This window comes from Aulostomus chinensis, chromosome 9, assembly GCF_037954235.1.
Source record: "Aulostomus chinensis isolate RoL2024-O1b breed Wild chromosome 9, RoL_Achi_v1.0, whole genome shotgun sequence".
Lineage (NCBI taxonomy): Eukaryota > Metazoa > Chordata > Actinopteri > Syngnathiformes > Aulostomidae > Aulostomus > Aulostomus chinensis.
The window spans coordinates 9,857,301-10,121,306 of record NC_141328.1 but is presented as its reverse complement, the minus strand read 5'-3'; the positions used below and the strand labels follow the sequence as shown (position 1 = coordinate 10,121,306).

At 40.4% G+C, this 264,006-nt stretch overlaps 10 protein-coding genes and 1 long non-coding RNA gene across 28 annotated transcripts; 4 read left to right on the top strand and 7 right to left on the bottom strand.

Annotated features, from left to right (window-relative positions):
* The first annotated feature begins 25,464 nt into the window (after positions 1-25,464).
* Positions 25,465-73,377, top strand: tmcc1a (transmembrane and coiled-coil domain family 1a). 12 transcript variants are annotated; one of them, XM_086213671.1, is made up of 9 exons: positions 25,465-25,562; positions 27,594-27,671; positions 31,649-31,712; positions 38,191-38,234; positions 38,744-39,658; positions 64,988-65,245; positions 65,583-66,277; positions 68,210-68,345; positions 71,198-73,377. In XM_086213671.1, the coding sequence occupies exons 5-9, from the start codon at positions 39,008-39,010 to the stop codon at positions 71,510-71,512; spliced, it is 2,055 nt and encodes a 684-aa protein (XP_086069797.1). In that variant the 5' UTR covers positions 25,465-25,562; positions 27,594-27,671; positions 31,649-31,712; positions 38,191-38,234; positions 38,744-39,007; the 3' UTR covers positions 71,513-73,377. The 12 variants fall into 12 exon arrangements, with proteins under 12 accessions (XP_086069797.1, XP_086069802.1, XP_086069795.1 ...); XM_086213676.1 differs by having other exon boundaries at positions 38,188-38,234; positions 39,282-39,658; XM_086213669.1 differs by having other exon boundaries at positions 38,188-38,234.
* On the bottom strand, positions 44,718-50,936 carry LOC147255747 (uncharacterized). The gene is made up of 3 exons (XR_015117870.1): positions 50,927-50,936; positions 50,689-50,770; positions 44,718-44,989 (listed from the first exon to the last, which is right to left on the bottom strand). It is a non-coding gene; the product is annotated as an uncharacterized LOC147255747 (long non-coding RNA).
* Positions 73,378-74,908: 1,531 nt separating the features above from the next.
* On the top strand, positions 74,909-151,571 carry plxnd1 (plexin D1). The gene is made up of 36 exons (XM_086213658.1): positions 74,909-76,407; positions 79,185-79,361; positions 83,944-84,075; positions 85,689-85,789; positions 91,548-91,677; positions 94,153-94,330; positions 94,568-94,676; positions 101,134-101,233; positions 102,511-102,609; positions 105,044-105,133; positions 105,383-105,491; positions 106,520-106,677; positions 110,568-110,713; positions 118,920-119,025; positions 120,345-120,484; positions 121,529-121,708; positions 123,321-123,405; positions 123,885-124,154; positions 128,904-129,053; positions 132,429-132,543; positions 133,018-133,125; positions 134,772-134,884; positions 135,801-135,905; positions 137,006-137,136; positions 138,686-138,884; positions 138,975-139,121; positions 139,225-139,381; positions 139,760-139,863; positions 141,632-141,695; positions 142,818-142,852; positions 143,429-143,533; positions 143,684-143,847; positions 143,923-144,070; positions 147,804-147,944; positions 148,027-148,101; positions 148,905-151,571. Exons 1-36 carry the CDS (start codon positions 75,196-75,198, stop codon positions 149,019-149,021), a joined length of 5,700 nt encoding a protein of 1,899 aa, XP_086069784.1. The 5' UTR covers positions 74,909-75,195; the 3' UTR covers positions 149,022-151,571.
* Positions 151,572-151,732: 161 nt separating this feature from the next.
* exorh (extra-ocular rhodopsin) lies at positions 151,733-154,566 on the bottom strand. The gene is made up of 5 exons (XM_086213667.1): positions 153,962-154,566; positions 153,636-153,804; positions 153,333-153,498; positions 152,244-152,483; positions 151,733-152,165 (listed from the first exon to the last, which is right to left on the bottom strand). Exons 1-5 carry the CDS (start codon positions 154,320-154,322, stop codon positions 152,037-152,039), a joined length of 1,065 nt encoding a protein of 354 aa, XP_086069793.1. The 5' UTR covers positions 154,323-154,566; the 3' UTR covers positions 151,733-152,036.
* A 365-nt stretch (positions 154,567-154,931) lies between these two features.
* On the bottom strand, positions 154,932-175,138 carry ift122 (intraflagellar transport 122 homolog (Chlamydomonas)). 3 transcript variants are annotated; one of them, XM_086213661.1, is made up of 29 exons: positions 174,964-175,138; positions 174,067-174,133; positions 173,890-173,974; positions 173,735-173,813; positions 173,470-173,546; positions 173,304-173,370; positions 173,079-173,225; positions 172,389-172,464; positions 171,014-171,205; positions 170,492-170,630; positions 169,891-170,093; positions 168,410-168,547; positions 168,015-168,179; positions 167,658-167,855; positions 167,300-167,440; positions 167,035-167,088; positions 166,327-166,488; positions 165,431-165,597; positions 163,801-163,972; positions 162,500-162,602; positions 160,336-160,476; positions 160,098-160,198; positions 159,165-159,265; positions 158,102-158,267; positions 156,908-157,025; positions 156,702-156,830; positions 156,047-156,123; positions 155,766-155,927; positions 154,932-155,639 (listed from the first exon to the last, which is right to left on the bottom strand). In XM_086213661.1, the coding sequence occupies exons 1-29, from the start codon at positions 175,005-175,007 to the stop codon at positions 155,553-155,555; spliced, it is 3,558 nt and encodes a 1,185-aa protein (XP_086069787.1). In that variant the 5' UTR covers positions 175,008-175,138; the 3' UTR covers positions 154,932-155,552. The 3 variants fall into 3 exon arrangements, with proteins under 3 accessions (XP_086069787.1, XP_086069785.1, XP_086069786.1); XM_086213659.1 differs by having other exon boundaries at positions 154,936-155,639; positions 155,766-155,930; XM_086213660.1 differs by having other exon boundaries at positions 154,940-155,639; positions 155,766-155,930; positions 160,098-160,195.
* On the top strand, positions 174,654-181,210 carry mbd4 (methyl-CpG binding domain protein 4). Of its 2 annotated transcripts, none has more exons than XM_086213665.1 (8): positions 174,654-175,307; positions 175,456-175,743; positions 175,822-176,492; positions 176,774-176,839; positions 176,976-177,110; positions 177,195-177,325; positions 177,473-177,576; positions 180,998-181,132. In XM_086213665.1, exons 2-8 carry the CDS (start codon positions 175,571-175,573, stop codon positions 180,999-181,001), a joined length of 1,284 nt encoding a protein of 427 aa, XP_086069791.1. In that variant the 5' UTR covers positions 174,654-175,307; positions 175,456-175,570; the 3' UTR covers positions 181,002-181,132. The 2 variants fall into 2 exon arrangements, with proteins under 2 accessions (XP_086069791.1, XP_086069790.1); XM_086213664.1 differs by having other exon boundaries at positions 175,144-175,307; positions 177,195-177,344; positions 180,998-181,210.
* Positions 181,211-181,381: 171 nt separating this feature from the next.
* LOC147255741 (uncharacterized) lies at positions 181,382-184,010 on the top strand. Its single transcript, XM_086213668.1, has 6 exons — positions 181,382-181,825; positions 181,914-182,050; positions 182,120-182,247; positions 182,679-182,738; positions 182,811-183,000; positions 183,153-184,010. Exons 1-6 carry the CDS (start codon positions 181,816-181,818, stop codon positions 183,261-183,263), a joined length of 636 nt encoding a protein of 211 aa, XP_086069794.1. The 5' UTR covers positions 181,382-181,815; the 3' UTR covers positions 183,264-184,010.
* creld1b (CRELD disulfide isomerase 1b) lies at positions 183,883-189,316 on the bottom strand. The gene is made up of 11 exons (XM_086213666.1): positions 189,079-189,316; positions 187,730-187,850; positions 187,565-187,647; positions 187,250-187,360; positions 186,816-186,907; positions 186,442-186,621; positions 186,254-186,349; positions 186,079-186,162; positions 185,586-185,681; positions 185,357-185,497; positions 183,883-185,273 (listed from the first exon to the last, which is right to left on the bottom strand). Exons 2-11 carry the CDS (start codon positions 187,844-187,846, stop codon positions 185,053-185,055), a joined length of 1,221 nt encoding a protein of 406 aa, XP_086069792.1. The 5' UTR covers positions 187,847-187,850; positions 189,079-189,316; the 3' UTR covers positions 183,883-185,052.
* A 177-nt stretch (positions 189,317-189,493) lies between these two features.
* Positions 189,494-200,154, bottom strand: LOC147255739 (interleukin-17 receptor E). Of its 2 annotated transcripts, none has more exons than XM_086213662.1 (17): positions 199,436-200,154; positions 199,280-199,295; positions 199,077-199,181; positions 197,932-198,014; positions 197,754-197,837; positions 197,567-197,669; positions 195,858-196,006; positions 195,708-195,776; positions 195,540-195,606; positions 194,245-194,426; positions 194,117-194,164; positions 193,986-194,031; positions 193,540-193,721; positions 193,374-193,442; positions 193,240-193,291; positions 193,023-193,130; positions 189,494-192,244 (listed from the first exon to the last, which is right to left on the bottom strand). In XM_086213662.1, exons 1-17 carry the CDS (start codon positions 199,520-199,522, stop codon positions 191,358-191,360), a joined length of 2,337 nt encoding a protein of 778 aa, XP_086069788.1. In that variant the 5' UTR covers positions 199,523-200,154; the 3' UTR covers positions 189,494-191,357. The 2 variants fall into 2 exon arrangements, with proteins under 2 accessions (XP_086069788.1, XP_086069789.1); XM_086213663.1 differs by having other exon boundaries at positions 193,540-193,691; positions 199,436-200,152.
* A 4,628-nt stretch (positions 200,155-204,782) lies between these two features.
* Positions 204,783-215,405, bottom strand: brpf1 (bromodomain and PHD finger containing, 1). 3 transcript variants are annotated; one of them, XM_086213657.1, is made up of 16 exons: positions 215,189-215,405; positions 213,253-214,037; positions 212,713-212,902; positions 212,340-212,627; positions 211,057-211,574; positions 210,666-210,855; positions 210,416-210,547; positions 210,047-210,175; positions 208,987-209,362; positions 208,171-208,479; positions 207,812-208,090; positions 207,580-207,727; positions 207,201-207,334; positions 206,935-207,050; positions 206,665-206,819; positions 204,783-205,811 (listed from the first exon to the last, which is right to left on the bottom strand). In XM_086213657.1, exons 2-16 carry the CDS (start codon positions 213,990-213,992, stop codon positions 205,628-205,630), a joined length of 3,888 nt encoding a protein of 1,295 aa, XP_086069783.1. In that variant the 5' UTR covers positions 213,993-214,037; positions 215,189-215,405; the 3' UTR covers positions 204,783-205,627. The 3 variants fall into 3 exon arrangements, with proteins under 3 accessions (XP_086069783.1, XP_086069781.1, XP_086069782.1); XM_086213655.1 differs by having other exon boundaries at positions 210,416-210,559; positions 210,669-210,855; XM_086213656.1 differs by lacking the exon at positions 215,189-215,405 and adding an exon at positions 214,123-215,129 and having other exon boundaries at positions 210,416-210,559; positions 210,669-210,855.
* A 385-nt stretch (positions 215,406-215,790) lies between these two features.
* Positions 215,791-263,298, bottom strand: LOC147255737 (serine/threonine-protein kinase WNK2). The gene is made up of 30 exons (XM_086213654.1): positions 263,284-263,298; positions 262,551-263,162; positions 244,152-244,324; positions 243,702-243,922; positions 243,463-243,620; positions 239,899-239,987; positions 239,219-239,438; positions 237,203-237,482; positions 236,999-237,114; positions 235,761-236,663; positions 233,953-235,113; positions 232,815-232,979; positions 232,171-232,590; positions 231,491-231,802; positions 231,248-231,291; positions 230,909-231,068; positions 230,690-230,806; positions 230,168-230,338; positions 229,042-229,093; positions 228,769-228,867; positions 227,584-228,371; positions 225,187-225,232; positions 224,998-225,071; positions 224,206-224,852; positions 223,191-223,420; positions 222,743-222,967; positions 221,915-222,013; positions 219,425-219,469; positions 218,632-218,933; positions 215,791-218,505 (listed from the first exon to the last, which is right to left on the bottom strand). The coding sequence occupies exons 2-30, from the start codon at positions 263,106-263,108 to the stop codon at positions 218,155-218,157; spliced, it is 8,226 nt and encodes a 2,741-aa protein (XP_086069780.1). The 5' UTR covers positions 263,109-263,162; positions 263,284-263,298; the 3' UTR covers positions 215,791-218,154.
* Positions 263,299-264,006: the final 708 nt, after the last annotated feature.

Genomic DNA, 264,006 nt, shown 5'->3' with positions numbered 1-264,006 from the left:
TCCTCATCAAAGCAATACAGCTTAAAAAATACTTTTTAGGACATTTTTGTCTACAATTGAGTCAACACATTTCTTTTTGTTATTCGGTTTGGTTACCCTGCTTCAACCTGTCGCCTTGATAGTCAGTCTAAATAGTCATTTAGTGTAATTTTATTAATTAGCATTGCTACAGGCGAAGGCACACACACACACACCACAGTATACAACAGATTGTCATTCTTGTGTAATAGAGTTACCAGTTTAAGTAAGTTCAAAGTTTAGTATAGCACTATGAATACCTGTACAATAATGCTCTGTTAACAGTAAAGCCACTCTACTGTTTGCTGTGTTGTACAACATGAAATTAAAAGGTTCAGAGGCATTCAGATGTTTCTGGGAATGTGTTGCATTTAGAAAGGTTTGCAGTGTGGTGGCATCTATGGAGTATTTGATGGCCATGGTGTAACATATTATGGTAATGATTAATGGTTTATGTTCAATCAGATCTGTCTTGTTTTTAAGATGGTTAAAAACCGTAAAAACCACAATTGCAGGTGGAAATCAGATCAGGTATTAGGTAAATCTGGAATGAATGATTGAAATTAGTTTGTTTTTTTTCCACTTTAACAAAGACATCAGAAAAATATTAGGTGGTTAGTGAACTATAATTCCTTTGAATAGGATTAAATAAATCATAGGAACTCCTCCTTTTAACCGTTGACAATTCAATAGCACATTATAGCTTTTAAAACGGTCGTTAAAATAAGTAAATTCTGCTTTTCAATTATTAATATAATCCTGAATGCATCAAGGGAGCATTTAGGGATGTTGTATTCTGTTACATTTGTTAAATAAAACATGTGTGTATTTCAGTCAATCAAATGGGAAGTTTGTCACATTTTATATTCATGCCCGTTGTCGTGGAATAAATCATTATATTCCTCTGTGTGTGCTGCTTCTCCTGTCCTGCTATCGGAGCTGCAGGGACTGCCGACATGTACCAGGATTTACAATCATTGTCATTATTTCACAGTGTGTCGACCTGAAGTCACTGGACATGCTCCTTTTTAAAATGTTCTTCTTAGGACAGTCACTGTCTTGGTTTTTGTTTATTGAAAAAAAAAACAAATTAAAGGCGTTCTATCATTCCTAGGATTTTTAATCATTCAATCATGAACTGAAGTACCAGTGCTGTCAGGCTCTACATTTGTTTTTTGTTTTTTTCTCTCTGGGTTGTAGTTCAAATACTTGGGTGTGACCGATTTCTCACAGCCTTTTCATTCCCATCCAAAATCATTTACAATATGACAGAGGTTTGTTGGTCCAGCTTTCTGTCTCTTCTTCTTCAGTAACACCTGACATCTGCGTCTCTCAGCCATAATTGAGATACAAATTTGTATCTGCTGTGTTCCCTCTCAGAATATTTCACATCTTAGTGCTTCAGTTTAAATCACTCATGTTATTTTGAGCCATTTTTGTCCCTCAGAGGCTGTGTGGGAATGTGCGATGATGTAATGGGATAGCGGTATGCTACCAGTGTATCACTCTCATTGTGATTGAACTGTGGATTCTGAGTGGATTGCCTTTACATACAAGTCATACATTTTGGGAAGGTAGGATCGGACACATAAGAGTATCCCACACAGAGCACCCTTCAGCTATCATTAATCTAGTTGGGGAAAATGGTTGGCAGGTGCAGGGCATATTGAAAATATATTTATTACCAAATGCAAAATAGACAAAATGCAAATGTTATCTTCCTCTGCACGTCATGGAGTTGCAATGTCAAATTGTTGCACACACTCAGGAAAATGCCTCCAACTCATTTCGAGGAATTGCTCTTGGAGAATTGCAAGAAAGTCAAGCAAGACTGCTGTTTTCATGGCATCTTTGTCTTTCGGTTGAAATGTGACGATACATTGGAAAGAAAACAAACCAAAAACCAATCTAGAAAAATCCATTCCTTGTAATTTTTTGGAAATCTGGAAAAATCAATTCCTTGTAATTTTTATATTTGATGACTTTTCGATTTCTGTGATGAGACTAATGTAGTGCGGCACAATGGTGCAGTGGTTAGCACTGTTGCCTCACAGTAAGAAGGTTCCATGGCCCGGCTTGGGCACGGGGTCTTTCTGTGTGGAGTTAAGGTGCAAATACAACTATTACTTTGCTGTTTGGGCAAAAAAGCACTTCTACTTTTGCTTGATGTACTTCTTCCATGTGTCAAAATTTGTTTCAACCTACAATGCATTGTACATTGGGTTTGCTTCTCGTATAAGGCCTTAAAATGAGGCTGAGTAAACTCTGTTCTGCCTAAACATTGTTTGGTTAATCTGACAATGGTCTGGATCATGGTCCAAGGGAGGTTTCAGATTTGTGATATTAGTTCAGGTTGAAGTATATATTTTTTTATAATGACAGACATGTTGGTGCTTGCAGTCGGGCTTTGCAGCAGGCCAGAGAAGAGAATAACTTCTTTTTCTTGAAAAAATAGTGATAGTGTATAGTGTTGAAATCTGTGCATGTCTGAAAGAAAAATGACAAAAATATATTGTCAGTCTGATTCGAGTATGGGTAACATAAGACACTTCCCACATGGAAAGAACCTATAAAATGTATATATGCAACTATATGCAACATATATGGTGCATGTATGAGCATATACGCCACATACAGGTCCCAAACAGGCTACATATAAGTCGCATATATGTTGCCTATATGTCCAATTCCATTGCATATGTTCATATTCAGGCCATATATATGTCCTATATATCTTGTTTATATCCACATATACGTCATATATGCTCACAATACAGGGCATATAGGTCTCCTGATTGAAGGTTTAAGGATTATGCCTATTCAATGGTATGACAGCAATCAGATCGAGTGCCTATATAGCTTGTTAATATCCATATAGGCCAAATAAGGAACAATACCATGTGGCCAATAATAGCTGATATAGACCAGTGACGGGTTCTGTTTGTATTCTGCATGTCACTATGGTAACCTCTCTCTCATTTGTAAGACCTGTGTCTATATTTTTATCTGCAAATTCAAAAGGCAGTAATCATATACTGTATGAACAATATGGAAATTGTGAAGAAATTGCATGTCGGTTGAACATTACAGAGTAAATGTACAATTTTATTACTTAATAAAATTGTTCAGAATTACATCTTTCCCTGAGGAACTTAATCATGTGCCCCCAAAGTGAATGTAGGATCCCAAATACAGATGATAAGACAAGGTAAGGTACTTGAAGTTAAGGATTTTAATGTTGTAGAGGCCCTATTAGGTTCATTTCAGGGGCTTTTAATATGGTGAGGGACCCCAGTGGGGCACTATTGAAAGATTCAATTATTTAAAAAAAGAAATGTCATAATTACCACATATTGCAGTCTGTGTACTCATTCTGTGTACTCATTCTGCCTCTTTCCTGCTTCCCTCTGAAATGCTTGGAATAAGTTGTTTCTTAGTCATCGTGGGCTTACACAAAACTTCAGCAAAGTCTCTTACCCTGTATTGTGTGAAGCCGCTGCTTTTATTTATACTGAGAGCAATTCTTTTCAGTATGTACTTCAGAGCTAAAAACAGATAAGACACTGTCTTATCTGACACTGTCACTGACACTGACACACAGGTGTCCTCCTCACGACCATGTAAAGACGGGACAGCAGTTGCCCTCAGGATTAGCTTTTCGCAAATCCAGCGTCGAACTGAGGATGCTGGAGTCTGTGAAATGGTGAGACCACACGAGCAGCGAAGGCAAAAGAGTCACTTGCCCCCCCAAAACAAAAAATCTTCCCATAGCTGCTCGATTCGTCTTCTCTGGGAAGTCCATACAAGGATAAGAAGTGTTTGCACCCAAACCCCCCACACACACTTTGTGTTAGCTATTTCGATGACAACACTGAAGCTCAGTAGTCTGCACCGTATAATTCTGGAGACCAGAGCCAGGTGAGTTGCCATACATGGAGCTTCCCCTGAAGTTGTGACATCACAAAATGAGACTTCTGAAAAAAACTATACAAATACAAGCATTTTCAGAAGTGAAGAGCTGCCTGAAACTGCCCCCGGGGATTACTTTAACACACACCTACCCCATGATATGACAGTTAAAAAGTCCTCTAGAACAAGTATCCAACATTTTAAACATATTTGTGTCTGATAAGCTGAAAAAGCATAATAGGTCTCCTTTAACCAAAGTAAGCAGAACATAACAGATAATCAGGCAAAAAAAAAAAAAAGCTAGAGCAACACGTGAGGTGACAAGAGTAGGGTAACAGGATGCACAACTGACAACCAAACCTAAACACACACTGAACAACAAGAAACAGGTGGAGGAACAGAAGGGCAGGGAAGGAGCTGATTGGTAAAGCAGTTGAAGACACAGGTAGAAACTTTCAAAAATAAAACAGCAACTGACCAGAGTGAACTAAAACATAAGAAAAAAATGACTAAAAACACATTAATGGAAAAACAAGAAACACAACCAAGAGTTCAAAGCTTGATGTTCGTAACTAAAAGTAGAGACGGTCCAAATGGAACCTGACAAAAGCTTTAAAACAGTCACACTTGAATCACACTTGATTTGAATATGAAGAAATTCATATATAATTCCACTTGGTGACCATATTGCTTTCATATACCGGTAGTCAGGCAGGCAGTTGTGCATGGTGTATGGGTGCATTGAAGTGTTACTTGACCCAAAAAGGTATGGAATGTAATAGTTTGTTTTTAGCCCGAAAAAAGTGTTTGTTATTCACTGAGCTGAATAAAGAAGATGTGGAGTATTCTGGATGATACCCTTGACAGTTTAAAAATGGATGTTACTTTGGACAGTTTTGCTGTTGTTAGTATATGGTGGCAATGACACGCCATAAGCTTTAAGCCAAAGATATACGGTAGGCTTTGCCTGCATTCTCAAGGTATGTATAATACATTTTTTGGGTGAAGTATAACTTTAAGTGAGGTTTTGGCCACTTAGGGGCAGCAGAAACAATAAACAATGCTAACATATTTTAAGTTGCTATGTAGAGCATAAACTCTCAGGTTGTAAGTGCTCTGCTAACAGAGACTGACAAAAAGTCCTCAAGATTTTGTTGCTAGTTGGGTGGAAACAATTAAATAGTTTGACCTACCCAGCTGATGAGAATTTCATCTGCTCATCTCTCTGCTTTAACTTAGTTTGGCCTCATCCCTGTCCTTTGTCTGTAAGGTCAAAATCTGATCTGACCCCCGGGCATTGACCTGGGTCTGGGAGTGAACCTGTGGTGCCTTTCATAATTCTGTTATAATCGTAATTTTGTTGTTAGAACACTTAATGATAATAAAACTGACACTTACGGTGCCAACGTTTTCTAGCCGCATGGCTGTGTTTAGATTGTGTGAAAAGTCTCATTCGTGCAGGATGTTCCAATGAGGTATTACTGATAGTGCTTGACATCACTAGTATGTCTGTTTACGAGGGATGGAACTCAAACGTTCTGGGGGGGGGGGGGGGGGCTGACTCAATCTCATCTCACAGCGAACCTTGTACATTTGTATTGGATATATCTAATAAAGTGTTCGATGTAAGCCATCTCTTAGTCTCCTGCCTGTTTCTAGAGTCTGACAAATTCTTTCATCATGTAAAATTCTTCTACACCAGCATTGCGGACAACAACAATATGTTACATTTGTTTATGACAGCGCCAAAAACACAGTGATCAAGGAATTTGGTTCGATTGACAGATTTGATGGGCAATACATAGATCTGATATCAGATGAACAACAACCTTTGTTCCATCCCCTTATAAAAAAATATACCCAATTTACGTCAAAGATAGATGGCTTAAACTGGATGAGCCATAGAATGACAGAAACAATCAAAGATAAGGACTCCTGGGGCTGCTGAGAACAGGCTCCCTGAGACACCAATCCAAGTAGTGAATATGAACCTACAGACAACTGAAATAATGATGAGTTCTGTCTCTCTGACATGTCTTGGAATCACTCTAGTGATGAAAGAGACCATACATTCAGTCAAGGAGTAAAAGCCTTACTTTTTTTGCATAAACCCATGTAAAGTTACATTATTCTTATTTAAGGTGCCTTCTTGGATCAGCCACCTTGGCAATCAATGAAATCCTTGAGGGTCCCCATTAGATTGGAGACTGTAGCAGCAGGTGGGGATTCTCCCCAGTGACCTATTCCAAAGGGGCAGCAGGAAGGATGGTCCTGTCTGCTCTGTCAGTTGTTGTGAAGCTGTAGCCAGAAAACAATATGTTCATTTGCAGTCACTTCCAGAGAGATGCATCTGTATCAGTACTAATAACATTGTTTTCATTACATTAGGGTCAAATGAAAGCACAACCCATTAGGTCAAAACTATTGTTCACTCTACTTTACCTTTTCTAATGAAGTTGTGTTCAATTTAGGCTTGCTGCCATTCATTGCGTCTATTCCATCAGAATTTGGGTCAGATTGTATCATCCTAACATCAGATAAATCCGTGGTCTTTTAGGGTGACAGGTCAGCCATTTTATTTTACAGTCAGGACCTGCTCTGACAGCTCTGCCATCTATTTGAACCTCCAAATTGTCTGCAGGCATGGATGAACATACAAGCTTGCATACTGCAGATGCACGCAGGGCCATGATGCCATAAAAAAATGAGTGAAAAAAAGTATTATTTTGCAGATTTTTTATTGGTATTGGCTATGTATTTTTTGAAACCTGTAATGACAAAATGGTCATACAGGCAAATATAGTATTTGGCTCATGTGAGCAGTGAGGGCCATCACCCTGTTTTAAAAGATTTTAAAGTCTTTGGTCATGTAGAAATCGGTGGAATGACCATGATAGTTAACACTACATTACAGTGCACTGCATAGATTTTAGTAACATATACAGGAGACCTATGAGTCCAGATTCTACATTTAGAGCTCTAGTTCATGGATACTGCAGCAGTGTGGTTTACCTGTGAGGTTATGCTTCTTACTGCTTCCAGCTCTTTGAATTTTAACAAAACAGAGCAATTGAAAATCAATCATTGGCATATTCAGGACTTTTGAAAAGCATTTATATTTGTATAGCTGGCTGAAAATGATGTTTTTGTCTTTGGCAGTATGTGAGAAAAGGGGGAAGACAAACAAAGGTGGGACAGATGGGATGCTTAGTACATGTGAGTTAAATGAATTACAAAATCACTTTACTTAGACCCTTTGTTGTTAATGACATACCATTGAGTGGCACATAAAGTAAGCTGATTTCACTAAAAAAGGCAACTATGGAAGACAGAGCAGCATGATGACTGTGGTGTTGGTGGCGTCACCTTTGTGCAATCAGTGAACAACTGCTGCAGCCATTACACCCCCCAAAGCACACACGCGCACACACACACACACACACACACACACACACACACACACACACACACACACACACACACACACACACACACACACACACACACACACACACACACACACAAGATTGATGCCGCCCTAAATGAGTTATATGGTGCCGTGTGTGTTTATGGTCTGACCTATTCCCCTATCAATGCATGATGTGGTTATTCCCATGTTGAGAAAGTTCAAATGTTCCATTGAAAATAAATCCTGATTCTGTCAAAAAAATCTTTAGTATTCCTATGATGTTTTGCCTCCGTCGTCATTTTTCTCCTGTTCTCTTTCCCCCCGTTTTTATTTTGTTGAGAATATGGCTGGTTATTAGGACAGACAGAGGAGATGAGCTGATCTGCAGTTAATATAAATTTCATAGGTAATCGCTTTTTGATCAGGTTCAGTGATCAGTGATGATTTTGGCCTCACTTTGCACATGGCCACTGAGATTGATTCTCACTCTGTTGTCTGATGGACTTTTCTTAGCAGCCTTTCAAGTGCAGAGTTATGATGATAGTTTTTAACTGTGTCTAAGTCTGTTCCAGTGTGTGACTGAAAAATCACTAAAGCTAATGGTCTCCAATGAAATTCAATGAAACAGAAATTGAAACTTTAATTCACTTAATATTGGACTCTTACAGTCATGAAAAAGTAGCTTATTTGGGCAGTAATTTCATAAAAAGCATGTTGATGCACTGATATCTTTTCTTGCTTTGTCCACAACACATTCACACTGTGTCATCTCTTGTTTAGTGGACTAAGATTGTGTAACCAGTATCAAGCCCACTGCACCATGGACTGCCTCCCTAGTCTCCCGTCTTGCTCCCTGTCTGACACCTCTGTCACTGTCCTGCTGCACTGCCAACGAGACGCCTACTGCCACACTGACAGAGCTGAGACACAGTGAGGCTGACAGTCAGTGTGACTCACCCGTCCCAAAGGGTTCTTTAAAGACACCCCTAAGCTCTCAAAGTACAGTACGTACAAGATTGGAAAAACTAAAAATGGCAACAGTACCACATTTGGAGGCTGACAGAAAGTTTAGGTTTTATCCTCCAAGGGATGTGGGATCTTACAAAATGTTATTTTAATTTAAAGAATATGTTTTGACCTGCATTAGACAAGAAGCATTCATTTTTAACTTGATGATCCCCTGTTAAACAAAAACATCTCCAATATAGTCTGGTATTATGTTCTATTTAAATGAATGGAAATCAAAGTTTTATTCACATATACTTCAGAAGTGTCGGACGGGAGGCTGTCATAGACCCTGAGGCTTGATCAAACACATGCAGGCAAATCTGTCATGTGATCTGATATCTCACAGCAGTGTAGGTGTAACTGAGTGATTTTATATGAGCATATTATGCATATGAACAGCTGGCCACAGCGGAGATATGGTTCGAAATGTTGCACCATGAGAAACAGGCTGAATAAAAGACATCTTGATTGTGTGCCTCCCTGCTATATGACGGAATAGATTTTCATAATAGATATTTAATGCAAATCAAACAGACCTGAAATTATAAGAATAACGAAGTCTTTTTTTTGGTCTTACTCATAGAGGGCTATGAATTTGAAAATATTGAAGCCGTACTCTGACCAAAGTGTGTATTTTACCTTTCAAGTACATAAGATTGATGCTCAAACTGAATTAATATTGCGTCATGTTTGTTTGCATCTGACCTTTTCCCCTGTCAATGCATGACGCACTTATTCCCATGTGGAGAAAGTTTAAATGTTATGTTTGCAATAAATTCTGATTCTGTCAAAAAGATCTTTTTTGTATTTGTGACTCCAGAATGCAGACAGAGCCAGCAAGGTATATTTAATTTGAAGCCAATGGCAACCGACTACTAACAACAGCAAAACTGTCCAGAAACATGAATTAACAAACTCTTCAGCACATTTTCTAATATCAACCACTTTTTGTTTGTTTGTAAGCTCAATAATCTACAAACACTCTAAAACTACATTCTGTTCTCTGCTACCGTGTGGAACGAGTGTTCAACTGAATGCACCAGCTGGTCATGTCGCATGCTCATTCACGCATGCCATAATTTGTTTGTTTTCAGCTAAAATTGTGTTTGTGAATGATTGAGCATACAACTGCATGAAGGAGATGTGGATTATACTGGAAGATGCACTTAGGAGTTCGTAAACAGATTTGCTGTTGTTAGCTATTGTCACCATTAGCTTCAAGCTAACTCTCTTCTTCACAGTGGCGGCATGGCTTGGAGGTAGCGTGGCCAATGAAGAGTCGTTGGTTCGATCCTCACTTCTCCCGGTGACCATGTTGAATTATCCTTGAGCAAGATACTGAGGCCCTAATTGCTCCTGATGGCCCAGCAACAGACTGGCGACTTCTCCAGTGTGAACCCCGCCTCTCGCCCAATGTCAGCTGCCCGCGACCCTTGACGGATAAGCGGTATTGAAAATGGATGGATGGATTGATAAACTCTCTCTACCACTTGGGTGTGCATTAATTAAGGAGTTGATTATTCCCCATTAACTTCACTGTTTGGCTGATGTGTGCATGATCTCTTTAATTTATAACTTCATATTGAAGCAATCTGCATTTTTGTAGTAGTTAGACTTTAAGGAATTCTGAAAATATCATTTTTAAAACCTTGAAACTATTACATATTAACCAAACAACAATATGCCTTTGTATTTTCAGCCTCAATTTAGTTTTTAAACAATATGAGAAATGTAGGAAATATTTTTCACTGGGTTCTTTTATTGTGTGATTGAGCTCATCAAGACCTTAAAAATGATACACAAAACTCATTTTCAGCCACGATGTTACCTATGAACTTTTCCCTTTTTTTCTTCCCCCAATTAGGATTTTTTTGTTTGTTCTATCAGTTCTAGATGATGTGAAATTCCTCTCATAAATGCAAAATATATCAGCCTCCAGGGGCACCCCCATGGAGCACTTTTATGCCCCCACAAATGTCAGAATCAAACCTACAACCTTGTTTTGAGTTGTGCTAACAAGGAATCAAACATGAATGTGTATGAGTATGTACACACACTAAATATGTATGTGCACATTATTTTGTACACAAGCGAACTGCAATTTATCCTTTGTATTACAGGAGCAGAGAACGCAGACAGATAGGAGCAGTAACACACTAAACACTCATTATATATACACAGTGCACATGCTGTACTTTTATACATACATAAAGTAGAAATCTGTATTTCTGAGAACCATCTATGTATTGCAAGTGACAGTAACATTCTGTGATCTTGATCACTTGGCTCCGTCTTTTCTTTAAAAGATTTCCTTTTATACAACATGAGCAGTAATTGAGGGTCTTCGCTGTTTGCATTCATGTAAGGTAGACTTACGCTTAACTAATAATTAACAGGGTTTCCTGACAGCAGCCACCACCCACGCTTCACTTTGTATGAACTACAGAGCAAAAACGAAAGGCCGAGCAGTATCTGGCATTGTTTGGAGGCAGCAGTGTGTCATCTGCAGGAAAGAATTAAAGAGATAAAGATAGCAAAGAGGTTGTTGTTCTCTGTGTGTGTGTGTGTGTGTGTGTGTGTGTGTGTGTGTGTGTGTGTGTGTGTGTGTGTGTGCACGAGTGTGTGATGGCCACAGTGCTGCGGGCTGTAATAGAGAAGAGAGAGTATTAGGCACACTCAACACTGAGGCAGCAGGAACTTGCAGCACAACTCCACAGAGTCTCCATCTATAATCAGCTGAGTGAGAGGGGAGTCACACCTTCTTTTCTTCTGCACAAACAATCCCTGATTCTCTCCTGTCTTGCTCTGTCTTTATCACCACGTTCTTTCCTTTTTTTTCTCTTAATGCTCTATGCTCTATGCTCTTTCACTTTACAGAAGTTTAATAATTTAATTTATTTATACAGCACTGTTAATTAGATTTACATTCAGTTACAGAAACAAGTTCAATAAACAGAGTACTGCGTGAAAAAGCTTTACATTATGGCAGATTATGAGCATACAAAACAATAAAAGAGATTCCATTTAATAATAATGGCTGCTCCTTCTTCTGCAGTCCTAATATAAAGAAATACAAGTGAGCAATATTTGCTTCTAACACAATGCCTCTCAAATATATACCTCACATTTTCCAATAAACTTACCACTTTAAACACCTCTCCGTACTTCCTGCCTCTTCCTCGTCCTCCTATAGCTTATCCTACAGTAGCTTAGTTCTATAGAACTAGAAATGGCCCACACTAATATCACCTGCATGCTGTTTTTCCTGCTCCCCATCTCTTAGCCTATCCCCCTGTCTCATCAGGCTTTTCTGCATTAGAGGATTCATCTCCGTGCCAATGGTCATCCCCCAGCCTCCTTAAGCAGCCAAGTCATGAATAAATGAATAGAACTGGCAAATGATAACAAGATTGCTCGTTTCATTGCAATTCATTGTATGACAGCGAGAGAAAGAGAGAGACAGAGAGAGAGAGAAAGGCCAATTTACTTGCTCCAATTACCTGACTGAGCTTAGAACAGCTACTTCCAAAATACAGTATGTTATCACACTTTTGTGGCAAAGGAAAATCTCAAACATGCAGTCTAATGAACTGATGAAACTGCTCAGTTGCAAATAAGGTGAGACGAGTAAATCCTCAATTAATTATTTTCCTGTGAGAACGTTTCCTCAACTCTAGATTTCCATTTTACCCAGTTCTCAAATACTACCATTTAAATAGTGTCCATGTGGTCTGCTGCATTGTACACAGCTACCCATTTCTCTATAGACAAAATGGGCAAAGTTGTAAATCTATATGTATTTCTGTTGTGTACAGAACTGGTGGGATTAATGAATGGATGAATGGAATACCTTAAACTCACTGGGATATTGAGAGAAAAAAAAACATTTTAAATTCCTCCACTTTAGCAAGACAATAAACAGCACATGTGGATGAAATTATGCAAAATTATAACTTACACACACAACACATTAGTTTTTGTTCATAGTCTAGTTCTATGGTTGTCGACACATTTAATTCAAAAACAACTTGCTATCCCTAATAAAATATAAGCAAGAGTCAATGTCTTTGAGAGAACTGATCAATAGAATGTCCAATACTCTCATTTGAATATATTAAATAACACCAAACCAAGCAAGTCTGACTGATGTTTGTTTTCTCCTCATATTTATTTAAAATCCATCACTGAAAATGAGGAATTCAATCTGTATTATAAACTGGAATCAAAACACTGGATATTTTTTAAGTTAAATATTCCCAGCCCAGTTTCATAGTTACTGAATATGAAAGGTTAGTTGGATGTCAAAAATATTTAATGTCCGTATAAATTGTCAAAGCAATCAGTTATTGGGAAATTGCAAACCAAACCAAAGAGGTGGACGGACAATCAACATCTTTATTCTTTATCCCCATTAGCTACAGCCACAATAGGAGCTGTTTCTTAGGTCTGCATAAAATCATGCAACCGTTGATGACTTACAAATAAATAATCAAGCACAGGATGAAAACTGACAGCCCATTTGGTTGATATGTATCTGTGTGCCCTGCTTTGGAACTGATGGTGTATCCTGCCCAAGGAAGGCACAGAATAAAAGGAAGGAATATCCCTTTGTTTCCATCCATCCAAATCTAAGATGTGGAGAAGCTGACAAGCCAAGGAGGGAAGAGAGGTGAAGCTTTCAGCAGAGAACCAGCTCCATAGTGGTGATCACTTACCTTGATTTTCCTCTATTACAATATATGAACCACTATTAGCATTCTAAATGTAGGTTTGTGATCACACGTTGCTCTAATTTCACAAAGCCTAACTCCTACTTTAGTGTGATTCCTTGGGAGTGACCAGAAGCCACCTGCAGCTGAAAGCTTTGTCACGACTCTATCTGTTGTTTCTGAAATGTCTCCCTCGTTTATTCAGTCATTACTTCCTGAATTATCCAACTGTTAAAAGTTTTGGCCCATCGGCAGGCTATTACTATTTATTCAGACGGCACGTTAGGAGAGCGAAAAAAGTTATTCAGTTGAGACAAACCATTTCAAGATGCTACCACAGCAGCAGGGACAATCAATGCCTTTGTTGGTGGTTTTCAGCTATAACCATCTACAGCCATTAAAAAAAACAGCTTTTATTTCAGGATGATCAAACCTCTCTTACTCAGTACTTAGAGATGAAAAACAACCTTTTCAAAGAGAACAAAACCAAGAGTTTTTCTCCACATGCTTCAAGGGCAATAGTCAGTTTACGTACACGGATTACCTTAGATTCACATTTGAAAATTAGTCCACATTCATTTACAGCATGGCTGAATATTTGACTCAACAGTGAGAACCAAAATTAGATTTCAGAGGCTCACTTATTGGCATTTTGCATCATAATCATCAGATATAAAGCCACATTGCATTGTTGGCAATATTGTACAATTAATAAATAAACATTTATTTCACTCAAAACTTTTCATTAATCTAACCTTTAGGGATTACTAAAATAAATATGAGGTTCAATGTACAAACACACAATCAAATGATTGCTGGCTAGTGAAATAGACTACTATTTCCCACTATAATTGATTGAGTAAAAAGGTGGTGAATGGAGCAGGTGCTCTGCTGCTGTCACTAGGAAGGTCAGAGCTGTCTTGTGTGTTTAAGCGATCGTTGTGTGAGTGTCTGTGTGTATGGAGAGCCCACACAGATCTTTTCATAATGTGCTTCTGCATTGTTGTGTGGATATACTTTTGTGTGTGTGTGTGTGTGTGTGTGTGTGTGTGTGTGTGTGTGTGTGTGTGTGTGTGTGTGTGTGTGGTGTGCAAAAAATTGTTTAGAAGTCCCTGACTAGATTAAGCTTTGCAAGACTAAGCCAGGAGGCTCTGCTGGCTCTCGATGTAAGAACAGACAAGCTTTCCAGAGGAGATTTACACTCTTCGTAAAGCTCCTCCATTGAGATAGTGAATGAATAAAAGTAATTTGCATTGAGATGCAGCAGTTACATAATACCATAACTATGATGGATGAATTTGACATTTTATTTATGCTTTATTTGCAAGTAAATATTGTGGATTTATGGACAAATAACTGAAGTGGTGATCAATTATTAGCCAGTTCATAGCACTAGATCCTCACCTGGAACGCTCCCAAAGTGGAGGCTCGAATGTAAAGGCCCCTGAAGCGTTTGAAATACCTGCCTGGGGAGGTAAGGCTCACAACATCAGTAAACTTTTTTTTTTTTTAAATAAAAACAAAAACAAAAATGACAAAATAAGCAGTTATCATCAAGAAACATGGTGTTGTCATTATACTTTATCTTTGTCTTTATTCTTTTTATTATGTTTTAGTGTTGACTTCATATCCTTTATTGTATTGATTTTTGACTTGCAGTTGTGGCTCTTCATCTTTGTGTTTCAATTGTATCTAGACTTTTTCTTAATCTTGTTTTGCTTTAGATTGGCTCCAAGTATCCTGCATTTGCTTTGTCTATCAAACCATTTTGTAAACTGTTTTTAAAGATGCCATATAGTCAATGTTATCATCATTATTAGAAGCAGTAGTGGTAGTTGTACTTGCAATACTACCTCTGTTTGTAACTGGGACAATCATGTATATAAATGGACAGTACTATAATTTAATGTACATCACTAAGAACAAAAGAAAATTAGTATTTCCTTGTAACATGTAATATCAGAAACAGAGTCCTAATTTCCCCTCTGGTATTCATGAAATAACTAAATGAATTTTTGAAAATTATATTTATAAAATGTGTTCATAGTTTTCTATTTTTTCATTATTATTCATGGTACTTTTACTTTAAATAGTTTATACAGTTTTATATCATATATTATTATTATTGTTATTTTTACTTCTGTATTATTACTGTTAGCTGTGATTAAAGTACAGGAAAATATAGTAATGCACCAGTTTGAGCAAAGTAGAAAGAACAGTCCGTCTAATTTAAATGTACTGGTCATAGGGCTGCTAAAGTAGCTGGATAACACATAGAAAGGTTTCTCTTCCAACGGACTGTGGACATAGCCTTTAATTGCTCTCACCATCATGTTCCAAAGGGTTTTGCAAGACGACATGACAACTTTAATAACATACAATGTGGCTTAGGCCTGAAGTGGCATGTCCAATTGGCATAACAAAAAGTGACCAGGACAACAGCACAAGTTGACCTGTGACTCGGACAAACCCGTTTAACGGTTTGTGAACGCCATTATCCTTCTTCCTGCTCACTTCCTTGTTTGACTACGTTTACACTTCAGTGTCAAATTGGAAAATAAATATGGAAGTATGGAATATATTATGAATAAGAAGTATGCTGAAAATGAAGCTGTGACTGATAAAGATGAATCAAGGAAGTTTTTCTTTCTTAACAGTTGGACAGCTTGGCAGATTTAGATGTTGAAATCACTGTTGTATGTAGCCATTAAATATTAATGAAGAGCATGTGGCTGAAGTTTTGTTTTCAGTTGATCTGGTTGAAAACCTGTGTTATATTTTGCCATGCATTATATCAAAGTCATATATCAGCTGCATTTCTTTTGATTTCAAAGCTGTCAATGTTTCATTGATTAATACTAAGACTTTTGAAGTTATCCCCACATAGAAAATTGTAATTTTAGTGAAAACTATCCTTCAAAACAGCTTAATGTATAATCCTTCTCTTATGTGTGACTTCATGTCAGCTAATGAGGAGCCCAAATTGTGTCTGTTGTCAGATTAGACAAACCCAAGGGATCTGCTTCCGTGTGTCACTCAATTAAAATGGCTAAATTTGTCCTTAGTAAATGTTTTACTTGTCTCCCTTTCACTGGCAACCTCGTGTTTCATCTTCCTCTGTTATTTTGAGGTGATTTCCCCAGTTCATTTCTTTTGTTCCCACCATTGATTACATCTTCAATACAAGTAGAGTTTGGCTCAGTCCAATGCAGCTCCCAATTGAACCTTGGAAACAATTGGACTGTGACTCAGCTTGGAATTATCCATTTGCATTGACATTAAGGGTTCTTTATATTGGTTTTATGCCAGATGGATTACTTTTGTTTTTACACAATCTCTCTCATTAAATTACTTTAAATCATTACGGCATGCTGCTGCTCAGGGTAATCCATGTCTTCTGCTCTTGCTCTGCACTCAGGGGTTAAAAGCCAGCTCTTACCACTTGGCCAATAGTGATCCTGACAGTGTTATTAACCCTGTACATGTTGTTTTGTTTAAAAAGTACAAATTTACAAACAGTACTCAGATTAAAAACATTTTGATATGTTGTTTTGATTGAAATGTTGTTTGGGTTATATCAGTCATAGCTTCTGTTGACAGTTAATATTTTGTTACATCTTTTGATGATCTCATGCAGTTAACGATTCCCGATGGGATTACAAATGAAGGGAATTCCCTCTTACCCCACCTGGAGAGTGATTTATCTCATAGCGTGACTCCTGCTTTACAGGAAAGTTTTTTTTTTTTCCTTGATAATGGGAGGACCACAAGAGCCACAGGCTGTAAATTGGCTTCAAACAAAAGCAATTAAGCCTCAATTGCATAGTATTTTTTAAAAATATCTCAAAAGCAGCCTCTCCTCTTCTCTTGTGTTCCATAATTACTTTACATCTAAATCTTACATAAGTGTCTTTTTCATGTTTATTTATTTTCTGTAACAAAAGAAACATGAGGCACGTGGTGCAGTGGTCAGCACTGTCGCCTCACAGCAAAAAGGTTCCAGCTTCGAGCCCAGGCTCAGGCACAAGATCTTCCTGTGTGGAGTCTGCATGTTCTCCCTGTTCCTGTGTGGGTTCTCTCTGGTACTCCGGCTTCCTCCCACAGTCCAAAGACATCAAGAGTTGACTAGGCTAATTGGAGACTCTAAATTGACCGTAGGTGTGGCTGTGAGTGTGAATGGTTGTCTATGTGTTGGCCCTGAATTTGATGAATTGGCAACCCATCCAGGGTGAACTCCGCCTCTCGCCCAAAGGCTGCTGGGATAGGCTCCAGCCCCCCCCCCCCCCGCCCCCAAACAGGATAAACAGTAGAAAATGGATGGGATGGATGGAAGAAAAGAAAGCAAGGCTACTTTATCCTTGATTTTGATGCAGTTTTCAAAGTCAGATTTTTTAACAATCAATCCTTATCTTTCACAAAAATAACAGAAATTGTTGACCTGCTAATGGAAAACAGAATGTCTTCATTCTGGATATATAATGACTGGAGGTCAGTTGGCATTACTGGAGTTGTGTAGTGGCAAACGACATGAACATGAAATATCTGATGAAATGTGTTTGCTGATCGCCCTTGTTGACCTAATGATAGGCTACCCACAGAAATATCTTGGATGTCTTTCATGACTTTACTATTTCTGCAGGCTGACCCCCTCTCTCTGTATGTTAATCGGAAACTAGAAATGGCACTTAGCACTATTAGCATGCTGATCACTGTGGAGTTGCCGAAACAGGAGGAGGGGGCAGAGGGTTGCTGACCTTATCAAAAACTGAGTGGCAGTGAGCATGCTCAGACTACAGAGTGAGTGTGTGAGCGTGTGTCTGTGTGTGTGTGTGTTAGCTTTTTTTGATGTCAATATAACTTTAAGAAATGCTTGAATTTTGTGTCTATGGCCTTAAGGCACCTTCAAGTCACCATCAACATCCCATCCATCCATCCATCTGTCCATCCATCGAACCATCCATTTTCTTCCGCTTATCCTAAGGCTCGTGGGGGCGGGGGTGGAGCCTAGCTCAGCAGCTTTCAGGTCGCCAATCCATCTCAGGGCCAACATATATACAGTAGACAGACGACCATTCACACTCACAGCCACGCCTACGGTGAATTTAGAGTATCCAATCAGCCTATTCCCCTCTTGCATGTCTTTGGACTGTGGGACGAAGCCGGAGTTCCCTGAGAGAACCCATGCAGTCACAGGGAGAACATGGAGACTCCACACAGAAAGATTCCGTACCCGAGCCAGGGCTCAAACCCAGAATGTTCTTGCTGTGAGGCAACAGTGCTAACCACTGCACCACCGTGCCGTCCTTCAACATCTCAACATAATTTTTGGGATCCCTGATGGTCAAAACATTGTGAAATATATCACATGTTGATATTGAGATATGAGGTCCCTATGAGTAGCCCACATGAAGCCCAAAAGGATGGGCGTATAACAGACAGAAGAGTTCATTTCAATGGCAGCGTGCACACACCTGACATTCAAAATCAAACTTGTTCAGATATATATTGCTGGTTCTGGGCTCATCTAGGATTCTCGGTTTCAGTAACCTCTGCTTCATTCTTCATGCTGCTCCCTTATACTAAAGTCTATAAATAAAACACCACAGGTTATAGCCAGCCTGTCACAAAATATAAGTATCTAACTTTGCGAGTGAAAGCAGAAGCTGCTCATCCAATTGCTCAAGCTGGATTATTCTGTACAACTGACGCTGAGCCTTAGTTTATAATGGAAAGGCTCCAGGCACCTTCTAATGAGATGCGCAAGAATCCTCTCTTGACTTTTCACTGATGATGCATGTCAGCAACACAAATTTGAAGAGAGCAATTTACAATATGTAAGAAGGAGCTGCTATAATGATGTTTAAAGTTCAAATGGGGGAACACGGACGGAGATGTCTCCCCTAAAATGCAGATATTCTCCCTTAATCCCCAGGCTTTCCCATGTTGACCCCCCAGCCGTGCCCTAACCAGCCTGGGATCGATGCCTGCCTACCCGCTTCCTCTCTCATGTTCTGGACTCTTCATTAAGCCTGGCCTGCTAGAGTAGAAGCTGTAATTGGTGAGGGCCACTGAGAGCCAGCATCCACGTTTGCCGTGCTCTCTGAAAAAGGGTCACCGGGCATCAGCCGCTCACACTAATCTTTCCCATTATCCTCTGCTCCACTGTGGTAGCTGGGAAAACAGCCTGCGGTTTGTGTGTTTTTTGGTGTGTAGTGGATGATATATTTAAGTATGTTTCTGTTTGCGTCATGCTTTGTTGGTACCTTTGGCTAATGGGAGCTCAGGTCTTGACAGATCGAGTGAAAAACAGAACATCATCATGTATAGCACTTGCTGACAGCTTTCAGGATATTGTTGTGAGCTATTTTTTTACGTGGATGTTTTTAATGTGAACTTACTTTGCTGCTTAGGCCTGCATTTCCCTCTCTCAAGGGTGACATAAACAGCTTTTAAGGCTGAGCACACAAGCACTACAAATTGTCAGTCTTCTATATTTGTCTCCCAGTTGAACTTCATAGTGAGAGTGGCCTCCATTTTCCTACACAGTCCCTGTGTTGATTCATGCTTCTCACAGATCTAATTTCATTCCTTAATCATTTTAATTGAATATTTTAATTTAGAAATAAATTCAATTTACTCCATGGTAATAATAATTTGCAGGGTCAGTTAAATTTTAACAGCCTAATGAAGAATTAGTTTATACTCTATTACCATCCTGAGTTTTTCCAGGGCAGAAACAACATAAAGCAAACAGAGTCCAGAGGCCACTCATAAGAGGTACTGATAAAGAGCAGACGTGGTGAGCAAAATTTTCATGCTTTTGTTTTTGTTGTTTGCAGTGACAATACAAAAATAGCACAGTACAGTATGTCTTGAGAACCATACAAACAAACATCAATAAAAAAAAGTATCTTTATGTCTTGAGCATTGTCAAATACATTTCAATCAGACATAGGCTAAAATAGAATATCAAAACAATTTGATTCACAGATGACATTCCATTGAAAATGAAATCAAAGCAAGAACCAACAAGTAACAGCAGGGTTAATACATCTGTAAATGTGCACAACATTGTATGTTCAATTAATGCACACACACACACACACACACACACACACACACACACACACACACACACACACATATATATATATATATACACATATATACACACACATACATATACATACATACATACAAATTTATATGTATGTATATATACATACATATGTATACGTGTATAAATAGATGTCGTGTATATATACAAATATAGTGTCCCCCTGTATTGATGATATATAATGTATATAATTTTCTGACCAGGGCTGCACTGTGTTGCAGTGGTTAGCACTGTGGTCTCACAGCAAGAAGGTTCCGGGTTCCATGGGATCTTTCTGTGTGGAGTTTGCATGTTCTCCCTGTTCCTGTGTGGGTTCTCTCTGGGTACTCCGGCTTCCTCCCACCGTCCAAAGACATGCGAATGGGGACTAGGCTGATTGGATTCTCTAAATTGACTGTAGGTATGAATGTGAGTGTGACTGGTTGTACGTCTCTGTATGTTGGCCCTGCGATGGACTGGCGACCTGTCCAGGGTGAACCCCGACTCTCGCCCGTAGATGCTGGGATAGGCTCCAGCCCCCCCGCGACCCTTACTAGTAAGGAATAAGCGGAAGACGACGATGGATGGAATTTTCTGACCATGGGTTGGATTTTTAATGGTATGTCTTTTGGAACGCCCTAAAATGAAAATAATCTAAAAAAAAAAAAAAAAAAGACAAAAAACAAAGAAAAAATTAGTTTTGTAATGCTCATGACTAAGTCTCAAAGACATGCCTGTGCAGATGGAAAACTGTTCAGAAACCAGATGAGGCGGGCAGAAAAGAGGTCAAGAATTGGATTTTCACAGATACTTTTAAGGGTTGAGGATGAATGTGGAGATGAATTAATGATGGCTCCTGACACGCTCTCATAGCAAAGCACAAAACTGATTCTAAAATATTTGATGGTGAAATACAGATGTAGCCTCTTAAAAATTTTCCTTTTCAGCCAAAAGTCAGCCAGCTGCCTGCCTTTTTCCAGCTGCAGTCAACCCCCCCCGTTCTTGGGGGTGTGCTAAAATTCTATGGTGAACATGCTGATTCCTTCCTGCAGTGCTTCACTGTAAGATGGTTCTTCATCCACAAAAGTAACACAACCGTTTGCTGCTACTACTACTACTCAGTGATGCGCAAACTCTTTTATGCTTTTGTTTCCCACCATCTTCACAACTGTAACTCCTTATTTTTTGGACTGCCACTTAGCACTGTCGCCTCACAGCAAGAAGGTTCCGGGTTTGAGTCACGGCTCCCGGATCTTTCTGTGTGGAGTTTGCATGTTCTCCCTGTGCCTGCGTGGGTTCTCTCCGGGTACTCTGGCTTCCTCCCACAGTTCAAAGTCATGCAAATGAGGACTAAGCTAATTGGATACTTTAAATTGACCATAGGTGTGACTGTGAGTGTGAATGGTTGTCTGTCTATATGTGTTGGCCCTGTGATGGACTGGTGACCTGTCCAGGGTGAACCCCGCCTCTTGCCCGAAAGCTGTTGGGATAGGCTCCAGCCCCCCACAACCCTTAACAGAATAAGCGGAAAAGAATGGATGGATGCCACAGAAACCCATCAAAAATCTTCTGCTTGTTCAAAACACTGCAGCTCAGGTTCTCACAAGGACACGGAAATATCAACACATTTCTCTAATTCTGGCATCATTGCACAGGTTACCTGTGGTGCTAAGAATCAGTTTCAAAATGTTATTGTTTGTTTGTAAGTCATTGAATTGCCTTGCCCAGTCATACATCATTGACATTCTCACCCTGTACACCCCTCCTGGCACTCTTAGATCTGTTCATCAGCTGTTGCTCACGTTCCCCAGAACAAGGTTTGTCACAGAGAGGAACAGGGAATTTGCAGCAAAGGCTCCACAATTGTGGAATGCACAAGCTACCTCTGTGTCCTATTTTAAAACTCTCTTAAAAACCAATTTTTATAGGTTGTTTTTGAACCGAGTTCTCTTTTATGGAGTTTTACGCTTTTATTTGTTTTATTGTCTCATCTGGTTTGTTTTGTTTTGTTTTGACTTATGGCAATGTATAAATGAATTGTGTTTTATATCTGTGTAATACTTTGTAAACTTGTTTTTTGAAAGGTTCTATACAAATAAAGTTGTTTATTATTATTACTGTTATTATTATTATTATTATATACATGGATATTATCATACTATTGATCATTCATAGAACTTTTTGTAATAGTCAACTTTTTGCATAATATATAATATTGATTTATATTTTTAATTTTGGTAAAAGTGTGTTGGTGTCTTTTTTATATCTCTTTGCAAACTGTCATGCACCTGGGCACAACTCAGATAGATAGGAAAGACAAATAAAAAAATAAAAGGGTCAAAGTTGTCATCTCATCATCATTATCTACGAGAGAAAGTGGGATACAGGACTGGGGGATTGGAGTGTGGCGGCACTGGTGTGGTGGTCAAGTCATTTGTTATTATTGACTGCTGTATGTAAATTTGCCACCACAGGAACAGCGGCTGCAAGACATGTAATGTAGGTTGATTTAGAAACAGGCCTGTTTATTATAAGTCACACTGAGGCTTCGCCATTCCAATCATACATGATGCAAAGTAGTTAATGTCCTTCAACATCATACAGCCAATGAAACTTCGAAGGGATGCATGTAGCCTGTGGGGGATGATGATGAAAATGCAGCATGTTAATGTCAATGTAGATAAATATGAGAAACCTCATGGAGAACAAGTTAACTGAATCAAATTCAGCTGAGGTACAGGTTTAACATTACACAGTCAGTCACAACTCAGGATAGTTTGAGTTTCAATCAAAACAGAATACAATTTAAAAGATGTGCCAGTGTTGTCATCTAGTGGATAAAATATAGTATTACACTAGACTTGTATTCAGTCAGTTCGAGGGCTATAGGAGGCAGTTTAATTAGCTTCATAAACATAAACTAATAGTCTTTCTCTGTCGACTTTAAAAACAGACATCAAACATGAGAAATGCATCAATATATTTAGATGTTAAAACATTTCCAGCAGCAATTATTGCTTCTCTCTTAGTTGTCCTTTCCTTTTGATGATGCAGTAGATACCGGCTGTTTTGCTGCAGCTTGTTAAATCTTGTATCAAAAAATGCACGTGTTGCAAGCTGTATAGCTATTTTATTGATTATGTATGTCTACAGGTTTCAGTCTATTAAAGTCCAGTAAGCTATTTGGCAGTTTATAGTGGAGACACCTATTAAGCTTGAAATCACAGAGGAACATTTTGTGTTGCCATAGCTACCAAGGCATAATGCCTCTGTTGTGAGAGGGGGACCTTGCACTTATTATCTAGAAATGTAATGCTTCCATGAGCACTGCTATCCACTGAGCAGCCAAGAGAGAAGTCAGTAAATTTGATTTATGTAAGACATGATGGCGTTTCCTCAGAGAGATTTAAGCATCAGTGTGCTTGAATAATACTGATACAGATCCATGAATATAGTCACCTGCCACTGACCACTGTATGATAGTGAAGATGAGATGGGAGAATGGTTTGAGTGGTGTCTAACAGACAAGATGAATATTCTTTAATTTATTTTTATCTGATCACCCTGATTATTATCTCAATACTGCTCTTCCAGTGCTCTGCCATGATCTATTAAAGCTACTTTGATTCAATCTCTATCATAAAAAAATTTCAGGAAAAATGTATTGTTATGATTTTATTGGTGATTTTATAATATATTGTGATGAGCTTTTGTTACGTGAGATTGACTATATGAATAACACAGGCTTTTTTCATGACTTTTGGATGAAATAAAGCAATGCTAAACATCTAAGCAAGCATGTTTCTTCCTGGTTAGATAACAGTAGGTTTGGTTATATAATCATCTGTTTTGTTTTGCTTTTGCACCTCTGTGGAGATGAACACAAATATGCAGTTGAAGAGAATATGTGCCTTTTTGGTTAAATCCTTTAGAGGGATTTACTTATGCACAAATGTCACTGAATGTAGTCAAATAGTTTTACGTTATAGTAAACCATTTATTAATTTCAGCCATTACCTTTTTATAAAGTAATTTTTCTATCACTAATGATCATGCATGGCACAAACAAGGACTCCACTGAGTGAATTAATATTTTTAATCACTAATGATCATGCATGGCACAAAGAAGGACTCCACTGAGGGGATTAATATTTTTTAATCACTTATGATCATGCATGACACAAAGAAAGACTCCACTGAGTGAATTAGTATTTCAAAATATATTACGACTATATCATCCCATTTTTCCATTCTGTAGTGTTGCTATATCTTTATCCATGTACATATCAATTGAGGGTGTTTTCTTAAACCTGATTTGGGGTTGAAGCACAAAGTGTTGAGCTTGTAAAGCAAGTTCAATAAGATTTTATGCTATTGAACTTTATAAGTAAAATGTGTTTTGACTGTATCCTGTTTTCAAAAGAATTCATGCCCTGTGTCACGTTTTATTTTTTATTTTTTCATTTAGAAATCAAATCAGTAAAACATAAGAGAAGGCAGTTTTTGTATCTCAAAGAACCCAAAGATGATAATAAGAAAACATGATATTTCCAAAAGGCAAAAGGACTCAACTGAATATAAATTGCCTATCCTCTTTCAATAGGACATCTCTGAGGAGTTATAATCATGTCATGCTACTGCCATATGTAGTATATTAGGTTCTCATGTCATAATCATTATTTTTGGGATGTTTCATTCTTAATTTCACACTTGACCTATCAGTTGGCTGTCAGTTGTGAAAGATTTGAATGAATTAATGTCGATCCATCCCATAAAAGAGTTCATCATAATATATTAATCTAGTCTTCTACCTCCTTGTTAGTGGGAAAAACTGTCTGGTATCTTTGCAAAATAATCAATTACCGCTATTAAAAGCATCAACAAATAGACTGAGAAAGTCCACTGCCTCATTCTCTCAGTATTTTTTATTAATCATTATGAACATATATATAAATTATTTACGTAAGGACTAGTTTTTCAATTTCGATCTTTGTTGTTATATATACATAAATACAATATATTTGTTTTTATATTATTTCAGACAGTACATAGTGCACAATTCAAATTTTGTCATGACTCAGACTGAATAAAATAAACTGAAAATCACACTTTTAGGAAAAATAATTTAGTCGTAGGCCAATTATACATTTAATTTACCTTTGAGTCAAGGTAAAAAGTTTATCCGGTGACTATTTAGCCACTCAAATGTCTTTTTTCAAGCCTGTATCATAAGCGTGGCGTGACTTTTTTAACAGACAAGTAAACCCTCTTACTATAACTAATCTCTGGTTGCGTCGTACGTCATGACGTCATATAGGGTGGTAGAGCGGCGGGTCGTAGAGTACAGCGGACGGCACTCATAACGGAGGCGCTGCTTACCGGACACCAGCTCCAACAGTTTGATATCACCCGTGTAAGTGTGAACTGTATTTTGAGGTTTGGGGTTTATTCGTCAGAATGTGCGTGTGTGGTGTGACTGCGTCTTCATGATGTGGGAGAAAAGAGATAACGATGGTCGGTGTTGATATTTCATGGCATTAGCAGCTGTGTACATTGACACTCTAACGGGACTGTCAACCTGAGACCGTTAACACACTGCTGTTATTCACTGACAACACTGGCTGGCACTGAAGTCGCATTACATCGATTTTAATTGTTTATATTCTCATGTTTCTCACTTGACAAAGGCTCTGTAGAAGTTATGTTATGTGTTAGTCATCATACAATTTGTAGACATAATTTGTCCACAGTCGCTATTTATTATCTCTCGTTATCATTCATATGACAGCGTTTGGCTGAGCTGGTGGACTTAAACAAAATTTCTATGACATTTTTTTCCTTCAATGTAACGTTGAACTAAAAGGAACGTCCTCTCATTTCCAATGGAAGACAAAAAAACACTTCACTTTTAAAATACAATAAAAGTCGTGATGTCTGTAAGTATGCTCTGCAGTTCTCTGCTACATATGACTTTACTAGCTTATGAGGGATTTTTAATTATAGCTGCATGATTTACATAAAAGGACACATTGCTGTTTTACACTAATATGGGATTTGCGATATTGCCAATACTTGGTTCTTAAAAATGTGTCTAAATTACTGTTCATTTTGAAATGTGAAGTGTACAGAGGGAAAAATGCAAAAACAAACATTTGTGCATTGTGGAGGCCAGGAGTGACCAGAGAGAGAGAGAGAGAGAGAGAGAGAGAGAGAGAGAGAGAGAGAGAGAGAGAGAGACAGAGATGTTTTGGGTTTTCTTTTTGTTTTATTCTCGTCAGTTTTTTGCCATAGGATATAAACTTTCCAGAAATATATACAACTAAATTTAGGGAACACATTATATCTTGTGGCCTCAATATAAACCCAATTCAGGGAACATGTTATATCCCATGGGCTGAAAATTACTAAACTGAGGGAACAAGCAATATCTTGTCACCTCCTTTTTTTCAGTCTGAACCAGCATTTCTTTCCTCTGTGGCTCTGTAGTTCAATATTGTTTTGGAAGAAAAGCAATGTTTTATTAAATTGAATAAATAGCGGGCGGCACGGTGGAGCAGTGGTTAGCTCTGTCACCTCACAGCAAGATGGTTCCGGGTTCGAGCCCTGGCTCCAGCACGGAATCTTTCTGTGTGGAGTCTGCATGTTCTCCCTTTGCCTGTGTGGGTTCTCCCCAGGTACTCCAGCTTCCTCACACAGTCCAAAGACATGCAAATATAGACTAGGCTGATTGATACTCTAAATTGACTGTAGGTGTGACTGTGAGTGTGAATGGTTGTCTGTCTATATGTGTTGGCCCTGTGATGGACTGGTGACCTGTCCAGGGTGAACCCCGCTTCTCACCTGAAGGCTGCTGTGATAGGCTTCCCCCGCAATCCTTAACAGGATATACTTTAGAAAATGAATGAATGGATGGATGAATGAATAACTATCAATACAAAACTTTTTTTGTACATTAATAAAGCCATTTCTGCAACTTGTGCAGTGCTGTTCAAAATAATAATTGTCATCATTTTTTGTGGTCATACAGTCTTACAGACTGACTCATTAATCCTGTGTCATTCAAAATAAAAGCTGTGTACTGAGGTCTTCCCCCCGCTGAGTTCATTCCATTTTCTCTAATACTATGTTGCATGTTACCAACAGGACACTGCCACTTTGTTGTGACCTTCATATGTTTTGAACCAACCCCTCTGCACTGCTTATTTTGGTCCGCTGGCTTATTCAATCAGATGGGCTAAAGACATTGCATAGCCGGTGAAGGAGGATGGACATCTGCAGTCCTATTTCACCCGATGCTTTCGTATGATAGTTCACTGTTCATGCAGAGGAGCATTTTTCTCAAATCCATAATTACTGTCTGGGCAGAGACCCAAAAAACAACGTGCCAAGAAAACATTTAAAGGACGATAGTTTCCACCTGACTTTTTCTCTTCTTTTTTTGAAGAGCTGTGGGCCTAATGTAGCAGGGTGTCATCTCTGCATTGAAGGAAAGCCTTTCTAGGGTCATGGTGATGGACTCAAGGTTAGTTTATCCTCAGCTCATTCCTTCTGATTAGTTTACATCTTATTTAAGGACCGTTTTATAACCTGATTGTTCTGTATATGCTCTACACACATAGAGGATTGGCAGGGTCCGATATGACATGATAATTCCTGTATATATATCCAGCACACTCTGCTAAGCGGCCGAGACTGCCCCTTCAGGGCACTGCTAATGCAGCCATTCATATCTCTCTCTGATGGTCAGACCACCACGATGACGCTGCCCTCCTCCTCCTCCTCCTCCTCCTCCTCCTCCTTTATTTCCCGCTGCACTCATGTTGTGTCTTCACAGTTGGGAGCTGAGCTCAGAATTGAGAGTGTTTCCGAGAGTGAAATGAATGAAGAAGAATTAATATATATACATGTATGCATTTGTGTAGCTTAGATATTGTTATCAGTGATTCCTAAAGATGGAGTTGCCTTCCCTGATTTGTACTCAGCTTCATGTAGCACCTCGGCATTGCTATGCAGCAGACTTGCTTATTCTAGATCTGATCACACTGCTTGCTCTATGCTTGCCTGACTATCTCAGGCAGGGGATGAGTAATGGGCTGTGTGTACAGGAATACTGCATGACTGCCTACACATGATGTGGATTACAAGTTACATTTTATTTGTTTCCCATATTGCTAGAGATTTGTATGGTAGGTATTTTTTGATAGGAAAAGAGAACAACATTGTCGATCAAAAATGTTTTTATGAAAATATAAGATTCATTATAGTTTGCTGTTTTTGCAATCCTTCTCTAGACTGATTGCTAGAGAATATGTACGTGTGTGTGTATATGTACATACATATATATATATATGTATATATATATGTATATAAATAATCAATATTTCTGTCCTATTGCCTATTTACAATTAAGAGGTGACATTAACTGTGTGTACCTCTGATATCATTATTATAATTACTGGGTCAAATAAGTTACACTTCTCAGTGCTTTAAATTCCTCCCATAAGTTCATGTAGGTGAACTGGCCTGTAAACCATCAATTTGAGGTTTTCTGAACTTTGGTTCTCTCTACTTAACCAGCACACATCCTCACCAGAACCATTGCAATGATGGAGGACATTGCACAACAGCCAATTAGAGATGTAGGCCAACAGAGAGCTTCCTCTGCTGCACCTACATCCCAACCAGGGCTGTGGTGGTAAAACAATGTTGAAAAAAGATAACATTTATTTACCCATATAAAAACTAGCTATTTGAGAAAGAAACAATTGAATCCTGGTTGGCACAGTGTTACAGTGGTTAGCACTGTCGCCTCACAGCAAGAAGGTTCTGGGTTCGAGTCCCGGCTCGGGCACAGGATCTTTTTGTGTGGAGTTTGCATGTTCTCCCTGTGCCTGTGTGGGTTCTCTCTGGTACTCCAGCTTCCTCCCACTGTCTAAAGAGACGTAAATAGGGACTAGGTGAACTGGACACTCTGAATTGACCATAGGCGTAGCTGTGTATGTGAATGGTTGTCTGTCGAGATGTGTTGGCCCTGAGATGAATTGGTGACCCATCCAGGGTGAACCCCGCCTCTCGCCCGAAGGCTGCTGGGATAGGCTCCAGCCCCCTTGCGACACTTAACAGGATAAGTGGTAGAAAATGGATGGATGGATGAATTTTCTAGTTTTGATATATTGCATGAATCCAACTAAATAAGAGTATATACATTTGAAGTGCTAAAATATATTATGAAAAAATACAGTAAAATTACTAAAACAAATCCTCCATCTCTCTCTTTCATTCATTCTCTCCTTTTCTCACAAAAACACCATCCTCCTCCTCCAACATGATTTAGCACACTTGGTAGCAGAGGTGTCATAGAGCTGCTTAATTTAGACGCAAGATTCTTTATCTCTTTTCTAGCCATCAAAAATCACATGTAAGTGAGAAGACTCGAGTGTACTATGTTGCTTACACTGTAGCGGCTTTGTCTCCAATATGATGGACTCCCACATATCCAGGATAAAGGTAGAATTCCTTTAAGGCTATGGTTTCTACTGGCAACAGGCTGCCTGCTTTCTTCTGATTCGGTTCTGCTTGAAGACAAATGGAAAAAAAAAACAGGGGTCATGATCACAGTGTCACAAGAGTTTGCACTTAAAAACAAGACTGTGGTCAGTTTTTTTTAGCATTGAATCCACTTTAAATGAGATTGCAGTGCATGGCTGACTGTTGTCTTAAGGATGCCAACACCTTACTATCTTAATTTCAAAACTATTTTTATTCAGAAAATAAAAATTAATACATACATCCAAATAGAACCCCCATTGTCCTCAAAAACATGAACAGGTCAAGTTCAAGAGAATATAGCAACTTAACAGTAAGGAATAAGTAATATTCATTATCATTATACTGTAGTAATTATTTTCTGTGTGTACCCTGCTTCTCAAGAAATGTCATTGGTAACAGGCTCCAGCTCCCAAGACCCTGTACAGAATTAGTGGTATAGATTATGCTACAGCTTATGCTTCCTTTCAGGTTTTATCTTTCTATTCTCAACATGGCCAAGTTATAAACAGTAGATATGGAGGTATGGAAATCGGGACGAATTGTTTGGCTCTTCTTGATATTGCTTATCAGCCTGTTGAGTCGAACATTATGCCCACAATATGTCCAGAGCGCCCCCCCCCCCCCCCCCCCCCCCACACACACACACACACACACACACAGCCCCACCACTGGACTGCAGGGTGTCCAGTTACCTGAACTCAGAGATCTGGCTGTGGAGTTATTTAAACAAGTGATGATAGAGATGATTCATATCTGACTGCGTAAAGTTGTTCACACCTGCTGGCAGCTCAAAGAGCTAGCCACCCCCTGGCCTGATAACCTTCAGGTTGTACACTCGTGTCGTACGAAGTGTGCTTTGACCCTGACACACATTCCCTTTCCCATTCCCAATCGCCATGCGTCTTGAATACACGCTCTGGTGTGAGATTTCAGCTGTCATGTAGGTGGTTTCCAGGCTGTTGCCAGTTGAGGATGCCCTGCCAGAGGTAGTGGAATATGAGATATGTTGCCCGAATTGAGGCTTCACTGTTATCAGGCTAATAAGTGTAGCCATTTTTAATGGTTTGGCATGCACTATATTTTGTCCACTGGAAATCCCCTTTGAGAACATCTGTGCAACCAGTAAACAGCAAGTAATTTGGGCCGCAACACCCTCAGTCTCTCTATTAGGTCTGCGCTGAGTGGTGTTGTAGTCAACGTACACTAGTGTCACTTATTCACATGTGGTGAATTATTCATGAGGGTACTTACTGTGGTGTTGAGCACGGATGACTTGTTTAAAGTGTCTCAGTTTCCCCCACGGAACATACAGCATAATATTTAACAAGCAGTCTGATTACTCACAGCCAGTCATCAATTATTGTTTATTCCCTCTGTCAGACCTTTTTGTATAACTTTTACCACAGAAGAAAATACACGTGATAGATGTTACTTTATGCCTTTTGCAACCTCAAATGATAAACATGAAGTTTTCTGTAGAGATGATCATAAAGTCATTTAAATTAATTTGTCATTTAAACAGCTTCTGAGGTTCAAAATTCTTTCAATGTTGGAAACTTTCCATTGGGGTTATCTAGAACTATTTGGGTAATTCATAACTGTTCGCCTTGTCATAAACAGAAATTCATATTAACATTTTCTATATTTGCAAGCAGATAGATGAACACCCTTAACTCAGCATGCTAAATCAAGCAGAAAGCTAGCTTTTCCCTGCTGTGGTGTGAAAGATGTTAATGATCTCTGTGTGTGATGGAAGAATACAAGTGCAAGGACAAATATTTCAAATTACCCCACAATGTTTCCCATGAATTCCCATATAGTCAGCATGATTATAATTAATTCCCATATTTATGACCATGAATTCCTATGGAAAGTTTCCAACTCTTTTGCAGAGAAAAATGCTCAAGCTTAACTTCCTAATGTACTTTTTCATCTCTTTACAACCCGAAGCTTCACCCCTTGCAGTAGCTGACTAGGCTCCCCAACTGCCACCTGCTGCTTATTGAGTTAATATGTGAGTATACATTTATATTTAAATATTACATTCAACTTTAAAACTTAGCAGGGAACATGCTGCACACTACTCTGGGTTAGCATCACAATTTACTGATCATACTTACGTTTCTGTCTCTTTGGACCCTGATCAAAAGTACCCTAACCTTGATGGAAATCCAGAGCTGATACTTTCCTTAACACTTGCATCTAACACAGCTGAATTTGCAAATATTTCATTGATGTTCATTGATTTCATCTTTAAATATGGTCATTGCCATTTATGCAAATACAATGCACTGCAGTGTGAGTGGGGGTGGTGGTGAAATATGCACAGATGGTCTCAAGCTGCAAGGTTTGCAATCAGAAATATAAGGTCTGACAGAACTTCACATTAACTGTTAGATGAATTCAATGTTATGTTTATCAGTTAAAATAGGTTGGAACCGACTTGTTTCACACACATACCGGGTTTAAACATTCTTTACTAATTATCTTATTGTTGCTTATAATTCTTTATTTTTTCACTTTTTAATACAGGTCTCTACAACTGGAATGAAAACCAAAAAAGAAAAAAACAAAACACAAAACAAGTTTTTTTTCCCCAATCATCACATGCAGATGTAATTGATTGTGTGTCATCTGGTTTGTCCTGTTCTTGGAAAGCTCAGTAAACTTTGGCAGCAGAGCCTGTTATGGGTTTCATCTTGCACAATAGGGCCCTGAGCCTGCTGCTGCTGCCAGGGAACTACCTGCCATTCACCTATTCATTCAGACAAATTCAGCACTCAGCACCCACGCTGAACTCTACACAGCCCAGGAAACACACACACCATGCACCATTGCCTTTTAGCCACTACAACTTCTCTCTCACTCTCTCTCTCACCCTGCGTCTCTCCTCTCTCACTCCCATCTGATACAAAGAGCTGTGTTGCATATCACACTGTAGCATGCTGAAGTCATCTCCTGCACTGTCAGAAGTGACACAACTATGCTATTCTCTGCCCCCCAGCCCCACCACACACACACACACACACACACACACACACACACACACACACACACACACACACACACACACACAAATACAATAACGATTGTTCCTGTTTCCTGCCTATGCTGTCATTGTGCAGCTGCTGAATGAGATATGGTCCAGTTTCCACTAGTCACCACACAAACAAAATTTATACACTTATGCTCATTTCCATGCAATATAATTTTTGCTATTGCTGTCATTGTATGTTGATGTCTGATGCAAACACTAACATACACATCCATGCGGGCACTCAAACACACCATTGCTGCCAGAACTCTCTGGCCTAATTCCCCTCTTATTGATGTTTGTCTGTCAGCGAAAGCGGCACGGCACAAAGAGCAATGATGGGCTTGTGTGTGGCTTGGTTAGGGAACAAAGGGTGATCTATTCCTCACAAGCTCCCAGACTCTTCTGGAACACTGCATGGGCTTGTTTAAGCTGTGGCCATATTTTGAGTTGACCAAATGTATGATCAGCAATGAACAACAACATGACAGCCTCAGTGTCAAAGTCCACAGACCAGATGGACATCCACTTTTGTGTGGTCATGCCCAGTTAGCAGATTTTTATGTCAAGAGTAGTAAAAGAGTGGGTGCAAGGACTATTTGATTGCTCTGTGCTGGTACATCATTAGAATGTCATTTTTTGCTTTATCAGATGACGTCAGCTGACGCCACATAATTGCATTGCATACACTGGGATTTAATCTTATTTAAATCACAATTTTTTGTCAATTTCTTTGTTCAGTAATGGTAATGAATGTAATTAGAACACCTCACTACCACTTCTTTATAATACAATGTTCTTCGCAAAATTCATCTGCAAGAGTTTATATTAGACCTAAAGAGGACATTAACTGGCAGCTATGGTATTGTGGTTCATCATATTCAAACATCAGTACTTAATAGAGGTTGTTCAAATGAGGCCAAGAAATCAGGAAGTTCAAGATGCATTCAGATATTATTAAGCCTCTGAAGTGCTCTGAATAATACGTGAATAATAATTTGTGTCTGATACTATTTTTACAAGGTGGCACGTGGTGCAGTGGTGAGCACTGTCGCCTCACAGCAAGAAGGTTCCGGGTTCGAGTCCCAGCTCAGGCACGGGATCTTTCTGTGTGGAGTTTGCATCTTCTCCCTGTGTCTGTGTGGGTTCTCTCCAGGTACTCCAGCTTCCTCCCACAGTCCAAAGAGAAGTAAGTGGGTACTAGGTGAATTGGATACTCTAAATTGACTGTAGGCGTGGCTGTGAGTGTGAATGGTTGTCTGTATGTGTTGGCCCAGAGATGGATTGGCGACCCATCCAGGATGATCCCCGCCTCTCGCCCGAAGGCTGCTGGGATAGACTCCAGCCCCCCGTGACCCTTAACAGGATAAGCGGAAGATACCTACGGTCAATTTAGAGTATCCAATCAGCCCCGTCCCCATTCGCATGTCTTTGGACGGTGGGAAGAAGCCGGAGTACCCAGAGAGAACCCACACAGGCACAGGGACAACATGCAAACTCCACACAGAAAACTCAAACCCGGAACCTTCTTGCTGTGAGGCGACAGTGCTAACCACTGCACCACCGTGCTGCCTGTTTTTGGTCTCCATCAACTCAAATTCAAGCTCTTTATCTGTTAAATGCTCCATTATATTCGCCAGCTAGTTTTCAAATGTGTGTTGGTGCATGAGCAGGTAGTGTACTACTGATTTTCAGAGCTTTGACTCAGAAAATGGCTTCTTACTGTGATCAAAAATGACACACACACACGGCTGAAATCATAAGATAAAATGTCCTCATAATAATCAGTTATAATCACTTAAAGTATTGATGATATACATTGTTAGTTTAATTAAACAGAATCTTAGATCTATCATATTAATTCACGCATGCTTGCAACAGGATGAACTCCCAGTGTGAGTGCAGGGTTGTTGCTTTTTTTCATCAGTCTGCCAATACCTAACCGCTTCTGTGTGTGTGTGTGTGTGTGTGTGTGTGTGTGTGTGTGTGTGTGTGTGTGTGAGTATTTATACAGGGGCATGAGTGAGGGTGACATGGTTCCAGTGAAGCCATTGTCTAAGTGACTGTTTGTATTCACCTTTGACTCTATTGTGATATTTTTGAAAAACATGCTGACTCACTGAGCCTGCTGACCCCAGCTGTCACCAACACCTGTTCATCTCAGATATTCACTGATCTGTTTCTGTGGCAGACAGGGCTTAGATAGTCCAAAATACACCCATCCACCAGCCTGATTCTATGGCTAGTTGATAAATGGAGAGGCTCTTTTTTTTCATTACTTGAGTTTGGTTGAACTTCAGAAATTATTCCAAACTTTAAGTAGAATTTTCTCATACATTTTGGTTTTCACTCAAAGCTTCATCATTTTTTTTTCAAGTTTCATACAGTCATGAAAAACCTGGAAAAGCAGAAGAATTTAGAAATAGTATTTTCCAAGCTTGGAAAAGTTTATATATATATATATATTTAAATACAGAAAGCCAGAAGATGTTGAAAATTGAATGTGAATTTTTTTCACATGAACCTGAATGTTTAGAATGGCTTAGAAAATCACTTTTGAGTAATATTAATTGACTTTAATCCATTTGAATTTTGAGTAAAAGTGCCAGGCTTTTCATTACTTTTTATTTAGATATACACTACTCAATTTTTCTCGTGCAAACTGATTTTTCATAGAATGTTGGGTCATGACATTTTACTGAAAAAAAGCCTGGAGCAGTCCTTGGCAAAAATGTATAGAATCTCTGAATTTCATTAATGGACGAAAGGCCATCATTGTGCCATTTCTGTTGAATGTCTCTATCAATTATTTTACTGTATTGTTCAGCTGTAAAAGTTATAAAGCAATGATATTATTCTCAGAGAACTACAGTACAGTTGCTCCATATTTTTTTGATCATTAATCTCTGTAGAGTTATTTTCCCTACATTTCAGTTATTTTTGTGGATTTCTCATCACATAATTATAACATGCTTGTGCAGGACTGTCGTCAAAGAGTGTAATGCTCAGGTACAAAGAATTAATTTGGTCAGAACAGGACAACTATTTATTTAAGATCCATCAGTTGTTTGTTTGTTAGTTTGATTTTCAGCACTGTCTCATGAAGGTGGAAAAAAAGCCTTGCACATATTAACAAAGATACAGGATCTCTCACACATACAAAATTCACCAAGTCTGACAATACAGCTTTGTCCCATAAAGGCTCCTGAAAGAGGATTTAGTTTGAATGTAAAACCGTAGGCAATCAAGAAAACATCCAATCCAGTGGTGGGATCAACCTTTGGATGAAGGAAGGGATTTAAAGAGAGAGAGCGAGGGATGGCCACCGGTGTCAGGACAGGGCTTCAGCTCCAGCTTCAGGACAGGATTAATTTAGGTTTACCACTCACTCACCAGCTCTGAAACAACAGCACAGCCCTCCTTCACAACCAACCACACGAACTGTGACTACATGGCTCAGTGTGAGAATGCATGGATAATCAGGTATGCTTTGGAATGTTACACATGCACATCACTGTACATCTGCATGTGGGCTTATCAGTGGCAGCTTAGTTATGTCAGAAGTTTTAATATGGAATTGTAGAGGTCTGTAAACTTTTTTATGGTTGTCTTTTGCACTAAAACATAATTTGAACTGACTAAAAAGCTGAGGAGATTCTTAAAGTCATTCATAGTAGCCGGATTCTCTTTTTTTGCTTTTAGCCTGAAGTGCAGTAATGTTAAGGACACAGGGTTTTTGTTCGTTTTGCCTTCTGACCTATTTTAGACCAAAATTACACCTATCTTGGCCCATTTTTACCATAACATCTTTTATTTGTTATTGCTTTATGCACTACTGTATTGATTGGCCCTTAAGTGGTCATTTTGGCACATCATTGGTATTGGCGGATATTGGTCATTGTTTTCCTGTAACAGTATCGGTCTGACGCTAGATTTTTCCTAATTTTCCTAATTTCATTAGTGTGTTCTTCTTTGTTCATTGACTGTTGATGAGGATAAAATGCGGTAAATATATAATTAATGGCCTTTATATATGTTTTGGAAATAAAGAAAAACAGCACTTTTTCAAATTTGAAATGTTTCCACGGGCTTTCAATGTTTTCAAAGTGTTAATATTAAATAAACTTGTTTTTATCAAAATAATATTGGCTGTGAGCCAAATAAGTTATGAAATATTGGTATATACCATATAAAAAATAAAATTTTTTGCCTTCCTACCTTCATAATAAAGAAAACTGACTTAATCACTGAAGGCACAGTCATAGTAATACAGCATTTCATTTATCATTACAATGCATGAACTCAATTACATGCCTTTTTTGTAATAACTCTTGACAAGAAAGTGTTCTTTGCATTCCATTTAGTGTATACTGTAGATGTTATTTACTTGAGGAAATTCAATATAACACAGAATTGTGTATTATCCTTAAGCGTAACAGTAATCATTGAAAATACGAAGTCTGATGTGTTATATAATTGGAATGAAACATACTGCTTAATGCTTCACAGCACAGTATATTAGCAGCTACAGGCAAAAACAAGCTAGCAGGTGATTAAGTGAACCTGTTCTTTCTAGAAGGTGACAGCCTCATTTCATGAACTGGCACTGTCATATTAAAGCGTTGGATAAGATCAGTCGGTGGAGCAAGTATGGCTTGTTTAGTGCCATCATCAGAAGAACATGCATCCCTGCAAGTAGCTTCAAGCTCATCATCACTAGCCTCTGGACTTAAAATAAAAAAGGCATCTGAGGGCTCCCAGCACTTTGAATCAAGCCTGTAACATCTTCATTTGTGCATACATTACATCCTTGCAGTTGGGTGAATTGTTTACACCCGTCTGTTTATTCTTCTTGTCCTGACAATGCAGCTGAAGAATACAGTTTGAGTGAATGGTCCCTCCCCAGGGCTCTGAATGTTCCTTGCTTGTTTGTTGTGCTGCCCTCAATGGGAGCAGTTATTGATGCTGCAAGGAGGGTTGGGCTAACTGCCTGGCTGTCAGTGAGGTTATCGCTTTTTCACCAATAAGGTTCCTTCAAGGCGACGACCACTTGTATTTTATCAGGTATTTTGTTGGTTTGTCATTGTATTCAGCTGTATATTGTGGGTTATATATTGTGGGCATTATTTATGGTGTTTGTGACACACCGTCCTTAGAGGATTCTAGTGCAGAAACCCTTACCTCTGCCACAGGATATGGAAGGGATGTCTTTGGGGATACTAAATGAGCTCCTGGAGGAACACACACAAAGTTGTGTAAAACAGTGTTGTACGGTGTTTTCCTTAGCATACTCAGCTTTTCACAGCACACAGTAAAATAGTTTATTGATTGCAGTGACATGAGATGCTTGATTTTTTGTTTTCTTAAGGTCAGTGGGCACATTTAAATTTTGAATCTCAAAAATGGTTTTCTGTTTTTCTTTCTTCCACCCCCCTCCATCTATTCCCCTCTCTAGCAGGTAATCCAGCAAAGTGAGTCTCAAGGTTGACATCTGGGCTCATGGTAGGTGTATCATCTCTTTGATTTTGTCTCCCTCTCCTCTTCATTACATCCCTTAGCTTTATTCACCTTGTGCCTTTCTGACCTCATCCCACTCCATGTGGTTGTTTATTTTCATGCCTCCAAATCCCATTATGATTTAATTTATGCTTTTTCTTGTTTATTCCTCTGTTTCTTGCTAGATAATATTGTTTACCTTTGTTTTTGTATTGCTTATAAGACAGTGGTCTGTTTGAATCTTGAATGATTCAGATTGAGACGACCAACACAGATGTAAGGGGGCAGGCTTTCAGATAGTGTTATCAACCAAAGATACTGTGAATTATTCATATTGGTGCTCAAATGCAGATAAACACTGTCTGCTAACAGACTGTAAATCACTGCATTCACACTTTGTTCCATTTGCATGAAATTTCAAAGCTGCAAATTGTTATGACTTGGTGAAAATTGTGTCTCTGGATCTAAGCAACATTCTAACCTCTCATAAGCCATTTCCTCTCTCTCTGTGCTAGACCAGCATGGCTACTTGTCCCTGAATGAAAGGTGCACGTTCCCCTTTTGGACTCCTCCCTCTGACCTCCACTGAACGTTTCAACCCTCCATCAGCCTTCAGACAGACATCTCCTCATCCATTGTTCTCTACCATGTGTTCTAATGTGTTCTAGTCTTCTCTCCATCGCTCATTGTCCTGTTCCGACCTCTGCATGCATGACAAATTAAAGTTATATCAGACTGTTTAATGGGCCTTGATATAATTGAAAGGTCAGTAGAGGCTAATGCAGAAGGGAGACGATAGTCAAAGGGAGCCAGAGGAAGTGGGCCTGGGTACTGGTCCTGGAGCTGGAGGTGTTGCAGGGGGGTCACAAGGCCCAGGGTTGAAGCGGTTATTGTCCCAGTTAGAGCGCCCCTCCTTCAGTAAGATAAGCCAAAACGCCAGGCAAAGCATGGGAATTCTTGGCCAGGGACTGAAACAGCTGTTCCAGCAACAGCACAAACACCGCTCTCGCTCCACCATCACCTCTTCGTCTTCCTCGTCATCTTCCTCTGTAGTGTCAACAGGTGGTGCCTCCCCCTCTGCCTCCGAGGACGCCTCGGGGCCCTGCTGTCCTGACTCTGACTGCGTCTCTGCTCCTGTGGTTCCCACTGCTGCTGGCCAGGGCTCATCTGCTGTGGGCATGATGAGACGTGGGACCAGCCTGCAGAGTCGTCGCAGTAAGTCTGGATCAGGGAGTGGAGATCGCGACCCTCTCCTGAGAGGTAGCCCCCAGGCCCCTCATCGCCGCAATACTCATGACCCACAACAGCATACCAGCCGGCCCCGCTCCTCTTCCACCACCGACACCACACCTAGCAGCCCAGCTTCTGGATATGCTGGGGGCGATGTGGTGCTGTCATCAGGGTACCAGTCCACGGAGGAAACTGACAGGGTGAGTTATAGAAGGCTGACCTGGCTGTTTCATTTCCTGGTTTATTAGTGTCAAGTCCTGTAAGTCAAACTGTCATCAAAAGTTGAGCTTGCTGTTTCCAGCAAATTCCAAATGATATATATACACAGTGAAAGGACCGAAAAAATGAATTGATTTCTGTCATTAACACTGTCTGGTTTATCCAATACTGATTGTTGGCCAAGTGCAAATTTTATTTTATCACAAACAGCATTAATCCAAGTTGAGGCCAAATTACAACCTCATGACAAGTGAAATGTTCTCAAAACATTGCACATGCAAACTCAAAATAGATGCTGCAATAAAAGTCAAATATGTTTTTCAAAATCCCTCCTGTTCTGAACTGCTAATATTCTGCCAACATATAATTATCGATTTAAGTACAGCCAGAGTGTTAAACGTTGAGTTAAGAGTCTAAATTTGTCAGAGGCTCTGCTTGGGTTAATCTAGTTATCAGTGTGAAGAGTTTATTGGGTATCATAGATAGATAGATAGATAGAACTTTATTGATCCCACAGCAGGGAAATTTGTGTGTTACCACAGCTCAATTTCAAGAAGAAGAAACAGCAATTAAAATATATCAAGAAAAGAGAGAAGAACATTATAAATACAAAGTTACATATGTACAAAATACTATATACAAGCCACCAAAATATACATGGTTTGCAACTATGGGTGGAGGGTTAGAGGTATTTAGATAAATAATATATAAATAAATAAATATGTGTATGTCAGCTGTAGATGTGTGTGTGTGTATGTACTATAAATATGTGCATGGGGGGGTGCATTGTGTGTGCGTAAGTGACTACAGTGGGGGGAGGTGACAGAGGAGGTAAAGTGTCCAAGTGACTCTCAGCATCATGAAGCGTTGTAGAGTCTCACTGCTGTTGGGATGAATGACCTGCGAAAGTGCTCCTTCCTGCAGTGAGGATGATTCAGTCTCTGACTGAAGGAGCTGCTCAGCGCACCCACAGTCTCATGGAGAGGGTGATGGGGGTTGTTCATGATGGATGTCAGCTTTGCTAACATCCTCCTCTCACCCACCACAACCACAGACTCTAGGGGACATCCCAGCACAGAGCTAGACCTCCGCACCAGTTTGTCGATCCTGTTCGTGTCTCTGTCTGTGCATCCGCCCCCCCAGCAGGCTACTGCACAGAAGATTGCAGATGCAACAACAGAGTCATAAAAAGTTTTCAGCAGTCCTACAGATTCCGAAGGACCTCAGTCTGCTCAACAGGTGGAGTCGACTCTGGCCCCTCTTGTACAGGGTATGTCGTACAGTTTCTAAAAAAAAAAGATCCTGGATTAATATATGTCATAGATTATTTGTTAGCACTGCTGGGCACCCTCAAGTCCTTTTACCACTCTGGGTGTTCCAGAGTGCAGTGTACTCTTTCTGCCACCAGAGGTCACTGTGAGATAAAATTCTTTAAAGAGAGGAGCACTGGGCTGGGTTCATCAGAAGGTTGTGTTTGCATCATGAGCTCATGCTTGTTGCAGACTTGACCGATACTTATTGCTGACTGTCAATTCAATAGTGTACAGTAAATCTGGATGAGCGAGAACTGATGTCTTTGTTGAAACAGTATCTCTCAGCCACTCTGTCACTTGAAATAAATTCAAATCGGAATTCCAACATATCTAAGACCTGCTTGTTAATTAAACTTACTTTTTACACTGAATATTGTTTGAGCTCATTGGAGACATCTTGTGCTATCTCCTGGAAAAACACACAGAGTTTTGTTCACATCCAGTGAAGGGGGCAAATGGCAGAACTCTGAAAGTGCAATTATTGAGACGCTTTTTGCTTTATGATGATGCGTTTGGTTTCACACCCTCTTCAAACAGAATCAAACTAGCTGAAGTGACCTTTGTGTGGTCTGAAACCAGCTCATTGCTGCTTTGGCTTAAGTCGATGATGCTGCTTGCCTAATGAGAGGGAATAGGGTTTCAGTTGCTGCTGCTGTTCTCTTAACCATTGTCAGATGTCTATCCCTGCACATCAACACACAGCAACATCATTTAGTTCATCCAAGTGGTCACTGTGGTTACCCTGAAACTTGTGGCTGCCTGGAAGTACAACCCTGACTAGGTTACCATAGTAAAGGTGTGGGCGACCCAGGGGGTTTGTGACATCCTGCTGTTATTAGGGGTCACAATCACTTAGCTTATCTGGATTTGTGGGTGTGTCAGAATAATACATGTTTTATTGTCAAGTCGTCTATCATTCCATCATCAGATCTCTTTGTCCTTTTTGTTGACTTTTTTCTGTCGTTTTTCTCATTATCTCCACAATTTCCCTCTCTGCTTCCCCCATCTTTCTGCCTCTTTCTCTTTCTTTCCCTCCCAGTACATCTCCCTCTGTCCCTGGAGGGAGGCAGTGCAGACAGTCAGCTGGTTCCTCCTCCCTCTCTCTCAGTTCCCCCTCCTCCTCTCCCCGCCTTACGGCACACTGACAGGAAGCAGGAGGCAACCTTGCCTCGTCCTAGATGAGTGAGAGCTGAGCACCGGCTGTGTGTGTGTGTCTATGACTGTGGTTGTGTTAACGCTGTCTTGGTATTTTAGGAGAGTATGTGGAGGTGTGTGAATATGTGTGACTGTAAGATTGTATTTTGGTCTGATACTCAGAGTGTTTAATGTGTGTAGAAATCATTTGTGCATTTAAAACCATGTGGTTTGGAGCATCTTTTGTGTGAGCGGGAGAGGGAGCTCAGGGGATCACTGTGAATATGAGTAGAGGGCAACAGAACTGAGCTGTCTTTATCTCTGCTTGCTCCCCCTCCCCTTTTTTTTTATCTTTCTCTCTCTTCACTCGTGTTTACATAGAAATGTGTGTGCACATGGTGAGGATATTTGGAGAGGAGGGTAGCGTGTGTGCCTGCGATGTATGTGTGTGTGTATGTGACTGGGAAGTGTACAATGTGAGGTGGTTTGTACTTTGGAGGCATATCAATGAAGAGGAGTAACACAGGGTGTCCAGTTGTGAGTCGGGATGGTGCAGCGCTTCAGTCTTCGAAGACAGTACTCCAAGGTGAGCTTGTTCATCAGTTGTTAAAACAAATATTTGTTGTCCCATCTCCATTCATGGATAAATGCATTGTTTTTACTACTGCCAAAGCCTTTTGGGAGATTCTGTGTCTGTCTCCACTTCGTTGTCTATCACTCTGTGTCTGTGTCTTCCAGGTATTTGGTTTTGTGTCACGTGGGTTGTGTTTTTGGCTGCTTGACAAAAGCTTTGTTCAGGGCAGCAATCAAAAAGTTACTACTGGATTCAGTGTACAGGTAGATGTGAATCACCCAGTGTTGGTCTGACACTTGCACATTAACAGTTTTTTGGTTATACATGGAATTATCTATAATTTTTAATCGATACAGTAACTGAGTAGACCTCTGTACTCTTGTTAAACTTTAACTTGTGCTACAGCAGCAAGAGTGGCTACCTGTGAGGTCAAATAGAGCAGTTGCCAAGTGATGTAGTTATTGGAAAACACTGTTTTATTATTGCTGCTCAGGGATCATTATAACTCCCTTGCTATGACAGACTAATTTACTGCCGTCCACAACTGTCCATGAGTGGACTATATCTATCCCCTGTTGGTAGTGGCTGGGGATCAGCCTGTGGGACTAATTACAATTAGCTGCTGATGAACTGATTGACTACACCCTCCTGAGTCATATTTAGCTCAGTGTAATGGGGCAAGTAAATGTGCTACAGAATGGAAGCATTCAGTAGTATGTGCATAAATACACACAGGTGCTCTGGATGACCTGTAGTTAGATTGGTCTGCTCTCGTTTGATCTTTTCTCTCCTTAGAGGGATGTATTGAAGGAGTAAAAACAGACAGAGGAAGTGAAGAGCAGGAAGACACTTAATGTTTATTGTGAGGATGGAAGACTGGTGTAGGACACAGGAGTAGACTGTAGTAAGCCGTGAGCCACTGCGTTGAGATTTAACAGATGTCAAGCCTTGAGGCAAGTCTTCTTCCATAACAATTTTGTATGTTTAAGTGGGAGAGGGACTGAAAAAAACCTGGGTGATAAATCATTCTTATCAATTGATATAAAATGTATGATGTAGGACAAAGTTGGAAGATTCTAATTGTGTATCTGAATACACTCTGGCGGTTCATAACACCCTTAACATATACCAAGAGTTCTCTTCAAACACAGTGAAATTATGACAGCCCATACTAATAGTGAGGAGTTTACATCATCAGTTGTCTGGAACTGGGGCTGTTTTTCAGAGTCTGACATTGATCAAAATGATGTCCACTGTAAGCAAAAGCAACAGCACTGTCTTTTGACTGACTTTATTCCAGCATCCCAAACAGAGACTGGCAACCCCAAAACAGATGCTGATGAAAAAAAAAGGGCCAGTCATTATATCTGCTATGGTGTTTCACATCAGTAACAACATGATACCCAAGTTAAATAATTTCTTTGTCATTTGTTGAGAATGATTAAAATTGTAAAATTGTGTTATGTTAAGAATTGCCCCATGACTACCTATCTCATCCTTTGTTTTCTATGTTTGTTTTCACCTTTCTTTGATTCCCATGTCTCAGTTAACATGGGTTTTTCCTTCGAAGGATCCCCAACCACAAACAAAATGCTGAAAATTTCAACAATTCAGAGGAGCAATATCCAGCTGTGTAGAATCATGCAGCTGTGTGCAGCCTGTCAATGAATATATTGCCTGCAATTTTGTTTGACATCAAATTTTTTTGGTGTTTAAATCTGTGTCTCACTTTAGGTTTAGTATCTTCACCAATTTTCATGAATACTTCCTTTAGACTTAAAAATATCAAGAAGCGTTAGCACTTAGCGATGTTAAGTAAGCCTGTGAGCAAGACAATATATATATTTTATAGGATATATTTAGAAAAGCTTATTAGAATGCAAGATGCATTAAGAGACAAACTCTATAATTGTGTTTTTTTAACCTTAACCGTACTTCGGTAGCCATTTTGGTTTGTTTAAGGTTAGTTTTATACCATCAGATTCAAACCACATAACTATTTGGCTTCTACTCATACAATTTTATAAAACAAAAATTATATTGATATTTGGACTTTTTATATTTTGTAATACCACCAGTGTTGCCCTGGAAGTGAGCATAAAGGAGTAGTGTCAGTGGTGTGAGCACTGAAATCACCTGGTACCCCCAGGCTTGTTCTGTCCCTGCTCGTTTAACATCCTCATCACTGCGCTCCTATCGTTTCCCTACCCCCAGCCCACAGGATGTGTGTTGGTGAAAGTGTTTGTGCCCTTTGCAGCAGGACCCCATAGCTCATCCTTGAACCTGAAAAGCTGCAAAAGTATTGCTCAGTCACATACTGGACAAAAAAAACCAACAGATGCATATGGTAACTATCAAGTCTTATCAAAGCACTGCTCCATCAGATTGCCCTCTAGTCATTGTAAACACATTCACAGAAGCACACAGTTAAGTCTGTGTATAATCAAACAACTCAGATTCGACTGACTTTCAGCAGAGCAAGAGAGAAACAGCCATGGGAATGATCAAGCATGTGCTCTTAGTCCATACTGGAGGTGATGTCATCCCTCTGCCGTTTGCCAACCCGTAGCAAATTGTTTTTTAGACACCCACTCAATGTGTACGTGTGTGTGTGTGTGTGTGGGGGGGGGGGGGGTTGCTTTTAGAGGAAGTGACAACAAGTCTCTCATTGGTTTGAAATATCCATGGTTTGTGGTTTGTGCTGACTTTCTGAGAACACTCTTCTCAGATGTGTTGGTCTCCTATCAGTGCTCTCAATATTTCTCTTGTCCTTGCCCTTTTATTGTACTGTAGGTCAATTTCCCTTCACATGTCAGTAGACAAAAACACGTGCCTTGTGGGGGTTTTTTTTTATGAAGGTGTAAAAATGATCTCAGACAGGAGGTAGTTAACTTCTATGATTTAGTCTCTATGTGACAGGTAGACATTCTTTGATCAGAACAGTAAACATCAGAGTTGATTGTGAATTAAAATCAGGTCCTGCTGGCTCTTATTGGTTATTGGTTTATTAATCAAGTGCTAGCAATGAAATTGTCAAAGTAGGAAAAGTGCATATCATTAAAGTTTATTAACTTTCTGGCCCTCAAGCCTTTCACAATCATGGTGGGATACAGGCTCTGGTGCGTTGTGTAAGCCACAGCCCTAGCCCTAACTTTATGTAAAAATAAAGGAGAAACATAATTTGTTAGAGTAATGTGTCAGGCCACTGCACAAGCCTGCAGAACATGTTTAGTGTTTGGCAGGTGACTGGATCTAGTCTACGAAGATGAAGATCTTCCCTCAAAAACAGATATGCTCATGATGATGATGGCAGTGGTATGTTCTTCATCCCAGAAGGTTTATAATGCTTCAGATTGGCTTTTGGTTCACAGTCATGCAAGTTTCGCAGTATGCTGGGGTATGAGCCTTGACAATTTTCATCCCACACACAATTTACAATAACTGTGTCACATCAAATCTTTTTTAACAGTCTTTGATAAGATTATGAAAGATGACTTCAATCCTCTGTGATGTCATGTGCATACACCTCTATAGATTTTCAGCTGAGTTGATATTTGGTTGCAGAATTGTCATCCAACCAATCAGTTACCTTCATGTTCAATTTGAAGTATTTCATTTGTTCTGTTTCTCAATTTATTTGAATCAACTTACTCATCTTTGCATCATGTAAGTTTTGTTCAGGATCTGTAATCAAATATGCTACAGCACTTCTTGATCCCATGTTGCTGCTTTCCTCCCCCTCTTTATGTATTTTTTTATGTTCACCTTCCTGCTGTTTACCCTGCTTCATGTCTTAGAGACTGTCTTTCTTCAGCTTTCACTCTCTTTTCATCTGTGTCCGGTGCTCAGACAGTGGAGCTGGTTCTCCATCTCCATGGTAACAGGGTGATGTTCAAGGAGGACCCAAAGCTGCTTTGCCCTGCTAAATGCTCCCAGGTTTACCATCTGATCGTACAGCTACCTATCAGCCCTCAGTCTGATAGAATTACAACCTCTTAGTATCATTGAACATTTGTTAAATCAGTTTGCTGTGTAATATTACTTTATTTTCCATCGTCGTCTTCCGCTTATTCCTTACTAGTAAGGGTTGCGGGGGGGCTGGAGCCTATCCCAGCATCTATGGGCGAGAGGCAGGGTTCACCCTGTACAGGTTGCCAGTCCATCTCAGGGCCAACATACAGAGACGAACAACCATTCACACTCACATTCATACCTACAGTCAATTTAGAGAATCAATCAGCCTCTTCCCTAAATGGCATGTCTTTGGACGGTGGGAGGAAGCCGGAGTACCAGAGAGAACCCACGCAGGCATGGGGAGAACATGCAAACTCCACACAGAAAGATCCCGCGCCCGAGCCGGGTAACAGTGCTAACCACTGAACCACCGTGCAGCCCATTACTTTATGTTGTTTCATCTAAATTTCATAGATTAGCTTTCTAAGCTATGCTCAAGACTGGCTGGAAGATCACTTAGACGCCAAAGCTGAAAAGACATCTCGGTTTCCTGTTCCTGTTCTGACACATATTTAGATCCTCTAAATCCACAAAGTCCTCTGAATGACAAAAAAAGGAAGTTGTGGAGAGGTGTCAATAAAGGTTTGATGGTAACATAGCCTTGAATTTGATATTCATCTTTTGTGTGCCATTTTGCATGCTTGAACTATCCACCCAACTGTTTGTTTCCTTTGAAGTGAAGCCCCAGCCTCTTTAATTAGGCTGTTGAATATTAATATGTGATAATACATATAGGTCAACACTGCTGGTTGCTATTAGGCACACACACAAGACAGTTTTGTAGCTCATGCATGACAAGTTGTTTTGTGTGTGAGTCCATGAAGGCAGATATGATGGTGTGACAAGGTGAGCTAAGAGAAAAATGAAGTGAATTTGGGCAGAGGAATGTGTGAAAGATAATTTTATGCGTGTGTACGGCTGTCAGCCACAAGATGGACAGGGTCATGAGGAAAGAGAGAATAAGATGAGACTGTGAGGTTGAAGCTTAGTTTCAGTGTGTTTTAGAGGCTAATCTGGGACTGACTAAGGAAGGAGTCTGCTGCGGCTCTGCCTGTTTCTGTGCTGCTATTAATAGACTAGATTCTGCACCTATAGTTCAAGTTCACCTCCAAGGACATTGAAATGTATTGATATATTTGGAGCAATGAAAAAAATCAAGTTTCAGTTATTTAGACTATTACTTCACCCCTTGAAAAATATTGTTTCCTCCCTGCAGATGAATCACAGAGAACACAAACAGATTTTTTATAGGACATGACTTGTGTTAATCTATAGCTGATTGTCATGTTTATTAAAAGTATTTGAAATTTGTATGAATAGTTTCTAGTTCGCTGTCTGGGCATAAAGTCTTGTGCATTTCACACATGTCAGCAGCTCTGGGTCATCCTTTGTGTATTTATATTTGGCCTGCAGCTGGTCCTTCCTCTTATGGCTTCCTAGTGCGTGTATAGTATGAGCACATAAGTGTGGGCATGCATGTGCATCTATGTTGTTTTCACAGCCATTCCAGCATTGCCACATTGTTGGTCAGCAGTCAGTGAGCATATGGTGGTCAACTTCGACCCACATGTCTGTTCCTCAGTCTTCTTGTTGGATTCATTTTTAACTTGCTCTAATCCTTGTTTGCTTTCTGTGGTTTAGCAAACTACCAGTATTAGGTCTGAAAACATCACTTTCTTGACCTGTGTGGTCAAAATAAACAATCTGAAAAGTGATAAAGTTTCAGCCTGTTGTTCAGAGTAACCAAGGGTTGTTTTAAAAGGGAAATTGCTGTTTCTGCAACAGGGAGAATAGAGGAAACAGACCGAGAGAGTTTATGCTTCCCTGCATCCCTGCCACTCCCTCCGCTATCTGTATCATTTGTGTGACTCCAATGAATTATGGATGAGGCTATAGATTGCTGAGCTCAGCTCTGCTCTACTGACCCACTAAGAACCACATGGACACAAATCTGATCACAACCTCTAGGGAAATATCATAATTTTTCTGCACTCATAACCTGACAGTTTCCTCTTATACTTGTGTGTCAGCTAGTGAGAAACTAAAGAATCTTTTATTTTCTCAATGCATCCACCCATCAGAATTGCTCTCCTCCCTTCTGAAAAAATAATTCTCAACCACTGAAACAACATTACAGTATATTTGTTTTTAGCTGAAAAATAATGAAGGGGTCGGCACGGTGGTGCAGTGGTTAGCACTGTTACCTCACAGTGAGAAGGTTCCGGGTTTGAGTCCCAGCTCAGGCGCGGGATCTTTCTGTGTGGAGTCTGCATGTTCTCCCTGTGCCTGCGTGGGTTCTCTCCGGGCACTCCGGCTTCCTCCCACAGTCCAAAGACATGCAAATGGACTAGGCTAATTGGATACTTAAATTGACCGTAGGTTTGACTGTGAGTGTGAATGGTTGTCTGTCTATATATATTAACCCTGTGATGGACTGGCGACCCACCCAGGGTGAACCCCGCCTCTTGCCTGAAAGCTCCTGGGATAGGCTCCAGCCCCCCTGTAACCCTTAACAGGATAAGTGGAAGAAAATGGATGGATGGACTGATAATGAAGGGGATTGAAAGTATTTCTCCGGAAATTAAACAGCATAAAACCTTTTTTTTCTGCACACTGATACTATACATCAATCTTACCTTTGGTTATCTTATGTTTATCATCTTTTTACGTGATCTCCTATTTTGACCTAACCCTGACATCAGGTGAGAATAAAGTTACATAACAGACTGCAGGTATGTCAGTGTGAAGAGTGATGATGGAAAGGCATGAGGAATAAATAGAATAATGAACTTGTCTGGGTATGGTTGTAGTCAAAGACAAACCAGAATCGGGTCAGTTGTCCATACAGCAAATGGGACTAAGTAGCATATTTTGCCCTCTTGCTCCCTCTAGTGGATTGAAACTGTTCTGGTTGACTCAGATTTTTAACTGTATTATTTCCTTTCTTAATGCTTCCATATGATAACTTAGATTTGTTCCAGCCATTCACAAAGATTTTTACAGGTTGCAAGGATTGCTGCTCAATTCCATTGTGATATGTTTCATAAGAATAATGAAATGTTTTGAAATGTTCGTTTGTCTACCGCCTCTTTTCAGTGTGGTGCACCTAACATGGAGCAGACAGCACTAAATTTTAAAAAGGGAGAACCTATGGTCCCTCTCTGAGGAGGAATAGACTTGTGATTGTAGGAAGGGCTGTAGTGAATACACTGAACAATGACTCAATTCCATTAATATTGCAGGTTAAACGGAATTGTGTTTTGAATGCTGGCATTAAACTGGGCCATCTTAATTCTATGCAATTTTTTTTACTTTAACAGTAAAATCGAAATACATGTTGTGAAAAAGGCCAATTTTCCAGGCTGAACCTGTCTTCTTGGTAAGTCACTATTGCAAAGTTAAATTCAAATTACAAGATGAATGTGAAAATAGTTGTAGGTACACCTCAATGCTTGAGATAGCAATCATTATTTTGTTATATAATTGGAACTGGGAATGGAAGAAGTTCTTCTCAGATTTTCATTAGATAATAGCTGCCAGCATAAAAAATAAAAAAATCCAATTATCCAAATGTCATGTCCCTATTTTTCTGTCCCCTTCCAGTCTGAACTGCTTCCCACTGGCCTAGCTCAAACAGTGGTGTCTCACTAAAAAATCTAAGCCTGAATAAGTCTAAGTGGGCAGTGAGGTCAACTCAGGGTTAAAATTCATGTTCTGGGTTTGAGTGGACAAGAAAGAGACCAAAATCTTTCAGGCTGGGATCTGAGAATCTAGATCCTCCATCTTCCTGCTTATGAATAGACTGGACCTGTGTCTAGACCAGTGTACTGTTCCACATTATTGTGTAGACTTGAGCTGCACCAACTCTGCATTGCCCTTTCTGTTTCCATATTGCATAACCAGGATGGGCTGAGTATAAACAGTCTCAAATACAACAAATACCATCAATGGTCAAACATTGTTTCTGCACACGTACCAACTTTGTTTTCCTTTATATTCCCATTTTGTTATGTTTTTTCCACATTTGCCTCCACTGGAGTTCTGGAAACCATTCCTCCCTGTGTATGAAGACATAGCACAACATAGTATTAACAGACCTAGACATGTCAATCAAATCGTGGGTCATTCTATGTTAATTTTCTCAAAAACCTTTAAAAAATTAGTTGCTCATTCATTTCTAGACAGGAAGGAATAGGTAGCCTGAGAACACTTACTTGTTTGGGGTTGTTGTTGGTGGTGTTTGTTTTTCCTTCCTGCTTGGCTGTTGTAGATGCCAGTATTGGAGTTGGCTACTAAGATGTTTCATGCGCTCTGACCTCACCAGTCATAATGGCCCTTGTGTATAAAGTGCCCAGTGGTTTATGTAACTGCTAATAGGGCCATTGATTATACAGCAGCTTAGAAGGTCTGGACAGTTGGGGTTGAACAGGGGACTTCTTTTTATGAGGAAGTTATTGTCCAGAAAGGCCTTAGCCCCAGGTTACGCTTGTCTCCTCTCTTAGGCTTGAATTATCCCCACTCTGTGCATACAAAGCTCTCGCTCTTCTGCCTTTACGTAACTGCTTACACCCCCCCACCCTCAAACCACGCCACAGCACACTTCCATCACACTTGATATCACGTGTATCGAGACAGTGGTGTTGTCTGTAAAACAATTGCTTGGTTAGCTTGAATTGGAAGTCTAATTGTAAAGAATGAGATTGCACTGCTTTATATGCTGAGCTTTGCCTGTTCTGCACGTCATTAAAAATAAATTTGGGCTGTGATCCTTTGAGATCTTATTTGCACATCCAGCAGGTACAGAGCAACATTGTTGCTGATTTGTTGTCATGTATCTGTCCACCTGATGAGTTCAGGTGTAATACCCACTCTTTTTTTTTTTTTTTTTTGCTACTTGTAATGTTTAACAACTCCAGAGGGAAGTGTCTGTCTTGATGCTTTGCAGCTAATTGGTAATGGTGTCTCTTTGCTTTAGGTGCTTGGAGGGTAGTGCACAGTGAGTTTTTGAGAGCTTTTTCTATGGAAATAGCTGCTTTCTGCTGCCAAAAATAAATGAGCGTGAACCTGAAAAGTAAAGTTTGGGGCTGTACAGCTTAATAATGTGCTGAAACACACTATTAAGCCCTGTGAAGCCTGGGGGAGCTGCAGAGCAGGGTGATGATGAGTTCCTTCTCTCAGGTTACACATTGTCATTTAGCACATTGTAACATGAATATACATTCTAGAAATTTTAGTTCTCTATATATCTTGCATTCTCCTTGATTGTATTATTGCATGGATTGGAAATTAAGAGGAAATTAGTTAGTTAGTTTAGATGTATCACCGACTACCCAGTTTGACTCCCCAGTTCGACCCCCAAACTCTCAGTGGTCCATTACATCTGAGTTAGTGTCTTCCCTGTCTCTTCTTGGTTCTTCCACAAGTTTTTGGCGGTGTGGGACTCCCCTGGCCTCTGTTCAGGAACAGGCTGTGTCCTCAGAATTGCAATGAGTATTATGTATTATGAGAATCCTGTTGCCTCCATCAACTGGCTGAGGAAACACACACACACACACACACACACACACACACACACACACACACACACACACACTGTTCACTACATGTGAGCTCATCAGCCAGTGCCCATTCCAAATGTTCAAATTCTCTGTTGTCAAACCAGGAATGTTTTTTTGATTCCAAACATTAGATCAGCAATACTGAGCTTCAAAACAGCCTCATTTCACAAAGATAAAGCTATGGGTGAAGCCCTTGACTTGTGTTTTTAACAAGCAATTTGTTAGAGCACTAATAATGAAAACAATTTTTTTTCTAACACCTTTTTATTGAGGGACTGACCAATTAGGTGTCACAAGCAATTAGTCATAACATTGTTCTAAGTTCAGACCTATACTGTATATATTATGTTTGTTGTATAGAAACAATTGGTGTAGCATAACATCAATAATAACTCAGATAAAATAAATGAAATGTAGTCATTACTTTTAACATTAAGAACCACTTTATTTTTGTAAGCAGTAAAGGAGTACTGGTTATTCATAGACAATTTTTCAGTTATTTATTACCGTGTTCTCATTTACTGCAATAACTGCTGCTCTGCATAGGCTGTACTCATTTCCAGTTCAGTAGGTCATGTCCCCTTAAAAAATGCATGAGTATGTTCGAGAGAGACAAGTATTTTTAACGTGTTGGTTTTTTTGAAAATGTGTCATTGTTTTGACCTACAAACCAAATCTGTCTCAAACCCATTATATGAAATGATGTGCAACGATCAAGGTCACCTAGAGTCAAGACTTTCCATTATTCAGTTGAATATCAAAGACATGTATTAATGTAAAGCTGTCAGTAAAAAAAAGAAAAAGATGCATCTCTTATCCTACAAATTGGACTACTGTGTCTGATATGTGTGATTTAGTTCTAATTTACGATTATTTCCTATGCTGTAATATTTTCAATGGGACATGGGACATCATACACTTTCAAGACTATTATCTATCATGTAATTGGCTATGATTAATTTCTGACCATGTTAATAACTCCCAAGGCAAGACACATCTGTTCTTTCTACTCTCTTAATTTTGACCAGCTAATGTGGCACTGATAAGGTAAAACTCCCCGAGGCCAACATCTCCATTTTCCGTCTCTTTCTGAGCATCCTTCCCTTGTCAGGGCATGACCCCCACCCCCACAGACACACACAAACCACTACCACCACCTACACCACCCCCGATTAGTCACTGAGGAGCCACTCTGCTATTTAGGCTATGTTATTAAGGCATACTGCCGGGGTGTGTAAAGAAATCCTGAGTCACCCTGAAAGCGTGAGCATTCCTGATTGACAGAAACTGCTGGGGGCTGCGTAGCTTATTCAGGAGACTTGCACCTCAAGCTGGAATGACACTGAGCAGACCAAAGAATGTATATCATGCATTCATCTCTGAAAGAAGCCTGGAAGTCAAGAGACCCAGTGTGGTTCCCCTTATTGTGTACTTACTGACAGATGAGTCATCATGGTAATGTTAACCTGTATTTATGTTGTCCGTTTACACTAGTACTGATACCCAAAGTCTCTGTGTGTGTGTGTGTGTGTGTGTGTGTGTGTGTGTGTGTGTGTGTGTGTGTGTGTGTGTGTGTGTTTGTGTGAGACTGATTGTTTAAACAAAGCTATCAGTTGCTGGTGAAAGGAAAATAAAGGGAATATACAGCTGCTCAAAAAATAAAAGAACATAACAACAACACAAAATTATAACAGTGTAGCTCTGTCAGTCACACTTCTGGGATACCAACCTGTCCAGTTTGGAAGCAATAATGTTTATGAATCAGTTTCATCTGTTATTGTGAAAATAAGACAGACAACACGTGGACAGGAGAGGCATTTAAAAAGACTACCCTGATAATAGAATGGTTTTGCAGGTGATGGCCACAGACAATTTCCCTCACCTCCTCCTCTCTGGCTGATTCTTGGCTAGCTTTGCATTTTTCCAGTGACCTTGCCACTAGTGGTTGCACGAGGTGGTACCTACAGCGCTCATAATTTGCTCGGGTGGTGCAGCTCCTCCAGGATGGCACATCCATACATGCTGTGGCCACAAGCTTTACTGTGTCTCTCAGCAGAGTGTAAAGAGTGTGTCGGTTTCACCAGGAGACATGCCAGTACACCAGGAGAGGAGGAGGGGGCTGTAGGAGGGCTACAACCCTGCAGCAAGATTGCTATCTGCTCCTTTGTGCAAAGAGAAACAGGAAGAGCACTGACAGAGCCCTACAAAATGACCTCCACCGGGCCACTTGTGTGCATGTTTCTGCCCAAAGTATCTGAAACAGACTCCATGAGGTTAGCATGAGGACCCATCATCCACAATTTGGGCTTATGCTCACAGCCTGGTACAGTGCATCCTGATTGGCATTTGCCAGAGAGCACCAGAACTAGCAGATTCACCATTGGTGCCCTGCCCTCTTCACAGATAAGATTAAATTCACACTGAGCACACGTGACAGAGGTGAGAAAGCCTGGCAATGTTCTGTTGCCTGTGACATCCTCCATTGTCTGTTTGGCAATGGGTCACCTAGCCCACCCGCTCCCTAGACCTGAATCAAATTGAGCACCTCTGGGACATCATGTGTTGTTGCATCCACCACCGTCACGCACGTCGTAACACAGACTGTCCAATAGCTGACTGATGTCATGATCCAGGTTGAGGAGGACATCCCTCAGGGGACAATCCGTCGTCTCATCAGGAATATGGCTTGACATTGTAGGGAGTGCTTACAGGCACGTGGAGGCCATACAGACTACTGAGCACTGAGTCCTCAATGGGTTAATAATTTTGTTTTCCGGTGATCATTCTTGTGTTATTTTGTTCTTCACAAATTATACTATGTAATCAGTTACGATTTTTCACTGGAATATTTCATTCAGCGATATCTGGGATGTGGGATTCAAGTGTTCCCTTTATTTTTTTTGAGCAGTGAAGTTTTAGGAGTTATGTAAAGTTTTATTTTGTGAGTGGGTGGGCTCTTGCAACGTTACGGTGAAGAACAAGCAATATTGCAGCCCAGAGACATGAAAGGGTTTATTTTGGAGGGGTCACTTTTGGGGCCTAAATTATTTATTCAGCAGTAGCGGAAGTTTTATTCCTCAGCTAGATCCTGCATTAGTAAGCCTGACCAGCCTCTATCACAACTTTGAATGAATGATTAATTTATTTTTCTAAATTTGCATTCTGTTTGTAAACTCATTCCTTCAAAGTATAATTCCTTTTCATGACTTCTTTATAAAATGACGCTGTGGATCAGACAAGATCTGCCAGTTCTGAACCTCATAAATCATTTGTGAGTCCTTCCAGAACAATGCAGCGTTTTTTGTGATTGTTGCAGGCAAAAATTCTTGATTATGTGGCACTTTTTCTTAAAAAATGCGATGGAATATATGGGAAATGTATGCAATTTTGTGCAATGAAATTGCTGGAATTTGCAAAAATTGCAGGAACTTGCAAAAGCTGCAGTTTGATGAGTAAGAAAAAAATGATTCCCCCAACACTCTGTTCTCACTAGGCTACCATCCCAATATCAAGAATCATTTCTAATAACTTCCTATGATAAGCAAGCATACACAGAAAGTGCGAGCAATAATTAAGATTTCATCTTTTTTCAGACCTAAATAAACACATGGCTCAAACTTAAAAAACCTTGATGAGTCAAACAAGTTCTAAGTTTATTTTTGTTGCCAAATGAGACAGATTTGTGGACTTTGTCATGTCTTCTTCACGGGGTTTGCTGCTTTCAGATGATGTCACTTCAAAACGTTCCCGTGGCTGCGTCCGAATTGCCAAGTGGCAACCAACGTCCTACTGCTACGACCTACCGCGACAGCCTACTCCTACAACCCAAACACAGCAGCACCATTCAGACACCCTAGAAGATTGGTGCTGAAGCACAACCTCTGCTGGCAGAGCACAGATACCGCAAATAGGTAGACAGCACCAATGAAAGCCCCCACCTGCTGGCCTGACTGTTGTACTGCACTCCACTCTGAATGCACCTTTCACTTGTTCTCTATTATTAAGCACATTGACGTACCTGTAAAGTTGTGTTCACACCGCGTTGCGTTTGGTGTGAACACGCCTTTAATCATCAACAATGATTATAAATGTTTGTGTTGCATAAGAATGGGAGACTGTTGGTGGCGCAAACTTGGCTTGCGCATCCACAAGTTTTTAGGGGATGAAGAAAAAGTCCGCGGTGCATTGTGGGCCATAGGTTGCTCCGTAGGATGCACCTGAACCGACCTACAATGTGGGCGTGTTTAGGCTGGAATTTAGGTTGTGAAGTAGGTCGCTACTTGCGCCAGTTGTGGTTTCGGACAGCCTACGACCTACTCTGCAACCTACGATCTGACCTACTTGGCAATTCGGACGCAGCCCAAGTCAACAGGAGGAAAATGGCTGCTCTTGTGTGAAGTAAATGCAGTCTTTTTCAACTTTCTGCGAAGATATGTGTGACTTTTTGGCAATGAAAATGTGAGGATTATGAAATCACACAAGCCCCGCATATTTCACACATTTTGCGTGGAAATCAGCGATTTATACAGCGAATGTGCGGCATCTTCGAAGAAAAATGCAGCCACCGCATAAATGCACAGACTTTGGCTGATTATGCGTTGAATTTTGCGATCGCATAATTGTGTTTTTCTGGAGTGACTGATTTTTTCCTTCTTGCACTTTGAGCAGAAAGCAGACATAAGATGGAAAAAGGTTGGGAGTGGTGCAAGTGAGCTAATCTTGATAGAGGCACAAGCACACATTGCTTAACTTAAATGTACAAAGATGTACAGAGTCAGTTTTGACACTTCTACTGGAATTATATGAAAGAATCATTTCACTGGCTTGCTCATTTTGATTCCAGTTTGGAATCAGTTATAGAACAGCTGCAGCGCACCATTTTCTATGCCTTGGTCTGAATATTGATGGTTATCATACTGTGTGAAATTATAATTGATAGCTGTAATTGTTAACATTCATGGTTGTCATACAACTGATAATAATGTGTGATACAGTTAAACTGGGATAGCTATCGTACTATGATACTCTAATGAGATGATTTAGAACAACTGACTTTCTTTTGCAGGTTTGGGATCAGGCTCAAACGTCAAACCCCTGTTACTGCAATGTGTGCAACCTACACATCATACACTTGCACTGCCCTCTGAGCAAGTTTGGATTGCTCTTACATAAGCAGCCTTTTCCCTAAATCCTACCCTCTCTTCTGGTCCCCTAACTCCTCCCGCTCTCATTAAAGCCTTTATTCATGCTCTCCCCCTCCCTTCTCTCCTCTTCTACAGTGTTTAGTTGCCCTTGTCCGGCCTTACCCCCCAAATGCTCCCTGCTTTGCGTTTTTCTCTCCTAATTGGTTTGTACACTTTTGGAAGTGATGGCTCACAAACACCAAGATTTTATTACAGTCTGAGCTCTTTTAATGGTGCTTTTAGGGACATTTGAATGTGAATTTGCATGTGTTTTGATGCAGGGAGGTTGACTAACTTGAGACAGTTAACCAATGAATTTATAACGTGAGCTCAGTTCCAAATTAAATATGTCCACAAGCTGTATGTTTTGGCAAGTTTCTCTCTGATGTGAAATTTGAATGACCTCTTTTCTGTGACCTCATTTAGCATTCTACAGAAAGTGATGATCAGGCTGTGAAATTGTGGTCGATTACCACCACAGCAGTGTTGAATCACTTCTTTCAAAAGTGGATAAGTAGGTGTGATGTAGTTATACTGTAAGGCCATTGTCGTGTGTGTACACACATGTAGTTTTGAATGGTAGCTTTGTAATAATCATATGACTGCATAATCTGTATAATCTGCTTTTTTTTGGTCGTTTTTTTTGGGGGGGGGGCCATCTCGCAACCCAGACATGTCTATTAATTTGCATTAGTGTGTTTTTCATGGAACAAAAACGTATAACACGTGTTTGCGACTGCTATCTTAAGTACAAATGTGAGAGGCTTGGTTCAGCTCTAGTTGCCGTACAGAGGCTGCAGAAGGTTCATTATAACATGGTGATCCCTCAGGAAACTGATTGGCTGTGACAATCAAACTGTGTGATAATTGAACGGAAGGAGTGGAAGATTTTTCTCCCTTTCTTTGGGCCTAAGCTAGCCACTGTTTTGGAGCTGAGCTGGCCTAGAAACCCCAACTGAAGAAAAGCCCCCCCTCCCTCTATGAAGCTTTCTCACAACCCCTCTCTCCTTTGCTCCCTCTCTCACTCCGTCTCCCTCTTAGTGACAGCTCCTGGTGGGTTCTTTTTTTTTGCTCTCCTCACATCTATCCACTTGGTCATTGCTTTTCTTGTCTCTCTCTAAGGATTTAATGCCAGACAAACTCTGAACACTCGAGCAAACTCTTCCATCTTCTAACCTTGGAAGTCTTCATCCGATTAACCATCTCTGCTTTTTCTCCGTAAACCTGCATCATCATGGATCCTTGGCTCCAGAATGGTCCTTGTTTCCCGTAAATATAAGCTCTGTGGCTATGGGCGTCATGCTTGATGAAGCACATATGTGTGTTTCAGAGGCTCAACCAGGTCGCAAATACTCCGGAGTGTGACTCTGAGTGACTTCAGGAACACTGCACTTTGAACCAGCAGCACCACTCTGACATCTGCAACCATCAATAGTCATAGTTCATTGCTAAAGGAACTGAGTGAGTATTCTATGGATTCTGGATACTCAATCAAGCTAACAGTAATTCAAAAAATTCTCCACAGCCTCATTGTCAAGTGGAGTCTTTGTACAGTGGACTTTGAGTCAAGTGGACTTTGAGTGTCATTATTCCTGAGTGATGAGAGGTCTGGCAGGGCGACTATCCTCCCCTCTCCCTGGACTGCAGTCCTGTCCTGAAGGACACACAAGCAGAGAGATAAACCAAACAGAATAACAGCCCAAACCGTGCACATGCGTCTCCCTGCCATGGAGGTCATCCTCAACCTGGTAACTGCTGACACGTCTCCACTTCCTTCCCCCACCAGTGTGAGTCTCCGACCAGTTTATAATGTGTTTTATGCATGGGCATCATTCATTACCTATGTTTGGAGGTTACTTTATTTTGGCCTGTCACGCTAAAAAATGTTTTGGAAGATAAGTTCTCCTAGATATGAGCCAGTGTGGCATATTGAGACCATTTTATGGCACTAATTAAATAATAATGTAATAGCATAATATTGTCTACACCCTTTCAAAGAGCAATGAACTTTTAAAAGCAACAAATATTCAGAGTTAGACACTAGAAATGAAATGTTAAAATATTAAAATATCCCAAATAAATATAACATAAATAGATTAATTACAAAAGTTTGTTGGTAAATGCCCTCGGTAATACAGTGAGGTCAACTAAATTACAGAGGTCAGGTATTTGTATTGTATGAATATAATAACAGTAATAATCGCAACATGCCTAGCTTTATTTTTTATCCATATATGTGCCAGTTGGTAGGATGTTAAATAGCTGGTCATCTTTTAAATGGCATGTATAAAGTGTTGAAACCATCGTGAATGCTGAGACTAACCTTGGTTTAACTATTTTTAAATAATTGTTTTTTAGTGTCACTCTCTATTTTTATATACTCAGGCACACTGTAAGCCAATGGCTGCATTTTGCGTTCTTTTTAGGAACTTGAAAGGTCTTTTCTCATGCCCTCTGAATCCAATGGTAAATACACATACAGGCATTGGTTGTATGTGTGTCTGTTTTGCGTGATTATTAGTGCAGATTTGTGTTGTGTGTGTGTGTGTGCGTTGAGTAAACTGCCCCTTGTTCAGCATCACATGGGGTTATGTAATTTTCCATTTCTGGTGAATGGGGCTCATTGTTGCCACATTGGATCCCTTAGAAGAAAAAAAAAGTAGAATTCCTATAAAGTCATCTCTTTTGAGACAATTTCACACATGTAGGAACTGAAATCATGTGGAAATAACAGGTGGGCAGAATTTTTAGTGTCACATGCACAATTTTTTAAAATAACTAAAATATTTTTTTCTTGTTGAATATTTTGGCACTTTTATCTATGAATAAGTTATAATGAAATATTCAGAAGACCTCCAGAATAACTATCAAACAGATCCAGAATACCTAACTTTATAATCCTCATAATGGAAGGATTTGTTGCATGGGTATTTTAATATACTATATTGGTGTTAACTATGTATATATGTTTGCAGTTTATATATAAAATAGTAATTGACTAAAAGTTAAGCTACAAACTCCTTTGAAGAATACAGACTTTGCTGCAGAGTTACATCAGGCCACTAATCACTCTTTGTCTGTTAAATCGAAGGCCTTGGGATGACTCGGTACTGTCATGAATGTCGTTAAGACAACCGTGTGTACTTTCTGATCCCTGGACTGCTGGGTTAAAGCTCAAACCCATCTAATCAGGAGTGTGAAGTTCAGTCAGTCAAAGATGATTTGCTTCAAAGACAGAGGATGAGTGACGAGGCTGGAGAGATTCAACTGTTATTAATGGAAATGAGTCGCCTATAAAACGCCTAATGACTGTTTCAAGCTGGATGGATCACAGTTTCAGAGGTGACACCTAAAAGCAAATGTTTCTATGTCCACTGTGGATTCAAGAGCTTGCTTTTCATGGATGAAAGACTTTGTAAATAATTATGGTTGGAGGGGCAGCGAGGCCAGCCTCTACAGGCGCTGAAAGAGTGACGTAGTGTGATACATCAGCTCTGCACCTATTCCATACTAATGAAATAAACCTGAAATTACAGTAGTACTGTAACATCACACTTGGATCTGGGCTTGTGAAATCACTGCTTCACCAGGAACACAGGAGCTGCCATCACTTGGACTCCCCATACAAGGAATGCGAGGCCTAACAACCCATAAGGTCCTGTAGATTTGCACTCGCACATAAAAACTGTCACCTTGAACACTGAGAACACAACAGTCTTCCCTGTGGGAAAAAAAGGAAGATGATAATATAGATTAGGTGTTACAGACCACAAGGTTTATATCCAAAACAATCAAAGCCTCAGCTTTGCTTGTGGTTTATGATTGCCATGTTTACTCTTAACATTGTCTTAAATATTTGCTTTTAGACACTATACAGCATTTTTAACAGTAAGAAGCAGTTGATGGAGTAAAGGGGGTTCAGATTCTACTCACTGAGAGTTGTGCAGGAGATATTCATCAACGAGTGACAAGGCGCTTAAAATTTTGACCGTTTATCCTTTTTGTCCATCGGAACATCTCATCTGATTAAACAACAAACAGGACTTGAAAGAGAAAAAAAATGCATGAGTTGCTTTCCTGGAGTAAAGAGATTCCCTGATCAGCCCAGTTGCTGCTTTATGACCTACATCGAATGAACAAGCAAGAGTTGGGATATGTGTGGCTAAGAGAGACTGATATGAGGTGATGCAGTATGTTTCTGTGGCGTGAATCTAATTATGTGCGATGCATAACTAACATTGTTAGCCTTGAAATACGTTCTAAATGCCTGTTTGTGTGAGATGGTCAGACGTAGGTTTAGATTTGACTTGGTGTTTCCCAGGCCTCGTGTGAATCCAAGGTAAATCAGGGTTGCCCTGTCACGGCTCTAACCAGCTTTACTGGGATCAGAGGCTGTTGCACAAGCAGACCTAGCAGCAGGTGGACCTAGTTTGGGACATGGGTGGATTGAGAAAATTATGTATTCAAAAGGAGCCGTTGGGGCCTGGGGTCCAGGCTGACCCTTTGTCTTTCTGTCAAACTGATAAAGTCTAATCAGAAAGAGATCAGGCACTCCCCCACCCCCAATTACACAGCTTGCCTCATTAGACTACACAGGCTTCAGTTGTGCAGAGGCTTTCGCTCCAACATGTTTGGCTCTGTTAGCCCTGGGAAATTAGCCTAATCCTTCAACTCACCATCTTTAATTACATGCATGATTAGTCTCAACAAAAACTCTACCATTTGAGGATGACACTGATCATAGAGCCAACTCTAACTTGTTCACTGTTAGAATACTGGCAATGAAACGTTACTTTGCTATGTGTGTGATGAACCCTAACAGTGTTATAAGCTAGTGCTGCTCATAACTGTGACCAAATATGTAGAGCTGGAAACTACCTGAATGTCCAGTAGTTCTTTCACTTTTCATAAGTGATGAGCTCTGCTGACATTGATTGATTTAGTACCAGCTTGTGCAAGTCACCAGGCTTTCTTATCACAATGTCTCAAACATCTATCTGCTCAGCTTTGCAGGATATGCAGTTCAAAGGGTTTAGCTAACTTGTCCTTTGACCTCTTTATCTACAATAAACTTCTTGTCAAAGGGCATATGTTTGATTATGCAAATGAAGTAATCTCTGAGTAAAGCTTGGAACTCTGTTAGGGCACGTTTGGGTGTAATGAGCCCTTCATTCATGCTTGCCCTCATGAAGCTATTAATACTGTTTTGTTTATAGCTTGAAACAGACCAGATGCCGCTCAGAAACGTCACTTCTCAGTCCTCCGGTGTGCCAGCCCAGCAGGCTATTCTAGATCTCTGATTCATTTGTCTGCCTTGGCTGCCCGTCAAGAGGATTTAATCAGTGTATGGTTAGACTTACTGTACACTTCATTTGGTTGGTAAATTGACTCATGAATGTGGGCCATCTACTGCTAAATGATAAAGTGTAATCAGCATTGCAACACACAATTTTAAAGTCAAATTAGCTGCAGAATTTACATGAATTATGAAATCTAGTGTTTCCTTGGATGTAGAGGAATGTGCCTGCAAGCTGTGTGTTTGTGTGTGTGTGTTTGTGTGTGTGTGTGTGTGTGTGTGTGTGTGTGTGTGTGTGTGTGTGTGTGTGTGAAAGAGATGTTGGACTGGTTTTTCTTGCCTTCTGGTACCTACTGGCTGGCACAGATGGACTGAGACAGTTCATATAGTCTCAAATTGCAACTCAGACTCCCAGTCTATCCTGAAGTCTTGTTTCACTGGATCGTCACTTGCCTGAAATTACTTAACAATTTATTTTGTATATTTTCATTTTTTGTGCTGCTTTGAGACACTGATCAGCAAGTATCTGGCATATTGAAGGGTCAAATCCTCCATGTATGTTTTAAAGTGACATGACATAGATGTTTCATGTTTCTTGGCATTAATTCCTTAGTTTTATACAATTAATTTATTATTGTATAGACTAAATGATTCATAAATCAATCTTTGATGACCAATAATAATAAGTTGCAGCCCTAATATTTGTTGAGCTAGAGATATTTTTTGTGTCTGCCTTGGTCCCTCAGTGTGTGCTGTGACTATTTAGAGACACTGAGACTCAGAGACACACTTAGTGCTAGTGTCATCAGGTTTGTTGAACAAGTAATGGCACTTTTATTCTTTTTTGTGAATTTCAGTTTCAGTGAAGTCGGGAATTGGGGATATCTGTTCACAGTGAGGATGATTGACGGCTGCCTGCTGTGCAGCTCAGAGGATGATGTCATCCTCTGTCTTTCAGCGGGGGGCGGGGCTCACCGCTCTGCCTGGTTGAGTTTCAGGTGCGCTTCCACTTTCTTCACAACAAGTCCGGCGAGTCGCGGTGGCAGGAATGACCAGTGAAAAGGAATCTCTACGGGGATTCTACCGACCAGAATTAAGCTCTTGTACTTCACTGCTGTGTTAGAATACATGATTATACTCTGCTCATCTCAGTCTGGGGAAAATGCACTGGGAACAATTTCTCCGTCTGGCCAACGGAAAGGTAAGCGCCGCTTTTTGCCCACGTAATTTTTTGGGGTAAAAATATTTAGAGAACTGGTCCAGTCCGTATACTTGTACTTAAAATCGCAACTCAGAGTGGAAATTTGAACAGGATTGTTGGTTTTCTACCGGATGCAGTTGTGGTTTGTGGTGTTGACTGTGGTGCTTGTCATCAGTTAGTCATCCCATCGCGCATGCAGGTGAGCCTCCGGTGCGTGCTTCCTTTACCTGTTAAGGCATTACGCCAGGAATATGTAGAGTGATCATTTGTAACTGGTGGATTAGCATATGTCTCTGCTTCTGATTGGTGCCCCCCGTCTATTTTGTGTGATGAGAAGAATATTTTTGATCTTAATGCCCCTTTAAGCACGATTAGCTCCAGTCCTAAAGCATATTGTAATGTGTGTGTTTTCTACCCTGAGGTGTTTGAGGAAATGAATCACATCATCAGCCTGTGATAGAAAAACGCTTGCTTCATCATCCTCTAAGGGCGGATTAATCTATCCCAATAATGAAAGACATGTTTTAGATGGTATCTTTGATTTTTACACAAAGTGTTTGGGCCCCATTAACCTCAACTGTTCAATAGGGTTTTTTTTTTTCTTTGATAAAGAAAAGAGATAAACATTCTTTGAAACGGAATCTTATATCCTATTAGTTTGGCATATGTCTTGTGGCATGGTGCGAAAATAGAAATGTCTGTAAGAAGAGAGTTGTGATAGCTTGATTCCCTATATATGTGTGCGTGATTTAAATGATAAAAGTTGCTGCAAAAATAATATCCTGCATCTTCCTCTTTAGAGAAGCTGACCGTAAGCAACCTTCTCAATTGACTCAGTTTGCCCTCCTTCTCGTGAACCAGCTGCAGAAATGCAGAAGCCCCTGTTTTCACTGAGTCAGCACATGACTAAGAAACGTTAATATGCAACTCGATTTTCTTCCCTATTCTGCGCCCTTATTCTTTTTCTCTGGAATCCATCATTTTCTCAGCTTAACCTTGTACTTATCTCTCTTCTCATTCTTGTGTCTTTGCTTTAGATTGACCGCCTGGAGGTGAGCGGGTTGGGCCAAACATCCCTTGCTGTGTCATGTGGGGGAGACAGTTCATTTCCAGTGGGTGAGGACAGTACCCCGGACCCTCAGCGCACAAAGCAGGCCATTGCCCAGCTGCAGCAGAAGATCCTCAAGCTCACAGAACAAATAAAGATTGAGCAGACAGCCAGGGATGATAACGTCGCAGAGTACCTCAAACTGGCCAACAATGCTGACAAACAGCAAAGCACACGCATCAAGCAGGTAAAATCAACACTAAAACAAAGGCCCAGTGCAATAGTGTATTGGTTCCGTTGTGTCTCAAATGTTATGAATGGGGCCAACATGATATCATCATTCTAGCTCTCTAAATATGTGTGCACCCGAAAATCTCAGACTGCTTAAACACTTCATATTCTGGTGAGCTGATTGGCTCTTAACTCAAACAAGCTGTTAAGATGAAGTAACGGCGCATTAATATTAAACCTGTTTGTTTAGTTTGTCTTTCCCTAGATGAAGGAGGATACCTCAATGAATATATTGATGTGCTGTCTGTTTATTCCCAACCTTAATAAAAACCTGTTTGTTTTGTGGCTGTCAGGTTTTTGAGAAAAAGAACCAGAAGTCGGCACAGACCATTCAGCAACTGCAAAGGAAACTGGAGCACTACCATCGAAAGCTACGGGAAGTGGAGCACAACGGTATCCCCCGTCAGCCCAAGGATGTTCTGCGGGACATGCAGCAGGGCCTGAAAGATGTTGGAGCCAAAGTCACAGGCTTTAGTGAGGGTGTGGTTGACAGCGTCAAGGGAGGATTGTCCAGCTTCTCCCAGGCCACCCACTCTGCCGCTGGCGCTGTTGTCTCCAAACCACGGGAAATTGCCTCGCTGATTCGCAACAAATTTGGTAGCGCTGACAACATCCCCTCTCTCAAAGACTCACTTGATGACCCCTCTGTGGAGGATGGTGTGACAGGGGTCATCGGCGGGCGTTCACTGGGCAGTTCTGGGCATCACCTACAGTCCAGTCCTAAGTATGGCAGTGAGGATGACTGCTCAAGTGCCACATCCGGCTCAGCCGGGGCCAACAGCACTACAGGGGCCCCTGGGGGCCCCCCCAGTTCCAAGGGTAACACATTGGAGAGGGGCCAGAGCTCCAGCCTGGACATGCTGCTGCAGGAGATGCAGGAGCTAAGGGAGGGCCAGGCAAGGCTGGAAGAGAGCTTAGATGGCTTGAAGAGCCACTATCAGAGAGACTACACAGTTATTATGCAGGCACTGCAGGAGGAACGCTTCAGGTACTGATGAAAAGAAGAGATGTATTACTTATGTTTATGTGTATGTGTGTGCGTGTGTGTCATACATCATTTCAGCAGAAGAAATCCCCTAAAACTTCAACAGTGTATAATCAGGATGAAAGATTTAAGGTACTTCTGTACACATGACTGATAATTCCTATTGCCTCACTATCTGATCATCACAGGCATTACTCTCCCTGTTTGTGCTCTGTTTTATCAAAGCTGGCATTACTAGATAAAAAACGAACTTTGACCTTGAGATGCTGCTATTTACTTTGTTATAAAACATTTCACGCATGTGTCATGCAGAATTCGAATGGCCCTAATTCAGTGCTCTCTTTGAAATCCATATAAACTCTGACACACAACACTGTCTAAAGCCCTGAAGAGCTTTTAAGAATTTTGACTGTAGTCATGGTATTTGTTGCTTTGAGCATTTAAAATGAGTATTACACAAAATTGTCAGCCACACCTGCCAACTCCATCTATTCGTTCTTTTTCTATACTGCTTATCCATTAATGGTCGTGGTGGGTGGGGCTGGAGCCTATCTCAGCTAACATTGGGCAAGAGGTGGGGTTCGCCAGTCCATCAGGGGCAATTAAGGGCTCAGTATCTTGCAATAGTATATTTCCACATGGTCACCGGGGGAAGTGAGGATCGAACCAGCGACCCTTCAGTTGCTAGACGACCACTCTGCCTCCGAGCCATGCCGCCCCTGCACTTGCCTACTCACGAGTTTCTATATTCAAAGCTCTTCAGTGTGTCATTTCATCCCTCACTCTGGATCCGTATATCTGGTCTTAGACAACTCTGTACAGCTTCTGTTTTTGTTTGGTCTGTCTATGGGCAGCTGGCCCTTCAAAGGCACACTTACATTCCTCCAGAAAGTTCTGAGAATAGGGCACAAGGATTAAGAGTGGCATTTAAGAGGCAGCATATTTAGGGGAACATGAGCATTTTTCTCCCTTAAATGTTCATCGGAGTCCGGTGTTTGTCCTCTTAGACAAAAATAATGTTCCAAAAATGACCCTGCAGTTGCTCTTATCAGCCTGTCCACTGGGAATAATCATTCAGAAACCCATCATGTTGCTAAATAGCTCCTCAGTGACTGAATTCAAGCTAAATCTAAAAAAATGACAAAAAATGGACTGGATTAAATTATTATGGATCAGTTGATAGAACACGGTATTAGTGTATCTAGAGGAAAGCAGAGAATTTTGAGAATTTATGATTGAATACATTTTTGATCCAAAATTTGTAGTTCCTCATAGATGCTGAGCTTTTGAAACAAAATGTGCAACTTGCAAAACATGATTTTCCTTTTGTATTGTGCGCCAGTTTCTTCACATTAATGAGCAATGAAAATATATTGTACCAGCCCTTGATGGATGTATTGAATCATTTTCAAACCATGGACTTATTTATTATATAAAATATCAGAGGTTTAACCAGGTATTTTGAACGTGATCCCTTCAAAATGGTAACTTTTATGAACTTGTATAATAATTGAAGCTTTATAAATTGGATTCATACTACTTGCACCTCTGTAACATAATATACTGGTCCACCTGAAATATTATATATGGTTTTTAAAAAAAAAAAAGGAAACTACCTCAGATCGAATATGGACACATCGTTTCCATCCAATTATTTCTGTCTGGCAAAATAAACGTCAGTGTAGAGCCTTCTTCCTGCTGTTGGGCACACACCATTGGTCAATGTCCTACTGCTGAGTCTCTGTGATTGGCCCACTGGATCAGCAGATGACTAAGCGTGTCCTAATCTTGTCAGGACAAGTCATCAGCTCAGTCGGGTGCCATGTGGTCAGATGCCTCCAGGGTCTGTTTCTGTTAATTCCTGCATGTTCTTTGTCTAAGCTAATTACACCCCAGACTCTCACGTGTGTGTGTTTTCTGCATTTGTGTTCTCAGGTGTGAACGTTTGGAGGAGCAACTGAATGACCTGACTGAACTTCACCAGAATGAGATACTGAACCTCAAACAGGAGCTGGCCAGTATGGAGGAGAAAATCGCCTACCAGTCATATGAGAGAGCCAGAGACATCCAGGTAGGTGTAACTGGCTTATGTCCACAAGTCAAGTCAAGTCAATTTTATTTATTTAGCGCCAAATCACAACAAAAGTTCTCTCATGACACTTTACAAGTAGAGCAGGTCTAGTACCACACTTCTTCAATGAATTTACACCCAACAATTCTCCATGAGCAAGCACATCAGGCAACAGTGGCGATGAAAACCTTCATCTGAATGTCAAACAGATCCAGGCTCAATGGGGACGGCCTCCTGCTTTGACTGGTCGGGGGGATGGAGAGCAGGAGAGCAGGGCAGAGACAAAGACAGATAATGGAGAAATACAGATATATAGAAGAAAAGATAGAGACAGAGATAAAGAGAGAGAGAGAAAGGGAAGAGACTGATGGACAGATGGGGACGTGAGCAGGTGGAGCTACGGGTGGCAGCTTGAGCCTCTTCAGGTCTGTGGCCTCCTCCAACAGCACCTGGGATCTGGGATGAGGGGAGCCTGAAGGCTCCGGAGAAGAAGACCAGTTTGTAACACATATGAGTATGATTTATGTATTACACATACGGGAGGACAGAGAGGGAAGAGAGGAGGAGAGAGAAGCCCAGTGCACCATGGAAGATCCCCCCGGCAGTCTGAGCCTATAGCAGCATAACTAAGGGCCAGCCTAAGCAGCCCTAACTATAAGCCTGATCAAAAAGGAAGGTCTTTAGTCTGCTCTTAAAGGTAGAGAGGGTGTCTGCATCCCGAACTGAAACTGGGAGACGGTTCCACAGGAGGGGAGCTTGATAGCTGAAGGCTCTGGCTCCCATTCTACTTTAGAAACTCTAGGAACCACCAGTAACCCTGCATCCTGGGAGCGAAGGGTTCTAGCAGGATAATAGGGGACTATGAGCTCTGTCAGATATGAAGGAGCCTGATTGTTGAGGACTTTGTATGTTAGAAGGAGAATTTTGAATTCTGTTCTGAATTTAACAGGGAGCCAACGCAGAGAAGCCAGTACAGGAGAGACATGGTCTCTTCTACCAGTTCTAGTCAACAAGCATATCAATCAAGTCAGGAGACATTAATCCAAACAAAAATCATCAAAATCCTTGAATATTTATATTCTTTCTTTTAACTCAAATATGCTCTTCAAGAGTGATCCCAAAATGGTGATGTAGAAGTGGGGTCATGGAAAGGGATAAGAAATTGGAAAACGCACAGCATGTTCTGCTTTTTATAACCTCTTATTGAGGGCCTGTGGGAAAAATGAATGAAATATGAAATTATACATCAATACTATCTGAGTTAACGTGTTATGTATGTTTGACATATATAAAAAAAAATTGCAACTTAATAGAAAATTTTCCATATTCATTTACTGAAATATTTAACAGTTGCATATATGTATGTAGCCATTTTTTCATTTCAACTCCATTCATGACAGTGTTGCTGTTACTGATGCATGCTCTTTCACATTTCTTGAAATCACAACCTTTAGGTAGATTTTAATCAAGTTTTTATGTGAGTTTGTAATATATATATATATATATATATATATATATATATATATATATATATATATATATATATATATATATATATATATATACACACACACACACACACACACACTACCAGTCAAAAGTTGGGCACACCTTCTCATTCAATGTTTTTTCTGTATTTTTACTACTGTCTACATCATACATACATACTGAAGACATCGAATATATGGAGCAAGATATATGGAATTATGTAGAAGAGTTTAAACAACTAAATATGTTTTATATTTTTGATTCCTTAAAATAGCCATCCTTTGCTTTGTTGACAGCGCTGCAAACCCTTGGCCTTCTCTCAGTGAGCTTCATGATGCTGTCACCTGAAGTGGGTTTCACTTCACAGGTTTGCCTTGTCAGGGTTCATTTGTGGAATTTCTTGCCTTTATGGGTTTGGGACCATCAGTTATATCGAACAGAAGTGAGGTCAGTACACAGCTGACAGTCCTATTTGACAGCTATTAGAATTCATATTATGGCAAGAACCAATCCGCTAAGTAAAGAGAAACATCAGCATCTCTGGGAACTCCTTCAAGACTGTTGGAAAACCATTTCAGGTGACGACCTCATGAAGTCCATCGGGAGAATGCCAAGAGTGCGCAAAGCAGTAATTGAAGCAAAGGGTGGCTACTTTGAAGAATCTAAACTTTAAAACATGTTTTAATTTCACACTTTTTTGTGTACTACATAATTGCATATGTGTTCATTCATAGTTTTGATGCCTTCAGTCAGAATCCACTATGTAAATAGTCATTAAAATTAAGAAAATCCATTAAATGATAAGATGACTGTGTGTGTGTGTGCATTATATATATATATATATATATATATATATATATATATATATATATATATATATATATATATATATATATATATATATATATATATAATAGATAGATAGATAGATATAAATAAGTATTTAATTTCTCTCATTGTCATTCTCAATGTCCATGTTTATTTACTTCCGTATGTTGTAGTAACCTCATGGGCAGCACAAGTGTGAATTTGAACTGACAGTTGGCCATACATCCCCTGACAGTTCAAAGTATTATCTCATAGTGCATGTTGGTACTGTAAACTGGAAGATGAGATCAAGAATCCAGTCAGTCTGTTGGCCCGTCTGTTTTTAACAAACAGACGCTAAATGTCTCACACTTCTCCTGCCTTTTCCTGTTGGATATGAGGGCTTCTTTTAAAAACTGCTTGTCCCCTGACTGTAGTTCCTTTCTCTGGCAGCAGGGGATGGTAAAGTCCTTGAAATGTTGAACTTAGATTTCATGGATGTGTGAGAATTTAAACTTGAAATGACTGATATTTTTTAATCTGCATGTCCTCTGTAGGAGGCGCTGGAGGCATGTCAGACCAGAATCTCTAAGATGGAGCTCCAACAGCAGCAACAGCAGGTCGTCCAGTTGGAGGGGCTGGAAAATGCCACAGCCAGGACCCTCCTGGGAAAACTTATCAATGTACTGCTCGCCCTCATGGCTGTCCTTCTGGTCTTTGTGTCAACTGTGGCCAACTGTGTGGTCCCTTTAATGAAGACACGCTCACGCTCGTTCTCCACCCTCCTCCTCATCCTCCTTCTGGCCTTCTTGTGGAGAAACTGGGACGCTCTCTCGGGGTACACACACCGTGCTCTGCAACCCCCAGGATGACTAGACCAACATCAACACGTGTTGTTTTTTTGACACCAGTCAATGAACCTGTAGCCGTGATCATGCAGGGAGTTTGGCAAACACAATAGTGTTCGTTAGCGTGGTTGTTTGGCCGGCACTGAAAATTTGTCTGAGCACATTCAGACACGGCTTGAATTCAAGATGAAGATGAGGAAACCACAAATTTAAGGACACTCTTGATTAAGGAAGGATGAGACTGTTTACATTTTTTTAAATGAACAATTGTGTTGATATTCCTCATATGAAGCAGCGTTGTACTGTTTTTATCTTTAGAGTTTAATCAATTATAATATTATTTCTAATAATATTATTTTTATTTTCAATGTTATTTTATTCAGTACCATGTAGCATCATGCTCCTCTCATCTCATGAAGAGGAGTTTAGTCAAGAAACTGGGCTGGCAATTCACCTCAAAAGCCCTGTTCATTCGTAGAGCCACGCAAATGTGTTTGCCTTTAGGAGGAGAACTTGTACCTAGCTGTGATTAGTAGATTTGAACCATGGCTGAAAACTTCCCTGGGAGATGCGCATTTCTTGCTGTGATGAGATGTGTTGGGACGGAACAATTTGAAGACTGACCGACCTTTGAGTGTCCTAATTACTAGAGACATTTTGTGCTTCCTCACACTTTGTAATAGCAAAGATCACATCCTTTTACTTATTTCTTTTAAGTGAAACAGAAAAAAAAAATTGGGGAAATATGGGAGGCTATGAAGGAAAGTCAGAGCAGTCCAGCTGTAGTGGGCAAAGCTTGGTTGGCCTGCTCACCATAGCAACTGAAAATACACAGAAAACATCTGGTTATTCTCAAGTGTCTGTAGTCTTTGCAACATCTATGTAAACAATGCTGTATATTTTCATTAAGACAACCTACATGGGAACCAGATTTGCTTTTAAATGCAATGACAAACATCCATTGTCTGACTAAAACCAATTTTCCAGGATAATTTCCACCATATTTGACCTGATCAGGTTAGGAAAGAGTGGTGTTTATCTAGTTCCATTTCAGTTGGGAAGTGCATGCTGCTGCTTTATATCTACTGTGCACATCGTCTCCACTGCCATAACAGTCAAATCCACACTGTCCTTTCATCACACACTCCCTGCGTATTATCTCTGTGGTCATCCTTCTTTTTTAGTACACTATCTTCTGGTGTAATCACATAGTGCCAAACTTCAGCCTACCCAGGGATACCTAAGCATCCCAAAGGGTCCAACTGAGAGGAGAAAAAGCAGGAAGGGTCTTGCTTCTCTTCCGATGTGTCATGAATGTCTTGCCTGGATGTCGAGAATGTATCTATTTGGGAAGCATATTGTTAGATACTCCACTTGACTCCAAATCTTCAGCCATGTTTGTGCACTCGTCGGGTACAGTTCCTCATTTCGACATCCAGTCTCTCTTGATACTCTTTCTCAACTTGTCAAGGACATGACAAGATGACCTGCCACATTAATAGTCCACCCTGTATTCCATGCTGAGAAATTGATGAACTGTACAGCTGCACTTTAGCACTCTGCTAGATAACATGTAGGTCAGGCTGAGGCGGGAATGACCTTTGATGAAGACTTCAAAGGTTGTCACTCTTTATGACAGTTGTCCTCAGTGGAGTTCATCACTCGTCCTTGTCAAAAGATTAAACCCACAGAAAGAGATTTTCTTTATTTCTTGATTATTAAATCTATTGAGCTATTTCAAATTTCTTGGGTGTAACAGACAGGTTGGGAGTGGGCTGACATTTGACCTCAGCTTGACCTTGGCAGTAAATCTGATATAGGTTTATATGATAAACCACTCCAGTGCCTTCTGATATCCTTTTCTAAGTGTGGAATAAATAAAATGCATTCCTGACTAAATTGCGTGCTGTAATACCTCCTTAAAAATTATTCATAATACCTGTCTTGATATTGTTTGGATCTGAATCCCCATTTTGAACAGCCACAGCTTGTAGTTTTGTCATGTGACCACTAGAGGGAGGTCTTTACCCCTAAATATCCCTGGTGCTTTTCAGACTTGAAGGTTTTGTAGATAGTACGAATGTGAGTGGTCATCCGGGAGGTGTCACTCGTTATCAGGGAGGAAACAGGTTGGGAGGTGTCACGTCTTATCAGAAAGGAAACAGGTTTGGTCGAAGGCCCCTTCAACCACATTCTTAAAATCTAAACTCACAGTGGGCCAACAAGAGTTTTACTCGAAACACTGTATGAAAAGCGCACAAAACAAGAATCCTGCCGCACCTTATGATCTACTCCAGACCTACTGAGGCCTCTAGACTATCATTCCTTAGTCATTGTTCTGCAAAACTTTTTTTTTTTTTTTGAGGAAGGGTTGGGTATTAAATTGCACTCTATCAGGACACTTTCCTCCTCTTCTGTGGTACCAGATTTGATGCGCATGGCTGTGCGCCAAGGTAAACACGGCGCGCACTTATCTGTATGGAAAGCCTTTCTCCGCTACTGAAATCTGTGAGTGGTGACTCCCCAGAGGAGGCCACAACAAATAGACACAAGAGATTGCGCACGATTTAGCATCAATTTTAATTATTGCATGAATTCAGAGATAACGTCGAGGTCTCGCCTGCAAAACTGATTTATGCAGTGTCTGACACATTCGTTTCCCAGCTAGCTTTAAATTCCGTTCAAAGCTGTGAGCATATGCGCTCTCAATCCAGAGACAAAATAAAATGCTAACTATATTCGTGCATTCTTGAGTGGGTGCGCATGTGTTGTGGTTGAATATTTATGAGGGGAAAAGCGCGCAAGGAAACTATGTGGGATGGATGCCAAAAACAGAAAAGGTGCGCTGGTGTGCCCATCTGGTTGCACTTTCACGGTTCTTACCGTGCCGTATGTGCCCAAAACGGAACCCTCCGGATCTGCAGAACTAATCTAAAAGCCGAGGGACTGAGAAGCGCAGGAGGTGGGACGGTGACCCGCCATTAACCCCGAGATGAGCGGAACCATGCAGAGGCGGAGACGCATCAAGCGGCCCATCTTGAAAGGACGAGTTGATGAGCGTTACATCTTCATATGGCAGGGTGACCTCACCCTAGACCTTCAGCAGATTAATATTTAAAATGAAGGAAGTGAATTTGATCGTACAATTGTACGGGCAACGTGAAAAAAATGAGTAAGATATTTAGATTCAACAATTGTGCAATAGTTCATCTACGCAAAGAAATGTACTGCCAATTGTGCAATGATCAGGGACTGACAGCACTTTTATAGAACTGACAGTTCTTTCATTTAACATCAGGAATTTTCCTTTTTTATCTAATTCATGCACAGGCCAAACTAAAACGAGTTTAAAAAAAACATCTTTGAGTGACATTGTTAATCTCCATACATTCCACATAAACAAATGAACATTAGTTTTAATGTGTTTCTATTTGTCCATTCTCTGAGGATCATAAAAATCTGAATGAGGTATTGTAGCTCAGTGCGCCTCGGGAGAGAGGCTGCTGAGCTACACAGTGGGCAGAGGGGGACAGAGGAGGCAGCCTGAAAAGGAAGCACGACTCGCTTATCGCGTCATTCTTGGTTTAGGCGTTAAGCAGGAAACAGCCTTTCCTCTCGAATTGTCGCTGTAGGAACAAACACACATTTTTGTCTTTACTCAATGCAACCCTCGGCACAGAACACGCGGAAGCCGGTCAGAAGGAAAAATGCCTCCTTCGATGGAGATAGCTGTTCTGCTCCTCGGCGTCCTTGCTTTGGAGACGCGCCGGAGTGCCAGCGCGCTGCACATCCAACAGGCATTTGAATCTCCAAACCAGACCAATAACTTTGTGGTGGACCCAGTATCCAGAAAAGTCTACCTGGCCACTGTCAACACCATCTACCAGCTGAACGGGACCTTGGCTATGGAGGTGGAGAAGAGGACCGGACCAGTGGAGGACAACCTGTTGTGCCATGCGCCACAGCTCCCCCAGGCTCCGTGTGAGCATCCCAAATCCCTCACTGACAACTACAATAAGCTCCTGGAGCTGGATCGAGAGCAAGGAATCGTGGTCGTGTGTGGATCCGTATATCAGGGATTTTGTGAGCTCCGAAAAATGGAGAATATTTCTGAAATAGCTGTGGAGTTCCCACCCCAGGGCGAGAAGACTGTTTTCCCCAGTATGCTCAACATCGCTGCCAATCACCCAAACGCGTCCACCGTGGGGCTTATCTTCAGGGGTCACGGAGGAAACACTCGGCTTCTTGTTGGAGCCACTTACACAGGGGCTGGTACCCAGTTTTTCCCCAAGAATCACAGCAAGGAGGACCTACGGTTTGAAAACACTCCAGAGATTGCCATCCGCTCCTTGAACATCAATGATTTATCCCGACTTTTCACCTATGACATTAACCCCTCAGAGGAGAACGTATTTAAGATTAAACAAGAAGTCAAAACCAAAAACAAATTGAACTTCGTCCACACCTTCATCCAAAAGACTTATTCATACATCGCCTTCAATAATGATGCCAAAATGGGGCACAAGGAGAGTCAGCCAAACAGCTTACTCGCCAGGATATGTCTGGATACAGAGAACCCCCGAAAATCCACCGGCCCGGAGAGCAGGAAGCTCACCGAGTCCTACATCCAGATGCCTCTACAATGCGGATTTAACGGGGACATTTACAACCGGCTACTGTCCGTGTACCCCGCGGAGATCCACACAGACAGCGGGAGGAGCTCAGAGCCTTACCTTTTTGGAGTGTTCTCTAAGGGGGATAGAAAGTCCGCTCTGTGCGCTTTCAAGTTTAGCGACATCGAGGATGAGATTCGTCAAGGCCGCAGGAACTGCTCCAACTCCCCCAGCAGTGATGTTCAGGTGCTGGACAGCGTTATTCAGGGCTCCGGGGCAGCCTGCATTCAGAAAGGAAACTTGGTGGTAAGGAATATCCTATTCTAGTTATTGAAATTGTGTATTTAATTATCTTCACCTAATGAGACTTTACTTAATGTCACGAATGTAGACAGGGTCACAATCAATTTTAACACCGAAATGTAAAGCATTCCAGACAGTTCCACTTATCACAAGATTTCTAGCATTAGGTCATGGGATAGAATGTAGAAATTTCTGCATTAAAAGCAGGAATCATGAGACCCCCCCCCCCCCCCAAAAAAATGGCTTGCTACTAATATACACAGCCACGAGAGCAATGTGAGAATGGGAGATTTGCTTATTATTTTGTCCTTTACCCCTCCAAGTCAAATTCCTTGTGTGCCTAAACATAGTTGGCCAATGCAGCTGCTTCTGATTTTTGAAACTAAGCCCTACAGTTCTTCTGGCAATACAGAAAAGACCAACACACTCGTGACTGCTATATCTCTGCCATTTTCTATTTCTGCTCATAAGCAGTTGTCCTCTTTAGCCCCAGGGCTCATGACTGGAAGAGAGAGAGGATCTCCCATGTCTCAAGTAGAGGTCAAGATAGCTGGGAAGATGCTCCACAGTCACACTGGGGGTTGTGGGAAGGGTGAGACTCCTCTCACATCCAGCAGCTTCCTCACTTATCAAATATGAGGATGGGAGGAGGTTAAGAGTTTACTGCGCCTTTACTGAAACCTCAAAAGTGTTTTATTTGGTGTCTGTGGCTGAGTTACTGGACCACAAATGTGGTAGCCAGTGTAAAAAACAGCTGCTTGGTCATAAAGACCAAGTCAGATCTTATTATGTTTTTTACTACAAACTTTTTATTTACTATCTTGTGTGATTCAGCCCATGCTCACATCATATGGAGCACCTAAGATACAATAATAAGACAGTAACTCATGGTTTATTGGATTGTGAGAGCAACATTCATTTTAACATACATGTTCCATTTGAACCGGTAAATACTTTCTCTAATTCATTCTGCTTACATTCTTAAATTCAAACCAATGTACTGTGTCATCCAATGACCTCAGGAATTCTGGTGTTATTCACTCTAAAATGACAAATAGTCTGTCTGCACTTAAGCTCTTGTTCAAATTCAACGTAAATATCACATGATGTCATATTTCTGAGCTCACAGCCACTTTTTAAGAACTGAAATGAACAGTTACTTTCAACCTGTTACACAGTTGTGTTAGCCAGAGTTAGGACAAAAGGGATCTAGTGTCTGCTCAACCCAACATGACCCTCCACAGAACCCAATATTGAAAACTGAGTAAATACTTGTGAATGGTTCAACGATGAGTTTAGGGAAGTCACCAAGCCTTCCCAGAACAAGATATAAAGGGAAAGATCCTTGAGGAACATTTGGAGGTTCTTTAATTAAAAAAGGTGGAGGCACCTCTAAAGGCGCTATTATTATATGATGACGATGATGAGGATTATTATTATGATGATTGTTGTGATTATTGACTTTTTTGTTCAGCTTCTAAATTGAAGAATTTCCTAATATCTCAATGGGATACAGCCTCCAGAAATGTTAACTGAAATGGTTTCTTTGAGGAACAAGTTTTAATGAAGAGGAATTCTTAAAGCTGACAAACTTTCATCTGTAATTTTGCATTCAATCATGCAAACACTAATGATTGCAATTGAAATAAGCTCTCAAACTTTAATCTATTGTTTTTTATCCTTAAAACAAAAAGATTTGATGCCCCCCAGGTGATGTAAGTTTTTGCAATATATTTATACTATATATAGATATATATCTATATATCTATATATAGGTATATATCTATATATCTATATATCTATATATATATATATATATATATATATATATATATATATATATAGATATAGATATTTAGATCCAGATACACTGAATTCATATTTCATTTGCATTTTAAACTAAATATTTGGCCTAAGGAAGCCTCTTTCCACGCTATAGTTGCCACCTTTGTCTTCTCTCCATACTGATTGTATCTGGTAGTAAAGGCAGAGAGAGCCTTGCACAATTTCATAGGAATGTGTTGAAATTCCAGCTTTTCATTGTGGTGGTTTTGACTGACAGATCTGAGGTGAAAAAAGGCTGTCCCACGACCACTGTGCAGTCAGGTCAAAAAAGTTGCCCTCCTTGCTGCCACTGTCTTGTTGGCTTTGGCCCCGAGGCCACTCCCCCTGTGACCATTTCTGGGAATGTTATCTCAATTGTGTCCCAAAGCCTTGCAGAGACAGACAACAGCTCAGCTGAAAGTGGTTTCATGTGCTTTGTTTTTCTTATACAACCTACTTTTCCATTACAGACTAAAGTTTCTTTAGTAATTCCATGGCTGCTGAAATGTGATCTTTTTTGTTGTCGACAGTCTGAAGGCCAGCACTGAGGGGAAAGCCAGACACAATTTATGATAAGAGAGATGAAGCCGCAAGCAGAGGGGCCCGTGGGAAACGACTCTACAAATATCTACTGTGCTTAATTCCCTTTTTTTTTTTTTTGCCTCTGCATGTTTTAAAATATTCAGAGAATTCCCAAAAGATCCTGTGCTCATCCAAGCGTGGCACTAATGTTTTATCATTGCCCGCTGAGAATTTGACAAAAGCAGAGTCTTATGAGTGTTGAAGACCCTTGTAATCCCCTTTCAAGTATTCACTGAGATGTCTGAAAAGTGATTTAGAAGAATGAGCAGCAACGTTGTGATCGCTGCGATCAGCTCTTGTCTCCTATTTTACTTTCATCACTTGGCTCACTGTTCTGTGGTTACTGATGCTAACTCATTTTGCTTGTGTTCTAGCTTCAGCCAGAGCAGCTGGACTGCGGTGCAGCCCATCTTCAGCACCCTCTGGCTCTACGGAGACCCCTGAGGGCCATTCCTTTATTTGAATACTCCGGCCTTACTTCAGTCTCTGTGGACAATATACTCAACCATACTGTGGTTTTTCTGGGAACCAGTAATGGGCGACTGCGTAAGGTGAGACTCATATGAATGAACACACACATTATGAGTGCTTTTACAGTGAGTGAGAAAAGGAAGTTGCAGCATATACTATTGAATAGAGTTAATATTTTTAATGTGATCAAGCCCTTGAGCTTGGAAAAACTATAACAGCAAAGATACGAAGTGCCGCTGCTGTGATGTGGTAGCTGAGTCTTTCAATAAACTAAACGGAGGTGTGCAATGAAACGCTGAGACAGAACAAACAGGAATGTGTGCTTTCTTCTCTGAGGTTCTCAGCATTGTCAACACCCAACCCCCTTTACTCCAATCATCCATGACCCATCCCAGCCCATTAAGGAGCCCTAATCATAGGCTTTAATGTTTCTGAGACCTGGTTATTGTCTGGGATATCACCAGCTGTTAAAAAAAAACGGCCGACCACTTTATGAATCAGTGCTTGCATGTGTTGGTGATTTCAGTGGACGGTCAGAGGCCTCAGCTTTTAAACATCTGCAGTGGGTCCTGCTTGTGAAAACTTTTTCCCTGTCCAATTAGCAGCATTCCTTAATTCTGTCTCAGCCACATTCCTAGTCACCCCTCACTGGGCTCACTAAGCAGCAGCCTGCCTGCGAGCGCCACAAGCTGCTCCTCATCTGTCTGGGGAGAACAGCATCAACTCTGAAAGCTTTCTGACCTTATTGTTTTGCATTAGGCTGGTACCTTTTAGGACATTAAAACCATCCTGCTGTGGGTTTCGTTTGGGGTCTCCTGCTCCTTGTTTTCCTCCCGGATGACAGCAAAGTTTTAACCCTGCCAGTAACCAATTTTTGGATTGTTCCTACCAAATGCACAGTTTCAGTTGAGACTGGTCTGTTTGTCTAGAATGTTTGTGTGTATGTGTGTTTGCGTGATTGCCAGTTTGCCTGTGTTTTTAGGTGTCTGTGGGCCAGTGTGAGGGGTATGGTGATTTTAATGTTTACTCCATGATTGCATACCCTGCCATTATGGGCTATATGTGTGTTCTCTCAGCATGTGTGTCAAACTTGTTATACATGGAGTAAAGTATTTGTGACCTTGGGCAACAAGCTTTTTAGCTTTATGTGTCTTACATTGTTTGTTTATAGTATGTACTGTATATGGATGTGTGTGTGTGTTGTGTGTTGTGTGTGTGGTGTGTGTGTGTGTGTGTTGTGTGTGCTTGTTTGTGTGGTGTGGTGTGCGTGTGCGTGTGTGGTGTGTGTGTGTGTGTGTGTGTGTGCGTGTGCGTGTGTGTGCACCCTGAGGATAGAGCTGTTACAAAGGTTAATGGTGCTGTTAGTGTGTGTAATGTGATTCTGACTGTGAGTTTGGCTGGGACTAAACACGAGGGAACAGCGGTAGAGATTAAGTTAGGGTTGTTTTACTGTGTTTTAGAGAGCCCTCGGTGAAGTAATTTGTAATTACATGCATGTTTTAATGAAGTCTCCCCCTCCACATTACAGCTGACTTCCATTTTCTGCCTCTATACCCTTATCTTAGTCTCTACTTCTCAGTTTTCTGCTTCATTGTCCCCTCTCTCTGTTCCCCTTTAGTCCATCTCAAACATACTTTATCTCTCCCTCTCTCTCCTGCCCCATCTCCATCTGTCTTTCTTCTCCTTTACACTCAGGTAGACACACACACATACATGGGGAGAGAGAGCACACAGCAGCTGAGCTCTCCTTAGTTGAATGGGGTCTTTCATCTGCAGGCAGATAGACAGAGAATAGAGTCAGAGCGACCTGCCAGCACAGCAGGTGTTTTGTTAGTTGACCTGGTGGCGCTCTGTCTTTGTGCTGCTCTGCTCCCCGTCCAGGTGTGTGGGCTGCTGTTTACTCACCACTCACTGTGTCACCCTGTCTTTGTAGTTGCTGAGGCGAAGACATAGCACAGCTGCTTAGAATCTCCAAGTCAGAAGATGTGTTTGTATAGATGAGTGGGTGGCATAATAAACAGTGATATTAGGAGGTTGAGATAATACTCACAGGTGAAGCTAATGGTTTACTTGAATACGCTCTGGTTTCTGGTTTAGTATTAACCAGCATTTTTCAGTGTGTGGTAAAGGTTTCACACTGTGTTGGTTTGTGTGTGTGTGTGTGTGTGTGTGTGTGTGTGTGTGTGTGTGTGTGTGTGTGTAAATGGACTCCATTTTATATAGCGCTTTTCTACCTGAGCGGTACTCAAAGCACTTTACAGTTTCATCTCATTCACCCATTCACACACACACTCACACACTGATGGTGGAGGCTGCCATGCAAGGCGCCAACCTACTCATCAGGAGCAATTATGGGTTCAGTATCTTGCTCAAGGACACTTCGACATGGTCACCAGGGTTGGGGATCAAACCAGCGACCCTTTGGTTGCTGGACGGCCACTCTACCCCTGAGCCATGCCGCCCAACGTGTGTGTGTGTGTGTGTGTGTGTGTGTGTGTGTGTGTGTGTGTGTGTGTGTGTGTGTGTGTGTGTGTGTGTGTCTGTGTCTGTGTGTCTGTGTGTTGGGGGGGGGTGCAGTCCATGGAGAAGTGACACAGCTCGTGCTTTTCACCAGATGCTGGTCAGTTGGCCAATTCCTCAGGATGGCAGGATGTGAAAGAAGACCAGACAAATCGCAGAACTAAGCTTTCACTGTCCGTGTGACAGGAAGTCTCACTCAGCACAGTTTGTTTTCCTCCACAACAGACTGTGTGTGTGCGTATGTTTGTGCGTACTTGGGAACATGTCACTTGTTTCATTATCTTTAGCTGTAGGAAGGCCGGAATCTAGATAAATCACTGCTCAGCAGAACAAGATTAGGCACACTACTTCAACAAAGGGAGGCCTAAAATAAATTTGAGAAAGTTGAGGTTGCGAAAAATAGTGCAAAGTAAAAGATAGGAGCATTCACAGTTTAAAGATACACACATCTGGCAGCTGATGTTTATACATTCATACATTTGATTTATAAAGTTTTGGGTGTCTTGCGTAGGAAAAAAAGCAATGTATTTTTGCTAAATGTTTTGAATGAGGCCAAATTGAGGGGGAGGACATCAATAAATGCTGCTCGTGTGTCAGGCCCTGAATGTGCCTTTACTATATTCATCATGTACCTATGTTCTAAAATACTACTCTACTACAAGCCAAAAATGTTTATTACTGATTGTGTTACTTTTTAACAACTGATTTCTGACAGGTTTATATCAAAAGGAGGGCCCGTGTGAAAAGTATCTACTTTTACTTACTTCTCTGATAAATAATAAAATGGATCAATGGATCAAACTAAACAATTATGAATGACAAGATGGGGCCGAAATGAACCCCTTTATTGCTCTTGAGTCCTTTTCGGATGGGTCCCAAAGCAGCCAATGCATGTGTGGATCCAGAAGGAAGTGTCAGTCTTCACAAAGTGTCAAGAGGCTACCTATAGACCTATAGATATAGAAGATGAACAAAGAAAAAAATCGACAAATAAATTCTATTGCCAACTTTCAAAAATTGTTCCTCCAGATTTTGCATCAATTTCCTCATCAGATTATAATCGAGGAATTTGATCAAAATTTTTTCAACAAGAAGTTCAGAAAAAAAATACGTCTAATAGCTACATCTTACCAGTGACTTAGAGCAGTCCTCAGGTTACAGTATTGCCTCCAAACATTAATCATATGTTCCAATTAATATTAGATTAATACAACAGGAATTTTGTCTGTGAACAAAACATTTTTTAGAAATTGCGTAGAATGCATGTTGTTCATGTAACCTTAATTCACACAATAGCTTTGGTCACTTCAATATATTAAATTGCCATAAATATTTATGTACATCATGACATGAAAAAATTATTGAGATAAGCTCCATACTTCATATGGTAATTTCATCATTATTTACAGCAGCTCATTTGTTTCTATTAATGTAACATTTCAGTTGCTCCTCTTGCAATTGCATGAGGTTAGTATTGGTTTCTACCTGCAATTGTTTTGACAGGGACCGTGGAGAGTGTGAGACTGTGGAGAGTGACATAATGCTTTAAGAAATAAATAGAACTCTCAAAAGGGAGTGTGTGGTTGTCAGACTTGTTACTGTTGAATATATATACAGACAGAAAGACTTGAGAACGTTACTTACCACGAAATGTGGGTTATAGAAATATAATCCATCTTTTACAAATTAGACAATTTTTTTTTTTTTTACATTTTCATTGTTGTTGTCGTCTTGTTAAAGATAACTTCTCTACACCTTTTCCAAGGTTTTTGATTTCTTCCTTACAATTTGTTTTGAAACATTTTTATTTAAATGACCATTTTTATGAAAGGTATGGATATGAGTAAAAAAAAAAAGAGGGGAAGCTTGGGACACAGACAAATCTACCAGCTGATGCTTTATTTATTTTATTTCTTCTTAGGTAAATTAGGATTTTAAAAGTAGCTGGATTGATGATGAAATACAAACTAAAGTAAAGGTAAAATTCCAGACTTGGGGAAAAAAGTACAGTAAAGTAATGTGAATCTGAGGCTCTGTTGGCTTTGTGGAAACTGTAGGTTGGATCATTCTGTATCTATTCCAAAGCTACAATCTATAACATGTTTCCTCTTCTCTTTTTCCTCCTCTATGCGTCCTTGACAGCTGACCCTCCTGGCGAACATGACCTTGGCTAATCAGTGGACACTGAAGCTGCCAGCCAATGAAGCAGTCCACCACATCATGACTTTTGACCCCAACGACAGGAACTTCCTTTATCTCATGACTACTCACCATGTAAGAGTGTGGCTTCAGGGGATATTCCAGTCTCCACCTCTGTTACTGATTGATTCATGTTGGCATACAGAGGAATCCATAATAGCTGCAATCAGACCACATCTCACATCCAGGGAATCCTGCTCACCTCAATGTAGCTGAGCAGTCACATATTTGTGGTGAAGACAGTCGCGTGTGCAGCCTGTCAATAAGTTCAGTTCTGCATTTCCAAACCATGTTTTATTACAGTCATGCCAATGACAGGATGTGGCTGCACATAATTATCTGTCAACTGGAGTGTGATTAAATCAGCGTCCTTCGTGCCTTGGAAGTATACAAATGATGGTTTCATGTGGACACTGAAAAAGTTACCATAGCATACCACTTCAGACATATCAGGGCCACTCTCGTCTTAAACAACTGCAAATTGTTGAGAAGGTAATTGGCAATCAATTTTGATGGAATGGCTAATACACTGGCGACCTGTCCAGGGTGAACCCCACCTCTTGCCCAATGTCAGCTGGGATAGGCTCCAGGCCCCTGCCACAACCTTTAACGGATAGGCAGAAAAGAAAATGGATGGATGGATGGAGCGGAATTGACTTTAATCCCTCAAACAATCTAGCAGGAGAAATGATATAAACAGCAACATATAAAAGCAGACAGAGGTGATGAATGTATACAAGTAAGAACCAAGAAAAACTACATAATAAACATATGCAAAACACATTTACAAGAAGTAATAAGGACAATTAAAGTTCTGCCATTTTCTCATGTGAAAATTTTGTAAACTATATTTTTTTGTAAAATAAAAAGAATGTAGGCCGACAATAATTAAAGGATGAGTTGGAGAGTTGGTAGACTATTTAAAAACTTCCTATTATAATTACAGTGGTGGATCGTAACAGCACTTCATAACAGCAGATAGGAGGTTATTGGCTGATGAAGTTGATCTACATGGCCTGCCTGAACTAATATTTACAGTTGATAGTGGCATATGAATTATAGATTTTTCTGCAAGGTTTCTACTAATGATTGTATTCAGTCAGTTAATCTCATGATTATATTGTCTCATTAATTGTGCATACGAATCGGGAAATGCCAGTGTCCTTTAGCCAAAGGAGACAACTTTGAATTGATCTTGGAAACATCCTGTTAAGATTTTGTTTTGCTTATATTAAGTAAAATAATCTTTCAGAATCCTCTCAGGAATCTCAGTCATTCCTACTCTTATTTTAAACTCTAGACCCTCAAACCCTCAGACCACAGACCTTCTTAAACGCCTGACCTAAAACTTGGCACTGGAATTCTTGGCTTGCCAGCTGTGCACAACCCACGTTTGATGCCAATCGGACGGTTGTTGAGTTAACCAAGTCAAAGCCATAGATTTAGATGTATGCATAATGTAGAAGTCATTTGAAATTGGCAAGACTTTTGTTTTTGGCTGTATAACTGATGATATTCAACTTAAAATGACATAAAGCAGCAAACTCCCACTTATAAAAGCTAGAACCAGCAAATGTTAGACATTATTGCTGGCCCAGCTGTTTATACAAATTGTTGTGGGCTAATTTCTCTGATATTCCCTTTTAAGAGTGTTTAAATTTCATGCATATGTGTGTGATATTTTGCAGTTGTTGCGGGTGAAAGTGGCAGAATGTGACCAGTGGAGAAGCTGCAGTGACTGTCTAGGAGCAGGTGATGCCCACTGTGGTTGGTGCACTCTGGAGAATCGGTGAGAAACACTCACACTGCCTCTATCCAGTTAATGTCTCGCCACTCTCTGTTTCTCTCAGCCTCCTTTCCACTGAATTCAAAACCTAACTCAATCCAATCATATGCTTTAGTGTCATGCTTTTTGATGTAATCTGTAGAGAAAATGCTGTAATGTAAAGCCGTGGGGTGATCACCGCTGCAGCTGTTAAAATGAGTGATTGACTTAAGTTCATGCTCATTTTGAAGCAATAAAAGATCAGTTTCATGACAAAATGAAATTATTTCTGTCTGTTGGCTCGTTTGTTTGGCTGGCTTGTTTGCTGCTTTTCATCATCTTCATTCTACATTTCAAAGCGGCTGAATGAGTTTTGGCAGTGACAAAGACTGTTTTTGGCTAGGAGGGCTGTCGCTGGACAGAGCAGAGTTGGTTTGCTTTTTATTAGCTGATCAGACCGGGGAGGAACATCACTGTTTGGAGCAATCCCCTGGTTCTTTGGTGGTTTGGGTGACAGGCTGGGAGTGCCCATTAAGGAGTGACTTGGCTGAAGTGTTTCTAGGACTGAGCAAGAGTCCACTGTGATTAATGTGGCTCTGTCAGAAGTAGCTCTCTGGCTCTGTGTTGACTGGCTTTAGGGGAGAATATGTGTAGCATCGGGTTGTTTATTTCTGTGAGTGTGTGTGTGAGTGTGTGTGTGTGTGTGTGTGTGTGTGAAAGAGAGAGAGAGAGAGAGAGAGAGAGAGAGAGAGAGAGAGAGTTAGTTGGTTGCCTGGTGATTAGAGCAGATCAGAAGAGATAGTTGGTTTTGTTGTGCTGCAGCTCTGGAGGCTCTGGCATCGCCATGGGCCATTCAGAGCTGGAAGAGTGGAACTGATGAGGAGCGTGTGTGTGTGTGTGTGTGTGTGTGTGTGTGTGTGTGTGTGTGTGTGGTCAGATGGTCTCGCTGTCATCTCCCTGTCTCCTCTCTTTATTTATCTATCTGTCGTCTCTTTATTCCAGTCCTTTTCCCGCTTCACTGCATTTTTTTACCCTTGTGATTCTCTGTCTTCGGCTTCCCCTTTTTTTTCCTCTGTATTTTCCAGTAGCTTTGAGAATTTAGTCATCCCTCTCTCAGCCTCCCTCTCTGACTCTGTAGTCCTCGTCTACTCCTCCCCCAGTGCCCTTGTCCTCCTCTCTATCCCGCTACAAAGGAGCGTTGATTGTGATGATGGTGGTGGGAGGGAAGAGTGCACACTGGCTCTTTTGACAAGGAAATGTCAAAGTGTGTAAGCCAGTGTATAAGTGTCAGCATGAGTGTGTGTCGCTGTCTGGCCCTGGGAGGCCAGGGAGCTGATGTCATGAGTGCGTGTGTGTTTGATGCACTGTTTGGCCAGTCAAGTCTGCCGCTGGGCTGGCGCTGTGGCCTCAGAGCCTGTGGGATCAGGGGGTCGATGTGTGGGGGAGGATGCTCTCCTCCATCACCTCACTGTCCCTCTGAATTCAGTTTGAAAAAAAAAAAGAAGGACCACTCAAGAACTATCTCACCATCTGAGAACCCACTGCTGTCTCTGTGGGTGTCTGTTTGATTTTATGCATGGTTCTGACGTCTCTCAGCATGTCTACATGGAGGCCGAGCACGAAAACATGTCTGTTCGCTTGCTGGAATTGTCATTGTAGTCTGAAAGAAGATCTCATTTATCCACCAGAGATAAAGTCTTGATCACTCTTTTCATTCTGGAACTGGTTTAATCTGCCACATGTCAGAAAGAAAGGGCTTTAATATCTTTATTTGAATCAAATTATGCTTCATGTGCTGTCCTAGGGATTCACAAATTATCATACTTGTCTGCATGTGTGTGTTTCTGTGTGTGTTTTCGTGTGTGAGATCCGCTCATATGCTCTCGTGCTGTTTAACAGTATTCCACCTTATCTGACGCAGACACTTAGGAGGTGATGAGTTTTCTCAGGTCATATTTTAGCTGCATATGTTGACTCTGTTTATTTTAAGGAGCTGTTTGAAAAGCTTTTAGAGTCAGCAGTGAGCAGATGAGGAGCTTGTTTGTGTGTGCATGAGTTTCTACTTAATTTCTGTGGTTTCTTAAACCTTTTTAGAGAGCAGAATAATACCATGAATTAATTCTTCCTTGCGGCTGCTGCACTTGATCAAATTGTTTGAGTGAATAACCTGACCAGCCTTGAACAAATTCCAAGAAAAATGTTAAAAGAATAAGTATTTTGTCTTGTCTCACTAGTTTCTGATTAAATCACCATATAGGTTGGCATGTTTTTAGAGCTTTTTACAAAACTCCCTCATTTGTGGATGTTCATCTGCATGTTTCTCTTTTAAGATTGTAAGATTACATTTCCTGCATGCCTACATCAATTTATTATTCCAAATGGCATCTGAGAGGACTTAAAGATAAAATCTGGAGTTTACTTGATAATCTAAATATATTCTCCTCCTTAGAAAAAAAAGGAACATATTTTGACCTTTTATAACCTAAGTCGAAGTGGTGTTTGACTCCATGGTTTCAAAAGACACGTGCAAAATCCTTAGTTCTCACATTTATGATGAAAAACTCAAAGATAGGGCTGTGTGTGAAACTTTTTATTTCCATCTTGAAAACAGTCAAATACTGAGTACATAAATTCATGCTGATTTAATGCATGAATTAATGCCGGATGGATCATTAATTCCTGCTGCTCACCATGAACAAATGATTTAGTCACAAAGCTGCTGTTTGGTTATGTAACATTAAATGTATCATCTATTGATTAATGGTGATCTACTGTCACTTCATATATTAACTGAAATGCCTTAAACCAATTGGATAGAGTTTGGTTACATACCCATTTCAGACTTGATGTGCATTTCATCTCTCCCTGCAGAAATGGAATAATATAGAACTTACATTGAGGGTTTTTCCAGGAATCCCTTGGGATTGAAACCTCTTTTCCAAGGCCAATACAGCAAAGCAGTTACAGTTTAAACAGAATAAAAGACAACAAAAAAGAATTACAAACATCAAATACATGGAAGAGACCAAAGCAACCCATAGGCAACTGCATTTTTCAGTTACGTGCACTTTAAACATGGCTTTAAATATTTCCACTGGGACTAGCTTACTAAGATCAAAATGAGCTGCACAACATTTCATGTCCAAAGAAGAAGTTACAAGTTCAGTTAAAACCCTGCAAACTTGGTAAGAAAATACCTGGTCTGATAAACGTTAAAAGCAAATATGTTCACATTGCTGCTATGATCTTTGTCTACAACACGAGTGGGCTACTATTATCATCAATACAGGGCTGAACAATATGGAGATAGTGATTATTTTGAAAGTTATTGCCATCTGACTCAAAACATCGTGGAAATTGTCATTTTTTTCATTTAATATTTACTGAAGAAAAGCAAAACCAACAATGTTTGCTGTTTGGGGTGTACATAACAAGCAAACAAAGCCGTCATTGACTATATATAGTCAAAACTAAGATGTGTAACATTTAGTAAACTCAGATTTCCAGAACCAATTTGAATGCAGTGTTAATGTGTTTTATCATAAAAAATTTGCACAGAGTAATTCTCCTACAACAAAATTACTGAAGGTTACTCTTACTATCTGTTTTGAATCTGGACACGTATGCAATTAGCTACTAAAAATACATAAACACCCCATCATATAACACCCCGCCCATCCATCCATTTTTTATACTGCTTTTATGTTCAGGGGTGGGGGGATGGCCATTCTACCCGTGAGCCATGCTGCCCCCTAACACCAAACTATAACCATGAATTACAATTGTAATTATATTAAAAATAGATTTGCTGTATCAACAAACAGCCTTGCGCAGTACAGAACTGGCCAAATTTAGTTTGCCAGTGTCAGTCAGTGTATAGTGTCTCTCAGTGGTATCCACTCACTTGTTCAAATATGGTGATGTCATATGGTATACCAAGATGGTGACAGTCAAAATGTCCAACTACAGTCCTTAAAAAGTTTTCCACTGCTGGAGAATTAGGTTTGACAGTAAAAGCATCTCAGTAGAACCAGTAAGTCTTTCATAAATTCTGCTGTGACTCATTTTACCTTTAGCAATAAATGGATCTCCTGCAGTTACATCCACAATGGGATTTCAATCAAATTCCCATGAATTGTTCCGCTTTTTTCATTGTGTTTGTTTGTTTTTAGTCACCTAGATGGAGTGTAGTCTGAATGAGAACACCAAAACACTTCAAGGAAAAACACTGAGTGGCTAAGGAGAGAACGGTCAAACACGTTCAAACGTGTTCAAACATGTTCCGTATCACACATAAGATTGCTGAACTTTCCACATCTAGTCAAGTCATATCACGAATATCACAGCCAATAAAAAATGAATATTTTCTAATTTTGAGATCATCATTTCTTAATTAAGACTTCACAATGAAATGCTAAATCCCCCATCAAGTCACTTCATTATCAGTTTACTAATTGGACACACTGTCTGTATACTGACAGTCAGGTTTTATACTGACAGCAGAATGAAAACATCTCTGGCAAGAACCAGCCACTCTCAAAAATCAGCTTTCAAAATGAAAATGTAATGAGCATCATGAGTGTATCGAAATCCTTAGCTGTACTTCAACACAGTCGGGTGATATTTTGGTGCCTATGCAATTTCAGTGCATTAGAGTGTTGATCCTTAAATCTGTTGGACTATGAATTTGTTGAGTTATGAGATTGTTTGTGCCAGAGGGATTTTTTTGTGTGTCCTTCTGTGCTACTCAGTTCTATTTTTGGTTCAGGATCCTTCAGTCCCTCAATTCCAATGGGACTAAAATCTGGACATTCACTTTCATTGGACACAGTTACATACACTTATTGGATGCATGTACATAGACACACACTTTATCTTTAAACAGTGAGTAGGAAGTGGGATGTGCCATTCTCTAGTGTCTTAGGATGTTGCTAAATGGGGCCTCTTAGCTTTCTCCTCATTTTGAGGTCACTTTGTCCTAGTATTCAGCACTGCGGATGAACTAAGCTCTGTGCCAAGAGCCAGAGAAGTTCATTAGTAAAGCAGAAGTCAGAGTATGAGGCCACCATGCTTGATGAATGCCCCACTACGATACTCCTCTCCCTGAGATTCATTAGGCATACACTGTATGCTTTATGCATGTCCACACAAGCACACAAACTCACACATTCATGGCTGAACAGACTGTCGATCCGTTCGGATTAAGAATCAGTAGTTTTCTTATTCAGCTTCTGTTAAGCAGTGTCTGATCTTAGCGCCTGCGGGATGGGTTACCATAGCAATGTGTGTGACCTAGAGTCAAGCAGTCTCTTGTGTTGAGCCAGACAAATTGACATGCGAGGTTTGAATTTGACTTTAGGAGACCAGAGCACGACATATATCCAGAGGTTGGAATTTGTCCTGGAGTGGAAACATAGAAGTCCTTTTCTTTACAAAGGATCAAATGTTGACCTGTAAGTTCAGCATTCATGTAAGACCATGCTCATCAGATAGATGACTTGGTTTTGACCACTGGCTGCTGATGAGCTTTTACTATAAATGAGATGATCAAATTCAAAGACAGAATTTTCTGATGAAACATATTACGCAAGACAGTGTTAAGTGTAGGCTAGCAAGGACAAGTGTTGAGTAATATTCAGATTTCAGTTACTGGGCTGTTATTTTAATATCATTACATATTTTCTATGACCCATTTGTGTAAGACTGAATCTCTTTATTCTGCTGTAATCTACTTACACCTCATTAACAAGACAGTAAACTCTCCCTGTGCTTCCCTGTCCAGATGCACCATCCAGAAGGAGTGTGCCCAGGGGCTGTTGGCTCGCTCCTGGATCAGCATGGGCGAAGGCTCCCAGCAGTGTCCATCTATGATGCTGACACCCCCAGAGATCAGCATCTCGGCAGATATCAAGGTACCCTCAACACCTTCCATGCTATTGCTGCCCATCATACCGCTTTCAACTGTCAAATACATCTGACTTTTGTGGCTCATTGAGTCATGGCTACAATGTGTACAGTGTATTTAAAGCTGTAATTGAATTTCTCAAGGCCCCTTTATAACATGACACCTCACTATTATTAAACCACTTTTATTATTTCCTGGCTGAGACCCTGTGTTGAGTCTTATCACGTATGTTAATATACATGTATGTTGAGTGTCATACAGTTCAGTTTATAGCTGTAGTCTCCAGTTAGATGTATTGCACATATAATACTATGACATATGGTTGTATCCACAGTTACTGAATCTGGAATAGTAAAGCAGTACGTTTGTGAAGTAGGTCAATAGCAACAGTTAAACCAGAATCAATTCATTGCCTTACTGACTTATTTGTTCAGGCCTTATATTGTGTAGTTTAATTCTGATAGTGGATAGCAAAAAGTGTTTTATTTATAATGTAAAAAAAACATTGTGATATATTTCTTTCTGTCGTTAATCTACATTATCCCAAACACAAAGAAGTGTGTTATTTTATTCAACAGTCATTTAATCAACCAGCCCTGATCATGACTGGAAAAAATTCATTAATTTTATCCATTGAAATGCCAATTTGTTTATATGTTGCCACTGTTTTGTTTTTTTTTTAATGAAAATAAGGCACAAAAAAATAGAATTATTTTCCTTACATTACATACTAGGGGGTGCTTGTTGATTGTCACAGTCTGGAATGATACTATGCCTTTTTATTTTTTGTGTAGTGGCAAATTTTTAATGCACATTTGAGTAACTAGAATACAAAAAAACAGTTAAAAAATATAACTGCAGTTTTTCTTTTTTACAGGAGTGACTCAGAGTAATAGATGATGAAATAAAGTGTTTGAACTATAACATGAGTTAAAAGCAGAAGTGAGATTAACAGAAAATTCAGTCCAGTTTTTTACACATTATGACATCAGAACAGCAGTTAAATCAGCTGATCTGAATCAGGAGGATGTCACTGCAATTGATTGCCCTTATGATGCTGCCTGATCGAAGAGGATTCAGCTCAGAGATTGTATTTGAACCCAGGGTTGTCACTCATTGCTTTTCCCTATGTTTTTCAGCAAACCTGGAATTTTTTATTTTTTTTTACATTGAATTTGGCTGAGGTCACATTGGCAGAGGTGTCCAAGTGCCTTCTTGTCCCAATTTGTGTACAAGTACAAATATGCAGATGTTCTGACAAAACATGTCCGTAAAAAGTGTAAATTGTGGCTTTTAGGACGAGTTAAGCAGACATTTTTTTTCTTCCGCTTTGTGTATGATGTCACCCAATACTAAACTATCTTGCAATTAAATGCCATCATAATGTTAACAAAAATTTTCAATAATTCATACATCAGCCTCATGGTTCTGAAGTGCTCCAACATGTATTTTTCTTCTTTGAACCAAATCCCACCACTCCACATAGTTTTATGAAAATCATACCAGTAGTTTTTGTGCATCCCTGCCAACAGACAGAAAAAGGACAACGTAAACTGTGAAATGGTCCAAAGAATGAAACAAAAACACACAACAGTCTCTTGACACAGAAACTTTTGTTGAGACCAAGATGGTGCTGCAAGTTCATTGACTTTGATGATGAAAAAAAAATCATCAGGAAGAATGTAATACTGACACACCTCCTGTTTGATTTTAATCAAAGCTGTCAGGATAATAAAAGGAGCTTGTGTCATACTCAGAGTGTGACATGTATACTGTTGTTTTCCTTAATTTTCCCAGGCACCATCTCACATTACTGAAGCGTAACAACAATGTGATAATTGCCTCTCCGAATTTTGACACTTGGAATATATTTGACCTTTAATTACACCTCATAATGAGATGAAGCTGAGAGATGACAGGTCATTAATTGGTTCATTAATTGTGAATATTTGCTTGTTATGTAGGTCAGGCTGGCTGTAATAGTTCTTCCAGCCATAAGAATCAACGGCATTCTTCAGAGTCACAGGAAGCTTGTGTCAAGGTTGTCGCCCCAAACAGGAAGCAGCAGGCAGGAAGTCAGAGCCTTCGCCAGGAAATGATCAATTCAACCGAACAATGAGGGGATTTTTAAGACATTAGCACATGTCCCTTGTCGCTTCAGTTCATATCTGCTGAGCCGCAGAACACATCTCATCTTACTCTTCCTTGCTGCACCTCCACCCGCCTCCCTTCTCTTATTTTTTCTCACATTGAAATCATTTAGCTGAAATTCAGGCATGTCAGTGAGGTGTTATATATCTCGTTACATCTCTGTCATATTTCATCACGGAGACAAATTTAGACAAGAATACAACGTTGTACCATCTGTTTCTTCCTTACATTTAAGTTTCTACTAAACTCCTGGAAATCTTGCAGCAGTGTAAGCACCCTTTTGTGTGGGCATAAAGGATTTAATTTGTAATCCTATCTGATTCTGTCACAGTATGTCGGGATACTAATAAATGGCAGCGTCCCTGATCTGGTGGGCTCTCAGGTTGAGTGTGAATATGGGTCAGGGTTTTCTACAACTGCCACAGTGCACCTTGACTATGGCCCTGCTCAGATCCAGACTTGTCCTCTTCTCCCTCGGGAAAACTACCAACCAATTCTCCCAGGCACAGGTGAGACAGCGCCATCAGCTATATCTCCCCACACAATATAAATACAGTTAAAGCATGTGATTCATGTTTTTACATTTACAAGATGTTCTATCGATGTAATTTCCCCTCTCATCTTTCAAAATGTAACAAAGTCCGTGCAGCCTGAGGACGTCTCGCTGTCTAGTTTGTGTTATGACTGTGATAGCATCTCGAAAAGCTTGAACATGCAGCGTTGTGTACATGCCTTTGTTTCTGCAGATCATCTGACTGTTTCTGTGGCAATAAAAGTGAATGGCACATCTGTGGTATCTGGGAGCTTCATCATCTATGACTGTGAGAGGACTGGAGCAATAAACCCCAAGACATCGTGAGTCACACACATTGTCACCCCTATTTATTTCAAGTTATTGATGTATTACGGTTAGTGAAGCTTGCCAAACGTGCTTTTGTACATTTTCATACTACCAAATCCATTCAGTAGATGCAGTACTTAAAAGTAACTTTTACTTAATAATTGTTATGACTTAAATTTTTGTGGGCTTACTAAAATGCAATTTAACAATTTCTGTTTTATACAACCTCTGGGGCGGCACGGTGGTGCAGTGGTCAGCACTGTCGCCTCACAGCAAGAAGGTTCCGGGTTCGGGCCCTGGCTCAGGCACAGGATCTTTCTGTGTGGAGTCTGCATGTTCTCCCTGTGCCCGCATGGGTTCTCTCTGGATACTCCAGCTTCCTCCCACAGTCCAAAGACATCAAGAGGGGATGAAGTTAATTATACTCTAAATTGATCATAGGTGTGACTGTGAGTGTGAATGGTTGTCTGTCTATATGTGTTGGCCCTGCGATGGACTGGCAACCTGTCCAGGGTGAACCCCGCCTCTCACCCAAAGGCTGCTCGGTTCCAGTCCCCCCACAACCCTTAACAGGATAAGTGGTAGAAAATGGCTGGATGGACAACTTCTTCTGTTCTCCATATCTCTGAGCATGAAAGGACCCGTAAAAGGATTAAACCATATGCTTGTTATTGTTTATGTAAAAGCTGTTGGGATATTTTAGGTGCTCACCAGTTCTTAGAATTGGCACCAATCAGGTATTTCATCTCTTAAAATCACAGATGTGAAAATGTATAAGAACCTCTTTACTTTTAAATTACCTTGTGCTGATAATACTTGCGCTTGAAGTACTATTACTGTACTTTGAAGTAATATTTTGAGGGCAGTAATTTTTCTTTGAGATAATTATTTTTGTACTTTGAATTCCAGTAGTTTCCAATATTATCCAATGTGTGTGGATCAAGATTTATCATGATTTATAGGGACACAAATTATTTTAATCATTACAATGTGGAGCAACACGGCACATTAGCAACCACGAAATAGTAGCAGCTAGCTAGGATTTTTTCTTTTCCTCAGAAAAAGTAGTAGGATGATGTTAACTTACCTTTGACATGTTTTTGGCTGCAGGTTTAAAACCGATAAGATGACAAAATTAAAATCTTGGAGCTAGTTGCAGCTAGCATACGGGGCAACTATCTGCATCAAAGTCCATCCACTAAAAGAGTTTTTTTTTTTTTAAATTTTATTACTGCTGGCAGGTGAAGATTGGTATTATAAGTCTGACAACATCATTGGAAGGATCCCACAGAGACAAACGTGTGTTTAACATGTAACTGACATCTCTCACTCAATAGATAGTTACGTACATATGATCCCTCTGGACTCTGCTGTCTCTCCTTGTTTATTTTGGACACATGAAAGAACGTCTCACTCAATAATTAGAGAGCCAACATCTACTGACGTAATGACACAGTGTTGTTTAGTTGTCATTAGTGTGCATTACAAACAACATATGTTTTCTTCCTCTGTGGGCATTAGATCACAGCAGTACCACCCAGCCTCCAGAACTCTGCCTCATAGTAACATGCCCCCCCCGCCCCCGCCTGCCTCAAATAAAAAACAATGGCAATGACACTGAAACAACTCAGTCACACTGAAACTAAATGTATATTCATCTGTTACTTTCAAAAAAGATAATTTGTAGCCATCTCTTTAAGTTGCAAGAACTAAATCCTTTACTCTGATCTTTTTCAGTCTGACCCTCCCTCCCGAATGCACATGCACAAATCCAGAAAGTACAGAAATGTACAGAAAGTGGGAGTTTAACTTAAACAAAGTCACTTCCCTTGACCCACTGACTACTTGATTTGATCCTTGAAAATAAACCGTTCTAAATTTATTCTGAATATACCAAGATACCGTTATCTCTCAAGGGAGGGCTTTGCCAAGCGACAGCATCACTCAAATGTCGTCCAAATGTCAGTGAAAGCCTCTATGGCATTGTAGCGCACATATAGCTGGAGGACACAACAGTAAAGCTTCTCTTCTCTGTCTCTGTGGCCTTTCCGCTTTGTCCCTGGCTGCCTGTCTATTTTTTCCCTGCTTACTATTTAGGCCTCAGTGGGTAAATACTGCTGACACATCCCTTGGAGGACTTATTGTATATTTGGCCTGCTCAAGGTTTCTCAGCACAAGACCAAATGTTGGATTAATATGCTGTAAACGTTAAGGAAATTGGATATGTATGTCTGGCCGGTCATATTGATGTTTGTTTTTGTGAAGGACTGTGACTTGTATGGCCTGGTCACAAAGAGGGTTTTCTCATATCTGGAGGCGATCCAGCTGGCTTCCTCCTGCATGTTAGACCATGTCAGAGGATCCACTTTATCTGATGGGCAGATTTTAGGCTTAGAGGGGCATCAGTGTGTGTGCGTGTGTGTGTGTGTGTGTGTGTCTGTCTGTGTGTTGAATGATTCCTTCAGATTGAAACCATTAGGGCGTGTCCCTTTTGTTCACTTTGTGAAAACAGTCTGAAGGTGTGAACACTGCAGTTGCAGGTATGTGTGTGTGCTCAACATGTGCGCACGTGCCTCTGTGCTCGGTGAGGTCCAGGAGTGTGAAATTAGACGATGGTTTGTTGAAGGTGATAATGAGCAAAGTGCCATTCTCACAGGATGAGCATTGGGTTGCAAACTGTAGAGCTGCTATATTTTATCTGATTTTAATCACTTCAAGCTGTTTTTTAAACAATCCCTAAATAGAGCCTCGTGACCCACTTCTACTCATTCAGACCAGATACTCTCTTTGTTTTCTGTATAATGAAAAAAACTGTTTCCTAAAACATTTGAATTGATATATTGTTCTCATACATGTAGTCTTCAAGAGTGTGATTAGACAACAATGCCAGAACATTTCCATTGTATGGAAAGTGTCATCACAAAATATTGCAAAGGCAGTCACACCGTTGCAGTTTAATTGACAGAGCTAGAAGAACTCCCTGAAACATGACAGCCAAAATCTAACTGAATGAAACAACTTTCCAGGTTACACTGATTAATATAACAATTTGTAGTTTTTTAATTATTGGAATCCAATAACTGAGAACTCTCCATCTGAGAACAGCTGAAACCATCAGTGGCATGCAAGAGAAGCAACCGGCCCACAGTTCAGACAAACATACAACTCAGCATATGAAAACAGTTAAATCATGTCATCTGTGGCTCCAAAGAGCCTTTTCAAGTCAGAGAAAATAATCTTAATGTTGTTTGCAGGGTTATCTCAACTTAGTTTGAGAATGGAATTTTTTTAACAGAAAGCATGTGTTACAAGCTTTGGAGTGGAGTTTTTAAGATGTGAGTGTTTACCAGGAGGAGAGCATTCCTTGTTTTGCATTTAGCCCACAATAGAAACTAAAGCTAGGGTTCGATGAAAAGAACATCTTTATAGTCTGGGTCTATATTCTCATTTGAAATTGTAGATTATTTAAGAATAAATTGGAACTCATGTCAATCACATTCAGAATCTGACAAGCATCTGAAAAATACAGACACCTCATAAGCATTAGGGTTGTACAATGATAGCATGTCATGTCAGTCCGATAGACAGATCGGTTTAGGCACTCAAACATTTGATTAGCATATACATACATATACATATATACATATATATGTATATGTATATGTATGTATATACACACACAACAGCAAATCTAGTGTTTGTGAGAACCCTCAACATACCCAACCTTTCTCATTACACAGTTTCTCTCACCATATGTTGACGTCATCTGATTTCCTGCTTTCCTATCAGGTCATTTTTCTTGAGAGGACATTCCCAGTTATCTTAGCTCCAATGCATCAATTTTGTCCTAAGACTGTGAGTCCCTTGTGAATGCTCAATACTAATCAGGATATTAGAAAGGAGTACACATAAAAAAAAGTCTTAATAAAGCAAGATAAATGTGGCTATTTAATCTATCTTTATTTTTATTGAGGTTTCAACTAAACCCCCACAAAGGCAGTTATACTTGATATGTCAGGTGGGTTAAATCACTTTGCATGTTTGTGAGAGTACGTGCCACGGTGTGTGTGTGTGTGTGTGTGTGTGTGTGTGTGTGTGTGTGTGTGTGTTTGTGTGTGTGTGTGTGTTTGTGTGTGTGTGTGTGTGTGTTGAAAGTTCTCTCTCGGTGTATTCAAAGCAGTCACTAGGCAAAGTGTTAATGACAACCAGATGATAGCATTCCACTCTCACCAAACAGCCTAGAAGACAACCACCTAACCTGCTCTATAATTGTCTTCATGTCTCTCAGCACCACACACGCACAAGTATGTGTTCTAACCGTGTGTACATGTGTACGCTTGTGTATGCACTCTTTCTCTCGCTCTTCCTCTCCCTCTCTTAAACACATTTTCTCTATTTCATTTATCCACTTCTGTTTCAGGTTTTTGTCACTTTTCCTTTATTTTTTCTCTCCTCTTCTCATCCGTCTCTGTCTGTTTGCTCCCCTCTCTCTGTCGCTCTTTGTCCCTCTGAAACTGATCTTTTCTTCTGAACATATTTCTCTTTGACAGAGACGTGATTGAGAATGTGTGTTTAACCGCTGTGTCTACTAAGAGGCCCTGAGAGTGCTGAGCCCGACTGTGTGTTTAGTGTGTTCTTGTGTGTGTGTGTGTGTGTGTGTGTGTGTTTGTGTGTGTGTGTGTGTGTGTGTGTGTGTGTGTGCGCGCGCGCGTGCACGCGCACCATCATTATGACTATGGGTGGGCAGTGTCACAGGGTTACTTTACTGACTTTACTGTCAGCTTTAGGCTAAGTATAGAGGTTATGATTATCTGTGTGTGGGGGGCGGTCTATGTGTAGGTGCGAGGTAATTTATAGGTATTTTAATAGCATAAAAAAGAGAGAGGAATAACAAAGAGGCTTACATTTAAGAACCTTGATGAAGTTGTCTTCCTCTAATCGGTGTATGTAAACACACACACACACACACACACACACACACACACACACACACACACCTATACAGTATATTCACATGTATTTGTTTCAGTTACATTTTCAGCAACCTCTCATATACACTGCTCACACACTCTGTTCCATCCAGTCTAAGGACTCCTTGGAGTGCTGCTATCACTGGAGGCACTATCATTCCTAGTGTGGGACATCTGTCTCTTCCCAGAGGCAAAGTGACACTTGCTCACACACATACTATACAGTGGGGGGTGTTCCACTTTAGGTAGTTTATCTGTAACACACACACACACACACACACACACACACACACACACACACACACACACACACACACACACACACACTCAAATGTTTGTGTAAAGACTAATGTTACCTATATCCAGCACTGCCTTTTAACTTCCCAAGTGCACATCTAACAATAACACCTACCCATCTTAAAGAGTAAGAAGACAGATATGTTTAAAATGTCATAACAAAGAAAAGGAAAGCTGCGTGGGCTCAATCGAGTCGTACAATCAGAGAGGCACTCATTTTCAGTGGGGTTGCGTTTCATAAAACACATTAGATCAGGCTACTACAGAGAATGAATGAATGAATGAATGCCTTGTTTGTAGCAGCCTAGTCTGCTGTTTTTTTATGTATGACACAAAAACTCTGTGTAAAGATTTTTTTTTTTGACTTAAGGCATTTCTAATTTGAAGAATACTGCAAATTAAGTAGTTGTATAAAACCAAAGATGGTTTCTACTTATAGATGTATACTAAAAAAAAAAAAGGTTGATTTATAAATAATACCATTTTTAATGTATTTGGCAAGCATATTTTAATATAGTTGCCTTTGGTATAACTTAGTCACAAGGTTAAGTCCAATTATAAGCAATATATAAACCTTTTCTGAGTATATTATGACTCTGTTTGATAGAGTTAATGGAGAGAGACAGGCTTCTTTTTTGAGTTTAAGCCAAGGACATTTATAATATTGTTAAGCAGGCCATACCTCTGATGAGCGCAAAGAAAATAAACTGAAAGCATACGCTCTTATTTTTTGCTTTGAAAGAAGTAAACACACTTGAATAATCTTGTTTTTTATGAAATTAGCCAGCATAAAACCAACAAAGATAAAACTTACAAGACAGCACCCATGACCCAAATACACACCACGAATCATGGTTGGCTCTGAGTGTCTATCGAGAACCTTTTTGTTTCATCTCAGCAGATTTGGCTCCGTTTGACCCCCTGAACTGCGGTGTTGTAACTGTGGAATGAATGTGTCCGCTACTGTGACTAATCATGACTTCCTTTTATCAAAGCTCAACTTTGATGTCTGCAATCATTTCGGCTTTTCAGTTTGTGTAGTGCTCCAAATTAATCGTCACGGGCCAAAATATGCAACTTATAAAAGACTGTATTTAATGCATGTGAAAGGATCAGAAGGAGATATAAGGGAGGAAATCAGGACTATTTGGGGTGATTTAACCCTAGTTTCCCAACTCTTTGTGTGTGTCTCCCTTTCTATCAGATGTGTGAGTTGCCTGAGCACCAGGTGGAAATGTTACTGGAATCAGGAGAACCACCTATGTGTCTCCAGTAAAGACGAGTCAAAGCACAATCTGCTAGAGGTGAGTTCTCCCCTCCCCGCAAACAGATGCCTAGCTGATCTCACTTCTCACACTCCACCATGTAAAAGTATGGTGAAGAAATCTGACTCCAGAGGTACTCATGAGGCAATTCAGCATGAGGTTACAAGCAGTCCAAACACAGTATGTTAAAGCCAGCTATAAAATCTGAGGAGATTCTTGTTTAGCAGACTTGTAACAGGTTCATGAAGCATTTTAAAGTGACCTTGTATCAAGTTTCTCATTTTGTGTGTCTCTGTTTGGATATCTCAAGGAAAAACAGATCCACTGGGCCTCTTCTTGTTGGCATAAAATGTCATGGCTGCTTGCTGCCAGTGAAGAGATAAATCTTTTCAGTGACGGTTTTACATACCGCTCAACTGTGAATGCAGTAGGTGACTGTACAAATTGATTATGTAGATGTTTTTCTGGCTATGTGAAGTCCCTTAAGCGTGTAAATTACTTTGAAAAACAGTGAATAGTGTAAAAGTCTTGGCACGCGTTCTTGAAATGGCTGTGAAACAACAAAGTGTATCCAAAACTAGTGTGGCCTCATTGAAACTAATTAAAGCACCACTATTGTGTTATTCATGCGCCCTCTGAAGTTTTATGACCTGGCCAGGTCTTAAGACCTCTGTGAGGATAAGGTTTTGACCTGGAGACACAGGGGTCCAGTCACACTACTAGTTCCAGTAAAGAGGATAGGTCATGAGTCCCAGTCCTCTGGTCAGATGACTTTCAGTGTTTAATTGCTGCATGTGTTAAATGTTTCACTTTTACATCACATGACCGTCTGATAATGGAAAGACATGCTGAAGTAATAAAGATATCACTGCATTCTTTTGGAAACATAATAGAGCCTAGTCAGGCGTGCTGTTTAAAATCCCCAAGATACAGGAAAATAAACATATTAAAGAAAGCACATGAGGCTTCCTTTTTAGATTTTAGGTCATTTTTAAGCATTAAATGCTCGATTAGCTTTTCGTAATGTAGGTCATAAGGAGATAAGGAGGTGGGTTTTTTTTCCTGTTCTGCAGAGACCATCACAGTGTCCGGTGGGTCTGCTTTTCAAATCCCTCATTGTCTTTCTATTTGAAGCTTTTGTTGTTTCCATCCGAGCGAGACTTCACCCTCTCATTTCCTCCTCTGCCAGATAAACAGGACAGGTATTTTGGTTTGCGGATGTGTGCATGGGAGTTATTGTTTTTTTGAAGGGTTTTTTTCTTTTTTTGGTAAGTGCTATATGTCACTTCCTGCCCTCGCATCCCATTTCACCACAGAATGCAGCTTCCTGTCCCAGCTTGGTCGCCGCAGAGGTTCCTCCATCACCCTCAGGGACGGCCCAGGATTTCACCTTATCCCTGACCAACATCCAAGAGGTACGACAGACACTACAACTACCAAGCTGGACATTGTCCAAAATGCATGTTGTGAAAATGGCTGGAAGAAAACAGAGGCATATGGTGTGTTTACTTCAAGCTGAGTTAAACACAGATGGATGTTGGTGCACTGTGATTTTGGTGAATGAATGAGTAAAACCAGAGAAAGGGCCATCTCCATGTTGTCAGATGACAGTGAAAAATGAGCGAGGATCTTTATGCCTATGTTGCTCACTGCTCAGCTGTCAGTGCCCACCACGGCTCTGGTGTCTAACTGTGAAGAGCTGAGGTGTGTCTTTGTCAGCATATTGTAAAATGTGCAGTTGCTCCGAGGCAGCACACCCGGCAGGAGCTGTTTTTTTTCCTCGTGTTCATTTTAAATGAGTCCTTCCAGAACACTTTTTTAGACTCCTATTCTCATCCCTAATCCACACTGAGCAACTCAGACGCTGATCCTGCATCACTGATAAAGACATGACTGGGATCCTCTCAAAATTCCTGTGCCGACTAGTTGCCAGGCGTGGTCAGTCACACGTCTCACCCTAGTCGGCCTGTCCAGCCACTCGTCTTGGTGTGTTGCTATGGTGACAGACATTGAGTCACATACAAAACCACATATAGGCACACACACAAGCGCGGACACACACACACACACACACACACACGTACATCCTCGGGGCAGCCAGAGCCAATCATACTACACTTAGGTTTCATTATGAGAGTTTAAACAAACTGCCGTTGTGTTCATAGTCATCCAGAAATCGCAACAGGAAATTTGTGTCAGTCATGCTTGTTCTCTCTTCTGGAATTTGCAGTGAATTTTGGTTTGGTCCCTTATGTTTTACCAAAAGGGAAACCCAGAATAAATTATTTAGATTGACTGTGATAAACATTCCACTTCAACACTTAGCAACAACCAGATGCTTGCAAGATTGGCCTCTAATATTTATTAGATCTCTGAATGAAGAGAGCATTTCAAGGTGGGGTATTGTGGTGTTACTGTAGTCTGGTAGAAAAAGCCTACCAGATGGCAAAAATTTCAAGCTTCTCTAGTGTCAAAAAGCACAGAAAAATAGTCTTGAAGAGGCCAATGAAAGTAGACCAATTTCAGCTGGCTGGATTCACAAGTGATTTCATCCACTTTAAGCACTTATCCGTTACTGGCCCTGCCTGTCTTTGCTTCTTTATGTTCTTACCTTCACATAGTATGGCTCAGTTACACTCAGGGCACTCATTGTTTGAAGACTGAATTCATATTCATTACCCTGGCTCCCAGATGACTCGCTGAGGTGTGGTAGTCCAGATGTTTATGAATATGAATTTTGAATGGATCTCATCTTTTCCTGGCTGGGACAATTATGGCAGGTTACTTCAGTTTCCTGGTGTTACAACACTTTCAAGCAATGAATTGCAACCAGACATGTTTGAAAGAACATTTCTTTGCAAGTGTTGAAAACAACATCTGTAATTGCTTTAATTGGAGTTATGGTTATGATAGCAGTATCGGATATGCATTGAAATGCATGACTGATATTTGAGGGTATGCAAGTTTATGGGCTGAGATCACATTATTTATCAGCCCTGAGTTAGAACCTGCTACTCCTCAGTCAGCTCAATTAGCTCTGACTAATATTATAGACAGGAAATGAGCTCTTAAACAGTTGCCAACGAGGAAGTTGTGCTGTTCTTCCGCTGGCGACTCCACACAATGTTAGTATTATAAACAGTGGTAGTGATATGTATGTAAAAGGGATTGACCAATTGTCAGTTGTTATTATTATTATATATTATTGTTTAGTTATTTTAGTGAAGAGTTTATTAAATTTTATTTTTTCGTATGTTCACAGTTAACGCACTTAATGCACTTTGTGGCATTTATTGTTCTTATGTTGTTCATATAATTGTTCACAAAACCCTTCCATTAAACCTGTATGGAGTGAAAATTAAGCCTTGAGCTGGGGTTTGTATTGCTGTAAATTTTGTTATAGAAATTTTAACATTTTCTGCATCTGAATTGGTTTTTGGCCTCCTTGACTTATTAATAATTGGTATTAGCCTGGAAAAAAAATGGTATCAGTTAATCCCAAATATGTAATCTGTGTAGAATGGACAGCCATCTTTCCATTGTGGATTTGAACTCACATTCACGGCTAATTGTTAAGTGTCATGAGATAATTTATGTTGTGATTTGGCGCTACACAAATAAAATTGACTTGATAATTGACTTGACTTGACAATCACAGCACCGGAGATGTGCGAGCAAAAAGGTGAAACCCACCAGTTCCATCTGTGTTGCCAGCAAATAATGCTTAATGGTTAACAGATCCATGCTCTGTATTGGCCAGTATGCATTTTTGGTAATCAGAGTCTGTATCAGAAGGAAAAAAAGCTTCAGAATATCTCTTTAATACTGTATATTACTCAAATGTACCAGGGAGAAGAACTGGAGTGTGACTTCGGGACGGAGCAGCGTTATGAGGCCACATGGCTGAACAACTCCACCATCAAGTGCAGTGGAGTGACAGTAAGTATAGACAATTACCTACCAGAAATAACCACTATGTTTTTTTTTTTTCTTTTGCCAAGAATCAGTTTCTGTTTCAGTGTGTTCATTATTGTTCAGTCTGAGGCTCAGTTTAAGTTGTTTTGCTACAGTTATTTGAAATCCTTATTTGCTAGTTAGTGAAACGCTTTGGAGGCAAAAATGACAAAACCAACACAGATGCTCAGCAGCAAATTTGAACTGTTTCCGCCTACCTTTCTTTCCATTCAGCTGTCCACAAATCAGAAGAGTCAGGTTTACCACCTCAACCTGAGGAGGAGGGGATACTTCGCCAGACTTGTTGAAGACACTTTTGTAGACAGCCCTAAGCCAATGAAAGGTAAGACATCATACTTATGTACCATACTATTTAATTTAAATTGCAAGTAAAAAAAAATACAATAGCCATCTGTTACACACTTGCAGTTTGTTCAAGTTCTCCTGTATTTTCAATATAATTATACAGCAGCTAAAACTAGAGGAATTCTGACATAGTTGCCACTTCGAATACATTTCACCTGTGCTTGAATGTTCTCTGGTGAGATTGTTGGAAGTCTTTCAACCGAGATAAATAAAGATCCACTTACTGGGAATAAAACTGCTTTTCACTCATGATGTGATAGAATGTGTTTTACAACACATAATTTGCCAACAACTACTAATTTTCCATAATTTATATTCTGCCACCATCTAATTACATATAATGATTGTATTGTGTAGAACATAGACTCAATTTCAGGTGTTTTAAATGCTTTGTACAAGCCATGTCCATATGTATTGTTGCAAATACAATTTGAGCTCCATGACAACAGAGAGATAATGAGAAGTGGAGTGTGTGTTGTTGAACTTGGCACATCGTCTACAGTGCAGCTTCCAGCCAGACCTCGCCTTTTCCAGCCCCAGATGTGCAGTTCACAGACCATGTGTTCTGCATGTGAACAACAGCCGTGGGCCACTGCCAGACTCTGTTAACGGATATGACGATAACTCCATAACATGCATTAGTCATCAAAATTTTAAAAAGGCACTTTATCACGCCTACGCAGGCATACACACAATGTAAAGTGTGTACAAATGTATACACAGATGCACATGTAGTGATAAAAAGGGACCTCTCCCAGGGAGACACTTGGAACAAAATTATCTGTTTCTCACTGGCTTTGTTCTCCACTACTCCACTCTTTTCTTGTACGGGTTATTTTTATAGCCATGAATATATCATCCTGTGAATTCTTCAGCTGTTTATTTAGAGAATACAGTCCATATGTTTCATATAAACTTGGACAGAAGTCCAACAGATGAGGAAAATCCTGCTCATTAATGCTAATGATTTCCTGTGTATCTCTCCTACTTCCCATCTCCCTCTAGTGGAGGTGTATAACTGTGGGGTGGGGAGTGCAGACTGCTCCCAGTGCTGGGGCCGTGAGGATCAGGGTCACCGCTGTGGTTGGTGTGACAACAGCTGTAGGCTGAGGGATGACTGTCAGCTAAACAGGGATCAATGTCCAGCTCCAGATATCCACAAGGTAACATCACAGGTTAAACATGCATGAAAATATGCATTATCAAGACACAAATGAGTGAATCATGGGGTCATTCACATGGTTTGAATTGCAATGCCCTGTCTGTCTCTTGTCAGCTGCTCCGGGAATGTTTGAATAGAGTTTGTAATAACACTAACACTCACTTTAGCCACCAGAGCCCTCGGGGGACACAATCAATCAGGAGGGCATGAGAGCACCTTCTGCCTTATGTGGCTATAGTTTGTGTATAACAGTGCGGAGGGGATATGAAAGCTATGTAAGGCTCTTTGAGTGGAAAACCGCAGTAACCAGAAAAAGGCAAATTAGAAGCTTGAGGGATTTTGGATTTGTGGCTATAGTAACACTGGTAGAGTTTAAGGCGTGCTTATGATCCACTGGATCCAACTATGGTCAAATCATGATGATTGGAAAGGATGGCCTTTATGGATCTCATTTGCATGATCATATTCATTTGTTTGTCCAACGGTAATGGGAGTATATTTTCTGCTGCTGCAACACATTCTATCAGAGCAGCCTCAGTAGGCGGTCAAGGGAAGCACGGTTCACATGAGACCCAGTCGGCCTGAACTTCCTGTAGATAAAAACCTGGGCAGCCCAGGAGAATAAGCAAGTAGAACAAAGCAGGCAGACACACAAGTCTTCCCTCTGTCTCACACAAACACACACACACACACACACACACATACGCAGGCCCACAATCTGTCATGCAAAAATAGGCCATATTGAAGCATTCACGATTATCCCTCATTCTTTGTAGCTGTCAGCACACTGTGACTAACAGGATGCTATGTGAGAGTAACTTATGTGGACTTCTTATGTGACTGAAGTTAGCCTGGTTGAGAGTCCTTTGGCGTGGGTAGGCCCTTATTGCGATACTCTCCTTCTTCCTCCTTTTCACACACTCCCAGTGACTCTCAGGAGAGCGACGGGTTGCAAAAAGGATACTGGGGCTGCGGTTCTGTGGGGTGTGTGATGCAATTCTTTGGCAGCCATGTTTTCCCAGAGAATCCACAGGGGTTAAAGCCCAAGTACTTTGGATTTTACAAGGAAGAAAAATCAGCTCCTCCTGAACATTCACACCATAACACACACCAAAGCAGCCTAAGTGCAGCTTAGATAATGAAACATGTATATGGAGAGAGAAAATAGTCACAAATGTGTATTACATCAACCTCAAATGAAAAATATGATTTACACATTTGGGGAACTCAGAAATGTGTATTCCAATCCTTGCTCGCAAGGTCTCCTATAGAGCTTTTTAAATTTGACTAACCTTCACAGATCTGATGATCACTTTTGAAAAGCTTTCTTGTATGTGTGTTTCTATGAGTGTGCACAGTTCATCTGACAGGAACAGATTTACATGTTGCATTTATATGTTGCATATGTTAATCTTATAATTAATACTCATGTGTATTGCTGAATAAGATTGTGAAAAGAGTCTCAAACATGTACATGTAAATACAAATGAGCTTTGCTTATCATGTGACATTGTAAGTGGACACTGCACCAAAATAAAGCATGACAAATTTGTAATTTTCACTTGAGGATCCAACAATTGATATATATTTTTTGCTGTGCTTTCTTACATTCAAGCTCCACCACATGCACTTAGTGCCCATAATCAATAATTTACAAGAGGAATTTATTATTATTTAAACACAATACTTAATTGTGGGAAATGCTTTCTATTCAGTGCATTGGCGTGAAACAATGGAGACATTTATCATCTCTAAGGGCCCTTTATTCTCATGGTAGGTCCACAGTTTAAAATAACATTGATTAGAAGTACATCAATGGCATCCACAAGAGGAAATGCCAAACATCCACAACATGAAACAAGATGGATAGAACAGAGGGAGGTTAGTGAGGCGTAAATGGTTGGTAGAGAGGATGAAGAGCCAGTTGGACAGCAAAAGGGTGGAGAGGGGTACGGTATAGTGAGAAACCTTTTCCTGTTTTTGTCCTCATGTCCTCCTTGATTAGTGTGATGTAGAGGAACTGGAGTGAGCAGTGAAAGATGAAAGCTCTGACTTCAAAGCAATCTATCCAAAAAACAATGAAAAAAGAGGCAAAAAAAATAGCAAACATATGGATTTTATCATTTAGACAGATTCACCAGTGCATGTTGTATATCTGCAGTGTATTTGAAATATTTTTGATCTGATACGATGATGTGGAATAATTTAGTCCTTAAATACATTTCATAGATTTATCATTTTTAGTGGAGGTTTTACAGACGCATTCCCACCCTCTGAGCTCCCCGGAGGCCTGGCAAAGTCGGGGCTGTAAATCAAGACTCACAGACTTGCAAGAGGTGTAAATGAGCAGCATGCCAGCTGATGTTGATGTCAGTACTCAGTGGAACCACAGAGACACACTCGGTGCCATAAGACGCACATTGATAATAAATAACTCCACTTACTGCTGAGCTCTGAAGAGAAGAAGAGGGTGGGTGCTTTAGTGTGTCTGTGTTCATATATGCCTTTATGTGTTTGCTGTGCGTTACGAGTGCATAGAAGGATGTGGATTTGTGTTTTTGGCAGGAACTGTATGTTTGTGGTGCAACTAAGCACAGGGTGGCCACACTTAATAGCCACAAGCTTAATAAAACCACCTGTGGCTCACAGAAATACTGCAAATTATCGATTGGTTTCAACTGTAGGTTTTTGCACATTATTTAAAGTCTCTACTTAGCAACCTCTCATTTACCCATTAAAAATTAAAAAAATGTGTATACATACATATGGGTGTGTGTGTGTGTGTGTGTGTGTGTGTGTGTGTGTATTTATATGTGTGTGTGTGTGTATTACTTTTACAAGCTTCAAATTATCAGAATGCAGAGGCAGACTTTTGTTCCCCACCTAGCTAGACCTAACAGAGGAGCTGTTTTCATTCTCCAGCTCAGTTTGTGATTGAGCTGGAGCCCAGCTAATAAGACAGAGGGGTCACAATGACCGCCAGTCAGCCAGGGGTCATTCATTGGATTCTGCTTGGGTAGCTATGCTACAGTGGCAAGATCAGTGTAGATTGCTTCTGTCTGGGTGTCGGAGATGCTATTTCAAAACTGTTTCTGTGGTGACTGGAGAGGTGACAGCCCTCTCCTTTCTCTCTGTGGCTCCTGAATGGAGAGTTAGAAGACCAAATGCGAGGGTTGAAATAATGTGAGAGTGCGCCTCTGAACAACAGCAGAAATGCTACTAAGGAATTTGACATAGCAGAGATACATGCAAACAGATGAAAGGGAATAACGCTATGCTTTAATTCCCCCGTTGAGGCTTTGCTCTCTCACTACCATCAGCATTCGCTCTCCTCTCGACACTCAGTTCCCGAAATTGCCTCACCACTCATCCACCTTTTTGCTGTGCTCTCCACCTCACCTCCCTGGCACTCACTCTCTCACTCATGCTTTCTCTTGAGGGATGTGAAGGGGGCTCTTAGCCTGCTCTTTATTTGCATGTGCTGTGGAGGAACAGAGACTGAAGAGTCTCAAACAGTTAAGAGATGGCATTTTGTGTGTGTGTGTGTGTGTGTGTGTGTGTGTGTGTGTGTGTGTGTTTGTGTGTGTGGTTGTGTGTGTGTGTGTGTGTGTGTGCGTGCGTGCGTGTGTGGTTGTGTGGTTGTGTCCGTGTTGAAGACTGAGATCTAATTGATTTCAGTCTTCAGCAAGATAACACTTGCACCCCCACTTGGCCTCATGTCTCCATGTCAGCAGCAGGGACTTTCTCTTGATTGTCCATCAGTTTCATAATCACATATCATTACAGGTCTTTTTTAAAAGAGGTAATCTACAGATGAGCTTTAATTCATTGTACATAATGGAAGGTTTTTCTCCCCCCCCTTCACCCTCACTTCACCCCGTTATTTTTCAGATCTTCCCCCTCAGGGGCACCGTTGAAGGAGGCACCCTTCTGACAGTGCAGGGCAGGAACCTGGGCCGAAGGGCTGGAGCAGTGAAAGTCGTCATTGGAGATGCCCCATGTACTCTGCTGCCTGAGCTCTACACTGTCTCTGTAGAGTAAGCATCCTAAGAGCTTTATACTAACAGATGCATTTACAGTGGTTGAAGGAACATATTAATTTTAGTCACGCCATCATTGGGACACAGTGAAGAATATGTCCAATTGTAAAAAGGTCCTGGGTCAAATTCTCTGTTGACCCAGGTCCTTTCTGTGTGGAATTTGGACTTTGTTCAAATGCAGTGGACGAATTTTATTTATATCATGTACAGTGACTATTAAGATTTCTGCTTATGCTAACCACAAGAACCTGCATTCTAATATGCATACAACTGCTGTGGGTCTAATAATCGTGATAATGAGAATAATCATAAGCATGGATACCACAGTACAACCAACTGTCTTCCTACCTCATATAAACAAAGCTTCCATTCCTCTGTGGGGTACTCTGCTGATTCTCAAAGATATTAATGTGCCAGCATGCTGTATGTAATCTTCTTTGCTTCTTTTAACATCACAATTGTCTACTAAGTCTACAATTTAGCATGAAATCACCAGACCAAATCATATCTGCCAGACATAATAAAACATGATCCAGCACATTTTCTTGGTTTAAAGGAAACTTATAATTTGACCTGTATCAAAATCTTTCTTTATATCTATTTTATATCAAACACATCAAAAAAGGTGCCTTGATAAAAGTAGTTGAAATGTTTGTATGTATTCATTCAGCAGTGAAAACCTAAATTATAATTAGAGTTAAGAGGTTAGTAATGTAACATTTTTTAAAAAATGTGCATTAAAGCTGCAGCTGGATTGGTGGGATGATACCTATCAATTATCTGTTGTCATGGTAACCTTGCTTTCAAGCAAATAAGTGGTCAGATGGACAGCAGATAAAGATAGAGAAGGACATTAATCAACATTATATCCGAACCTAGTGTTCCAGTGGGCTTCTAGAGTTACTTTAATTCCGTTACAAAATTCATGATAGAATGAAATAGTACAAGATAAAAATGATAGTGTAAGTCGTTTAAGAGCAGTGATATAAAAGTATATTAATAAAATAGGAATAAAACCCTTCTGTACCTTCTTGTTCTTGGCTCAGTCTCAATATCTTTAACTTTCTCATTCACAGTCCCATTCTTCCCACTTATCTATGGCAACAGTAATTGACAATGGACTCCCAGCCTCAGCGAGAGGTGCATAGAAGATAGGCAAAAAAGGAAAGGAAAAAAAGTATTTAGAATATTTAGTACAGTCAGGACCTCAATGTTGCTTCACACTATTTCCAGTTCTGATTTACCAGTTCAAAATTCTATTTTAGAACAATTTCCAGTTCTGAGGTGCTTAACAGAAATGATTCTGAGATACTTTCCAGAAACAGTTCTGAGTTACATTACATAATAACCAGTTCTGAGCAAAAATTTTGTTTTTCAACCCAGTAATTTAGATATTTTACAGAAACAGCCACTATACAGTTTCTGACAGTGCTATGGACAGTTTTACAGAGAAATGATAAAGTTTGAAAGAGTGCAAGATAAGATTAACAGGCCATTTCAGGGCAATGATTAAGAAAGAATTAAGGGTACAATAAAAGTCAATCAAATTATGTGGTAAAAAGATAGGTTTTGAGCTGCCTTTTGAAAATGTCAAGTGTGTTGGCTTCCCCTGATATTTATGAGTAATGTGTTACACAACTTTGGGGCGTAGTTGACAAAATCTGCAACACCGATCTTATTATGACAGTTTCTGGTGACCAATTGACCTGCATCTGATGATCGCAATGTCCTAGCTGGTGTGTAGTTGGTAAGAGAGTTTATAATGTAGCCCGGTCCCATACCATTTAGAGCCTTGTATATAAGGAGGAGGACCTTAAAGTCAGTTCTAAATGTCACCTGAAGCCAGTGCAGAGTAGCCACACTGGAGTAATTTGCTCTCTTCTCTTGGTTGTAGTTAATTGTCAAGCAGCAGATTTCTGAATAAATTGAAGCCTGCCTGTGGTCTTCTTTGGGAGGCCAATGAGGAGCGGATTATTGTAATCGAGTCAGTTTGAGATAAAGGGGTGGATTAGTTTCTCAGCATCCTTTTGATTTATAAATGGACATACTTTAGCTATGTTTTTAATGTGGAAAAATAATTGTCACCTTGTTAGTGTGAGACTTGAAGCGAAGATCTGAATCGATAATAATGTGAGACTAGTAACCTCATGTCTAACCCAAGGAGTAAGCTTTCCCATGTTATTCTATTGCATTTCTCTTTTTGTTGCAGGGCCAACTAATAGGTTTTCAATTCAGGTTTTAATTCATTTAACTTTAAGAAATTATTGCTCATCCATTTATTAATTACCATAAGAAAATCGGAAATGGATTTAATAGCTGAAGCATTAATTGGTTCTACAGAGATGTACAGTTGTGTGTCATCCGCATAGCTATGGAAACATACATTGTGCCTTCTAGTGATGTCCCTAAGCGGTAGCATACTGTATGTAGCAAAAATAATAGTAGATCGAGGCAGCTCCCCTGTGGAACTCCAAAGTATGTGTTGTGTTTCTCAGACGCATGGTCTCCAATGCTGATATAATACTTTCTCCCTTTGATATATGTTCTGAACCATTTTAATACATAGTCTAAGAGACCAACTAACTGTTCTATGCGACCAATTAGGATGTCATGGTCGATCGTGTCGAATGCTGCGCTCAGGTCTAAGAGGACAAGAATCGATAACTTTTTTGCGTCAGTGTTCAGTCTACGATCACTGATCATTTTAGTAAGCGCAGTTTCAGTGCTGTGCCCCATTCTGAAAAGTGATTGAAATTCCTCTAGAATGTTGTTTTCTTTGAAAACACTTTGTTTGAGCTGAAACTATCTTCTCAAGTATCTTGCTAATGAATGGAAGGTTGGATATTGGTCTATAGCTGGTCAGTGCACTACTGTACTGTCAAGGTTAGGTTTCTTTAGAAGTGGTTTTACAGCAGCTGTTTTGAAAGCATTTGGGGAAATACCTGTTTGAAGAGAGTTTTTATAATCTTTAGGACATGAATGGAAACACTGTCAAACGTCCGCTTTAAAAAAGCTGTAGGAACGGGGTCAATGCAAGAGGTTGAGGGATTACATTAGGTGACTATTGTACAAAGTTCAGTAGGTGCAATGCACGTGAATTTCCCCATGGTTACATCTTTTTTACAGGGTTTACAGACGTTATCCATGTTTACAACAGAAGTGATGCTGGCTCTGATTGAAGTTATTTGGCTGTCAAAAACCAATGCATGTTCTCCACATTTTAATATAAAGGAGTAGGAGGTGGGGGTGGATTTTAGTAGCTGGTCAATAGTTTAGAATAAAATTCTGGGATTTCCAGAATTCTCCGTAATAGTCTTGGAGAAATGATCCCTTTTAGCCAGACATGCTGCTTTGTTATAAGCAGTCATAGCCTCTTTGTAAATGTTGAAGGAGATTGTAAGCTTAATCGTCTTCCATTTTCTTTCAGCTGCCCAACATGCTCTCTTAGTCTGCTTTACATTGCCATTGTTAAACCGTGGGGAGATTCTACCAGTTGACCTCTTTTTGAACTTTAGGGCAACAGTGTCTAAGGCAGTTGAGAGATTATTGTTAAGATTTTCAACCACGTCATTTAATGACCAGTTCAGGCTGGGTAACTGAAATGGTTGCCTGATATTTGAGATAATTGCCACAGCCACATCATTAAAGACTCTCTTTTAATCCACATATTCTTTTTTTTTTTTTTTTTTTTTTTTACCTTTGTTAAGATTAGTTTAGCATCAAAAACACAGTGATGGTCAGGTATAGGTAATTCAGTTGTTGAGACCCGGGTGACAGTGGTGCAGTGGTTAGCACTGTCATCTCATAGCAAGAGGGTTCCGGGTTTGAGCCCCTGTTTGATCCCAGGGCTTTTCTGTGTGTTGTTTGCGTGTTCTCCCTGCCTGCGTGGGTTCTCTCTGGGTACTCCGGCTTCCTCCCACAGTCCAAAGATGTACAAGTTAGGTTAATCGGTGACTTTAAATTGACTGTAGGCGTGGCTGTGAGTGAGAATGGTTGTGTGTCTATATGCGTTGGCCCTAAGACTGGCCATCTGTCCATGGTGTACCCCACATTTCGCCTGAAGTCAGCTGGGATAGGACCCAGCCCCCCCCTACAACCTTTAACGTATAAGCATTATATAAAATGGATGGATGGAATTATTGAGACCTTATCATTGTTTAAGCCTGTAGTTATGACAACATTGTGTGTATTGCCATTATTTGTGTGTAGCTTTGTTTACATGTTGTGTAAACTCAAAGTTATCCAACAGATTCATGAGTTTGATAGTTCTGGAATCATTCTTCGTATTAATATGAATATTCTGTCTCCATTTATGATCAGCCTCTAATATCTGGTAATACTAAATGAGACCAGTTCTGAGAATTCCTGTAGAAATAGCGATGAAGATCTTGGTGGCCTACATACTGTGATAATGAGCACCAACAGTTCAGTTTTGAGCTCAATAGTAAGGTATTCAAATAAAGAGAAAACACCTGGATAGATGTCATGGCATAAACAGGATGTATCAGAAATAGCAGCTCCTCCTTTCCCATTCTGTCGAACAAATTGAAAATATCCATAGTTTGGTGGACAAGCCTCAATTAAAGCTGCTACACCAGTGGTGCTGTTAAGCCAGGTTTTCAGTAAAAACATGAAATTGAAGTTTTTTTCATTAATCAAGTGATTTACTTTAAAGGACTTGTTAGTTAATGATCTGATGTTAAGAAGGGCTAATTTTAACTGCAGGGTTTTTGTGGCAGGAGGGGAAACCGGTCTTAGCTGAACACTAAGAATTTAAGATGACATACGTGGCACTGATCGTACAATCTGTTTGTAGTCACAGTGTTCTTTGATTAGATTACTTAGGCTATTAGTAATCAGGACAGGAATACCTAGAACAGCTTTACGGCCACATCGTTGTTGCGACCAAGTCGGGTGGGTGTTGAATTCTTGGTGGTGGTGGTGGTGGGGGGTTAAACATTTTGGGATTTGGGGCTGTGAGACAGATCAGGGCGTTAATCTGAGACCAATATTTACCAGTTCAGTATTACCAGTTCTGTATTACTTTCATACTTTAAAGTTATGCATTGACAGGTTATTGGGAAAGCGTAAACATTTTTGAGAGGTGCCCTCTGATAGACAAGCTTGGAGACTTTATTACATATGAATAACTGAGTGGATATGTCTGCAAACAAATAATTAAGGCGCAGTTGCAAACTTTATTTTCTGTACCCAAAATCGAATCATGTCAAACAAGTGCATTTTAGGTGAAGTGTTTTAGATAGAAGAGGAGCGACACTTCACAAGCAACTGAAATCAGGTACAGTAAAGCATAATATTTCAGACATAATCCTTTCAATTTATAACTGACAATTTTGTATTCGAGGAGAGGCTAGAGGAGCCTCTAAATAAGTCCCCAGAGCAAACCTTACAGATCACCATCCTTGTTTATTTCAACCGTGTTTGCGTTGCTTCATTTTCATGCATTCATGAGGCTAATTTTCACAAATATTATTATGCAGCACACTACTCATTTAAAATGACTCCACTGCTATCCCCTAGTAGCTCAGGGACCATCACACTGTCACCATGGAGACAGCAGGACCTGGTTTTGACTCTGGCAGCTCAGTGGAAGTCAGTAACTCTACAATTACATCCAAACTTCAACTCAGTATCAGTAAATGTCCCTTGAATAGAACTGTTTATCTGGTCTTGCTCCAGTGAAGCCAATCATTGTATTAAGACCAGCATGAGGGTGACTTGTGGGTCTTACCTGTCACTCCAGCTGGCTGACACATTCCCCCAAACCGCATGTCGAAAAACAGCGAATCGCATTTTACTCCGGGGGTGATCTCATCTTGGATGGTCGTTTCTCATTGGTTGTTGAAACTGGTTGTTATGACAGCGAAACATATCCTCATTGCTGGAAGTGGCACTGACAAATCATAACATGTCACTTTGGCTGACAGTGTCAGCACACACAGGCACGCACAGTACTCGTATTGATGTGATCAAATTTGACCCTGTTTCTTTCCTGTTAGCTTAAACCCTTTTATTTTCACATTTAACTTAAAAACCCCCATTACAAATAAAACGTATCTAATCATAATTAATTCTCACAACAGTGTTAAAGAGTGCCAAACAGGATAAATACGTTTAACGCACTGAAATTTGAACTGGCCTTAGCATGCACACACCTGCACATGTGACCTCATTTACAAGGGCTGTTGAGACAGGTGCCTGCTCGTGTGCTGAAAGGTGAAAGTTCACATCTGGGTGCCAAAAAGGAAAATGTGCTGCTCTGGAGAGACGTTGTTCCACTCATACGCTGTCAACATTTTAATTAATGGCACTGTCAGTGGGAAATGCACCTGATTTTCTGGAGGGCTTCGCTGGATATTCAGCTCAGGTTCTTTACCCCTGCTATCATTTTCGCATGAGCCCTGAGCGACCTCATATCCACACAAACACCCACACACACATCCACATGCATGCATGCACACACATACACACACACACACACACACACACACACATACAGATTTGATTGTTGATGATCCTCATCATCTACTCAAGGGAAATGATCAGAGACATTTTCAAAAATAGCAAGTATATCACCATCTGAAAGCCATAATATCACAACAGTGGGGCGGTGCTGGAATGCAGGATAGAGGTCAGTTTACTCCTATTGGGTCTGCTTGTCCTTTGACTGTGATCATAGTGAATTAACATCACCCACCCACACACACACACACACACACACACACACACACACACACACACACACACACACACACACACACACACACACACACACACAGTGTGTTGTCTAAAAGCAGGTAGACTTATTTTACCATGTAACAGTTGATAATGTCTGACCTTTCTTAATATATACATTTATATGTATATGTGAGGGATTGTTTTGATTCTCAGTCTGATATAACCATGAAACAAATGCACCGGCTCACACAGATTCAGTCTCAAAATCACCTTTTGCCCTCTTTTATACGTTTCTTTTTTGTTTTTCCATTTTAATTCCTTTCTTCTTAAATGAGAACAGGTTAGAAGATGCAGCAGAAGGTTGCCTTCTTGACTGAGGGGAGGTTAATTTGATTTTAGTGACACATTTAACCTGATGTAATTAATGAGCAGACATTTTGGCCATATCAACAAATGGCTGTTATCTCGTGTTTCTTTAGAACATTTTAACAGCCAGTCTATGTTTGAACTGGGTTTGTTAAATGCTGTGGTTGTTTAGACTTGGGTACGATTTAAAGCATCAGTTTGAGAAGAATAAAGCCTGACACTTAAAAATACTCTGTTACAGCTTTATCCCTGAACAGAGCTGCTCTCAGCTTCAACAGCTTGACCCCGCAGCCAAGCCCAAATCTGTCCAGCCCTGCTTCATCTCACCGCATGCCTTGCCAGGTCCTCCTACGTAAACCTCAGCTCCTCTGCGTATGTAAATTCCCCACAATTCCTCCGTCAATCATCCGATCTTGCGCTGAGAATTTATAACCACTGTAGCACCCAACACCTGACTAAATAAACCGACAGAGTGTCAAGCTGGGAGGGGATCCTGTGAGGCGATAAAGGTTGTGTTTCCCCCTCTAGTACATTTATCCCAATGAGGCAACAAACGGTAGATTCCTGTTCCACAGTGTACCACAGTGTCATTAATATGAGATGTCCCTGTGGAGTGTGTGCTGATGACACAAGGCTTAATAACAGCCAGGAGGTGAGAGAACAAGCCTCAGCAGCCCTGTAATATCAGGCACATCTGGTCTGAGGAGCGTTGAACTTTACATCTCTTAATATCCGATATCTGGGGGCTTACTGGATTCCATATGTAAATTTAATGTGGTAGGGGCGACATGGTTTGGAGGTAGAGTTGCCGTCTCGCAACCGAATGGTTGCTGGCTCAATCTTACACATCTCTGTGACCATGTCAAAGCGTCCTTGAGCAAGACACTGAGCCCCTAATTGGTTCTAATGGCCCTGCAATGGACTAGTGACCCTTGCAGGGTGTACCCCACCTCTTGCCCAATGTCAGCTGGGATAGGCTTACAATGGGTGACTCTTAACACAGATAAGCTGTGTAGAAAATATATGGATAGATGGATGTATTCAATGTAGTTTGATAAATTAATGAATAATTATTATTTTCCAGGATTCTCCGTTCTGCTTACAATACAATCTGACATACTATTTTTAAATTTTGCAGGCTGGTGTGTGTCACTGGGAGGTCTGCACACGACAGGACAGACATGGTCCAGGTGGATGTAGATCAGAGTGGAAGGGGGACGTCAAAGGAGAGCTTCTCATACTTGGTGCGTAGTCTCCAGACAACCACTCTCCTCCTGGAGTCTTTCTCTTCTGTCTGCCCCTCCTTCCACATTCTTCTTCCTCCTCTACTCTCTCTTGTTCCTGCCTCCCCAGTGGGATAGCCTTCCCAAGTGTGTCTGTTGAGTGTTAACAGATGCGTTTTATGATTCAGGAGACTGTGAGTGTGTGGGAATCTTCAAACGTTTATCTGAGCTGCAGCTAGGCAGCATTGTCATCCTGCACCTACTGCCAGCAAAAACAAATATGGCTTTGTTGGAATGTCCCCTTATTCTGAATTCATCACTGGTGGAAGTGAACTAGCCAGCGTTGTGTTAATTGACCTTGACCCTCACAGTCTCCCATTGGATTAAGCATATTCAGCTCGTGGAAATACCCATGTAAGCCCTTTGTTTCTTTTTGTTTACAGGAAAAGAGTTTTTCATTATTCAGTTCTGGAGCAGTCTATAATTTCTGCAGTTTCTAAGAGCGGTTCTGTCTTGTGATTTATCCCATAGAGTAATCAACCTGATCTTGAAGTTTTGCTTGATATATAAGGATGAAAGTAATCCAAAACAACAAACATTACACCATGCTGTTGTGGGAACCCCTCTTGGGCTTCCTTATCCATGTCTGAGATGCTCAGTGTGAAAGGTTTTTACTGTAGTGTGTTGAAGAGAAGATGTAGGAGAAAGGGAAAACCGTTTTGGAGACAGGATATGTGTCTCCTGTGCATCTCCTTCCTCGAACCTTGGGACGGAAACATCTGCCTCCTTACACCCACTTTGACACTGAAATGCACAATAGGTCTCCTACATCTGTGCAGACTGAGGAAGTGAATCCTGTCAGTGAGGACAAGAGGCATCCCTTGAGGCAAGGTTCATGAAGGGGATAAGAGGTTTGAGAAGAGTGGGAATGCTGACGCAGGTAGCTACAGAGCTGGACAGGGTTGTTCATTTTGCCCAAAGAGCTTTTGTGTGTGTTTGGATGTGCATATATGACCCATTTGATGCCCATACTTGAAGCTTATTGTTTCTTTCCTGTAGTCGTTGTCCTAGAAGCTTAGCCCCAAAGGCCTGTTGGTTTCCGCAGCATTTTAACATATGCAGCGTGGGCTGTCTTCACAGTTTTCTTCACTAATTTACTGTTATAGTCAGCAGCTGTCTGAGGGAAATTTTTTTTTTAAGATATTTCGACCTAAATGGAAGAGAAAAGATTGTATTTTTCTGTCCAGAGAAGCATCATGGAGTAAACCTGTCAGTTCAAATGACAGGAGGGACAAATTTGATGTCGTCATTCGTAGTTAATTGTGCTGGTTATTATGCAGGTCCCAAAGTTGCTGTCAATGGACCCCAAGAAGGGCTCGCGTGCTGGAGGGACCAGAGTTACCATCTATGGGGAACACCTGGACATTGGCTCTCAGGTCAGAGTCAAAGTCAACAACACGCAGGAATGCACCATCACAGAGTGAGTACTGTGTAGAATTGGAGTCAGTCTTTATGAGCATATTTGCAGTCAAGATACAATTGTTGCCATTTTCAGCTTTGTGGCTTCACACAACCTACTTGGCACTGCTTTTTTTTTAACGCAGTCTCAAAGACATGAAATGAGCATGAAAATGACAACCTCTTGACACCACAATATGTGGCAGAGGCAGGACATCTATTAAAATCACAAGTCAGCCCCATGGAAATGATGAATAGAAAGTCAATTTGGATATGTTTGAATACACACAAATCCTTGGTTCAACAATCTAATGCTATGTTTGGAGGTTTTTGTTGTTAAGCAAACAAATTATGTTGTCATTATTTATAGACAACAATATCTCAAAATGCCATTTGCTATTTGTAAAATTATGTTATTGTTGTTTGTGATAACTTGTTTCTGTGGAACTATAATTCTTTATGTGCCACCCCTATGTAAAGAGATGTTAAGATGTCTGCTTTTCTTCATTTTTGTTAATTGGGATCAATTGAGAGTCCAAATGTCATAGCTAAGGTCAGCAGCTCTATTTGAAATGTAATGTGTAGATAAGACTGTCCATCCATCTATCCATCAATGGTGGGGGGGTGGGAGGTGTTTGAAGCCTATCCCAGCTGAATTTGGGTGAGAGGCAGGTTTCACCCTGGACAGGTCGCCAGTCTGTCACAGGGCCAACACATATAGACAAACAACCATTCACACTCACATCCACAACTACAGTCAATGTGGAGTTGCTGATTGACCTAACTTGCATGTCTTTGGACGGTGGGAGGAAGCCGAAGTACTCAGAGAGAACCCACACAGACACAGGTTGAACATGCAAACTCCACACAGAAAATCCCTGAGCTCAAACTGGGGTTCAAATCTGGAAAACGTGCTGCTGTGACGTGACTGTGCTAATCGCTGAACCACTGTGCCACCCTAGATAAGACTGTGCTTGTATGAAACAGCTTTCTTGTGGGAACATTAATTAGGTTGATGATTGACTGAAGATGTGCTGGTTTTAACATTTTTTCCTTTTTTTCTTAGGAAAACAGATGAAACCATTGAGTGCACCATGCCTCCAGCTTTGCAGGCAAACACTGAACCAGTGACTGTGTGTGTGGAGTTTGACAACCATCCCTGTCACAGTCCAGTGCTTAGCACCACATACACTTATGAAAAGAACCCCACTATCAACTATATCCATCCTAAAAAGAGTTTTCTCAGGTAGGGGACATGTTACCTCAATTTTTGGGATGTGCCTATTCCTTGACATGAATACTTAGTTATCATTTTATGTACAGAATCTTTAAATAAATAAACTTTGCTTATTTATTCATGAGTAATTTTGATTCAGATCTGTCATAAATCTAGTCTGGTGAGGTCAAGAGGTGAGCCCTACAGCCATGTCTGGAACCCTTCCCATATAAAACCACTATGAGAAATTAGAAAGCAATCAACCAATCACAACTGTGTTCTAACTGCTCTTCTGCCACCCAACAGTAATATGGTTCCTGATTGGTTCTTGCAATTTATAATGCTGCGAATGAAACAAAGTAGCAGTAGTTTTATTGTGCTACTTTCACACACTTACTTGTACTGTAGTTAGACAGCAACTAATTTTAATTATACTCTGACTGTGCTGTATGATAACAATAAACTTGAATCTAATCTAGTAGAAAAATGGCATCTCTTAAAGCCACAGCCGTGAAAGTTAGTTTCATCTACACAGCTGCAAGTGCAGTTATTACAGCTACAGAGTCAATAACAGACATTGTACGAGAACAGGAGGAAGCAGTAGGGAGATTTTTCATCGGACCAGGCTTTCGCAGGGTTCTTTCGACTGGATTTTGTATGTGATGAAGTCACATCTATGATTATGCTTGAATGGCTGAAGGAACTCTGTCAAGGCAAATACTCATATCGCCATCTCATAGATGTTTTAAATACAAAGTGATACAGACATAACTGCAGAGCTCGACTTTTGAGCTTGCCAAGTATCAGAGTCCATTTTTACATGTATTACGCATTGTGCCACTTTGCTTGCTTGCACAGAACACATCATTGTTGCTATTATACTGTTCTAGCATGTAAATTTATACAGTATTCATTCATACAGAGGTGTGGTGTTAAAGCTTAGCAGGGTCAGTGTTCCAGCTGTTAATTTTATCTGATGTTGATTTGCTGTTGTTACAATTTCCATGGCCGGAATAAAGTTGGAATTTTCTATCTTCCCCGTTCCCTCTCTATGTACTTTTATACAGATGGTGAGGCAGAACAATGATGTAATATTCCTGCCTTAAAAAGGCTGTGTATAAAGGTCTATTGTTTTGTAAGAACGATTGTCTGTGAAAGAACAGCAGAGACATGTGTTTTTGGTCAAAAATAAACTGGGGTGAACCAAGAAGAGAGACGATGAGTGTCTCCTGTCCTGCTGGGTTGATGTTGATTAAAACCGTGTACTAGATATCTATTGCTCAATTATTACCCACAGCCAGAAAGACTGGAGAATGCTACCCACAAAGAGGCAGGGTTACACAAGCATTCAAACCAAAGTGTCATGAATATCTCAACCTGGATGACAATGCGGTTTCCTTTCCCAGAGTCACTCACACAAGGCTGTTCTCCCATGCGGCATCTTCTCCCTGTTGTGTTCTAGATAGCACTGTGTGTGACAGGGCAACAGCATAGCCTTTGATGACATGTGTGGGGATTTTCCCCACAGTCAAACTGTTTTGCATTACTATCTACTGCTCTGTTTTTCTCTTGTTTTGTGCAGTTTCTCCAAGTATTTGCATTGGCTGAGATGTCACTCTTTTTTTTGTTGTGTGTGTCACAGTGGTGGCAGGACCATCACAGTGGTGGGCCAAGGGTTCGATCTGGTGCAGAGCGTCACCATGCAGGTGCTGGAAATTGGGCAAACAGTGAGTCACCAACTAAATTGTTTCCTTTTTCATTTAAAGCAATACTTTACTTTAAATGCGTATTTTGCCTTTCAAGTACTGTGGATGTCTCACAAAGACATCCACTTGAGTGATGAGTTTGAAAATGGATGTTTTTATACAGTTTTCCTGTTGTAAGTTATCTTTAAGGTAAATGTACATGTTTGGCTCTTTCTGTATTTTGGTATCACAAAGAAGGGATGTAGGTACAAACAAACCTGGGCAAACCAACCCAAACCAAGGGACAAACATCAAGTCACCTGTATTAGAATACCTGAAACGCAAAATACAATTTTTGGGTGAGGTATCACTTTAAGGAAGTTATTAAATCTATGTAATGAATCTTGAGGAAATTTAGCGGTGTAAAACAAAATAGCCATTTGGTTTCAATGTGTTTTTTGGATAGTGGCATGGAAAAGCGATGAAATACCTAAACTACCTTAAACTTGGTCTCTCTCCAGCAATGTTCAGTGCTCTCCCCTGCCATGATCACCTGTCCCTCCCCGCCATCCAGCCAGTCCCAACAGACCACAGTTCAGTTCTTCCTGAATGGAGTTCCCTACACAGGAGACCACCCCTTCTCCTCTGATAATGAGGCAGATGAAGAGGAGGAAGAGCCTCACAAAGGATACTTCCTGTTGGACTATGTAGAGGACCCTCAGTTTTTCACAGCCAATAAAGAGAAGCTGATTAAACACCACCCTGGGGAGCAACTGACACTCATCATCAATGTAAGTGCTGAGACAGGAAGTTCAGATAAGTGCTTCACTGATATACTATTTATTGATAAAGCAAGCAAATATTCACTTTCCATTGCAAATTGATGTTTCCCAGTCAATGGTCACGCCTTCAGTATGATGGATATACTGCTGTTTTATTGACAAAAGTGCTATTACCTTTAGGAAGCCTTCAAACTGTGTTTATGCAGCATGGTAGTCATATTCATGCAACACATATCTCAGCACTTAGGTGGGAGTTTGAGTCGTGTCAACCCTGAATTGAATCTAAGGTGACGTAGGTGTCGACATGGCAGGTATAAGGGTACCAGAAATGTTAATGTACCGCCTGCGTCCTGAAAGGGAAGAGATTTAATTTTAAACACTTTTATTGAAAAATGCTACAACAGTGTCACTTTGGATGTTAAATCTGACTCTTGTGTGTGTTGTGATGGCAAACTTGAAGAATGAGCCAAAATTTGTTTGATTACATCCTTGAGGTGTTGCAAGAAATTCTGTGCTGCACTCATCAGCATCTGTTGTAGCAATTCCCTACTTTTTGTATTCCTCCTCTGTCAGAGTGGGAATGCTGAGGTAGGGTTGGTACAGATCGGGGTATGTTGTATGGATTTCATTTACACCCACCAAAGGTTAACAATGTGAACCACATTAGTTCCAGATTTGGTCAAGCAGATCAAATTTTGATTATGATGCATTACTGAGCTCAATGAAAGCTATTTTAAAAGCAAGAAAGATTAATAGTCTGAAGCTATGTTATGGAGGTATTTTATCATAGATTTCGTCAGCAAAATATAAATTTGAACTCTTAGTTACCTTCATTGTGAAGTAAGAATTTACTTGCTTCCTGGTGTAATGTGATATTTGTGTATGATAGTACTTTCACCTAAATAACCAGTATAGTTAGTAAATTTGGAAGAGGCAATATTGCCACGATTAATATAATTCTTACCCCATTTAACTCCTCTTAAATAGACTCCTTTGAAAAAAACTTGCTACTATAGCATTAGCATGGCAGTGACTGGTCTTTGTAGCAACGTTAGCATCACCACATGCAATACACAGAAATCCAATTTCTGTTGCTTCAGTGTACACGCACACTTTAGCAACATAGGCCAGTGTAATGTAGGTGTGAACCTTTGTCATTTTAGCATCAGTATTCTTCTTCATGGAATTTTTACCAATCAGTGAACAGAGTGAGGGGTGGCATGTCTCAGAGGTAGAGTGGCCATCTAGCAACCAAAGGGTCGCTGGTTCGATCCTCACTTCTCCCGGTGACTGTGTCAAAATATCCTGGAGCAAGATACCGAGCCCCTAATTGCTCCTGATGGCTCTGCAACCGACTGGCAACTTGTCCAGGATGAACCCCACCTCTTACCCAAAATCAGCTGGGATGGGCCAGGCCAGCCCCCCCCCCCCCCCCCCCCCCAATGGATAAGCAGTATAGAAAATGAAAGGTGAAATTAAGAAAAAAACTAAATATATAACTTGGCATATTAACTTAGTAGTAATAGTAAAAATTTATTCACACATTGAATTATTCTTTTACTTCCAAAAGTAATATACTGTATTACTGTAGAATGTTATCCCAATGCATGTTGAGGTATTTAAGTCCATAACAAAGCTGTGAAGCAGTTGGCAGAAAAAGGTGGGCATCCCAAGAATCCTTTTCAAAATAATGCAAATCTGAGATTTAGTTTATTTGAACAAGAAAATATAACACCACACAACAACTGATGGTATTTTCTGAAGATTTCTTGTTCTTCAGCCGTAAATCTGACTGCTCCTACTGTGAACAGCAGGAAGAGCTAAACGTTCATTTATTCATATTCACACAAACCAGAGGCACATAAACACATGAAAGGCTCCCGTCCCCTGAAACATGTTGATATCTGTCGGCTGTCTTAAGGGGGGGACGGGCGGCGTGGCAGTTCAGTGGAAGGTCCCGCTAAAGGCCTGTGAGCTGTTGCAATGTACGACAATCTAACAGCGCAGACAGAAATTCGAGGACGATTCCTCTTTTTGTGTTTGTGCATCAGGAATTGCTGCCTGGACCCGTCTACAGCAGCGACTGCTGTTGTTTCCTGTTTTCTTTTAGAATGTGGATGTAGACCTGAAAGGGGGAGTTAGGCTGGAGAGAGTGTTTGTTTTATAGGAGCTTGATATTCAGCCAGGGCCTATATTAAGGACCTGAGCTGGAATGTGGGTGGGTTTTGTTTGGATTCATCATGTTTTGGCTTTTAGATTTTGTTTTTTTGGGCTTTAATACAGTAATTGTGAAAATCTTGTATGGTAGATTGTATGGGGTTATCAATATCTCAACAAGTATACTTAAACATATTTTGGTGATAGTGTAAAGCTCTATGATACCTGTTTGTGTGTATTACGGTATGTATGGGCATGTGTGTGTGTGTGTGTGCGCGCGCGTGTGTGTGTATTTGTGTGTTAGGAAGCATTTGTTGACAGAGACCTGGGAGGTGGCATCCTGCCGTCGGGACCGGACAGGGCCCTGAGGGTGTAATCAAAGCAAGGAAGAACACTGGGGATAAACACACACACACGCACACACGCACACACACACATGCACGCACACATGCCCCCACATACACTTCCTTGTTTGTCATTCTTATATAAAAGGGAAATTGTATTTCATTCCATTGCACTCTTATTTCCATTGTTGTGGCTGTCATATGTATCAGTAATGATAACATTTGCCAAGTTAAACAGTTGCCAAGTTAATTGCAAAATTCTGGGAATAAATATAAGTCTGATGTGGCAGGAAACACAAATAGGCAGACAATCAGACACTACACCAGTGGAATTAGTACCTAAGTTGTCATTTTTTAAAACAATCCATTTACTTCTTGGTGTGGTTCTCCCTCCAAGAATTGGTTTAGATTATCTTGCTAAACTGTTTACAGGTTTACACACTTTTTCATTGTCTATACACATCTGTTTCTTATCTTGTCTGGTGTAGTTGCCAGATCTCATCAGGGATCATTTTGGGAATACAATAATGATAGCTGATAGAAATCTCTATGACACAAACAAAATGCAAATAATCATTAATTAATCCCAACAAAATGTCTCTGTTATTTCTTAAAAATATACACTGAACAAATATATTCTGTAATTAAGGTTGATATGGAAATTTAACAAGTAGAAAGGTATGGATGAAACTGATGTCTTAAAGGGATGCTCAGTCATTTTTGTACTGCGAAACTCTCATACATTTTCCACAATACAGCTAAAGAGTATCTTATGAAACTCTTCATAAGATGTTACCAACCTCCATGCTCTCTGTGTGTAAAACTGAATTTATGGTACAATTTGTGGTGTCTGGCTGAAGCTGAAGAGGTGTCAACCGAGTCACTGTTAAAAAGTGGTCCAAAACTCTAGGTTTTAAGCCTTAATGTAGTAGTGATGTATAAATGTATGACTCACAAAAGTAGTCATTTGAATTTCTTTTAGCCAATATAGTAATAATTAGTTGTAAATTGCATTCACAAAAAATTCAGGAATCATGAATTCTTTAGGATAAGCAAATTAGCTTTTCAACTGGTGAATTTACCTTTAATTGTGAGCTAGCCCTGTAAAAAACAAACAATAAAATAAATAAAAGATGTGTTTATTTATCTTTTTATGACAATGGACTCCTTGGCAAGCAGGAGGTCACACCTCAAGTGTCGGTGAAGTCATGAGATAAGGTGTTATATTCAAAGTCAAGTGTAATGTCAGTATTAAGACCTTGATACAGATCTTAATACAGCAACTGAAGAGTTGAATTCAATTTTACATAGCAGCCCAAATGTCTCATTAGAAGTAGTGAATAAGATTTGTAAACATGATGCGCTGCTATCCCCAAAATCCCATAGACATTCATTGTGAAGAATGAAGCTATAAAACCAATGTTTAATTACCATTACAACCTCCACAAAATGACTTGTTTAACCATCAGAATTTGATCTTGCTTGTGCGATTTGAAGAGCTGCAACATATCCCAATTCAAGGTAACGGGAGGTTACACCAGAGATTAGCCCACTAGCCCACTTGACTCTGCAAGTTTGGCCTCACAAAGCAGATGACTAATCAAACATTTATCGGCTTCACTACTGAGCAGCTTTCCTATCTGTTTCCAGTTTTTCTTTAAATGTGGATGGTCCATACCTTTGCCAGGCTCTTTTAACTCTGATGATGTCACTGTTTCATTGTCAGGTTATATATCAGGTATTTTGTAATTATATTAACTGGCTAAGCCCTCGTGAAAAGTAAACTCATCTTTCTAATAATTAGTTATGTGGCTCTTTGACTTAACTAGAAATAAGCAGTGGGATTCGGGTCCTTGTGACTGATTGAAATGACTGTGTAGCTTTTTACAGCAAGCTCCTGTTAAGACCCTGAGAACGTTATTTTTAGGCTGAGGCTGGGTTAGTTGTTGGGGCCTTTGTTTGTAGAAACTTCCTTGTTCATGTGAGAGAAGTATCAGGGTTGTTTGCTGCTTTAAGCTGAACTCCAGCACAAACTGGATGAGTTTTCTGCTGGCTTCCTCTGTGTGACAGCTGCATGACAGGCCTGTGGCAAAGCACTTATAATTGTGTGTGTATGTACAAGAATGCATTTGTGTCGACATGTATGCGCGCCTAAAGCTGCTGTGATCTACACGAATGTTATGTGTGCTTGTTTGAAGTCGACTGATGTCTTTCACCACTGATCACTGACAGCTGTCTTTGTGCATTTCTGTTACAGAAAGGGCCAAGCGATCTGGAGCTAGTTCCAGAGGAATACTCAGTGACGATTGGCTCCTATCCCTGTAACATCAGCTTCCACAATGACCAGCTATTCCACTGTACCATCAGTGGACTGCTGATTTCCAGCGAGAGAGAGATGCCTGTCACTGTAAGTATATGTATAATAAAACTGAAGTACAGGAGATATCTCTCTCTCTCTCTCTCTCTCTCTCTCTCTCTCTCTCTCTCTCTCTCTCTCTCTATATATATATATATATGTGTGTGTGTGTGTGTGTGTGTGTGTCTCTCTCTATATATATATATATCTATATATATATATATAATATAATAATAATATATATAATAACTCATTTTAAGCGAATATCTTTTTATCATGAAGAACAGTAATTATCCTATGACAATGAGGTAAGTTTTACAGTTATTTTGAAATTAGGACTTAGTCATTTGGTTTTTCAGCTTCTGTGCAAATCATATCGCAATGGCAACATCTGTCAAAATGAACAGCAGTTAAATATTTTTGCCAAATCCCGAAGTCCTGAGGTCCCAATGCAAACAACACCATCGGGTGTGGATATTTCTCTTATATGTTCTGATGACGCACACTTTGAAATTCCAAATGAATTAATGTGAGGAGAAAATTATCTCCTTTCTTCCATGCATTCTTAATTGGTTTTAAAGCCCAAACTGTAGTGCAAACCATAAATCTGGCCCTTGGTCAGACTTCAGATCTGTGATGATTGCTGGCCTGTGAAGGTTCTTGCACAATCGCTCTCCATGCATTATGAATAGTTTGGAGTCTCGGAGCATGCCGCCATGATTCAGCAGTTAGTTGATGTGGGGGTACCATCACAGTAGAGCATTAAAATATTTACTGTTTCCCCTTTTAGTCCAGTCTGTCCACCATCACCAACACAATCACCCACCACAAAAGAGACTATCTGCTCACATCGGCCTTCTTAGTCAGTGATGACCTCACTTTTCACTCGTGTTTTTGTTTTGTCTCAAGTTCTCTCAGTCACAATTAAAGTGTTGTAATCAAGATGTGGTGCCCTTTGCAGTCCTGATAAAACCAGACACACTGCCCACGTTTCCCATCTGTTGTTTTCCATTCTGATCTGTTTAGATTGGGCTTTATTAAAGGGGAAAGCATTCATCTATATTTAAATATGAGCCAGACTGTGAGTGGTTTGATGAAATCACTCAGAAACGTATGTTAGTCTCTCTGTCGCGGATGAATGGTACTGTAAGACCTCTTTACCCATTTGAAAGCAGAAATTGTAGGAAAGCTTTTCTATTCCTCACTCACTCTCTCTGTCGCTACTTTTTGCTCGCTCTCGTCCCTGCTGTTATCTATCTCGGAGTCTGAGAATAAACACTGGCAATTAGCAAAGACATAAAGGCAGGTCAAGGGTCAAATGAAATGTCATAACACAAATGGGTGGGCTGCCAGCTTCTCCACCCTGCATGTGAGCAGTGAGGATGATTTGTGTTCACATTTGACAGGAGCATAAATAAAGAATGTGTGTATATTTTCCTTTGTGGCGGCACATTTAAATAAATGCACACACTTTTGGCTGATGCACTGCTTATGGCCATTTGTGTTTCCTCACTTACTTTCGGTAGTAGATCTATTTTTACATGCTTGTGTTTTGCTTGGCACTGAAGCAGAGCAGAAGTGGATGTGGGAAACAGTGTTTTTGTACCCCAAGCGAAACAGGAACATGGAACAATGGTAGTTTCTCCTCTATTACACCAAGGCTGGATGTTGCAGTCTCTGGAAAAAGGCGTTGTCTGGGTAAATAAATGTCTGGACCTAAAGGAGAAAGATTGAGGTAGCCCAGTGAGGCAGCTTTCCCCCTCAGAGTATAAGGGATTTTGTCTGAGGATCAGAAGCTTTTTATGAAGTACGTTAGGATTGGGTGAGGAGAGGGAAGGATGTGAGGAGGGACCACAGAGACCCTGCTGACTAATCAGAAGGCAGAAGTGAAAGTCCTCTTCTTGTCACATCTGGGTTACGCTGAACCGGGTGACTCCTCCAGCTCGTTTGCAGCATGAGGCCATTTTTCAAACTCGTCTTTGTGCACTTTCTTCAGCGTGGCTGCACCTGTGTCATCAAAATTGATTTGATTTACGCAAGCATCACACATTTGTATCCCCATCAATAATTGCCCAAGTTACACTGAACGTTCAAATTGTTGTACAGCAAACAATACACCTACTGTCTCTCCTCATTACTGCTCCATCTGTCTCTGAGTCGGCTATTGTCTTTCTTACAAATTGAATTTATTTTATCAGTTTCATCATAATTAAGTACAGTTTTGACATAGCCCTTGTGCAAGGTTTAAAGTTTTAGGAAAAAACACAACAAAGTTTTTTATTTGACACCAACTCATCATCTGATATCCAAATATCCAGGCTGGTACAGTCACTTTTACCGCACCCACAGGTAGAATAGCTTTGATGGTCTCACTCTGTCAAAATGCTTGTTATCTTTTATGACTTCTTCTGTTAGCATGATTTTATAAAACTGGAGTTGTGTGACTATGTTAAAAACTCATGTTTTCATGCGTACATAAGTTAATAAGTATAAAAAAAATCATAATACAAACTAAAATAATGTTTATTTTCAGTTTAGTGGTCGAATTTAATTATGAGAGTCACTGAAGAAAAGACAGAAAATAGAGGAAAACCAGAATGGCATTTTTTTGAGTGCACCCAGACTCCACTGAGACCCATGTCCAAAAAAACTGTTAAGAAACTGGGGGGGAAAATGGACCCTTTCTCCCAAATCTGCAGCAGACTTTATTGTGGCATTATGTCTGTAATAACAAAGATATATACAGTACCCCTGAGTGAATAAGTTGGACAAAACTTACCATTGCTGGTGATCGAACTCCAAACTTATTTTCGCCCTAAAATAAATGAGTTTGAGAATCTACCACATGTTTCTATGTATACTGTTAAAATGAAGTTAGTCTAACTTTAACAGTTGGAAAGCTGTAGAGAAGACCAGCCTGCAGATTCTGTTGCAGAGAATTTCACAGTAGGTTATAAATGTGAAACCTCCATCGAGTTGGGTGTTTACATTGTGAGAGAGAGGAGGCTTGTGGCTACATTTTGATGCCCATTATGTGCTTATTGAGATACATCTGCGTGAGAATAAGTCAAAAAATATTTGTGGACTCCAAAAAAACACAGTTCCAAACTAAGAGGCTATATGACAGACTGATAAAATCTATAAGACGCAGTAAAACCCTTCATTTTGGAGGTTAAAAAAACAAAACAAAAGCATCAAGCTCCAAAAGCACTGGACACTATATTGAATAATTTTAAATCCTGCATGGCTCAAAATAGGCTGGAACAGCAAACTTTAAAAGCTTTAAAACTGTCCACCAGGTTTCATGAACAGCATCCTGCTGTTAAACAGACATGAACACAGCCTCCTTGGTAGAAGAAAACAAAAAAAAAGGAGACAAACTTTATAGGAGCTATATATGTTGAAAGTCTTTCTCTGTCTTTTTAGGTGCAAGTGGGAAATTTTCGTCACATCATTGCCAAAGTGCAGCTTGGCGGCAGTGAGTTGGCCATTGTTGTATCCATCGTGGTGTGCTGCGTCCTGCTGCTGCTGTGCACCGTGGGTAGGTTGTGTATGCTTGCTTTACCAGCAGATGATGGATGCCTACTTTGGCAATTGATGCACCAGATGTGGAACAGATAAAAGGAATATGGGGGTTTTAGTTTCCCCACACTTGCTTCATCCCTCCTCCATTCCAAGAGCACAAAGACCCCACTGTTCCCTTCATTTTGTCTTGTGTGTGTGCTGTACTCTATGATCTTCATGTGAGTGTGTTCACGGCAGGTGTATGAGTGAAACATGATGTGGATTTTCACACATTTTCTGCTGTTGGATCTATTATCACGGTCTTAGGGACTAAATGTTGAAAAACTTTCCAAACAGATTTTATTTACATATTCATTTTGTGTTCTCACATTAATTTACATCCCTTTTTACAGGCAAATACTGCATGAACTCAGAAACTTCTTTTAATCCTCTCTATTTACTGGAAGTGGCGTCAGAACATATGTAAACTGTATGTTTTTGTCTTTCTCAGCCCTTGTAGTGTACTGTACTAAGAGCCGAAGAGCAGAACGCTATTGGCAGAAAACTCTCCTCCAAATGGAGGAAATGGAGTCCCAGATCAGAGAGGAGATCCGTAAAGGTGTGTTTACACAAGAATGCGTACACAGACACAGAAACACACACACACAAACACACACACACACACATGCACACACAGTTATTGTACAACCTCTGTTATCAAAGATTTTCAGACCTCAAATGATGTTTTTAGTCGATTGACATGAAAAAAGAGCTTGTGGGGAGACAGAAATATCGACCACATATATTTTTGTTTGTGCACATTGTGTGTGTGTTTGGGTTTTTTTCTGAAATGCGAGGGTGATACATCTGTTGACAGATTTGTGTCCAGTAAGCGTGACTCATAAAACCCAGTGTATGACAAATGATCAGTCACATATGGACACACCAAGTTGGCACATCGTCTCAGCTGTCTGTAGGAACAAGGAGTGTATGCGCATGCATGCATGCATGCATTCATGTGTTTGTGCGTGTGTGTGTGTGTGTGTGTGTGTGTGTGTGTGTGTGTGTGTGTGTGTGTGTGTCAAGGGCATTAAAGTAAAGCTGTGTGAAGGCCACTCTGTGTCTGAGCACCCAGATTTATAGTGCTGAGATGGGGAGATGGGTGGGGGAGAAATGGCGGGAGGAGGTGATAGGAGCAGGAGTCAGGGCTGCAAGTGTGAGGAGAAGCAGAAGTGTGGGAGGAAGAAGAGGAGAGGGGAGGTTATTTAGTTAGAGGACAAGGATAGATTTGTGGCTCAGTTCAGGGTGAGTGTCCACAAAGTGCAAGATACGATAGTGCTTAGATAAAAGATGTGATAAAGGCAGAAGAATAGGGAGTAAAGGAGGATGGGAAATTGACAAATTCCAGGTTACAGGAAGGGGAGGGTTTGTTATTTAAGTGAGGTAGAAGGGAGGTTTGGTATCTGGATCTTCTGTGTCTAATCAGGAGCAATGGTGTGAGCTGACTGGTGGTTTTGTGGACATTAGTGAGAAGGAGGATAAGGAGTATGAAGAGGAGTAATGAAATAGATTTTATGCTTTAAATCTCTCAGGTCCAGTATTCCCTTCTTTCTACACAAAGGCAGTCTGAAAAAAGACATTACAACCCAAATACATCTCTCATCATGCGACAGGAAGCGTGTTTCCTTAAAGGGATCTGCATCTCTCAGTAGAGGAGAACATTATCGTCTCCTATAACATGCCACCCATTAAAGAGCTACAGTATATATTAGCAATCCCATTCAACGAAGGTTCTGCACATGCAGATACTGTTTGGGCAGCATGTAAATTTCAGCCTCCACACATGTTTTGGATGAGGGCTTCAGACAGGACTTGGCTGCTCTGGTTGTCGTTTGGTAAATATTTGCCTGCATGCTGTGCTGCATTGCACAATCTGGCAAAGCAAGAGAGGCGAAGAGAGTAAAGAGATCAGAGGATCAGCTAGTAGGGTTTGGTGTATTTAGTATTCAACCAGAAAATGACACTCAATGTGTGAAATCAGAGGATTCTGTGTCTTGTGTAAAATCTCCTTCAAAGATACCAAGCAAGTTTAAACAGATCTCACGACAGCCTTCGAGAAGTTGAAGGTTATTGCATTAGCCTGCGAATGGATTTTGTTTTCGCTTGGGAACAAATGAAGCTTAAGGAGCCAGAAATAGAAAACAAATGTGGTTTTAAAGCCAGGATTCAAAACTTTTGTGGCTTTCTATTGCTTTGTCCTTTTAGGCTTTGCAGAGCTGCAGACTGATATGACAGACCTGACCAAGGAGCTGAATCGCAGCCAGGGTATCCCCTTTTTGGAGTACAAACAGTTCGTCACGCGGACATTCTTTCCCAAGGTGTGAAGCTCTATTATTCCCACTATCATATTTTGACTGGCAGACTGAAAATAATATTTTTCTCAAAGGTGTTGTAAGATTTTTTTTTTCTGTCCCATTTTACATGTCACACTCCTTGTAATATGCTGGATAAAAAAATCACCTTGGAACTTTTAAATATACAGTCAAGCAAAGTGTAGTACAGTTTGGCCCCCTAGAGAAGAGTTAATGCATTCTCTATAGGTAAGCATTTTTCTGTGATCCACCCTTAACTGGGGCTCTATCTGTGCTCAGGGTATTTTTCCACTTAAACAGGCAGACACAACTCAGCAGGCTTTGTCTTCCAACCACAGGCATGGACTTTCAAGGAGACTGAATAATGTCGGGCACCAAGACAAGGAAACTTTCCCCCTGATTTCTCAAAAGAAACTTAGCTCACACACCCACACAATTTTGCAAGTATACAGGCTCTTGTGCAACAGCAGCCACGCAGGTTTGTTGCAGTGGACACTAGTCGTGAAGGAAGTGAGTAGGGAGAGTGTGGAAAAGCTGCATTCTGTGAAACATAAATTCAGGTGCTCCAGAATCATCTCTCCATGATTTTCCGCTGAGACAGCAAACTCATTCATGATCCATCATGTCCTTTTTCAAAAGCAGTTCTGCCTGTCTTAGATTGCATTCACACAAACAGTTTTAGAAACAGTAAGAATACAAGCCAAATGTTGCTGTCCTGAAATGATGGACAAAGTTTAACGGCTGCCTCTTGGCCTTCTGTCTCAAAAGCAATTAAGGCTCATGATGTTTTATGTCACTGTGTCATGTCTCCTTTTCATGGTCAGTTAAAGCCTTTTTGGTTCCAGTCTGCATATTTACCAGCAAAGTCTGAAGGTTTTTCTATGTTTATCTTCCTATAACTACAGTTTTCTATGTGCTTTAGATGTGCTCCGATTATGAGAGGAGTCTCGTGCAGCCAACATATGAGAATGATGCTCTGGGCCCTCGAGCACTGCCGGAAACCCACCCGCTGCTTCAGGACTGGCAGGTGAGGGGTTAAGCCATTAGGATGTTAGTTTAGGTTGCACTTTCTTATGGCTGAGTGGCTTGATTTGGGTCTTTTTTCATTCCTGTGTTTCTCAACTGGGTCACTCAGAAACATATTAACTTTTCTCAGTGGAGTTGTTCATTTTGAATTTGTGCATTTTTGTCTGCTGGAGATTAAGTGTGCATGGACCATGTTGGGACGCTATATTCTCTTGTGTGTTCATGATAATACTTGTGTTTTTCATGTAAGGGTTACCAGCCAGTGAAAAAATAAATGCTCACCTTGCTCACCAAGTTGATGACAGGTATTTCAGACAACTCCCACTGTTTCTCGGACAACTGGCTTTTTCATGAACAACAATTGCTGCTTGGTGTGTGTGTGTGTGTGTGTGTGTGTGTGTGTGTGTGTGTGTGTGTGTGTGTGTGTGTGTGTGTGTGTGTGTGTGTGTAATGGATGGGGCTGTGAGAGACAGAAAAAGAGTGGGCAAGCATGCACGTCCATACACCTCTTCGCAAATGAAAGTGAAAGTATGTGCGTGCATGTGTACTCTGTGTGTGTGTGCGTGTGTGTGTGTGTGTGTGTGTGTGTGTATGTGTATGCGTGCTAGAAATAGAGAAAATAACGACTAGTTTTGGGTCGGCAGCCGGGGGAGCCTGTCTAACTGTGATGAAGTGCCTTGGATCCACATTGTCTTCCCAGGAAGTGTTTTCCAGGTCACAGCAAATAAATCTCACAGGCGGGCATTTATCTTAATGGACACCACTGTTCTCCTTCTGTCAGACTGCAAACCACACCATATGGCCGCAGTCCAGAGGGAAGACTTCATCACTCTGCTTCTTAGTCGCACCCATAGATAGTCCAAACTCATTAAGTCGATTCGGCACATTTCGAGACAATTGTACAAAGTGAGGGACCAGAGTAGAAGATGCAACCATGGCGGGAGGTGTCTAAAGGAAGAGCCATGACAGAAAAGGCTCACTAGAGGGATCATTCCAGACAAGAGGGGGTGAAATAGATTAGAGGGCAAGCAGCAGGTGTGTAACACAGATTAGATGATGTCACGTGGTGAAATAATTGTGTCATCCCCCTTCTGCCATCAGGCCACCAACACTACAAGACCTAATATAGAGGAGGGCATCACTCTGTTCTCCACTCTTCTCAATAACAAGCACTTCCTCATCACATTTGTCCACGCCTTGGAACAGCAGAAGGACTTTGCTGTACGAGACAGGTAACCACGTCAACTGATGCAGAGAGCGCTTTTGTCTAGAAATAAAGTCCTATGCAATCTAGTTCAATAGACGATACATATATTTTACTTAGGTGAAATTAGTAGGTGGACATTCTCAGACAGATGTTGACTTAGCTCTGTTTTGAAACTGTTCCCACTGAAGAATTTTCAGATAATTAGAAATAAAAAAAAAGGGAGACCCCTAAATAAAAGTGCCAGAGATGCAGCCTGCATTTTCCCTGGAAGTGGTTGAAGTATTCAAGTATATGCAGTAATAGGCCAATCCAGATACATGAAAATTTTAATTTATGGGAACCACGACTGCATTTTCTCCTTTGAAAATTATGGCTAGCAGTAGACCTTTTGTGTGCCTGTGGAGTGACAGATGGGTTGGAAAAGACAACAGACCAACCACAATTAGGAAAAAGAAACTGCTGCACATTGTCTTATCACTCATCTATCTGTTGTTTCTTATAAACATTTTGCAACTGCACATGAATTACACAGTGAGCAGTGTCCTCTGAGAAATGATTTTTAGAATAGTTCGATAATTTTTTTAAATTTAATTTAATTTCTGGAAATAATCTTGTGTATTCCACTTTTGTCCAGTGATCACCGGAGAAATTATATCTTATTTCAAAAAGCAATTCAGCCAAAAATCAGACTGAATTTGGTTCTATAGCAACAGTTTGTAGTAGATGATTCCGCCCATGTCTGGCTTTGATGTACCTCTGCCATTGAGAAATGGCAATTCAAAATATTGCCCAGTTGTTCGGGTGAAATATACATGATGCAATAGTAAATTAAATTTCCTGAGCTAAAAGCAGTCTGTATTTAGCCAGAGATATTCACAGTTATATGAGAGCTAACTGCAATGTTGAAATGAGGTTTAGTGCTCACGATTAGCAAAAGTGTTGCTGTATTGAAGTGGCTTTTTCCTCTAATGCAAATGAACTGTAATAATGGAATTCACTTTCAATGCAGCACTTAAACAAGCAAAGCAGCAATCTCAGCCTGCTTGTATATATATTACAGCTGTCGTCTTGGATTGCATATTTTTCACTATATTTTTTCACTCTGTGTCTACAGAGATTTTTTTTTTTTAAATGTCATGCAAACTCCCGTAGCTGCTGCATACACATAAAGTTTCCATTCTAGAAAATGGTTGCTTTTGCTTTGTAAACACTTGGTCATCTATTGGTGAAGCTGGTTTCATCGCAGGATCCTAAAACTCACCAGCCATTGTGGATAATCAGGGAGGAAATACAGATGGGAGACCACATCCCAGCTCAGCGTCAACATTTACTTACTGATGTAGCCTCTTTCTCCTGGATCAGGAGGTCTTTGTTAGGGAAATCCCCAGCACTTCTGGACTTACTCACCCAAACACTCCCTCAGGCCTTTATGTAGCTCTGCAGTCTCAGGTGCCATGACCAGGGCTTAAGTCTTGTTATTGCTTCTCCACTGACCTCACACTGACAGGGCATGTTTGCAGGAACATGTTTTTACTCATCTGTCTCCTCTGCTTATCTGTTTTCTCACTGTGTAGATGCAGCCTGGCATCCCTGCTCACTATCGCCCTCCATGGTAAACTGGAGTACTACACAAGCATCATGAAAGATCTGTTGGTGGACTTGATTGATGCTTCAGCCTCCAAGAACCCCAAACTGATGTTGCGCCGCACTGAGTCTGTCGTAGAGAAAATGCTGACAAACTGGATGTCTATCTGCATGTACAGCTACCTCAAGGTTAGGATGGAAATAAATTAGAGGGTTGATATTGACAAGTAACAACAAATTTGCTCATATTTCCCTCTACTGCCCTTCCACATTCTTAAGGAAACAGTGGGTGAGCCATTCTTCCTGCTGCTGTGTGCAATCAAGCAGCAGATCAACAAGGGCTCCATAGACGCCATCACGGGAAAGGCCCGTTACACCCTCAATGAGGAGTGGCTGCTCCGTGAGAATATTGAAGCTAAGCCACAGGTCAGATACCGCTGATATCATCAGAGGGTGATGTTAAACTACCAGGGGGTTTAAAAAAAAACAAACTAATACTGAATCTCAAAACTTTATTTATTTTCCACAGAATATCAACGTGTCCTTCCAGGGGTGCGGCATGGACTCATTATCTGTAAGGGTCATGAATACAGACACAATCTGCCAGGTGAAGGAAAAAATCATAGAAGCCTTTTATAAGAACCTGCCATTCTCCCAGTGGCCCAGAGCAGAGGATGTCGACCTGGGTAAGGGCATATTTTCTCTGATTATTTTCATTCTTCCCCCTTTGCATCCCACTGAGATTTAGTAATCTCCTTTGCAAAAGGTCAATTCCTCTCATGAAGCTCAACTAACCTGCGGCTGCAATATAATAAATGACAAAATGCATTGAGGAGAGTGTACAGTCATAATCACAAAGAGTTATTGCTTTCAAAGGCTGTGGAGCCTGCAGTGCTTATTTGATTAATGGCCTAGGAATATTTCCACAGGTTTTGACACAGAGTGTTCGAGCATGGCTGACCTCACTCTCACACATTTTCTCCCAAATTCAGAGTGAAATTCTCCAATGTCCCTCTCCTCGTTTCACCCTTGTCATTTCCTCTCCTCACTTTTCTCTCCTTTAGAGTGGTTTGACTCTGGTAGCAACAGTAAGCTTCTGCAGGACCTGGATAACTCCTCAGTGATGGAGGATGGCCGCAAGAAACTCAACACAGTCTTCCATTACCAGGTGTGTATTTACCTGTATTACCCTGATATATTTGCAGCAGCAACAGCAGGGGTGTTGAAGATGAGATGAGAACGCTCTGTAAATGGAATCACTGGTTACCGCCGCCGCTGCTGCTGCTGCTGCTGCTGCTGCTGCTGTACACTCTTATCTGTAGGTGCTTCTCTGTGTGTTTGTGATTGTGTTTGTGCTAGCTGCTGTATTTGGACTCCTACTGTAGCAATTGTTAATATTGATTCTGCATTTGGACTCACATACGCTGGTTGTTTAATTATTATTTGTCAATTATTGCAAGAAAGTAGGCACAGCTTTAATTGATCATCGATCATTTTCTTTGATGTTTAAAAACTGTCAACAAATATTTTATTGACATTAATAATTAGCTGCTTTTTAATTAGCTCCATGATAACATACATTATTATGAAGATGAGGATTTATGTATGTATGTATAGACTCCTTTTGAAAAGTTCAAAGATTCCTTTCACCAATAACGAATCTCAAAAACATCAATTTTTGAAATACCGCACTGCAGTTTTCTACTTCTACTTCTCTAAAGAGGACCTGTCATAGTGACCTTCACCTTTGACAAGCAAAATCTGTTCAGTTCATGTGCAAGTCCTGGAGGATGTTTGTGCCTAATTTGAAGTAAATCCCTCAAAGGAAATTCTGAGATATTGCATTAAAAAATAACTGGACATATGGTGTTGTGAGATCACATTGACCTTGACTTTTGACCTCCAACATCTTTTCAGTTCATCCTTGATTCAAATTTGAATCAATTCCCCCAAGGGGATATTACATTAATGAGAATGGGACAGTCAGCCAGAAAACATAGTGCCTTCGGCCCACAGCTGTCACCATCAAGGCAGCATAAAAATGCTGATCATTTCAAATGTTTAATTGCTGTATATGATAGATTATCATGTAGTTATTCACAGTAAAATCCATTCTCTGTGAGTTTATGCACCAACTTGAGTAAATCTGGTATGCAAGCTAGTTGTGACCAAATTATGTCTGATGTGATGACTGCAATGACTGAATAATGGCTGACAAATTATGTAGCGAGGTGGCCATTGCATACATAAATAAGACATTTAGATGAATAAAAGTACAATATAAAATGTTGCTTTATTTACTCATCTTAGTAATGCAGGAAACTATACAATCACCAATTACATATGCAATTAAAAACAATCAACATAATAATTTTATGCTAATCATCAAGAGTTTTGTGGTTGTTTTTTTATAGCAGTGCTAACATTACAAATGATTTTCTGTAAAAAAAAAAAAAAAAAACTTTAAAATGTCACATCCTGGCATTATGGTAAGAATGTCTATGTGTGTTTGCTTATGTCTATGTTCATTTGTGCATAAGTAAACAGACACTCAGTGCCCCTCAACCTTTGACCTGTTACCTGTACCTGTTAAGTGCCCTGTTTAGTTTTTGCTGAGCCATAGGGACCGAGCTGTGAAAGCAGTGAGCTGCAGCACTAACAGTCTGGGTTCACTAGCAAAGCTGTACAATCCATTTCACCATGGGTTGACTTTAATGAGCCCAGCTAGGCTCCCGCTGACAAGCCACCACTCTAGATGCACGCAACACCAACACACACGCACACACACAAACATATGTGGCTCTCAACGCCACACTCCCCCCTGAGGGCATGCTTAATGATGCTTCTCTGGTGCACCCGTACTCACCCCTGACCCTGTGCCCTCTGTCCTCTTCCCTCTTCCCCTCCCTCCTTCTCCGTCTCGTCTCTCCTCACAGATCCCTGAGGGGGCATCACTAGCCATGAGCATGAAAGACAAGAAAGAGAACACCCTGGGGAGAAGTACGTAACCTTCAAACACACCCTGTCACTTTGTCACACACTCTCAGCCACACTTGGATAAATACACTCACTCACTCAATCACCTGAAAAGGCAAGGGCTTTGTAAATCACAAGAACATGATACGCTCATGTAAACACACATGAAACCATGCGCCCTCCCATCCTCAAAAGACACATTGGACATCTAAACACACTTGCAGCTAATAAATCAAATACTTTGCTGATTCACGAAGACATGTCGCTACCACTCCGTGTTATAAATGTACCCCATTAGTAATTGTCATCCTCAACCTAGAATATAATGACTGTTCTGCCTGTTGACTGATGAGTTTACATGCAGCCTTAAATGGGTTTGTCCTGTGGTTGTCTGGGGTCTAGCATATACAATCAGTACCAGACCAGAGCTCAGTCCTGCTCATGCTCTGTCCATCAAAGCCTCTCCTCTTATTCATACTGGGCCAAAAATAGGCTTATGTGGTCCAAACCTGGCTACAACTTCAAAGCATCAAGGGGTGTTATGAGCCTGTAGTGCTCCCTGGCTAATATAAAACACTGTCCGGCCTGCCTGTGATCACTGTTGAGGGTCTGGACTGAGGCCCACTGGGCAGGCCGTCATGTGAAAACCATGCAGTCATATTATCTGCATAAAAAGCTGTTTTTCTTTTGTTTGAACTATAATCTGTGTATGATATGTGCATCTTCAAGCCTCAGTGTATTCATATATGTTCATGCATTAGTACTCAGATATAAACCACAAAGGTTTAACGCTCTTTCCTCACATTGGATGAGCATTACCATCTCATTACACAGACTCCAGAGCCAATCACAGACTCTCTGTCTCTCCTAATCTCGCTCTTTTTTCTCCCCTTTCACTCGTAATCTTTCTCTTTCATTCTCTCAGACAGCTCCCCTCCCCTTCCGGCCCACAGTCCACCTTAATCACTTTCTCCTCTCGCATCTACTCTATCTCCCTTGCACTCCTGTCAATGTCCCTCTTGGCTTTTTTTCCTCTCTCCTACCTGTCACTCTTAGCTCCCTCCTCCTGTCTTCTCTCATTCTCTCTTGCTGATTGTACATTGTTTCATGTTGTGCTGTTCTTTTTCTTTGTCTCTTCCTCTATAGTCAAAGATCTGGATACTGAGAAGTATGTACACTTGGTGAGTATTTTCTAAGAAGTAATGTTACTATAAGTGCTCTGGGAGTTAAGTACTGGAGCTTTTCCAGCATGGGCCAGCGTTAGTCAGCCTGGGGCTGGCCTGACGACGGAGAGAATGGGGGTGAATGGAGGTGAAGAGGAAAGCTGCTGAGAGGACATGACAGCACTAATGCAGCTTAAGCTCTTTTATAAGCGTCAGCCAAGATATGGGCCCTTTGACTTTAGAATAATGAGTTCCTTGGAATGCAATTTGCCGGGTGAATAGTCAGTTTTACAGACAATTTGTAGTCCTTTTTTGACACAAGTAGGTGAATTTGCATTTAGACCTGTGCAAGCAAGTCAGAATCATGATCCTGTACACAACAAGCAGCAAAAATCTTGAGAATGCCCTATCACTTCACCAAATTATTAAGGGTTTCAACATACCCTGATGTGGTTTCTGGATCATGTGTCTAATGCATGAAACAGAAAAATTCCCCTCTGACAGATGAGACAGCAGAGACAGTAGAGCATTCATGAGGGGGTTTAGACTTCAAAGTGTGGGCAAAGGGTTGAACTTTGACCTCTGTTGGTCCAGGTCTTACCTCACGATGAGCTAATGGAGACTAAGAAGTCACACAGGCAAAGCCACAGGAAGAAGGTCCTGCCTGAAATCTACCTGACACGCCTTCTATCCACCAAGGTAGCTCATACAAAGCACTACTGTAACACCACACGCACAGACTTCATATCTATGTCATCTATTTTATGTTTATATGACCCATATAATCCTCAGAATCTGTTGCCACATCCCATGAAACCACATCTCACGCCTTTTTTTTCTCCTCTTAAGGGAACTCTTCAGAAGTTCTTGGATGACCTCTTTCAGGCCATCCTCAGCATCCCTCCTGACCAGCCCCCTCTTGCTGTCAAATACTTCTTTGACTTTCTGGAGGAGCAGGCTGACAAGCGGGGCATCACTGACCCAGACACTCTGCACATCTGGAAAACCAACAGGTAAACAAGTCATCTATGATACAAGTCACCACGCTGTGCAGGTGTCTGGTTTTAAAAGTATTCCCCTATGTGCAGTTTACCTCTGCGATTCTGGGTGAACATCCTGAAGAATCCTCAGTTCGTGTTTGACATAGATAAGACAGATCACATGGATGCCTGTCTGTCTGTCATCGCCCAGGCCTTTATAGATGCCTGCTCCATTTCTGACTTACAGCTTGGCAAGGTGAGTCTGTCTGTCTGTCTGTCTGTCTGTCTGTCTGTAAGAGCTTGGCAAATGTTTGTTTAGTAATCAAAATCAAGATTAACATAGATTACCATAACTCAGATAGGGTTTAACAATAATCTTTTCTTTAATCCTACGCTAAAAGCAGAAATGAACTGTAATAAAGTGTCTTCCCATCATAATTTCACCATGGTTTTCAATTAAAATGTTAACTGTGACACAAGAATGGCAATGCTGACTTGTATTGATTTATATCACAAAATCAATAAAAAAATTAGCACCATCAGATTTTTCTTTTTTACAAATCTTTCAATGCTAAATCAGTCATGATTTCAGCTGGATATGGGCATTCAAATGTAAATGTAAAAATGTTAAAACTGACTTTTAGATTGTCTTTCTGACTCTTGCTCACGAGAATGTAATATTTTCCTCTTAACATTCATGATTTTTACAGAACAATACTATACATTTTCACATGTAAAAAAGTATAAAACTGTTTATAAAAAGTTTGAAATAATTACAGTTTTACTTCTAAGTTATCTATCTATCTATCTATCTATCTATCTATCTATCTATCTATCTATCTATCTATCTATCTATCTATCTATCTATCTATCTATCTATCTATCTCTATATATATATGTGTTATTCCCATGAGCCTTTGGACTGTCAGCTCCATCCACTTTTCCTCATGTTATTTCAGCCCATTCGGCTGATCCAAGGTCATAAGCACCAGGGATCTCTTTTTGTGCTGCGTGTGTTCAATCATGCATATGTCTGTTGATGTGTGTGTCTCTGTGTGTGCTTGCATGTCAATGTCCTCACTGCTCACAAATCCATCTCATCCCTCAGACACCATGACCCTGAGTACGCTCTGCTTCCTGTCTCTCTCTGACTGGCTTCCTCCCTGGAGGGACTCATCAAATAATGCTCCTCTTTCACTGAAAAACACTCTGATTTATATAGTTCAGTTCATTCCCAAAGAGCCAGTGCTCTCGTGTGCAGGCAGCTATATAGGTGCTCAGACCTAGATAAAACTTTCAGCATCTCCTCATTAACATGTTGCGTCAGTTCAAAGATATGGTCGCATTTACTCCTGTGCATCAAGGAGAATGGCATGACACACCTTTACATTTTCCTCGTCTTTACAGTGGCGTGTATGTGTGTGAGTGTGTGTGTTGGCCTTGGGACAGGGTAACGAAGGGTCTGGATTAGTAGGAGCACAGCAGGGATGAGAGAAAAAAGTATCAAACTAAGCAAGGCTCGCTGTGTCTACGGAAACCCTCTTATCTGGCAAGATGCAGACATGGAGGGCCAAGGGGTCACAGGGGGTTACCAGGCAGATGGGCAAACAGCAGGAAGTGACCTTGTGAACAGGAAGAGAGAGGGTTCCATATCAGAAGCTGCAACGCAGCCGTTAAGTCCCCCTGCACATTTAGCACACATACGCACACATGCAAACAAACACACAGTATGTGACACAAATAACTCATGACACATAGAAATATTAAGTTGTGCTGTAAGCACATTCGCCAGTGCTGTGGCACACCCCCACTTTTTTCCCTGTCCTACTTTTTACTCTGTCCCTTTCCCTCTTGCACAAACACACACTCACTCACAACAGTACTCACCACTAAAACCTGAATATGCCCACAACCTCTTAGCCCCTCTACATTTATTTCTGCTTGAGTAAGCACCAGTGCGAGAGCTTGAAGGGATGTGGAGAGTTGCAGAGGAATGAAGGAGTATTGTTCTGACTGGAATGTTCTTTCTTTGGCTCGGACTTTCTGAGTCGTCACTTGTGTGGATGGGAAACTGTTCCCTCCCTCCATTGTCTCATAAAACACTATTCTCTTCATTAAACACTGAGGTCCAGTTCTAAATTATTCAAGTTGCTTGGAATTTCAGTTGAAGTTCTGCCATTTATGGAGTCTCACTGGAGGTCAAGGAGACATGGAAGGCGTTTTATGGTGAAAAATATTTTATACTCTCTGCAATCAGTTCAGCCCAGTGGTTTGAACCATTGAGTCTCAACAGAACGGTTGGAACCCAGGCTATCCCGTGTTTTCCCCACGGGTTTTTCCTCCCCTCAAAGATGTGTATGTCAGCAAGTTAAAGGGATTTTTTTTTGTATATTTCAACCTTTTAACCACTATTTTCCCATGTGTTTTGGTTAAAAAAAATTCAAAGGGACCATGATTATTTGAGTAAGAATGTCTGCAACCACTGGAGTTACTGTGCACTTGATTCTATAAACAGATGAGTATCAAACATCTAAATATCTCTGAAATCTCACTTACTCACTTTCCCATGATCCTGCTGCTCATGGTTGCCTCTTCCAGTTTATTTTGGGCTCATGAAACAACATCTCAGTCACAGACATGTTGGTCAGAGGGATGAAATCTACTGACAGGATGACACAGTATTGTGTAGTTCTGATCACTGCTGCATGTCACCAATATAATAACTGGTCACACACTTTACAACACGGCAGTTTTTCCTCTGTTGGCATCAGATCCCAACAACACCACCAGATGTGACTCATTCAACCTCCTCTTGTTTTCTCTGGCTCAAATAAATATGGACAGACATCACTTTCAAATGCTTCTTCCACATCCAGATCAGGCTATTGTTCATCCATGAATTTGGAAATAAATTATATTGATGATGAAATTATTTTTTGCAATGTGTGTGACCTTTCCCGGAAACATGAGAAAACACAACCCCTTAAAACCTCAGTACAGGATGTGAAAGTCCATCCATCCATCCATCCATTTTCTACCGCTTATCCTGTTAAGGGTTGTGGGGGGGCTGGATCCTTTCCCAGCAGGCTTTGGGTGAGAAGCGGGGTTCACCCTGGACAGGTCGCCAGTCCATCACAGGGCCAACACATATAGACAGACAACCATTCACACTCACAGCCACTCCTATGGTCAATTAAGAGTATCTAATTAACCCTACTCCCCTCCTGCTTGTCTTTGGACTGTGGGAGGAAGCCGGAGTACCAGGAGAGAGCCCAGGCAGACACAGGGAGAACATGCAGACTCCACACAGACAGATCCCATGCTTGAGCCAGGGCTCGAGCCCGGACCCTTCTTGCTGTGAGGCGACAGTGCTGACCACTGCACCACTGTGCCACCCAGCCTGTCATTAGGTAAAAATAAATAAGACTTTTAGCAGAAGGACTTCAACCTAATATCATTCCATTGTGTGGTTTTCTTACTCAACAACTGAACAGTTCAAATAATTTTTGTCCCCATAAATATTTTAACTCAAGCACATGGGAAAATAAGATTGAAAATACCAGAATTCCTCTTAAAAGTTTCTGCGATTGCCTCTGACCAAGACGCTTGAAGAAAAAAAAATGTCAGTCCCGAGATGCCCCCTCCTCCATAGAGATTCAGTGCAAAGGATACATTTTGTTTGAACCTTTACAAAAACAATAGAGACTCTCCTCTTCCGCAAGTATTTTCACACCCTTTGTCTCACAATAGGTGATACATGTAAATCTCAATCCTCACCAACACACTATTGCCAAGTATCAGCAATCGAGCTGCACGGCCTGTTCTTGTATCACAATATAAATATAATATGAAATGTTTGTCTTCCTTATACTCAAATGTTAAATATCTCAGCTCAGGGAATGTTTGTATCAACCTCGCTCAGGCTACATGTGCATTGCATAACTTGTAATAAAATGTGATTAATGCTTTTTTTTTTTTTTTTTTTGCAGGACTCCCCCACCAACAAGTTGCTGTATGCCAAGGAGATTCCAGAGTATAAGAAGAGAGTGCAGTGTTACTACCAGCAGATCCAGGAAATGGCCCCTCTCAGTGAACAGGAGATGAACGCTCACCTGGCTGAGGAGTCACGAGTGAGTGACCGTGCTTTTCTGGCTGGAAAAAAGTTCAGACTGGAATTTAATCTAATACAACAGTCTTTTGTCTATCTTGTAGAAATACAGAAATGAATTCAACACCAACCTGGCCTTGACAGAAATCTACAAATATGCCAAGAGATACAGAAACCAGGTATGAACGCCTTTGTACTTAGACACGTTTAAACTGGCTCGCTTCAGCATCGGTGGGCTTTACGTGCTTTATTCAGCTTCACAGATGATTATCACGTACCAGCATGGAGCATCGTTTGCATGATGAGAGATGTGACATGGTGTAAATAACAACGGCTGATCAATTATCCTCAAATATCTGCACGACGAACTACTATGCTTTCATCAAGTGCTTTATCTCCCCAACCCTGTATCACTTTAATCACTACCTGCATCAGTGTAATGCTGCTTCATATCTCCTGTTCACTGGGATCCTTCCAGCCCCTGCTGTCCTCCCCCATGTTTCTTTGCTGCTGTGGCTGTTCTCTGGAGAGGCTTAGTCATTGGTGACTGTGCCTCAATGGAGCACCCTCACGATAATACCATTTAGCTGCTTTCCTCTGTCATGTTACTGTACTGACGTGGACCAGGGGCTTAGGCTCTGATTCACATAGCTCTGTGAATGGCCCCTGATTGCCTATTCTCTTGCCCCAGCTCAGTTCGCTCCGCCTGGTAGCACACTAAGAGCCTGTAAATCCCACTGACACTGCAACAACTATTGGGCATGAAAAACAGAGCAGATGTGGGTTTTGTAAATATGTGAAGAGCACGGGCTTTTGTGGTGTTGAGGCATGCGTGAAGGCAGAAGAGGCACTTGTCTGCACCGCCTCTCTGCTGCAGCATTCTATGTCCAGGCAGGTGGCTAGTCTCCTCCTTCTCCTAGATGCATGAATGCTTGACACCCTCTGAAAGTCATCTTTGTTGTGCTTTCTCTTCCTTGGTCAGGTGGTGAACGCTCTGGAGTCAAATCCCACTGCACGTCGCACTCAGCTGCACCACAAGTTCGAGCAGGTCATTGCTCTTGTGGAGGACAACATCTACGAATGCTGCAGTGAAGCTTGAAGCTGCCATTTCCTTCTTCTACTCGTCATCTCTTTCTCCCGCTGCCTTTCTCCTTCCTGTTTGGGAATTTCGGCCAAGGAATTAGCCTTCTAGGTGTCATTATTATTCCCCAAAGCAACAGAGTGTGAAGTATGGCAGCGCAAAGGACTCAAACCTGCCTCTCATCCATCATGCATTTGTGTGGTGTGCCCCCTCTCATTTGGGAAGTTATTTTCCTAAATCTTTCCCTATATGACACGGGCAGAATTCCAATCTGGCTCAGCAATGCTTAAAAGGGAAAGAGTAGAGGCATGGAGATGAATCTGGATGTCTTCACAGTTACTGAGACCTAAAGCCCTGGCGGCAGTCTTATCGCACTGAACCCTTTCCTCAAGGGAACGAGCCAATGATGCACTGTACTGTATTATAATGTCCATAGCAATATTTATAGATGTGTTATAATGCTTTCAAGTGACCTGTTCATCAGGATGAGTTGGATGACAAACTCCTCCCATCTCCTAAAGCCTGCATCGTTCTCAGGTGAGACTGGTGAAGATGAGTGACTCACCACCATCAGTGCTTTGAACATTACGTCCCAATGTGCTTTGCTGGTTGATGATCAGTTGAGAAGTGGAGAGCGAGTGAGAGAGAGAGACAATACAGTTAAAAGTGACTGAAATTTATGAAATCAAGTAGCTCAGTGGGAAGAGCTAAAGCCCTACAGAGGAGATCCGTGTGCTTGTAATGAACGATTCTGAATAATCTAGAGGGAAATTTACATTAATGGAAACAAATGTGATCTCAGTATAATCTAAAGAGAAGTGTCTGACATGACTGTACTTGTGATGCCAAATGACTTGTCAGAGTTTGTGAAATAAATTACAGTATTTAGGATTTTAATGTGGTTAATGGTGACGGCATTTATTGTCCTAAATCTCACATTGCCTCATTTTTAAATGCATTACAGCACAGTGGATTTTAACAACATTTGAAAACCATCAACAATTGGCCTACCACCCTTAAATCCACATCTGGAACTTTTCAGGATGCCTTGTAAATGTTTTCATGAAAAAGTGAGAAAGGGAAAAACCAGGTTGACATTGAGCTCTGTTTTTGGGTCGGGACAAAGTAAATTCCTCAAGATCCTCGTCTTAACACAATAATAATATCCCCATATCATTTAAATACACACGCTTATATTCTGATGTCCATTCAAAGACGTTAACATTCACCAAACATGCATCCAGTCTCTCGCAAAAGGGGCTCTTCTCAGGTCTGTTTACATTCACCTCTTCAGTTTCATCACTGCTCACACAAGACAGACAGACCATAAGAAAGCCTGAAAACTGAGACGTCTACAGTAATTCGTGACTAATTTAGCCCAGTATTCAACTGTCCAAAGCCCATTTAAGTTTTATACAGTATAGCTACAAGAAAGCTTCATGTGGATGAAATCATGTTGTGTAGCTGGGTAAATCTTGTGTGTGTCTATGGATGTGTTCAGCCGGATCATCACCTGGAGTCGGTTCCAAAAAGCAGATTTAGTGAAAAACCTGAGTTGGGGGAAAACTCTGGGGTTTTCACTTCCAAAAACAGAGATAACTTTAACTTTGGATCAGTAATTCACTCCATGAAGCAAATCTGCGTGCTGGAAGCTTCTCCTAAACAAATGTGGAGTTGCTCTTTTTCCCCTCCCCTGCAGAGCTTGAAGGAGCCATCAGACACAAAAAAAATACAATTCCCCATTGTTACAGTCCTTTTAAAAGAGCTTTAATTTGCTGCTGAGGAAGATCAATGTAAAGGTGAGAAATTTGTAAGACACCAAAGGAGCATCTTCATGGATGTTATCACTTTTATTTTCAGTCTTTTCTTTGAGCAGCGATCTCTGCCCTCAGACTTGAATATGACGCAGCAGCAGTTCTTCATCTTCTTTGCATCAGCATTCTCTTTTGCAAGTCCTAATTTTTTTTAGAATGTGACTCATTGATAAGACAGCAGAAAAAAGTTCTCCTGCATTCAAACATTTATTTCTAATAATTTTGTTTTACAAGTTTACAAAACTGTAGACACTGATCAATGAATAATCATTTGATAGTTCTCATTATAGGGTTAAGTGATTCCTGTCACAGATAATATAGCAACTGGAGATGACAGTGTTTGAGCAGAGTTGTGGTGGTGAAAAACTTTTTCTAACAGTGTTCATAAGGAGGCTGCATGTTTTCATGTGTTTCAACAACATCTGAGCTCTTTATTTGCTGAAATAATCATGACTGCTGAACCAATTAAACTGAAATCTTATCATTTAATCTTGATGCTTTTACAATGGTAAATCCCCAAACACGCCATCGTCACATGGGACAGTGAGATTAGAAACATCTGTCTTCACGTTAGATTTGCATCTGTTCATGTTCAACTTCAGTTGCTGCTTTTCACCTCCAAACGTTGCTGAATTCAAGTCTACTACATGATGAATAAAACTTGACTGACTCTTCTCACCTCTAACTCAGCCCTCATTACTGATGCTGTTTTTCTAAAGCTCACTTGCAAAAAACTTTTAAAAGTTGATAAACACTGAAGACACAATATAAATAAAATGAAGAAAAAGAATCAATATAAATATTTAAATAATTTGGTAAAGGTTTTAATTAAATTCTCTTACCTGTTTTTTTTTTTGCAAATTGAATCTTCTTTTGTTGCTTAATTGGATTAAACTTATTTATTATTACTTTTTTCTCCCAATCTCAGTCTTCAGGGTTATGTTACGTGATTTCTGATTTGGGGTCTAACTCTTTGAAGGCAGCTGGACACTTTTCAAAATGAAAGGGGTTGAGCACACACACGCACACACACACACGCTGGCATGTGTATGTCCGTCAGGTGTGGTGGTGCCACTGCAGTGACACATGGAGAGGTAAGTCAAGAGGACTGGGCAGTAGAGCATAGTGCTACTTGGCGATGGTGAATCCCAAGGTGTGTAAGGGACAGATGGGACACTGATGAGGAAGCACAGGTCGGTGGAAGGGAGGAGGGTGCATGTCAGGCTGGGGCCACCTGACTGGATGAGACAGATGAAGTCTGAGTTTTGGAGATGGCAGCAGCAGCAGCCTCATCTTCTCCAAACGGGTTCTTTCCACAGCACACAGTGGTGATCATGCAGTTTCTGAACTGAAAGCACCAAAAGATAAGATAAAATGACACACATAAACATGCACACAGAAAAAAAAAACTATTCACACCACATACCTGCTTGTTTAACAGAATGTAGATGACTGGGTTGTACAGTGCAGCACTCTTGGCAAAGAAGGCTGGTACAGTCATGAATACTGGTCCAAACTCAGTTCCCTGATTGTCAAAGATGTACCAGGCCACGGTAGCGTAGGGAACCCAGCACACCAGGAAGGAGATCACCATGACGATGACCATACGTGTCACTTCCCTCTCTGCTCTCTGAGTGGTTTCAGACTCCTGCTGTTGAGCAGCAGCCTGAGCAACACAGATATTAACTTCTTAAACCACAAATCCAAATGTAAACAAAAGCTTGTCAGGAAAATAACAAGATTAGACTAATGTGATTGACAGCTTAATCAGCTGACTGACATGACAAATCTGCACTAAGCTAATTGTTTCGTCATGGGGTTTAAAGTTTATTTACACTTGTAATGCTTTCAAGTTCAATTGTTAATTTGTCCATTATCACCAATCAGAAATTAGGTTCCCTTCATTTAATAAACGATGTATGCAAATATGTCTGTTATTCATGCATAATGCATATGCATTTTGCCTTTGAGGCAAGATGCTACAGGTGAATCAGGTAAAAATGTTCTTGTATTTTATATCTTGTTTGAAAATTTGGATAAAATATACAATAATATTATCTAATAAATATGCACTAATAACTTGCACAAATGCCAAGAACAGAAATCTGAACCAAAATGAAACCATTAAAATGTGTATTTTGGACATTTACGTCATGCGATGTTGCTTTAAAATATAAGAACAGACACTCTTATAGTATGTTAGTCCTATTTTTGTACTATTAATGATTATTAATGCATTATGAATGTTCTATTATTAATTAGGGCATCAGGGTGACTCGGTGAGACAGCAGACTGCCCTTCAGCTGGAATACCAGGGTCTAAGCTGCCACTTTGGCAAGGATCTGCCCTCCTGAAGTGTCCTTGAGCCATTATATCCTTTTCATCTCCAGAGACTCAGCTCTGTGATGCTCCTAACCTCCCTGTGGAGAATGCTAGATAATAAACATCCTCTACAGCGATAAACAAGGTATCACAACCCTATTATTAAAATTGTATCTGGCAGTGGTGATCCTACCGCTCGAACAGTGCAGAGCAGGCGACTGTAGCAGAAGAAAATGATGAACAGAGGGATGCAGAAATGGAGGACAAACATATAGATGACAAATGAGGTGTTGTTGATCTCAGGTTTGGGTGTGTAGTAGTCAATCCCGCAAGAACACTGCATTCCCTCTGGAATGTACCTGTATCGACACATGTAATAAGAATGATAGAATTTCCAACAACATGACTGTCTTTAGTGCTGCAAACACATAAAGAAGGTGCTTGAGTATTTCAGCAGTAGTGTGGTTTAAAATTTGGGTACTCTATCATAAAGTACCGGGACCATCCAAGCAGGGGGGGTGTAGCACAGGTCAGGGCCATGATCCATGTGAATGCCAGCCCAGAAATGGCATGTTTCTCCCCAAAGCGGAAGTTGGTCATCGGCTTACAGACCACAATGTAGCGCTCAATAGCCAAAACCACCAGAGACCACAGAGCAATCTCTCCTGAGGCATAAAACAGATGCACATTTACACAAATGTGACTGGATGCTGAGTTCATACACTTACTAAAAATGAATTTATTTTCTCAATAATGACAATGAAACAAAACAATTTTTTTTTTTATCTGAATCACTATCCTTACAGAAAATATTAGTCTTACCTCCTAATGTGGCAAAGAATCCTTCAATGTTGCAGCCAGTGACCCCTAAGATGAAGTATCCATGCAGGGCTGTGTAGAGTGTTACTGTGAAGCCCCCGACGACCATGAAGAGGTCAGCCACCGCCAGGTTAAGCAAGACGTAGTTCAGAGGTGTCCTCAGTTTTTTATGTTTGACGGTGACATAGAGGGTGAGAAAGTTGATAGGGAAAGCCGTGATGATGAGGAACAGCATGTATGCAGCCAGAAGAGAGTACTTCCAAGGCTCCGCCAGATAGTACTGAGGGTGCTCAAAGGGGCTGCGTACCACCCCAGTCTTATTAGACATGGGGACATAAAAGTTGGGTCCTTCTGTGCCATTCATGGCTGCTGTTGGAGATGCTGCTTCCTCTGGGACCTTGTCAGAGTGTAAAATATCAGTGCTTGTTCTCAGAATTAAAAAAAAAAAAATGTGAGGGAGTTGTTTCACACAGCTGAGGTGGAAATGGAAGTTAAGATGTGCTCTGCAACCCCCTGAGGTGGCGCAGCACCTTTTAACAGTCCAGTCGGATTAGGGATGTGCATAGAGCAAAGTGTTAGCAGAGATGGAATTAAGACACTCAATCTCAGTCTCACTTGCTCACACATAAAGCACAATGAGACAGAACTCCAGAAATAGCTACTACGCATTTTCAAGGTCAAAGGTTATAGACAAACCCTGTCATTACTGTCATGCGCAACAATGCATCATCAGCAGTAGATGAAAGACGAGTAGGAGGGAAAGCAAAGAGCCTCACTGTGACTCAAACTGTTCAGTGGACAAAATACAAATTAAATTTCTTGAGCAATTCCGTTTATTTGCATCCATGAAGCCTAATCCTCAACTGCTGCATAATGCAGGGCTCAATTTATACCCTTAAGTGTAATCAGAATCACTGGGGCGTACCGCTCATTGCAGGCACTCTCCCTCCAGCTTTCTCCAAATCCCAAAGTTTAATCAGAAAAAGTTTTTATTATTCAAGTTGATGCCTGGACATCATTAAAAAACTCAGCCATCAGAAAGCGTACCAAAATATTTTATTCAAAAGTCTTGATTTGTCTGTTAGAACTATGAAAAATACATTCTCATGACAAAACATGCCCACCTAAAATGTATAGAACAGCTTCAGAATATAAATAAGAGGAATGCACTTGTTGGAAGATAAATTTAGTCTTTTAATAAATAAAATTCTCAGAACAAATAAATGTATTCTGTTAGATCAAAGAAGCTAAATATATTTGTAGTTCTAGCACCCCTGCTCCCTTTAAACTGGTGATGTAATCAATGACAGTCCTGGGTAATCTCATCTCAATAATCCACGAGGGCTGATTGGCTGATGCTGCACTTTTTGCACTTTTTATAATGACTACCGCAATCTGTCACTCTCGCTCGTCATTCTTGGGTAACATAGGGATGCTAAAGGAAAAAACACATATCATCTTGTCATCACAAATCACAAATGTCAACATATGTTGACATAAATGATGGTAACAAAATATAAGAAAACCCAAAGGACAAAATCTTGGAGGTACAAAAAAATGAAATGTTTATAAAAGCTGCTACTGTGGAAGTATTTCAGTTCGGTTCATCAATTGGTCTGCGACAATAAGGACAGCAGTTGTGCTGAAGCACCAGAAGCTCGTAATCCTCACTGTGGAACATCTATAAAGAGATACAAGCAAAGACACATTAGAACTGGATAGAAAATTAACATGTTGTCTTAGAGAAGAAATTAACAGGAAACAAAAAAATCAACATGAGAAGCAGTGTGTCGTATAAATGCTGTACCTTGAAGCAGGTCGGGCACATGGTGATGCTCATATCAGGGAGCAGGGAGCGGAAGTATTCCCATTTGAGCGGCCTGGGCCAGCGTTTGATCAGAACGTCCCTCCTGCTCATGGACCGCAGCACTGAGCGACTCACCTTGACAGGGACAAAGTTTGAGCCTCCCTGCTGTTAGGAAACACAGAGGAACACATCCAACATTCTATTAAGGACCATGTCTTTTCACCTTTTCCAGCTGGTGTGCCCAGTTGGTGGATTATTTATTGCCTCATCTTCCCCTTTACCTCAAAGCTCATTTTGGCTGTGAATGGATCATCCTCTTCATCATCAAAACCATCATCTATCCTCAAAGCCTGCTGCTCTGATTGGTGTTCATTAAGAACAAATAGCACAAGTAATGCACACATTTCAACATCATTGTTATCTTTTAATAACACATTATTTCAGGGGGGTTTTTGTTATAATTTTAGAGATAAACTGGAAACTAAATTCCCCCTTGCTATTTGACAAATTAAATAGACTATCAGTTGTACCTGTCAATCATGATGTGGCTCTGCAGCAACAGAGCAGACCTCAGTGCCCTTGAGTGTCTGCAGGCTAATGCAGGTTAATCCCTGCACTAGGGCTGTGGCTACGGCTCTCCGAGGGTTAGTGTCATTAAGATGAGACAGGAGAGCTTCGCTAACCCTATTAGCTCAAGAGCTAAGATGACTTAGCTCTGACAGCTTAACCACCAACACAGAATCAAGGCCAATGCAGTCTAAACAGCTTCTTAGAACTGTCACAAGGCAGAGGAAGGTCACGTGCTTTATGTCGAAGAGTTGTGCAATGTGTAAGGCCAGGGATATAAGCTCAGAGGAGCAGCAGAGTGAGGAGTAAGTAATTCAAACAAAGCAAATAAATCACACTCTGCTTGTGTGGGTGTATGTTGAAGGATACCACCGTCGTCCATATCCTGCCAGCGTTGATCCCTCTGGTCTGTATGAGGAACCTCTAGGTCAATGAGGGATACTGCCTCCTCGTCACCAATGCCCTCCTCCAAGTAGAACTGCACCAGCGGCAGCACCTCTGTTCACAAGATGATAGGTTACATTTAACATATGAATTATGGCGAGCGCTGCATGATGTTTTTGTATGCCACTGACCGTATGATGAAGCTGAATAAATAAAAGGCTGCCTGCAGTTAATGCATACGCTGCCCCGGTTGTTCAGCAGCGGGTTGTTGGTGGAGCAGCGATAGCACATCATTCCTTCGATCAGGTCCTTCAATACACACATTAACAAAAACATTCCAGAACATGTGGCAAGAATATTCACAAGAGGCTATAGAGGTTATGAATGATGCCTCAGAGCAGGTGAAGTACCTATCAAAAAAACAACAACAATTTCACTAGTTTTTGGTCCATGCAAAATTATACCACACGTCATTTTACAAACCTGGAGAATCCATTGTTTGACAAGGGAAGTGTTTCTAAGGGGAACTTGAAAGTGATGAAGAGATCTCAATATGTTTGTTTTTATGCCACAGTTTGTGATTTCATTTAAAGTGTCTCTTTTTCCATCTCTGCAGTATGGAAAAATGAGCTGTGCTTTGTTTTATATTTCAAATAAATAAAGTATTCACACGTTATCCCCCTCTGGAAACACCTCTGTTGCCCTGTAATGGAATTTGTGTGAAGTTGGTCTTTTGCATGTCTTCTTAAGACAAGCCATGTGTTGGCGTATTGATGAAGCTGTTGTGTTCTGTTTATTTGCATGTTCTTTTTTAAGTTGCAGTGTGTGTTGAGTTGTACGCTGCCACCGCAGTTTCATTTCCAAAAATTGAAAAATAATGACATTTTTCTGGGATCAACAAGGTTAATAACTTCCAGGTTTTCTGCAGCAGAGGAGGCAAAGAAAGCCTGGAAGGTTTATATAAACAATTACGACAGGTATCACAACTTTCCTTGATGACTTACAAGCCATGTTTCTATATAAGAGCTGTGTTGGAACAGACTGTTATTAAACCCTCTCTGAAGCATTATTTGGACAATACCTCATTGCAGGAGGTCTTGTATTGTAACATCCTGCCCACAAAAGGCCCATAAACAAAAAAATGAAGACAAAAAAAACATTATAGTCCTATGTGACCGCTTCAGTCACCTTAACAGCATCCAAATCTTCAAGTTTCAGGTTTAACTGGGAAGAGACCATCTGTAGCTGCCAGTTTGAAAGGTCGAAAGATGTTGATAGTGTGGCTAATTGGAAAAAATAGGTTTGTCTGTTCCACAATAAGGCATCAAACTATGTTAAATATTTCAATATAACTGTTGACCAGTATCACAAGATCTTGAACCCACCTCGCTGTCATGGAAGGGTTTTGAGCGAATGGTGAGGCTGCCCAGGTCTATGGATTCCTGAAATCGAGAGGGTATATGCAACTTCTGCAGCTTCTCGTATGAATACCTGGCAAGTTTATATGCACCCAGTGTTCTGCTTTGCTTGGCCAAAGCATACAAGGTGTTACTTATCATCGGGTCAAGGAAAGCTAGTTGGCAATCAAGTTTCACTGTAGTACTGGTTTCTAGATGCCAGCCATACGGAAGCACTGACATTGGCCAAATGCCTTGAAAGGAATACCTCTGTTAGGTTGTTAGTGTGCTTATACAAGCAGGGGAGCCTATGTAAGGAAAGTGTTGCTTATTTGTATTTACATGGAGGCAGATTGTTCAAAGTGCAGTTCAGAGTGACTCTGACAGGTCAATGAGTTGCAGCTGCAGCAGCTCTACGCTGGCAGTTCTCCATCATCTAAAACGTAACACTACTCCTCTACTTTGCTCCCCACTCAGCTACTCTCCAGCTCCTCCTACACACCCAGTTCTGTTCCACGGCTGTTGATGAATGTGAGTCCTTGTGTGATGGAACTTGTTAAGAGCCATGTTTCTGTGACATCTTGTTTAATTGCACACAAATCTTAGCTTTAGGGACACCTCAGTTTAGCCACAAATGACTGCAGCTGCAGCTCACTGTGTAACAACATGGGTTTGTCTGTGGGGATATGGGAGCATTTATGTGCAGTTGTTTACATTAAAGCATATTGTTTTGTGTTCAGGATGTAAACGGATACCCAAAGTTGAGTAATCAAAGTGTTTGTTTAGATAACTGAGAATGCGCCGCTTCCTGGCATCCACTCCTCCTCCCCATCATCACCCTCTTTCTTTCTCTCAGCAGAAGCATGATTTTAATACTTGCACAAACTCCTATGTTTCTTCTCTTTTCCCTTTCACCATTGCTGTCTCTACTGTACTTGATTAGATTGGCATGGCAGAGTCCAGACAGGAAGATCCCTGTAATACCTTTCTCAAAAATACTTATTTGACATCTTACAAAATGGTTGAACTTATTGTTCATATGGAAGGATACACTTTAGAAATGCCTGGTGGTATGTCCTTAGTGAGGTTGTTAAGGAGAAACCTGCAAATGTTGAACAGCGTCTCTGGCACGTGGGAACTGAATGGCTCATCCTACAAGAAAAAAAGGTTCAAATAAAGAATAGGGAAAAAAAATCTGCTCATGCATTCACTGGAAACACTTTATCACAAAGGTATTACAAAGCTATAGTGGCATCTAGGGAGAATTAAAAGTGAGATATCAGGGTTTCCTGCTCTGGTCTGGATCACAAAAGCGCACTTCCAGGAGTGTGACCACAGCAGTGGCAAGAGCTCTAACAACAAACTGACGACAGTGAAACAGGCCAGAAATTGCTTGTTTTTTCAATGAGATTAGTTAGTGATGGTGACTCAGGGAGGGCCACTCAAGCAGCTGGTAGTCATGGAGACATATTTTACGCATAGCTCCTTAAAACTACTGATATTTATGTCAATCAACTTTTAAGCCTGCAAATAGCATTGAATTGATTTGAAATTGATTAACTGTCCATTCAGCGGTCTCTGCATCCACACCGCTCTTTCATCCTTTATCTAACAACCTCTACACATGTCCAAGATTTCCCTTTACTCCACAGTCCCTTTTTGGATTGACATAATCTTGTAGAACCAGACCCCTGTACTGTCAAGCTTCCAGAGGTCTGGAGAAATTTGTGTGCAAAAGTTGAATTTTTTTTAAAGCGTCAGAAAACAATGGGCTGTCAGTTTACTTCGTATAAATGGAAACTATATTTGGAACCTGTTGGTAACCTGACATAGTTAGCCACCTCCAAGGTACTACTACTTCTGGAGCAAAGCAGTTCTAGTCTGATAGCCACTCAAATGGCTGCCTTGTGATTGTGAAACCACCTCCCTGTTTTAAATGGTCTGGCTATGCAGGATTACGTTCAACAAAATGTCATGCTCTCACTGTGTAACGCTGAATGGAGTGATAGACATGGTAGAGCTCAGCAAGATGCTGAAAACGTTCAAACTTCTTCAGCATTTCATCCCTCTGTTCTTCATTTTCTGCTTCAGACAAATACAGACATTGTAGAGAGATTAGGAGAAAACACATAATTCATACAGCTTTGCAGTAAAAAAAAGTGTGTGCGTATGTGAGAGAGAGAGTGAGAGAGAGAGTACAGTTAAGATGCTGCAGGCCTCACCTCTAGCAATGTCAAGACACTGCATAGACAGCATCCAGTAATAATATCCTGCATCGTTGAACCTGTTCTCCACAACTGCATTATGGGTAAGCTGTTCCAAGACTTTCACAGCTTCAGTCTGTCTTCCTGCCTTATGAAATGCTAAAAAAAGAGGACAGATGGATTATTAGAATGTAAAGAAACAACAACAAAAAAACATTTGTGTGCCATTGCTAGATATTAAATCATATTCATTTATTGTCACTGTTTTGTGTTTTCCAGCTACTTGCCAGATATCATGTGACAACCAATCAGCAACCATGATGACATACATTTGACTTTTTTTCCCCACTTCTTTCTTTTTTAAATTATGATCCTTAATTTGATCTTTGTTGTGGCTGTTCAGTCATGGGTCCTTTCATGTGTTATTTGGTAAGTTATAAAAAAGAAAAAAAGCTTTTATGAGGTTCATCCTGCTCTGATGTCGTCTTAAAAACAGTGAACATGTGTTTAAGAAAACAAATGCTGATACATATTCCATCAGCACAGTCATCTGTAGATAATTTGTTCATGAAGAATACAAGACAAAGATGTCCATATTTTTCCACATGATATAATAATAACTAACGTCAATATTTCTCAACAGTGAGGCTGCTCAGTATCAAACAATAAAAAAAGCCCTTGTAAACACGAGTGCTATTCTTCATGTTCCCATCAGAGGGTAATTACAAGCAGCTTTAAGGAGGAGACCCCCACCAGAAACCCCAGTGGAGGTTAGGACATATTAGTAGCAAATATTTATCGGTTTACCTAAAAAACACATTCAGCTGCTCTTGATTACACTGGAATAGACAACCCTTTCTCTTGCAGGAACACTATAAACAAACCAACACATGTACAAAAGAGGTTTCCAAGACTTTCCAGTCAAAGCTCATGACCAAATACAGTGCTAAATAACCATGTGTTACCAAAACAAGCTCAGAAGTATTTTCAATATGTATAGCAGAATATAATTTATATATAGTCAATCAAGATTACTGACCAATTCTTAAGAAACATGCCAACATCTTATTCACCCCTGGAGCCACCTCAGAGTAAAGATACCCTTCTCTCCACTGTCAATGCATTAAGGAGCTGAGACCCACAGAGACCATTCCGTCATCAATAAATGTTTTGTTACCCAAGGTTTTGAGGTGTTCAGCATGGCATGTCAGGTAAGTGGTTCTTGCTATGTGTCAGAGTCTAAAATAACAATATCTTGTAATTTGAAATAGTTCTTTCATTATGAATGCAACACTCTAGTTCTATTGATACAGTCCAAGACTATTTTAGAGAAAGTTCTTTTTGATTTCTCAACTACCTAATGCACACACTGAGGAGAAAAAGATGCTTCTCTTCCTCTCTCGCTCTAAGCGGGACAGCAAATATACATATATCCCAAAACTTGGTGAGTTCTTTTAAAACACCAAGAACATTTAGGAAGCTGAAGCTGCTGAAATCGAAAAAAAAAGAAAAAAAAAGAAGGACAAACCGACAACTAGCAAAATACAAACTAAATACACAGGAAATATAAAAACTGAGCCATGTGATAACTATTTCTGTTTTTGAGAAGCACCAGTGTTGTGGACTGAAGACAGACTGGAGACTCAATTACAATCACTAGTAACATAATACTGCCCCACTGCCTGACTAAAATACACACAATCAGCAATACACAGAACCATAAGCAGACTCCAATACAATCAGGCCTGTTCAGTCATGTATTCTATGTCGAGACAGGCAGAGAAAGATTATATGGAAGAGGAACTACGCCTGCTGAGATCATAATTATAAATCTATGAGCTGATTATAACTATGGTTACAGTTGGTAATCATCATCAGAGCTGCTTGTACTACTGGTGATTAGAGGCCTGCATGCATGTCATTCAGTTAACAGGCAATGCAGCTCTGCTCTGCTCTGCTCAGCTCCAATAAAGTGGATCAAGTTTTACAGTGGATACTGAAAAACTTAAGGAACTGGTGAGAAATGTCCAGAGCCGACCAGGCTTTATCGCTTCTATATGTAAACACCGGCTGTTTCATGTTCACTGAAATAGTAAATATGCACTATGATATGGATTAATATACTAGATTATCCTACTGTATATAGATGGATGATAGGTCCTGCTGGTGATGCAAAACCCACCTTTTTGTGCCTCCTCAAAACGGTCATTCTCAGCTAACCACTGGGCGTAAGGCACAAAGACATCATTTTTGAACTGGGGATGCTTCTCTGCCAGCAAGAAGGCCTAAGAAATAGACATATTACAATATATGAGAATGGGTACTCTTCCATCTTGTAATATACAGAGAACTACATCAGAATACTAAAGCTAGTTACAGCTGCACTGTGGCACCTTAGGGACTCAGGAGTAACTACACATTACCTCCAGTCAAAACATGGCTGCAGCATTATTAATTACAACAAAGCAAAGTATGTCAGCTCAGTTGATTTCACACTCAATTAGAGCTACACCTCTTGTGCTGTCGAATGAACGGATATTAAGAACTTTTGCAGTCTCCTGTGGAAAAATATCTGCTGTCATGGTGCCTGATCATCTAAATGTCCTGTAGCAAAACCACAGCCAAGAAACACACACAAGTCTTACCACCGAGTAGAGGAGAGAAAGTGGGTGTCCTGAGCCTGTGTCCCAGGACATATACAGAAATACTATGATAAGTGCAATAGCCTCCATATGTCCATGCTGTAATTCTGTCTACATGTCCACCTTCCCTAGAGAGGTATATATAAACAGCTGTCTACATCCCTCAGCTCTTTTTTTTCTCTCTTAGGATCAAATAAATATCCAGGAAGACTTTCTCAGACACAACACAGGATAAGCATGCGATCATGATTTGATGTTCTGTTTTCGGCTCCTCTGATTCAGCATGCAAATCACCAATGTGCGTCTCTGTCACGCCTTAAACTCGATTAAAGACTGCAGATGGATTAAAGAAATGCAATATTTTCTTCTTGTCTGAGTAGCATGATCTACCCTGATGGAGGAATTTGATTGGAAGCAGAATAGAGCTTTAAGCTGATACTTATTCTGTGTGGTAGAGTGTTTTGTGCTTCTCACTCTCTAATCATCATGTGGGCATGGATTCAGAGAAATCCAAAGCTGCATGATTAGCTCTGGAGTGTGCGCATGGTTTCAGTTTCAATTTGTCAGTGTTCAGGAAATCAGGCAGTTGCATTGTGTCTTTGTTCAAATTCAGCTGTGCCTACTTTAACAAATACAATATACTTTCACAAAATCCCTGCAAAGAAATTGAACAAACCACAAGTTTATTTGTATTTTTAAAGGTTTTTGAGTACCAGAGCAGTTTATTTATCACAGTCCTTTTTGGTTCACATTATATCAATGTGATTGTTTGAGAACACTCTATATATAGGCTGTAATGAGCTGAGCAGGTGTGCCTCCTGTGTGAATAAGGGTGTCAGACCTCATCCCAGTGCCGTGTTTCCACATGCAGCTGCACCAGAGCATGCAGGTCTCCCATCTTGGAATAAGTCTCTGAGGCATAGCCATGGTGCTTCAGCTTCTTGAAGTAGGCAGCACACTTTGCCAGCGGTTCGCGTTCAGCCTTGTCCAACTTACGAGCAATGTCAATCAGCCTGGATGAGAGGAGGGTGAAATTAGCTCTCATAAAGAGGGCAAGAGCAAATAAAACACCAAATCGGAGTCTGCTGCACTGAAGTACACTCATGACCTCAGAAACAATTTGAACCAGTCAGTGTCACTAGCTGAATCTGATTCAGGTTAAAGAGCCTTGACTGGGTTCAGCTCAAGTATTTGTTGTGCTGACTGACCTACTGGTAGCAGCACAGCTGACTTGCAGTATTGAAACAATGGGTCTGTGGGGAGGTCCTGATCGAACAACCTGACACAGGCTGATCAATCAGCCTGCTTTTGTACAACAAACAGTCAGACTGCATGATCCAGGCACTCACGAATGTCGTGATCCATCAGAACACGACAGTCAACAGTGTGTTCTCATGTTGATCATAGTATTTGAAGTTCTGTTGCTGATGCTGAAAAATGTTTCGCACATGAGAGAGAGGTTAATATTCATTATTTGAAGTTCTTTTTTATAGCTTCCAATAATGAGGTTATGTTTGCAGTGTAATCTTACTGTCTGTCTGATTGACAACAGGATTAATAAAAACTATGAGGCTGTTTTGTGCCAAACTTGGTAGAGGATCTACAGTTTGATCAGAAACACGCAGTCGCAGGGCCATCAGGCACAATTAGAGGCTTGCTCAAGGATAATTCGACATGGTGACCAGGGGAAGTGAGGCTCAAACCAGTGACCCTTTGGTTGCTAGACAATCTATGCCGCCCCATATATACGTATATACATATAATATAATATGCATGCATACATACAAAAAATACTTTATATATATATATATATATGTATGTATGTATAGATACACACATTTATAGATAGATAGATAGATAGATATCGATAGATAGATAGATAGATAGATAGACAGACAGACAGACAGATAATACCAGGGGCTAGTTTTAATGGAGGTTGGAATCATTTAACAATCTTCAAATTATATGTAATATTGTGTTATAGGGTGGGATTCAGTTAGCTTTGCACAGCTAGTGGAAATGTCCTTCAAATTTCTCCTTTATATTTTCATACCCTGAGAACATTTTCAAAGTTTATTACAGTAAGTGAAACACTTTTCCTTAAGTAAAGAATGTGTGTACTTTTGGCACTTCTGCCTACGACCACTTATATCAGAGAAAGCATGAGTGAAAGCTAATACAATGGTTGACATTTCTACATGGCTCAATTGGCTTACATGGGTGTTCAATTGATCTCTTTTTATCTTGATCTAGTTCCTTCTTACTTACTTCCTTTTTCTTTCCTTCTTTGATATGAAAATAAAAATATCATTGCCATTTGGCTCTTAGTTGTCATTTTAAGCATGGTTTTAAATTGAGAATGTAGAGTGGGGAACAAATCTTACAATATTAGCATAATATTAAATCAAATCGAAATTGAAATGGGAAAATTACATTCATAAAAGTAAACACTTATAATGACTGATACTTACATGTCTGCCCAGCCATGCTCGCCTATAATTTCTATGGCTTTGAGATGCTCTCCTGCTGACAGATACATCTCTGCTGCTGCCTGGGGCTCCTTGCTGCTCTTAGCCCAGTCTGCCTGCTTGGTCATCAGGATCCGAGATGTTTTAGGGTCCGTCGCACCAACAAACTCCTGCAAATATTAAGATACAAATTATAAGCTTACAAACATATATTAGAACAGAAACACCTATGAGAGTCAAATCTTAGGAGGAAGAGTCACACAAACAGCAGGCAGCCAGAGGGGCTTTCCCTCCAGTGTCCTTCCGACCCAAAATATACAGCTTGGGGGACCAGATGGCCACACAGTCACATAAATACACAGCAGCGACATCAAACACACATACAATCTGATACAGACACACAAATATACATAAACGAGTCATGGCTGTGTCATCAGCCCCAGCAACGTACTGCTGATGATCAAAGTTGTCCCCCCACGTGTAAACATAATGTATGAATTCTTTTTCAACTCCAACTGACCTCCCCATCAAAGTGTTCATGCAAGAGCCAACACTTAACTTATTCCCCTCCATTTTCGCTCCATTTCCAAATTTAATTGTGTGTAGAAATTTGCTTTGTGTTACGCAATAATATGTGCGTAAAAGCATGGTGTGTGTGTGTGTACTGAGCAAATGATATATGTGGAGATTACAGTGATATATGAGGAGATGAAAGACAGACGGTAAAGGGGGGCTGTTTGAACACAGCGCAGGGCCCCAACTTGGCATAAAGCACATGTTGAAGAAAAACACATGTTCTGCACCCCTATAATGTGTAAGGCATTCAGGGTCTCTGTTCATAGGATACAAAGGTATCTTGTACACGCATGCTTGTTTTTGTCAATCAATGATTTAATCACCTTGGCGTACTCGAACATGCGCAGGTCAGTGTACATGCTCAGGGCTCTGGATTCTTGGCCAGTGTGTTTGTAGAGTTTGGCTGCCTCATGGAATTTCCCCTGGTAGGCATAGACGTCTGCCAGGAACAACTCATTGTCGTTCTCACCCCGCTTCTTCCTCTCCTGCAAATCAGTCAGCACAAACACTTCCATGGGGGCAGAAAAATGATTGGCTTGCTACATCAAGTCACTTTCACAGGTGAATTGTCGTTAAATGTGTGTCTTTGGTCTTAGTTGAACTTGAGGGGGAAAAAAAAAAATCAAGATTACAATTAACATTTTTCCATAATGCAACAAAAAACCCTTTCAAAGGTGGACATGCATTTCCCCTTTTCAGAAGGGAACACAGAGGAAACATTCTCCAGGCACCACCAAGCTCAAACAGCCTTTTCTCCTCTCTACATGCATATTGTTTAGGAATGTCTGTGTGCTTCATTACAAATATATCTATGATTGGGGAGTAGACTAGAGGGGGTCATCAAGGATATAGACTCTTTTAGGACTTTCAAATTCTCTCCAAAAAAAACCTCAAGCATTCAAATATATGATGAAAATTATAAACATGCAACACTGTTGTTTCTAACTTTGATGATGCCAGCCAGAGCAGAAATGGAAACTGAACATAATATTGATTTCTTTTTCCTCCTGTTTCTGGAGAGCAGATTTTACCTCAATACTATTGATGAGCTCCAGGTAGCGAAGGTCTTTTACCCTAATAAAGGCCTGAAAATGGGGGGAAAAAAGGAGTATTTAGATGACAACCTCTGAAAATAAAGAGTTCTATTAGGAAATGTTCCTTTCACAAAACCAGCATCTTAACATCTGGCTGATTGTGGATTTTTTATTTCTTTTATTACACTGTTAACATAAGTGAGTCAGTAGTCAGTAAAATGTGATGGCAAGTGTTGATAAGATGTGTATGAGTGTGACTGGCCTTCTTGGCTGTGTCAAAGTCAAGTCCCTCGAGGGCCTCTGTAGCTAAATCCCTCCAGTCACTGTCTGTCACGCCTAGACAAGCAATCTGGTAGGCTTCTTTGAACATCTTCCTCTCCAGGTACTGGTACATGGGAGCAGACTGGGGGGAAAAAAGCATCATTGTGAAATTTCATTTTATGGTGAACAGCTGCAAAGAATCAGGAGACCACCAACACAATGATATCTTTAACACAATCACCTCAACAACTGATGCAAAAGAAGCCAATATGAGTAATTCTGTAGCACATGACACACTGAGCATGACCACCTAAAAAAAACATCACTGCCTTCAGACTATGCATGGACCACATACACACCTGAGGCACCTCCACAGCAGACATGGAATAGACATGGAGACAGAAGATCTTCGAGCCATTGTAGCCAACCATAAAACCTTGCATTTTCTGCTGGTGTACAGGGAAGTTGCTAGCCTTAATGTTAAGGTAGCCGTTGCCAGAGAAACACAGCATGTCCTCACACTGGGTGTTCCAGGCCACACTGTTGGCATTAGGTTCCTACAGGGAATGCAAAAACAAGGAGGCAGGTGAAGGAGAGTAGATATCAAGTTATACCCTATGTACATTGTTACACATACATATGTTTCTACCCAGTCAATCAATCAATCAGGTTAGGTTCCTCAGGCATTCCCTCAACCCAACCCATTGCTTGCTGACCTGAAAAAGCAGTTCTTCACTGTTGATATCATAGACTCGAAGAGTATTATGCTCATCTACCACAGCCAGTTTATTGCGGGAGGCACTCATGTCCAGGCATCGCACTGATGTTGACAGCTTCAGCAGTGTGATGGGAAATGGGTTGTCAACAAATATCTTCAGGATCTGCATCAAAAACGCAATGACAATCAGAGAAAATCATCAGTACAAATGATAGATTCATCCAATTTTAATAAATTAAATTAAAGCAAGAAGTATGACTTGCAGTCTCATTCTCACACAAATACAACTTATTTTCCTCCTTTTTATTCAAATTCTTAGACCACTCCTCTGTAAGCAGGAGTTCCTTCTCTAAGGTTACATCATGTGGTAACGCATTTGTTTGAAATACTCACAGCTCCATTCTTTAACCCCACCAGCAGACCCTCTCTTCCTGGAGGACCACCAATCACTTTGATGTAGCGAATCAGAGACTCCATCACCCATTCTTTTTCCTTTACACTGGTGAAAGACAGGCACTGAAGCCTCTTCTCCTGCACAAGAGCAGAGGGGGATTGATGAGACTGCAGTGCCATGACATGTTGATTCCATTTTTATCACTTCACAGTCTGTAACTCACCCATTTAACTTAATTTAAAGATGAAGTTTTCAGCCCTTCTGAATCTTAGCAAACAGCTATCTTTTAAAACTTTACAAAGTTTGATTCAGTGTAATAACACAATTCTGTCAAGGTAAACAATCATATAATTTGACACAGACGAACGCAGCCCATATGAACACAGCTCATTTATTTGGTCTAGAAGCTGTCTGACGCATGACACGAGTATGCCTGTTAGATGGAGAGAGAAAGGTCTGAAACATCTCTGTCACACACAAATGGATTCAGAAAGAAATAACCTCTATGTGTTATGACTGCTCCTCCGCCCTACCAGTCTCTGTCAAACACAGAGAGACAAGAGGCAGAGAGAAAACCCAAGAGACACCCACTGGTTCCACGCTCTGTGGTCTATTCCCTTCATTCAACTGTCTACTTTATCCAGTTTGAAGTTGGCTGAGAGGGAGGGAACTGAAGGCTTTTGCAAATGAGGCAGAAAAGTCTTGGAAACCAACAATTCCATGATATTATAGTTTTCCTAATTTGGGCTAACAGCCGGGTTCACACATGATTTTACCAATACATTTTAACGACATTTCAATGGCATTAAGGCGTCATGACCATGTTTTCTCTGAAAATTCTACATTTACCACAGGTTATTTAACAAAATATTAATAAACTAGAGCTGTCAGGTGATTAAAAAATAATGTAACTGATCAATTTTGTAATTAATTAATCAAAATGTATCGCAGATAGCATATTTCCATAAGTTAAATATGTACAAATATTTTGGTCATTTACAGAATGAGTTATCTCGCAAACCCTATAATAAACATTTACTCATTTAAATTAAGATCACCAAAATAGACCTTAAATAAAACATACATTCTCTTATATACCTTAGAGGCAGATTTCCATGACTTTTCTAAAACTTTGTTTTGTTTTTTGTTTTTTTAATTTTCAATTTCCTTAACTTTTCCAGGATTCCATGAATCGTAATGGGACAGTAGGGGATGGGTAAACACTGATTCACTCTGCTTCGATCTAATTAGTAGCACTCAAACATCTCTACAGCCTCTTGTGTCAACTACATGTTAATATGATTTACAAAGAATAAATTAGTAACATTTTAACTTAGAAGCCACACTAAAGCATAACCAATATAAATGTAGAGAAAAACACTAAACAAACACTTTAACAGTTCCCCTTGAAAATCTAACTTCGATACTCTGAATATCAACTCTGCAAAATTACTGTGCAACTGTTTCTTCTCTTCCTAACCTGACACAGGATGATATGCAAGGAGCAGACCACGAGCAAGTTGCATTCAAACTTCCTGCAGATTTTCTCCTTAATACGGTAGTGCATATCTGAAGAGTCGTCTGAGTAAAGCTCATAGATTAAGATCTTTTCAGGCAGCTGGATAGCGAGACGATTTCTGTAGATGGCAATCTTCTTCACCAGCTCACGACACTTGATCCGGACTGAGAAAAGAAGGAAATTGAGGGAGAAAGTAAAGATATGCATCTTAAAGTTTAAATATTTTAGCTAGTGCATCCTGTTGAAATCCTTCAGCTATGCTAATCTTAAAACAGTTCGCAAAAATGGACTAACACCTTCCTATAAAATATAATTCCACATTAAGAGGTTTCCTCAAAATGCATGCCATTTAGAGAAATCACACCTCCTTACCTTTGCAAAAGAGTAATAGACTGACTACTGTGGCTGAGATCATGATAAAGAGAGATCGTATTGGAGTTTTTAAGGTTAAATTAACAAAAAAATTATTGCCCCGAATCCTACCAATAATAGCAGCATTTCAATACTACTATCTATTTCTTACAGTGAAATCAATATCTTTGTCACTAAAGCAAAAATACACCTTTTTGTTCAGTGATGAGGTGCTGGACAATGACATCGGTCATGCTGTCTCTATAAGCATAACGATCCTTGTAGAGCCCATGAACTGTGCTGAAGATAAGTTGGTAGCAGGCGATGGTCCCATCCTGGCAGCCCAACACCTAGATAAGAGATAACAATGTAGCAGTACATCCTATTAACACCTCTAAGAAAAGACTGTGAGAGTGGGAAAATGTTCCTGTTGTTGGAGCATCTACACACTAGAACTGAAAGAATCTTCCAGCAACCGATTCTGTCTATATGTCTCCTCACATTCTGTCAAATATAGAGAAAAGAGTGCTGCAAAGGTGAAACTGGGAGATCAAATAATGTCAGTTTAGTTAAAGAGGTGCTATATTATTAGATCAAGGAAATGTATAAAATGCATACTATCACTCTGAATATCAAGTCTGAGTATTTTGCATTATGTTATACTATCTTTTTTTCTCATGCTGAAACACCTTATTTTAAAAGAAAAAATCATTTATATGGGCTGTAGACAAACCACAAAGTTGGAGTCAGGCTTGACCCGGCAAGTCCACACCCAGGAATTCTGCTCCCCAATGGTTCCTAGCCGCACACCATCTTTAGTGTAGAGGGAGGCCTGTTTATCGGAACCACCCATGACTATATACTCGCCCTTGGAAAAGTAGCTGACGCAACATGGGTCATAGGTAAGAATCCTGTCCTTTCCAATCTGAGACAGACAAAGAAAGAAATGAACAAGATTAGAACAAGTATTCCTCCTATTTATTGCCTAGGACCTGAGCTAACACATCATACTGTCTGGGCCAAAACACTTCAAAGTCAACACTCCATTCAACCATCCCTTTGAGTGTTTGATGAAAGGATGGATCAAAAAAGAAAGCACTCCAAAGTTTGAAATAGCTTCTGTATGAGTGTTCCAAGTCCTTGTGCACAATATTAAATTAATCCCAAATCTGCACATCTGTTTCACCTCACTCTAGAGACAACCTGCCTGACAACCCATATTCATTTTCCTTTCATTGTGAACAATTCCCAGCTTTGTAATCAAAACAATTAAAAAGATACATTAGTCAATGACAATATGTGAGCCTATAGCTAAATGGCAGAGTAATGAACAGTGCATGTTTGAACAAATGAACATTTGTATATAATTACATCCCACAGGGAATTTCAGAGGAAGGAAGGACAGTGAGGGGGGCTATTAAAGCATAGCAGGGTCAGTTCCAAAGTCCTGTAAGGGTTTCAATAGACCCTGACAGTTTGATTACAACAGGAAACACAGGTCTTCAACTGAGTAAAGTGTTTCCAGAACCATTTAATATAGAGAGATAGCCATCTTCTAATATTAGCTTTCTTATTGATGCATGTGTATTCAGTCAAAACACATATAAGTGGAAAGAGCGGCACATAGTGCACTAGTCAGCACTATAACCTCACAGCAAGAGGGGTCCAGGTTCGAGCCCCGGCACACAGTCTTTCTGTGTGGAGTTTGCATGTTCTCCCTGTGCCTGCACGGGTTCTTTACAGGTACTCCCGCTTCCTCCCACAGTCCAAAGACATGCAAGAGAGGATAGGCTAGTCGGATACTCTAAATTGACTGTAGGTGTGGCTTTGAGTGTGATGGACTGGCGACCCCTTCAGGGTGAACCCCACCTCTTGCCCAAAGGCAGCTGGGATAGGCTCCAGCCCCCCCGCGACCCTTAACAGGATAAGCAGCAGAAAATGGATGGATGGACATACAAGTGGCTTAAGTCTTCTGATATTTCCCATGTGAGATAATGAGACCCTCTGCTCCACACAGTCATAGGGGACATTCTAAAGAGCTTGACGAGAGAGGCCTTGTTCATTACATCAATGTATTGGTAATTTAATGACAGATTTAGTATATTCACCTGCTTTCCACTGAGCTGATAGAAGGACAGCTTTTGACCCCAGTCTGCCACAGCCAGAATGTCATTGTGCTCGTCTCTGGGAATATATAACAGAATATACTTTAGGTGTGTATACTGTCATAAGACAGTATCATGCTGACAGGGTTTTGGTTATTTATGTAATGACAAATATATATATATGTGTGTGTGTTTTATATATATTTAATATATATATATACACACACACACACATATATGTACACATACACACATATAGATAGATAGATAGATAGATAGATAGATAGATAGATAGATAGATAGATAGATAGATAGATAGATAGATAGACAGATAGAATGCATGAATCTAAATCAGCTTTGTACTTTACTGTTTCTTTCTCTGACATTTTTTCATTATTCTACCAGTTCAGTTAGCTATCGGCATGGCTTTGACTGTGAGGGACATCAAGGAGCAAGGACAACTGCTCCTAGGTGTCAAAAAGCCCACAGATAACGTTCCAACAATCCTTGGTAAACTGCTGCCACCTGCTGGTTATACACAAGCTCCTCACTATCAATGATACCAACTAAACTTCAAATCTAGGTGATGGGCTCATCTTTTGAAGTGTAGGCAGTTAATTAAATAATTAGTTTGGGGCAAATCAAATTATGTTTTTATTAAACTCTTTGTTGCAATAATAAAGTCAGACTAACTTAGAGGGGTTCCAGGCTATGGACCATATTGGAGACGAGGAGCCACCTGGACGCTCTATCTTGACCTTCTCCTCTCCGTTCTTGTTACGAATGCTCACAACTCCATTCATCATACCAAGAGCCAGGTACTGGCCATCATTTGTCCACCTGCAATTACATGAACGCTAACAAGTATACTTTTGGCACAGTAAACTTTACCATTGCTGCAAACAGTTCTAAACTTACCCACAACATGTTATTTTGCTGCTCACTTTATGTTTGTTTACAGACTTTTGCTCTGGTGACCACAGACCTAAAACAGTAAGAACATTATGGATACTGTGGATAAAATATCTATAGTACATTATGCAGACAATTACAAAGCCCAGTCAAGAACCCACAGTAAACTCACCAAAGTCACCAGAAGAACAGGAGGCAAGTTGGTGGGTGACAGGGTTGTAGGCAACACACTGGATGGAGTCATTGTGACTATAGAAAAACACATAAAAAAATAAAGACTGATGCTGGAACACAGAATGTAGATAATCTGCACTGCTAATTGACATCTGTATGATAAAAGCTGTACATTATGCAGATCCCAAGCAAACTTGTGCTTTCCAACTCTGGACATTAAAAAAGTTTTACTTCTCTGAGTGAAAAGTTTACATCACTCTTACGTATATTTTAAAATGCCCTCCAGTTTAGATGTCCAAATGATGATGCTCTTGTCTGCTGACCCCGAGGCAAACCTCTTACCTGCAGAAAAATGTAGTGGTTAGCAGGATCATAATAACACCATAAACAGTGTACAAATAGAGAATTTGCTGAGTACCATCTTTGGCATAAGCCACACAGTACACTATGTCTTTGTGTCCTTTTAAAGGCTGAATAATAGTTCCATCTGCAGTATCGTAAACCTGCAACAAATAAATGATAGAATAAATGGAGAAACAATGCATGTATTCTCTTAAACGAGTGCCATGGCAAAACAAAAAAACATAACTCTTACCAGGACACGAAGACCCGCAGCGATTAATAGTTGGCTGCCATCTGGCTTGAAGGCAATGTCATAAACACTGCAAAAGATAATAATCTGGATTTGAGCTAGGATGTTTATACAATAAAGCAATTTGACAAATGACAGAATTTTAATCAGTTTTGATAATTCATTCGTTGTTTAGCACTTTAGAAAATATGCTCAACTAATTAAGGGATGGCTGTGGTTATACAAAACACGCTTGTCAGAGAAAACATTTCATGTGAAAATATTATGACATATATAGTCCCAAATGTGGCTTTAACTTGAGCTAATTTAAAAAACAAAACAAAACGTAATTTAAAGAGGGATTTTGTGGAAGATTTGGTGGAAATCAATTATACGGGGAAAATAAACAGTGCAAATACCAAAACAAAATTTCATTGAGGCTCCAGTCCCCCCGCGACCCTTAACAGGATAAGCGGAAGAAAATAGATGGATGGATGGATGGATGGAAAATTTAATTGATAAGTCATCTAAACAGTTTGGTAGACAATTTAGAGACACTATGTACAAAGTAGGTTCTTATGCGAATTAAAAATGAAGTACGTTAATTCACAGTAAGTAATGACCATCTCGAGATATAGCTAAGCCTAACATTAATATATCGCCAAGCTCCGATGTAAAAATGTTGTTCTTCACATTTGAAGATATAATTGACGTTATATTGTTTGACAGTTTGATCATACAACATCTAGGAGCCAGCTTTGGCCTCTTATTCGTTTGCTAGGAAAAACCACAGTCGTATTACCTTGGGGGTAATGCACGCTAGCTGGCTAACACAGGTTTACATAGCAACCACCGTTGCTAACCACGTAGCATTTCATCCCAGCAAATGGCAAACGTAAACACAAACAACTTGACTCTCACCATTGTTCACGAAATGTTTCTTTCCATGCTAGGACGGCTCTCATTTCCACGTTTTTTTTCCAAAAAGACCGATGTATTTACTATAAACAGGTTTTTATGAATTGTTCGCTTGATTTTTCTTAACAAGCTCTGTGCTAAGGGGGACTGATCTCACTGCGCAGACTCAGATCGGTTCGCCACTTCCTGCTTCAGAGGACAATTTGTATGAGTCTTTTCTTGGGTCTGCGCATGAGTTTTTCGTAAGTCCACGCATGAAAACAGCTAGTAATGCAGAGTATGAACACACCAGTCTCCACGTTCTTCCATTCTACTGTATCAAAGAGTCTAAGAAGACTAGCATTAAGGTATGTACTGAAACTGCATGTTTTGTTTACATCTTTGTACTTTCCTGCATATTATGACCTGAATTCTGGATAGAAATTACTTCACATAATGCGATTTCTATATATGATTCTTTTTAATTTGGCGTTAATTATATATTTTACATTGTAGGTAAAGAAACATATGGGTGGCTGCTGATTTGAAGCCAAGAATTCAGCTGCTGGGCACTTAGCATTACCAGTCATATCAGAATTCATCCCTGTGCCCATACACTACTCATTGCAAAATGTATCCCACTAACTTTCATATGCAAAAAGAGACCGCTGGAGACAAAAATAATCAAAATGATACAGAGACACCTGGAGTCCATATTTCAAACATCCCCCTTGGATGGAGCAGAGAGGTTAGGCAGCGAAAAGCAGGCAAGACAGCAGGGAAACTGGATGTCTATATTACAAGGTAATTCACAGTTTTATTGCATATCCTGCTTTACATTGCAGTTAGATCAGTGTGTAAATGTTCTCTCTGTTGTTTAAGTCCCCAAGGGCAGAAGTTCCGGTCAAGGGCATCCCTGCAAGCTTTCCTTTCAAAAAATTGTATTGAAAATATAGATATAAACCTCTTTGATTTCAGTGGAGTCAAAGACAATGTTACCACTCTGCCACCCAGAGAGAAAAGAAGAAGGAAACATGTCAGAGGACAGCAGAACACAAATGCAACAGAGATACAAGATCCACCTCCATATGAATTTGAAAACGTGTCTTTGTCCCTCAGAAGAAAGGAAAAGTGTGCAGAACAGAGAAACCCTGTTGATACTGACATTTTGAAAGAAGAGCTTAGACATGTCCATGACCTGTGCACAACTGATGAGACTGTTCATACACAAACTGCTCATTCAACCACAGTAGATGATGTCAAACTGGAGAAGAGCCCTCCAAGGGTGGGGGTGTTGGGAGAGAAGCTTCTCAGACTGGCTACTTCCACTGAAAATCTAAACACTTTCAGTGTCGGTGAGGACACAAACATTGGCTCACAGCCATCTGTCCTGAGTCTGAATGTTGAACCTGCTTCAGAGAGTGAGAATGAGGATGAAGGAGTCACCAATGGAATACAGAGAGACAGTAGGAATGCTGGAGCTGAGAGTGTGGAAGAGGAGACGTATTCACCTCGTGTCACTGGGGGCAACTTTACACCAGATTCCCACAAGAGTAAGTACATCTCTGAATTCATCTTTAAGGTAGCTTTCAGCCTGCACAAGCAGAAGATGGCTTTATTCTTTGCATCACAAATAAAAAAAGTTAGTATTAGTTCCCAGAAAGGAACAGGTCCGCAAGATCTGGCTTCCTTAAAGACCCCTAAGTTCAATACTATATTTAATTTCAGCTAGAGGTTTAACTAATAGCTGATTTTTAAATGTAGTCGTAAACAGATTTTGGTGCTGATTTATTATCTGATGTCTCATAATAATAAATGTTTCTTGTGTGGCCAGAGTCTAAAAACTGTGAAGCTAAACGGAAAACAAGCCCATACTTCAGCAAGAAACCTCTCAGAGACGGTAATATTTCTAGGTTTCATTGAATACAGGAATCAAAGAGAAAGATTGTGTATAATTGTACATTAGACATAGACCTTTGTGAAAGATATCACTTATGGGATAATGTCATGTGTTGATGTACACTGGTCATATCTAGGTATTAGCCCACCCAGGAGGAAGGCCTTAAAGAAATGGACACCTCCTCGTTCTTCCTTCAACCTTGTTCAAGAAACCCTTTTCCATGACCCCTGGAAGCTCCTGGTGGCTACCATTTTTCTAAACAAGACAAGTGGTAGGATCCAACATACACAAACACATAAGGTATTATATAAAAACTATTCCAGGAATTTACTAATTTTCTTTCTCTATATTAAAGGCAAGATGGCCATTCCAGTCCTTTGGCAGTTCTTTGAACAATACCCGTCTGCAGAGGTGGCTCGGAAGGCTGACTGGAAGCCCATGTCTCAACTCATGAAGCCACTGGGCCTCTATGAGCTTAGAGCCAAAGTAATTATCCGATTCTCAGGTGAATTTTTCCTGTCCTCTGTGCATGATGGACTATATTTTTGCAGATTAATTCTGCCCATTTTAATTTTTTGTAGTTATTGCTTTGGTAATGGGCTGCACAAATCTCACTGCTTCACTCCTTTGTAGATGAATATCTTGCTAAAAAGTGGCGTTACCCCATCGAGTTGCATGGAATTGGGAAGTATGGAAATGATTCCTACAGGATTTTCTGTGTGGGGGAATGGAGAGAGGTGAGTCTAATTACATGTTTTAAAATCCATCCGTCCATCAATTTTCTACCATTTATCCTGCTAAGGGTCGCGGTGGGGTTGGAGCCTATTCCAGCAGCCTTCGGAAAAGAGGCGGGGTTCACCCTAGACAGGTCGCCTGTCCATCGCAGGGCCAACACATACAGACAAACAACCATTCACACTCACAGCCACGCCTATGGTCAATTTAGAGTTTCCAATAAGCCTAGTCCCCTCTTGCATATGCAGACACAGGGAGAACATGCAAACTCCACACAGAGAGATCCCGTGCTTGAACCGGGGCTTGAACCCGGAACCTTCTTGCTGTGAGGCAACAGTGCTAACCACTGCATCAGTGTGCTGCCCCATCTCTTAAAATGAATAACATAAATCATTTTCTATTTGTTAAAGGAGTTATTTGTAAGTCCTCAAGGTTCCTCAAGGGTCTGTGTTAGGCCCTAAATTATTTATCTATCCATCCATCCATCCATTTTCTTCCGCTTATTCCTGTTAAGGGTCGTGGGGGGGCTGGAGCCTATCCCAGCGGCTTTCGGGCCTGAGGCAGGGTTCACCCTGGACAGGTCGCCAGTCCATCACAGGGCCAACACATATAGACAGACAACCATTCACACTCACAGCCACACCTATGGTCAATTTAGAGCAGGGGTGGGCAATCATGTGCCATGGAGGGCCGTGTGTATGCAGGTTTTCCTTCCAACCAAACACTTTAACAGGTGAGTCCACTGATTAACACTCTTCTGTGGCTGAAGGTGTGTTAATCAGTGGAATCACCTGTTTCAGTGTTTGGTTGGAAGGAAAACCTGCATACACACGGCCCTCCATGGCACATGATTGCCCACCCCTGATTTAGAGTATCAATCAGCCTAGTCCCCATTTGCATGAGTTTGGACTGTGGAAGGAAGCCGGAGTACCCAGAGAGAACCCACACAGGGACAGGGAGAACATACAAACTCCACAAAGAAAGATCCCGTGCCCGAGCTGGGACTTGAACCCGGAACCTTCTTGCTGAGGTGACGGTGCTAACCACTGCACCTCCATGCTGCCCTAAATTATTTGTATTGTATATTAATGATATTTGCAACATTTCCAAACTGTTAAAATAGGTGTTATTTACACATGACAATTACAATCAGGGTTAATTGCATTGATATTGAAAGACTGTATTAAGATAAATTTCTTGGAGTGACAATTGATGATAAGCTTTGTTGGAAGCCTCAAATAAATAATGTGAAAATTAAAATGTCAAAAATTATAACAATAGTTTATAAAGTAAAGGATGTCCTTAATAAGAAATCATTATTTTTACTTTATTGTTCCTTGTATCTCCCTCATATGGCGTATTGTGTGGAAATATGGGGTAATGCATCTAAAACCAAGACAAAGTCTTTTATTTTTACGTTGCAAAAAAAGAGCCGTAAGAATTATTAATCGATCAAACTTCTTAGAACCAAGTAATAGTTTGCTTATTAAACTAAATACCCTAAAATTGTATAATTTGGTCAAATTTAAGAAGGCACAGATTATGTACAAAGCACAAAATAACTTACTTAACCGTAGTCCTCAGAAGCTGCTTGAAATCAGAGAGAGTTGCTATGATTTGAGAGCAACAGATTTTTTCAAAAAACTAAGACAGAGATGTGTTTCTGTCATAGGTGTTAACTTGTGGAACAGTTGTGACAAGGAATTAAAAAGTGCATTTTACTTTCCTCATCTAAAAACATGTATAAAATTAAGGTACTACAAAAATATATAAATTATGTAACCTTGTTTAGATCATTGTTATGGTTTTTTTATTTGTGAATCAGGTATGAAGAAAAATATTAATTCAATTATTGAAACTTTTGGTTGGATTATTGTTATAGAAATCTTTGTTTATTTTTTGACAATGTTTGACAGTTTCATTTGCTCTTAAATCTTATGATGTAACTGAGTTGCCTTGCTGAAGTTGTTTCTTTTTTCTTTTTGTAATAAGGGTAGGCATACACCTTTTGATTAGCTTCATCCCTTGAATATTGTATTATAATTTGAAGTGAACATTTCTTTCTGTATTTCATTGGAAATTTGAACGCTAACCAATCAAATCAAGTCTGAAAACCCGCTAACGTCTGTCCAACTCATTGTATAAAAAGGAAATGCTGACTAAAGGCCAATTTATGCTTCTACGTCAATTCAAGACTGTCAGCTGGGTATATGTAGGCACATACCCTGACATGCACCCCGTAGAAATCTAACTGCACATCGTAGTGACGTTACCATGACAGCTGTGGCTGGTCCACTCTGCAGCATCACTTTTTCCCTACACATTTCAACATGCTTATTTGGACACCATCTCCACCTTTTTTTGGCATTGCAGTTATTTCCATACATACAACTGTTGTGTCACATTATAATAGCATCATCTCAAAAACAATCTGCTCAGTTTCAGCCACCACTCTTTGACGAAACTTAACACAAAAGCAAGGAGGCCTTAGCCCCATCTTGCATTTTGGTGATGTAGTCACAGCATCACACAGTCACACCAGTTTTGTTTTGAGATGACACAAACTATAAGTGATCCTTTACCAAACATACTATAATTCTGCTAATCATAACTTATTAATTGTCATTAATAAGTTACGATTAGATCTCTTTGTAAACCCTTCACCTTCACTGGAGTGAAGCAGGTCAAATAAGTTCAGGTTCATGAGGGAATCTTCAAAAATCCAAAACATATAGTCACAAGCTTTAGGTACTATCCAAAACTATCCATCTTTGAATAGAGGTGGAGGCCTCAGACATCACTTGTCTCCCACTTACAATGCTGTGCTTAGATCCCTCCCAAGGAGGAGCAGCCGTCGTTCTCACCTGCAGCCAGGTGACCCCAACGACCCTCCCGAGAGGGCTGGGAGAGGTAACGACAGCCCAGCCAGGCCAACGACTCTCACTAACACCTGACGAGTCATTGGTTTCGGGTTGGTCGTCAGGCCAACGACTCCCATTAACACCTGATGAGTCATTGGTTTCGGGTCGTATGACCAGTTGTTTTCCGTTTTTTGCCACCACCCTCCTTTTAGATATATAGCTGATATTCCCCACCAGGATTCAGAACTGAAGAAGCCTCTCGGATGAGAGACGAAACGTCTTCTACTCACACGAGATTAGTCCAGTTGCCTTTTTTATGCTTTTTTGAGACTTACCGTGACCTGGATGACTGAGAATATCCACAGATATATCCAAAAGATCTAAGAGAGATTCGTGGAGGAGCTCTGACATCATGAAGGACGTTAAACTAAAGCAGCTCACTATAACCTTTCGTGGTACAGAGCAATATTACAAGACAGGGCAGAAACCTTTTTTTTTAGACCTACCAATATTCTCTTTAATAACACATCTGCTTGTTTTTACTGTTGTCTATATGTCATAGGTGAAACCAGAAGATCACATGCTGAACAAATACCACGACTGGCTTTGGGAGAATCATGAGATGCTTGGAATCTGAAGAGAGCATTAAATACTTCAAAGAGGACTTTCCTGATCATTTTGGACATTTGGTCATCTAACAATAGTATGATGCAGAAGTATTCATATCGTGTTAGCCTTCCTTTAAAACTTTATACTCGGTGTGAAATAAAATGTTTTATAGTTCATTCAAATGTGTTAAATTTGTTTTGTTGCACAGTTTGACACTAAACCTGTTTTCACATCTAGTGGTGGAAAGCATGAACCATTAAGCTTAGTTTAAGGGTTTTCTTTCGAGCAATGCTTATGACATCACAACTCACATGAGTTTATTAGATGACATTGGCAAAACACAAGTGTAATGTTGAAACCCTGAAAATTGACTTCTCAACAAAGTTCTGTGTTATTCAGTCACCCCCCCCCCCCCCGATGGTTCTCTTGTGTATAATTTGGACTACATCTTCATATTGTATTGTATGATTCACATGTCGCAAGCCAATACTCTTTTCTTTTTGAGTGCACTGATGCGTTACTTCGCATGCAATGCAGCAGCTTTCTTTTGGTGGGGTAACTTGATTCCCAAGGCAACTGTTGCCACCGCAAAATGCTCATGACTACATAGGCATGCCTCGGTTTAATCTCTAACTAGTGCCATTGCAGGGCCATTTGCTATTCTTACATTTGTGTTATGAATTACAGTAAATAGTATTGCAAAAATTCAATTGTGTGTTTGCTGACATTCTGGACTGGACTGTGCAAGCAGAGGGAATAGCCTGAACTACAATGAAACTCCGTAAGAAAACAGCCTACTTTTAATATTTTCTATTATTTGAACGATGTTCATTCTGATTCTGTTTACCTGTCTGTCTTCATTACCACAGCTGCCATTTCCATAGCTGCCACACCAGTGTGTATTCCTCATAACACACATACTGCCCAGCAGAACCAATGTATGGCGGTCACGCCTATTACATTTCCTCTCTCCTCAGCATCTGTTCAGTTGTGTACAAGTAACCTGGTGAGCAGACCTGCAGATTAGGAATGAATGTTTGCTGTGTGGTTTCAAAAATGTAACTCCAATTCTTAGATTCTCCCAAGACTGAATCCTTTAAATCCACCGCTGGTCCACAAACGCACTGTCAGTCTGGAGACTCCAGCTGTTCACTACCACAACCACCAGAGAGCCCTGATCATGCAGAGGAGAGAGTATAACAGGTTGGAAAATTCACTGTAATGGATTTTACTGATATTTTACCAGGTGTTCAAGCAACTGGTAAAGTGCAACTGGAAATGTCATGAAATTAGCAAATAGCAATTTCCAGGCCTGGAAACATTTTTGAAAATTGATAAAGCCAGAGAAGAAAGCCACAAAAATTTGCTTTCAACGATGAAAAATCTCTTAGTTAATAGTAATTTACTTAAATGAATGTTTATGTCCTACAACTAATTTTGGTTAAGTTTATAGAAGTTTTATATGGCTTTCTCTTATTTTTATTGTTAAAGACATTTGCATGGTCATGAACATTTGCTCAATGGTGTGTAAAAGTCATAGAAATGTTTTTGTAAAAATGTTTGATCTCTATGACTGTATCTTTATCTTGCTTTTGAGATGTGGCAGTTCAGTGACATGTTGGTTAATGTATCAGGTATCATCAAGTGTGGCGAAAACCCTTTTATGGAACCAGCAGTGAGAGAGAAGAGTACAGGTACTGATGACAATGTGTTTATGTACTTGTCTAAGGTTCATTAGTAACAAAGAAAATGACCTCTGGTTATAGGAGGGAGTTGCGTGAGCAGTTGAAGAAGCAGATGGAGGAAAAATGTGTTGAACTGAAGCGGCAGCTGGCCATCCAAGTGGAGGAAGTGGAGTATCTACGTGAAGTGGACCGCCTCGCCCTGTCCAGTGAAAGAGAGCAAAGGCTCCAACACAGGAAAGCAATGTCTGCATACAGAGATGAGAACAAGAGGGTATAGTCCCACTCATGCATTATGTATTTACTGCTAAATGCTTTGTGATAATGCACCTCACAATAGTTTGCTGAAATTGTTTTCAGGTTGCGAGGTAAGCCACTGTTTTGCGGTTTAGCACTGCTGTGTGTGTCTGTGTGGTGTGTGTCTAGCTAATGGAGCAGAGCTGGAGGGACAGAGCACTAACACACTCCCAGGAGACCCTGAAGGAGAGAGAACTGCTGTGCCTCAATCCCATTAACTGGAGAGGAACACTGAAATAACTTGAAACTTAAGTGTTAAATGGATGGATCTGCACCAGAGTCCAATGACACAGTACATGTATGCTGCCATAACCAATGAAGGAGCTACTGATATTTCTTGGGTATTGTAAAGCTCTTCATTCATTTAGAATTTAGGGTTTAAATCCTGTCTTAACTGAACTGGTTTTGGGTGTCGGTGCCTGATCAAGTCCAACCGCCCAACCCCTAACTTCCTGTGTGTCCCATATTTACTTACACTGAGGTTTTGGGATTGGTACCTTTCAATTAGGAATATGCAAAAATATGAAGCAGCTGTTCATCAAATTTGTTGGAGAGGAGTAGCATGTCCCATTTGAGCTGCGGACATCTTTATATATTGTTGGCTTTGGCAGAGGTCGGGTCGATCAGATGAAAGGACACAACCTGACCTTAATCATTGTTTTTGCTTGTTTGCGCAAAAAAGATGATATATGGTGCAAAATACATTTTCTTTTACATCCAGTTTATTTTTTTGATCTGTTAACTAATAGCTCAAAAAGGTGTGGATTGATTTTAATTAAATATCATAGGATGCTGAGACCTACAATGTTGAGGAACAATGCAGTAGATTTTGAAAGTGATCTAAAGTAGAACCGGATAAAATTGTCATATCGCTGGAGATATGAGTTTTCCAAGTACCTTCTAAATGGGCACAAAATAATGCAACATGCAATGTTGTAATAAATTTTGACAAGGAACATTTTTCTCCTTTTTTTATGAAGCAAGCAGAGGATGTTGGGCAAAAATAGGGGGGGGGTGTCATAATTTTATTGTAAAGCAAACACCTACAACAAATAATGACTGTACATCTTCTCAAACTTGGAAAACAAATGATAAATGGACAAATGTGATTGGATCCCTGGGTGGTTGTTCTAACTGATGCTACTGTATGTCCTAAAACTACGATTGCAAAAAAGCACACTAAAATACACGTAGGAAATGTGGAGAGCAAAGTATGATATACAATATAACATTTCTCCAACAAATATTGCTTTGAAAATAAATTAAAGGCAACACAAAGGGCTTGCATCATCCAAATCTGAGCTGGTGTTTACTTAAGCACATTCCTTCACACACTCAAATTTGTCGATAGCAGAAATGTTGGTGATGCAGCGTCAGTTAAGTCTTCATGCCAAACTAAGACAATAAATTAATACATACAGTGTAGTATCTTTCATTTTCATTCTTAACGTCATGCATTACCACTGAAATGAATCATTTAGAGTAGAGCTAAAACAGAAATAGCCAGTGGTTGATAATGGAAATATCCCAGAGTTTCAATGAGTTTATGTCAAGATTAAATCAATGGGAAACCTCAGCCTCGCAGCAGTGACTTAATGAGAAACAATGACGGCGAGATGTTTTGACTGTGAGGAAGAAAAACGACATCATTTCTTGAGCAACATCAAGGCCAGGTGAAACATCCAAATGCATAAGAGATTTTAACAATCAGTAGAGGTCTTCACATAACCCTTATTCCCAACGAAGTTGAGGTAGGGGATGAAGTTTAGTTCCTTCAAATCAGTGCAGTGCAGCTTTTGTTATTTCCTCTTCGAGATTCACAGTTTCATAGCCTTTAAGTTCGGATTTTTCCCTGCATTATCCTTTTCATGTACACAATAAACTCAAGCCCTTTCAAGTGACTCCTCAATCCCAAATAAATCCCTGAAGGGCTGGAATTGTAGGGATTGTTTCTGCACCAGTTCATATGTCCACTCTTACTGGCTGGTATTTTAAAGCAAAGTCTTCTGTCAGATATTGAGAAGACAGCCTACCGACCCTTCAGGAATCCATCCAACATGTAGTCTCCCTTTTCTGTCAGCCAGTATCCCGCCATAGCAGCAACACCTCCAATAAAGATGGCAGTAAAAACCATGTCCCCTTTAGCAGCAAGTGTAGCAAGAGCGCAGATGACCACGCCAAAGAACATCTGCTGCAGTACAAGAACTTCGTCATCTGTCATGTCATCAAAGAGTCCCTTCGCTGGATCAGCTGAGGAGGTATGATGTAAACTGAGCCCACAGATCTGTGAAATTAATAATACGTGTGCTTGATTATTTCTTGCTAATACTTACCCGGAGGCTTGTTCTCAACACAAATGCTGTCTCTTCTGATGAAGCCATCAGCACAGTCACAGTGGAAGGAGCCCACCTCATTAATACAAGCCTCGTTGAGTCCTGGGCATGCTATTGCACGTTCATTACATTCATCTATATCTGTGAGAGGAAGCAAAACAAACAATTTTAAGTACACCATTAATTTGGTGTACAAGCAAAATGAGGCAAATACCCATTTTATCCTTACCAAGACACTTGGATCCTTTCAATCTGTAGCCACGTGCACATTTCTTACAGCGGGCAGGACCACTCCCCATGCAGCCCACGCAGGCTTGGTCGCAGCCTGCACACAAAGGCAAATGGTGTAATCATGAGCAACAAGGAAATTCCAACCTCTGAGGTTGGAGGACACACTGAACAGCAATCAAACTGGGAAAATAATGCTAGAGTGGCATGTTTTTGAGATCTCTGAGAAGTAGTTTGAATTTCACACTGGTCAAAGATGAGACGTATCAGTTTTGCTCAAAAGTTTACTTGATAGTTTGTTTAGATCAGCTCATTGTCACCATGAAAAATCACATTTCACAATAAATGGAATTTGTGTATGTGTGCTTGAGTGTGGATAGATCAAATTGTGATTTTCATTTAGCAGGGGCTTTAAATGACCAATGTGTCTGAAAATATTTTAAGTGTCATGCGAAAATCATGTCCAGTAAAACAAGCTGAAACCATTTGCCTACCTCTGCATTCATATGATCCATCTGTGTTGTGACAGTAGGTGTTAGAGGGACAGCGAGCCAGCTCTGTGCCACACTCATCAATGTCTAGTGGACATGCAAGGAGAGTCAAACAATACACATCCAGACAACTGACAAATAACTGTTGGTACCAAATGACCTCTGAAGCCACACTCACCCACGCACTTGTTGTCATGAAGGATCCACCCTGGTTTGCAGTCTAGGCATTTGTAGTCCTGAGGTCCAGAACATTTCTTACAGGAGTGGTAACAAGCTATAAACGATTGGGCACAATTAGACAGAAAGAAGGTCGATGAACTCAAACCGAATTTTAAACATGCAGCTGGTTGTCTGAACTCAAGGCACCTGCACAGGCTCCTACGCTGTCATTAGCACTTTTCTCTCTGAAGTATCCATCAGCACAGTTCTGACACAGATTTCCTGAATATCCTGGATCGCAGACACATTCTCCATCTCCCAGTCGTGTTCCCTCTCCCTCACAGCGGCCCAGACCTCCACACACACCACCAGGGCCAGATGGACACTCTGCATTGATAAATGTGTTATTAAAGGTCATTTGGAAGACTTTAAAACTTTGAATTAGCGTAGTTTAACCCGTGGCATGGATAAACAAAACAAAACAAAGTCTGTATATCATTCTTCACTCGGGATAACAATACTAAATGTTGGTAAATTTACAAAAACAAGTAGCTTTAGAGTGCTTTTGGATCATTTCGCACCTTTGCAGTCAGGTCCAAAGCGTCCAGGTGGACAGCAGAGTCTCAGCTCCAATATACACAACCACTCAAACAGGTCAGGTGCCTCCTGCTGCCTGCACACACATAAAATAATCTTTTATTAGTCCCACTGACAGAGAAATTCATTTAAAATACATAATCTGTTAAAACAGGGCTGTGTTAATTCTATTTTTAGCCAAACATGATTACACTCACAGATGGTGTCAGATTAAAGCCACACTTTGAACAAGTTTGTTAAGACTCCAAACCAATAAGAACTCTCATTACCTGACTAAGAGATGAAGGCTTTCTTTATTTAACTGTTCCTCACAGTGATTTATTAACTGATGCTTTTTTACTGCATAATGCCTATACGCGCACACACACACACACACACACACACACACACACACACACACACACACACACACACTTACCTGTGGAACCACCATGTCTCCACCTGGTCCTCAATCTGCTCCAGCAGTCGGTTGCATTCAAAATCAGTTTTCTCACAAGCCGCTTCTACTATCTCGAGGAGACGTGTCTCACTGAAACAAAAGCCAACGTTTACAAATTTAACACAAGAAATGTACCGCTTCCCTTGTTGATGCATTTCGTGTGAAATCAAGAAACCTCAATAACACAAGACTACATTATTTAGGATAATATTAATGATCACTATCTGTCTTTATGGGAGAAAATATCTTAAAAATTCAACAATCTGATAGTATGTGACAAAAACCTGCCCTTACCTGCGAGCATATTTGGCTAGCTTCTCTTCTTCCCAAGCTGTGTTGCCTCCCCCAAAGTTCTTGTTAGCTGTTCTCTCCAAGCCCTAGAAAATAGGAATATTATGAAGCCCTGCATAATAAAAAGTTCAAGCATAAACAACTAATATATTAAGTTAACTGCAGTACCTTGATGAAGTTCTCAGTGAGTTTCTGGCAGGTCTGGCATGGAGCTGTCTGGACTCTCACCACAGAGAATTCTGACAGGAGGACCAGAGCAGGCAAGAACGGCCTGGCCCACCACATGATGCTTCACAAAGCAAAAACCATGGTCAGCACAGCAAGGGCCAACATATATTTACATTTACATTTACATAGAGCTGTGCAATAAAATCAATACAGCAATATATCACGATATTTCTTTCATAATACTACAGCCACATTTTAGCCCCCATAATCAAAATCCTGTACAAATATATCATGAAAAAAATCTTGGTATGATCCATGGATGTCATGTTAGCAAAATTTCATCATGCTCCTGTTCAGTGAGTAACACAAGAATGTAAATATTATGAAACCTCCTAAGCAGCACACAGCAAGTTGCATTCTCTGCTCCATGTTTATGTAGAGTATCCCAAAATATATCACACTGCAATCAAATTTTAACATGACCCATATATCATGATACAAGGGCTTTGCCAATGTCCAGGCCCTCCCATAAGAAAATAAATAAAAAACAGCTACTTGCTATCTTGCAAGGTGGACAAAATAACAGGAATACAGAGCAATTCAGTTAAAAGATACGCAACAATTTTACTCGGTTGTACAGATAAAAAAGATGAAATTAAATGACTGCTGTGCAAGACATCCTCCAATCAAGAGTATTACAATGAAAAGTTTTATTGAACCTCTTTGAGACAGTGTTCACCTGTTCAATGATCATTGTGGTTACATTAAGTGATGAAAATTCCTAGAAAATTTCCAATTGTAATTAATAGAAATGGGATGGGCATCATCTCATACAGCTCTGGTATTTTATTACATAGGTTTATCTTGGTGGACCCAATAAACTGGCAGTTGTATTAGTAATACTTTTGAAAAAGTTATCATGTTCATCAGTAATACAACATAAACATGCAGTGGTATAAAAAAGAAGGCACTGACAAATAGTTTTTGGCCTTGGTTCAAATTGAACAGCCATCCTTTGTAACACTAGCATTTGGTGAAGAAATTATATGACTGATTACGAGTTTAAAATAATACACATGGCTAGCTTCGCAGAGACATATAGACGTATATACGTCAATGGCTACTCTTGTTTAACCTTCATCCAGTTCAGCATCAGCACCATGCTAAATTAGCCAAGTAGCAGCTATTGGTTAGCTTCAAGCTTATGCTAACGCTGTGTTGGAGCTAATCTGTGCCGTGTGTCCTTTTAGTCTGATAAACTAATCAATTACCTTCTGCTAACATCTTCGAGTAATCTTTACTGCAGTTAAAAACGAGCAGTTAGCCGAAATGACTGAACTGGGTTTTACCTTATCGCAAAGCCACCACGTCCGCTGCACCACTGATGATTCCTGATTCATACACCGAAGGCAGTTTCATATTTTGAATAGCCGGTTTTAATGCCTTTTATATGCCATTGTAGCGGCAACCCACCGTTAACTGTCACCCACCATGGGACTAGCTGATGGTGCTCAAGCAGTAAGTGCTGTATGCCACTGAGAGTGGACGAACGAATAAAAAAACCTCCCAGTTGAATCTGTTTTCCTTGCAGCTAAAACAAATGGGATAGATGGCGCCGCCCAACCGGGAGGGATTTCATTCATCAACAATCACACCCACATATGCGTCGTATTTGCTGAGAAACTTTTATGGATATTGCCATTAAAAAATTTCATATATTTTTCTCAGTGTACAACAGAAGATGTTTGGCGAGCATGCAGTATCATAAGAGGGAAAACAGGGGAAATAATCCTATTTCAAGAAAAAAAAAATAATTGTTTTGAAAGCAATGAGAATTATATTGATAATATATTTTTTTGAAGGATACGGAGCTTCAAATCAGATTTTGGAGTTTTGTTTTGTTTTTTTTATTATTAAGAACTGCATCAATAGGGCACCCTGGTAGGAAATCCTCAGAATAAGAAGGCCATGAATTAATTCCCTGAAAAATTTCTTGGGACAATTTTTTTCTTTCAACATTTGGTATACTGGTACTTTTGTAAATGTACCACTGGTATTGCATTGTTTACATGCTCAAAAAGAAAAAAAAACACAGACATGTTATTGCCAAGCATTTAAACATCAAATATGTCACAGCTTTTTCTTCACTTCCATGACAGGATAAATATAAAATGCATCAAATGTGCTTAGAATGACATTTTGCATAAAAAGTCAAGCTTAACAAAGATATAATGAATAAAAAAATAGCTATGTTTTCTAAAACAGTTACACAGTTTAACATCTATTTTCAATCCACAAGGACAAAACACAGTTTAAAAAAGATTTCCAGTTCCAAGAACAAGATAACAGAATGCACATGCCTTCCCCTTCTCAGTGTTCTTATTATGACTTTTCCTGTTTTTTCATGGCAAAGGTTTGGTTTGTGTTGCCCTTTGTTACAATTTTAGTGCAATTACTACACATTTGCAAATGAAACTTGCTACCATTTAATAGAAATTTTTGATTGTTGCTTGGTTTCATGTCTTTTTTGCTCAAGTCAGACCAACCCAGCACGAGCAAGCAACTGTTTCCACTGCACATCACATCTTTTTCCACAGCTGTGTGTGGCCTATGTGTGTGACATACAAGAGTTCACTGCTGCTGCTGCTGCAGCCCTAAAATACAGCTCTGCATTGTTCAGTTTCTCATCAACACATCAGTCATTACATAAATGAAAATCATGTGCATCCATCCATTTTCTATACTGCTTATCCACTGAAGGTCACAGGTGGGCTGGAGCCTATCCCATCTGACAGGCGGGGTTCACCCTAGACGGGTCGCCAGTCCGTTGCAGGGCCATCAGGCTCAATTAGGGGTTCGGTATCTTGCTCAAGGATACTTTGACATGGTCACCAGGGGAAGTGAGGATTGAACCAGTGACCCTTAGGTTGCTAGGTGGTCACTCTACCTCTGAGCCATGCCACCCCTCAAAACCATGTATTTTCGCCAAATGAAAAATGTGTAATATCAGCAGCATTTTGCAAATATTGCAAAACTGTAAATGTATCAAAATATGAAGCAGGAAAAAAACAAATTCTTCTAAGTGCCAACAAAAACCTCAATAACAAAAGTTTTTTGGTAATATTTGCCTCTCAATTGACACTATAATATCTTGTGAATGCAGTAACCCTTAGGGAGAAAAAAAACATTAAAACAATACTGTTAGATATACTGGAAGCTGGTTTTAAACATACTGTATGAGATAATACATCTTTAATTCTTTTTATTTATACTAAAAGAATAAATATTGTTGCAAATTCTAAAGAAAAATATCACCTCAGTATTTTTTTCTGACAGTTGTGCCTCAACTTGTCAGTTTCTCACTTGTGCATCGTAACATTTTCAAACTTTAAATGTTCCCATGAACAAAATGAGGTCCACAAGTTTTTCATAGAAAATTTTAACATGTACCTAAGGTAGATCTTTGTTTCAGTCAAAAAAAAAAGAATTAAGGAATCTCTGTTTGCGACAGTTTTAGGTGATAATAGAACATAATGCCAAATTTTTCTCTGTCTTATTTTTGTGTATCATTTTTTCCAAGAGACAAATAGTCTGTCCTTGTAAGATACTTGACATTAAAGTGTCTCCGCTATGATAAGCTGTGGAGAGTCTCCTGTTCTTGTACAGTTCCTGTGACCTTGATCCTGCACCGACTCTTATTCGGTATCATTTTCTTTGAAGGTGTGACTTCTTGCAGTGTCCTTCCTTGCGTCTGTGGTAGCAAGATCAGAAGCCTGTGTGCAAGCCGCCGTGCCAGACACATTGACAGCACTTTTGAAACAAGTCTGAGCCAACAGTGTGTTTTAAGCTCACCAGTTTTTGTCTGTCTTGTCATCCCTCCAAGTTCCTGTATTAAACCGCTAAAATCCTGAGGAATGCAGTACCGAGGGACACCCCTGAAGGCCTTTGGGATGTCCCTGCTATGGCAAAGGCCCTGGAAGTAGGCAAGGGCAACTCCTTGATCCTTGCACTCCTGCCGCCCCCTCTCTAAGCGGGCCAGAGCAGCAATAAACACTGCTTCTATCACAGTGGACTGTTTGCCCACACATTTGTTTTCTCCTGCAGTTTTAACTTGTTTGCTTTGCCTCAATCTTCTTCCATTTATTTTTAAATCCTCGTCCATCTCCTCTCTCATATGATCATGTTTCCCCTTTGCTTTGCTTTGCTTCCTTTCATCCATATCCTCTCTCCACTTCTCATATGTCATCTTGGCTTCAGGACTCCAAATAATCAAGACTTTTCCTTGCGCCTCACGCACAGCCTCCCACTGCCCATACAACCAGGGCAGTGGGCCCAGATCTGCCACTCCAATCCTGGACCCAGCCTGCCTTTGTGAGCTTTGGGCAAACAGAGCCATGTGCACAGTGGCACTTAGCTCACATTGCAGGATGGAGGCCAGTGCACACACAGCAGAGATGTGCGCCGACTGTTCTGATGAGCACACCAGCAAAACAGGATTCTGGATGCACAGACAATCTAGACATGTGACAGAGACAAAATAATTTAATCTGTTCCTGTAAAATCGGTGATAAAGCACTTTTTATTATTAAGTAATTCTGGTAATCTTCAACCAAGGCCTTATTTTTCCATGTGTTTGGGTCAAAATGGTCCAAAAAAAGGACCTTATATTATTTAAATTGTTTAAATGTTTAGTGTGAATGCTATGACCAGCAACCGTAAAATGGCTTCAGTTTAATAAAACTGGGCAAAGTCCTTCTGCTTTAAGGGATTATCTTGACAGGCTTCAATTTTTACTTTCAGTTTTTGAAATATTGAAGAGATCCCTCATGACGGTTGCTGTAGGAGGGCTGAGTTTTGAAATGTTTACAAGAGTAGTCACATTGAAATTCATCAAAGCAGAGTATTTGGTCACCTGCGATGTAGAGCAATTGCTAAAAATGATTGATTTTGAAAACCATGGACAATTATTTAGTCAATTTTGATGTGTATGAGGAATTTGAATAGGATAGTTTGTTTGTTTGCAACTGTTGATGTTGCTGTGGGTTGCTGTGATCACATTGTAAAGAGCCCGATCTGTTTTTATATCGGTGACATGCAGCAGTGAATAGAACTTGACACTGGGACACATGGGGAAATTATCAGTGTGAGGAGTGTGAGAGATTTCTGAGAGAAAAGATACAGGTGGTAGCTGTATACATGGAAAAAGAGGGCCTCCCCAAAAAAATACCAGAATTTCCCTTTAAAACCAGCCAAAAATGTTTTGAATTACAATTCATGAGAAAACTGAACTAACCTGAAGCTTCATTCTTGGTATGAAAGTGGATGAATATTCCCAGCAAAGCAACAACAACAACAAAGACCAAAGCTGCCACAGTGTATAAGCCATGTCTGTAGCGAGAGTCTGTAGAAACAAAGACCAGTGGCTCTATTTACTTTGCAGGAGTGCTGTTAGCATGAAAGTGCACATAATGCTAGATTTGGATTTGAGTGTGTATCTTGACCACACTCACAGTCTGGACACAGAATTCTTCTTCCATGAAGTGCAGGATCTGACCGCCACACCTGTAGACATTGTAAGAATGAGAAGAGAAAAAAACAAGAAATATACAACGTACTGTACTCAGTGTTGTGACATGAAGCTTACCTGCACACAGGGCCTCTCTGCAATAGAGGGGACGACTACATTTAGTCTTGTCTCTGTCGTATTCTCTTCCTGTGAAAAATAAAAAAGGAGTCAAAGTTTTTTGCATTGTAATTGAAGAAATTACGCGATCTTTTAGTCAAAAAAACAAAATCATACAGGTGCTTACCACTCTTGCTGTGTAGACCTGCCCTATAGATATACATCCTGCCTCATTAGGGACACACAGTTGAACTGTGAATGTTGCGGGAAGAGAAGAGGAGACATACACAAGCGTGCTCCGCTTCACCGTTACAGTTTTCACTTCCCATGAAGACATGTCTGTGGGCCACAAGACACTGACAAGTTCACCTGTGAGCAGGATCTAAAATTACAATTCAGTGGACCGGTAACATCTAGAACATGAAAAATACTACCTGCCGAACTGTTTTTGTTGGAAAACTTGTTAAAAAAACAACAACAACATTATCCCACTATTTGAATGATTTCCCTCTAATAATCACAGGCCAAACAGAAAAATCTACCCATACTTGGTGCTTGGTGGGTGTTAATTTCAACTGGCTATGAGATAGATAAACACAAGAGATTAAGTGTTTTTTTTGTGGTTTGACTCACCAGCCTGGAAGGGGCAAGAGATGTTATGGCTACCTCGTAGAGAAAACTGCAACAATGAACCACCGATTAATTTAAAACTGAGAGGTTCCTGGATACACATTCCTGTGCACATACATCTGGCAGTCTCTCACCTGTACACACATCCGTGGGTGTTTGTCCACAGCAGATGTGTTAAATATCTGTTACGGGGACACATGACAAGTTAAAAGTTGCACTTGATATAATAGAGAGTATAACACCAGAACCAGCCCTGTTGTACCAGGCTATGTCCATCGTCCTTCCACTCCAGAGTGGGGTCGAGTAAAGGTGTGCAGAGCTGTGTGTGATCCCTCCAGCAGAGGGAGGCAGAGATCTCCAGGTCTGCAGCTGGACAATCAGAGCTCCAAATCAAACTTGATTGAAACAGCATGACTTCAGACGAGAGCCAAACATCCTTGGTATCTGTTGAGACATGGAATGCAAATGTTCCCAACACATGACATACAACATGCCTGACCAATTAAAGAACTTTTACCAAGATAATATTATATTTATGTAATATCACACTGTTCTGTGATGCTGCATGATACAGGCTTTAAAGCATACTTTTTTACTCCTACTGATATCCTGCCAAACTTACTATTGGTTTCATATACAAATGTTGAGGGACAATATAAAAATGCAGTGATAAACCCACTAAAACCCACAAAAAATAAATCTTGACAACAATATGTCTTTCCAGAAGCATGCTCTCTGTGTCTTTGTTTCAGGTTCAAGCGAAAGATGAGTGGATCCAAGGAAAGTGTACACAATAAAGATTGTGGAATTCTGGATTATTGTAAGTTGTCAGGTCACTGGTTTGTTTGTGTTTTTTTTTATGTAAAATTAAAAAAAAAATGTAACCAGTAAATCTCAAAGCTTTGGCACCGATTAAACCAGCCTAATCTATAAAGGTTGACAGTTAACAAAAAAAGCCTTGAAGATGTACAAAACAGAGACTTTGTTTACATGAAAATGAATGAATATGATAATAGTAGGTACATTTACTGTATGTGGCCATGTGGGTATTTGTGAGAATTACCATTGAAACTGAACATACCGATAATAAACCAGATACAGATCCCAGCTTTAAAAATACATCAAGTGCGTAGGTGGTGCATCATACTGAGACCGAGCTGTTTTACCAGCCACTCCAGCTCTTTGACTTGACTTGTGTGTCACTTTTGTTTTTAAAGCAGAATTCTGAGGATGCATTTGCCTCTTACGTTACCAGCATTTTTCAAAGACATAATCAGCTTCACTGTATGAATACTTCTCTTTTTAACTGTAGGATCATAGAAAACCATTGATTTGACTGATTTATTTTAACTGCACAAAAAAAAACCCACAAATGTTCACTGCTGCCTTGCAATGCCTATGCCGCAATGATGTGTTTAGTCCTACCACCTTTAAATAGTTTGTACTTGGTTATCACACCAACTAATGAAGGTTCTTCCAGGTTTAGAAATTTGTTAAAAAAAACTATCAGGTGAGCCTTTCATGAATTATAGAACATGAATCTTATGCCATACTCACTTGTCAGATTGTTATTTTGAAAAGGGCATTTTAGATGTCGCAAGGCATCTACGTAGGTATAATACACCTGCAAAAACAGACAAGATATGTACAGGCATGCACACACACTTAAGTAACAAAACAATTTGATTTATCATCTGTATACAAAAGACTTAAAGCTGAAAGTACCTGCACACAGACACAAGGTAGAAGGTAAGGGATGTTAAGAAGAGCCGATCGAGACTGAGCTGGATCATTCTGTGCAGAGCATCACAAGACAAATCCATCACAAAAGGCCCAATACCCATAAGAAAAAATAATTGTGCTGCTGCTACTTACTGTAATATCAGTGGAAAATGACCCTCCAGTACATTCCATTGCATTTTGTCGGTAACACCACCTGATATGAACTTTGTCTCCAGGCTCCACGGTGACATTGATGGATTTAGTCAAAGGTTTCACCGACAGATGAAAGTTTGGTGCAGGGTCTGAGTCACACAAAAAAAAAAGTCAGGTAGATAATCACCATTGACAAGTCAAGCGCAAACTGGTGACGCATACTTTACCAACCACATAGACTAATACTTCAGAAACAACAAAAAGACAAAGGAAGTCTTTGGATCCACTTTGTCTCCTGAGAGAGAAATGTCATTACAAAGTTATAAAGTTACTCTGACAGATCAATACTGATTTCATGTTTCCATCCTGATGCCACAATATCCACATCACAGGTCATGCTGAGTCAATAAATACTTGATGAGAATATAAAGGACTACATCTGCCAACTCACTCCTGGCTGTTAGCAGAATTACAAAAAAAAAACAAAACAAAAAAACTACAGGCTTAATTTAAAGCTATGGTGTAAATTATTCTCTTATTAAAGGTCCCTTTCATAATCTCCGCATTTCAAAGCATATTAAGACGTGCATGTCGGGTCATTCCTGTGCTGCTGGGAGGAGGAAGAGTATGCTTGATGGGCAGAGAATGCGTACAGTACCAGAGACTTGGCCCCTTACTAATTAAAATGAATCATAAATCATGCCTTTCTTCTAGACTTCAAAATGTTATCAGACCTCATTTTGCAGGGGTTGAGTGATGCCCCAAACAATTTATCCACCATTTCACATCTGTAACAGTAATGATGGCCAAGCTTGCTACATCCAGTTAGCTTTCTGCTCACTTGATCATGGATAAATTATTAAATTGTGCATCTCTTCAAGGTTTTCTAAATGGTCTGCACTTCCAGTGTCCTAGTTAGAGCCATGGTATACGGGTTACCTTTTTAGAAAGGCATCTCCACCACCAGCGGAAAGAACCACGTTAGAGTGTTTGTTAGGATTTTAAAAAAAACATGACAATTATTAAGGCCTTCTTCAAATCATGTTTTTGTTTTTTGCAGACTGTATCCTAAGTAATTGATTTTTTTTTTTCCACAGAGGACAGCAGGCGAAAAAAACCCACACATGAATTCATTTTCATTTAATTTTTCAATATTCTCTCTGAACTTGACTGTTCTTTTAACACATCTTTAAATGTTCTTTTCTCATGCGAGGCACTTTTGGCTTTGTCTTTGTATGAAAGGTGCTGTAACAATATTGTTTATTATCACTATCATCATTACTATGATGATGTTTATTACAAATCGGATCAAAACCGATTTTTCTTAACAGTTGCAGTTCAGACTGAATACATTTGACATTAAATAACATTTCAAATTGTCTTTCATGTCACTCACAACCTGTTAGTGTCAAATCCACTCTCATCACTTGCAAAATCCAGAAAAGGTCTGTTTTCTTTCTTTCTTTTCTTTCTTTCTTTTCTTTCTTTCTTTCTTTCTTGAATTTGTTTGATCTCCCGTAGGAGAAACTTGTCTTGTTTTATGAAACAAATGAGATTTCCTTGCTGTCTGAACAAGGCCATACTGTATGTGCTGTTTTTTTCCTTTATTTTGTCACCCACGTGGTCTTTGATCTAAACTGCAACGGAGATCAAATCAGAGACAACTTTTGAAAGGGAGGATAACATATACTGTAGATTACACACTCTACCTGGGACTGAGTAATTGACAAGGCAGCTCTTTGATGATGTTTTGTAAGACACAACAATGTTTTTTTGTGCCTTAGCCTTGATACAGTTATACACCAGCTCCCACTGAAAGAACAAGAAAAAAAAAACACCATCTCGTTTGTCTCCATTAAACCATTTTAAATATGTTACAACAGAAATTAAGTTTACCAGTGATAAACTTTGGTTGTTATACGGCATCTGCTTTTGACACCAGACTTTGTTTTTTTTCGCTGGATTTCTTCCAGTATTCCACTGTCAGAAAGAGAATAGAGACATGACACTATTGTAATATGTGTTGTATGAAGACCACTGAATTTAGGGGAGGTGCCAGAAGAAGAGTTCTGACCTTTGTCCTCTCTTTGCTCAAGGTGGGTCTAATGATCTCCTTACTTGGCGAGAGGATTTCAATCATCTGGGTCTTGTCAAAGTCTGGAAGAAGAGGGGGGAAATTGTACTGTCAATAAACAGTACAAGTCAAAATACCAACTGGACAGAAATATTGCTTGCAATTCATTCTTCATTTGTTTTTATATACTTTTACAAAGCGTGTCTATTTTTGTCAGTTTGACTGGTGTTAAAAACGTTATCAGATGTGTTCCAGTGACAGGTACATGGGGCGTTTTGACCAGAGGTCATTCAGAAAATATCAGTTTAAACTAGACACGGGTTTTAAAAAACTGTGCCTTCCAGTTGGGCACCCCACAGTTGTGATGTTTGTGACTTGTAAGTCATTCCTTTAATGAAATACTTCAGGCTAAATTTAGATAAACCATTATGAAATGAATCTATCTAAGAGAAAAGTAAATGATAAAAGTTGTTACTGCAGGGCACATTTTCTTCTTTCTCATCTTGTAAATCATCACAGGCCCAACATGTTTCTTTTTAACTTTGTTGCCCTTTGAAGAGGTCCGACTCACTGAACCACTGATTATCTACCAAGTTATCAAAGCTCATTTCTAATCCATTTGAAAATAATACCCAGAGTTCACTTATGTATTGATATATCATCAACAATTTCTTAGGGATGAGTTATATACAGAACAAAAAAAAATATCCTTTTACAATTAGCTTGATGGGCAATATAATGATTTTTAATGGAAACTCCTATTTTTGCTTTGTCTTTTACCAGATAAATAAATAACTATTTAGATTATGTGATTTTTTTTTACAGCAAAACATGCTCCAGTATGATTTGTAGACCAAAAATCTCTGGAGCAACTCAATGTTTAATTTATCGTGTTATGATACACCTTGTCTCCATCAGAAGATACAGCTCCTCCAGGGATTTCTATCATTACAATTCATATTATCTCTATATTATCAATATTATCATCACAGATAAGTTTTTCCTGCAGAACAAGTTTTTGTTTTTTTGTTGTTTTTTTTTTTGGTAACTTTGACACTAGTACACCAGAAGCCTAACATTTGAAATGTGATCAAAGAAAGTCTTCACCACGAGTAGAAGATGAGCATTAGGGTTTGTGTCCCTACCGTCAGCCTTGAACCACGCACGGATGGTGACACATTCGGAGTAAAACCCTCCAGACGTCTCAGGCAGGTCTGGGATCAGTTTCACTGGGCAGCCGTCAACGTGCTCTATCCACACAAAAATACTCATTAGTGAAGAACTAGCACACGAAGCCGTAACTTGAAAAATAATTTAAAAACAAAACAAACAAACAAACACAACTCACCAATTGAATTTCGCATCTGGCAAAACAAACAAACAAACAAAAAAAGATATGTTACTACCAAAGTGCTATGGCACATCCAACCATTTATTACTCAGAGTTTAGATATTTATAGGGTATCCCAGGGGTATCTTGTTGCAGCAACAGTGTGAAACTCACCCGGCATGTTTTGAAACCCTCCAACAGCAACGGAGACACCACGACGGCGATAAATACCCACGCGGTGTTGAGACGCATCTTGAACATTTAAAACGCATTGGAGATTGCTCAAATAGTTGAAGCCAACGTTTTAAGTTTTAAATACCATTTGCCCAGGTAATTTGAAGAGATTTAACCGAAATTTCTTTTGTGTCTCACGTGTTGACTTCCACAACCAGAGCAGCTACAACGCTGAGGAGGCGTAATGCGTTGGTGTAGTCAAGCAGCTTCCACATGAAGCCCTGCTGTCAAAGCTTCTGCCTGTCATGCCTGAAGAGTAAATACGTGGGCGTCTGCCGTATGAGTTACTGGAGCTCGGCCTGCCATCAAGATAGGAGGTGGAGAAAAGTCGGAATTGACGGTTCAAGTCAAATTTACTTGAATAGCACCAAAGCACACCAAAAGTTATCTCCAGATCCTTTTTAAGTAGAGCAGGTCTATCGCCACACTCCTACAATCAATTTACACACAACAATTCTCCATGAGCAAGCACATCTGGCAACAGCAGCGTAAACCTTTCTTTTGAAAACATACAGGAATGTTGAGCAGATCCAGACCCAATAGAAACGGCAAGAGCAGAAACAGGGGATGGAGAGAAAGATGGATAACAGAAAGAGAGGCAGAAAAGAAAAGAAGAGGGACAGAATCAAAGACTGAGGGAAATGAGGGAGAGAGAATGACAGACGGTATGTAATCACGACGAAGGGAGGAAGACAGAAGGATGGGGAACACACAAAAAAAGGATGGGGAACACAACAAACAGTAGCAACAGCGGAAATGATAGTACACCAGCTGCCATTGATAACATCTACCAGTTGTTGAAGCAGTCAATTTCAGCATATTTGAGTATTTAAATGCGAGAAAATACAATACAAACACAATGTTATTTTAATGTTTGTGCAGTATTGAGAGTACTTATTTTTATTTTAATGAGATCGCTTCCTTTAAGGTCTGGTGTGAGAGGCATCATCTCATCTTAAACACGAATAAAACCAAAGAGATGATCCTGGATCCAAGGGAATGTGAAAGTCACAGCTGTGCTGTTATCGGTGACTGCGATATTGAGCAGGTTGATTCATACAAATATCTGGGTGTAATGATGGATAACGCACTGAAATGGCGCACACATGTCGATTTCTTATGTTCTAAACTGTCTCAGACACTGCACTTTCTCCGCAGGCTTAGATTGTTTGGCGTCAGCCTCAAAATTATGTTGACTTTTTATAATGCCATTTTTGATAGTCTCATCAGATATGGTCTCATCGCCTGGTTCGGCACCCTTTCTGTTAAGAACAAATCCAAGATAGAGAAACTGATCAAATCTGCTTTGAAAGTGATCCCATCTCTTCAGTCTGTCTTTGAGAGTCACTGTAAATCAGGCTCAGAAGATCCTTAATGACTCTACTCACATCCTTCATTCTGAATACGAGTTGTTACCTTCAGGAGGACGTTACAGAGCAAGTAAACATAAAACTAATCGTTACAAGCTCTCCTTCCTTCCTATGTCCATCACACTTCTACACAAAGCTGCTGCTTAATTTTTTTTCAAATGTCTTGGTTTTTACCTGGCTTTTATCCTGCCTGCCTTTTGTATCTGTTTTTATCTTATTCAGATTCTATTCAGTTTCTCTTATGGTGCTGCTCTGCGTTTTTATTGCGTTTACTGATTTTATATCATTAAAAACTTGTTTTGAGCAGTTTATTTTTTATTTATTTGCTGCTGGGATCTGCAATAGTACAATAGCACTTTAGCACTCTAGCACTTTCTTGTAGACGATGCAATCTTGTGGAATTGTGTAATATGTGCAGTATTGTAACTTGTGGCTGCTGACCTTCCATCTCATCTTATTTTATCATTATTTGACACCTTATGTGTCTGTCTAATTGTGCCATTGTGTATGCTTGTGCATCTGTTAAGTGGTATGTTGTAGCATATCATGCACTACTGTCGACAACAAATTTCCCGTATGGGACGATAAAGTTTATCCTTATCCTAATCCTTATCCTTATATGAATACTACTAGTACTAATACTAATACTGATGCTTCGAAAAGTGGCAGGTTGAGCCTCTTCCGGTCTGCAGCCTGTTCCAGCAGCAGTGTCAGTCAAGGATGTGGGAGGTGCAATCCAGGGAGGTCCAGTTAAGAAGTTCGTAACAAGTATGAGTAACCGAGGACAGAGAGAACCGATTTGCTTTCTATTAACTAACTTTCAGGCGTCACTTTGTAGTCAAAGTGTATAACGCTTCAGAGGAATTTTCCGGCAAATACTTGGGCCACATGGTTGTGTTCTAGAGCCAAAGTTGAGTAGTGTAAAATATGTTGGATGTGCACTAGGACTAAGGATGAAAATGAAAACATTTTGGTTGTCCAAGGTTACTGTCACCTCAAATAAACATGATATCTCGAGAAGCCCTCAGGAAAACTCTTTAACAATCATCCACTGGGATTCCAGGACAACCTGAGGAAGTGCTGGTCGAAAGTCAAGTTCATGGTGTCAAGCACACATCATGCACATCATGCACTACTTATGGCTTGTATGAAAGGTGCTATAAAAATATTGTATATCCTTATTATTATTATGATTATTATTACTACTACAAATCAGATTAAAACCACATTTGGAGGTGGTTTGAAATCTGATTTCAATCAGTTTTTGTTTTTTTCTTAACAGTTGCAGTTCAGACTGAATACATTTGACATTAAATAACATTTCAAACTGTCTTTCATGTCACTCACAACCTGTTAGTGTCAAATCCACTCTCATCACTTGCAAAATACAGAAAAGGTCTGTTTTCTTTCTTTCTTTCTTTCTTGAATTTGTTTGATCTCCCGTAGGAGAAACTTGTCTTGTTTTATGAAACAAATGAGATTTCCTTGCTGTCTGAACAAGGCCATACTGTATGTGCTGTTTTTTTCCTTTATTTTGTCACCCACGTGGTCTTTGATCTAAACTGCAACGGAGATCAAATCAGAGACAACTTTTGAAAGGGAGGATAACATATACTGTAGATTACACACTCTACCTGGGACTGAGTAATTGACAAGGCAGCTCTTTGATGATGTTTTGTAAGACACAACAATGTTTTTTTGTGCCTTAGCCTTGATACAGTTATACACCAGCTCTCACTGAAAGAAGAAGAAAAAAAAAACACCATCTTGTTTGTCTCCATTCACATTTATTCATAAAATACAAATTTAAGGCATGAGAATCTGCTCGAAATTGCATTTGCCTCAAATTTTTGGGTCTTCTGACTTTTAACGCCTGCATGTAGACAGAAGGAAGTACTTGCCTATATTTATGTTTCAGCGGACAAACGCTAGAGATTCAGCGGTGGGTTTCATATTAAATGTTACCTGTTTTGTCAGATAACGTTTGGTCAGATCACACGAATCAACTAAACTCCATTGTACTGTCACCACAAGAAACACACTAATAGGATCTTTTTAGAACAGAGCAGATACAGTTACAGGCAAAAGAGGTCATACACACCCCTGCTGCGTTCTGTTCAAACCACTGACAGATGCTTATCAGTGTCTACAACTCATAAAGTCAGAGTTTCTCTCAGGGCAGGAAACAAGTTGTCTTAACTCAGCGGGGCCTTGTTTTTGGTTGCAGGGTGGGTGGGGAATCTTTGCTGTGTATGGAAACATACCAGAAAAACTGAGTAAATTCACATTGGAGACCCACTTATCATCACAGCTGCATGAGCTTACATAAAACACTGCAGTCATTCAGCTCCTGAATGTTGATTTAATGAAGCTTCAAATGGGCATTAAATGTGAAGAGGTTTTAACTTGGCATGATTCTTGGAAAATTCTAGGTTTTACAATCATACAAGCAAACTGACACTTGTTTCTGTAAAGGTCAACAAACCTGTTGAACCAGTGTGCAGCAAATCTGGGCTTAATATAAGAAAAAAACAAAAAACAAAAAACAGCCCAGGGCTGAAAACCTGTAAAACCACTGTGAAGGACTTCATTTAGGTATGACTGTAACCCAACTGTATCTCATTTCACTTAGCAAACACTTAAAAGTGTTTTCAGTTTTATAAACACCAGGAAATGAACACACACCCTGATTGCTGCTGCAAATGTGGCACTCCAGCTGCACTGAGGCTGACAGGAAGAGTCTGCAGAGAGTGACCAAAAGATCATCGGATGCCCCCTGCCTGACCTTACCACCATCTACCCCTCACGCAGCCTTAACAAAACCAAGAACATCATCAAGGACAGCACTCATCCTGCATTCCACCTATTCAACCTGTTGCCCTCTGGCAGGCGCTACAGGTCCATCCCAGCAAAGACTAACAGACTCAGGGACAGCTTCTTTCCCAAAGCTGTCACCATGCTCAACGCAAGCTTGCACTAAGGAACTGAAGTGCCTTCGCACAATTACCGGCACTATCTTTTCTTTTCCACCACCAAATCTGCTAGCCTCCTACACAAAACCAGCTCAGGATGAAGACTGAACTGGATAAGTACCTCTATATGTTTTGCACTGTCACCAGGACTGTTCTGCTATGTTTGCACTGCAAATGCTATGTCACCTCAGTCTGTTGATGACACAGTCACCTTGAATCTGGTACTGTAATGTGCCTGTGCACCTGGATGCACCACAGCACCACTTAAAGCTGCTATCCACTCCCACATGCATCCACAGTGGGACTTGCACAAGCCTGTTTTACAGTTGTACAGTCTATGTATATGTCTTATATGTATAAGTATATGTCCTTATGCCTTTGCAGAGTCTATGTACAGTTATGTCAGTATTAGTCCTATAGTAGGTATAGTAATGTAAATATGTGTCTATATATATTTTTCTATTTATATGTGCACATCCCAAGGAGCAGCGTTGCATCTCATTGTACCTGGTATAATGACAATAAAGGCATTCGATTCGATTCCATTCTATCAAGTGTTGTCATTTCATAATTACAGTGACTTAAATCAAGAGGACTTATGACACCTCTGTCCAGAAACAGTTAAGAGCGCTACAGGAATTATTCCTAGAAAATGGATATATTAGTATTGGTCAATGTACTATTCCCTCTTCTCAAAGTCCTCCTGATTTTTGAAAAGGCTTTCCTTTGAAGGCCTGAAACAAAATATGCAAGTCTAAAAAAAATGTTTTGTGAAACAGCTTATTTTCTGCAATAAACTAATCCCCGCAGCACTCTATATAGCTGGATCAGAATATTCTGCTGAACAGACCAAATTATTCATAATGACTTGCTGCAAGCAAACAAGAAAATAGGAAGAATGTGGAAAGGCGAACACACAGAAACCACAGGTTTAAAAAACTCAATTCTTTTTATTAAACTTCTATCTTTATGCAATCTGTTTATATAAAAGTTCTAGTGCGATCATCCTGGGACTAATACAGACAGTGAGGTGATCATGTGTTTCAGTTTAGTCATTATTCATTGACTGGCATGGGCATATGTGATGTAACAACCGTAAAAACAGGAGAGATGATGATTAACATGAGTGACAGGACAAGAGGGACCACACAGTCTCATCTTGTGTAGCTGAAAGTGTTGATTCGGTTTGTGGAACTTGTTTAAGAAGGAGTAAACAGAATAAATAACATTACATTCACCCACAATTAAAAGTTGCAACAGTCTCTTTGTGCTGTGCTGACAAATGACTGAACTTTAGCACCAGGCCTGCTTCTTTTCAACAGTTGGGCGGTGGGTGATGGCATTCGCAACGATTCCCCCAGTGTGCATTTATTGTACACTACATGCATTTCCCTGCTCAAGTGTAAAATTGCATGTGTAGGAATTACAGGGAGAGGCAGAATTGGATATACATAATAGTGTAATACTATGTTTGCTTTAGAGACTGTAAACCATCATCTCATTTGTTAATAAACATTTACGAACCACATACAAGGAATATTTTGATTCATGATTCCAAACATTGTATGTTTTCCATCATTATTAGAAAGGTCATTTTTCTACTCTCTTAAATACAATATTTCACATGTCAGATTAAATACAGTTTGTGTTTTGGGACCAATATTTTCTAGTGGTGCTACTGGCACCGTTTCCTGTGGTGAAGGGTTGGACTTTCTTGTGACATGTATTAACTCCACAACACTTGCAATGACCATCACATGAGGTTTGCATAAAAGTGTGTGTGTTTGTGTTCAGTCACTATCACTGGTCTCACTGCTGGGGTCTCCCTGCACCTTGCTGCGGTGCTGCATCGCACGGTGGTAGGCCACCTGTACCGACTTCCGGATGTTGGATTTCCTGCCCTCCAGCATCTTCTCCTTATCCAGCTCCTGGTCCACTCCGAGCGGAACCAGCTTGGAGCGTGGCAACCACTGCCTGAATAAACACAACCCACATATATTGTTTATTCAGCTCCAGTCAAAGTGATTTTAATTGTAAAAAACTAGCCGTACTCCAATAGCCAGGAAGTTTTGTCGCTTTTCCTTTGTTGAAATAAATACATCTGTCATTATCAAGAAATAAATAGCAAAGCAAAATAATTCAGTTAAAAGTAGACTTTAGTTAAAGTAGGTTTTTTTTTTTTATTGGTATGGTTGTTTATTTATTAAATGTAGATTATGTTTGATTTGATTCTTGCTTTTAAGTTGAAAGTATTCCCATTGTTAATTTGACGGAGTGTCCGTGCCTCTGCTTTGGCTGAATGTGCCACATCAATTTGTTTGGCGACGTGTGTGTTGCGCAGGGGTTATGCGATGACCGCTGTTAAATTGTTTAATTATAGACACGGCAAATTTCATTTAAGAAAGAAGAATGTCACTTGCGCACGTTAATTCATGATCGAATTTAGTTGTTTAAGTTTGAATGATGGCATTTTTTACCGCATCGATTTTATCACAGTTTTTGTTTTTGCCAGGCTTTAAGGTGACTTCACACCACATGGTGACCTACAAAAGTGTTTTTTCCTCCTCTTCAAATCTCATGCAAAAAACCCCACATTAGCTCTACTTCTTCTGAATGTTCTTTCATCTCGTACCTCAACACAAAGACTTCAGCTTCCTTTGACCTACAAAGCTACACGTGGCCACATTTGCAGTAACATCAGTCACCTGTTTTGCTTAGACAAGCTTCATTTTGGATGAGAACACCTTCATAGACAAAAATAAATGAGAGGAAGAGGCAATGATGATTGATATTACAATTCTGGAAGAAGTTGGTGATGAACACTGACCAAGTTCTCTTGTTGTCAAAGAAGAGTACCAGGAACAGGTGCTCCCTGGCCTCTTGGGTCATCTGCTCCCCCAGTTTCAGCACATCCAGAGGGGGGACAGGAATTGGGACACCCCGGTGGAACACACCTTCCCTGGGCATTTTCGGGTCTATTATCTGCAGACAAATGGTGGCAAGAGACATTAGGCCATTAACTTACAGAACATCCGAAAGTACGCTGTTGCACCTCAACTTTATTGAATGTAATTTTCGGTGTCTGCGTGTGTCTCACCAAAGCAGGGTAAGAGGGATACCCTCTGCATTTGGCCCACACCAGGTCCAGCGCTTCCAGGGAGGAGAAGTCATCAGAGGTCATCCAGCATCCTGACCTGGCTCGGCCACGCACCACTGATGGTGAAGAATACAGGAACACGGACATGGTCACCATTAAGCATGTATTACATACTTATCTTTTCAAATAAAAGCTGTATGCCAACATATGGCAAGTGTCTATACTGAGACAACACTGTGTGTATATGTGGGTGAAAATATACTCACAATGAGAAACTCCCCGTGATCCTCCGACTGAGTAGGAATCATTTTCAGTGCCAGATGTCTCCTCACTACTGTCCTCCTGGAAGGCAGAGCGAGAGAATGACGCCTTTCCTCTTCCCTGTTTAGAGGGCGTTGTGCTGACAGAGAGGACAGACAGGACTTTAATGATACATACAGTAATTGAGTAATTCATGCAAAGAAATGCCACTAAAGACATATTAGGTCATTGATCATTTTATATTTTGAGGTTTAATTCTTTTAACAATGGTTTATTAAACATTATGAAGCACTTTATAATCACTATTGTGATGCTAGTAGCGACTGCAACGTAACATTGAATTACTGATAGTGCAATCATGCAGCATGTGTGTACATTTATCACCTGGTCCTGTCAGAAGCTGCACTGCTGCTGCTGCTGGTGGTTGACTCAGAATCTGAGCTGGAACGAGGAAGACGAGGCTCGTTCCTGTACACGCGGAAGCTCTCTGTTACTGGCTGGTTCCCCCCGTCAAAACCATTACTGGGCAAACCTAAGTCGATGAGAAAAAAAAGAAAAGAAAAGAAGTACGTGTGTGACTTAAGGAAGTACTTGACAACAGACTTGTTTCCAGTACCTGGCAGCAGGTCGTCGTTGTCGCTGTCACTGTCAGAGCTGGAGCTGGTGTGGGGGCTGCGGGGTCTCTTTCTCTGCCTGGTTGCAGACAGCAGAGGCAGCTGAGGAGGGCCAATAGGGCTGGGGCTTACACCTGTCCCAGGATAGCCAGCATCCCTGTTTTTAGGGGGTCGTCCCGGCCTTTTGGGGGGTCCGGCCATTTTTGGGTTCTTCTTGGAGAAGAGAACAGATGTTCGTCGGCCCACCTCTGGAGCCAAGGCAGATGAGGACACACTCAGATCTTGAGGGGGAGAAGTGACTATGTTAAAATGAAAACATATCAGCAAGTCGTATAAACATGACGATTATTTACAGACGCACCCTTTCCACCAATCTCTTGGCTACTGCTCTCTTCTCCCTCATCATGGTGTCCTGCTGATGATGGGTGATGAGGGAGGGACAAACCCCTCTCTCCTCCTCCAATAGAGTCCCTTGACCCCATACCGGAGCCCCCCTCTCGCTGATGCGCCAGCTTCCTCTTGATGACACTGACCTCTTTCCTCAGAGCTTTGGCTCTACGAGACTGACCGATGCTGTGCTTCCCTGTGCTGACCTCATCAAGACGTGCCTGCAAGTAATGCAGCTGTTCCTCAAGTGGTAACCGCCGCCTGTTTTCAGGCAGGAGCAGGTCTGGGTGGGGCACAGAAAGAACTGTTAAGTACCTTTCGAGAGAAAAGAAGGCAAATTATGCGTGAAAATGGTATTCCCTGGTGGACATTTTGTGACCAGATGGAAAAAAACATTCACCATGTACGCTAGATTTCTCAAACTGGAAGATCTTTCTCCCAGTATCTTATTCAACAAGTGTTGTCGCGCAGTGCTTAAATTGACATTCTGACATTGGGTGAGAAGCAGAATGCACCCTGGACGAGTCGCCAGCCTATTGTAGGGCCATCAGGAGCAATAAAGGGCTCAGTATCTTGCTCCAGGATACTTCGACACAGTTACCAGGGGAAGTGGGGATCGAACCAGCGACCTTTCAGCTGCTAGACAGCCACGCTACCTCCAAGCCATGCCGCCCTGGTACTGAATTCTAAAGGTCTATAATTTTAGAGCATAGATGTAGTGTATCCTATCTACATGCAGACTTACTCTTAATCTCTTAACTCATAACTAAACTGATGGGAGATTACTTACCTTCTTCATTAGAAGACAATGTCCGTTCTCTTTCTCTCTCTCTTTGTCGCTCCCGCTCCCTCTCTCGCTCTCTCTCTTGGTCACGTCGAGTTTCTGGACTCAGCTCTCGGTGGAGGTGCATCCCAGTCTCATAGTCGAAGCCTATCCGTTCAGCTTGTCGTCTGGCGGTTCGAATCACGGCGCCACCCATCTCTCTGAGCCTCAGGGCAGCACGATAGAAGACCGTGTCCTTGGCGTTGTATTTGAGGCAGTTGTTGACAATGAGGCCAAAGTCGGCTTCAAATGCCTCAAAAGTGAGGTAGCGATGCGACTCCAGCAGGTTCCACATGGTCTGGAAGTCCATTGGCGTGTCAATGTGGTCCAGGTAGTCTGGCACCTCAACGGAAGAGTGTAGAGATGCATGCTTTAAGCTTTTGAATTATTCCTGTACATTTTCAGTTGTGGTATAAACACTGTTGTTGGGATGAAAATTGGGTTTAGAAGCTGAACAATCTTCAAGATATCAATATAATCCATCCATCCCTCCATTTTCTTTTCTGCTTATACACAAAGGGTCATGAGGCAGGGGGCTTATCGGCATAATATGCCAGTCAGTTAGTTTCTTGATTAGCTTTTTCATTTTTTTTCAAACAAGGATTTCTAAAATCTCAGTAAGAGAATGAAAGACATTCCTGCAGAATATTTTGAAAATAAATATTGGAATGCTGAACTTCAAATCGATCAAGATAGGAAAATAAAGATTCTGTTCGAACCAAAAACGCTGATCACCGAAATTCAGAATATCAAATTGAAACGTAACACAACCATTTAAAAAACAAATACTTAAGCTAGTGGAAAAATAGTAAAATAAAACACTTTAATGGGGAATTTAACTCTAAAAATTAATTACAAAAAATACAAATGGAAGTGAAGGGAGAGGTACAATTTAATTAACATTATATATCTCATTTTTAAATTTTAAATAATTAATGGAGGTGATCGTTAATATACCAATGAACTGATATAGTGACAGAGTATGTGGTAAGTATGCAGCATTTCTCTTTAGTGTGTGTTCAATTACCTCTGCCAGGGGTACAGGCTCAGTGAAGAAGTTGTTAGTGTCTCTTTCCTGGAGCTGCTCCAATGTACTCCTCAACAGCACCAAGAGAGGTGTCAGCTGCATCTCCAGCGCCATCTGCTGCACTTTTATCTGAACACACAAGCACTTTTAAAAGAAAATGTGCAATGTACATGCCCACACATTCTCAGATGTGCCAGGGAATTACATGTATACCAAGCCCTCATAAACTGAAAATATAGAACTCACTTTGAAGGAAAATAAGGACATGATATTTCATCGACTCCAAAGAGATATGTTGTGTACCAACAGCAGTCCATTGCATTTCACTTTGAAAATCTTTAAGCTGTGGAGTTTTAATTTGCATCTCACCGTCTCCCTCTTGAGTTTTTCCCTCTTGCGGATGAGCTCGACCAGTAGCCTGGCTCTCTCTAAGTCATGCCTCAGCCTCTGCCATGCCTTCAGTTGCTCCTTCAAAGCTGTTTGTTTCTCCTCGCTGTCCCTCTGCAGTGCCAACATGTACAAAAACACAAACAAAGTAATGCAGCCTATTTATGCTAGCAATCACAGTAGCACACAGTGAAAAGAGTTATTAGTGTCTTTACACAACCGGGCAAAATACCAAAGGAAGTTGTGTGGAAGGCTGTGGTGGGAGGGGGTCAATATGTCGCTGTGACTGCAGGTGGGTTTGGAGTCGTCGCAGCAGAGGTACACCGTTGCGACTTTGCCTCTTTAGGGTCCAGTAGCTATGAAGTCGTTGCATGAATTGGCTCTTCCTGGGTACCGTCAAGTTACTGGTGATTTTGCTCAGCCTTAAGAAAAAGAAAACCCTTTTAACACTTGTCCTACTGTTTCATGAATATTTATCATAAATAATTGAAATCTTCACTCTCCAAGGGGTCAGATAGTCCTGGACAGAAATTATACAGGGTACAAGATGAGCGGTAAGCAATAGTTTTCAAACTACTTAAATACTGGCATAAAAAGATAAAGAGAGTGTGTGTAACATGTACCTGTGTGGGGGTATACAGGGCACAGACACCACCGGTGCAGCAGCTCTCCTCTCAGCTAAGATCTTCCTCGCTCGCTTCATCTTCAGCCTGGACTTGGCCTTCGCTCTCTTAGCCCGCTCAGAGCTCCAACCCTTGGAGTCATCATCATGGCCAATACTGGGCTCATCGTCCTCCTCCAACTCTCCTTCACTGTGAGATGAGCCCATGCTGGCCCCGCCTACCCCTCCCAAAGGTCGCGCTGACCCCGGGGGTGTATGAATGTCACAATAAGCAGTCTTGCGGACACTGAAGGAAGTGCCATTGGCTCCGGTCTCTCTGACAGGCTCCATTTTCATATAAAGGCCTGCCTGCTGAGCGCAGGTGACATGGAAGGCTGTGTAACAGTTGGCTTTATGACACTGAATGCAGGCCCCAGAGCCACGCTGCTTGCAGATGTAGCAGGTGAGCTTCCAGCGAGCAGGAGGGATGTGCTCAATACTGTCAATTGGCTCCAGAAAGACTGTGTTAGCAAAGCAGACCTGAGGAGAAGCAAACAAGCACATTTTAGTGCAATCAAAGGGTTAACAGGAGTCTATAATAAAACTAATGATACTCATTTGGCTGGACAACCTCTTAGTTTTTTAATCTAATATAAATAATGCAGAGGCAAACAAACTTTACATGTGATGTGTGGCTGTAAGAGCACTACATGCAATCTTCTGATAAATACTTGCACTGTGAAAACTGTTGTAAACTTTGATGACATCGGGGCAGCTTTGCATCAATGCAATGCAGGTTTGACATGCAAACATGTTAAACTTGATTTAGATGTTTTTCTCCACCCAGAGCTGCCAGCAAAAGACTGTTTGGCTGTAGCTGGAACTCTGTGCTCCCCCGTATTTGTATAGAATAGAAAGTGTTCTGCTCTGTGTCACTCCAAAATCAAAACAACCTGTCCATCACACTGTCACCACATTGACACCTCAAGTGCAACAGTGACAGTTTGTAATATTGCAACCTTACAGCAGCCCGAGACTGGTCTTCAAAGACAAGCCCCGTGCACTCTGGTTGTTGTAGGTTTTCTTCCTTTTGAGGAAAATTGAAGACCACAGTCCCTTTTCTCTGCTCACCATTTTAAATAATACATGCACTTTTCAAATGCAAAGACCAGCTATATAAATAGAGCATCTTTGCAAAAATAAATTCAATTACAATAGCGCAAAAAAAAAATAAAGAGGGGAACGAAAGAAGCAACTCTAACCTTTCCATTATGATGTTGTAATTAACAAGGTGCAGGGACTCACCTCAGGGATCCAAAGTGCACATACGACATGCGCCCAGCGTGCGTCATCTGTCTGTTTGAAAGCTCCGCCCTTGTTGGGACAGAGAGCGCAATCCACAGCTCGACTTGGCGACTGCAGGCAGCGCCGACACAACCACTGGCCTTCTGGGATGTAGGGGACGCCATAGCACTCCTGGTGTACTGCCAGATTACACATGTCGCAGAACAGGATCACATTACTGTTCTGACACTCACCATCATTACAGATGCAGCAGACGGCATCCTCGTCAATTAGGGTACTAGGGTCTGCCTGGAGGAAAGAGGACATAACAGAGTTGAATAGGTTTTTTTTTACAAATGTTCCAGTGTTTCCATACATTTACAACTTCAGATACCTTGTTGTGGCTCTCAAAGTAGGACTCTTTCTCTAAGCGGTCCATGAGGTACTCAAAGACCTCTTGTGGGATGGGTGTCACACCGTCACGCCGCCGTTTGTCATTCATGATGTCCAGCCAGATGTAGTCTTCCTCATCAATGTCATACTCTACCTCCTCATCCAGCTCCTCGACAGACTTATCAATGTACCTGGAATCCAGATTTATAGAGAGAAGTAAACAGTATTACATAGAATACATACTGAGGAAAAAGAGGTACTTCATTGGAGGTGTAGATTTCCCAGACCAACTATAGATAAAAAGAGGAAATAGCAAGGGAATAGCATGTACAATCTGAGTTTGATCTCACTTCCTGATAGCAACTAAAATTTTCACAGAGGATCTAAGTGCTTCAAACACTTCTATTTACAAAGGTGCTCAAACTGATTTCTTTATGATCATGGCATCACTTATAAGATTAGAATTTATTACACGTCATGTATACTGCTCCACATTCTCATATCTATGATGTAGTTTATAATGAACCTACTTTTTTCTTACCTGTAGTAAGATGATGGCCGAGGAGGGGCATCGGGTCTCTCTTGGTCCAATTCTCGGAATACCGCTTCAGGGAGTTTGACTGCTGGCCCAGACTGAGTGCTATGATGATGTGATGAACCGTCCTTCTTCTTCTCTTTACTTTTATGCTTCCCAGACTTTGGGGTTGCTTTGCCTCCATTAGAAGATGGAATATCTGACCGGTCCTTGCCGCTTCCTCCTACCTCACTACCGCCAACCCCACCATCACTACCGTTACAAACCCCACCACCAGTGCCACCAGTACCAGATGGTGGAGCATCGTCCGCATCACTGTCCTCCTCTGATACAACATCAATGTTCTCAAAGATGCTGATGCGGTGAATGCGTCCTTGAATCTCGAGCTCCACCATGCGCTGTGCCTGCGCATAAGTCATTGTGTCCCTGCCGGGGGAGTGAGAGAGCTCTGACCGGTTGGGGCTGCCAGGTGTGTTCCCTCCATGTCCTGGCCCACCTCCATTACCTCCACCATCATCTGTATCCACTGACCCAGCTAATGATGCACGCGGAGGCCGACCCTTTCTCTTCTTCTGAGGCATAGTTTGTGCAGGGGTTGGGTTGTCGTGGTCATAGTGGTATAGGTGATACTCGATGCCACTGTAACTCCTGTAGACCTTCCGGCAGGTCTCCACAGGACACTCATATGGAGGTTTAGTGGCCCGTAAGTTGTGACAGAACGTCTTTACGTCAAAATCCAGCCCCATTGTGCCAACAGCCACTGCTGGGTCAGATACTGCTCAGGTTTACATCTGAAACAGCAGAACAAGAGATTTAGTTGTGATTGCTATTGTGTGACAGCTACAGGGACAACAGTCTGGCGTTCACATTGTGCACCTGTTATGGAGCAGTCACGTGATGAGACCTTCACTCTTTTCCAAGAAGTAGACATGCAGTTATTTTATGTTACAAGAAGCAGGTTTAATTCATATCGTTTGCTACTAGTCCTTATTCACTTCAATTATATCCTGTTATACTGAGAAAAAAAAACGCTATAACAATTAGTCAGCTAACACAATGTACATAAAGTACTTTATAACACGAGTTTTAGAAGCATTTACTGAAGAGTAAAAGTGCTCAGTTCAATGTTTAGGTTGAAAATTTAATAGCTAAGCAAAACACTTGATGCAATCTAATCCAGCTATTGTTAGCTTTAGCGCGTTGCTGCAGTTTCCTACTCAAACAATGAAACATTGACGCTGTTAGCCAACATGCTAACGCCAGCTAGCAAACAACAACAACATCTATCACCTTTCAAATTGCATAGCTACATGTATTATAAATATTACTAACCAGGTAATAGCTATAAATTACGCTGGCTTCCTTATTTTTCATCTGGAAGGACGCTCATTTGTGTGTACTTCGCAAGCTAAGAATTAGCTTTATTTACAGAGCATACGTTAGCTACACAGGGAAAGCTGTCATTGAAAAACTGCAGATTATGGGATCGTTATACTTGTAACAAATAGCAAAATAATAGGATGCTTAGCCTGACAGCAACTTGACGTTAGTTTGACCATTCAGCCCGACGCTAAGTTAGTGTTTCCCTCCACAATGACCTCACCCACACAGTGAGCTACAAAATGACACCAAATTACCTGATCTGATTTGGTTACCACAATAACACAGAATAAAACTTGATGAAATAACCATGGCCAGCAAATCATTAACGACAGAACTATTTGCCACAAGGCTAAGATGTGATGAAAATTGCTAACGTTAAACGTGCTTATTTTGCAATAACCTAACACTACAACTTGGTGTTCTCGGGGCACCGTGGGTTCATATGGAAATATTAAATAACAAGAATGTTACATAGCTTGCAACACTAGATGTGTGCAGATTTGCCACAAACGAGCCTCCGACGGTTTAACGCTACCGACCCAGACCGATAAACACTTACTACTCCACGTTCCTCAAGACTGCGTGCTTCGGAAACCTCACACTGGATCGGAAGGGCTGTAGATCGCTTTTAATTCATTAGATAATCCCAGACGAGATCGCATGAGGCGTAGCTACAGTGAAATGTTTCATGAAACCATATAATATCCCGATCATTTCATTGTGTTGGGAATAATTCAGGAACTCGGTTGAACAAAAGGGGCAACCATTGCTGTAACGCTACGCGGAGACGCGGGTTAACACATTCGCCACACAAAGAAGGATCTATTTCTCTGCTTTCGTATTCAAATATGGTCTGTTTACTCATTGTAATGTATTTAGACTTGCTCATTCACTATATTTTTGATGGATACATTAACTTAAATTTGTTAAATTTCTTTTGGCCCAATATTCCTAATTCGGTGGCGAATCTGTCGTCGTATTATAGATTTTCCGAAACAGCTTTGCATCGACTTTAAAATAAGTTCACACACACATTTGCACATCCTATAGATCACAAATCGTGCAACTGACTTAAAAAAAATCTAATATAGTGTTATAGCTATGTAGAACAAAATTCTTCTCTCAGTAAATATAAATAAAAACGAGACGTTCATATCAAGCACAAAATAATATTTATTTCTCTCTCAACATACAGACTGTGATTAGAGTGCAGCAGGGTAGGGTGGGGTAATGCGGTGGGACATACAGCAAGCAAAAGCAATCCCACACAATTGCAATACAAGGTTTTGACAATCAAAGCATATTCAACAGGGGGCAATGTTGTCCAGGAACGAGCAAAGTAGTCTTCCTCTGCATCCAAATGAATATGCCAGCAATACTTAATCCTTCCACTGCTCACCGGAGGGGGGACGACGACGACAGAACATAGCAGATACAAGTGACAGAGAACAGAAATCTCTTACTACTGGAAGTATTTAATCAAAGCAGAAGACTCTGCATAATATTCTATAAAAGTCCAATTCGAACCGAATTGATGGAATAATATACATCAAAGCAACCCCACCACCACCGCTACCCGCCAACACAGTCAAACTAACAAATTTACAAGTATAAACTACGAGAAAACTGTACAATTCACAGCTTGGTAGGATTGGGGTGCTGAAACCTTTCAAAAGTGTTGTGGAGACACGAGATTCCTAACCATAGAAGTCATATTGTATTTGTTTTGTTTTGTGGAACATGAAAAGTTGGCCATGCTTGTCAGTGATGATAAAAACAAAAAAGTACAGATGGTGAAATCCACTATATACAGTGTGGGAAACACTTCACCATCAATAAGAATCACAGGAGACAGTATGTTGTGCAAATCTCCCACATCAAGTATTGAATTTGCAATATACCCCACTGAAGAGAAAAAGGCATAAGGAACACTGGCAATAAACATCAAAATTTAAACAAGGCAATAACACTTCCTTGATGGCGTCTTAATTGTTAACTCAATTTGAGGAATTTCTTATTTTTCAGTACCATTTCATGTGAATAAAATGCATAACTGTACAGTGGAATCACCTCAGACAATAGCAGCATAGAAAAAAAATCAAGCTTTAAACATCAAATAATTTAAGAATGTCAGACTAATCCGTTGATTGCACTAAACATTTTACATAGTGTACGCTGGGTAGTAGGAAAGCTAAGTTGAAAGAACATGTAGCAGTAGTGTTTTGGTGGTGTGTAGTGTGTTTTCTTTGCAAGGTAAGTTGTGACTGCTTCTTGATGATTTGTAACTTTGTTAAACTTTTCAGCTTGCTCCTGTTGCACACCAGATAAGGCTTGTGGCAAGGCCATGATCAAAGCTTTATGGAAGGTTTAAATTGCACTTTTCAGCCTCAAGACTTCACATATTAATTGCTACATTCTGATCAGAACACTACCAGAAGCATATACTGTCAAAAGATCTATCTACAGTATATTTGGCTCTGGACACTACCTTTCCTTGCGAGCACAAGGCAACAACATTGCCAACTCTTGTGCTGCCCAACGCATCAGTTGCTGATAATTAAAAAAAGGGCTGTGTCCACCTGAACCATTTGACCTGAAAAAGGGGATTTTGGCTACTGGCGTGTTTTTTTTTTTTCTTTCTCTCATCAGTCATACATTAGACATTTGTTTCTGCAAGGCAACGGTACATCTCACCACTATGGCATTCCATCTGTCACAGGGGTGGAAAGTAAACAAGGGTAAAACAGGACTTTATTATTTAAATAAGAGCATATAGTGTGTTAATAGTGCAGAACTACAAGGGCATTCATATGTAAACCAAAAACAAAAGTGTCTGTAATGCATTAAAAAAGAGACTGCACAGCTATCATCAAAAAAACAAAACAAAACTTTGATGCAGACGTGTCACAGAAATATATATACACACATATACATATATATATATATATACACACATATATATACATATATATATATATATATATATATATATATATGTGTGTATGTATAAAAATCAATGTTCAAGGCACTACATTCCTTCAAATGTTTTCATTATTAATACTGTCCCTGTAACTGCATCTCAAGCCACTGTTTTTGAATTCTAATGTAGTGTTTAAAGTGTAAATAACTTGTAGAGATTGTCTAAAAAATGTGAAAATTGCAGTAATAAAGAATAGTGAAACACGTTTTTGTGACCAATGACAAAATTTCTTGTATGGCTGAGTTTAGTCAAGACCAAACCCAAAAAGCATTATGTTTTCAGACATACACACTTCACATGTACTTCAGTACACACCCATACGCACGCACGCACACAGTACACACCCATACGCACGCACGCACGCACTCACACACTCTCTCTCTCTCTCACACACACACACACACAGTATATACTGATGTTGTATAAAGAATATCAACCCTCGCTTTATGATATTTACAGGATCACAATATCTACATGTAGGAATTGGCATAAGCAAGACAGAGTGGAGTTGAACTATTCTGTTCAAATATATCTTAGACAGCAGGTTAGGTAGTCCGGGTAGTTTTGGGACAGGGGCCATTCTCAGGGTTGTGCATGGCCAAAGGGTAGGCTTGGATTCCTGGGTTTGCCACTTTACCAAAGGGCATCATCCTTGCAGCACCAACCAGGCCTACAGGACCAGCAGATCCAACAGGGCTTGGCAAACCAGGCCACTGCTGTGGATACAGAGGACCAGGAACCATTCCATTATAGGAGCTTGCTGGCAAAAGGTATCCAGGTGGGAGCATTGATGAGGAGTTGGGACCTCGGGTTGTGGGCATTGTAGGGCCTAAAGCCGCAGTTAGCGGGCAGGAAAGAGGCAGCTGGAACTTGTTGGGAACAGCAGGACATTTTATCTGGAACAGAAGAGAACTGATGTACCAAATAGTGCACTGACCTCTTAACTACATCAAATGTCATATAGTAGATAGAAGTCAAACTAAAAACAACCTAACGCAGGTCATCACTGACAATTAAAATACCTCATGCGTAGCTGCTCCCATGGGGGGAGCTTTGCCCCCCAGGTCCTGCTGGCGTCTTTGTTGTCTGATTTGATTCAAGGAGGGGCGTGGTTGCTGGGCTGCTGCAACAGTCTCCTTTGCCCAGTCATCGACCAGTTTGTGAAGGTCATCGGTAAATGTGCCTCTCTTGTTGTTGCTGTTGTTTGTCTGGACCTGAGCAAGCCGCATGATTGGCTGAGGGGATGGTGAGGGTGTGGTAAGTGACGGCTGTGTCAGACTGGAAGCCGTCTGAGACGCTGCTGCAGTGGTGCTGGAGGACGACCCTGAAAGACAAAATGATCTTAAATATGTGCCAAATTTTTAAAAATGACCATCAATCAGTTGGCTGATGTATGGCATCACCATCCTTGACATGATGGAGCAATAATATCATCTTAATGGAAGATGACTGTCGATACTCCAATAGTCCTAATTGTTTGAAGGCCAGAGTTACTGAAAACATCAATAACAGGATTTTACTGTGATACATCATTTGCCAACATAGCAGCCAAAGGATTTAAACACGAATGACTTTCACGAGTACGTACAGACAAGTAAAATGTTGGCTATGCAAGCAGTGAAATAATTCTGCAATTGAGACATGTAGACACACTGCCATGCAAAACAAAACGACAATTCGATAAGCACTCATGAGTGCCACATCTCAAGTGCTCAAACTTAAGAGAGAAAAACAAGTGCATATAAAACCATAAGGATGACAAAGAAAAATGTGGACAGAGAAGACAGAGTGTAAGAAAATAAATGAGATAGTTACTACTACTGCGCTCTTTGCCTAGACATAGTCGTTTCAGAGTGGACCCTATAAGAAGGTAAAACAGCACAAGACAGAAACAGTTAGGCCAGGACACACTGCACTTCACATGTATTTGGACAAGCTGCTTCAGAAGCACACTGAGCTATTAAAAAAACTGGGGAGAGAGGAGAGAGAGAGAGAGAGAGGAAAGGAGGACGAGGGGTTTCAAAATATGTGAGGAGGAGAGAGCCTAGGTGTGCTTTTTAAACTGGGCAGAAGTGCACTTGACAATCTTAAGAAAGAAAGAGCACACTTGATTTGTGATGTGCATGTTAATCCGTTCCTGCATTTCTGTTAATAAACTTACTGACAATTGAAATTGTATCATTTATCAAGTCAATGCTGTCTTTGGGCAGATTTGATCAAATATCTTCACATTACCTTTAAAAATACAGGAATTAATTTGAATTTGTAAAGCTGAACTGTTAGTTCAGGTAGTTGATCAAGAGAAAATTGTAAGAGGGGAAGACTGGAGCCTGGATTAAAAAGAGATCCGTTTGTCGTTGTGAGGATGCCTGTGAAACAAAAATGTGAAACCAAAATAAAAGAAAACTCCAAACTGAAATGAAAAAGCATATCAATACTAGCTGGAACTCATCTGAGTCAAAACTTGTTAAAACATGCAGGTAACTCAATAGAGGTGGAAGAGGGAAAAATAAGAAGTAATAGTGATGATACAGCCCTTTGTATGGTGGAGCAAGTCTCCTTCAGTGCCCTGCCTGGCGCCTGCACCATGCACGTCTTCTCCGTCCAAACATGAGGGACAGAGAGAGCTCCCCTCTATATAAGCAAAGGGCAGTGCCTATCAGGAAAGGGGCTTGCATTTGCGTGTGTGTATGTGCGTGCGTGTGTGTGTGGGGGGGGGGTGGTTACTGACTTGGGCTAAGTGCCTTGTCTTGGGAGATGTTGTACAATCAAAATTAACAGTGAATGGAACCACACAACAAGTAGAGAGGGCATAAAGTTTCCACATTCTCTTTCGCACATGTGTACACAGTTGCACACACACAGACACAAACACACCACTGTGTTTAAGAAATGACCTCAGGCCCATGTTTGGAGAGAATTAGCCCCAGTATGCTTGTGGGGTCCATTTTAAAGCCGGAAGCACTGCATGAAGTATCTGAATGAGTGGGAGTAGGTGTTAACCCCGCATATAAATGGTTGTGAATGTAATTGTGGTTCTGTGATTAGTGGAATACTGCCAGAGGAGAGGCTGTGTACAGAGAAAATAGGAGGAAATGTTTCCTTTTGAACTTTTGTGGTCATTGTGAATTCATAAAACCATAGTCACTCTTTTGCCCTACTTCATTCTTTCTGCTTGTTCTTGTACTTGACTTTTCCACAGTTCATTCAAAATGGTGCTGCTTGGCAAATGCAATTTCCTAATTTAACAGATGCAGGTCTGTCTAAACCCAGTTGTTCTTACGGCAAATTATTTCAATTTGCACAAGATTCAACTAGCTTGGGTGAAAACTTCTTGCAACTGTTCAGCCAAGATAAGAGACTGAATAAGAATTGATTGAAATTGAAAATATGGACTGATTTCTTAAATTAAATTTTCAACAAATGCCGCCTCAGTTGAATTTAATGTCAAATAAACATCTCTGCCATGATGTCTTGATATGATCACTGGGGCCAACATCATCTTAAAAATTCTAACACGTGGCAGCTTTAAATAGTCTGACAATTGAGTAAAACTGTCCTAATAAAATCAGAACAGCAGGTGGAATTTATGATAGTGTAACTGATACCTGAAAATGAAATCAAATTTAAAGCCTGATTTACAGTCTTTTGGGAGAGTAAAAGGGCTACAGGTTACTTATGCACAATCAGAATTCTAAAGTAAATGACAAATATTTAAATTACTTTTGGCTTTTGTTGGCTCAAGTTGTCACTGCTATGTCAAACATTTTCCAAGCGCTAACTAAAGTTAAAACTGAAATGGTACAGATTTAATGATTAAAAAGTCACGAATGCTGACCTATTCTAAGGATGGAAATCTCAGGCTGATTAGAGACAGTTTCCACAGTATATTTCAGCTTCTGTACCCACTACGATATCTGACAGCAATAACAATTTAAGTAATTCTCAGATTTGCAAACTAAAACATAACTTACTCAGATTTCTTGAAGATTAAAAGAAACATTTCCTGGTTGCACAAGCTTTTTAATCTGTTGCATTAGCAGTTGTTCACCCTGTTTAGTTCAATTTGGAGATGAGTATTGTGAATACCAACATCATTTACACACGCGATGGATATCCTCTGGTGGTTGTTTGGATTGGGGGGTTGGGGGAGATGTCAAGGGAGGCGGACTGTGTGAAGGGTGAGATAGAAGATCCACCAAAACACATAAATAAAAATGAAACTTTGTTGACTGAAGAGAGGGAAGTTAAATAAAGAAAATATGGAAATGAGTGAGGGGAAAATAGAAAAGAACAAATACAAACAGATGGACAGAGACACAGGTCCACTGAGGAATCTAGTGCGTGGTTTGCTACTAGATTTATAGGTGACTCTCTCTGACGTTTGGTGGTAAACCGTCCAGCCTGTAAAAATGAATATAAGAGGGAAGAAGAGAAGAAACAAGAGAGACACTTTGTAAAAGTGTACAAAGACTGTGAGAAACCCCCACCATCAAAAGCAGCAGTAAAGGACACTAAAGAGGAACACATAATGGTGATAAAAGGGACGTTTTAGATTATTAGTCTGATTTTAGCCATTCATTCCAATTTGTAACAGACATGACGGAGTGGAAAAATAGTACCCATCAGTTAAGGGTAGTTTGAATGTGTCCTTCTATTTTTGTATCATTAATTGGAGAAGGAGACAATCAGGTTTTGTGTCGTACAAAAGAAGTAAAAGCAAGTTTTCCTAGGGTCCCTTTTGTCACAGCTTACAATGAAAATGTACATGGTGTTTTGTGGCAGATTTGAAAAAAGAAATCATGAAATTACATCTGTAAAGTTCAACAATGAGATGAGAAATTGCTAATAATACTATAGAAAGCAGTTACAGTAGGTTCAGTCCATACAATTGCAAGTGAATAATGAAACAGTCATTTATTATTCATCAGTTGTCAAACATTGTCTATGACCATCAGTTTTGCGAAAGTCTGGGGGAATTATCCTTTAAGGTGAGCTGCTTGAGATGTTCTCTTAAAAGGAGGCCCTTTTACGGATGACATCACACATTTATCTTAGGCCTAATGACTGATTTGTAGATTGCATAAGCAATCTTCCAAACATTGTGTGTAGGCGTGCACTGATAATGTGTACCTTGGCCAGGGCCTGCTTGGTTGGCCATTCCATCACTATGTTGCCCAGCATAGATGTTGTCTGAGGAAAAAGAGCCCTTCAGGGAGCAGGGCTGCTGGGTGTGGACCTGCTCCTGGGCTGCGCTGGGCTGATTGCTGGAGCTGGAGCTGCCGCCGGACTGGGAAGAACCATCTGACAGGACAGAACTTTTAGCTGGGGAACCAGATGAACTAGCAGCACTCTCGCCTAAATGCAAAAAAGAAAACAAAAAAAAAAAAAACAGAAAAAGACATGTTGGAAAAAAAAGAAAAAGTGAGTCAAAATAGATCACTCTGACTCACAAACTCCTATGGTTTATGCACCATTCCTGTGTATTTCACTTAACAAAATATGCGCTTGGAAATGCTCTCCGATACAAATAAATCATTACATGAACTCACTTCTCACTCCACAGTCCCAACCTACACACCTTTCTTCTCAGGCGAAGAGCTGTTTATATTGTTTTTGAGTTGTTGCACCATTGGATTAAGCAATTTTCCACCCTTCAATTTATGTTTACTGGCCCTACGCCTGCGGCCACTTGGAGGTGCAGCGTGGAGAAGGCCAACATTTGGGGGCAGAGTTTTGCCCAGTTCTTTATAGAGACGCTCAATTTCGTTCCTCTGGAAGGCCTGCAGTTCAGAAATCTCCTTCATGTGTCTAGCAAAAAACAAAACAAAAAAAATAAAATTCAGATATTAATTTAAAACATATCAGAAAGGAAATTTTAACACAAATAAATGTTAAAAACTGTTAAGTACATGCATCTGACAGCCAAAAATAGTAAGAAAGCATTTAATAATATAGTTTATATATATATATATATATATATATATATATAAACTATATTATTAAATGCTTTCTTACTATTTTTGGCTATATATATATATATATATATATATATATATATATATATATATATATATATATATATATATATATATATATATATATATATATATATATGTTTGTTCATCCTGTACTATCAAGTTCAATTATACTAAATTCACTTTGCCAAAATGAATGCAATAATTTTAACTAGGCCTGTTAAGTTGTTAATAAGTGGTAATTTTAGCACATTAGATACATTTTTTAGACGACAACAATGGCTTTAGCCATGGCTTTTGGGTTTCTCTGCTAAACTGCCTGGGTGCAGCAATATGTCTAGCAACCGAAAATGATTCTTGATTTTTTTAAAAATGGAGTGATGTCAGGCACTTCCAGCAAATTGAAACCATCTAGAAAGAGAAGCAGCCAGACCATGAGTGTAAGCATGATCATATTAAGATCTTAATGTAGGATATACCAAAAAATCTCATCTTGCCCTTTGTTAACCAAAATAGGAAGAAAACTATTTCAAGTGATTCATTAATCAGAAAAAGATGTATACTTGCATTAAAACATACAGTAAGTGTGTGTGTGTGTGTGTGTGTCAGTAAATTTACTTTTCTCTAAGTTTCTGCAGTTCTTTCCTCATGTCTGCATCCTCAAACTCTGAGTCATTGTCACTGCTGATGTAGGATGAGTGGGCATTTCCTGCAGAGGGAGAGGCAGCATGACCATTCATCGCCACAGTCTGTCGACTTGGAGAATCAGGACCTTGCTCACTTTTACTCCGGCCAGAGCGTCGCAGAAAGGCCACTGCCCTCTTCATGAGGTCACTTCCACTGTGCTCAGGAAGTGCATGAGCTAGGGGACCAGGGTGTGGAAGAGGTAGGGCTATGCTGCTGCTGTCCTCATCTGCTGAATCAGAGTAGAGGTGAGTAGAGGGGTGATGTGTGGGAGTGTCCATGGTTTGGGCTCGTGGAATGTGGCTTGGGGTGACATCAGGGCTGGACATAGGGGTGGTCTGGTAGAAGTTTGGTGGGGCAGAGTAGCGGTTACTGCTGTGGAGTTTGGATGTTCCAGTATTTTCATTGTCAGCTGCAGCTGTCAAAGCGGACCCACCCATTGTCACGCAACCCCTGTCCTTGTTGCCTGCACCCTCAGTGCGGCTGTGAGACCCTCCAGAACCACTAGAGGGTGCCGGGGAATTACAGGCACTGCGACTCATCTCAAAGCGACAAATGACATCGGGCGGGCTGAGTATGACCTGAAAGAGGAAAGAGAGAGGCCCATATTCATATTAAAATAAGTAGAAAAGCACCATCAAATAATACAATTATGATGCAAACAACAAAACCTCCAATCAAATGATACCATTCATCTACAGAATTGTTTTGAAAGCAAATTCTTACTTGACAACGGCTTTTGGAGGAACCTGAACCAGAGCTAACAGTCAAATCTTTCTTGGTCAAAACCTTGTTGGATGCTAAAACCAGGGGGAAAAAGGTACTTTTCAAAACAAATTATTCTTCAAATTTTATTTAGTAATAATAATAGTAATTTCACAAGAATATTGAAATCAAATTAAAAATGTTACCTACCAGCAACCGCAGAGTCACTTAGGACACAGTCTGGACCCTCTGGAATCTGAGGCAAACAGAGAGAGAGAGAGAGAAATGAGCATGTGGAGGTGGGTGGCTACAATCAGACACAATCGTGAAAGTTGGAAAAAAAATAATCACGGAATCCTGAATATAAAAACAACATGTTAATGCTAACAATGCCAGTTGTATTACACTGATTTATTATTCACTGTATGAATCCAAGACTTAAAAATAGTTTGATAAACTGTTAATTGTGGCTTTTCAGCAAATTGGAACTCATTACTACTACTTCCAGGTATTTCTGACATGTAATTGGGTAATGGCACCATGATGGCATTGGACCTTCAAGATAGAAAATCCCATCACGTCATCATTTCTTTGCGATTCAAAATTTGTATATAATCTTAAAATGATTAGCATGTCAGATATGCCCAAATGCATATTTTGTGAGGTCATAGGTACCTTGACCACCAAATCAAATCAGAAAAAGCCTTTCTACTCAAATTAAATGCCAATGCCCAGTGACTATTTAGAGCAGTTATTGCTCTCTCCCAATTTATCTTGTTAGCCCAAAATTACTGTCCAGAGGTCTAACGAGGATAGCTGCCTAGTGGTAATACATAACTAGAAGGAATTTTCAGCCTTTATTTGAACAAGGAAAAACAGTAAGCTATTAGATGCTCCAGTCGTGTGCCATGGCTAGCTACCCTCTATTGACCTGAGTTATGTCTGACTGAGTTACACTCTATGTTTTTGGCATAACACACACTGACACCCTTGTACTTAAACCTTTGTGAGGACTTTCATTGACATAACACATTCCCTAGCCCCTCACACTAACCCTAACCATCTCAACTGACTGACAGACCCTAACCTTGACCCTAAACCTAACCAGAACCTGATCCTAACCTCGACCCTAAAACCATGTCTTGACCCTCAAACGACCCTTTGAAGAAGTGAGGACCGGCTAAAATGTCCTCACTTTCTAGAATGGCCTCACTCTGTTGGTTAAATGCATATTCTAGTTCTTAATATGTAGCAAGTACAAGAACACACACACACACACACACACACACACACACACACACACACACACGTGAAGCTGCCAAAGCCAAAGGAAGGGATTACAATTAATTATAAGGCTGACAGCAGTAATTTTGTTCCCCTCCCCAAACACAGTATTTGCCTCGCTCTTTACTGCCAATAGACAAATCAATAGCACAGTGCACTACGAGCACAACAATCCAATGATGATGCAATTATCTTTAATTAGGGCTGGTCAGTATGCATTTATTTCACCTTTTAACCTTCCTCAAGCTTTTACCATGGTTTACCCTATGATCAGCTGATAAAAAGACACCAGAAGTAACCACTGTATTTGTACAAAACTGATATGTGACATTGTTGGAGAGATAAGATCCTTGTGATTTGTTTGATATAAGACCATTTGAAGACACTAAAAAGGAATGAGTCCAATCAACACCACTGTTACAAACTGAGGCAACTCAGCTATGAAGCCTCATGGTTATCTATTGATCGATAACATTCTGGCAAAAACAGTCTTGTTAAAATGGCAAGATCCAGGTAATCCAAAAAATATTTAGTCAGAAAACATTATGACATTATGACATTGACCTTAAGCACATATTTACAGTTATGTCATTCAAAATTTGATTCGAGATGTGCTCTCCTTTGGTGCAAAAAAATGGCAGCAGTACTCACAGTACCATACTTTCATTGACACTTCATTTGACCAAATAGGAGCTTTAACGTCCAGTCCATAGCCTACAATAGTCAATAAGAATCCATATCGACAACCCTTTCACTTGAGGTAAGACAGAGGCATTGACTCCATTGATGACTGATGCACCATATTGCTATAATAAAATAAGGAGATAATCACAGTTGTTTGCATGTGAAATAGAATTTGTTTATGATTTGATGAAACAGTCACCATTACCATTTTTACCCTGTATACAGCTTTGCTGCCCAACACTAACATGAATGCTCCCCCATACACATCAACAATATACACACACAGACAGGTTTGTGCTGCTATCCTTATTCAGACATTCCACTGACTACAACTCATGTGGTGTGAAAATTAGCATCAGGCCCAAAAATCACATATGAGTCAGGCCCTATTGTGGACAGTCTAACCCAAGCCCTTCTCTTACTCCAAACCTCCACTCACCCTTGACCTCAATTCAGACCCAAACTAAATTTAACCACAGACTCAGAAATTAAACTGTACTGTATTAGGACCCTTCTTTTGTCCCCTTTTGTCCTGATAACATTAATTTTTACACCAGAAAAAGACTCCAATTGGGAGCATAACCCCGGTGTGAATACACACACACACACACACACACTCGGACACACACAGACTTTTACCAGTAGCTCCCCCTGTTTCTTGGCAAGTGGTCCCTCACTGCCCTGGCTGTCGGAGACTGGTGGCGAGCTGACTCCTTCTGTGCTGGTGACATGGGGGTCTGATGCAGTGCTGGAAGGCTGGGTGGGAGGATGCTCCTGGTACAGCAGGTTTCTCAGCTTCTCATCCAAAGTCTTGATTGTGCGGTCAACAAATTCCACCCTTCGTGGCCCATCACTGTCAGACTCCCCTGGGCCACCACTTGCAGGCTGTGGGTGGCTTGTTGACTGGGAGCTCTGGCAAGTCTGGTGCGCTGGACTCTGAGGCTGGGAGGTGACTGTCCCTGACTGTATGGATGTGGCATAGGGTTGTTGCAGGACCACGGATTGATGGGAACCCAGCTGAGGTGGTACTTCTCCAGTAGGACTGACCTTTTGTTTGGGCTGACTAGTTTGTGAGGAAGCCAAACTACCAGCCTCTGACATACCAATGGTATTTGCATCCAGAGAGACAGGTGGCACAATAGCGCAGCATGGCATGTCTGTTACCATCGAGACAGCAGAGATGCAAGGTTCTTCCACAGGAAGAAACTTTTGATGGCTGACATCAGCAGAAGTATTTTTCATTACACAGGGTTCAGGCTGCTGCACATGGGCTTTACCAATGTTTTGGTCTTGAGGTTGCACTGAGGTCTGAGCTGGGAGAAGAGATGAGGGCAACTGACTTTGCAACGATAAAGAAGCGAGTGGCGTAGACACTGCAGCTGTGTTACTGTTGGGCTGTGCTGACAATGATGCAGACTTCTCAGATTCTGGAAAAATAAAAACATGGGACTTAATTAAGAAGCAAACAGAGAGCAACTAAGACCATGAGGCAGAGTGGCTGGGTCTTGTGGGTGCCTCAGTGTTACATCATTGCTTGTCTTCACCCATTAGGTTATGTCAGCCGGAGTATAAATTGTGCCCTTCCTTTCTGCCTAGAACTACTGCAGAGGCTCTATTATATAACTGACCCCTACAGATGAACCACACAAATTCTCACTCTTACAGTATGCATGCGCAGTATCTGTCTTCAGTATCAACAGCATGACTCAATATATTCTACAGAACATATAGTTCAACTGGCAGAAAAAAACAATCCTCATTCATCACATTCAAGGACAGGACAAGACGAGTTAAGGACACTATGTTTATGAGTATGCAGATTACCAAGGGCTGACGAGGTGTGAGGAGCTGTCTTCTCTTTGTCCAGGATGGGTGTCTCAGCCACAGGACATATGATAAACCAGCGCTTTCCAGTGTGAAGGACTGTCAGGGACCAAAATAAAAGCTCTTACAAATCCACATCTTTAAAATCAGGTTAGTTGAGGTGCTGAAAGCGACTGATTTACCATATTAAAAGAAAATTCTGAGTTTGACGAAAATTGTACAGGGTTGACTTTAACAGTTAATATACAGGTTCTCTGTGGTAAAATGTCTCACCATTTTGTTGATACACAAGCTGTGGAGTGCTGGGTGCAGAAGTCTTCAATCCCTGAAAAAGGAAGGGTTACTAAACAGAGATTACGCATGTGTTTCACATTTAAAGTTTTACACACCGAGCCAAAAGGCTAAAAATTAGACATTAGTCCAAGAAGGACGAAATGGGTCTGTGGCAGTTTTTGTTCAGACTTGTGTCACACAAAGTCATCTTGAAAATGATGTCAGACTGATGTACCCATGGCACAAGCACTCATACAACACTGTTTTACAAAGTGCTTTTAGGCAGGAATATTACACCATCTGTATAAACGTACAGAGATGGAGGGGAAGAACAGGTCACTGAACTTCTGATTTGCCAATGTGAACAGTGCGATTGAAAGCTATGTGAAGGGGACGACAATCTCTTTCAAAACACTGTCACTGTGGAGTTTACATGCCATCCTTCTGTTGCAGAATGTTCGTGTGATACATAAATTCACATGCTCAATCAGTATTATGCCAACTGGGGCTGTCATATTCTATAAACATTCTTTCTAAATATTAAACATATATTAACATCAAATATAATTGGAAAAAAAGTATAATTTAAATACTGCACACCTTTATTACTCTCTCTGTCCACAAGAGCATGCTGCAAACCAATACAACAAACGGACAAACCAGTACTGACCAAAACCTGAAGTACTTTCAAATGAAATTTCTTAGAACCCTACCCCACACTTCAGTGTGGCTTCTTCTTTTATGAGGTTTAGTAGTGGTTGTTTGGCAAACCAGCTTCAGGGTGTATTACCACCACCAACTGGCAGCTGTGTGGTGGAAGCACAGAACTGTAAACTTGCGAGAACAGCTGCAGTGTGACCAAAGGCAGCAAGAACTTGTGAGGCAGACTTAGCTTATTCTATATTATATCAATATATTAAAATATAAATTTTCATATTTGTATATGCCCTTATTATATATATTCAAATATGTATTAGAATATGGGATATTCTTTGACAGCGCTGATGCAGACATTAAAGTCAGTAAACAAGTTCATTTTTCTGTGATATGATTGAGTCTGTTTGAAAGTAGCTGCAGAAATAATGTGCCACCATAACTACTCAACTTTCATCAGCTCCTTTCTCACCTCCATTCCCAGTGTGCCATATCCATCACTTTGTTTAGGACTGCCTCCAAGGTCAGAGTTCCGCTCACCCTCAGCGTCTTCACTCAGCATGTCCTCAGCCTTGTCCACAATGTCCTTGAGCTGCTCAATGAATACTTCTTTCTCTAAAGGTAGAATGAAATCATTCTCCACCTGAGGGGAAGGATGATGAAAAAAAGGCAACAATAGTGATTTACTTACTGACTAATGCTAGAAATATATATCTTGCGCTGTACTAGGAAAAACAGGAAGAGGCATGTTAAGGAGGTGAGTAAACAAAATTTCCATACAAATTAAATTTGCAAACATTTGCTGTTGCCCACCAATTTAATGCATGACTTGGAGGAGCAGCTACACAATCAAGTATTTCACTTGTTGATATCATTTTAAAATTAAATATATACTGTATGGATTTTTCTACTATAACAAGTAGTCCTCAATAGCTCACATCACACAAGTATAAAACCTTGACACTGACTGAAGTGGAAGCATTATCCAACATACCATGTATGTAGCAATCTCTTCAGGTGCGTCTCCATCCAAGTCAAATTTGAATGTGACCATTTTATGATTATGAGTTTCCAACTGGCACTCAACCATCTTATCCCCTGTGTTACATACCTGCAACAAGAGGGGACACTGTTAATATCAGTGTAATGGTAGCATTGGCAGTGTGTGTATTTACTAACATATTTCTTTTTGTTGGATATTTTGGCTACCCACATTGAGCATGCTGAGCTTTGGCCTGCTTATCTTCTCTTGTCGAGAGCGACTGCGTGTCGACCTCCGGTGGTGTTTGCGGACTTTCCCGTCACCTTTACCTCCATGTGTCCCCTCATAACCATCACTCATTTCCTTCCCTGATGTGGCATCAGAGTTGACACTAGGGACAAATTAGTGCAAGTATTGCTTTCGTCATGCATACTTAAATATTTCAGAGATAGCTACAGTTGTAAGTCTGAGAAAGTACCATGACAGGACAGGATTTGGTAGAAGTCTTAGTGATTAGTCATAATCATACTGCCCTGTCACCAAAATGAGTGAAATGCTTAAGGATAGTACCTGTCATAACTCTGTCCTCCAGTATGTTTCTCTGCAGCATGATCCTAAAGAAAGACCACAACACAGAACACTGAAGGTGATCAAGTACCACATCAGATTCCATTATAGATTACGTTCTTAACAGTAACTTGAGAGGGGATACTGCAATTCTACAAGAGAGTTTGCCAACATATTATACAGCAATGTGGACTCAAGAGGACATAAATAGCAGGAACTACAAATTTAAAAAAATAGAGTCTATACCTCCGAGATGGTCTCAGTTGGACCTACAGTTCCTGTAACCACACTAGGCTGTATCTGCTGTGTCAGGCTGGAATTGGCAGCCCCAGATGATGCTCTCTGGGAGTCAGAGGGCTGCAGGACAGAGACCTGGCTCTGGGCCTGATTCTTGGCTGGAGGGGGCAGCTGGCTTTGGTTCCTCTTCTCCAAATGGGAAGCAGTAGCGGCTTTGCCCTGATCTGATGCATTATGTGCAGGTGAGGGGAATACTGCAGTTTGGGGGAACTGAGAGGGTTGGACAAGCTCTGGATGGCCAACCTTTGCCTGCTGAGAAATCTTGTATAAAAGACAAATTATAGAATTTTATAATACATAACAATGTTATCTTGGAAATTCAGAATTCTCTAAGTAGTTGAAAACAATATATTATGTATTTAGCACTTATGTCATATTAAGAAATATATCTTTTATCTTTAAAACTGCAAACAGAAGCATGTGTTAGCCTTCAGTGACAGAATATTTTTCACATAAGATTAGTCTAGAATGTGTATGCAACACATGTACCGTACAAACAATGACAGAAATTATCACAATCAAAAGTTATTGCAAGTAAACCCTCCCTAAACACACATACACACAAGCATAACTTATACTTCACACCTACTTTGTAAATATCTGCACTGAATTCCAGCCATTATAATTACCTGTATCACAAGCTGAGTGGTTGCATTTGTGGGAGGGTGTGTGTTCTGGGACGAAGCAGCATTTGTGTGTATGGGGGGTGTGGTAAGAACAGATACAAATGCAGGCTGTGAGTAAGCAGCTTCAGCTTTCACACTTTGCTGCAGAACAGAGGTGGGCTGGTGCTGAGGGGACGTAGGTCCCATATTACCTAGCGCAGGTAAAGGGGACGGTTTGAGGGATGGTGGGGTGGGTGATAACAATATATTTTCAATGTGCACAGGGGAAAGTGGAGAGACAGAGGGAGTTAAAGGGAGAGTCTGTGCAGGAGAAAGGAAGACATGGTTAAGAGAAGGGGTGGTTGAAGGGAGAGGGGCAGTGCAGAGGTGAGGGTAGGAGGATTGACAGTCAGTCACAGCTGTCATCACCTGGACTGTGGGATACTGTGAAGGAAATTGATGGGAAATTAAAAAAAAAACAAGAAGCAGAAGAGGAAAAATCAAATAATTTAAAGAGCCAACTTCAAACAGAGGAAGATGTACTGATTCAAGTGTATATTGTTGTTCTGTCTATATAATACGAAGACAAATTGCTAGAAAAAAATCACATCAATACACAGATAGCATCTGTGTAATTTTTTATAGGAGTGACAAAAGACTGACAATACCTGAGATCCATGTACTTGGGGTAGAGAGGATGAAATCTGCGGAGGTGGTATTGACTGGAGGACAGCTGCTTCAGTCACTGACTGTGTAAGAGGTAGTGCCTGGGCTTGGAAACTGGACACTGATGGGGAGAGATTTTGCCCATGGCTCAGTCCATCTTGTCCAACCTGAAATGGACATGAAAAAAATGGGAGGAAGTTCAATTACAGTCAGTTTCATCTTGCAGTTTAGAGGTCATCATTTCTATCTATTGACCCATTTTGACCCATCAATAGCTAAGATTTTTCACCCTGCCTCCTAAGCTACATGGTACTAGAGACACATACGGTGCAACACTGGATGATACAGCAGTAAAAACCAGTGTAATTGAGTTCATGTTTGTTTCCATTATATCTATCGAAAGAAAGTCCTGTTCAGTGGATTGCTTTGTTTCTGAGCTTAACTAAAATTAGACACAGTCACCATAATATGATCGGTACGGGAACTAATGGATGCTTTGCCATTAATAACTATGTTGACCTGTACAAGTGAATTATTTGTTAGTGTGTTGAGACAAAGACATGACACAGAAATCAGTGTCCTGCAATATTCCACTTTACATATGACATTAACATTGATACTCACTCTAATGTGCACATTTGCTTATCCAAGATAGAGTGGTTAAGTTAAAAAAAAAGCAGGGAAAGTATAACAGTCTTGAAATATATTACTTATCTACAGTCTGATAAAGTGTATGTGCAAAGCATTCTTTGCACATACACTTTATTTGAGAAGATACTGAATCAAATTCAACTAAACTGTCCATTTATCCTTTTTAAACATTTTTAGTAGAAACAATTGTTTCAAATTTTAAAAAATTGTTTCAAGTACACTTTTGCTAAACAAAAAAAATCCTCAATTTTCATAATTTAATAGTCAATGTAACTTGCATGTAATACCATATGCAATGATATATTCTATGATAATTATTGTACATGTAACTCTCACACTCTTGTAACCTTAGTTTAGACCAGAAATAATACAACAAGCTCAGAGAAGGGAAGTTCAGGGTAGGGAAATAATATAATTCAGAACTAGGACAGTGTGGATGCCAGATTGCTACCATGTATTGTATGGTTATCATCAATAATTTATACTGACCTGTTGGGTGATATGAGCAGCCTGGCTATGTTGGGACAAGGCTGGAAGAGTCTGAGAAGTCACCGACTGAGTAGCTCTTCCAAAGGTCTGTGGAGTACCAGAGGACTGTGGAGGCAGGTATTGGCTCTGAGCTGGAGCAGTCTGTTGCTGCAGCACATTTAGGGCAGAATGTTTGTAGCCTTGAAAGCCCACATCAGGTATGCCTGATGTAGAGTAATGCTGATGTGTGGCAACAGGCTGTATGACAGAGGTTGCTGTATGAGGTGCCTGCGAAGCAGTGGTCTGACCCTGTTGGACTGCAGATTGGGATACATCCTTTTGTGGAGATGCTGTATGCATGGCTTTTTGGCTGTGCTGCTGCAGATTTGGGGTATATACTTGCTGCTGACCAGAGGACTGAAGACTTGGAGATTGGAGGGCAGGCTGCTGTGACATTTGTTGGTGAATGTTGTGCACTGTCTCATGGCTGTGTTGGAGTTGAGGCTGAATGTAAGCCTGCCCAGCATTTTGTGTTTGTGGTATACTGGATTGAGTACTTTGCATTAAGGGATGTTGGTGCTCTTGATGAATAGGTGTCTGCTGACTGTAAAGTGCTGATGTAGAGGAGATCAGACCTGGCTGCTGACTTTGCAGATTGGCTGTAGCTTGGACCTGCTGCAGTGCACTGGGAGCTTGTGTGGGATGACATTGGGCTATTGACGCTACAGATGTGCGAGGGTAACATTGTGATGGCTGCTGTGCTGGTAGGGTGGTTTCTGCTGCTGCACTCTGTTGCTGAACTGGAGTCAAATATCCAGATGCAGTCTGAACCCGTTGCTGATTTGGATAGGTTTGTTGAACTTGTAAGGAAAATGTCAAACTTGCCTGCTGCTGTTGGTGACCTAGTGTTTGGTAGCTCTTTGCAACATGTTGCGGCAGAGCTGGTGCTGAAATACTTGGTACAGCTTGATTCTGTTGGGGAGGTGTGGAAATAGCAGAGCTGCCTGCATGTTGGACATTGAGTGAACATGGACCAGCTTGAGGGGGTGCGGTAGCACTTGGCGGACCAGCATATGGGTAACTGTGTCCGGGCTGGAGGTACTGCAGAGGTGTGTGAACTGCTGTGCTGGAAGAAGACAGGCCCTGGACAGATGGTGGATTCTGGTGATCTGCAGAACTGGCCTAAGAACATAAAAGAGAAACATTAAAATTAGACAGTCTTTAGAAAGTACAGTATTTTCTTGGACAGGGATCAAAACAAAGGCTCATCAATGTGCCAATTACTCATAAGAACAGTCACAATTATAATGAGAGGATGAGTGATACATTTAAGTTAGTAACAACTGATTCAACAATGAGCAGGCAGTGACAAGTAAGAACTAGAATTAGAAAACAAGGCAAAAGCTCATGTGAAGAGGGATTAGACTGTCTCCTCCTCCTCCTCCTCCTCCTCCTCCTCCACAAAGGGTGATCTATCCAAGAATATAAGTAGAAGGCAGTTGTAGCAACAGACCAGTAAAGCACAAAGGAAAATTATAAAAATCTGGGCCAATTCTAGAAGGGGTTGGCAGAGGTTAATCAGTGGTAAAATAGTCTTTAGGAGACGACAGCAATGTCCTCCAAAAGAAGCAAGCTTGTGATTTTGAACAAGTAGAAGCTGCTCAGCTCTGGGCGGCTATGCAGGTAGAAAGACTCAGACTGTAGACAGGAGATCAGATCACCTCCAAGCAGAATAAGGCTGCACCTCATATGGGCTGGGAGAAACAGCAAAGCAAGTGTTGACCCCATGTAGGATACAAAAATTATTTGTGACTACTATTGTGACCTACCACTCCTACCGCAATGCCAACTTGCTGCTTTCTGGCACAGAGTCTATCCTTGCAGTCTTGGAGGGGTTCCCTCTCCCCAACTGAACTGCCAGTCCCAAGCTGATTCTTCAATTTGCCATCTCCAGTACTGCAGGCAGGCCTGTGGGCAGCTGAACAGTGAAGCAGGGGGTGCTGTGTGGAAGTGGTGTGACAAGGGGCTGCTTTGCGGTTGATTATATTTAACAGTGATTTTTGCAGCTTTAAGAAATCTGAACAATCACTTGAACCTTTCACCCGTCCATAACCCGGGGGGGTCAATGTTCCTCCTGAAGATGGCTGGTGTTTTAAGTCACAAGGACAGTGTGGCATGACTAAAGATGGGTTGTAGTGGTTCCACTCTTGTGACCTCAAATGAAGCAAAGAAAGGCAGGCCTGGCATGTATGGCTTCTATGCATTGCAAAATGCTGGTTATGATGAGAAGTTAGACACAGAAGACCACTAAAGTCAGAGTGTCTACGTCCACTTGGCACAGGCAGCGACAGGTTCTCACTGGTAGCTTCTGATGAAGGTTTGATGCTGATGTCTCTTAGGCGTTGAGACTGAGATGAGGATAAGACAAGAGACAATGGTGGCGCACTCAGGGAAGGGAAGCCATCCTCTGCCTCTGAGTGATGCTCAGAGGGACTGAGCTCCATTTGGTTTTCTGGTGCTGTGGGGGTCGGAGTGACTGATCTCTGAGACTGAATGATAGCATGGAGTTGAGCAATGTGGTTTGCCCTGCAAGTGTCAATAACAGGTGCACTTCCTCTCCTGGCTGCAGCTCCCAAATGACCCCAGAGCTCTGGGCTCAGCACAGTCTCCCATACTTCACCTTTTTCACAGGAGCAAGGTCGCTCTGTCTGAACAGGGCTACTTCTCTGCCACTGATAGAGGAGTAACCCAAAGGTAAAAAAATGTTACACAGAATGAACAGATCATGGCCCAGAAAAAAAGCACAATAAGGTATATGGTGAGAAAAGAATAAATAGAAATTATTGCAAGAACCAATTAAATGAATAAGAAAAGCATATGGATGTAATGTGTACGTAATGTCAATAACGATTACGATTTATCTGCACAAGTCCAAAAATATATGCATTGTCTGTGTAGAAAAACATTTGTTCAGTGTTTGTGTTCATGAGTGATTAGGTCTTTCTGTGCATATTAATAAATCTGAATTTACATTGTCCACTTGGACGTGTATGCTCCTGATACAGACCTGCTGTGTTGCCATAGTGATAGGCTCCAGCAGGGACTGGTAGAGGACACTGTGCTGGCTGCTGTGGGAGTCTGAGTACACAGTGGAGCCCATGCCACTGTCAAGTGTGCTGTCTGCTGCAGAGACACACAAATCATGCACTCATAAAAAAGTCAAAGATTAAGCTAAACTGACTGTGACTGGTAAGAGCCTAAAGTCTCTTACATGTCACTGAGGTTGCACTGGCTGGTAGGTTACGCAGCTGGTTGTGCTGGTCGACCTCTGGCTCTTCCGGTTCAAGCAAAGGGGGCTGTCCAACATGTGCTGCCCCAGCAGAGATGCCCTGAGATGGTGCCATCTGGACCCCAGGTCTCCCTTCACCTTGATTTCCTGGAGCTGCAGCAGACCCTGTTCTCTCTCTTCTCCATTTGATCAGTGCCACACGGTCCCTAATCGACTTTCCTACAGTCTTACCATCACTGTCATGGAAGAAACTGGACTCCACCTGAAAAATAAAAGGGAAAAGCTTGACTTCCAGGATATTTCTGGCACTGATCATGTGAGAGAAGAGAGGGAACACTGAAGAAAGCATTTGAGGGAGATGGAGCAAGAAAAGGAAGGAACAGAAATCTATTTTAAGGAGAGGAACTATTCTTGTTGTCAGCAGCATTGTTCATTGTTCACAACAGACCGTAAGTTAGAATTTCCAAATAACAAAAACGGCAGTAGTCGGTACAATTCATAAGTCCTATGGGTGTACATGTAAAAAAAAAAAATTTCCCCGACTGATAATAAAGCCATGCATTAACTGTTAATGGAGCTTAAACTCTTTTGATACAATAGAGGAAATATGATGGATAGTAGTGTGATCACCCTATTATTGAATTATACATTTATACTGTGCAGCAAACATATATGTATGTTATAAAATATTTGGGGGGGAGGCACAGAGGGGCAGTGGTTAGAACTATCACCTCACAGTACAGGTTCAAGTCCTGGCTCAAGCACACAGTCTTTCTGTGTGGAGTTTGCATGTTGTCCTGGCTCAAGCACACAGTCTCTGTGTGGAGTCTGCATGTTCTCCCTGTGCCTGCGTGGGTTCTCTCTGGTACTCCAGCTTCCTCCCACAGTCCAAAGACATCAGGAGGGGACGAGGCTAATCGAATACTCTAAATTGACTGTAGGTGTGGCTGTGAGTGTGAATGGTTGTCTGTCTATTTGTGTTGGCCCTGCGATGGACTGGCGACCCATCCAGGGTGAACCCTGCCTCTCACCTGAGGGCAGCTGGGATAGGCTCCAGCCCCTGCACGACCCTTAACAGGATAAGTGGTAGAAAATGGATGGAAGGATGAATAAAATATTTGCTAAAGAAGATTTCTAAAGTAGTTACAGAAGGCATGTTGGGTGTCTTTTTTTTTCTTTTCTTTTTTTTTTTTTTAGCAAAAATTGGGTGCTGGGCAACCCTTACAGGGTGTCTGCTATTTTCTTGCCACGTAGTCATTTGTATGAAAAAAAAATGTTGCAGAGATAAAAGTGTGCATGCCGTCACTCCACTGGTACTATCTAAACAGGTTACGTTCTAAATCTCATGGTTTCATACAGATGCTGGGCCCAGCTCCTCCCCATTATTCCCTCACCTTTACATCTACACTGATCTAACAACCTCTCTTGAGTTCCACGAGATGAAAATCAGTCAGTGACAGAACTCTAATCCTTGCAGTGTGCATCATAAGCAAAAACGCAAGGGTTAATGACCAGAAAATGCTGGTTCACACTCTTCAATGACCCTCATGTTATCTGTTGGAGAAAATGACTCATGAATCAATGACAAGTAGTAAATAAACATGGAGCATGCCAGCCATGCAATCTCTTTGTCCTGCTGGTCCACATGTTTGCTCTCATCCCCAAGGCAACTGTTACAGGGAGATCTTAATTCATTTCTAAATCTCGAGTCTTGCCAAGGCCAAAATGTCACACATCAGAGAAGAGATGATAGACAAAAGGAAGATATTGGATTAAACACAGGAAATAAAAAGGCCAACAAGAAGGTTGTCTTATTGTCATTGGATCAATTTACTTTACATTTAACTATATAATCTTAATTTGAGGGAGAAACTCTGCTCCTAATGTGCTCTCAACTGACACACCAAACCACGATCTCCACTCTTATACTGAAACCAGATTTTCTGATTATACATGTAAATGCATAAAAAGATCTAACTATAACAGTTATTCACTCACCATCTCTTGTGCCACAACATCCGGGACATCCTTTTCCAGGTCAAACATGAACTCAATGGCTCCAGTCTCCTTGTACTTCCCTTTCAACTTCTTGTGGTCCTCCACCCACAGTTTCAGCGCTATTGAGGCCTTTTTGCCATCATCCTCCTCAGCAAGCTCCACCCTTACACCTGTGTCCTCAGCAAAGAAAGCATGGTTCAGTAGGTCCTTGATGGTGTACCTAGTGGAAAGAACAGCAAATCTCAGATGCTAGCACAAATTCATACCATCGAGAACATTGCTCATAGCATGTATATTGCAGCAGTGTGGACACACTGTACACACATTCCTGTAATGCAGTGAATGGAAATGTTTGGCATCACGCTGCTTAACTGTAGTACAATTATCATAATGATAACTTAAGAGTTATTATCAAATATGGGCAAGGATTACCTGCACTGCTGGGAGAAAGTCACTGACTGAACCAAATCATGCTTCTATAAAACATAGCTGCTGGAAGCCAATAAAGATTTATTTTCCCCCTGTATACAAACTCATTAGGTTGCAGATTTGAAAGACATCCTGCAGGGCTGTTGAGAGCCCAACTGCCACAGCAATGAAGCAGGGAAGACAAGACAAGGAATAAAAGAGGATGGACCCTATTGGCTGAACACTTGATAACGATAAGGACTGGCACTCACCGTTCCTCTTTCTTTTGGCAGATACATTCCCCAATAATCTCCTTGATTTCAGGATCTACTACCTTGTTGTAGCTAGCTGGCTTCACTCCCTGGGGAAAATAAAATATAAAATAGTCAGAAGGACATAACATGGGAGAATAGTGTGCTGATGAAAAATAATATAGGACAATATAGGATTTACAGTAGAGATACTTTTTTGAAATATCAGTTTGACTCCATCCCAGATTTTATCTTCCGAACATCATAAATTCACATCCTAGAGGCTTGTGATTGTTAGCAGCTATGGTCAATTTGAATCAGCATCAGGTCCAGGTCAGACCTGGCACTGACATGCTTCCGATCACAAATGGACACCTCAGAAAGTTCACACTTGGAATTACGAGTCTCCTCATGTCTTGAGTGACAATTTGTGATCAGCTCTCACTTTGTCTGCATAACATATACAGTACAGTGGGGCAAAAGTATTTGGCAGCCACCGATTCTGCAAGTTGTCCCACTTAAAAAAATGAGAGGTCTGTAATGTTCATCATTGGTACACTTCAACTGTGAGAGACAGAAGGTAAAAAAAAATCCAGGAAATCACATTGTATGATTTTCCAAGAATTTATTTGTATAGTGGTGCAGAAAATAATCATTTAGCACCAACAAACAAGCAAGAATTCTGGCCCTCACAGACCTTTTACTTCTTCATTAAGTAGCTCTAATATCCTACACTCGTTACCTGTATAAATGGCACCTGTTTGAACTTGTTATCTGTATAAGAGACACCTGTTCACACCCTTAAACAGTAAGACGGCAACCTCTCCACCATGGCCAACAGCAAAGAGCTGTCTAAGGACACCAGGGACAAGATTGTACACCTACACAAGACTGTTATGAGCCAATCTACAATAGGCAAGCAGCTTGGTGAGAAGAGATCAACTGTTGGAGCAATTATAAGAAAATGGAATAAATACAAGATCAAAGACAATCTCCCTCGACCTGGGGCTCCATGCAAGATCTCACCTTGTGGGGTACAAATGATCTTGAGAATGGTGAGGAAACAGCCCAGAACTACACGGAGGGAACTAGTCAATGACGTGAAGAGAGCTAGGACCGCAGTAACAAAGGTTACTATTAATAACATACTACGTCGTCATAGATTAAAATCCTGCAGTGCTCAAAAGGTCCCCTTGCTTAAGCCAGGACATGTCCAGGCCCGTCTAAAGTTTGCCAGAGACCATCTGGATGATCCAGAGGAGGATTGGGACAATGTTATGTGGTCAGATGAGACCAAAATGGAACTCTTTGGTATTAATGCCACTCGCTGTGTTTGGAGGGGGAAGAATGCTGAGTTGCATCCCAAGAACACCATACCTACTGTGAAGCACGGCGTGGAAACATTATGCTTTGGGGCTCCTTTTCTGCAAATGGGACAAGACGACTGATCTGTATTAAGGAAAGGATAAATGGGGCCATGTATCGTGAGATTTTGGGCAAACACCTCCTACCGTCAGGGAGAGCATCGAGGATGAAACGTGGCTGGATCTTCCAGCATGACAATGATCCCAAACACACCACCCGGGCAACGAAGGAGTGGCTTCGTAAGAAGCATTTCAAGGTTCTGGAGTGGTCTAGCCAGTCTCTGAACCTCAATCCAACTGAGAATCTGTGGAGGGAGTTGGAAGTCTGTGTTGCCCAGCGACAGCCCCAAAACATCACAGCTCTTGAGAAGATGCATGGAAGAATGGGCCAAAATACCAGCTACAGTGTGTGCAAAACTGGTGAAGACCTACGGGAAACATTTAACCTCTGTCATTGCCAACCAGGGTTACATTACCAAGTATTGAGGTGAACCTTTGATATTGATCAAATTATTTTCTGCACCATTATACAAAATCTTTGAAAATCATACATCATGTGATTTCCTGGATTTTTTATTTTTTTTTTACATTCTGTCTCTCAAAGTTGAAGTGTACCAATGATGAACATTACAGACCTCATCTTTTTAAGTGGGACAACTTGCAGAATTAGTGGCTTCCAAATACTTTTTCCCCACTATACAAATAAACATGTATATTTTTCCCTTTGAAAAGACTTCATACATTGTTTCTCATGGGTGGTAAGCAATGCTACAGAACTGTTTTGTAGAAGTTGGTGGTGTTTATCTTCCTGTGAAAGTTTGGAATTAGTTGCTTTTCTAAAAACCAAATGCCTGATAATGTGGAAGGTGACTATCACATCTGGTTGACCAGAACACTTAAAATTTTACCTTAACTCCAATTTTGATAAAACTAAAACAAAACTAGATAGATATTGTGGTCAAGTGGACTGTGTAAAGCGAGTGATAAATATTGATTAGCTTCTAAAATGTCAGATGTTATGATAATAGTAGATTTATATAGCTCAGCAGAAAGCCCTTCTTTACTAAGTCCATCAACAAGTTTTCTCAGTTACTCTCCAGCATAAATCTGTGCTGTTGACATTACGGCTCATTAAATTAGTCAAAAACAGATCTCTGCATTTAAGACATGATATTTATGCATCTATTAATCTAATACATAATGCAGCTCCATGATGTAGGAACTCAGGGAGTAGTATACAGCTATCAGAGTCTCTTTGGTCAATAACCTATTAATATCTTACAGTGCTCCCTGAAGGGCATTCTTATATGCAATTGGTAACAATGTGGAAACCTGTTTTTAGACACAAATGCACTGATGCTTTCCAACAATTAATATGGGCATAGAGGCCTTTCCTTTTTTAACAGCAGGGGAGAAAGCCTTCCCTCTGAATCCACCTCCAAGTCTCAAAAGTGGAAAATCAATGGCTGAATCAGGAAGTCTATTATTTAAACAAATCTAAAAACAGTTTGCAGTATGCTTTGCTGGGACAGATGAACACATTGAACTGGAATGGAATACAGCCTTTAGGCTTTATCTAAAAAACAAAGGAGAATTGGACTCCCTCACTGACTCCATATGGCTCATTAGTTTTTTCACCCTAGAAATTACAAGGCTGATGATCCAGCTCAAAAAAAAGAGAAAAGATATTGTGCTTGAAAAAACATGCAAACAAAATCCAAGGACCTATTGTGTATCAATGACTGCACAATACCCCTCTTAAAAGTTAAATGATCATCATTCAAATTATTAGTGTTTGTGCAAAAAATACGCTCCTGATTCTTTTTTTTGTAAGACTGTAGCACAAACAAGCTTATTTTCCTTTACTTCTGTGAGGATGAGGATATCCGTAGCAGTTCAGTTGTGATAAATGCACTTCTTCAGTTAATTAAATTTGTAAGCAACTAAAAATGTACTTGGTGTAACAGCTTATGTGCAATTTATTCAAGTCTGTTTTTGTCTGTAAACAAAAGCCAAATGTGACTGAAAGGTAAATAATAGTTTTGAATAGCTCACATAAACAATGCAAAATTAAGTATTGCATGTCTGTTCTGGAACTATGCCATTACATCAATCATGAGATGCAAATTGCTTTCATTTTGGATTAACTAAGAAAATTGCAAATACATATTTTTTTAATCAAATTTCTGAAACAAAGAGGTTTTACGGAAGCTGGACTCACACTAGTGACTTTGCGATAAATCTGGGCAGCATTCTGACACTCCGAGTAGGGGTATTCCGAAGTGGCCATCTCTAACATACACATGCCAAAAGCATAGACATCCACAGCCTCATCGTAGTGTTCCTCATACATCTCAGGAGCCATGAACTCTGGAGTGCCTGAAGAGAGAGAAAGTGTCCTCACTGGTTGGATTTGCCAAGTCTGCCGAATCTGCCAAGTTACACGATAAAGTGTCTTACCTATGACACTCTTAGCAAAGGAAGCTGCCTTGAGTGTTGCGAGTCCTAAATCCCCTATCTTGACCGACCCTGTAGGTCCAGTGATGAAGATGTTATCGCATTTCAGGTCCCTATGGATTATGGGAGGGCTCCTGGTGTGGAGAAAGTGAAGGCCTTTCAGGATCTGTCTGCACCAACTCCTTAGCACCTTTGGCTTCATTACCTTGAATCGTTTTAAGTAGCTGTTGGAAGGAAGGACAGACGTGTGAGTTGGTAATGGAAGAGTAAAGACTTGTGAGATGATATTGTATTTTAGTAAAAACAGAAAAGGTGGCATTTTTCTGACACACCCAAGAGTCTAGTAAATCAGAATTTGGTGTTGACATTTTTGTGGTGTAAATACTTTTTTGAATGTGTTACATTTGTGTATTTTAAGACGGACTTGTCAGTATTCGGTTAGTCAATACTTACGTCTTTAATGTTCCCGATGTCATGAGTTCTGTTACTAAAACGATACACTTCTTCCCTTTGAGTGGCGACTCCCAAAAGTCATAGAAACGGACAATGTTGGGATGCTGAAGACCCTTCAACATCTCTGCCTCTTCCTTAAAGCGATGACGTTCCACTTTAGACAGCTTGCGATCCTGGAAGAGAGAGGACAGATTTAGCTGGGAGGAAAAAACAGAGTGACCATGATGCTCTCATTAGAGATAGCTCTTGTTAAGCTAGTATGTTGGAACTATTGGATGGAAGAGGCCTTCACCTTGAAGGCAATTCTCTATACAATCTTAACTCGGGCATCTAGTGTGTTCTGCCAAGTTAAAAAAGACTAATTTAAGGTTTGTGTGTTTTTTAAAGCCGAAATATTTTTTAAAATGTTTCCAAAGGTAAAGCAATGGTCAGTCGACAACATGCATATGTTATCTTGCAGTTCATCCTCAAAAAGGCAGTGGTTAGGGATCCACCAACTGCCCAGTCAGGGACTGGAATGGAATTCAGAATGCACAGCCTGACCAGTGACAGACTGGACAGTGTAATGTGTTTCTGATTCCTAACTGGCTTGCCCCTCATCTGGAAGAGTAAAAAGTCCATTTCTGATAGACAGTGCGTCGATGCAAAGTTCAGAATGAGCCAGAGATCACCACACGAATAGCACAGTGAATCCAGTCAATTTTCAAAGTGAAACACAGTGTGCAGGCTCCTGATTGTGGATCAACGACCAAATCAGCAAAGTCCAAGCATGTTAATAAAGCTGGGCAGACAACTTGAAATCGCAACAGTGTGGAGGACTGATGTGATCAGTGTTGCGGTCGGAGTATGGAACAGCCATTGAGCCTGTTTTCTGCCTTTCCAGAAGATAACAAAGGGAGAACTGCTAAAGCTAGTAGCAAAAGCTTAGAGCCAAGCGCAAGCCAGCAACCTCTCCTAGCTGCCATTGGGTGCTGCATTCAACTGATTTTTCTTTGATAAGTAAAAAAAACTACAGCAATCCACTTTCAGTAGAATAACATTTGTACTCTTTTCAAGCAGATTTTTTTCCCCCAGAGTTGATAAAGTACAAAGGATCCAGTGACCTACTGTAGTTTGGCAGAACCAGTTCAAGTAATACTTTCTGTAATTATGAAAATTGAAATCGGCAAACATTGGTATTGGCAGGTCAAGCTAGCAAAAAAAACAAAAAAACAACAACAACAACAAAAATCAGCCGAGAAAAACGCAATTGGTGCATCTTTCGTAGCGGTTACAACATTGTTTCACTTTTCATGACTTACTTATTGCATACTGTGAACTTTCTGTGGCACCACTTTCCAACATATGTTACCAGAGTGGAGATCCAAATTCCAGCAGCAGCTGGATCAACTGACCAATACATTCAACAACAGTGCAACATATAACAACTAAAAAAAGCTCTGGGGCAAAGAAAATTTAAATTCAAGTTGAAGAGGGATGCACCCCAAACCACAAAGACAGTTGTGAGCAATATATTTGGGATCAATTTCAAAGTAATTCAGTTGATGATAGAAAGACTTGCAGCTGATTCAAATTCAACAAAATGTACTTAACAGGTTGTCATGTTCAATAAGTTATGGCCAACAGTGCAGGTGGCAATGGAGAGACACACATCAATGATGTTAAAAAAAAAAAATAGGAACCACCTCTATATGCTAACTGCTCCCCATATACCTCAAAATATATATTCACAAAGTATAGGACTGCCCCATGAAAGCCAACCATTTGTCAGAATCAAGTCAAGATTGTCTAGGAATTGAAGTTTTTTTGCAATGCAGGTTGAGATCTTAGCTTGTGTATTAGTGATGCTAAGCTAGAATGAGAGAAATGACGAACGTTTTTTTTTATTAATCCTCGTGGAAAGAAGGAGAGCAGTGTGATAATGCAAATCTTCCATCATATGCAGCTATCATACAAATGTTAGGAGGACCCCCCTCAAAAAAAAGAAAAACAGGCAAATCATCATATTGAACAGCAAATCAGAGTTAACTCAGAAAACTAAGTTACGTGCAGCCCTATTGAAAATAATACCAGCAATCTGTGATGGTTTGTTGTTTATTACATGAACTAATAACTTCAACTCAATTTTAAGAATCTCTTTGGGGGGGGGGGCCCTACACAGCATTACGGTTATCATTATCTTTTTTGATGTGGATGACTGTTCTTTAAGTCAGTTACTTATAAAATATATTCTACAATACATGTCTGAGATGTCTTTTCATTTGCTAGCTTTGACACATCCAGACATTGAATGTATGTAAATGAGAAAAAAAGCAAGGGTGACAAGCCACAGAGTACAAATCAGCACATCAACGTGGTAACACCCACTACTCACTGCAACTGAGGGCTACACATCATCGATCTCTTCCATCTTTCCCCATTTCCTTCACTTGCTTGCTCACTCTCTCATCCTCTACCTTTTGCTTTTCTCCCCCTCCCCCATATCTGCAATCTGTCTTCCTCTCTACACCCCTCACACCGACCACTCCCTTTTCCATCACCAAACAACCCCCGCGCACACAGAAATACATCTCTGGTAACCGTTCCTTCTCCATCCTGCCCCTGTACAACACCAAATTGCTGTGAGTAGCACCGAGTGTGGCTTTACTGCAATTTCCCTTTTTTCATGACTTATGTAATGCTTGACCCCACCCCTCATAGAACGCACCACACAGACTGTGGAATGTAATGAAGACAAACTTGCAAGATATAATCTATCTAATTATCCAACCACTGTGAACTCCTTGTGCAATGCAACAGCACAACAAATATGAAATCTGATTAAATGTCCTAAAAAGGAAGTAAGATGTGTGCAAGATGCAGTATGCTGAGAAGTGGCCTGACATGACAATGCATGGCGTGCGTGTGAATGTGGCATATCAGGTTTTGTGTGCAAGTATGTGGGGGGTGGGGATTTTCACTGCACTCTTTTAAAGTCCTATGAATAATTCAGTTCTGCAGAGAACCTTTTCTACTGAGGCGAGCTGAGCAATGGAGGGCTAGTACTGGGGCCGCCCAAGTTGGGCTGGGTTATCCCCAAGTGCTCTTTGCTGCACAGGAGCAGCACTTTGTTTATTTGAACCACAGATCTAAAACGAGATATAAGGGAGAATGACAGACAGTTTAAAGCCAATTTTAACCCTTGCACACTGCAGATTTCTTCCCTTAAGGGTGACATTCCCTTCTTTCCCCACTTTACTACTTCTTCCGTGCTCCCTGCTCCTCTCATCTCTGCTCACATCTTGCGGGAATCCTGCTGCTTCTCCTTCATAAACCCACTACCCCTACCATGGTATGTTCCCCAAAACTCATCACACTCCACCCACGCACACCTCCATTGGCTCTCTCATTGCAGATTTCCTTCTCAGCAGACATTGGGGCTTTTGCATAATTCAGATGCCACATGTAGGCCCAGAGGTGTTGTGCACAAAATGGTGAGATATACAGACAGCAGACATTTAGACACACAATCACAAGAAGAATGTCATTCCAAAGACAAACACACACATGCACACAGTAAACATGTTTCACAAAAGCATCAATATAACAAACATGTTCATTGCATTGTAGTTACTGAGAGGGATATGAGCTTCCAACAAGAATGACTCATTCCATTAGAATTTCAAACAGTGGTTTAAATGGGGATGGTGTTTGGGTGCATCAAAGTTTTCAGAGTCTTATCAATCCTGTGCTGCGCACTTAGTTTAAGAAAAGGGTACGCTGTGTACCGCAGCGTTTGGACGTGCCCAGGTAACACTAACACACACACACACACACACACACACACACACAGAAACGGGATCAAATCTGTGAACGGAACTCTATTACTTCAACACCTCTAATTGCTCACACAGTAATACAGACTTATCAGAATTAAATACCAACACAGAAGGGGTCTTTGCTGTACAGACACAGTAGATTAAAATGTTAGTTTTTAGAACTTTGCAGGAAAATATATCATGTAATGGTAAAATTGTGTTCAAACCCGTTGTCTTAACTTAAAGCACCTTTACTGTTGAGAGACTGCCATCAACTCTACCCATTCCCAGTGATCCGTTGGCATACCGCATACTTACAGGGAAGGAGGACTAAACACCGGTGCTGGAGAGGTGCTGACCAAGGCAAACATGTAAAATGGAAGGAATATACTATTATATCACCAATGTTTCAACATGACAAGTGTTCTTCCTCTTCTTGTATTTTGATATTTTCAAACCCCCTTTTGATTGAGTGGTATATAGTAGGGATGCAAAATACTGGATCCCTAGTAGTTATCCAATATTTAATAACCAATTCATCTTACAGATGATTTTTGTATAAAAACAAATGTATTGTTCATTTTGATAAACATATGCAAACAAGTGAAATTGGAAATAGTTTTATTTTTTACTTTATTTCACAAAATCATTGCTTCATCATAAACAACAATAACCATAAATGAAGAGACTAATCTTATTTTGCTGATATTAATTTAGACTTACAGACAAATACCAATATATGTAAAAAAATTTACCAATATCTATGGATACTGATGACATGGTGAAATTATTGTGCATCCCTAGTATATAGTATGGGAGTAAGAGTTACCAGTGCCAAATATATCACAGATCATTGATTGGAAGCAATTGGCTCTTACTTCTGCAGCTTAAATTTCACTGAGACCACTGATGCAATAAAATGCATGGTTTGGGCTGGAAGATGGGATCACTCAAGGGTCCTTACAGTGCCAGCAAAGGTCATATTCTGTTATCAGGTACATTTAAGTTATTTGGGATAATTGTGGTTTCAAGATATCTGAAGAGGAACAGCAAGTAAGCAGGAATGATGTTTACAAAAAAATGAGTAAAGTTCTTTTAAAAAAATATTGTGAAATCAAAATGTTCAAAAATATTTGTGATTATTCCTTTTGTAATAATCAGGCTGCTCTACCTTCATATTGATTCAAGTTCCCAAACACACATTAGTTAACTGTAGGGTACTCAATGCTCGGCTGTAAACAGAGCTGTAAAAAAAACAACTTGTTATGCTCAAACATCAGAACTACTGTGTCCACACTCAAACACCATGCACACAAAAATACAAATAAATATAAAACAAAATAAAATAAATATAACAAAATGCAGCTCAGTGGTGTGCTATGGGAGAGGCATAACCCATGACCTGATTGACATCAGAACAATGCAGCCAATTTTCCCTGCTGTGATTGAAAGTTCAGCTTGATAAAAACAGAGTAAATTACCATATGAATTTAGAGGGCTACAGCACGATGTCCACAATTGATTACCCACTGCACATGACTGCACCAACAGGAGACGAGCTGAGAGGTTCAAGAGTGTTGTGGCAGGCTATCTCTCTTGCGCATCAGTCTATAGGAAGTATCCCTTTGACAACAAGCAACAAGCTGAATGGGACAGATGCTGATAACATCATCATGCAGAGAAAGACATCAAATTCAACAGCTATCTAAATGCGTTTCTTTATTCTTTGCTTGAGATCATAATTTCTCTGTATTTGTGAATAAGTTTCTCTTTCTTTCATGTTCCTTACAAAGCAATAAAGGTCAGTCACAATGTTGATTAAGACAAATTTTAGAGGGATAAAAGTGCAGAAAGAGGGAGGCTTGGAGCAGAGTATCACAAAAAGAATATTTACCAATAAAAAATGTCATACTATTAAATGCAAGCGATATACAGCAACCAAACAATGTCAATAAATCCCTCTGCTGAGTTATATTGGTGCGCCTATTTCTATAATCATTTCGGGGCTCTAGACAAACTTTTCTACTGTTCATTTATTATTTTATATATGCTACAGCTAGTTGTTAAAAGTCAATACCCACTTAATTCTCCATGACTAATTGAACACAGACCAGCTGAATATGTGACAGATGGAAAGAAAAAAACCCACCAAATTACATGCTGCAGTGACAAGTCTTCACTGCCTCTATGGTATATACACACAAGGAGTGGGCCAAAATACCTGTTGACAGGTGCAGAAATCTCATTGAGAATTACAGAAATCGCTTGATTGCAGTGATTGCCTCAAAAGGTTGTGCAACAAAATATTAAGTTAAGGGTACCATCATTTTTGTCCAGGCCAGTTTCATTAGTTTGTTTTTTAAAATTATTCTGTTGAACCACAATTCAAAAGCAATGTTTGATTTTCATTAGTTAATTTTCAGTAAATATTTATTTGTTATTACTTTTGTCAGTTTCAAGTTATTTCAGTGACCATTGTGGGTTTTTCCGTCTTTAACGGAAGGGTACCAACAATTTTGTCCATGTTTGTATTATTGATAGAGGAGCACAAATGTCCACCTTTTTGTTCTTTTTTGGTCTACATTAATGTTGGTCAGAGCTGCAGCCAATAAATACACAAATCTTCTGCGGGGTCATTTGAACCAGGATTGAATGCCAATCAAACACTTTCCCATTACAAACAAAAGTCTGATGTTCGCAGCAGTTTTGGCCAGTAATATTCAGCTTTTGTGTTTACAGCATTGCAGATTTGAGGCAGAGCCAATCAACTGGTCAGTATAAAGCACAGACGCATGGAAAACAAGCTTTATTGCTTTGTTAGAAATGTAGGGATCCTTAAGGTTTTACACTTGGTACAAACTGGTCAAAAATGACAAAGTAGCTTTCCCAGGATGCAATCTTGATGGTAGGGTTTATGTAAACAAATATTCTCTCCATTTCATCTGAAAGTGCCTCACATATTTGCAGTACTCGAGACCAACAACCATTTGTGTAAACTTGTTAAGAGCGCAAAAGGTTTTAGCGTTAGTCGTATTAGGTACATATAAAAACACAATGTTAACCAATTTGTTTCCCTCATTAAAATATTCTCTTTCAATAATAACTTGACCTCATCCTGATCCTTAGTTAACAAGGAGCAGATTAGCATCATTTGGATTTGGCAACAATAGTGTGACAGGGATTTACATTACACTTATCAACAACTTCTAATACAGTATAATACCCAGACAACTAAACCCAGCAAACTCAATAAAAATGACACAATTTACTAAGAGGATTTATATGTAAAAAATCTACTTCCGGATATACTTGTAGAAAAAAACAAAACTGGGCTGTGTTGAAATCAAAGATGCTTAAAAAAAAAAAAAAATCACTTGCGCAAAATGCTGAACCTCCATGTGTGCACACGCACGCACTTATATCATTGTGAGGACTTTCATTGACGTAATACATTCCCTAGCCCCTCACCCTAAACCTAACCAACTAAACTGACTGCCTGACCTTAACCTTGACCCTAAACCTAACCACAACCTAATTCTAACCTCGACCCTAAAACCAAGTCTTGAGCTTCAAAGGGCCCTTTGAAGATGTGAGGACCGGCTAAAATGTCCTCACTTTCCAAAAATGTCCTCACTCTGTTGGTTAAATACGTATTCTAGTCCTGGATTTGTAGCAAGTACCCGAACACACACACACACACACACACACACACACACACACACACACACACACACACACTTTTTTGATCCATGCAGGAGAAGTGGCTTTACAAAAAAAAAAAAAGACAAGAGCACAGAGCATGACAAAATTCTAGAAAGACAACAAAAAGGAGGTTATGAAACTATGGGACATGAACCCTTGTTGCAGCGTGAACGAGGGATGTTAAATTACACGGTCACCCTGACAACAACAACTTAAGCAACAATTGATTATTGCAGTGCAGCTGCTGTAACAAAAGCTGGAGCTAGGCCAGGAATGGGCCAGCAGACTACTCACACCTGGATTGTATGCCATCAGTCACAACTGCAATTGGATTCAGTTCTCAGCTGAGCAGGCTCCTGTTATCTCTATTTTGGGATTATTTCCTGTGCTACTCCTACACCCAAGCTCCAAAGTGGCACTCAGGGTGGCAAGTATTTTTGACAAGAAACTGGTGAAGCTCATGAAAGGCAATGGGTAGAGTAAAAACTTGTATCACATAGCCTTTTCAAGAAGCAGTCCATCCAAGATGGGGGGGGGGGGGGGGGGGGCATTACAATTGAAATAATTTAACATCTACTCTGCTAGCTGGGTGATTGGGGAGTGAACTAGGAAATGTGGGGGGGGGGGGGGGGGTTGGATCAGAAAAAGTTATGAAGATGACATATCAAAGACCCAACCAAACTGTCTGTACTCAGAAAAACTAAGGAATGAAGCACTATGTTACACAATAGACTTGATGAAAGGCACTTCTGTTTGTCATATGGGTGTACAGTGTGAGTGTTATGTCTGGTTGATTCTAACTGTGAGTTAGCCAATGTGGATTTAGTACTAAACCTCCTATAAACCTCTTTCCGATCATAGACTTTATGTACACACTGCCAAACAAAGTGTTCTTTGACACAAATATTACATACATGCTTCTTGAAAAGACTAATGCCGTTTATGTAATGTCCATGACGACTGCTGGGTAAGGTTAAGATCAAATCTTTCTTTAAAGAGCAAGGGTGTGTTTCTAACCCATACAAACATAATATAAATAAACATTTTAAGATGTACTTACTGAAGAACTGTGACAAAGATACATAGGAAACAAATTTCTAGCTGTACATTTCAAAGAAAATCTTTTTTTTTTTTAAATGGCTTTAAAAAGACTTAAAGGAGAACTGTTGTTAAAACATAGGATTTTCATGTACAGCAACTTTCTGATATACCAATCAATGTATCTGTGAGAAGCCAATTAGGTGTGCACTTAAATTACTTTATTTTTTTTATTACTCAATGTCAGAAGTTATGAAAAACGGCCCACTGGAATTTTCTAGTACCCAAAGTGATGTATTCACAATACTTGTGTTGTCCCATCAAAAAACTCAACAATACATCTTAAACTTAAAATTAGCCAATATAAATTGGAGAAAAGTAGCATACCCTTATATATATGACAGACTTGAACCTGAGTTCAGCATTTACTTGTTCTTAATTAACTTAAAAATCTTTGCAATTAATTTTCTGTAGATCAACTGATGTAAAATTTAATAAACCTACGATAGCTTTGCAGTCTTTGGCCAAAAAAGGCCATTTTCTTGTTTGCTACATTTCTTTTTAACAAGGGTTCCTAGTTGAGAAAAAGCAGTTTTAACCATTGCTATACAGCTGGTGGTGACATCCTCAACACATAAATAGATACTCATTCTTGCACATTCAACATCCATGCTTAATGATACTTAATGTAAATAATTCAGTTAACTATAACATAGCTTTGGTGCCATCCTACACATGCTAACCATTTCAGCAAACTGCTCTGAATTCAATAAAAATATTCATGAATGCGCTTGATATCCACGTAAATGACCAAAACTTAATCAAGCCAGCTGGACTGGTATAATCCAGAAAACCAAATTTCAAGGGTCCGAGAATTTCTATTGTGCCTCTTTTTCCTGGATCAGTGAGTTCTGGAGCTGACATCATACAGATGAGTGATCCTGGGCAGACAAGAACTGGCTGGTGTGGCTAACCCCCCCTCTAATTGACATTTCTATCAGCCGCTCAAATTTTGGGCCACAGGGTCACAGATATGGGCTTGATTCTACAAAATACCTCAATCCAGACTAAACAACACAAAGGAAATACAATGGGCAGTTTTTGTCAGTTTGGAGAATTCAGAAGCAGCCTTCTTCATTCAAATTTACCAAAGCCTGACAGTCTTATTAATAATAAAACCCAGTTTCAAAAACATTGTGTTTGATGAATCAAAGCCAATCACCAACTACGTGGTACTACTTTGACTTGGATGACAGAAACATCCCATTGATCAATTCAACCAAGATACTTGGGTGCCGATTTTAATTTTGAGTATAACAGTTTGGAACTGTGATTTCTGGTTATAGCACATTTGCAATACCATTTGCAGATGGGAGTATTTCACTGACCATCCTTCAAATATGAACTTGAACCCTCTTTGCAAAACCATGGCTAACTGGTAAGTAATATTTAAAATTTAAAAAAAAAATCACTTTGCATTTAGCAAAGCATTGAGCAGCACTTGCAGAATAAACAAATGCAATGCCCACAGCAATGTAACTATTTTAGTGATATATTTCCGTTTGGGGAGATGCACCTTCCTGGAGTGCTTTCTTGTTTAGCGATTTAATTTTGTTTTCAAGACTACAATCCTTTTCTGGAACTTTACACATTTATTTCATTTTGAGCCATTTTCACAATGGACCAGTAATACTTGCTGTAATCTAGTAATCTGTATTAATTGCGGCGCTTGTCTGTGGCCTTAATCCTATTTTAATTTGTAATGTTGGTCATTTGAAAATTTAAAATTCCATCACAAATTGTCTGTGGTAACATGAGTCTTTGCAAATCCCAGTCAAGTGAATGATAAATGGAGCCCACCAGCTTTGTTGCTGAACCCTCATTTCTGCCATTACAGCAGTTTTGTCTGGCAGGAGCTGCTACTGCATTCTCCAATCTTGAAAACTGCCCCCTCCAAGGATTTCCTGGCTGACTTGATTGACAACCATCGTCCCTGTTTATTTTTTATTTTTTTAAATTTAAAACTCATTTCAGAGAAGGCACTATATGTAAAGTGAACTCTAAAATATATGTTCATAGGAAACTACGGCTAGATTTAAGACGCAACTACTACAGTGTAGACATTTTTTCTTCATACAGTAACAGAGAGCTTTGTGAAGTAGAGATGAACTAAAATGTGTATTGAAAAGTAATGCTCATTCCACTGAGTGTAAGCAAGAGGCCTTAACAGGAAACAGAGGTGCTCTAAGTTCACGCATACAAATAACCTTCTTAAATTTCAAAAGGGATTACTTGAGCTAATGAAGTGTTGTAAGATTTTCTGTTGTGTGTGTGTGTGTGTTTGTGAATGAATGAGTGGAGGGGATCAAAGGTCATTAAATGCCCAGTATGTCCTTCATACTGGCTGAATTACATGTTTGCTCAAGGAACATCTCTGCATGTTGTTGTCTGATTCCTGATATAATCAATGAAGAGAATTAATATATCAGTTAGCCCCCCCCCCAAAAATTTCCACATATTCTTAAACAGAGCAAATAATTACAATGAGAATCCCATTGCATTAGTTTATATGATCAGATGAGGCAGTGTATTTGAATTTAGAATATTCCTTGAACAATGAGCAACAATTTCATAGTTTGACCACCTGATGTAAGCTGTTAAAGACTATTTTAATTCACTTCTGATTATCACTTTTAAGGTCAAAACAAGGGGCACAAGGACAGAAATCCACTGCTATAACTGCCGGTACATCAGTGGAAAACACTGCATTTCAATGTGTCTCAAATATGATAACACCATCCATCCATCCATCCATCCATTTCTTTCTGCTTATCCTGTTAAGGGTTGTGCGGGGGCTGGAGCCTATCCCAGCAGCTTTCGGGCGAGAGGCAGGGTTCACCCTGAACAGGTCACCAGTCCATCGCAGTGCCAACACATACAGACAGAGAACCATTCACACTCACAGCCACACTTATGGTCAATTTAGAGTATCAATCAGCCTAGTCCCCCTTTGCAAGTCTTTGGACTGTGGGAGGGAGCCGAAGTACCTGGAGAGAACCCGCGCAGGCACAGGGAGAACATGCAGACTCCACACAGAAAGATCCCGTGCTCGAACCCGGAACCTTCTTGTTGTGAGGTGATAGTGCTAACCAATGCACCATCGTGCTGCCCTCATATGATAACACATTTCAACAAATACAGCTGAGAAAATAATAGCCAAAGAAAAATTGTAAGCATGCATAGACTGACCAAAATACTCTGGAATTTGCAGCACAACACTTAAAATGTAAAAGGGCACATTTGACAAGCATTATGAGATTAACAAATCATACAGCACTAATTCTTGAAACCACTTCAACGACAAGTCGTGTCTGTTTCCTTACCGCTACATGTGTGTTTTTCCAATGATTTTGTAAACATGAAAACAAATGGAAACAGTGTTGATGAAGCAAGAACTGTCAGGGGCAGATTAAATCAATTAAATATTATTTGACTGCTAATTCTTACTGAAAGCACAATCCACAAAGTGAGAAACAAAGTTTTTTCTTTATGGCAGCCTTACAAATAAACCATAATTAATTTGTAGTGGTAGCACAGTCAGCCTTCCTGCACAAAACTGAGATCAACTGTTTGTTATGAAAGCCACTGCAGACTTTCAAAATGTTATGTTAATGTAGTTTGTCTATTGCGTGTATCCTTTAACATATGAATGGGATGGACAGAATATGAATATAACCATCCAAAATACACCAGACCAAAAAAGCAAAAATCTGCTTATTACCTGATACTTTTAGAAGAGCACAAATAATGCTTATAACTTCACATGCACCCTTACTGTATCCATTGTCTATATGTGTTGTTCGCAAAAAGCATGCTTCAAAGTTTGACAACATTATAATATGTTGTGTACACAATACCATTCGGGTAGGGCTTGATGATATGTCTTTGAAATTAATATCATTTCATTTATTTCCCATTTGCCTCGATTACATTTACTTCATGATTTTATAAACATTTTTTTTTACCCTGTCCTTGTAGTTCTGACAAGACTTTTATAGTGAATATTCAAATTATGAGTAATTATTGAAAGTGAAAAGTAAATCAAAATAATAGGGTCTTCGCCAGGTACTGGCTCAGGCCCTAATAACCTTAACGGTCAGTGTGAGGTTATGCAACGAAGAATTTTTTTCCCCCATATTATCTTGATTAACATACAATTATTTACCCAGCTATAAGGAGGGGAGGTGAAACCTGTTCATACTGTATTTAGCTTTTACATGATGGAGGCTATTGCAGGCATTGTGGCACAAACATAATCTTCTGCATCCACTGGGTAGTGCTGAAGAACATAACATAACATAACTTACAATGCTGGACATAAAGAGAGGACAAAATAGAGTAAATTTGATGTCCCTCGCTATAACGCGGTTTACCTATCATGGCCTCACTGTTTCGCGGGTTTTTTTAGTGTAATTTTGCATGCTTTGTTTTTACAGCATACAGTATGAACGCGCATTGTGTTCGGCATCCTGATTGGCTAAGGGAGAACCGCACATGTGTTCTGCGTCCTGATTAGCTAAGGGAGTACAGAATGTGTTCAGCTAGCCAGATTTATATAAATGTTCAATCGCGAGCAGTGTGACTTTGAAGTGCTGTATGTATGCAAGTTTTCTACTTAAAACTTGGTTTTGGGTAGAAAACTTGCACCAAGGCCTTCAGAGGAAAAAGACGTCACAGCGGAGCAGCACCAGGACAAAGAGGTACCGTCAGAGGAACTGTGAAATACGCGTGAGTTACTGGTAATAATTTCTTATGTGTCAAACCTCGTAGATTGATCATTAAAATTAAATATGTTAAAAATGTTTGGGCTTGAAAACAGGTTTTGATCTTTGGTTTCATTTACTAATATTGTACTTATTTTTTTAAATCTGCAAAAGTTTGAACTTTGAGAGTGTTTAAATAAGAGAGAACTGTGAGAAAATGTTAATGCCTGTCTGAGAAAAGTGTATAAAAGTGTGTGGTTAGGGGTTTTACGGCCTTAAAACATGTATAATAATTGTAAAAAATAAAGCTAATTACTTCGCGGATTTCGTCTATTACGGGTTATTTTTAGAACGTATCCCCCACGATAAACAAGGGACCACTGTATATCATATGTTGTACGCTATATTGGGCTCATTTCCAGTAACCACAGGGAGGCACTAGGAGTATGAGATAAGTTTAGGTATCAGATGTTTTGTTTTTTTCTTTTGAACAATTTTATGGTCTATGGTTAAATATATTGGCCACCCACACAATGATAGCTATGATGAAGTTCATAGGGTGTTTCTGACCAAATTTGAGCTGGATTTTGCTGACCCACAAGGAGGTCTACATTAAAGTTATAAAAAACAACTGTTGCTACCTAGTGGCAGTATAACTAATCTTCCCCATCCCTGGGCCTACTATGCCAAGTGGGCTTTCACTAGTAACTCAAATGGTCATCTCCAGCTTTGCTCTAATCTCGCCATCTGAACCACAAAGAAGGAGTTTCATTCGCTGTGTTTGTTTCAAGAAAGCCCAAATCTTGAGTAAACATCAGGAGACAGGCAGACTTACAACACTTCCACAATATAATTGTCAGTTTTGCACTCACAAGCCGAGAGCCAGATTTCATCTACAGCACGACTGCCTCACTGCCAAATACCACAGCAATGTCTGCAAAAAGTCAAAGGTAAAGTTTAAGTCTGCAAGTGTGGACTCAGCCGACAACACTGTGATAAATTCTGTACACTGAGAAACAATTGGCAGAATATGGAAGTTTCCAAAGTTTAAAAAATAAATTCCAGTGAGCAATAGCAGAATAAGACAAAGCAAACAGGAGCACAAAAGATATTTCTTCTCAATAGTGGAAAACTCAACAGACATGTTTCACAAAGATTAACATCTTTGCTGCGCTGAGGACATCTGTGTTATGCCAGAGGCCTGGCACAGAAACTGAGATATGGAGGAGGATGGGCATGAGAAGTAATGGGGGGTGGGGGGGTGGAGGGAGAGAACAAATACAAGACCAGATGTGACAAGTGCACAGAGTGAATACAGTGTATAATCACAGTCAAATCTGCTTCACTGTCTTACATAGACAACTGTGTCATTTTCACCATAGTTTCCTGAACAAGGTGAAGGTGGCATCATCTACATGCAATTCTAAAGAGTAAACAAAAAGTAAAAAAAAAAATTCAGTGCTGTTGATGCAAACTCAAGACAAGCTGTACAATTGTACTACTTTGAAACAGTAAACAGTGGAATGTGTGGATTTTTGACTGAGACCAACAGCCTTTACTGCATGAAATAACATTAAGCCTGCAGCTGGTTAAGTCCTATAGAGCTACATACTCAGATTCTCTTTGAAAAAGTCAATATGACATCTTAATTTCTACACTAAAATGAACAGTCAACAGACCATGATTAGTGAACGAACACCAGACAGTTTGTTGCATGGAACTATCAGGGAAGTCCTCTGTGGAAATTTTTTGGTAAAGGGCAAACGCTCAAGAAAAACTCGGCAGGTGCTTGGATGAACCATCTGTCTATCACCTAACTTCAACAAATCAGATCAACAAACTTATGCAAAGGCTGAAGCCAGTCAGCAGAAGAGCAAAAGCCTCATCTCCACAAAGAAAAGCCTTCAGTGGCATTCTATTTCTTTAAAACACTTTCCAATTCTGACATATGCAGGAGCTGCAATTGTTCTTTTAAACTGTGCAAGATGGATTCTTGTGCAATGTCACAAATCAAACTACTTAATAAGGTTAACATGGTTAGTGCACCGACTCAAATTTGGCATAAAAGAAAGCATCTCAAAATATTGTAAGTTGATACTTCACCTTAACTGTGTATTTTGCCTTTCAACTATTCACAAAGTGTGTTAAGTTCACAAAGATGTTTTTCCTTTCTGCATTACTTCTTTGTAGCTCCAGAATGCAGAAAGTGCCAGCCGCAAATATGGTAGGAATGATGATGACTAACAGAAAAACTGCCAAGAAATGTCAATTTATACTCTCAAATGCATTGTCCTGTAAAAGAGCTAAAAACAAAACACAAAGAGCCACCACAGTTTGGTGGTATGTATACACTTGCTAGAATAGGGTTAAATTTATGTAAAGATAAATGCTCAATTTAACCCTATTCTAGCAATTCCCGGGCTAGGTCTGAATAATTTGTTTTATCAAAATAGTGATATGGCCTAATGTAATTCTACATTTGAAGGTTGCATACCAAAGACAAAAATCACAACATGTCAAATGTAACAAATCAGTATTAAATCAAACATAAACTGCAACACAGGCTTTCCTTCAGGGTTCTGCTGGTGTCTACACTACTCACAAGTGATTTTGGTGGCACTACATGTTAGATGCTAAGTTTGTTTTGGTGCTGCATTTTGTAGACTGTGCTGCATAAAGGCCAGCTTGTTTTGATAAAAATTAGATTGTAGCTTGCTGTCTAACTTGCTTTGGCTGGGAATAGACAATGTTTATCTTCTAACAATCTTACTAACTTTAGTACACTTCCTCATCCATGGTAATGGAAATGGTAAATGGACTAATTTTTATATTGAGCCTTTCTACCTCAGCAGCAATCAAAGTGCTTTACAGTATTGTCTCAATCACTCATTCACACACACTGATGGTGGAAGGTGCCATACAAAGTGCCATCCTACTCATCAGGAGCAATTATGGATTCAGTATCTTGCTCAAGGACACTTGGACATGGTCACTGGGGGAAGTGAGGAGTGAACCAGCAACACCATGCCATGGCGCCCCATCCATGGCATGAATCATTGTGCTATCCAGCATGGAATCAGACATACTGACACTGATTGGCTGATCTCTGGTCATGGCTGATCAATCTGTGCATTTGAGGGAAAATGTGCACAACTAATAGAGAAACTAAATTAGTTCATAATACAATTAATCATTAGTTACAGTCCTAAAAACAAACAAACAAACAAACAAACAAACAAAAACTTGTTTTAAGTTTTTGCATTAACTGATAGCACTGCAGATATTTTAATATCAAACTACTTGTTGTAAAGTACTTTAGATGCTTCAGTTCACTGGACAGACTATTATACAGAAGGGATTCATCATCATGAACTCTCAAGCAGCTTAGAGAAAATAAGAACAAGCCCATAACATTTAAGTAGATTGAAAAATATGTCCTTTTAAGCAAAGGTCCTTATCAAAACAGCAAGTTCAGTTGATCAGGTCAGAAAAAAATATTTTGACCAATAATGGAAAAGGGGAAGCGGCTGGAAAGCTAAAGACTACATAAAAGGAGAGAAATAACTTTGAATATGATAGTAAGAGAGGAATGGCTGTATTGTGATTAACATCCATTATTGATGTGTCACTGGGGAAGAATAACAAACAGTAAATTGCTTCCTGTTCTGCATTCTATCATCCACTGAGCCCATTGCCACTCAATCTAGTCAAGTTAACAGAGGTGAGATACTGGGCTTGCTCACCATTACTATCAGTCGACATGACATCATCCAAATGAAGTCATCCTGTGTCCCTCAGCATGGCGGTATCTACCAAGTCTAAGTAAATAACATTATCTTCAAAGCCCTTCCTTGTGATGAGGTCACAGTCTTTTTCTGCCACATTCTTTCAAAACATGTTGTGGACATCTTTTGACATTCTTGAGTCTCTTTGCTTACTGATTCAGCATGTTTTTAGTACCCTAACTAAAGTATTAATTGAGGCCACAGGACAGCCACACGGTTCCCAGCAGGCTACAGTGCACTTCAGCTGCTTCCTGTCTGCCTACCTCCTGTTGCACAGAGGGGGTGGAGGCAGGAGGTAGCACAGCTCATAATGTGCATTCATACTGCCAGGACAAAGCACACACAAACATCTCTTGCAATGTCCGCTCCAATGACTGAGCTCAGTACCAGTGCATTATCAGCTGAACAAATGACTAAGGGCTCAGGAAGTAGAGCGGGTCGTCCCCTAATTACTGAGTTTGTGGTTCAATCCCAGACACCTCCTGTCTTGTGTCCTTGAGCAAGAAAATCAGCCCATTCAGTTGATAATATAAAAAGGCATATTTAGCAAAGATGGTACATGATTACACTCTTAATTTTTAATCATAACGGTGAATAAATAACAATTCAAAGATTTGTGTCTTTGAAGGGACCAGTTAGCTGACTGTAGTCCCCCCTAAACCACCTGGGAGAGAGAGGGAAGACAGATAATCCCTGCAGCAGTCTCAATAGGACAACAATAATTAGTTGATATATTTGCACAGTCTAAGCTGGTGATTTTCTTGTGTGTCTGTAATGCAAAACACATTGCACTTTGTGCATTTGCAAAAATGCAGATCATCATACTTGAAATGCTGTTATGTCTTCTCTCAGCATCTAATGCATGTCAATCACTTTTCCTGTGTAAACAATTTAAAATTTAGTGGTAACCCATTTGCAACTTAGCTGACTCTCTAGTGAGACTCTGGCTGATTGACAGCTCCCTGAAGACATCACTTTTGCTAGATGTGTGAACCCTAACCGACAGCAAGATGCACAAATATAGGGCTTCCTTCCAGCCAATCCTCCAAAAATATAAATCACTGACTGGAAAATGTGTACCTTCTTGTAGAGAATCATTGAAATGTCATCATTACAATATCACAAATGATTTAAAACTATAATTATTTTTCAATGTTTAGTGTCTGTGAAATAAGGCAAGTGTAGCAATTTTTAAAAAAATTAAAAACCTCTTTTTCCAACTTATATGCGGGTAATGAATAACGATGACTCTCAGATGAAACAGATATCATGATTTGTTGTCACACACATATTGTAAATATGATGGTACTATACCTGCAACTCACACCAGGCAACCTCCACCCAGGTCTCTGTATCCAGGCCCTTGTAGACAGTCTTAAAGGATCCTCTTCCCAGCTCAATATCAAATTTGAGGAACCTTCCTCCTGGAGATGTGGAGACTGCCTTCATCTCTGCTTCCTCCTCATTTTCCTCACTGGCTGCCTTGACAGCAGTTTTACTGCCATCCTTGCACGTAACATTTAATGCATCTCCACCTCTCTCCTTCTCCTCATCAGCACTGGCACTCTCCGTTGCACTGTCTTTTTGCCCACCTTGACTTTCGGTGCTGGAGCCTTCCTGTATCCTGCAACTAGTCCCCCGCGTCCTGTCAACTAATGTTCGCAGGTTTATGTTCAAAATCTTACTCCTGTTATCACATTCAGGTGCTTCAAAGGTCTGTTCATCGTTGTCTGAGAACCAAAGACTCCTCCTGATGAATCTCTGATGCACATTCCTCTGATGACTGGAGCAAGGGTATGCACTGGGGTCACTCCCACCTCTCACAACTGAGTCCATAAGGCTGGCATTTCCATCACCCATGACTCCATGCATATTTATTGCCGGTTCACACTGAGAGATGGGTACGTTGTGATGTTTCAGTTCTTCCTGGGCATCAGAGTTTAAATTAGCTTCCGCCTCCATAGTGATTTAAAAGTATAATTTCTTTGGTTCCTGGGTCATACATGCCATGGCTGGACTTTCCAATGCGCAGATTAGAGATGAGTACCTGCAGCGCCCACTCGGTGACGCAGTTTGCCACCAGAGGCCCCTACCAACACTGACATGGATGACGGACGAGATTTAATCAGGTATCAAGATCTGCAAAAGGAATGCTGCCTGATAATGAAAAAAAAAATTCAAAACAATTTCGGATGTTTTAGCTCCAGCTAAAGCTATGGCTCTTCTCTATGCATGGTAGACATAATTCAGTATGTAACAGCAAAAGCAGGTGCATGAAAAGACAAGACAAGCCTGTGAGTTTAAATACAACACTAGTTAGCAGAGGCCATCACTGACCGCGTGAGCAAAGAACTCACGTTAGCAAGCTGACGACACAAGTTAGCGATAACCTTGAGTTTGTCAATTCTGAGCTGGGTTATCGTATATTCGTGTTAAATTATCGTCAATTTAGACAAAGATAGCCTTCTCCGTTCTCTGAGCCAACGTGAAACATGATTTACCTAAATCAAAAGGCGAGGACAACCCGACCACAAAATGGGCTTAACTCACGCTAACGACACCACCTCAGAACCTCGCTAAGTTAGCTGATTGCCCGCAACAAACGGTGGACATAAAAACGCCCTATCTGCTTATCATCCTCATTTTGAACTCAACGACTGGAAACAAATTACATATTAGCCTGAAAACTGAACACAACCCCCATGTCGATAAATATAAACTGAAAAAAGGCAGAAACGTTATTTATCTCCTTTCAAGTCATCGCATCCCT

What these genes read in the sequence shown, in the direction of transcription:
- mbd4 (XM_086213664.1), top strand. Translation starts at nt 175,571, where the DNA reads ATGTATCCCACTAACTTTCATATGCAAAAAGAGACCGCTGGAGACAAA. An exon ending in CTGGATGTCTATATTACAAG is followed by an intron (nt 175,744 to 175,821) that starts GTAATTCACAGT and finishes CTGTTGTTTAAG; the next exon opens with TCCCCAAGGGCAGAAGTTCC. An exon ending in TACACCAGATTCCCACAAGA is followed by an intron (nt 176,493 to 176,773) that starts GTAAGTACATCT and finishes TTGTGTGGCCAG; the next exon opens with AGTCTAAAAACTGTGAAGCT.
- LOC147255739 (XM_086213662.1), bottom strand. Translation starts at nt 199,522, where the DNA reads ATGTTCAAGATGCGTCTCAACACCGCGTGGGTATTTATCGCCGTCGTG. An exon ending in ACAACCAAAGTTTATCACTG is followed by an intron (nt 197,670 to 197,753) that starts GTAAACTTAATT and finishes TTGTTCTTTCAG; the next exon opens with TGGGAGCTGGTGTATAACTG. An exon ending in TACCTTGTGTCTGTGTGCAG is followed by an intron (nt 195,607 to 195,707) that starts GTACTTTCAGCT and finishes CTGTTTTTGCAG; the next exon opens with GTGTATTATACCTACGTAGA.
- plxnd1 (XM_086213658.1), top strand. Translation starts at nt 75,196, where the DNA reads ATGCCTCCTTCGATGGAGATAGCTGTTCTGCTCCTCGGCGTCCTTGCT. An exon ending in CAGAGAGGAGATCCGTAAAG is followed by an intron (nt 133,126 to 134,771) that starts GTGTGTTTACAC and finishes TTGTCCTTTTAG; the next exon opens with GCTTTGCAGAGCTGCAGACT. An exon ending in AGAGAACACCCTGGGGAGAA is followed by an intron (nt 141,696 to 142,817) that starts GTACGTAACCTT and finishes CTTCCTCTATAG; the next exon opens with TCAAAGATCTGGATACTGAG.
- LOC147255737 (XM_086213654.1), bottom strand. Translation starts at nt 263,108, where the DNA reads ATGCATGGAGTCATGGGTGATGGAAATGCCAGCCTTATGGACTCAGTT. An exon ending in TTGCCTGGTGTGAGTTGCAG is followed by an intron (nt 244,325 to 262,550) that starts GTATAGTACCAT and finishes TCTCTCTTCCAG; the next exon opens with GATCGCAAGCTGTCTAAAGT. An exon ending in CAAAGCTCAGCATGCTCAAT is followed by an intron (nt 230,807 to 230,908) that starts GTGGGTAGCCAA and finishes CTCTTGTTGCAG; the next exon opens with GTATGTAACACAGGGGATAA.
- LOC147255741 (XM_086213668.1), top strand. An exon ending in AGTTGTGTACAAGTAACCTG is followed by an intron (nt 182,051 to 182,119) that starts GTGAGCAGACCT and finishes TCCAATTCTTAG; the next exon opens with ATTCTCCCAAGACTGAATCC. An exon ending in ACAGAGATGAGAACAAGAGG is followed by an intron (nt 183,001 to 183,152) that starts GTATAGTCCCAC and finishes GTGTGTGTCTAG; the next exon opens with CTAATGGAGCAGAGCTGGAG.
- ift122 (XM_086213659.1), bottom strand. Translation starts at nt 175,007, where the DNA reads ATGAGAGCCGTCCTAGCATGGAAAGAAACATTTCGTGAACAATG. An exon ending in CTGCGGGTCTTCGTGTCCTG is followed by an intron (nt 173,975 to 174,066) that starts GTAAGAGTTATG and finishes TATTTGTTGCAG; the next exon opens with GTTTACGATACTGCAGATGG. An exon ending in AGCTCATCAATAGTATTGAG is followed by an intron (nt 166,489 to 167,034) that starts GTAAAATCTGCT and finishes ACTGATTTGCAG; the next exon opens with GAGAGGAAGAAGCGGGGTGA.
- exorh (XM_086213667.1), bottom strand. Translation starts at nt 154,322, where the DNA reads ATGAATGGCACAGAAGGACCCAACTTTTATGTCCCCATGTCTAATAAG. An exon ending in TGCTCTGCACTGTTCGAGCG is followed by an intron (nt 152,484 to 153,332) that starts GTAGGATCACCA and finishes TGTGTTGCTCAG; the next exon opens with GCTGCTGCTCAACAGCAGGA. An exon ending in ACATTCTGTTAAACAAGCAG is followed by an intron (nt 152,166 to 152,243) that starts GTATGTGGTGTG and finishes TGGTGCTTTCAG; the next exon opens with TTCAGAAACTGCATGATCAC.
- creld1b (XM_086213666.1), bottom strand. Translation starts at nt 187,846, where the DNA reads ATGTGGTGGGCCAGGCCGTTCTTGCCTGCTCTGGTCCTCCTGTCAGAA. An exon ending in CTAGCCAAATATGCTCGCAG is followed by an intron (nt 187,361 to 187,564) that starts GTAAGGGCAGGT and finishes CTTTTGTTTCAG; the next exon opens with TGAGACACGTCTCCTCGAGA. An exon ending in TGTTGAGAACAAGCCTCCGG is followed by an intron (nt 185,274 to 185,356) that starts GTAAGTATTAGC and finishes ATACCTCCTCAG; the next exon opens with CTGATCCAGCGAAGGGACTC.
- brpf1 (XM_086213655.1), bottom strand. Translation starts at nt 213,992, where the DNA reads ATGGGGCTGGATTTTGACGTAAAGACGTTCTGTCACAACTTACGGGCC. An exon ending in ATTGTCTTCTAATGAAGAAG is followed by an intron (nt 208,480 to 208,986) that starts GTAAGTAATCTC and finishes TGCCCCACCCAG; the next exon opens with ACCTGCTCCTGCCTGAAAAC. An exon ending in GCAGCTTCTGACAGGACCAG is followed by an intron (nt 207,335 to 207,579) that starts GTGATAAATGTA and finishes CCTCTCTGTCAG; the next exon opens with CACAACGCCCTCTAAACAGG.
- tmcc1a (XM_086213673.1), top strand. Translation starts at nt 39,008, where the DNA reads ATGCAGAAGGGAGACGATAGTCAAAGGGAGCCAGAGGAAGTGGGCCTG. An exon ending in CCACGGAGGAAACTGACAGG is followed by an intron (nt 39,659 to 64,987) that starts GTGAGTTATAGA and finishes TCTTTGCTTTAG; the next exon opens with ATTGACCGCCTGGAGGTGAG. An exon ending in AGAGAGCCAGAGACATCCAG is followed by an intron (nt 68,346 to 71,197) that starts GTAGGTGTAACT and finishes TGTCCTCTGTAG; the next exon opens with GAGGCGCTGGAGGCATGTCA.